General features: G+C 44.9%; 1 protein-coding gene across 4 annotated transcripts; it reads right to left on the bottom strand.

Moving 5' to 3' along the window:
* Positions 1-56,760: 56,760 nt before the first annotated feature.
* On the bottom strand, positions 56,761-280,735 carry GRIN2B (glutamate ionotropic receptor NMDA type subunit 2B). Of its 4 annotated transcripts, none has more exons than XM_048300227.1 (14): positions 280,719-280,735; positions 264,220-264,665; positions 228,695-229,123; positions 178,402-179,000; positions 135,406-135,520; positions 88,241-88,449; positions 87,751-87,922; positions 86,928-87,081; positions 85,268-85,393; positions 82,203-82,432; positions 66,032-66,192; positions 62,935-63,122; positions 60,900-61,138; positions 56,761-59,036 (listed from the first exon to the last, which is right to left on the bottom strand). In XM_048300227.1, exons 3-14 carry the CDS (start codon positions 229,103-229,105, stop codon positions 57,132-57,134), a joined length of 4,509 nt encoding a protein of 1,502 aa, XP_048156184.1. In that variant the 5' UTR covers positions 229,106-229,123; positions 264,220-264,665; positions 280,719-280,735; the 3' UTR covers positions 56,761-57,131. The 4 variants fall into 4 exon arrangements, with proteins under 4 accessions (XP_048156184.1, XP_048156182.1, XP_048156181.1 ...); XM_048300225.1 differs by lacking the exon at positions 280,719-280,735 and adding an exon at positions 265,453-265,498; XM_048300224.1 differs by lacking the exon at positions 280,719-280,735 and adding an exon at positions 264,980-265,057.
* Between the last annotated feature and the right edge of the window lie 7,623 nt (positions 280,736-288,358).

The following is a 288,358-nucleotide window of genomic DNA, read 5'->3' as shown; positions in this document are numbered from 1 at the left end:
AAAGCAAGGAGATTACTAAAGGTCATATGTCCTACAGCTTCCCTGCGGTCTTAAAATATATATTATCCTCTGACTCCAGCACAAATTCCTTCCCTGCACCACCTACCTTGCTGCCTTCTCCAGGTTTTTCAGTTAGTTAATGTCTGAACAGCAGGAAAAGCTTGCAGACCTAAATCCCAAGTGTGAACAGAGATGTAAAAGAACGGCCCCCCCTTGGCTGGACACCTTCAGGTGTTGCAGAAAACCCAGACCAGCGGGGACAATCTCGCAATGCTTGCCTGGCCCCTGTAAGGTACATGGCAATAGGAACACTGGCTCTAATTTGGAGGAGACGCTACAGTTTAGATGCATCAGCTAAACCATCTCTGGCTGAGGAGGGTGACTCCTGTGGCTCGCTCAAAAGCCAACCAACAGCACACTGCTGACTTGGGGGAAAGGAGGACAGAAGATGTTCTTGAGCAAGAAGACCATGTCCAGTTCCTCTCTTGCAAATGCAGGTGACACTGGCACCAGTGTTCACACCCAGTTTTGTTTTCCTGAACAGTAAATCAGGAGTAAATGAGTATGAAAGCACTGTTACTGAAAGCAAACCTTGATCCTTTGGCCAAAAGGGGAAGACTGGTCTTTGATATTTTTAAATTGAGTATTCCCAAGCCAGGTCTTATCTAGACACTGCAGCCCTTGGGCAACAGTATGTGGGGCAGTCCTCTACCTGGCATGAGGAAAAATCAAGGCATCTGGGGAGGAGTGAGGCAGAACTTCATCTAATTCCTGAACTGTTGGCAGTAGATCCATCTAAGCTCTTATTTACTGAGGTTTTTAGACCCATAATTGTTATCTTCCTTCTTATCTTATTCACACCCATTATTAGGCAATTTAGTCTTTACAGTCCACTGCATTTGAGCTGCCTCACTTACTGCATTTCTTCTTCAGCTGGTGTCAGATGGCTGCATTTGACCTAACACAGCCTGAGCTTCAGGGGGCTTTTTGGGTGTCAAGATTCCTGTGCATTAAAATTTCTGTGCTATCTCACTTGAAGATAAGGAACCATGATGCAGCCAAGATGCTGCCCCCAGTTCTCAGGCTGTCAGGATGGCTGTGGTCTCATCCAGGGTGGGGAGGGAGGGATTTCAAGACAGCCAAAAATTAGGCAAGCACTTGTTTTCCCACCACAATACCTGCAGAGCAAAAGCTGTTTAGCTTTGTGTCAGAGAACAGACAGCAGGCTGGCTCTTATGGCTGCAAAAGAGATGGGATGATTGGGCAAGACAGTGTGCCTAAGGCCCTGGCACCCTGTTCTTTGGATTGACATTTCTTTCTTCCAGCTCCCCTGCCTCTTGTTTCTACCTTCATTTGGCTGTCTTAGTTATTAGCAGCGACCAGTTGTCTCCTCTACAATCCCTTTGGGCAGACTAGAGGTGAGAAACCTGGGGAAGGTGAAGCCTGTGCATTGCCTGAGCTGCAAACCAAGAAATGGCTGAGGACTGCAGCCGGGTGGCACGGCATCTCCCGCAGCTCTCCTCCCCTCCCTTTCTCTCCTTTTCGCTCTCCTGACTTACATCTCTGCCAGCTCTGCATCATGGAGCCCTCTGAACTTGCTCTGCAGGGAGGGTGTGAGCAGAGCACAGCCGTGCCTGGGAATCTGTAACTGCGTAGGGACACCTGCGTGTGTCGGGGAGGGGGACATGGGTCAGGGGCTGGCCACGCACACGATGTGGAGCTAGGAAAGGCAAGCGTGCTAGGAATGTTACACACACACTTATCCCCCTACAACTGAATCATGGTCTGCACCCTTCAGTATACGCTGCATGCTCCAGAGAGCTCTGCTGAGCAAAAGGCATTAACATACAAAAAGGAGGAAGCTTGCTTTAAAGCAGCTGTACATATCCATCCAGAGTGTGTGCCGCAGTCAGTGAGTCGTTTCAGGGGAAATGGTTCCATCTTTCTCCTTGGGAAGGTGCTTCAGTGAGCATTGCTGGGCCCTCCCTCAATTCACCATGGTGTTGGGGCAGCAGCCATTTCCTTGCTTCCAGATGCAAAAGGACAAAAAGCACCCACAGCTGTTTCTCATCCTTTTTTTTTTTTTTTTTTTTTTTTTTTTTTTTTTTTTTCTGAAGAGGACAAGGTGGGGTAGTTTTTTGCCTTCCTTTAGAGGGAGTTTTCCTTGTCCTGACGCTGTGGGGCAGAGCTGGAGAAGATGAGTCTGTATTCGAGGAGAGCAAGCTGTACCAGTGGTCTGTTGAGGGGTCTAACACAGCCTCTGTTCCACAGTGACCTGTGTGTTACAGTCTCCAGCAGCAGGCACAGAGGAGACCCTTTTGCCTCCCTACATGAATTCCCATTTATACATTAAGATCTTAGATTTGTGTTCTGGTTCTGTTCCTTCAACACCTGCATCCCCCAGCCGTGCTCTGCTGGTGTAAAACGGTCAGTCTGCCTTTACTTGGGCAGTGCTACAGTCATTTTACACCTCCCAAACCTCTAAAGCTCTTTCCTTTATAATTAGGGCTGTAACTGACCTCACATGAAGAGCTCTTAAGTGGCAGGAATGCAAAACTGAGAAGGCTCTTCACCTCCCCCAACTCTCCCCCCACGCACTCCAGCACCTGCAATGCGATTCATGCACGTGCACCAAGCCACATTCTTTATCTTACCTTACAGTAATCTACAGCTTTACTAAGGTGGCACTCACAGAAGTGACTTGAAAGCAAACCCATAAATGTCTCTCTTAATTACCTGGTAAAACATTTAATTTTCTACCTCTTTGTTTCACAGTTGTGAGTAACAGCAGACAGGGAAGATATGCAACATACTGGCTTTGAATGACACGGGAGGCCAAGTGCCTGACAGCTCATTGAGGTTTGCAGAAGCAGAGCACAGAGGCACATGCATTCCTGCCTGCCCAGTTCTGAAACGGCATTTGCAATTGCTGAGAGCCTGTACAAACCAAGCATTTTGCAGGAGCAAACACTTTTTCAGCCTCATTTGAATGCAAAGTTGCCATCATTACACATGTAAAGTAAGCATGCAATATCTCACAAGAGCCCCAGTGGTGATGGAGTTCATTCCCCAACTTCCTAACAGCAAAGTCCTGTGATTTCAGTGTCAAGCACTGCTCAAAAAGAAGGTTAGAATCTCATTAGATCCTAGTTTGTCACTACACGCTGTCTACCTCAGGTTTGCCCTACTGGCTTCCATACAAAGTGTTGGTTTTGCTTACTTCTATACGTCTTTGCTGGGTTTCCAGACATTATTAAGCATCTGACACAATCCATCCCAGAGGTAGCTGCATTTAGTTGTGGCTGAATGATTGCTGAATGTATGTAGTCTGCAAAGCACTGAGTGATTCTTCAAGATGTCAGTCATCTTCATTAACATAAATAAGATATGTTTCATTTTAGTCACTCTAAAATCATTGAGTCATTTATTGATGTCTCAGTAATTTATGAGCTCTGCATCTTGGCTGGAAACCTACCAGTGTGACTGGTTGCAGGAAGAAATGGGCACAGTACAGAGATAGATCTCTGTCTAGCTGAAGTTCCACTATTTCTTCCCTGGGTCAAAAGGTGAAACAGACTGGGGTGACAATGCTTGGGTTCCTTTCACCTGCAGTTCATACAGTTAGTGACAAAATGCCGCTGTAGTGCCCAGTGAGAAATGCAATGGTCATCTCATGCTCCTGTTGGTGCTGTGACTTATGGGCATCCAAAAACTGAATCCAATTCCCCTTTTTGCTGGCAACTTTAGCCCAGAAGGCAAAGGACTCGCTAGATCAGAGAATGAACTTCCTTCCTGTTCCAGGAAATGGTCAGCCAGGAGAGGTGCACATTATCTCTGCTGCAGCTGGAGCTTTTATCTGGAGGGGTGATGAAAGGGAAACGTGAGTTTCCCGGGGTGTCAGTCAAGCACTCTCATCAGTCTAATTTCAGACAGAAATTTTATCAGGCAAGAGAACTGAGTGGGTTCAGATGAGCTCTGGAGAGGCATCCAGATCCTCTGCTGATAAGACAAATCAAAATGGGATGCCAGCTTGTCACAGTTCAGAGAGAAGAGGAGCCCTGCATCCTCAACACCACTTCAACAGCCCTCAGCTCAGTGATGGGATGGAGTATTTGTCAAAAAAATAGGTCTAGGTTCAGCATCTCTCACTCTGGCCTCCTTCTGCCACGTGTTTCAGATCCTCTCTACTCAGAAATGCCCAGCAAGTGTGACTACGAAACCAAGGAGAAGAAGGGTGGAGAAGTCATGGCCCATATGAGAGTTAGCCAAGCTAAGTGTGATGCTGGGTGTGCACACAGTCACTCCAGCTCTGGTCGTGAGTTTTTCCTCAGAAAGGAGGAGAAGGAGAGCAGGACAGGTAGGATGCCCAGAGCCCACACTGACATTTCTCCCTTCCCCATAATCTCACCTCTTTGTCACCTCACTGCTGGGAGAGAGGCAATTTCAAAAAGAGATTTTATCAAGCCCAGCAGGGGGAAAAGAAAAAGACCCCAAAGTGTCAATAAACTTGTGTGCCGTAGTTTCCTTATGTCACCCCTATTCTTCCATTTCCCTTTGTTTCTATCATGTTTTCTTCTCTCCTCCTTCTCTTACTTTCCCTCTCATCCCTTTCTGCCTCTTCCAGTCCTCTTCCTCATGTTTTCTCCTTGGAATTCCCATAAGGATCCTGCTCTGTTCACAGGCCCACAAAAACATCTGGCTCCTTTAAACTCTACTTTTAAACAGATTCGGCAGTGTTTCAGTGACCAGTCAGAGGTACTCTGGCATCACTGCTTTGCCACCAGGCTTCTCTGTGCCATACCACCTCTTCCACACAGCCCACCGGAGCTGGGAGCACCACCCAGGGATCCTTGGCCCTGGAGCAGGGGGAGGAGATGGTCCTGTCCTCACTCCAGAATTGTGCCTGTGTGCAGGCTACAGATGTTCAGTTGCTGCCTGATCTTGTAACTGGAAGCCGTCAGGAGCCCTGACTTCACATAGAGGGGGTTATATCCCAAAATTAAAAGACCTTGCTCCTCCTTCCTCCCACCTGAATGTCACCTCTTGGGATGCAAAACCAAGGCTTGAGGCTGGAATTTGTCAATTCTGCATTTGTCGACTTGTCACCCAGGAATGTTAATGATCTTCCTGCATGGCCCACAGCCTTCAGAGGTAAAATAGCTCATGTGGAACATTAGGACTTCCATTGATTTACTTTTAGTGCTTCCAGGCAGTAAAGTTCTCTTGGTTTTAACCAGTTAATTGTGTTTTCCAAAGGGGTTTTATCTACGTATCTGTTATATGCCAGTGGGATGCTGTAGCTGGGTGGGCTCACACACAGGTGGAAAGACAGGTGGATTGGGCTCTTTTAGACGGGCTGTGGAGGATGCCATGTGTCTGCAACAATCAGTTCAGTTTTCAATGCAATTCAGGCATGCAGCATAGTGGGTCCAGGTGACTGCAGCGGATCGCTCTGCAGAAGTCCAGCTGCCAGTAGAGCCATCCATGGCTTTTGAATGAATGCTCTTTTGCAAGCTACCTGCTCTGCTAACCATACTGGAAATGCAGTTACATCTGGTGGTACTGGAGCAGCAGCCCAACAAGCCTGGCTGTATCAAGCTCCTCTGGCCAGTGGAAAAGCTGTGCAGATGCACTTTCATGGTGATGATAACTGAGATGTTTTATTTCCCATCTGTCATGAGCTATTAGCATCCACACAATTAGTTATTACAGCCCAGCTATCAGCAGTAATAGAAGATGCTGCGGTATCTCTAGTGCACATTAATATCTGCCCTTCATCAAATGAAGCAACCCCTCTGCATGAAAATAATGTATGATATATCACACTGCCAGATGAGTTTTCACAGGCATCTGAAAGGCAGAAATGCAAGCAGAGCACACACGTAGAGCCCAGCACAAGAACACTAAATTGTTAAAGGCATGTCTAAACTTGTCACATGGGTCACTTCTCCAAACCCGGCATTACTGCTTTCTGAATATCTTCCCTCTCCACAAGATGTACTGAAACTCTTTCTCACTGAGCACAATACAGGAGTCAGAGCTGACATTTGAAAGCTGAGGCAGTTGTCTAAATGCAAAAGGCAATAAATCTATACCAGGTCAAAAGGCCAGAACCATCTTAGGATAGCTGGAAAAGGGTATCTCTAGGCCCATCTCCAGATGGGAGTCCAGACCAATCCCTGCTGAGCTGCTACCATAGCTGTTTGGTACTCTGAACATTTTGTTTTAATTTTTAATTTGCTCTTAGTGTAATTTTTTAATAACCCCCCTTGAAACAGGTTCCACTGAGACTCCCCAGATTTCTTGACACATTTAGGAGTCTACCCTCAGCTCACAGGGTGAAAAAGATGTCTGTCAGAGCTACCTGGGCTTCAGGAGGAGGCTGGAGTCTGCACCCAGGTCTCATGCCATGCCCAGTAGCCAGGACCAGGGTCTCTTGCAAACATGCCATTTGCAAAGATGAAGTGTCTGGACTCAGGACTGTGGCTTCTTCCCTTCTTCTGCCAATACGTTTGGAGTTGGAGAGGAGAGAAACCCCTGTCATCCATGTTAATAGTGACTCAGTGTGTTATTTCTGGCAGTTATTCCACAAGATTTCTGCATTAAAACTCAAGAGCCCACGAAGGCAGCTCAGGGCTAGACTGCAGGATGCTAAATCCTGTAACTCGGAGAAATACACAAATACATAATAAAACAGAGATAGAAAAATAAGAAGGCTACACAATTCCTATTGTGAAAACCTTTTGAGGGTTCAAGATATTATTTAAAAACAAAACCAGAATAACCCAGATCTCCAAGGACTATGCAGTCCTGTGCTGCACTGGTGCACCTTCCTAGGACTGGCCTTTCAAGCTGCCTCCCGGTGACTGTGGCTGCTGCACTGGCTGCGTGTCCTGACACAGAGGATGGACACCCATGTCCCTGACCCCTGGGGCTGGACTGCACCACAGTGACTCAGCTGCCTGCCCCTGGAGTGGGTGCTGAGGATGGCCAGCACCTCTCTGAGTCACAGCCCTGCCCCAGGGTGACTCAGCCGAGGGGATGAAACCCTTTACTTTTCTGTTTGTATTTTTTCTCAGCCACTTTCCAGGTGAGCCACTTAGTCCTCAAAAAGCTACAGAGGGTGCAAAGCTCACTCCAGTCATTCAAAGCCTGGGGTGTAGTGGAAGACTGTAGGGCCAGCATTGCACTTGGTTTAAGATATGAGATGAGTCCCTGATGGCCAACAAGGGCATTGTGGAGTGCAGTGTAAGTACTTCCCATGAGATTCCTGGGCATGCAAGGCACTATGGCAGTGCGAGGCACCCTTGGTCCTATTTCTCCACAGCCTGGTCACTCCATCCCTTCTTGAGAGCTTGCAAAGGGAACATCCCTCTGCCACTTTTACTGACGCCTCTAAGCTGACAGTCACGTTGCAGAGTTTATCCTGTAAATGCCTCTTACCCTCGACCCCCAGGCAGTCTGTCACATTCCCCATTCCTCTCCCAGCTACCCTCAGCGTGTGCCAGCACATCCCTGGGGGTCTCCTTGGGTGACTACTGCCCTTGACATGGAGATGTCTCCTGTTTTCCAGCTTTCCTGCCTCTGGCTGCTCCTCCCTGGTACCACAAACTGGCCTCTACAGAGCCTCCCCAAGGCCTGGGAGGGGCCGCTGGTTTTGTGGAAAGCACACCGGTGGGTGGCTGCAGAGGACAAGGGTTAAAAGAGACACACAGAGAGAAAACAAAGCTCCTGGAAGAGATATGAGATAAGAAGGGAACCCTTCCCACAGATCTGTGGAAGGTTGGAGGTGCCAGCAAGATGGAGAAGACCTTGAAGAAGAAGTGGCAATGGTTTGCTGTTGCTGCCCACCCACCTTACACAAACATGCCAGGTCCATTGCACAGGAGGTCATGTGCAGGAGAAAGCATTGCTGTAGGCAAAGCAAGATATGCACATGAAGAGTGCGACTTCAGGAGATCTGGATTAGGGGCTCAGCCTCAAGGCTTTGATGCTTTCCAGTGTGGCTCCTGGCTGCAAGCCCTTCTGCTTGCTTGGTTTTTTGCCTGAGTTTTTCTCCCTTCCCTCCTCTCTCTTTCCTGCTTTTCTGTTCAAGTAGGAGCTTCATTGTGGGTTGGCCAGGGCTGGAGCTCCAGCTGAGACCACAGGGCCAAGGAGCAGAGAGCACAGTGGTGGAGACAGGCAGTGGCTCCAGATGGTGGAGAAAGGACTTTGTGGTGGGGGCAAGGGTAGGGAAAAGGAAAAGCTGGTGGGAAGAAGAGGATGAAGAGTAGGAGTGGAACAAGTTGAATGAGAAATCACAGAAGAAAGAGACATGGCCATTCAGCTGGGCACCACACACTTCACACTGCAAGTGGCTCCTCTATGTCTGAAATGTTTTGGTTAATGCTTAGGGAATAAAATATGTGGAAGCCTTTTTTTTTTTTTTTTTTTTGTTAATAACAGTCATCTATTTATAGGCTGTAAATTATACACCATGAACGTTACTCAGAGACAAGACATTATTTTGCTGCCAACAGGGAAAAGGGAAGGAAAGGAGAAAAACAGCAGACGGAGAGAAGGGAGAGAGGGGGAAAGACACACAGAGAGAAAGCGAGGAAGCTGTGAGCTTCTGACCTCCCCTGCACCCCATGCATCTACAGCAAAGGGCATGTCGTGTGCAACAGGGATGACACTGAAAAGGAGAGAAGCGTATGGAGCCAACTGCAGAAGCCCAATTCTTCTCGTTCCTTCCTGTCACAGACAAAACATGTGGGACCATTTCTGAATGAGTTGGACCATTTTCTAGTGCTTCTTTTGCGTGCCAGATTAAAGCACCATGAAAAATGTTGCACAGGAGCTGATGGCCTGTGGAATCTGGCACCCTCCTGTCTGTTGCAGACACAAGTGCATGGGCCACTTTCCAAGCTTTCCTGGCCCCTTGACAGCAATTTGAGCGCTTCAGAAAAACACATTACCATCCCCCCTCTCTTTTCATCCTCTTCTGGTTTCCCCCCAAAACCCTCTCCCTCCCTTTGCAATCACATGTGCACAGATTCATCTGCCAGTTAGAAACCAAATCACGCTGCCTCCCTTTGCAGTCAATAGAAATAAGGAGAGAGGGTAATTTGCCTACTTGATCTCCCCATTAGTTATGAGATGGCCCTACAATATTTAATTCAGTATAATATTTAAGTATCTAACACTAGATGAGACAAGTTTAGGCTTTATGAGAAACCCAGCAAATTGTTTCCATCAAGCTTGCTGTGTACAAGATGAAAACATTCAGGAGTAATTCTGGACCATGATAGAATAAGAAAGATTTATTTTTAATGCAACTGCTGATAAACTTTTTCATGAAAACTTGCTTCGGAAAGCATCATAGCAAATCTAACACAACTTCCTCCTTTTCTAAAGCTTATTGACCTTTTTCTTTGGCTCCCTAAGCTTAATCATTTAATTGATCCTTTCTTTCCACTTCCTTCTTTCTCATCTAGATTTCATACTATTTTTATTACTCCATTCCTTTTGGTTTTATACACTGGAAAAAAAATAAGAGGTTTTGATCCAGCTTGCCTATAGGATTAAAACCTTTTTAATCTCTGAGATTTCCCACTATCTATCCTGTATGATCAAAAGCAAAATCTGTGATGTGAAACCCACTCATTTTACAGCCCCACCCTGCTGGCATTAAAAACATATCCTTGGGTGGCAACCCAATGCAAAGCATCTGTGACATCCACTGAGGGATGTCACAGTCCAGGTATGGACCAGAATCAGACACTACTCCCTACATGGCCTTGAATGCAAGGAGCATATATGTGGAGGCATGCAACACTTGAGATCCAAACTCAATCCACGTCTTTTCTCTGGTGCTTAGTACTTGAGGGCTCATAGTCAACCACATTTTGCAGCCAGGGCTCCTCTGTTTTTCATTAAGGTCAACATGGAGAAATGGAAATAGATAAAGGTTTGTTTGACAGCCTACTGAATCATGAACAGTTGAGCAATGGGTGGCTGAGTAACTGGTGGGATGCTGCTTGGCATTGTTTCAAACCACACGTTGCTCACGAGCAAGGAGCAATTCAAGCCGGTAATCCTCAGGGTAGAGCAAAAGTGAGACCATGAATTTGGATCTGAGCTTCCAAAGCAAAAACCTCGAAGTGGTTCTCTAAGCTGCTAGTTAGGAGGGATGGCACATGCGTGTGAGATGTTCAGTGCCCTGTAATGAAATCTGTGAGCTCCCTGGAAGCTCCAGCAAATGGGAGCAACAACATTACAATGCTTGGCATTGAGAGCTGCCATTGCAAGGCATCCTAGAATAATGTCCCACAGAGCAATCCTTTTCATGATGAGTGCCTGTTTGGTGACCTGTGTGCAAAGGCACTTCCCAGTTCCACTTAAAAGGGCACAGGAAAACATCCTAGATGAATCCAAGGGTAACTCTCATGCAGTCTAGTACAGAGATATCTAAGCAGACACTCAGCAAAATGTTATATCATACAGAGTCCCATAAATGTGTTCAGAGGTTTGCCTTTTGCCCTGGAGTTATAACGTGATAGAGACCATTCGGCTGAGATACCATGTCACCAAATTGCCTTTTCATCCCAGCAGTGGGTCTTTCCACAGCTAGGAAAAGACATCCATGATGTCAATGATGTGTGGGCAGGGAACCTGCAAAGCAAATGCTGTTGCCAGATAAATAGAAACTCAGATCTCCAGAGTTTCCAGTTTGGCCTGGAGGACAAGTCAACCAGCAGAATGTATCAGCATAGATACTCCTCATTTGAGCCCCAGGGAACATCTTTACCTAAGCACAGTACACCCTTACCCCTCAAGCTCTGATCTTGTCAGAGCTCAAATACAAGCAACATGAAAGAATATCCCACAATTGCTGATGAATTAGAACATGCTGCCTTCTCTCCAAGTCAGTGCTAAAGCTAAATCTGTCTGCATCACATTAAAGAGCCATGCTCCCTCCCCAAAGCCTGACATGTGAAGCCTCACCTCATTTCTATCCCTTGAAGCTCAGAACTGATCCTGGGCCAGTGCTCCCAGCAAGCAGACTGGCGTCCTGTACTCCTGTCAGGGTCTTGCAGCCAACTTGTGTTTTTCACTGGTGCAGCAAGTCAGAACTGAGCAGTCACCTGATCTGAGCCTTGCAGGGCATAGCAGTCTCCAGAGCTACTGTCTGTAGCCTCTGCTCTCATGCCCTTCCCATGCTAGAAATGCCTCTTGTCTCTGTGCCACACAGCCAAGCCGTAGCTGCCATTCCAATGGCAGATACCTGCCAGAGAGACCCAGCAGGGCTCAAGCTCTGCCAAATCACATCTGCTTCTTTGTCCTGGTTTCCCCCAGCTCATCTATGATTTCATTTAACTGAAATCACGACAGCTATTCCAGTCCTACGTAGGCAGGACAGATCCCTTCACTGGTTTTTTTGGTTGTTTTTTTTAATGAGTATTATTTTGGGGTGTAGGTGGAGGGGATGGTGCTTAAATGAAAAAGTCTGAATCTGTAGCATAAAATCACATCTCAGCCTAAAAGAAGAAGCTGGCAGATTGATGGAAAGCATCACCATAATGTGAGAGAACAAATAGGGTGAAGATGCTGCCAGATGGGAAAGCGAATCCTCCCTGGCTCTATGAGTATGGATATCATCAGTGGTGTACGTACCACTGACACATTCTGCAAGTAAACTTTAATCTTAGCTGTAGCTACCACCAAATTATGCCATGGTCTATAAGAAGCAGCAAAATATTGTACTCAAGTGATCTGGGGGCTTGGAAAATCCTTTGCTTGTCTCACTCAGCAGATCCCAGATTAACACCCCTGTCCTTACACCAGTGGCTCTAGCAGCATGATGAGTAAAGGAGACTAGAAGGGTATTTCTTCCTTGTGCACCCCATTTCCACCTCTCTAACAGCTGGAACCTTCTTGCAGTGAGACAACTGGGAGCAGTGGCTCTATGCAGAAGGCAAGGCAGTTTCTACGTGGGTGAGATTGTTGTTGTGAGGGCTCTAAAGAAGGAGAAAAATCTCCTCTGTTACTAAGCAGGGATCTGAAGGCCATTGTCAGGGGAGAAGCAGAAGAATTTCCATAAAAGGAAGAATTATCCTGCCTGCAGCCAAACCACCTGGACTCTGATCTTGTCAGATGTCACAGCAGTAGCAGGACTGGTCAGCAAGGGGAGACAGGGTTTTGCAGTGATGTAGGGAAGAAGGGAGGGAACTTCTCATCCTGTGAAGACAGTAAATACATTATCCCTGTGGAATTTAATTTTTTTTTCTTTCATGACCAAACGAAGAAGAGTCTTTTATGATCCAGAGGGTGAAGTGCACATCACATGATGTCTAATCTGACTTTCTCATCTAATTCCAACAGGAGCATTTAGATTATGCTGGATTACTTTTCTTCTTTCCACTTTCTTTCATCATTCACCTAAGCTGCTCTGACTGGTTGCCAGCACCAGAACTATTTGAATAACTGTGTATGAAAAATTTCCTTCTGTTGTAAGCAACATAAGGCCCCTGGAAATAAAGTGACCCTTTGCCTGATCAGCAAGAGGGGTCCCAGGACATTAAAGCAGAAATGGACATGACAGAGGAGAAGGCACTTAGAATATAGGATCTCTGTCCATCAATCCAACACATGGACCACTGTGGACTGCAAGGAAAAAGAGGCAGCCCCAGATCCCCGCCCCTTTTTCTGCATTACCCAGGGATTACCTCAGGCAGGTTGTCTCCTTGCTTTGTCTCTGAACCATACCCAGCAGAGATGGCAAAGCTGCAGAGGCTGACACAGCAGAGGCACCCTCCAATGTCCTTGAAGTCCCCGGGACAGAGCTAACATCTGGGTTAAGTGCACCCACAGCAACTTTCCCTTGGCTCAACCAAGTCGATGTTGAATTCTCTTCACATGATGGCTGTTTAAATTCACTGTAAGACAAGGAGGAGGAAAAGAATGGATCAGGGAAAGGAAATAACCAACGCCTGTCCTGCTACTCTTTGGCCAATAAAGTGATAAAGCAGAAAAGAGAGGAGGCTTTTCCCCTGCTGTATTAAGAAGCTGAAAACTGAAGAGCAAATGAAGAGTATATTTGAAGATAGCACAGATCCTCAATAAAGCCTCTCTGAAAATTGATGAAAAATTTCAATGTGCATTAGGAAAGTTGGGATTTGCTAAAGGATAAATCCATCAGACAGGACAAACTGAGGAGCAGAGACCAACACAGATGTTTTGTTTGGGCTCCCTGGAGAGGGGTAGGGGTGCAGAATGAGCGTTAACCTCTGGTGGCCTGTTGGTCAGGGATGGAGCACTAGCATGGAGGTCAAGCATGCAGGGTCTTCAGTCTCTGCTGAGCGTCTTGTGTCATTTCAGGAGACAGCCCCAGCATGCTGGCACCACAGATGCAGAGGCTTCTGGGGAAATCATGAGCTTGGCATGGTCCCCCTCTTGCCTTGCTCTCTGTCCACTTCCCTGCCACAGGGACAAGCTGTGGACAGCACAGGCAAGCAGCACACTTGATGGCTCCCTGCCTCACCAGGAAAGCAGGATAGCATGAGCTGCTCTGGGCCACAAAAATCCAGAGTAGTTTCAGATGTGGTTATGAGGTCTTTGGGAGGAGATGTAGTAACTAATCTCAGTCTTGGTTTTCTCCAGTGTCTCCTATAGGAGAACAAGCAGAAGCACTCTGCCTAGCATTCCAGATCTGCACTTATACTGTCTCCCTAAAATGGAAAAAGATTTGGCCTAAATTTCTTACCTGCTCTTCAAAGATTTCTCTTACCCCCTTTGCATTTCCAACAAATTAATTCCCTTGGAACAGGCCTGTAATTAAGAAACTGTACAGGGAACTTTGTCATCAGGTAAATACAGAAGATAATGTCTGGAGACAGAAATTCTTTCAATGAAGATTAATTAAGCAGAGCTCCTGTCCCAGTCTATCTGGCAGTGGGGAGAACAGGGTTTGAACATGGGAGAGAAGGGTCAATGCTCCCCCCCACTCTGCACATCTGGCACCATCCACCCAGAAAGCATCGTTCAGGGAAGCCTTCAGAGGATACGAATGGTTTCTCTGTTCTCAGGCTTTTTGTTTAGGCAGAGCTGTTACTAAGACTGGTCCTGCATCAGCAGGGAAAAAGGGCAGAGAAAGCATGCTTATTCTTGATCAGAAAGAACCACATCTATTTGCCTCATATGCATCTGCTTCCCAGAGGGGACATGGACAGGAACTGATGTTTGCAATCCACACAGTGCTTAGTGGGAAGGCAGGTCCAAGAGAGGCAATAGGACACAGCTATGCCTCTTCCTGGCAGATCATCCTGGTAACAGATGTTTTGCCTTAGGAGTTTGTGCTCTTCAGTGCCCACCAGGCAGCAGCAACCTGACTGCAAAGGCCTGAGTCAGTGAAGGGAGCAGGGAAGAATAAAGAGAAAAAGCAGCTTTGCTTTACATGTTGAGTGGAAAAAGAAAATATCCCACATGAGGACAAAAAAGCCCACAGAGGTCACAGCACACAAAGCAATGGGAGTAGAGATGATCCAGAGCACATCCCAGAAACTATGTTAAAGCAGCAAGAAGAAAAAAGGCTGAGGAAAGGTGTACCAAGTATCCAGCATTAGAATCAATTAAATGTAGCCAAAGCAGGAAAAAGCTCAAGAAAAGACAGGCAAGAGAACAGCAGATGCTGGTGGTGAGCAAGATTTGGAGAGAGTGCTCACTCTTTAACCAGGAGCCTTAGATGTGTAGCTCCTGTTAAAGGGCAGATGTGGACAGGAGCACATTACCAAAAAACAGGGACGCTCCTGTGCCTCCGTCTTGCACAGCCACATATGAACTGTTTCCATGCATTTCATATGAACCATACCAAAATTTCTTTTATCAACTAAGCCAACAGCACTGGCAAAGACAAGTAAAAAAATGTGTGTTATTCACAGTGATCCCTTCCCCATCACCACTCACAGGAAAGTGGCATGGGCTTTGTGGCTCTCAGCAGGAGATTTTAAACAGAGAGGGGAAGGGTTAGACACACTGGCCATGTCTGATCATCCAGCCCTTCCCACAGGCAGCGAATAACAGGAGCACACAGCTCTTGAGAACAATCTTAGAAAAGCTCCTGCTTATGCATAATAACTTGTTCTTTTAATAACAGGGACAATACCTGCACTTCTTGTAACAAGTTCAGCCCTTGGGACATCTAATGGCAGAATTCCAGAAAGCTGGATCACCTGGCTGGGAAGGCATGGGCACTTCAGGGAACACCAGGTCTCATCTGGGATACAAATGGCTACAAGTAAGCTCTTGGCCCAAGGTGGTGACTGGAATGCTGCTGACATTCCTGGGAAGGAAAGAAGAAAAAAGATATTATGAGAAGGTGAAGAAAGCCTTTGATGCTCACTTTATTGGGAGGCATAACGTGATATATGAGAGATTTAGCCAGCATTATCAAGTACTGGAGGAGACTGTCAAATCCTTCAGAAGAGTGGTGCAGAGCTGTTCAGGACGCTTCCAGAGAATTTATAAGAGGAATCATCATTGCAGGCCTAAGAGACAGGGAATACTGGGCTACTCCTTCCAGCTTGAACACACACTGACCTTGGCAAAGAACAAGAAAACCTACAAGAGTAGAAAAGAAACATGAAGATTCAGAGGGTAGGATATGCAGAGGAGGAATAGAAACAGATAGTTTGACCAAGCCCCAGGCGAGTGAAAAGGACCGTACGCACCAAAAAAAAAAAAAAACCCAACCCGACTCCAGGGACACAGAAAGAAACAAGAGAAACCATTCTGAATATCTCTATGAATTCATGTCCTCTGTTTTCATGCACAAAACAAGGTTTCAGGAGATCAAAAGAAAGCAAGGCCTCTGTTTGACAAACAAGGGCATAATTAAGAGAAGCTGCATTTGGCACCAAAGTCCCCTGAGGTGTGCAGCAGCAGGGTAACCCCTCACACCACAGAGGCCTTAATTTGCAGGACTTCAGATGTTACAATGAAACCCTGAAGGCAATTACAATTTGGATTGCCAGGAGGTCCCAGAGACAAACAAAAAACCCCTTGAGCCCACAACCCCAAGGCTGGCCCAGTCTTCCATAAAAACTCTCGACAGGGGCAGGGTAAAGTGAATTTTTTCCCTGACAAATGTTCATTTGTGGTCAGCATCTCCATGCTCTGTACCACTTGCAGCTTGGCAGGGGATATTTTTGATATATATTAGGAGGCAAAGGCTCTCATTTGAAAATGAGAGCAACAGAAGTGGCAGAAGATGCACTCCTGATGTGAGGGAGGAGCTAGATGCCCAGGTGTGATTAATGCCATGTAATTTTTGGTGTCTAAGCACAGATAAAAGCATAACATAGAAAATGGAGCTAGAATTGCTTGCAGTCAAAGGAGAGACAGCTACTTTTACATTGTGATTCTTTGATCTATTTGAGATAGGTACATGAGGATGAGATAAATCGTGCCCTTCCTCTCCCATGGATATAAGGGGAGCCTGGCACTGTGGTAGGCATTTTTCGTCAAAGAGAGAAACTTGCTCCCCACAGCTAGAGAGCTGTTAAAGGCTTCAGTTACCCACGTAAATGCACAACTGACCTGGCAATAAAAACCAGCGAGGACACCAGTGGCACAAACCCTGTTCTAAAGCCCATATATCTGGGAAGATGCTGCGCTAGCTGCAGGTGCACGACCACTGCCACCCCAGGGGAAGACCATGGGGCTGCCTTGGCCTTCACTCAGGAGATCAAGACTTTGCTCGAAAGCCCAAGTGCTCTCCTCCCAAGGCCCAGCATGGCCCCAGCAAAAGGCCAGCTGTGGAAAGCAGAGGATCACCACTCACACACCCCGTAGACAAAGCCCCAGAGTCTAACAACCACCAGAACCTTCAGTGGAAGAGGCAAGAAACAAGCAGTTATCATTTCCTTTGCAAGACGGGTGAGTTTGTCCATCCCATCACTTAAGGCAGCCTCCATGCCAACTAGGAGCTAACGCTCTGCGCTGCCCAGCCCCATTTTCTCATTTCTCTGCTCTTCTGGGTCTGCTAGTCTTGACCCAAGAAGGTCATGGCAGCCTCTGTAGCTGGGAATATAGCCAACCAGCACAGCCCAAAGGGCAATTATAGTGATCATTTGCCTTTTCTCTGTTTGATGGGCAGCTAAGTGCAGAGTAGGGGAGCTGTGCCACAAACTGTGCCCAAGAAGTACTTCACAGAGAAATTAAGAAGATATTCCTGAAAAAAAAAATATCCTGTTCTGGAGGGGCCCAAAGAGGTCTTTGTTTAACAGGCACCACACACAAGTGAACAGTGGCAACTCAGGAGCTCCTGCCCTCCTCTGCATAGGAAGGATTATTGCTGGTTTCCAGGGAGGAATATTTGTGTCTGGATGGTCAGAATGAAATGCTATTTAGGGAGAAGTACAGCAACCTTCTTCCCCTGGTGCTTCAGCACTGCTGTCTGAGGGAAGCCAGACTGCTCCACCTCTGTCATCTCCTCAGACATTTTCAACAGGAACACAGTTATTTCCAATTGCAGAAGGCTGTTGGTTTTGTATGTGCATAAGCATGTGTGCTGACCATGTGAAAATGAGCTTACAGAGCTGGAAAACAATAATTTCCCTATTTGCATAACTTTCTTCTTCATCTTCTATGCAGTCATAAGAGCCTGGGCAGTGGCTGCAAGCAAGAGAATCCAGTCAGAACCTGGAGAGCTCCAAAGAGGTCCATTGGGGTTGAAGGAATATTTTACTGCTAGACAAGGTGTGGGGGGGGGGGAGGGGGGGAGGGAGGGGGGGGAGGTGTGCAATCTTGTCTCTCAGGAGGAGAGATGTAAGCTATGTTTCTTTGCATAAAGGCATCCATGGAGATTCTCCACAAATGGCATGCATTGAACAATTCTGGCCACATGCCAGCCTCATTTATTTCATCTCAGATCCCCTTCCAGCTCACATATACTCACTTGTGCAGGGACATACATGTGATAGGGGTAATCGCAGGTGCTCTGTTCCTGCCCCTAGAGCATTCAGAAAATAGTCATGGTCCTATGGGGTTTGCACTGTAATCACAACACCTATACACTGAACCAAGGCAGGTTGAGGCTGTCCATTGAGGATGTGCTTAGGGAAGTTTTCCTTCTTTTGCAATCACCAAATCTAACTTCTTATGTTCTAAACACCACTGGAGATTTCATTAAATCAGAAGAGTCCAAGCCTGGCACTTAAAAAAGCAAAGCAAGGAAACTTCAACAACTTTCATCAGTCTCTGGGGTTACTGATAGCTCTAAGGTCCTAGTTGCAGTCTCTAACTTCTACCTCAAATAAATTATAAAAGCAGGCACTCTGCAAAATAAACACAGACCAAATGAAGCTGTTTACCATCTACGCTTCTCACACTGCTTCGTTGCTCTGACCCATGATCTTTGAGCTGTTGGCTTCTGTAAGAATAAGATGTCTTTAGAGGCAGCTCACCTACAGCACCTGGATTAAGAGGACAAACACAACACAAGCACTTCAACCTGTCCTTACAAACCAGCTCCATCCACCAAAGTGACTGAAGGAGATGGCAGCAGAGATATAAATCATGACTGATGTTAAACACTTTATGAAGTTCCAGGGCTGGTATTCAGAGCAGAGGAATAAGGGAGTTTAGTTTGGAAGTAGGAAGACATAGTATCAGGTAGGCTGAAGTATGTTGTGTTATCTTTTCCACAGATGAATGAAATATTATCAGTACATCCAGAGAAAACAATTAGACTTTTCCCTCTCTCTCATTCACTGCAGTTCAAGGAGAGAAAAGGAAATCCTTCACTAGTTCTATCAATAAACTTCAGTTCCATTTTTGTTCCCCAGGGCCTGAGAGTGTAGGACATACCAAAATGTCCCTCGTGCACAGGAGAGGTTCAGGATGAAGCAGAGGGAGCAGTGGAGGAGCAGAGCTGGCAGAGGGTTGAGCCTATTTGAGCTCACAATAACAAATGGATTTTTCTGGAACAGATAGTGGGATACCCAAGAGAGAGAAATGGAACTGCTGTGCTCACTGAAGAGCATGTGCATGGAAAGGTTAACAAAGAGTTGCGCAATGGACCTGAGAGTCAGGGGGCCTCAAAGTCAAGCAGCTCCTCTCATACCAAGTCTTCCAGCACTGGCGGCATACCATAAACCTTCTGCAAAAGCACAGCACTGAGGGCTGCATCCATCCAGAAAAGCAGAGAAACCAGACCATTGTTGGGACTGGCCATTTCGGGACCATTGCAAGTCCCTTTTCAAGAGGTTGTCTACTCAACACTAACAGGAACAGACACACTCCAAAACACCAAAAAAGTGGGTGCACACAGAGAAATGAGAAGCCTGTTACAGGAGTGAAGAGCAAGGGGACAGAAGGACTCTGATGATGGCCAGACAGAAGGCATTGCATGTACCACAAGGGTCTGGCAACCCAGAATCTTCCACCTCTTCCCTTCCTCTTGCAGCAAACCTGAAGACGACACAGCTTCTTTCCTCTGTCCCAGCTTCACCTCACTTCTACCCCCATCCTGGGATCTCCTGTGCCTGACACAGCTGATTACATGGTCTGAAGCCTGTCATGGGAATCCACAAATCAAGAGAAAGGCTCCTAAGCTGTGCTGTGGCAAATGGACTCCCTGCCTCTTTCAAGTTCCAGTTGTTGCCTTCACAAGTCCAGGATGTGGTTGTGATTCTGACTGCTGGAGGAGTTGTTCCTTAATTGGCTGGTGAAGCACTCTGCATGAGCTTAGCACAATGAACCTGCAACAAAGCCCAGGGAAGGTGGAGGAGGATGCAGATTCTGTCTTAGCTGCAGACACCCCTAAGTTGTGACGTACTATTGTTCTGGCCTGAAAAAACTATGGCAGGAACTCCATCTATGCGGGTCCTGGTGAGACCTCGACATGCTCTGGTGAAAGTTTTACTCTGAAAGTATGGCTTTGTTTTATTTTTCTGGTTTTGGGGAGAGCAATGAAACTGCAAAATGTGAGGAAAGAGTGGAAAAACATGTTCAGCAAAAACAGTACAAGCACTGCATGAGTGTGTCCCAGGAGCACTAGGGGAGAAGAAAGCAAAACGTGACACATCATCTATTCCATCAAGATCCAACCTCTGTCCCTCCAGTGCCAGCACTGAACATAAAATCCACTTTTCCTCCAAAAAGCAGCCTAATTGATGCACAGGAGTGTGAGCACATTACCGTGGGGGAAGTGCTGTGGGTCTATATGTGTACAGACAGGAAAGTAGTCCTATGGAAATGGGGGCAAGAGGTGGTGGGCAGTGGGCAAGGATCAGTGTCCTCCATCAGGGCACTGGAGGGGAGCAGGGGTCAGTGGGGTTGGCACAGAGGCTGCAGAGAGAGGCATCTGCGAGGCACTGCACAACTCACTGAGCACTCAAGTTTCTGAGTGCTCAACAGCCAAAGTACTTGGTGGGAGCGGTTATTTAAACAATCCAGTTGTTAATAAGTGGAACCTTTTAGTCCTAATTGATGAAGAACCACAAGCCTGCAAGCCTCCCAGAGCTCTTCAATTATAAATACTGCCCCAGAACTGCTGGGAACGACTGAGCTGGTTCGTGAGCTGCCACAGAGCAGCTCATGTCCATCACTTCATGCAGCTCTGACAGTGCCCTGGTTTGTCAGTGCTGCCATGACAAACCTTCCTTTATATACTCTGCAGAGGCACATTCACCTATAGCCAGTCAAAGGCTCTGAACTCTGAAGAATAAGGGCTTTTGGTGCAGCTGTTTGTACTCCGTCCACTGCAGGCTTCCACCCCACCTCTCACCCGTCACCTCACTGGCTCTGATGGAGCCTGTCCGACTAACACAGACTTTGTAGCCAAACTACCATCAAGTGTTTCCAGTTTGTTTCCTACATCTCTTATAACTTCACCAATCTTTTCCCATGTGTGGAGTGCTGGACAAGTCAGAGATGCTTTGTTTCCACACCCAAGATGAGCCAGGTCAGCATGGTCAGAGCCCAGGCACTTACTGCCTTTAGCCAGGCTAAGGAATCTTTTCTCCCTTGATTTTTCTCTCTGCTGCAAGATACCATCACTGTTAACTACCTTCCTTTGTGTATCCATGAATAAAAAGCATGCAGAGACCATTGAGAGGTGTGAGTGAATCCTTCCTACCTTGCAATATATTTGATAAGGAGTCAGCACACAGTTAGGTATGGGAATTCATCTAAGAGGCACCAACATCTGCTGAAGGCTCTGAAATCCTCTGGTTCACCATTTGGAAAACCTCTGGCTCTGCCAAATGAAACATTCAGGGTGTTAAGGTCCCTTCCAACCCAAACCATTCTGTGATTCTGTGAAAAAGGCTGAGGGATGACTACCCTTTGGATACAAAAAAAACCCGAAACCAAAACCAAAACAAGTTTCCTAGCCTGGTTAAAGCTCTTGGACTCAAAGGCAGGAGGCTAGAAGCCAAGGTGAGGGGCAACACAGCAGCCAATTGCTTTTCTAAACAAATACTTAACATGCCCGAGTCCCATCCGTGGATTTCCAATTGGATACACTCCTGCCAAACAACAAGAGCCTCATGAGTCAGTTTTCTAACAGAAACACAGTGTCAAAAAAATTCTTCATGAAGCCCCAAATCCCTGCACATTCTCAGAGAGCCTACAATGCAAGTAAAGTCTCAAGGGTGGAAATCATTTCATGGTTTTAAATCCATGACTTGGACCCTCATCTTTCTTCATAAGGAATTTTTTCTGTCTTCTGATACAGCTGTGTGCCTTCATTTTCAGAGCTCTCATTTGTAACTCATGAAGATAAAAGAAGGATTAGAGAGAAGAGAGAACTCTGAGGTGGTAAAACAGAGTCTGGGCTGCTTCTCCACAGGCAGCCTATTCATTCTGTTGCCAGTGTCTTGCAAGGACTTCAGCTGTCTGCTCCTGAAGCCACCCAGACATTAATAAGCAAAGTGGGGAAGGGAATGCTATTTATTCATGTTTCGTTATGCATTTCTAGACTTAAAAGTAAGCCACACTCTGGATAGGAGCCAAAATCCCTCTTGCAGAGCAATCTCCATGTGCATGAGCTGCTAGCCCAGCCCAAGTGGCCAGACCCCCAAAGGTAAAGGCAGTTACAGGCGTGCTGGCGAGAGACATCCTACAAGCCACCGCATGGGGCGAGCTGAGCTCTGCGGGTCACAGCTGCTGCGGGAATGGAAGGCAGAGGGATCCCCCATGCTGGTGGTCGCCTCTGTTCCTGCTCCTCAGAGATGATGAGATAAGCTCACCTATGAGACGTTCAAAGGACACATGGGCACACACATGACCCTTTCTCTGCTAGTGTCAGCCCTTTTTCTCCAAGCCACCACTGGTTTGCCTCCTCCAGTCTGTTCAGAACTCTTCAGTAAAGCTTTTATCTCTCCTGCTGACCCTTTCCTCCCGGGTTTGAGCTCTCTTCTCTGACTTTCAAGGTTTTCTTTCTGTGAGAACTGTTCAGGATAGCTCTTCTGCCATGGGCAGTGGGGATGTTAGTGGCTTCAACAGACTTAATCACTCACAGTATTCAGGGCAGATTGTAAAAATACTTCTGCACATTTTCATGCCAGGGCCTTCCTGTTGTTTCCATATGCAAGGAGTATGCTATAACATGCTCTTACTGGCATCATGGGAGAGCATACTGCATGAAATCCACACACACCCTCCCATGCTCTGAGGTTTATGTCTTGGGTCTTGGTGCACTGTGCTGTCCCAGTTCCCCTCATGTTTGTAGGCCAAGGGAATACCAGGCTGGAAAACACAGTGATACATCTCCTTTTGTAAACAGGTTTCCTCCAGCATAATGTCCATCAAGTTTGGCTTCTCCACACCAGCATCTTCCTAACCAGGAATCAGCCTTTATAGCAAGCAATTTTGAAATATGAAAAAAGAAAAACAGGAAAAAACTCACAACATGGAAGCCCTATGTAACATATATTTTGTTTTTGATGAGGAAGCCTTGGAGGCAGCTTTGAAGCAGTTGCTCCAGAAGACTGTGTGCTGAAGCTCTTTGCCCTTGGGCTGTCACCTTACCAAATCTCCAGAGAAATCAGGAAAAATAGGGTTGGGGCTCAGAGAGGAGACTGCACAGAAAAGCTTGACTGCTGCAGCAGGCAGGAGGCTAGGGTCAAAGTTAAAGATCTGCCTTACATGGCTCTTCCACAGCTTAGTCCCTTGAAGGTTTTCCTCATACTTACTGCTGTGGGGTCATTCTACAGCAGCAGCAGGGCACAATGGGTGAAGTAAAGTCCAGCTCTCCAGATTGTGTGGGCGAGGGAGGGCTGCAAAAGCCACTAGATTGCACCTGTAAAAGCATGACTGTTAGAGGCCAGGAGGATGTCCAACCTCAAAAAACTTTTGTTCAAAGAACTATGTTGATGGAGACAGATAGCACAGGCACTGTGGCAGCAGAGGGCTGGTGGCACCACAGTAGGGTGGTTAGGGAAGCCCCAGCACTGTGGTGTTTGGGTAAAGGCTCCAGAAACCCACATCTGACCGCCATACACACTGTGCTCTTCAGCCCCTACACAGATGGTTCATCCTGCCTGGGATTTTCATTGTTCACCCTGCCAGCATTCCCCCTCCTGCCAAGAGACCATACATTTTTTCGCCTTCTTAACACATGAGCTCTCTTCTTTTTGTTGTGTATGGGATGGGGATTTGTCCCTTTTTTACTTTCTTCACCACAACAGCAAAACCTCCTTCCTGCAAGTAGCACTGACCTGATCAGCCGGACCAGTCCTCCCTTGCAGGGATGAGGCAACCATGGTATGAAGAGAACCTGAGGTTTAAGTGGACTTTGTGTTCCTGCTGTCAGTCCAGCCTGAATAAGAGCCTCTGCAGCCCTGCACCACCTCCACCAGCACTGAACCCCTGCTCTCACATGCCAGCATATACAGTAATACAAGCAGGCAGGTCACCTAGGGACTTGGTCCTTTTGAGACTGCATTTGTTCTCACACTGTTCACCTTGCTTAGAGACCAGCTGCCCTGGTGCCCTGAGCCTCTGGCACTTGCTCACACTGCTGCTGACAGAGCTGAGGGCTGTCACACAGCACAGCAGCCGTGTCCCAAGCTTGTTCACAGCACTGCAGCGTGCAAAGCTGCAGACAGCAGAGCTGCCCTTACTTGATGCTTTGCAGCTGTGAAATCTACCAGCAGAGGAGATCTGTGTCATGTCGCAGCTACAGCAGCCGTTTTTGCAAGCAGATAATTAGATCCTGCATTCTCTATCTCTGGGTCCTGCAGCCAGCTGCAGGAGCTACAGCCCACAAACAGCCCTGAGGACCTACAGAGCAGGGAAAGACACTCATCTGAGGAGGATGTAGGTCCACGTGGGTACTGAAGGGCTCTGAAGTTGGCAAGGTCACTCGTGGCCAGAAAAGTGCTGTGGTTTTAGATGGTTTGAACTCTGTGCAGGTGGTGATTTGGCAGCAGTGATAGCCGTGTGTCAGCTGGGTGCAGAGCCGGCTCAGAGCCTGTGAGGCATGCGGCAGTGAGGCAAAAAGAGAAAGAATTGAAGTGTGCACCTGGGGAATTCCAGATGCTTGTGAGGTACGGGGAGGGAAAAGAGACGATGTAGAAGCTGCATGTGCAGGGGTAGGTCCAGCTCTCAACATAGCCAGTCATTCACTGTACTCCAAGAGCCACACAGCAGAGCTTTCTTTTGACCTAGGAAGAGAGTGATTTCCCATGCCCAGACAGCTTTTGGGAGAGGGAGAGGTAGGTTACTGTTTTCTGCCTCCGTCACAAACATTAATTTCCTTGAGAAAAGTTAGACACAGAGATTTATAATGATCCTGTGCCTTGAAAATTTGCAATTGTGTTTTGGGTGACTGAAGCTTGCTCACCATACTCAGCAGCCACATCAGTGATATGAGACCCTGGACTGTAACATACAATAAAAGAAATCAGTATTCAGCAAGGAGTATGTGAAGCTGCCAAAAGAGGAAACTGATCTCTGGTCTTGCAAATGGAGCTCATACATTTGTATTCCCGATTCCCATCACACAACGGGGACCATTTCAAAATGTACAGACTATGACACAGAGGAGGTCTCATCATTGCAGTGCCTCATGGAGGAAAGGTCACATGAATCTCTCTTCCTGGAAGAGAGAACAGGTGGAGGAGAAGGTGTAAACCTCTGGCAAGTTAGGGATCAGAATGTCTTCGTGCCACTGTGCAGAGGACACCACATATTACAGCCTACTGCAACCCTCTGGCTCATGAAAGCCACTCTGGAGGGCTCACATTTGTTCCTCACAGGGTTGGTCATGATAGCAAAGTTGTCCCATTTCCAGTTTCAAGTTGTGTCATGGAGATGTCATGTACAGCTACACAGACAGAGGTGAGATCTGGCAGGTTGAGAGGCAGTGGAGGCCTGCAATACAGATCTTGCCTAAAAATGCACAGGCACTAAAAAAACCACTGCAAGCTAGCTATCAATGCCAGCATGTGCATGTCAACAGGACTGCCATTCAGCAGTGAGTGTAAACAGCAAGGCAGAAGCTGTTAGAGGATTTTCTGCTCTGGATGAAAATGCCACTTGGGAAAGGTCCCCTGTTTCTGCCATAAACTAGCTAGCAGACTACAACATTGATGATCCCATTAGAGAAAGTTGTAGGGAAATAAAACAGTATTGTACAAATCTGAAGTATTGGTCTGTCTGAGATATTATTAATTCACAAAAATAGCTGAAGGGCACTTGACCACTTGACCTTGGAATCACCATGGGTACTTGTAATGGCAGTGAGGACTGTGCTTCTGATGGGCAGAATCAGATGACTGCCGGGCCTGAGCTGGCTTGCTTTTTAAGATTAACTCTCAGCTGAGATGCATCTGTAGCAGTGGCCACAACAGCACAGCCCTTGTGAAAAATAAATGTTTTAACACTCTAGCTGACAGCTGCTTAAGGTTACTTACTGCGCAGACGGAAGCACAAGCTAACACTGCAGGAACAAATACACACCTAATTTAAAAAGCTATGGTAAATAGGGCAGGGACACAGTGGTGGCTAGACTGCCTTGCGCTACAGCAGAGACAGCCTCAGCACAGCAGAACAGCATCCAGGCACAATGGCTCTGCGTCGTGCATGCTAGAAAACCATTGGAGAGAAATGTTGTTCTCAGCAGAAAGAAATGTAAAATGAGTTAACTAAATGTCTCTGAAGGACAAAGCCCTGCTGATGATTTAAATAGCTGTTTTGAAACCAGCCTTTGCCACAAACTGGTTTGTGATTGACAGAAAGAAAGAAACAAAGAAGTAAAGGAAACATGACAGATCAAGTCAAGCACATCTACATCACAGCAAGCACTTCTTTTGATAAAATTAATTTTCTGAAATAGCCTCCCAGGGGGTCCACGTAGCAAAACTAAGCCTAACATCTTTGCCTTCACCAAGACTAATTACAAAAGTAGAGTTTGTAGCAGACAGCCTCACCTGGGTGTACTTTACAGAATGAGTTGCCAGTGAAGACATTACTGCTTGACCTGGGATGTTACACAGAGAAATAGAGCTCCCTTTGGCACCCACCAAAAGGATTGTGGCTGTATTTTCTTAAAATTCTTTCTGTTTTTTTTCTCATCAACAGAACTTTATGCATTTTTCTCTGCTGCATGCCAAGATAAGACTGTTTAATGGAGCATAAACAAACAAATGAATAAGATTATTTAAAAAGAGCTGCTGTGAAAAAAGCAGTTAAAAATCCTGAAATATGTAAGTAATGGGAAAAAAAATCTGCTAAAATACAGAACTTTAAATAATGGGTAAAGTAATAGTTACACAAGGTCTTTCTGCTTTGTTGCAGCTGAGTTGTTGCAACTGAACTCCTTATATAAGGAAAGGCTGAGAGCGCTGTGACTGTTCACCCTGGAGAAGAGAAGGCTCAGGGCCATCTTGTCAATGTGCACAGGTGTCTGAAAGGGGAGTGCAAAGAAGATGGAGCCAGGCTCTTCTCAGTGGTGCACATTGACCAGAGGCAATGGGCACAAACTGAAACACAGGAAGTTTCCTCTGAACACCAGGAGACACTTCTTCACCATGAGGGCAACTGAGCATTGGCATGGGTTTCCCGGAGAGGCTGCAGCATCTTCATCCTTGAAGGAACTCAAAAGCCATCTGGGTATGGTCCAGGACAACTGGCTCAAGGTGGCCCTTGGCACTGCTTGAACAGTGAGGCTGGACAAGATAACCTCCGAGGTCCCTTCCTACCTCAGACATTCTGTGCTTCTGTGAACCTAACTGGCAAGAGGAAAAGCCTTGGAGAAATAAAAGAAGATGCCAAAGATACTCTTCAAAGATTGAGAGTCCAAGGTGTTAGCTAGTATGAGATCACAGAGGAGGGGCTGTTGGAAAGGCTGTCAATCTATGGCATCAACCAAAATCGTAAAGACAAATTGGCTAAAGGATCCATGATGTTTCTAGAGGTTACTGATTGTCCATGGTCCAGACACTGTTCAGACTGAATGAAATGGGAAAAAACTATTCTCATTTTTATGAAGCAAGCTTTGCACAACAAGGAATGAGGGTTAATAAAAGTAAAAAATTGTGCAGGTTTTGTACCAAGTTTTGGGTGCATTCCTAATAAGTAGTGATTCGTTTGTGTGTTCCTCTTTGATGCGTCATTCCAAGCACACCATCAATGCAGAGTCAAATTGAGTAAACGAGAAATCCATACAAATGACAAGAGCGCTGGATAGATGAAGTCCTGTTGGATTCAAGTTATCTGTCTTAGCACAGAACAAAATATCTGACAGCACATTATGAGATTCCTCATTTCAGAGATTCTTGAACAGGAATTCTGCCATTGTCTAAGAAGTTTTTGGATCCAAGGTTAATTAATACTGAAGTTGCTACAAAATACACCTACGTGCCAGAAGACACAGAAGACTTCTCTAAAAAGAGGGTCAAACTGTTACTTGCTAGAGAAATGAGAAAGAATTAGATGTGTCATAACCACTAAATGAGACCATGTGGCAAAAGTGACCATGACATGTTTGTATAAAGACAAATTGCATCAACAGAGTTTGAAATAGAGGGCTGCACATGAGTCTGGTTTATAACACAGCCTGCCAGTAATGAAATCACAGCATGATCGAAGGTCCAAGGGCAGGGCAAATAGATTTTGAAAGAAATTAGAAAGGCTGACTGGTAAAACACCTCTGTCACCCACATCTAGGTTGCATGTCTGCGATGTCCCTCAGAGTTACCTCCCTGAGAGAAACAGAAGATTGCACCTCCTTTTCCAGGACTCATACAATGTCTGGAGGACTAATTCAGTCCTTCGTGGCATGAAATGAGGTTTTCCACCTACTGCAAACAACCCAGTAGCCAAAGTGCCCAGAGAGGACAAGTTTGGTAAACCAGGAATGTTTTGCTGATCAGAATAATCCCCTTTCCCCACTGACTTTCTGACTTTCGTTTGCTAGACTGAAATTCTCTCTGGTAGTATTTTTGATTACAGGCTTGATATGCTCTTTGGTGTTTTAATAAAATAACAGAATGTCACATTAACAAAGAGGAACTAGAATGTGTGTCACTGAGGAGCCTCTTATACTCCCGTATTACAGGGTGAAAACAGTCTGGTGAAAACAGAGAGATTTTTCAGGCACACAGATATTTCCTTGTGTTTGAAAGCAGCAAGGTTGAAAGGCTTATATGTCTCAAGGCCCCTTTGCACCCCCTCTACAGGATTAAGAAAAGCTAAGACTTCTCCCCCTATCAGTTCTGCCTCCTGCACATCCACAGACCACTCACTTTTATAACTGAGTGACTGGATCACCTGTGTACATGGCAGATACAACTGGTCATCAGGCCGGGCCTGTTTGCACTGTCTCTGCTGCAGCTCTCCTCAAGCAGACACACAAACCTGCTTCCTCATCCTTGCAGCCACAAGGACACAGGAGAGCATGGAACTGGCTCATGTCCCCTCTGTGCCTGTCACAAGAAGAGCAGTGCCAGGGGACTTCATGCCAAGTGTCAGTTCCCTTTGGAATATTCTTCCCTTCCAGTGTTTCCATTCAGGACCCCTCAGCGTTTAACAGAGCAAAGCAGCTGAAGTCTAGGTGTAAGAACAGTACAGGAGTGCAAGCAAAATGTCTAAATCCATCCAAATAGGAAAATCAGCTCTAGCACTTACCGCTTGATCACATGTATACCCTGCCAGGAGGACAGACCCAATGTTACTCCCAAGAGCAAGAAATTCCCATGCAGAGCTGCCTCTGGTTGCTAACCCACTTTGTGAGTTTGCTTTTGTTTTGGGATTAATTTCCAAGAGTGCCCATGTGGTTTTGTATGGCTGTTTGTTTCTAAAAACATTTAGCCTACCCTTTTGAGTTCTGCTTTTCTTCCACTGGAAGATAAAAGCCTCACTAGGGATTGAGTCCTCACTGAAGTACTTACAAATTGGAATGTAGGTGGCTAAAACATATTGTTTTATTTCAAGAGGCTCACACTGTGTTTGTACTGTGGCACACCTTTGGAGACAACCTCAGCACAGAGCAAAGTCCCCTCCTGCTCCTGCACGAACACAGATGAGAGCTCGTTCCTGCCGTATGAGTCCTGCACACCAGACATGGTGAAAAGCTGCTGGCACAGCAAGACTGCCAGAGGAGGTATAGCCCACCAGCTGGGGAAGAGACAGGAGAGCCAACACAGAGACCCAGAGCGGAGATCCCCTTCCCAAGCCTTGCCCCTGTGCCCTGGCAGCTTCTCTGCTTTCTTGACTGCTCAGCAGAGGGATAATCTGTGGTCATGGCATACCCACTGCCTAGCCCCTCTCAAGGACTTAACTATCACAGGAAGAAAAGTCTGAGCCTAGAGAGACCCTTAGAGTAAAATGGAGGAGAGAAGGAGCAGATACACTCCTCTGCTCCAGCTGCCTTTCCTCCCTCTTCATGGCTTACATAACCATGGAGGGTCCTTGCTAGGTGGTCCAGCACCCAAGGGTACCTACAGCATCCTCTTGTTAATGTCAAGAGTGACAGAATCACATCACAGACGTTGACGGTCTCCACTCAAGGATTTATGGTGAAAAAGCAATATCATGGGTACCATTCATGTTGCATGCAGGTACCAACAGTCAGCATGCTTTAGGTGGCTGCTTTAGACTCATCCTCCTCCTCTCAGTGCACCTGGGTGATCCCTCAGAGAGGAGACCCTCCTTCTTCTGCAGCTTGTCTTTCCTGTGGCCTAAGACACACCAACAGAAGAGAGAGTAGTTTTTCTTCCCTACCTGAGCTCTACACTATCTATAATTGTATAATCTTCTAATGTCTTTCTCTCCCTACTAGAGATTAATTTATGCTTTTAATTTTGCTCTTGGTAAATTTCAACCAAGTACTTGTTGGGGCTCAACACTCCTACATTAATGTCTAATCTGTAAATTTACTATTCTTTGTGCTGTACTGTGACAGTGGTTTTGGTCTGGACAGGTGGGAATTGATGAATTTGTTCCTCTCTGAGGTGTGTTTTGAGCCATGAGAACTCCAGCCAGCTGGAGTGATGTGGAAAAGAGCTGCAAGTCTCTCTAAGGTCATTGCCCAGGAGCCTTGGTGTTAATAAATACCTGCCTGGCTTTCCACAAAATCTGTTGCATTATATATATTTGATGTATGCAAAAAGAACAAATCCCATGGACTGACTAATTGCAGGGTGAGAAATGTGAGTGTCTTTAATCTATGAAAAGGAAAAGCATGTAGCCTTTAAGACTTCCTCTCTTGTACCAGGCTGGCTTGGAGTGTCTGATGGCCTGTTCTTGATCATTCGTCATGCACCTGTTTATTACCTACACTTCGGTCTCCAGCATCCCTAGTCTCACCATGCATCAGCTCCTTGCTCATCCCCTGACAGCTCCCCAGCCCCTCTTGCTTTGGATCATTTGAATTGCCCTTCACTGGACCTCTGTGATTTTTGCACTCCTCATTAATTACACTGTTCCTTTGTTCCTTTCTTCCCTCCTATGTTTATTCTTCTGTTTGTATCGGCACACCTCTGCTTGTTTTACAACCACCTGGCAACACATGATGACAGGGTGTTGAAACAGCTTAGTTGGTAAGGGCTGAATAGCCGTCAAAGTGCCATGTTAGTTACACAGGCACTGCTGACTGAGGAATTGGCTCAGACACGCAGTCACCTAGTGCAGCACACATTCACATTGCCTTTTGACTGAGCTGAGGGAGGGGAGAGGCCCACCTGGCCACAAACATCACCACCACATATCTGTGTGGGTTTGAGCAGAGAAACAGAAACACTAGGCAGGTGAAGAGAAAAGCTGCAGCCTCCTTCCCAGTGTGATGCACACAGAGAAGGAGACAGGGCTTGGGAGAGATGCTTAAAGCTGTTTGCTCCCAGCACCAGCAGTGACATCACTGTCAAACTTGTTCTCTACACCGTCCACAGGCTAAGGGAGCCAGCCATGGACACCATTTCCGCACTCTTCAGCCATACTGAATAACCCTCCCTTGCCATCTGCCTGGTGGTGGGATCTGCTGTGCCATTGGTAACACCCTCCACAAGCTGAACATCAAGTCTAAGTACCAACTGGGCTTGCAAAAGGGTCACTGGCAGTTCTGCTGTCTCAAACTTATATGCTGTGCAAGGGGACATATATGCAGAAACCATTTTACTCACCACTAACATACAACCACCTCCCACAGTCACTGCTACCCAGGTGCTCAGGTTGTCACAACCTGGCATCAGAGGTGAAAAGAAGAATGTACAGAAGGACACATCTAATTGCTTTGGGAGAGCACCCTTACCGCTCAAGAAAACACCACTTTCTGGGCACGTGTCATTTGCAGGCAAACAAAGCATCTCCTCACTAGAAAATGTTTAACACTATCACTCGCACAGCAACTATGCTAATGTGAACAGTTTCAGTGTTGGCTACATTAACTACACAGCACATTGCTGAACAGAGTGGGGTAGAGCACTTTTGCCAGGCCCGAGCTGCTGTGTTCCTCCACTCTTATGAATGGGTTAAAGTAAGCAGTTCTCCATGGCAGGTTCAAGTAAGAAAATACGCATGACAGTCCTTCAGTCAGGCACTAAAACAAGGACTTTTGGTAATTTTGGAACAGCCATTTTCCTCTACATTGTTAACTAAAGAATATTTCTGCAAAGAATAGATATCATCCCACAGAATAATCTTTTTCTGATTGCATCTCCTGAGCTCAGACACATCCAAATGCATAGGCAGTGCTGAGTATATGTCTGATTACTGAATAAAGAGCAGCATTCAGATAGCTGGTGCAAGGAACACTATGCAGTAATAAGCAGTCAGTCTTCAGGAGATTTGGATAGTGCAGGGTGTTTTCAACATATGGATGCTCAATCTTTCTTTTTTTGTTTTCTTGGCAGGGTATTATTGCATATAGCCCCTTATAGAACATCACACGATCACGCAATAATTTAAGCAAAGTGAATTACAGCTTTTGTTGGCGGAACAACACAGAAGATAAAAAGAGGGATATAAATATGCATGCATACATGTATATAAAGGAGACACAAAATATTTAAGAAGTCACAGGAGAAAAAAAAAAGAAGTTGGTGGTTTGAAGCTGTAGTTGGGAAAAGATTAAAAAATCCATCCACACTCATTCAAAATTACAGGTAGAATATTTAGATAAGGAGAAATTAATTATACAAACTGGAACTTGGCCAGGATACTGTTCTTTTCTATACTACACAACATTATCATGTTTGAACATGCTTGTAGCAAATTGAGTCACAGGGCACAAAGCTGAGCACAACTTTCCTCTGAGAGCAGGAACAAGCCAGCACAGCCCCTCCGGGTCACCCTGGTCCTATTGTCATGGGACATCATGCTTTTGAATGCAATTTATCTAGGGCCCTGCTGAATCAGTCGGGATCCAATCTCTGACTGAACACAGCATTTAAGTACAAGGCACCACTGTCCTTCATGCTCTTGTAGCATTTGTGCTAATGTTACACCAGCTGAGAAGAGGGCTCACCAGGATTTAGATACAGAAAACACCCCTGTGCAGCTGACACCACAGAGCAATTCTCAGGAACCTGTAAGCTCTCTACATGTACAGTCCTTTATTTACAACTCATGTGGCAGAAAATGGAGGGACGAGAGGGGAAACACAACACTGCAGCTGACTGGCAACCTCATTCTTCTTTTTCACTGCTGACTGAAAGCAGTGAGTACTTCTTACACCAATCGATCTTCCTGCAGGATCCTGGTTTGCCTCTCCCCATGAGGCTTTACTCTATGCAAGGCATTGCAGTGATGACTTTTGCTTTAGGGTCCTCTAATAAGCCTTCCTAATTTGAGAATAATGAAGACTGAAGGGTTCACATCCCTCAGGCCAGTCAAGGAAGAGGGCTGCCCAGGATAGTAGAGGTTGGGGAGGACACTAAAATATTTTAATTGCTTGCTAAACTTGTTTGTCTGGTACAGAAAGGGACCCTCTTTGCTGGCACATGATGATTTCATGCCCCTCACCCTGCACAGGGGAATGTGGCAGATGGCACAGGACCTTTACTGGGGCAACCATATTTCTGCATACCTTGGGATTAATGTTGAAAAGACACAAATAGGAAGATGGAAGGCAGTGCATACAACACAAAAGGTGTTGGGAAACCTGCCCACTCCTGATTGGTTGAGTCCATTTGCCAGCATTTTCTGAGGGACACCCACAAGACGTGGTGCACCCAGCAGAGGAGAGTCGGTCCCCAAGGCAAGTGCAAGAGCAAAGGTCCTTCTCAACTGCAGCTGCACAGTCAGTGCCCTGGAGGGTGTCAGGGATTATGTCCTGAAGGATGGCAGAGTGGTTCTGTTCTGGGACAGATGTGGGGGGACCCTTGCTGTACTGAAGACAATGTCAGCCACTGCAATCATAAGTACCTTTGATTTCAGCTACTTTTTTTCCTCAAAGACATACATTATTTTCTGTCTCTTTTTGCTGCTTATTGATCTGCCATTGAGTACAGCCTGCCAAGAGATGCCTCAGACAACAGAGTTCATTACAGTCCATTGTGCTCCCATTTTACATCGCTCAGCCCTCCCCTCCTCTGTGCCTGACATTTTCAGCTACCCTGCAGCAAAGAACTTGGCCAGAAGGGAATTCCAATCCCACCTCTGTCCTCAGGGCCTGTCACTCAGTGCCACTCACCTGTAAGGGAGGCATTTACCCCCCAGTCATGTCTGCCATCTTCAATTAAACACAAGAAGTGGGCTTTGGTTGATCTGTCCTTAGTTGTCTTCTACTGAAGATGCCCATGGGTCCGAGCTCCCAGCAGATGTTTGCCAGACAATGAGTTTGGGGGCAGATTTCTCTGAGCCAAAAGAGATCTCTGTTTGGAGAGGATGTAAACTCTTTTCTATAGTCCATTGACTAGACAGAGTCTAGATGGCAGTGAAAACCTAAGCATGTAGCTGAGGTTTGAACCCCTAAAGCTTTGGTGAGTCCCTAACACACACACACACACACACACACACACACACACACACACAAACACACATGCACACACACACTCAGTGCCAATCATCTGAAAAATTATCAAAGAAATGCTCATCCCAGGGCAGTTGTGCCTCCTACACGGCCTTGGGCCAGCATAGCTTATGTTTGAGAAATGCCTGCTGCTTGGAGGAAAGAGGCTTGGAGATATCCCCTGCTAGACACTGGTTAGGGTGTCCCTGTTAGGGAGATGCATCTCCATCTACGTGGCGAGGGTAGCAGAACTTGGATGGAGCAGTGAATAGCTCTTTTCTATCACTGTCTTTCTGTGCTGTGTTTAAAAGCTTTTCTGTAAACCTTGGCTCTTCAAAGAACCAAAGGGGTCACTAAGTGCTGGTAGGATCAGAATAAACTTATGCTTGTCAAACTTGAGTATCATAAGGCCAGTGATAATGTGATTATTTTCCCATGCATTTTTATCTGCTTTTTCATACCTTGTCCCAGGTCAACAGATTCTGGCTGAAGTGAAAGTAAGAGGAAAATCTATGAAGGAAAGTTAATCAATCTCTTCCCAGTTTCAGCACATTGTTGTCCATCTGGGAGATTCAGAGAGGGAATCTGATTTTTTGGTTGCTATCCCATTCACTGATAGCATCTCCAGACCTCTTAAAAATCATTCACTTCAGCTAAGGCACTGTCAGTTGAGCCATTTGAAAAGCTGTGGTTGGATTTTATTTCAGTGAAATTTACAGAAGTAAAAATGCCCTGAGAAATACTTTTCTACTGTTCGAATGCTTCTTCAATCCCTTTTGATGATTATCTTTACTTTTCTCTCACACACTCCATTTATTTTTCTGTTTGGATTATTTGTAGTCTATTAGGAGTTTTCAAGTGTGCGGCTTGGCCAAAAGGTGAGTATTTTCAAACCTGAAATTAAATTGGCCATCATTTCTTTTTTCAAAACAGAACCTGTCAATTAAAAATTTCAATAATGAGAAAAGGAGCAAATGCTAAGGACAGTATTGAAAAGGTATAAAATCTTTCTGTTTTGAAAAGATAAAAGCTCAAAACACTGAAACTTTCGAACCGTTCATTTCCCCTGCACCTCCAGCCAAGACTTAGTTCTGGCTAGCGAGTGAAATTTAGTGAAATGCCTGCCTTCCTCTGGCACAGGAACCTGGGCCAAGAGCTAAAGTTTGAATAAACTATACGATATTTCAGCTAAGTGTTGGAAGTTAGCCAGTTTTGATTACAGTATCCTGCATTTGAGTGGGAATTAATGCAGCTCCATTCCAGACCTGGAAAACAGAATTTTGTTTTCTTAACAAAAAATATCAGGTGCTGGCACAATTGGCCCAAAAATCACATTTCATTTCTGCATTAAGCCACTGTCAAAAAAGTAATTATTACCCATCAAAATGATGTTGGAACTCAGAAATACAAGGGTGAGCACCTTATATTAGCGCATGGTTTGAGACTGAAAACCAAAAGCCCAATATTCACCCTTTTTTTGCCTTCTGATATCTTTAAGGTCACAACTGCACCGGTGGATTTTGAGACTGGGAAGAACCACTGTCACAAGGCTATCCACACAAGCAGCAGCTGAGTCATTTCACTGCAGCAAGCCCAGTGACTTACAGCTGATAAGGAAACGGAGCAGGTATATCGAGGGGTACAGCTGTTACAGTGGAGGCCTGGAGCTGCACCCCTCTTTGGGTCTCAGATAACGTCCCACTTGCTTTGGTGATGAACAGCAGTGCAGACATTACCCATTTGTCTCTCCAGCTTCATATAAAAACTGAGTATTGAGCCTTTCAGTCTCTCCTGTGCTGTTATTGACTTATCTCTCGTCATTAGTTCTTAATGTCTATTTTCAGGATTTTCAATGAGCATGGGCTTGTGTATATATAATCCTATTAACCTTTATGTTTATTAGCTGGAGATTTTCTCTCTCTGGCTCACAGTTTTGCTCACCTTGTGAATTATCTTCATTTACTAACATTTAATTTGCGTCAGCTGTTATGAGCTTCTTGGCTGAACACTGCTTTTCCTGTTCTGAATCTGACTTGGTGCATCTGAGTGTTTCTGCTATGTTCCACACTTTTAATTGCACCCCACAGGTAGTCTAGCATCCTCTGACTAGCTCACCTAGTCCATTTTCTTTATTTTTAGCTTCCCTAAAAATAACTGACTGCCCTCTCACCATTAAAGGTGATGCACATCTCTGTATTTCCAAAACCTGCCACTTCTTAGCACTTCTTTATAAATAACCTCTTGAGCCTTTTCCATTGTTTGGACTAACCTCTGCAAAGATCAACTCCTTCCCTCAACTCTCCTGTAGTCTTGGGGGTCATGATTAATGGCTGCTGTAGAGAAATGGTGACATCATTGAAGACTTCCCTACCATCTTTGCCACTCCTGTCTTTGCCACTCCTCTCTAGTCCCAATCTGGGCTTTGTTTTATGTAGACAATGTGCCAAAGCCTTGTCACTTGCTGGCTGGCAGGAGTGGCGCAAGATAGCTCCAAAGTCTTACAGGTTGGTCAGCAGTGATATCAGCAACTTCGTGGTGGCTTTCATCATGCAACCCCCAGAAACATTTTCAGGCAGTATAAAGGGAGATTCAACCCATTGCCACAGTCTCCTATTCCTATCTCTGCCTCAGTATTGTTTATGTTCCATGAATATGATCAGGCTCCTTCATCCACTCACTCTCATCATGTAACCCCAAGACAGTAGCCTCAACCCACAGCTAATAGTGAACACCAGGGCAAGAGCCACTCTCAAGTAACATTGTCATCCTAATTTCAACTCATCTCCATTTCAGGCTTTTAAAATATCACTCATACAGCAAAATTCCCAAGTATTCTCCAAGTTAAGAATAAAATGAATGAAGACAACAAAGAAAATATTCTGATTATGGGTTCCAATTTTTTTTTAACCCTGATATTCTGTGGTACATTTCTTTATTTTCGAATATAAAGTGACAGAAATAATTTGTTGTTAGAAAAGAGAAAGTATCTTTGACTATTTACAGGTTTTGTACATCACAAAGGTTTTCATGTTTTTGTTGATTTTTCTTCTTTTTTTTTTCTCCACATCCTTTAAACAATGCTGAACTGGAAATCTCAACAGCTCACAAAAACCCTCTTCCCCAAAAAACAAACCCCAGTGAGAAACAAGAGAAATCAAAGGGGGAAAAAATTAGCTCCTTTCATTATTCTCCAGGAAATCCATTTGCTTAAATACATATATTTTTATATTTATAGATATTATTTTTTCAAGTTCAAACACCTAAATTCAAGAGAGAAAGGAAAAAAAAAACAAAACAGTGTCTTCTCCACCCCCCTCCAGAATCTGTTGATCCCTGCTTGTCCAAAATCAGAAAGAGTTATTTACAGAAAGAAGAACCGGAGGAGGGTGAGGGTGTAGGGAAGAGGAGGATGAGGTTGTGACTGGTGGAGAAAAGATAGTAGGATTAGGGCCTCGGAGAGGTGAGGCAAGCCTGAGTTCGACCGCACTTTCCCTTAGGAAGACGCTACACTGGGGAAGTGCCCCCAGCGTCCCCTTGCCCCCATGTTCAGTGCAAGGGTGCTGCCTTACTGGATCCTGTCTCAGCCCCACACCAGGTGCTCAGTGTTCATCGCTGCCCTTCTCCCCACACCCTCCACTGGTCTTCCCGCGCCAGCCCTGGACATTTCCAGCCAAGGGTATTACAAGGAGCAGGGTGGAATGCCTCGAGGGTCTCCGCTGCACCCAGCTGAGCCCCTTCACACGGATCCATGATTGGCAGCAACTGTTGCTGCCCCTTTCCCCCCCACTGGCTCCTTCTGCTGCTCACCCATTTCACTCCCAGTCTAAAGTCACTGAGAGCTCAATTAAACTGTATGTGTTCACAGGAGCCTGACTCCAGGCCCACAGGTTCCATTACATGAAACTCATCCTGCTGCCAGCTAACCTTGGCACCCTCTCCTTCTGTTTCATGACTGCAGGGTATTGGCAAGTAACAGGTGCTACGGAAAGACTTCACAGAAAATCCACCTCTGATCCCTGTTCTTCCTTCCCTCCTTACAATATCCTGACTTCAACTGCAACCTGCTGGAAAAGTTCTGCCAGATAAGTCAAATTTTACACTATAGAAAATGAAGTTTATGTTGCAGATGTGAGCCTGCAATTTCCACATGATTTGTGTGTATTATAATGTATTAATCAGGAAACACTATGTAAATGTGTGTAAATGCAAACCACGATCTTAAATCAGTTTTGCATAATGCAAGTAAACAAATTAATCTCCCAATGTGCTTGTAAATGTTAATAAAAACTTGACATTAACCATTAAGTTAATGTCACTAGATGATAATGTTACTGGATGAGAAAGCAGTGTTGTATGTCACATGTGTCCTTTAAATGCAAATGAGTAAAATTTACATGTCCAAGAAATGCATGTTCTTGAGAACTCAAATTGCTGTTTGCTGCAAGTCATGTAAGCTCTACTTTATCCATCAGCAATTTCTTTTTAAAACACTGCCTCCTCCCTGGAGAGAGTAAACCATCCAAAATTAAATGTAAGGAACCCTTGAATATTTGAAGAGTGGCAGTGACTGTGTAAGTAGGAGTATGCATAATTTAAAGGGGTTCTGGCAAGACGGACCTAAAACTGTGGAGCAATTAATTAGGCTGGAAACTGAACTAAGCTGAACTGTAACCCTAGGAAAGCTGGCTTTATCATCCTAGACTTTTGAAAAAAAAAGGAAGCTGGGTCAGCCTCTGTCCAGTTGCATGTTCGTTTGCACATCAAAGCATTGTTCGAGGTTTGAAAGCAATGCCTGAGAAGAAGCTGGCCAGAAAGTTCAGTCACTATTCAAACAGACCAGGATGCCTTGGATGAAATTCATCAAGAGTTGCCAAGCTGAATGAGCACTTTGCACGATACAAAGAGGTTCTTGATGAAGCCTTTCCAGTGTGACAGTCTGAGGTGTTACTGCACACTGGTGGAACCAAAAAAAGGGAATTATTTTCTATACAATATTTTGACAGTCGCCCTGTAAATGCTGAAAGTTTGTAGCAGCCTGACAAAAGCAGCAAAGGGATGCTCAAGACTACTTGTGAGGAGTACAATCAGACCTTGATGTGCAGGTTTCCCAAGAAGGGAAATGAGTTGTATTTTGAATCCTAGTAGAGCTTCAGCTGAGAGAAATTAGGTCAAGCTGGCAGCAGAGGCTGAGCCCCGTGTACTGCACACATCCTCAGAGAGCATGTACAGCCCAGCACCTCTCTGGATTAGGTCCATATGTGCACTTTGCCATGCTACCTGCAAAAGTAGAGCTGATTAAAAATGCACAGAGAAATCACAATTTGTGGTTCAGGTTCTCTTTGTCCAAGGCTGGGATAAGTTACAGCATCCTCAAGGCTTTGCTCAACTGAAGAAGTGAAATGAAGCTGGAAAACAAGAGAACTGCCAGAATAGCAAGATCTCTCACCAAACTCACCTGAAGCAGAAGTTGATTGCCCTGGGCATGCTGCCATCCCTTCATGGTTTCCAGAGGTGTAAGAAGAAAACATCCTTCCAGGTACTGAAGTGGTGACAGGCAACTCTGGAGTCTTGTGGCCCACTCCTGGGTGGATCACAGATTCACCTCCTCACTGTTCCCCTGCCTGTGTAGGAAAACCTAATCCCTTTAGAGCATGGGTGATATCAGTTGAGGGGTATGTGCACAGTGCTGCAAAGAGACGAGTGTTTCTCTTTCAAATCTCGAAAAGAAACAAACAAAAAACCTGACTGGCCCTTCAGGTTGAGGTCTGTCAACATCCCAAATCAAGTCTCCCAGCACAAACTTCCTGCACTACTTCTGACTACAACCAAGGAGGTTCCTATACTGCTTTCTCCAAACAGCAACCACAAACATAATACTTTTGCAAATAAAAATGCCAGATGTCCTTTTCCTCTGCTCCTAGTCTTTACCCCTGTTCATACAAGTCATACCAAGTCACCTAGCTTATCACGTGTCTGTATGCCTCAATGATTTCCTCTATAAAATGTATGTCTCATTTAACCTCAAGAAAATTAGATGCAAATGTATGCACGATTTCAGGACATTTGCATAATATATGTAAACTATGGCATCTGTCAATTTACTTGTTAATGTAAATGCTAATATTAATGTATTTCAGTTTAGCATCAAAATCGCAAACTCTTTGAAGTGAGGACTGTGGCAGAGTGAAGCATCAAATGGCCAAATCTTGTCTGAAAACAGGACCTAAATGGTTTTGATTAATTTTTTGTCAGGGTTCCACCCTGCTGGCACAGTATTTCACTTCACTTTCTGCTTCCCAAATTAATGACTGGTACCGATACTGTCCAACTCCACAGCAATAGTGTTGTTAGGAGAGGTGGAGTCATTTTGGTCAACACAGAATTACCCCTGAAGCCACCAATCACTGCTTGCATTCAATGTGCATCCCCAAGCATACCTTTCTGATGAAATCCTGCCCAACATGCTACCTACTTCCCCCTCAGTGGCAGGTGCTACTGAGGAGGGAACTTTTGCACCTTCTCAAGGTATCTTCATATCCTCAGCTCAACCCAGGGCATCCTCCAGGATTAGTTGGTAGTTGGGATTAATATCACAGTATTTGAGAATATTGAGAATATTCTCTCTCTCAAGAGAACTCAACTAGTTTACCTCAGTATTAAATACTCCAGCCCCTTCATAAAGAGATTTTTTAAAAGAATAAACATTTCTAGCTTTTGTAATGGAAATTTCTAAAGGTATCTGAGCATCTAAGCACTACTAGCTTTCGATGAGATGGGTTTTGGTTTAATAAATTTCTTGTGTGCTTCTAAAAATCCTTCCCTACGTGATGCAAACATGGCCAAAGCATTAACTGTTTATTTCTTCCCAACATGCAGTGCTGATGGCTCACATCTGGGGGTGCCTGGAGTGCTCTAGGTCCAGGATGTTTAGTAGGGTGACTTGAACGGAGCCAGGCAAGTGCTAAGTGATTGAGACTCTGGACTCAGGGCTCATCCCTTGAGACTATGGTGGCAGAAAAACTGGCCCTGCCCTCTGTGGCAGAAACTATTCTATTCCCTCAAAAAAACGATGTAGAAACATGCCCACGACCTGTGTTTGAACACCAGTCAAAGATCTGCCTTATTCTACCACTGCAAAACAATACTCTACATGGAGAGACAACAGAGTTTCCAAGTGAGGGAAGAACCTTCCCTTTCTCCTTTCCAGGAAATTTTCCCTTGGGAGCTGGGGAAATAGAGAAGGAAGAAACCAATTCCCTCTTTTCTGCTTCGATGTGGGTCTACACACCAGCCTTGAAGGAGTGGTGAGCGCATGGTGTAAGTCATTTAGCGTTCCAGCCCGCTGCCGAAGGGCAAGCGCTTACCCAGAGCTTAACCTTGCAGCTGGCAGGCCTCGGTGTCTTGCCTCCTCAGCAGGGATAACTAATCAAAGAGCCACAGAGACAGGTCCAAAGCGTCATGCTTCTCCAGTTTTAATTGAATGCCTCAGATAAGAAAGTGGCCATGAAGCCCTTACTCCCTGCCACTGCAGCACAGAGAGAACCCTGAAGTGTCTTGAGGAGGAAGAACATCTGAACAGTTAGTTCCTAAGCAATGTGAAGCTGCAAAGATAGGAGAAGTGGCTAGTTCATTACAACTAGCTCTTTTTCGTTCCAAATAGGATGCTTTTACCTGTATCTTAGCACAGCAATGTTCAGCTTCCAGAGCTGAAAAAGAAGTATCTGTGTGCAGGAAAGGACCAGAACCTGTGGAAGTGCCTTCATTACATGGAAAAGTCCTTACATGTGAAAGGCCTAAGAGAAACCCTAAAATTGTTTGCTTCAATAAGTAAAGAACATCAGATAATCTTCCCCAGGTATGGGAAATATCCCTTTGCAGATGCCTTTTCTGTAACTACAATCCTATTCCCTTGTTCAAATGTCAAAAAGACACATTGAATAGCTGTTTTTCACTGATATAATCTTGGCTTCCTGGTGGGCCACACAAATCATCTATGAGGGCAAACAAACCCAGCAGTGCTCATGTGAACGAAGACAGAGATGTTTCAAGAAGAGTATCCAGGGCCTGTGTGCTCAAAACCTCCAGACTCCTGCCTTTGCTGTACATATGTACTGGAAGGAGTTCTGTCTTCCCTCTGGCATGGCTGAATGTCTACTTGAAAGACCTGACACCTGAGCAGTTTGGTGCAGGGACAAGGTGAACAAAATGAAAGCTGTTCCCCTTTGTCTTTAGGCCCTGTGGGTCTAGGGGAAAATGAGCCTGCTGCTTCACTCCAGGGAAGGGGAGGTGAGCGAGTACAGGGGCTAGAGTAGAATGGCCTTTGGCTGAATTTCTAGCATAGCACATTGCCACAGCCCTGGTTCCAGAGTCTGAGACATTATGCTTGAAAATCTGAATGTTCAAGGCATTCGCCAAGCGTCTGCTTTAACTCTGTTCCACTTTATGTGTCCGCCAGTAACAAACACAGAGCTAGTGCACAATGGTCATGGGTGGAAGATACCATATTCTTCGTAAGGAAGCAACTGGAATCTTCAAGGTACTGGAGCAAAGTAAGGTAAACAATACCCATTAGCTGTTTGTAATGACTTCTTTGCTCTCATAAATCACTGAAGGACACAAAGCATCTCCCATAAAGGAGCGAGGGCCCCTTTTCTTAACATGCAGTGGCAGGAGGTCACAAGGGCAAAAGGATGGGGCTAGCAAACAGAACAAGTGGGAGGAATGGTAAATAGCCAGACACTCACTGGAGGAACAGTCTAGATTTGTAACTAATAATGATAAAATCTTCATAAGGCAGAGGAAGTCTCTTCTTCCCTGTAGGAGTCAAAAAGCAATCACAGTGCATGGCATAGGGATTGGCAACAGGAAGAGACAGGCTAACTCAGACTCACAGAGGCCAAGAAGATGCTTCACAATTTGGTCTTTTTTATGCTAACAGGACTCTCCTTCTATTTTTTCCACCAAGCGGTAATGTTCCCATGGATCTGCTTTCACACTTGTATCTGGGGCTCCAAATTCAAGAACCCACCAGTCTAGTTGGTCTATACCACCATTGCCTCCAGGTCCTCCTTGTCTACTTCACCCAAGTCTATATTGACTTGAGCACAAGACAAGACTTTTATCCAGGATTCTTTTTCTGCACACTGCTAGAGGTGCGGCCTAGGCTGATATCGAGACTGTACCGATTTTCAGTCAGTGCTGAACACAATTTATTTAACAGCTTATTTTAAGCTATATGGTACGCTATTTGCCTCTTCCTTTCCAGCCTACAGTGTAGAAGACACCCAGACAAAAAGGACGGGAGCAACAGAGAAGGTCCCCTGCTAGCTGGTGGGGCAGTGTTTTAATGATTCTGTGAGAGATGGGAGCGTGAGGAAGGGGAGCTGAAATTCATATGCAGGAGATCTGATTCCCACAGGCACATGGAATACCTTCAAGGCAAAATGAACAGAGCAACCTACCAACTTTCCTTGACCATTCCAGAAACCAGCATGTCCTGTCTTCCGAGGAAGAAGGATCCACAGCACGTGCTGAGGAACCACCATAATCCACAGCAGGGTGGGGTGAGTGCTAGCGCCTCCTCAAAGGCTCCAGCACCTGGAGTCAGAGCCCCCCAAGGAGAAAAAGAGCACTGACTCCTCACCACCTTCAGGGGAGCAGAGAATCACAGCCATCATTTCTAAGAGGCTCTGGAATGCTGAGATGACATACTGTTTTGTCTGGAATTGGAAGAGGCAGTCTGCTTCCTTTAATAAACCTGGGGGAGGAGTAAATTTTTTTTAAGGAATGAAGAATGGCAGCAATATATCCTGTAAAAGGACACTACCTTGTTCTCTTATGCAGAAAGAAACGTGAAGAGCCCCTAGTTTAACTCCTGTGCTTCACATTACAAAAAAAAGCAGAATTTTTTCAGTCCTTCATTAATGTCTTACCTCCTTCATACCTGTCTCCTACTACTGATACCTCAACTACTCAACAATCATAAATCAAGAAGAAAAAATAATGATGAATGCAACATTCGAAAGCAATTCATGGCCATTTTCAATTTGCCTTTTAGTCTTTTGAGTCCTTGGGATTCATTCCGTTCTTACTTTTAAGGTTTTCTTCTCAGCAATCAGAGATAAAAAATATCTTTTCATATAAAATGAGTTGTGTTTTTTCCTTTTTTCATTTACATAATCACAAGATACCAGTTAGCAAGATTGAATACCAAGATTGAAGAAAAACATTATGTATTGTGAAACTCACAGTAAAAGCCATGACTGTAGTATCCCTCTCTCACACACCACTGGTTCTCTCTTCCTTCTTTTCCCTCAGTAACTAAACAAAAACACCCTTTGCACAGCTTTTATTCTTGATCATTTTATTTTGGTGGTTTTCATGCTACATAAAAATTAGTTTTTATATCAAAAAATTATTCACAATATTTCCAAAATAGTTCAAGTTTTTTTTTTCTTTTTGTGTTTTTTAAATATTTTTAATGTATTTTTTATTTCTTTTTTTTTTTTTACTGCAGCTAGGGTTACAAAACATCCCATTTCCTCTCGCCACCACCAATTCACTGTCGGTTCCCTTTTACATTTGCATATGTAAAAAAAAAAAAGAAAAATAACAAAACTTTTTATATCATTTACTTGAGAAATAAAAAGTCATTTGGCACTCATGTCTCTGTGGCTCTGATTTTCACCAGTGAAGTGGCTGGAGGTGGGCGCGTGTGTGTGTGTGTGTGTGAGCATGTGCACACACATATGCATGCATAAAGGGTATGAAGAGGAGGCAAAATTTAGGCAAAGATGGTCTCAGAAGCGGATAGGATATATCTGCTGTATTCAACAGCCTGATGGGTGGCCAGGTTCACCACAAGGTACCAACAGCTCAAGAGAAGAGGAGGTAGCAGTGTTGGGCAGTAGAAGACTTAGACTAGAGGTGAGTATTTCTTTTTCTTTTGGTTGATAGACTGAGCTTATCAAAGGTGCTCTCCAAAGTAAATGTACATTAGTTAGAAAGCAAATACAGCTGAAGTTGACCTGTGCCAGGTCTAGAGACGCTACCTGCCCCAACCCTAGTAGACACAACAGTCCTCCACTACTGTCCTCAACCACTTCCAAGTGCCAAAGGATGAAGGTGCTGGGTTTTCCCTTAGGTGTCATGATATCAAGAGCTGGCCAGCTGCCCATGCACCTCCTTTAATTCCTACTTCATGGTCTGTGAGACTCTGCTCAGCCTTGAATGACGCTGTCCAAGTCGAGAGTCATTCCTACCCACTTGTAAATAGGTCAGGAGAGGCAAGGCTGAACACCTCTGGCCCATTCAGGGTCATTCATTAATCCCTGTTGCAGAGATACATGCCTGACTCCTGCTCCCGTGTGGGAAGTACTGTGCAGGGGCCAGTGAACCATCTTCCCCTTCCTGCCCTCCAGCCTGACCCACAACCCACACATACTAGAGGATGATCTGCTGTGGATGACCATTCCCTTTGGGTCAGGCCCCTCTGCTACAGGGTTCTTGTCCCAAGAAGGGCCATGGAAATTGCCAATTCCATCCTCACCTGGAAAATCTTGCATGGCTTCAAAAGGGCAGGACCCAAGGGTCAGACAGGCTGCCTGCCTTGCAGCAGCCTTTGGTGCAATGGCCAAAGCTCACTGAAGAAATGTTTTAATGGTTTTTCAAGGAAAAAAAGAGAAAAATTTAAAAAGGAAGGAAAGAGAGGGAGTACAAAACAAACCCCCACAACTATAACAAAAACCTCCAAAGCCCATTTGTGCAACAGTTAAGTATTTTGTCTTCTGCGACTCCACAGAGAAGTCAGTGAAAAGCTACTTCCTGAAAGGCTGCTGCCTCCACTATATACCAGCCCTCACCTCCAATTACAGATGGTGCTTTGGTCACTGGCAAAGAGACGTTTCAAGATAGCCCTGCCATTCAGGAAAAACATGTACAAAGGAAAGACTCCAAATACAGCTGAACCATACAAACAATAACCGCACAGAACTGAGGTCTCGGAAAGTTGTATTGCTGAAAACACCTCCCTGCGCCCACTAAAAGGACTGTGTAAACAAACAAACAAGCATACATACAAAATAAATCAACAGCTAAACAATAAACCTTCCCCCCCCCCCCCCCAACCATGTTAGAAATTTTGAAAATGCAAAGCTAAAAAGAGCAGTTTGCTGTGTTTCTGACCACAGGTGAGAGACAGCCTGCTCCAAAGACAGGAAAAGCAACCAGACAGGCAAAGAGGCCTCCAAAGCTAGCAGCTTTCTGTGCTAACCTCCACACTGACTGCTGCCCAGTGGGAAGGTCATTTCCTACAGCACCTCTTGAAGGCTCCAGCTTGCTAGGAGCTTTTAGGTGTATAGCATGTTGATAATAGCAATAATATCTAAAATACACACACGCACATGTACAAGCATTCACACACATATATCTTCTCTTTCATAAAAGACAAACCTGGCAGAGCACAGGATACAATTTGATGGAGAAGAAAGAGCAGCTGGACATGGAAGAAAGCAGAGGAGGTGGACGGATGTGGTCTGATAGAATGAGTCATTGGAGACCACAGATTATTCTCACATTTCATATATATAAAGAAAAAGAAACATCAAAGAGGCCCAGTGACACCAGCACTAAAGGGCTGGTTAAGCAAACTTAGGATAGGCTAAATGATGAGAGCCCCTAAATGTTGCTCCTTCCTTGTCTGACTAATCATGGCATCTCTTCATTGGGTCCTGATTGTCTTTTCTGGCTGCTGACAGAGGACAGCAGTGTCATGTCCAGCAGTTTGGCCAGTTAAAGTGCTGTGCCGCTTGGCACTGTAGGGCCCTCCCAGCAGGTCATCCTCTCTGGTGCTACAAGTGTTGTGATCTCTCCTGGAAATGAATGGGATGGAGAATGGCTGTGGAAAGTTCACTCCTTCCCATTCTCCCCTTTCCCTGCCCCCTCTGAAGAAATGGAATCCCTCCAGAGTGTGGGATTTGCAAGCTCCCTACTCAGCTCCAAGGAGCAACAGTGATGTTCTTCCAAGTAGTGGGATGGGAGACCAATTCACCTCAGCTCAGCTTTTTTCTGTGTCTATCTGACACAAGAGCAAGAAATGACAGGCTAGTGTTTTCTTTCAAGTGGAATTTCAGTGCTTGCATTGCCCTAGGAGGCAGCAAAATGAATAGCAAGGGAGTCTCTTGTTACAGTCACAGATCAGATTGACCAGATCTCTCCCAAAAGACCTTACCAGTCAGTGTGTGATTGTCTTCCTGCTCCACCTACCAGTTAAGGCCAAAGTAGGTAATGAGTGTGGCACAATGGTTTGGAAATGTGGCACAATGGATGAAGCACAGAAGTGAATGAACACATGGAATGGGTTTCTGGTTCTATAGTCAAACCCTCTACAGGAGTCTGCATCCCAGCCTCATCGCTGATTCAGAGCTGGTCCCCTGGAATCCAAAGAAAGCAGCCGTGCCAGGGTGTACCAGGAGGGAACAAGAGGGTTGCCAAGTTACCTGCAGGTACCCACCATCTGGCTTTAGCAGCGTACGGCTCCCATCACCTTTGTCTCAGCTCAAACACATGCGTACAAACACCTAAGCACACGCACAGTGGCACCACACATACAAATGTGTGCAGGCTGCATAAATACAAATACCAATATGAACCCAACCCCTGCCCTCCACAAGTAGACACGTGCAAGAAATACAGACAAGTAGCAACAAGCATGCAACACACACATGGTGATCCCAAGCAAAGGGAATCCCTGTAAGCTATGTTCAAGCATGGTAGGTTCCTGGGAGATGAATCCTGGCAAAATGCACTGCAGAAAGAGGCCCACACAAGGAAGAGAATCCAAAAAAGCCATTCCAGGCATCTAAACCCCTAAGTAGCTATTCCAAAAGCTTCTTGAATTTCACAGGAATTTAGCTGCCTGTCAAGATGGATCTGGCTACAAGGCCTGGAAGGAAAGCAGAGGGAGAAAGTACAAAGCTTGAATCTTATCCCCTTGACTGATTTTTGTCTGTTCAGGGACAGGTATAACCTTTTTCCAGTTGACAGGGGACTTAGCAGCCAGTGCCCAAGGGCCTAGAGAGAAGTCTCATGTAATGGATCTGGACACCCTGCAAATGTTGCCATGATGCTGTACTTTTGGCACATTGAATAAGCAAAGGAAACACAGCAAAGGGCCGGGTGATGTTCAGAGAAGTAACTCACTATTTGGCCCTAAATTAATCTATGGGATGTGTTCCCAAGAAGATACCTACCTGCATCATTGCAGTCTGATGCACTAGACCACACTAACAGTGTAGTGCACTGAATGGGCCAGCATTTCCAACTCCACTTGTGTTTAGAGTTCTGCCAGGAGTTACTCAAATGTACAAACATACACTTCCTCCCAGACTTAGAGGTATTTGTAGCCATGTATTCACAGGTACACAGACCTCCGTGGACCATGCTGGGACAGCTATGCCAACATCATAGCAAGGGTACATCAGAAGCCCGACTATCCTCCTCACACCTGTGAGCAGAGATCCATTCTCAGGTGGCTGTGGTGGTTTCTCTCACCCAGAAATCAGAAACACAGGCCTGCAATGGAATGGCAGGTTGAGCAAGAGTTAGCTGCAGCTGGGAGAAGACTGCTCCTCTGAATAACCTCTGGCCATGCTGACCCTTTGCATTGCTCCCTGCACTGCCCATATGCTTTCATACAACTACACTACACACATGGAGAGACTGACTGGCCCTTTCTCAGACCGTAGCCAGCAGACCCTTGTGTCTTCAGGGATAAGTAGCCAGTGCCAAGAACATTGAGGATAGTGAATTGATGGATGTTCATTAAGGAACAATGCAAATTGTCAAAAAGGGAAGGAAGGAGATGTCTTGGCATCTGCCTAGAGCCCCTACCAGTCTCACATTGGCTGTCTCTATGCTTATTCACCATCCTATCACTCTCCTTACTGCTATGACATCAGACCACAAAGCCTAGCAGATAATGCCAAGTACCAGCTCATATTGATTTGTCAGACAGAAAGGGACCAAATACTACCGGGCATTCACTCCCAGGTCTACAACACGGAAGTACTTCATGTAGGTCTTTAAAAGCCTCTAGGCAATAAAGGAAGTGCCCTGTGCTTTTAAAAGATAGCACACTTCTCTCAGCAGCCTTGCTGAATTCACATAGAGCAAAAGCAAAGAAACTGTACTGATCCTGATATGGGTCAACCTGGAGTGGATAAAAACTGTATCTGCCCCTGCTATAAATTTACCAGTCAGCCATCAAGGACAGAAATTATGTTCTTTCTCTGGGCTTTCTCAGAAAATACAATTTCACTGCTCCCTTGCACAGGCAAATTTGCCATACTGATAATTTCTTACCTCTTGAGTGTGCGAGAGCAGAACACCACCTCAGTGAACATGACAGAGCAGTCAAAAACAGCTACAAAATATCATCTTCTAAAAATCTGGTCATAGCTAGAATTTCCCAGGAGAGGAGAAGTGGAGGCCTGTCCTTCGCTCATCAGCGTTGCACAGGCCCATGAAGACAACAGAGCAACAAGACAGTAATAAGAGAAGGAGAGTGGGCAAACAGCCAACATAAGCAATTCTGAGGGAAGAGACATAGAGATGAAATTGAAGAATCAGTGTAAGATGGGAAAGTAGGTAAGAGGCCAGGAAGATGAAGCAGTAAGCTGCTGGAGAGATCAAAACACCTGAAAATGAGGTTCTGCTAAGAGGAAGGACAAAGAGCAGAGGAAATAAAGTGGTCAAGAATGGCACAGAGGGTCTGAGACCATGCCACCTCCCCTTTCACTGGTACTGGAAAGGCCGCAAAAAGAGCAAGAAGGAAGAGTTGGCCAGGAGATGAAGGCCCATAGGGAGATCCCTGTAATCCACAGTAACAAATGTACTCTGCTGACATCCCAGGGAGAAGACAATGGGGACTAGGGAAGAGGAAGTAATCAAAGAGCAAAGCACATAGAGAAGGAAACAGCCCTGTGCCTCACACAAACAGTCCCTAGCAATCAACACAGCTTTTATTACAGGAAATTATTAACACCCTCTGCTACCCACCACCCCTTACCAATCCCAAACCTCCCCTCTCTGGGGACCCTTTCTTGGCACACATATATAACATCCAGATAAACTTTCCGAACCAGCAAAAGCAACCACTGAAACAACTTCAAACACCACAGACCAATAAAACCACAATTTAGAAGTTAACTTTCCCAACCCCCCCCATGCCATTATTTAATAAGGAAATACTGTACAGATATAAAACCCACCCTTTTCCCAACCTGAATATAATTGCTTGAGCTAGTTTCTGTACATATATACACACGTATTTACACAGTAATGCTGCAGTCAAGAAAGCAGATGATGTAAAAGTCACAAAGTGAATACATAAATTAAATAACTACCAGCAGAACATTAGGAAAGGTCACGCTGTTCCTACTTGGCTAAAATGTGTTGCGGGACAGAGTCATTAAGTGTACTGCAATGTACTCTGTGTCATGTGTGTGTGTGTGTGTGTGTGTACATACAGGCACGCAAACCTCACAGCTTCCTGCTGTCTCAGGTTTGTTCATGTATGTCTCACTTCCCCAGTATGTCTCGTATGTGTGTGCGTGCCCAGAGGAACCCCTGTTCCACAGCATGGAATTATTTTCTGACCTGTTGGAGTGTATACCAGTGCTTGCTGTGAACCTTTAATGGCAGGAAGCCAGCAGGTTAAGAGATCTGTAACTACTAACACATCACAGAGATCCTCCTTTAACCTCAGCACTCAGGGGACTGTACCCTTGACATTGGCAGACACAAATCCTGCTCTCTGCAATATGGTTTCACTGTCTTTTTCTATACACAAGTAAGTTTATGCTGTGTCAGTTTTGTTGTCAGCAATGGCAGAAGGGTGCCAGAATTCACTCAAATGGCATGGCTAGGAGAGGAATTTGGGGATGCTCAAGAAACAGAGAAAAACTCAAAGCCAATTGCAAAGTGGTTTTCATTGTTGCTGTTCTAGTGGCAGACACCCAGGTTTGTCTGCAGTCAGCCCCAGGGAGGTCCAGAGGGCCCGTGATGAAGATGAAGCAATAGTACTCATATTGCCAGTGAGACACTCGGCACCCCAGTTTGCCTTTAATGGGGGAGGAGAGAGGAAGCCACAGGGAAGTGTAGGTGAATGCAGCGAGGGTCTATGGCTTGGAAATCTATTTGGCTGCAAATTGAAAATAAGCCCTTGTGGGGACGACAATCAGGTCCCACTAATTACTATCTCAATGTGCCCTGCAGCATCCAGCAGCATGGTAGGTGTGTTCCAGGAGGACACGCCAGGTGTGTTCAGCAGCAGGGAAGCACTTATGGGAAAGAGTGGGTGCAGATGGGGATCGTGGCTTGGAGTCTGTCCCCATTCATTGCCAGCAATTTGGTTCCTTTCTCGCACACAGCTCCCAGGGGCTCCTGTGGTGACCCAGGCATATGCCACAGAGAGGAAGCATAACTGGACCCTACCCTTTGCCAGCTTGGATTGAGAAGAAAGGGTGAAGTTTAATTCTTCAGAGCAAGGGCACAGAGGGTCAGCACAAAGTCCTTTCATCAACGCTCCTGATCTTTATCCCCTTCCATTTTCCCCTTCTTTTAGGCAGCCAAAAATGCGTGGGGAAGTGCAACCTCCCACCCTTCTCCATGAGAAGGGCTCATCAAAGGTTGCTTGACTGGAGTGGAGGATGTGTGAAAGCCCTAAGTCTGATCATTGGCTGTGTTCCCAGGCTTGCTTCCATCTGTTGATAAGCAATGGAGGTGGGAGGATATGCCGCATTTGATAGAAAGCTCTATAGCAAAGACTTGCCTATGAAGATCCCTGAGGTATCTCTGATCACTCTAACCTGTCACCACCATCATATTCATTCTTTATCTCCCCCTCCCTCTTTTGCTGGCAATTTTGCTGTGAGCAACAACCTGATCTGAATGTACAAAGGGGCATTATTCAAGCTGGATGCTAGTGTCTTCTTCAAGCGAGGCACTCCACATCAGCAGGCACTGCTGAAGAAGAGGCCCAGCCTGGCAACTTATAACCCCTCCCTCAAATCCTTCGCGACATCACAAGGGAACCTTCCTCCCCACATATGCTGGAAATTGAAGTATCAATTTCCTACAGGCAAAGTTCATGCTTTGATATTGCTGAACATTTTGAACCCACTGGGGTTCTCACCTGGAGAGTTCTGACAATGCATGCTGGATTTCAGAGAGAATGGGATTTTTGTTGTTGTTGTTGTTGAGGTGGGAACGGTGTGCTTCATTGTCTCAACTGACAACAAGTTCTGACTGCAGCTTTTCTTGCCTACTTAGGATGTGACATGGCAAGGTCTGATACTGCCCTCACTGGGAGGTATGATGGGAGACAGAGAACTACTACACCAGCCTGTGTTGTGTTGCACTACAGTAAAAAGCTGGTGTGAATACTCCAACAAGGTTTATGATGTGGAGATCCATGGCTGCAAGTTCTACCTGCCAGTTGCTTTCCACTGTGTATGGCACATTTCTGATATTTTTTTAATATTTCCTCCATCTCCTTCATAGACATCCTCCTTCAGCTGAGTACATACACTCCAGTACCACTTCAGAAGAACATGGCTCAGGAAAATACCTCTCAGAGAGCCATGCCTGGGGCTAGAAGTGAGGAGGTAAATGTCAGAAACATTGCCAAAGGTGCCTAATCTTTCCTGGGAGGCTGTCTGCAAATATTCAGTAGAGGTCACCAACGGTAGAGGACACAATGGTTTTTGCTCAGTATTCTTGTGTGCAGAAAACTTCAGAGAGAGGAAATGTTCCCAGCCACTGCCCCAGAAAATACTGGTGTTTCTACAGCAGAGAGAGAGAAATGGTAAGGTAGGGAATGCGGAGTTTTGTCAGGCTCTGGTATGAAATCCCATTCTTTTCTGGACAGGTAATAAAAAGCACATGGGTGGTTTTCTAGTATAGACAACACCTGCTGCTAATATTACCTGTTTGATTCACTTGAATACTTACAATGAAAATACACCAAATCTAAAATTCTAAATATATAATCAGAGTTTAATAACATCATTGATTTATTTTCTGGATTATGAATTACACCCTCCCCCCTCCCACCCCTTCCCCTTCATCTCTGTCCCAAAACTTGTTGACCTGTCAGAACTAAAATAAACAAAGCAACCAGAAAAGATCACTTATAGGAGAAAAGATTAACCTGATGGACACGTGGCCTAATATATTATGGGAGAAGGCAAAATACCAGACTCCTGTGGTTAGACCAGTGGTTCAGTCCAGAATTTCCAGTTCTTCTTTTCTGGTTGCCCTAGAGCATTTATTTGAGTGGTTTGTGGCACAGTTAATATTTGCAGAGCACTCAGAGTGTTAACAGTGCTACAACAGTAAGAATACTAGATAATGATTTTGGCAAACTATCATTTGCCAATCAGTGGAACAAGGGACAGACCAGTTCGGAGAAAATACGAACCAACTTTCAACCCGGAACACAAAAATCAGAACCTTTAAGAAGAGATTTGAAAAAAGTTCCATTAACTTCTTTTTGGTTTGTTTTCAGCTTAATTTCCCTGCAGAGCCACCCTCCAGGTTTCCTCGTTCCAGGTGGGGAGGGACGGAAAAGTACCGAGATAACCGCCAAAGAGATTAGCTGCCCTCGTCAGCTGTCAAGCTCCCCAACCCCAAGCCCTTAGGAAATACCAGAAATTATCACAAGCTTTCCCAGTTCCAAGATTTCTAAACCAAAGTAGCATTGGAGAAGTCTCTTAATGTCAAAGTGATGGTCCAACCTGAGTGGCCAACTTGATGGTTCACCCCACCACTATCAAGACAGTGTAGTGCCTTGAGGCCCAAACTCCACAGAGAGATGCTGGTACAGAGAGTTTATATGCAAAAAGGAATTGGGGGTGTTCCCATCAAAACATGAAACCCTGCTGGCAAGGCTTGAAGTGACGTTCCGGCGTCTTCCATTCATGAAGATAAAGGTGACAGGGCAATACAGGGGGCCTTGGGGGAACACAACACACATGGGTTTCTCTCTCTCTCTCTTTTTTTTTTTCCTCATTCATACGGCCTCGACCTGCGTAAACCGCTTCCAAAAATGCAGCCTGAAAAGTCATAGAAAACAAACAGAACGGAAACAAACTTCCCCTCCCTCCCACCCCACGACCTGAATATTCACGAGAAGAGAAACACCAATTTATACAAAAACGCAATAAAAAAGAAATATTTACAAATGAAAGGAACGCCTTCTTGGTGGCCGCTATCAGAGGTGTCTGACAAGCTGCCATGTGTTCTGGATTGCAGATCGCTCTGTTAATTTGTTTGGTTTCTTTTTTTTCTCTTTTCTTTTCCTTTTTGTCCTTGTAATGAGAGAAGAGGGAAAGAGTAAGAAGTTCCCTTACCCCGAAGACTAGGGGGTGGCATTACGAAGACTCTTCCCCTCTTTCCTCCTTAATTTCCTCAGTGAAATATAAGAAAATATTCCCCTCACCAACCCTGCCCACCCTCTCCTCACACGCTTTGACTTCACAGGTAAATCCCACCCTCCCCCCGCCTCAGCTTAAAAAATAAATAAAATAAATAAGTAAATAAATAAAAAGCCATCTGTTGGCTTAAAAAGAGAAAGATAAGATAAAATCAACCATGGTGTGGTGAGGAATGTGAGAGAGGTGGCTTTCAGATCCAAGAAATGTGGCTCATAAAGATGGGGCTGCCATCTCCCTTCAGAGTCAATCCTCAGCAGTGTCCCCATGCTCTCAGTACAGGACTCTCTCAACCCTTCCCCTGGTGAGCCATGGTGATTGAGACACTGGGACAGACCCAGGATAAGCAGTAGAGACTTTGCCATATCTCTCAGAATGGGAGAGGCTGGTCCACACTCCCACCTCAGGAGATAGATGACATATGAAAGGTGTGTTCGGCTTCTCACTCCTACCATTGCTCCTTTTCCTTTAGTTTAATTTGCATCTAAAATGATACAACGGAAAGAAAAAACATTCTTATCGATACTAAGTGCACCAGGAAAGCTGTCACTACAACTGCAGGGATGGGAAACCCTAGGCTATTCCAGCTTTACACCTGTGCTAGTATCTCTCTCTTTCACACAGAGGCACACGCACATGTACACACACATCTCAGCTTTGCACGTCTTGTCTTCAGTCTTCAGCACAAGTTTCTGTGCTCTCTGGCATTTATTTCAAGCACATCCCTTCCCAGGAAGACAAGCTGTGTACTTCCTCTGTACATTCAATAGTAAATATACACATGTATTTCCCATGGGTGCATACACCCTTCTCCCATTTCCACATGTGCAAGGAGGCATTGAAACAGTCCATCAGCACCACGGCCACCACACACACCCTTCTATGGCATTTCTTTCTTCCTCTCCAGCATTGGCAGAGGGCACCCTATTCTTTTTGTTCCAACCTGCTGGCCAAGGGTAGAGAGAGCAGAAGGATTAAGCTCCTTTTTTCTCACCCCTCCTTGCTGAAAGGACATGCCAAAATGGGTTTGGTGTCCCCCAAAGTGACAGGGAAAAAACTCCCCACCCTTCCCTACTCTTAAGCTCTGTTCTACTGTGTTTGTTCTCCAGACACCTCACAGGATAGTGGGTTTATTTTGCTTTCTTCACAGACATTTCAAGTATAAAGTTACCATATATACTCGCATGTAGGCAAACCCATACTATATACTGCTCCCACCCTTGAAGAATGTCACAACTGAGCAGCTCACAGGTAACGAACCAACCCTGTTCCTCTTTCCTCAAATTCTTCTTATTTCAGTGCAAACCAGCATCTTTTGTCTGAGTTTGGGAAACCAGCCCTGGAGTGAGGCAGGCTGCTGATCAGCTTTCTCAAACTCAGACTCCACTTCTTTACTCTCTCTACCACTGGTCTGCCATAGATTCAATGGCTGTAATAGCCATAGTGAAACCGCTAGCCTGACCTGCAGACAAATCTTCCCTCCCTCCCTCCACACCCCCCAGCAGACAATTCAAAATTTTAGCGTAAAATTTCTCAGCATATACGCAAATATATATATATATATATATTTCAGCCCTAAACCCCCATAGTCTTCACAAAATAATGTAACAAGAACCTCAATATAGCTAACATATAAGTGCATCATCAAGTTAGTCTTGTTATTCTCCCTTCACTTTCTCCACATCTTAAACACTACTCTTTTCTAGGCAGTTTTAGGAAGAGTTGCCTGAGCAAGCGTATTTTCCTGCATGTCCATTACACTGCTGCTGCTGCCTCCTCCCGCCACACACACACACACACACGTGTGCGCACATGCCTTTCCCTGCTGGGAGCCAGCAGAAGTGAACACTAAAGTCACTGCTGCTCCTCCTCAGCCCACCCCTTCCCTGCCTTTTTCTCTGCTTCCTGAAATCACGAGCAAGGATATCCAACTCCAACATCACTGTAAAGTGCAATGGCCAGGAATGGAGGAGAATGGGAGGAGCGAGAACATGGAAAAAGAGATAAAACAGGAGGCTTGGGAAAGGAGGAGGAAGAGGGGAAACCAAAGAGGTGGCACTTGTCACCAGTGCTGCACTACTCACAACTCCAGTATCCCACAAACTAAGGACGACTCAGGAGAGTAGCTGATGGGATAGATCCCACCCCATCCTCCCATGCTCCACATACACCCCCAGTCCCTCCCCACGCTCTTCCCCTCTCACTCAAACATCAGACTCAATACTGGAGAGTTTCTCATAAACATGCCCGTTGCTGGAGCCATTGAAAGCCCTGGGGTTTTTGTTGTTAGGCACACAGGGGTTGGACTGGTTCCCTATACAGATGTCCTTCTGGAAACGGGCTGGCACAGCCCCATGAAGGGCTGAGACCACCGGCTTGTTGGTGGTGACAATGGCTCGGAAGTCTGGCCTGGCTTTGGGCCCTCCTGCCACCACAGGCTGCCTGAAGAAATAAGATTTGCTGCCGTGGAGCAAGCATTGGTCATCCCCAAAAGTGGGGATGAAAGGGTTTTGGGTGACCCGGTCGGGGTAGAGCGACTTGCTGAGCATGTAGCCCCCACTGCTGCCGGGGTTGTTATGGTGGTGGTAGCTGGTGGCGGGCACTGAGGACTTGTTGTTGGCAAAGGTGGTCTCACTGGCTGGCATCTCAAACATGTGGGCGTAGGGGCTCCCCTCCAAAAAGCGGCCCTTGTCCTTGAGGCTGACGCTGCGGGGGGCCAGGGCTGAGTCATCCTTCTGCAGGTCCACAAAGGTGTCATAGGAGTGCTGCCGGCGGAGTTTGTTGCGGTTCTTCTTCTGCACCTTGGAGGCAGAATTGGAAGGGCTCTGAGGGTATTTGGAAGAGGAGGTGGCACTGGTGGCCACGGGCACGGGGGCAGGCGGCTGGTCCAGCTCTTGGAGCGAGTTGTCCTCACTGATGTCATATAGGTTGCCCGCTTTCTTGCAAGCCTCACAGCGGATGCAGGCCTGGCGGGTGGAGTTCTGCCCCACCGTTGATTGCGTGTAGTTGTGCAGCTTAGAAGGGCAACTGCGGCAGAAATTAGCCCCGGTCCGGTCTTCCCAGTCTAGATTGGTCAGGTTCTTCTCCCATGGTGCTGGGACCCCACTCACAACGCCATGCTTGTGCTCGTTGCCTCCACCAAACTCGCCTGAGCCGTGCTTGTGATGGGCCCTGTTAGTGCAGGATCCACCCCCTCCTCCCGTGTCACGCTTAAATTCATCTCCCCGTTCTTTGTAGATATCCGTCAGGTCCACGTGTTCCCAGTGAGGTGAGTTCTCCTTGGTCCGAAACTGGTCAAGGTAGAAGTCCCGTAGCCCTTCCTTGTCCCTGAAGTAGCGCTTGTGGTCAGGTGAGCGGGGCGGGCGCCGGCGGTAGGCCAGCTCTATCTCATCAAATTCCCGCCGGGACTTGGCAGAGGCTGGGCGCTTCTTCAGGCTGTCCTTGTACTGCTGCTTCCGTCTCTTGGCTGCATTGCCCTCGATGTTGCCATAGGTGACCGTGTGAGTTGAAATGTCAGAGACATCCGAGCGGATCAGGTCGTCGTGGGTCCCGCTGCCCCCGTAACGGTCACTCTTGAAGGAGAACTTGCCATAAAGGTCACCCAGCTGGCTGTGCTTGGCAGGGGGTAGCCCCAGGTCCAAGGGCTTCTTCCCGATGGAGCGCGACTGGGCATTGAAGGGCGGGTTGTCACAGTCGTAGAGCCCGTCAATGGAGCTGGTGCTGCCAATGCTATGGGGGCGGTGGTGGTGGTGGTAGTGGTCCTGATACACATTGCTGTCCTTCAGCTGGAGATTGCCAAAGGTCCTTTCCACCTCACTAATATAGTCACTAAAGAGGTTCTCCTCACATGGGGGGTTGTTGTAGGATTTGGAGTCTGAGTGGGTGAAGCTGCGGCGGTGCTCAGAGATATCATAGACAGATGACTCGCGGCGGATAAAGTCCAGGGCACTCTGTGGTGAGCCATTGACCCCTGACAAGTTGGCCATGTTCTTGGCTGTCCGAAGCAGGCGGAGGATGTTGGAATGGGTGTTGTTCATAGTTGCTGTGGGGGAGTTCATTGCTGACTGGCGTTCTTCGATGGCCACGCCATGGATGCAGCTGTAGATACCCTGAAATGAGAGAAAGCAAGAAGGTGAGTGGTCCCGCAAAGAATACACAGAAGGGGACCCGAACTGGGAAGCATTGTGTGCATCAAGAGCGTGTTCCTGTAGGATAGTAGAGCCTATCAGCCTTCCATCATGAAGCACAATCAAATCAAATGAAATCAGATCTGCTCTACCAACTCTGCTCTACCTTGCTGTTTTGACCCTCTTTCTTGACCACCACATTTTTTCTTTTCTCTCCATTGCTCTCCCTCTGTTTCAAGTCGTATCTCCAGAATGCAGGAATGCCTGCTTGCATCTCTAAGCGTTAGTCAAATCTAGTAGGTGTAACACAGAATTGCAAATGGGCACAATAATATCCTTGGGAATAAAAGACTCAAGACAAACAATTCTGTGTGGATGAGAGGATGAAAGTCTGTTTTGGCCCTTGAAAACCATCTGGGCATCAGTGAATCAATGAGACAGGAGCTATCTTAAAAAGGGAACAGCTTCGTTTGTCATAAACTTAGCTACATTAATCACCAGTACAGATTAGAGAAGGAAACAGAGAAAGAGCAGAACTGTTGAATAGGTATTTAGGTCTTTTGCGTCTGGTTGACTGTTGACTGAGGTACAATAGAATTTTTAATTGCATTCTGTTAAATTTAAAAGTGATAACAGGCTCCAAATTGACGTCCCCGAAAGCAAAAGTCCTCTATTCAACCTCAAATCAGACAACAGAAGGGCCCAATTCCTCCACATTCTCCACAAGCTCATTTGACCCATGACACAGACTGTTTGCAAGGGCTATTCCTAAGAACAGAATGAAAGGGGCTCCTTTATTCCCTGACCTGCCAAATGGTGCCTGATGATTAATGTCAGTTGTGAAATGGACACCATCACATCATGTTATCATGGATTCTCAGCAGCTAGCAGATGATTAACACTTTTCAGACCTTACATCAACCTGGCCCAGGTCTAGCAGATAACCACAGAATGAAAGAATCTGTTCTTAGCTAAGGGTTACCAAACACAATGCCCTACCTCATCTCCAGACTAAACCACATTACAAACTAAGAGTATAGAAGAGAGGCTGTGCCCTTGCACTCAAAAGCCTTTGTCATTTCTCTTCACTATGTTATGCAGCAATTATATATTCCTTGTACAATCAAAGTAAATTCTGTTACATCAGATGCTGAGCTAAAAAATTCCAAGATTTGACCTCACTTCAGAATGGATCAGGAGAAAGGCCAGCGGCTTGAAAGAAGGAAAATAAAGCTCCAAATGGGATACTACTAGCAACACTAACAGAGAAGATGACTCAGAAATGGCTAGAATCTGCTTTAAACATGAATGTTGTACCCTACGGCAGATTTGCATAAAGCTAAGTTTATGTGGTCATCCTCTGTGGAAGGATTTCTACATGGTTCAGGGCATGGCTTTTGGTTAAGGACTTCTGACTGTCAATGAAGGCACACCTCTAGTTAACAAAAGGTCAGCTGAAAAGCTGTAATATAGAGGACAATGTAAAACTCCAAAATTTCTAATAATATTATCCGTCATTACTTGATTACATTTGGGGGGTCCCCAAATTTGGCCTCCTCACAACTCACTTTGGAGAAGAAAGCAGTAACAGTTAACTTGTCTTTTACTGTGTTTTCATTTCCATGTGAAATTTCCATTTCCTTAACCATAATCCAGCAGAGACCAGAGATGTCACAGAAGAAGCTAGCACATTTTTGCAGCATTAACAGTGCAAAGATGACACTGTGCAGACTGCCACCCTATGCCACCTGTGTGTTAGACAGTCTTGGTGGATATTCCCATCTCCAGTACCTAGGACTGTCTGAATAAAGCTTCTGTTCCTCCCTGACAGTTAATGGAACTCACCCTGCTGATGGAGAAGACCACACCAGGCTTGCCAGAGCAGACGCCCATGAAGCAGTGGCGGAATTGCCAGTAGAAGAGATGCTCACAGATGAAGGTGATGAGACTGAGGGCCATGGCTGCTCCCAACATGTAGAAGACACCTGCCATGTTATCTATATCCAGCTGGCTGCTCATAACCTCGTTCTTCTCATTGTGACAAATGCCAGTGAGCCAGAGAGCTTCCAGCTCCTCCATCTCCCCTGGAAAGATAGACAGGAGGAAAGACACAGATTAGATAATCCTGCAATGGCTAAAGAGCTCAAACTGGGGCAGACAAAGCAAGAAGCTGATCTAATGTAATTTCCAGTCCCCACGTTATTTTTCCACATCTACAATATCCATAAAATATCCTGACTGCCCTTCCGATGAGGGCAAGTGCTATTTGTCACAGGAAAGTCAACAGGATTTTTCCACAGCCTAATATTAGCCACAACAAGGTATACCACAGGACACAGCTATGACAGTTGCTGGATGTGTACACTGAGATCCTGAAACAGTTGTCCACCAGATGACTGAAGACCTGGCCTCACAAACTTCCACTTTCATTAAGTCAATGAAGGGGAAAATTAGTGACTGATATTGGTAGACAAAAATTAATCATTTCTAGATGAAAACATTGTATATTTCCAACTCAGAATTCATAAAAATGATTGTTTTCAATCAATTTTTTTTCCCATCATATCCACAGCTCATTAAAACTAGGTGCAATGTTCCAAAAAATATTTGAGTATTTTTACTCATTGTTCTTCCATTCAATTTTGTCCAAATTCAACACTTCCAAGGGCTTTGACCAATCAAAAATTTTTCTAATTTGTATCAGCTAGGAGCAAAGGCTCTGTACTCTAATTTCATACACCACTTACTACCATTATGGTCCTTTTCATGAGAGGCAAGAGAGAGGTAAACGCTCACACACACACATATATTGAGACATTCAGAACAAACTAATTTTGCAGGATGACAAATTGTTTCATGTTGTTAGGCAAGTTAGTTTTTCGCATTTTCAATCTCTAGTCCAGTGGCGGGGGGAAAAAACCCCATGTATTAAAGTAGTACCACAACAGAGTCTTTGAAGCTTTGTGGAGAACTTATGTTCTCCTCTGAAATAGCACATATTAGGCTTTTTAAGAAACAGAACAACCTATCTGTCAGGTGGCCAATTTTCTGAAGTATGTCAAGTTATGTTCTTTCCATATTTATAATATGATGTTATTTTCAGATTTCAGGGGGAAAAAAAGAATACTTATAAATAAAATAACCTGTGAATTTTATTTATTTATAAAAAAGGACACAGGAAAATGTAATGTGAAATGGAAAGACGGGAAAATATTTCCTAAGAATGAATTTCTTTTCCCATAAATAATTTTTGTTAATACCAGCAATTTCTCTGTAAATTAAGAGGTGTATTAGGTAACTACAATGTTCTAATTAAAAACTTGCTCCAAAATATGCTTCTGAGTCTCAAGTTCTTCCTTGTTTGGCTTTTTTTTGTTGTTTCGCTTTGGGGTTTTTTTTGACGTTTTGGAAAATCTGATCCAGCTCATTCATCCAGAAATATTTATCCTTTAATTCTGTAAACCCTGCATGGATTGATCCTGTCTAGAGCTATAAAGTATGGAATAACCACAGACAGTCCAGTATAATTAGTGGGTTTGGTCATGGCAAAACCTCAAAGGTAGTGAAAAATTCACACCAGAAATCTTGTTTTTACAAGACGTTCTTCACATAAGATGTTTTTTCAAACACACATCTGAGCTTGTTCTATGAAAACTTTAGTGCTTTCAGCACTGCTTTTGATGATACCGCTACCCTGCAACAACAACATGAAAGAAGTGACATCCTCACATTTTTGGTGTGATGACTCTAAAAAAACCCCATTAATAATTTCATGTTCTCAACTCACATCTGAAGCACCAGAGCTAGAAACTTTCACTTCTTACACGCAAAACTTGGTATTTCTTAGGAAACTTCAGTGCTTCTTTTTCTTCTCACTTACCATCTCCAAAAAGCTGTAGAATCGCAAGATCAACCTGGCGCTTCCAGCCTGAGTCCTTTTGGATGGCAATGCCATAGCCAGTGGAGGCAAACACTTTCCCACTCCCAATCGTCACCAGCTTGCAGCCTTCATCTCTGCCAGCCATGTAGTTTAGCACTGCTGCATCATAAATGAAAGCATCCAACTTCCTGCACAGATGCAAGAAACAAGAGGGTATAGTACAGAAAACATAAAATCTGTATTAATTCAAAGGTGCTTTTAGGCAGCTAAGGAAGAAATTAACCTTTTTCAGATGGATTGCAATATTTATATAGAATCATAGAAAGGTTTGGGTTGGAAATGATCTTGAAGACCATCTAATTCCAAGCCCCATGACATGGGCAGGAACATCTTCCACTAGACCAGGTTGCTCAGAGCCCTATCCAGCCTGGCCTCAAAACACTCTAGGGATGGGGCATCCACAACTTCATCACCTCACAGTAAAGTGCCTCACCACCATCATGCGGAAGAATTTTTTCCTGATATCTAATTTATCTAATCTTTCAGATTTAAACCATTCCCCCTTGTCCTGTCACTACATGCATTTATAAAAAGGTTCTCTCCAGCTCTCTTGTAGGTTCTCTTCATGAGGGCCACAATTAGGTCACACTAAAGCCTTCTCTTCTGAACAATCCCAATTCTCTCAGCCTTTCCTTGTAAGGAGAGGTGCTCCATCCCTTTAATCATTTTGGTGGCCTCCTCTGGATTTGCTCCTACAGTCCCATGTCCTTTTTGTGCAGAGGGCCCCAGAGCTGGGTGCAGCACTGCAGATGGGGTCTCAGCAGAGCAGAAGGGCAGAATCCCCTCCCTCACCCTGCTGTCCAGCTGCTTTGGATGCAGCCCAGGATACAATTGGCTTTCTGGGCTGTGAATTCACATTACTGGGTCATGTCCAGCCCCTCACCCACCAGAACCCCCAAGTCCTTCTCAGCCGGGCTGCTCTTGATCCCTTCATCCCCCAGCTTGTGTTGATACCAGGGATTGCCCTGACCCCAGTGGAGCACCTTGCACTTGGCCTTGTTAAGTATCATGAGATCTCCATATGCCCACTTCTTGAGCCTGTCCAGGTCCCTCTGGATGGTATCCCATCCTTCAGGTGTGTCATCTTCACCTTCACCATAGTTAAATAAAATCTAAGCCTAAAGCTGTCTTACAGGTGAATCTGGGTTTTAAATGAGGATCATCTATTTCTTTCTGACTTTTTGGTAATCATAATTTCTGATCTGAAAGAAAATTTGGAATACAAACATACTGCAAGATAAAGATGAATGAAGAGGAAGTCAAGGGGATCTATATTCTTAAGAATAGCTTATATTTCTGTACTGCCTTTCATCTCAAAAGAATCTAAAATGCCTTACAAAATTTATCAATATTAGATAGCAAAGTAGGGACTGAAGTAAGGAAAGTATTTTCTCCAATTCAAATGCTGGCATGACTTAGCTGAGAAAAATGTATCTTTTTCAAATCAAATATAGTCAGGACATTATGTTTAACCCCTCAGTTACTGTGAAAAGTACTACCAGATCTTTACCAATGTCAAGTGGCTACAACAGCAGCTTTATGGTTTACCATGCTGAATTGGTCTTTGTTAAAGACTGTTCAGCTGAAAATCACAACAAAAATTCTGTTTCCACACAGAGAAATCCCCATTATGGGCTGTATAGAGAGCACAACAGCCTGATGAGAGCCTTTTCACACTGCAACAAATTGATTTGGATGTGGGGGGCAGCCTCAGGAGGTTCCATCTTCCACATACCCAAAGACAGCTGATGAGTAAATCCTCCCACTAGATCTGAAATGAAACACTTCTTGATAATTGACCTAAGACCTTCCGGTTGCACATTCTCTCTCACACACTATGTTTACAATACACCTCCTGTACATATATTTACAGGATGGTGATTATCTCAGTTCAAGTGCTTATCTGTGAGGAAGTCTGTTCAAGGGTAAATATGAAGCCAGGATGACATCTATCACAAGTGATGAACTCTATTTCATCCATATATTTCCAGGACAGTGAATATTTATTTCCTGAATGATGACTATCCTGGCAAATGCATCTTCCCAGGATGATATCCAACAATGGTACAACCATTTGTAATGGGCTGTGTACCTCTGAACCTGGCAAACAGGTTTAGGAATATTCAATCTAGTAATTAAATTGGCTAAACATCTTAAGTTGTGCTTTGGAATGAACTTTCTCATAGTGCAACATGAGTGTAAGCAAAAATTTTTTTTCACTGGGGCTGGGCTCTGACAACTAAAATGGTCAGCTCTGGGAGGAGGTCTTTAATTATAAAGCACAAAGGCTTGCAAAATGTCATTTTGAGCTAGTTCCTTTGCAGATCCGCTGTTATTAAAATAGGATGAGCTATTCAAGCATGCTTTTCACTAACAAATTTTCCCACGTTTCCAAAATTACCCAAGGAAATGCTTACATTTTTTATATGCCCTTATTATTCAAATAATGTTTTGTTTAGCCCTTGATACTAAAATATTCCAGTGAGTAGGCTACTTCCAAACTACTTGCTTCAAGCCTACCTTCCATTACATTATATTAAGTGGTGATACACTGGGGTGGGATTAGTCTGACAGCTTCCTGATTAGCATAATCTTTTAAACACAGAAGGAGAGAAAACAAAGGAATTTCCAGATGACAGTATAAATGCTCCGCAAAAAACTTTGTCCACAGAGATCCGTGAGCTTTTCTTCTGTATGCATAAAAACCCATCAGCATGAAACATCTTGATGAAGCAAGGTCTTTGGGACCAATACACACATGGATTATGTACACAGGGATACAGTAGATGCTCTTTTTTTTTTTTTTTTTATTCTTATAAACACAGCAAAACCAGAAACTCTTATAGAGATGGCAATAGAAAAACCTGGTAAAAAGAACCACAGAGTTACTCTCCTGTGCTACTGTGCTATGTGTGGTCTTACTATACTTTTAACCATGGAATGATAATAGAGGCTAATTTTTCAAACCTTAAAAATAAAATTTTCCAGACAAGCATGCAAAAAGTCTGTGGTAAAGGAGCATGTAAGAAAGACTTACCCAGTCTTCAGTGAGAACAGGGCGTCGTCCACCCCCCTCTGATTGAACTTCACCATGTAGCTGTGCATTTCAGGGTAGTTGTTGCGAATGTTCCTTTCTGTGCTGCCATTGGGAACTGTCCCGAAGCGGAAAGGGGGTGAGAAGTCATTTGGTTTCTGGAACTGAAGAGACAGAAAAAGGAACAATTCTCACAATCTTTCAGATTGAAGCAGTCATCTGGTTGGGAGAATATCGGAAGGTAGTTCTGATTTTATTTTACTATCATGTAGAAAACATAATTGAGAAGACATTATATTTCAGTGTTTTCAAACATCAACATTTCAAATATCTCCTGTTAATGCCTAAGAAGTAAATCTGAGCAAGCTGTTCTTTTTGTCTACTCTGGATTAAGTGCATGAAATAGTCAGTGATCAGAGATTAAATAGGAGGTTAGATAAAAGGAGAAAGGAAAGGGAAAATGTAACAGTGGTGCTGGAACACTGTCAAGAAAAGGTTTAAAATAAAGTCTATGTGATGTGCTTTTTATCCACAAACTGTCATTTAGTTCCTAAGAAGTATCTTTTTCAGCTCTGCGGATGCCTTTGCACTTCCTAGTTCTGACAGAAGTAGAAAAGTAATTAATAAGGAGAGATGCCTCTCAGCACACCTCACATCCACTTCACCAAACGCATGATCAGCTTTCAAAGTTTTGGGCAAATGTCCCAAATGAAATGCTGTTAGTGGCTGCAAGTTACTAGTAACATTTGATGCCCGGAACAGAGCTGGCAGAACACTCCAAAGCTTTTGCCGCTCACAAGAAATACATTCATCATAACATTCCCCCACGGCTGCAAGACTGTGAGATTTTATATGCCACTTGCTTAACTCAAGTCATAATCAATGCTCTCTGGGATTTTATGAGCAGTAAAATTTAGACTGTCAATTATCAAGACTGCTTAAAACCCCTAGAACCAGTAGATGAGAAGGAGCACAGAATTGCAAACCAGGAAGTGAATAAGCAGTAAAGATGCAAAGGTAGATTAAAGGGAAAGAAGCCTCCTCCTCTCAGGATATATCAAGCAGTAGCTTGCCTGGTATTCTTTCTTGACTCCCAACTGTGACTGTGTATTTGCATGATCCTGAGAACCACGCTGACAACATGCTAATGGTCAGACCAAACCCATTTAATGCCAGTAGTTCACCTGGTACATGAATATGTGCAGTCATGCACTGCCACCTTCTACAGGGCTGCAATCTACAGACAGTTCTAGTTTAAAACACATGCAGATGAGCCTTGTTCTTGAGCTCCGCTTAAAGCCATTTGGGAACTTGGTCAACTCAACTGAGGAGGCCAGAGCCCCTAAAGGAGTACATCTCACTCATAACATCTCAGCCATGAGGACAGCTAGAAGCTGTGTGTGGAACGCTCTTCACCTGTTTCTCTGTTCTAGGCAATTCATCTCTCCAGTCTGGATGGCAAGATGAGCTTGAATGTGCATGTGAGTGTGTGAGAGACAACATGTATCCTACTGCTTTAAGCCAGTAAAAAACATCAGGGCTGTTTTTCTGAACTCAGGTTAGTGCATCACCAACAAAACAGAAGTTTCACATGGCATAAAACAGACAATAAGGTGTCTCTTAGAACTTTGTAACACCCTCTACGAATGAAGACAAACTCACATCTATCAAAGACTGTAATGAAAGCAAACTTTGATGGGAGAAAAATCACCGCAGCATGCTAAAATTATTCTTTTTTACTAAGCTGATTAAAGCAGCAGCCTAGGGGACCCATCACAAGGAGGGCACTGCCACGCCAGACACAAAGAAACACAGTCTCTCCCCTGACATGCTAAACCAGGAGATTGCAGCGTGGGCAACCTGCTTTCCCAGAGGCTGCAGAACCCTGCCTTGAAGGCAAACAGGACATTCCCATTCCCACAGAGCCCTCCAACAGAATACAAGCATCAGGCAGGCCTGACCAACATTGGTGTGACTGAGTTTTGGCATGTCCATTTTATACCTCCACCCTCCATTCCCAGTGACACAATCTCTACCTCCATCACAATGTCTACAAACTAGAGTAAGAAGGATTACAAAGTCAGGCAGGGCTGTGGTAAGGGAAACAATCCCAACTCTGAACTATCCTTTGTCCCCACTGTGTTCCAGAGCCCATAATAGCAGCCACGGGAAAAAGGCTCCAGATTCAATTTTTAATCTCCTGGACAATCAATAAATAAATGAAAACATTTCTCTTTTAGGAAATGCCTATTTCTAGCAGCTGGAAAAGCACATTTCTAGAGAAAGAAGTCAGGTTGATGACTTCTACAAATTCACATACTACTCATTCACTTACCAATCCTTACCTCCTGCTCATTCCTCAGTCAGAACAGATCTTCAAATGCAAATTATTCTTCACACACCAACATGCACACACACTTCAGCCATAGCTTGGTGGACAGCAAGACAGGAAACGATATGAAAGGATCCATATGGGACCCACACCAGACAATTTTAGCTTGAGTGCCTAAGAGGAACACAGATCCCCAGCTAACCTGGCTTGATGTTTACAACGCTGAAAGCAACCAATGTCCAGCTGACTCCACAGCCCATGGAGCCAGAGATAAGCAGCTACTTCTCCATATTTGAGAAGTAACAGCAGTACATGCATGCAGCTTTCTGACAGGAGATAGCAGTTCAAAAAGCCCCACATTTGTTTCTTGGCAGTAAGCAGGTGCAGCTCAGTCCAGGCATGGAGGGATCCCCAGTGAGCTCTCCAGCGTCAAAAACTGTTGCATCATTCTAACTACACTAGCTTCTGTCCTACACAGCTCATACTGAGGGAACAAGAAGACATGCAAGCCTTCCCAGAAAGTTCATGGGACAGATGGGAAAGGAGTGTGTTCCCTCCTGGCAACACAGTAGAGGAATGTGTGGAGATGATCCGTAAGGAAGACAGTTAATTGACAGATTGTCAAAGAGTTTAGTAAGGAAAGCCACTTATTTGATTTCTCCCAGGGGCTGGGAGAGTGGGCCTGGATCATAAGTATCATCCCCAGGGAAGCAGAGCTCTTTGGCAGATCAGTCAATAAGGAGTCTGAGACATGATGGAGAAGCTGAGGAACAATACAGGGGCCATTACATGGAGGAAGCCTGTGCAGAGGTAATCTCAATGCTGCAGTAAACATTGACAACATTGTGGAATCAACCACAGATATGGACAGAAAGGCTCAGAATGTAGATCAGTGAGAGAATGGTCCCATTATTTTATGCAAATATTTCTCCTGTCAGAGCCCTGAGTCACAACTACTCCAGGCATCTGCAAAGAGGAGTCCTTTGAGGCTCTGGCAAAAAAAAATGTGGTGATAATAGGGGAAGGGAAGATAAGCAACCACACCAGTTGCTGAGAAAACCCAGCTGTACAGGGTCCACACTTGTAGGAGCCCCGTGTTAATACTTGCCTGTAGCAGGAGACCTGTCCTGCTGCCCAGATCTACCTACCTCAAGGGGTGACTGCCTGTGAGGGAACCAGCAGGGCTCAGCTGCAGTCCTGCACCCAAAAAGCCCCAGGCAGAGGTGTATCCCACTTGCATCCTCCCACTCATTCACCATGGAACCTCTGTTGTGAGATGTTCCCCTTTTATGTACTCAAGGTGATGTGCACATCCTTTCACCCATGAAAGAAGTCCCACTTGCTTCACATCAATTGTGAAGGTGGATGCTAGAGATGGGGGTGGAAAGCAGACACCAAGGATGCCTGAAGGGCTGGAGTAGCTCTGCGATACAAGGTGTCTATGTTCAGAACCCAGTGGCTGCCTGGCTCTTCAACCCCTCAGTCCACCAACTGAAATCACGGAGCACTAAGTGCAAAGCAGACCCCAGCTTTGGAAAAGTAACCTCTCAGAGTCAGAGAGCAGAAATCTTCCTTCTCTGGAGAGCGATAAACACACAGGCTGGGAGCTGTTAGCACATTCAGGGGGGACAGCTCCTTTCCCTCTCCCCTCCACATCTCACCATGAGAGCTGTCGACAGCAGCAGTGAAAGCGGGTTTAAGTGACTCGGCTGGCAGAGCTGTTTCATTAGCAATTTGGAGCCGTGCCGTGCAGAAAGCAGCATTGTTCTCAGATGTTCGAATATCAATCTGCATAATGAAACAGGTGATAGGAGCTCTTCCCATTCATGCAGCAGCAATTGGAGGGGATTCAGAGATGAGGGGAAGGGGTTATGTCTAATTGGCCACAATTAATTTGATGAGAATTTTTTTTTCAATATATTGTCTATCACCAAATGGATCCTACAGAAAAGCACATCTGCACTTATTTATCTGCCTGATGTAGGCCCTGTTTACACTGTAAAGTGTTTGCCAATAGCATTGAAAGCAGTTTCCCAAACTCAGCAAGCTCTCGCAACAAAAAGGCTCTTTTTTATCAGCCAATCTACTTTTACACTGCTTAAAAAAAGCCCAAATCAATCCACTGCTGAATAACGTAATGAGCTGGCAGAACTTGGTGCAAGGGTGGGTGTGTGGGTGCGTGTGTGTAGTGCTTTACAGCTTCTCTGGGAGGGCTCCTTACACTTCATAAGGCCCGGATGCCCAGTTAAAGTTTTCTACCACAGAAAGCTCCACAGCTCTGACCCATCAAACTAAGAGCCACAGATTCAGCTCCTTGGCTAGCTGCAAGTCCAAAAGAGCTTAAGCCCATGCTAGATACTTTGAGTTCACTCCATTTGCCCAGAAGTAAGTGCCAAGATGAGATGCCAAGGGAATTTCACCTTGGGAACATGTCTCTCATATTCCCTGTGTCAAATTTGCCAGCCACCTGAGGGTAGTTTGGACACTCCAGTACACCTAAAATGGCTCTAGACATCTACATTGGCACAAGTGAATCTAGCCACTGGTCCATTTGGCCCTCAGGACAGCTTCTCCCACCAAAAGTACAGGGAGCCAACTGCTATGGGTAGCAGCAAGCCCAAAGTGCCCACCACCCTCTTAATGCATAATCTGTCCACATTGCCCAAATATCCTTGATAGTGTTCTCTTGTTCTGGTTCAGCTGCATATAACTGCAGTCAGCTTGCACCTTTCTTCATTGCCTGAAAATCCAGCCAGGCTTTTTGCACAAGAGCTTCCTTCAGAACCTTAAAAACTGAAGAGTGGGCCAGTGGTTTTCAGGTCTAACTGTGAGGTAGCTCTATGCCTATACCTAAGTCCTGATAGGCTACACACGTCCACAGCAGCATGTCTTGCCCTAGTTGCCTTCTGTGTCCTCTGTTTCAGCCAGGAAATGAATTCCTTCACAGATAATGGATGACTCTCAAAGAGAAGCAGCTTGCTCTTTTCATATCCCCAAAATATACAATTTTTGTCCTCAAGCTGCACCACGAATAATGCCACAGAATCACAAACCTGAATTTGACCCTGAGAAGATGTCTCTTCAACCTCTGTCTCTCTGGTGAGTCTCTCCTGGACATCAGCATTCCTGACAACTCTTAATCCAGTCCACTGTGGAAGATGGCTGGTGCTAGAGACTCCTCCATTCCCTGGACAATCCCCACCACAGCTTTACTACTGGAAAGTTCTTCCAAGTATCTGAACTAAAGCCTTCCAGCTGCAATACAACTGCAATATTTTCTGTTATCTTGTCCATGGACAGGGAAATCCAAATAGTTTCTTCTTCTCTGAAGGTGCATTTTATGTTTTTGAAGACCGTTGTGCTGCTTCTTCTCCATGTTCTTTGGCTGCAGCTAGAGAAGCCCAGTTTCTTTAGTCTTCCTTTGCAAGCTGTATTACATGGACCTGCAAGCCCTTCTTGCTGCTGTCCTTTGGCTGTATCCTGTAGGTCTTTCCTTGACTTACCTTTGGTTGGTGAACATGCTCTCCACCATATCAAGAACAATCCGATCAAGACACAAAGATGCTGAGAGAATATTATACTAAAAAAGCTTGCAGTAAGGCAACAAAAACAATGCTAGTGAGAGTTCATGCTCATTATCACTCTTCTCAGGATCTCTCTATATTATATTGTGTTCTGTCTATCCTTCATTTTCAGCTTGCAAGTTCTTCAAAGCTGTACCTCTGTCCTGATCTGCATTCAGGTAGTTTGTTTCTGGAATGTCAATCATCACTGCCAGCACCATCTTCAGGACTTTTACTATATTCTTTTCTTTATGCAGCTTGATTGTGCACATAGGCACATCCACAAACCCGTGCCCCCAGTCACCTGCCCTGGTAGAGGAAGTGCTCTACAGTTTTTGAGCATGGAACTTGGAACTGTTGGTGGCATGGTGCTGTAGGCACTTTAAAATTGACAAAATTGCATCCCAGCTAGGAGTGTGCCAGCTGTGCCAGCCCAGCAACACAGGCAGAAAATCATACTGCAAACCTAAATCATAGCACTGGTACAAGTCTGTGAGGAGAGCAGACTAAAGTGACTGTGCTGCTCATTCTCTATTATTAATGACTCTCTCGTACAGATACTTCTTGAGATTCATTCCTAAAGCATTCCTCTCCCCTCTGCACAGTCATGTAGTTTTGACATTACAGACATTTTTTATTTTCAAGGTGGAACTCACAGCCATTTCTAAGTGACTATAAGTTTTCAGATCATCCTTTTGCCCTAGCTCTTTTTTAGTTCCCTCCTGCATTCCCTCACAATAACATTCTCTGCCTCCTCGGCAGTGGCTGGGACTGCTCACAGCTCTGAATCCAGTTGCCACATCCAACTCTTCCTGATTGTGGACCAGTTGCAGAAATCAACACTAAGACTGCAGTGGTGAAACCCCAGTTTCTTGTCTTCACGAGTCAAACAATACATGTCTTGATTTATAAACAAACGAAAAAAAGGAAGTTTTTAAAAAAGGGACCGAACAGCACCACATCCACTATATCAGTTTAGGGAGGGCATAAAATTACCTTGTGCTCCCTCAGACTTTGACTTTGTGGTTTATCTTATTATTCAGTACCCAGTGATGTTTCAAATTCTCTGTCTTGCTTTGCATAGCGCTTTCACCCATGAATTGCTCTAGATTAAGTCCAAGAAAGGAGTTATCAGTTAGTGCAACTGACTGCAGCAAAGTTGGCAAAGAATTCGATTAAAGTCCCTTTTAAAGGAAGATGTAGTGTGGGCCAGACTCACAAACAAGAAAGAAAAATATCTATGAATGTCTATTGGTGAAATATGGACATGTGCAGGTCAGGGAAGGGAACAGAGCAACCTAGTGACAATGCAGAGGTGGGGGGGGGGGCAGGTGAAAGCAAAAGAAAGGAGTTCAAATATAGCAACTTTAAAAATAGTTGTCCTTGCAAAATAACTGAGATGAAAGCAGAGATCCAATTGGTGGAAGAAGCCTCCATGACATGCGGTTATTGCCAGAGCAATGCACACAGTAGGACTGTGCAGGCTCTTTACGAGCTGGGTTGCAATGTACAGGACTACTCTGTGCTGCTTCTGCACAGAGCAGGAGACTGAAAACCTTGGGCAGTGCAGCGTCACCCCAAACAGATGGCATGCCAGGGATTCCCCATCTTCCACAAACACACCTACCTGTGCCTGCTGCTGCCACACTGCCTTTATGCTGACCCAAGCATTACCGATACACCAGACCTGAGGGGCCACTTCAGGATCAGACCATCACCTACAGAGTCCACCCACCACCAGAACACCAGGCTTCTTCTGGGTCGGCCAAGTGCGTGGGCATTATACAGGTTCTGTGCAGTTTCTCCACCCAACAGGTGAAGAAAAATATTAAATATTCTTCAGGACACATAGTATATGGCAGTATATAGGCTTCAAGTCAAGGTGTCCCTCAAGCTTGACCAGAAGACATCTGTAGTGGAATCACTGAGCTTCACCAGTCAGAGCCAAAAGCTCCTTGCACAGCTCAAGTGTTAGTATGTATGATATCAGAACACCCCAGTCACATCTGTTGCAATGAAGGGGGCTACGAAATCATAGCTACAGTACACTTAACTTTTGGTTGCACGCATGTAGAGGATGGAGATCATCTGTTTATCCAGCATCAAATTGTGCCATGTATTTCATTCTTGAAAGTCAGCTTCCTTGGAAGCTAAATGCAGTGGGAAAAAGGGTACCTACTGAATGATCCCAGGCAAACACAAAACAGAAATCAGTGAGGCAGAAAGATGCCAGTTACTACACTCATGTTAATATCATTAGAAGTGTAGATGTTCATTCAGAGGGAGAAAATTAACTGATTAAAAAGACCTTGAGATGAGAGGTGGCAGCTAACTACAGAGGAATTTGAAATCTGCTTTGTTTGCACATGAGACAGCTGGTTAACAAATTATAATACACTCTGAGAAATTCAGAGGATGTAGTTTGGTGGGGGAGCAATTCCATTTTTCACCCATTTTCACTAACAAAGGAAGGTCACATCCTCCTGTCTTCTGAGTAGTAACAGTAGCCAACCTACTTTTATGTGGGTACTATCCACTGGGCAGCAGGGTGAAACCCGGTGCAAAGCCTGGCAAACCTCCAAAAGACTTTACAGGGGCCAGAATTTTCATCCAAGTAATTATAAAAGCTTAGCAATCACATTAGTGCAATTTCTTAAGCATGTCTGTAGGGCAGGGAGGCAAAGCAAGAAAGCAGGGCACTTCAGACAGGGCAGCTGGATCATTCTAGCACCTTCCCAGAGCTGGGAGATAATGCCTTCCTTTAACCTTCTGAGGAAAGCTGCCTCCCACCTGCAAGTGAAAGACAGGAGAGAAATGAAAACCATATCACTCCCACATGACTCCTGGGGCACTGAGCTATGCCTTCAGTAAACAAGTCTACTGGGCCACTGAGATTTAGGGGAAGTTTGACCTTGAGTAGCCCAAGGCCTGGGAGAAGCAGGGCTTCTTTCCCTGCAGTGAAGTAAAAATGCCTGGAAAGATACAACCTGCCAAATATTTATCAAGTGTATGGATGTACATATAACTCTAAATGTCATGGTCACTAGGCATCAGCAATGAAAATGTGGGGGCACAGCTGTTGTGGGTTTTTTGAATCCTGTAGATCTCATACTCCCAGCCCTTGCCCACCAGTAATTCAGCCCTGATCATTCAGTTGAAGGAGGCCAGCTCTCATCTCCCAGGCTGCCAAATTTTGGTGGCAGGGCCATTGTCTTTTATTTGACTGCAAAGTGCCAAGTACATTTATGGCACCATATAAATAATAAATAAAAATATTCATTGTTTCCCTCTCTGCTGACTTATACTGACGTGAGAAGCAGGACAATCCTTTGCTTCCCTCTTTCTTTCTCCCCCTTACGTAATTCTCCAAAGACAGCTTTTTCCAGACTGCCAAGAAATTAGCACAGAAGCAACCAAATTTAACCACTACCTCCAAAGGGGGATAGGTCCAAGAGCTGGTAAAAAGGAAGATGAAAAGAAAGGGTCACTGGTGGACATGGCCTGGAAAGGCCAGGGCATTGTGGAGGGGGAATGCAAAAGCTGCAAGGTCAGGACTTTGCCACGGCCTCATCACCAAAGTCCCTCATCCAGTGACTCTCACCCACGCCTCCAACAAAGCCCAGGGGTTTGCATTTCTTCCTTTCCAGAAAGGATGAATTAAGCCTACAGTCTGACTCTGAGTATCCCCTCCCCTTGCATCTTACCTGCTTAAGTTCCCAACTAAACTGCATTTTAACCAGCAACAATCCTGAATAGTCCCATTACAGGTTTTTACTCTCATTAATTCATAGAATGGGGTGGAAGGGACCTTAAAGATCATCTAATCCCAATCCTCACACCATGGTCAGGGACACCTCTCACTAGACCAGTTGCTCAGAGCCCCATCCAACCTTGCCTTGAACAGTTCCAGGGATGAGGCATCCACAACTTCTCTGGGCACTGGTTCCAGTGCCTCACCACCATCATGCAGAAGAATTTTTTTCCTAATACATAATTTAAACCTATTCTCTTTCAGTTTGAAGCCCTTAGCCCTTGTCCTGTCATTACATGCTCTTGTTAAAAAGTCTCTCTCCACCTCTTTTGTAGGTTTCCCTTCAGGTACTGGAAGGCCACAATTAGGTCACCCTAAAGACTTCCGTTTTCCAGGCTGAACAATCCCAATTCTCTCAGCCTTTCCTTGTAAGGAGAGGTGCTCCATCCTTTTAAGCATTTTGGTGGCCTCCTCTGGACTCACTCTAGCAGGTCCATCTCCTTTTTGTTCAGAAGACAACACCCCAGAGCTGGATGCAGCACTGCAGGTGGGGTCTCAGCAGAGCAGAAGGGCAGAATCCCCTCCCTCACCCTGCTGTCCAGCTGCTTTGGATGCAGCCCAGGATACAATTGGCTTTCTGGGCTGTGAATTCACATTACTGGGTCATGTCCAGCCCCTCACCCACCAGAACCCCCAAGTCCTTCTCAGCCGGGCTGCTCTTGATTCTTTCATCCCTCAGCCTGTGTTGATCCCAGGGAAGTCCCTCCAGATGAACGGAAAAAGAGAATCCTGGGAGACCAAGTGAAGGCTAAAGCACACTGCAGCTTCCTTGCCACTCTGACTGTAGAGTACTGATCTTAAGAAAAAGAGGGAGAATGACAAAGAAAGTAAGACTGAAGGGGGGGGGGGTGGGAAACATGTTTGAAAACCCACTGATTTTAAACATTTATAGTCTTAAAAACTACCAAATCAGATTTTAGCACACAGGCACAGAGGTTTGTTCCAAAGATCTCAGAAAGCAAAAAAATCATCCCAATACAAAGACTGGAGAATGTCTAAACCTAAACACCCATCTGCAACCAGAAAAATTTATCTGAGATCACACTTATGTACACAATATATGTAAGTCACAAGTTAGAAAGATCTATTACTAACTTATCATATGCTGTAACTATTTAATAGCTATTTATTAATATGAAAATTTAGCATAATATGTAATTACACAGAGTACACATGTATTATGTGTGCTTACACATAATATATAGCTACAGTATATAGCATTTGTAAATACTTCATGCTATAGCACCTGATGATTTACAAGGAGATGCAGAGAAATAATCAGATTCCGAGACATAAAATTTCAGACTATCAGAGCTCTGAGTTTTCTACACTTCACTATGAGCCAGTGTTTTTTATATTAAGCACTAGTCAATACCACTATTATTGATAGAGGTCATATTTAAGCAAAAGGCACTGTTCAACTCATTTAAAGGGAGATGTACGCCTAGGAAAGCACTGTGGAAAGAAATTCAACTCTACCCCATGACATAAGGTTTGGAGACTCAAGAACTTCTTTATTTTGGGGATTCTTTTTGTCAAGTAAGGTGCACCAGATTTACGCATTTTGGAAAAGGTTACGATTTATCACAAGAGGACAGAATTGGAAGCGGCATGGTCCTTCTTTTGTCTTCCTAACTCATATCTCCACAAAGTTGTCCTGACAATAAAAATCATACTGCTGTTGAAAGATTGCGTACCTTCTGCCTGTGGACACCACCACATAAAACTTCCTTTGTATCCTGCCAAAATCTGTGGAAGTACCACAAATGTCAGTTAACACTAAATGTTTAATCCTGTGGAAGATTTTTACCGCCCCCAAGCCATCCAGTTAGGCAATCTTCCCCTTACAGAGCTCACAAGGCACAAGACTGACCCCCACTTTTAGTCCTCTTCAAAAATGTCTAGCTGAAGATATCTGCTCTGCATTATGCCCTGGACTTTTCCAGAACAGGTAAGCGTTGTACAAAAGCTGCAAGCTCAGGGAAGCATTTAACTTCAATCATGTGTATAATAGCCCATTGACTTTAATGTCACCACTCATGAGCACAAAGTTAAGCACATGCTTAAGTGTTCTGCATATCTGGGATCCTTGTATAATTTCGATTTAATGTGCTGCAAAGTACAATGTGGGAAATATTTCATTTTTCAGTTTCACAGCCAAGCATTTATTACTGCTGGAAAAGCGCAAATCCTTTTATTTTTGTAGGTTTTTCAGTGAGGCTTTTGCTTTGTATCAACTTGAAATGTTCCATTCACCTCAGATCTACCTAAGTTGTTTTGTCTTCCAATTATCTCCATCTGTCCCTTTCCTTTGTTACCCAAAAAAAAATCTTTTTTCCTCTTTTTTTTTTTTCCCCCTAAATGTAGGTCAATTTTATGAGTAGTGCCTTTAGAAAATGACATGTCAAAATACACCTCAGAAATATCAAAGTATTTTGTATCAAGTATACTAAAATGAGATATTTTGGAAAATATCAGGAATTTCTTCTGCCTTCTTATATTCTCCCCAGATTTTTTTTCAGTAAAAATACTGCCCAGTTTTAACTTCCAAACTTACCTTTTAAAGAAAGGAACAAACTTATATCTATTGAAAAAATAACTGACCTATGCTGTATTTGTCTCAACATTTCATTAACATCTTAAAAAGCAAATAAGTCAAATACGTGTGAAATTTCAGCAATCTATATTAATTTGCAAGCATGCAGAAATCCATTTCTCTTCTTTTCATGTCAATTACAAAATTACCATTTTGATACTTTATTAGCTTCTTTGGCATTTCCAACTAATTTATAGGAAAGGATACTATTTTTTTATTATTATTAACCTACTGCCTTCTAAATCATTTTATTTAAATGCCCTGCTGGCTGTCCACATTTGCTTTTATTCTATTACTACTGTATATGAATGGAAATTACGTATAGCTATTAGATTACTTCACACATTAGTTCATTTTTTATAATCTTTCCTGTATTTATTGCCTTCGTTAGACTGAAATACCGCGGGCGCTTGTTTCCCTAATGTGTCTGAAGCTCTCCCACTAATGGAAATTGGGTTATATCTTCTGATTACACTCAGATGAAATCCAGACCCGGGAGCTGACTGCAGTATTCTGCGACAGGCCCTCTTACCACTGGGGCTTCCACAGGGGTCAGGGCAGCAGCAGCCCCCCACATGGATCCTGGATGGATGCAGCCCAGCAGCACACGCAAAGATGCTCCAGATGGGCTTGCTGGGAGCTGACACGGCCATCATGGCACTGCCCCTTCCAGGACCACCTCCAGCCCCTCTGCTGTACAAGGTGGACAGGTGGAGGCAGAAGGTGCTGCTTCGGCACCTGTGCAGGAGGAAAGTGGTTCACCATGCCACAAGCACAGGGAGATGGAAAGGAGATGCTGTCAAGAGCAAGACTTTTCCTGCAGAACTCACAGGGCCAATGCTGCTCTCAGGCAGCAGCAGGTTTCTCCTCCCTCAAACTGCCCACAGCTGCCCCAGAGTTAAGAGCTAAAGCTTGATGTATGATTTAGCAGCTCCAAAGGTTAACATGGGGGAACTAACAGCCATCATGAGGTGGGTTCTTGCATCAGCTCTGGCACCTGTTTTGAGCCAGCTGTGCCCAAAGGGTGGCATTCTGCAAGGTGAGCATCACCTGGGACAGAGAGAGAGTGGCAGAGGTCACTAAGTGCATACAGGGGGCCTCCAGACACCCTCAGTTCAACCTGGTACCCTGGCACAGAGGCATCCAATCCAGCCCAGTTTAGACAGACCTGCTCAGGCATCCACACAAGCACAGTGGGGACATGACGTTAGTCATTGTCTTGCATGCCATTAGGAAGTAAATGCTGGGGCACAGCCAAGACACCATCCAAGTCCTGAGGCATCTGGAACATTTCAGTCTGTTTTGCTGGGGAAGCGGCATGTCGGCAGCTGTAGGCACCTCTTGGAGTGGTTCTTCCCAGGCAAGAAGAGGGTCCAAGGAGACCCTCAGAGTAGCTGTTGCAGAATGTAGCCAGCCTGACCTTGACAAGTGCACCCCAGCCAGGCACAGTAATGGATTTTGTGAGTGCATCTGGCATTTTGGCTGCTCTACAGTGTCAGTGGGACACCTTCCCCAGGTACTGTCGTACTACAGAGACATTTGCAAGCAGATCTGGGTCTAGGCAAGTAGGAACAATATCCTTTTAAACAACTGTCACTTTGCCTGTCGGCTTGGATTACATCCTCTGCTAAGCCCTTGTGCTGGACACAGATGCCCTTACCAGCTGATGGAAAAGGCCCGGAGACATCTGCCTCACTTTTGCTCTGGACACCAGATCATACATTGGAGATAAAAAAGACTGGAAGCAACAATCTTTCCTCCTGGAAAACGGTCTTTCCCACCTGGTTTTGAACAGTGACTGCCTCTTTTGAAAGTCTGAACTGGCTTTAAGCAGGCAAGAGAAGGGAGGTAGAGCACAGCACACCTCCATGTGCCCTGGATGTGGCCGTGCCCTTCATCCTGGCCAATTGGTGCATTGAGAGGATGAATGAGTTACAAGCAGCGTGCAGGTTTTGGAAAAGGGAAAAGATGAGATTCAGAGGAGTGAATTCATCCCAAACCAGGGGATCTTGAAGCAGTGTGACAAGTGTCTGGATGACTGCTCCCAAAGCCTGCAGGGTCTTTTGCATATTCAGAGAGTAAAATCCATAAGCCCAGTAGATCAAACTCATTCACTCACATCTTTTGGATAAAGTTAGTCCCACCTGTCTTTATGGTCCAAAGGCAGCTGTTGGCCTTCAGTTTCTCTAGCCAATTTTCATTTGATTCCAGATGCTCTGGTAGATTGTCATCTTACCCAAATATTGTACTTGCACTAGCAGCTATGTTTGAGGCATACCACAATTCTCTACGTACTGTGGCCTTTCTCTTCCCCCAGGGAAAAAAAGCACATATGCTTTAGCATAGCAAAAGTAAATACAGGTATGTTGGCAGAGAAAAGTAGAAGAAAATGGCCTCAATCCAATACACACAGGTGGCCCTACAGTGAAATCAACTAAAATAGGCCCAGAAATTTGTATCCAAAGGCTCTGTGAAGCTCTGGGAGTCACTGCTTTCAAATGATATTTCATGCACATATCTCCGCAGGTATGAAGACTGTCTTGAAAACCATGAGAATGAAAGCATGGATCTCTCCATGAGCCTAGGCACAGCCTGAAACAATAGATCACAAGTACGAACTATCCCATTTAGCTCAGACAGTTGAAAATCTAATGATGACACACTAATATTACCTCTGATAGGGCTGGCTGGTTTTGAACAGTATCTTTCAATCTGAAGGAGCCCACAGCTTCTAAGGAGTCTCTGCAACAACCTCGACCTGACAGAAAAGCATACTCCCCTCCACCCCATCCTGAACACAGCACACTACAAATGAGGAGACAGTGTGAAATAAACTGAGGTCAAAATTAACACAAATAACAGGAGCACTTCTGCATGTTACTCTGTGCCATGCTTCATCCAGGAAAAAAAACAAACCAAAAGCAAAATGAATAATAAAAACTCTTATGGTTAATCTATCACAGAATTTCCAGGCTACTGAACAAGACACTGTATACACAGGAGGCCTGGCCACAAATATTTCTAGACTATCATGAGGGACACGAGAATCAGTAACTATAACCAACCCAGCAGCCGCAACTGACACTTGCAGTCCTCCTCTTGCTGCTATCCCAATAGCAGTGCATGCAACCCATTGCTATTTGGCTGCCCTGCAATGGTATGACCCCTTAAGCAGCCCCAGTGACTGAGTAACAAGCTCAGCATGGACAGTTGAGCCTCACAATACTCAATTCCTTGTGAGTAGCCTCACCACAAAACAAAAATAAAGCAGTGTGCAAAGCATTATACCCTCACCAGCCAGACAGCACTACCCTGCATGTGTCAGCAATCTTCTCAAAATCCTCAAGTGTTCAGAGTCTGAACAAAAAACGATGCGAAGCCTCCAAACACCTTGAAAAATGACAGTATAACTTCAAATGCAAGCAATAGTAAAACATCAAAGCCACAATGATTTACCCCCATGGACAGAACTTGTTCTCAGAATAAATTAACAGATCATATTTGCTAGCCTAATGGCCAGCATTCCTACCCAAGACAAATTATTTCATCCTGAAAAAGCTGGTTACAGCCATTATACACATCATCTCCAAAGCTCCATTAATTTGTTTCTTGCTGACAGTCAAGGTGTGGTTTGGGATCGTGCAAGCAAGCACAGTTCAGTTCTGTTTATAATTCATTCCTAAAGTGCTTAACACGTGTAAAAGTGCAACTGAATGCCAATGAAGAACAGTTGTGCTACTTAAACTGGAGTCTAAAGCTATGATGTGACTCTGAAAACACCTGCACACTTTTCTCGTGAAAGGAAAGAAGAGAGGGTAGAGCAGTCTCTTCTGTGGAAAAGGCTGCTTTAAAGGCTTGGGTGGATACATTACCTTTTTGTCACTCAAGCCAGACACCTGGTCCACGTATTCCTCTTGGATCATGAAGGCAGCCAGGTTGGCAGTGTAGCTGGCCAGAAAGATGACAGCGAAGAAGGCCCACACCGACACCATGATCTTGCTAGTGGTACCCTTGGGATTCTGTACTGGCACAGAGTTGTTGAACACCAGCCCCCACAGCAACCAGATAGCTTTGCCAATGGTGAAAGAGGGACCTCCTGGTTCTAGAGTGATTGAGAAACATGATCACACAGTGAGCATCTGAGAGTAAGTGGTCTGTGTTTCCAGTCACGTACACATCTTAATTTCAGAGTTAAGAGCAGAATCTATTCCCACTGTGAGGTGAATATCTGCAGCTGCACTCCCCTAAGTTCATGCTACCATATCTCAGCAAAGTGCAACCTGAAAAATTATTTTTTAAAAATATCCTCAGGTTTCTTGTTTTTTTCTGTCTCAGGGATTTCCACTGAAACCTTATATGAGGGCATTTGTTTTTATCTGATTTGAAGTATCTAGAAGCCTAAACATTTAATTTTGGTTGAAGTGTTGTCCTCAGAAATAGAATTTGCTCAGAAACATTCTATCCTCACTTCCAGCTGTTCAAGAGTGATGCCCTCAAACTCCCAGCATACACCTGTGTAAAACATGGCTCTCACTGTACTTGTAAAGTTACAAGGAGGAACACCATCTGAAATAACAGGGCTCCTCAAATACTTCTGCAAGAGTGTTTTGTTACTCAATCTGTCGAAGATCCATGAACCACAGAAGAGCACAGCTCTCTCTCCCCATATTTTGTGTCTAAGGTACATGACAGTGACATGTACCTTAGACACAATCTGCAGGTCTGCCCTAGATAGTCCAGGAGCAGATCCTGTGTTTTAATAGCTCCTATTTTCCCCTTATTCACTTTTCACTGTGGAAGGTCACTCATACCCCAGAAGCCATGTGTGCTAATGAAGCACTAGATCTGAAAACTTGCGAAATGGCACCTGTCTCCCAGAAATCTTGTACCCCCAGCACACACTGGTTCCATTAGTGGGAACCTAACCCAGAATTTCCTCAACTTGAGCACAAGAAGAGCTGAGAGGGAGAATGCAGATGCAGTCACTCTTCAGACACCAAGGAGATCCTCTCAGGATGAATGGTGCAGTTCAAGCATCTGTCATTTCTCCAACGGTGCCAACCTGATCAGCATCCCATGCTTTATCTCCTCAGGCAGGCTGATTGGATCCTAGTGCTGCTGCCTGTGGTTGACTCCAGCAGAAGAGCAAAAGGGAGGAAAGCTTTGACACACCTCTCCAAACCTCTGAGCAGCAAATAGCACAGATCATCTGAAAGCACTAACTGTGTTACCCTAAATACAACTGAACAACAACTGAACAATGCAAGGGGCTCATTTTTCACCCAGGGAACTGCACACCAAGTTCAGAGCAGAATCATCACCTGGCAAAAATGGTGCCTTTAAATTCCAGGGAGACAAAGTTCCTAAGAGAAACATGGTTTGGCAGTCCTTGTCTTTTTACATGCCAGAGCATTTTTACATCCCTCTCTACCTAATCTGCCCTAAGATATACAGGTGAAAGTCCTGAAAAGCATCAGTGGGAAATGTAAGGTGGAAAGAAATCTTGAGAAGCTCCCTTCTAAAAGCCTTCCTCTCTCCACTGATCACCTCATGTGCTTCCATGGTTACTTGGTCAGACACAAACCAAGATTGTAATGGGAGATTCCAATCCATAAGTCTTGATGTCCGTAAAGAGAAAATGCGGGTGTGCAAGGCATGCTGTCAGGGGCATACTGTCATAGTTCAAATGCAGCCAAAGTAACATTAGCCAGGGTTTTCATTACCAAAATCAGCATTGCAGTCTCTGCAGCAGACTTCTGTATCTCATATTTCATCTCTCAGGGATAATATCTGTCTGATCATGCCATACTCTTCATAATTACTCAGAAATATTGATACTTGCAGCTGCAGTTCAGCTAACTTAACAACTGCACACCTGTACTAAAAACTGCTTCCAGTTCCACATCTGTATCAATACCTCTTAAGATACTCACAGGTTTATCAGTACTTTGCCCACAGATCCATGGGGTTATGATCAGGTGCCATAAAGGCACTCCACAGCTCCATGTTAAAAGACAAGTTCTCCACTTCCCCATGTATGTGGTTCTGCTTGCACTCTCACTAACATTTTTTATTTTCACTCCTCTCTAATTTGATGGCATGAATTCACTCAAAGCACTAGACTTGGGAGCAAATGAGTGCATTTTCCAGTAACTGGCTCTGTCCCACTATTCTGTATGAACCAATAAATTCAAAAAGGTTTGAAGGGCTGATTCACCAGGGGGTGAAGATATGCAGATGACAGAAGACTCAACTTGCTAATTGTTTTCATGTCAATAAGGAAAAAAAGGCTGTATCTTAGGAAGGACAGACAGCCTTTCTTTAATTCATGTGGCTGCCTTCTGAAGATCAGAACCACAGAGATGGATCACTTGCTTGTTCCTATCTTTCCTGCTGCCCTTGAAAAACAATTCTTTACCCACTCCCAAGAAAATGAGTTTCCCATTCTCTCAGTCGATCTTAGAAAGTCAGAGAGGCAAGCAGGGGAAGGACCTGACCAGCTGACAGATGTGGAGTCTGGAGGACATAGCACTATGCTGGGAGGCCAGCAGAGTGGCTTGTTCTCCAGGGAGAATGCACTGAAGGATGGATTGACAGTGCTGAGCCCTGTGATTGTCTCAGAGAGTGCAGCATTGTAGGCCCTGCCAGCACTGGCTACCAGGGCCCATTTTCCCTCAATGAGAAACAAGTTGGAGCTGGTATGTGCTTTAGACATGAAAGGCAACACAGCTCCGTCTCTCATGCCAAGCAAATTATCCATTATCCACATCTGCTCTCTTCAGAGCCTTTTTTCCGCCTCCATCCCTGCCCTCTTTAGTCTGAATGCAGAGCTCAGAGTGGGCTAGATCCGTATCGCGTTCAAAGCAAAGGAACACCCCAACAAAGGAACGGAGGTTGGAAACCAGAGGAGATCATAGCAAGAAACAGCTCTCCTTACCTCTGCCATCAGCAAGGCACCGATTATAGCCCACAGGGCTGAAGTACTCAAAGACGAAGACAGCCACCGCAGAGATGATAAGCAGCATCACAAACATCATCACCCATACATCAGCACTGAAAGGCTCTGGAGAGGAAGAGAAAACCATAGTGAAAGACCTGGTAACACCTCACCTCCTTTGCTCTCCAGAGAAGCCCAGTGTGGGGCAAACTGGGTTGGGGAAAAGCAGAAGTTAATGTCTTCGACCTGATTCTGAAAAACTTCTTGAACTGGGAAAACTGCAGTTTCTGTCTCTGTAATGACTGCATTCCATCGTACTGTTACATTCGTGACACATGGCTCCATCTGGAACCACACACAGCCATTGTGGCACGCATTGATAAAATAAAATGCATTGATAAAAGATTGTTCCCAGGAAGTCCTCCAGCACCATCTGGAAAGAGTGGGGAAAATCAAGCAGAACTGGCAGAGTTTCAGACAAGCATCCAACTTTCGAGATGCTATCGAGCCAAAGAGCATCTCCAAATTTCTAAGGTTCAGCCATAGAGACAGTAGGTTTTTTAGTATTCCATCCCTCTAGCAATGGGAACACTGGCTCATTCTAGAAATATTAGTGTTCATGTTCTGCAAGTATTTGATCTCTGCCAGGTTTTCTCCATCTCCAAGCCCGAACAGAAAAATATGGAACTGAACCAGATCAAAGAAACAAAGAATTTTGCTCCAGAGTACAGCCAATATTGCAAACTCAGTTAAATTGCAGTTTTAAATTTTGGAGATAATTTTAACATTGCTTTTACGTACCCCAGCAATATTGGTGGACTTGCTAAGGGCAAAAACTCCCAAAGAGTTAGTAGTCATGATACTCATATTTAAAAAGGTCTGGGAAAATTTCATTACCCATATAAAAGTATTTCTGTTTGCGAATGTTCTCAGGACTCTGGCGGAGAGCAGACAGTAATTATATAACTCATATACTGTGTTTGCTGCATCATAAAGCATTTTATAAAGCCAAATAGCAGATACTAGGAAGACATGAATGTCTCGGGGAAATGCAGTATCATTTCCGTATTCTCTGATCACCCTCCATCACTGAAGGACATTAGAAATGCCTTTATTGTAAGACACAGTGTCAGCACAGAACCGATGGCTCAACTGTTCTTGAGAAGGTCTATTAGTTCTCTAACTTCTGCTAGGTGTCAAGGGAGGGTCAAGTTAACAACGTCTTTACAAAGAATGTCTCTGAATGTGCAACAATTTATTGCTAATTGCTATCACTAAGTGTTATGGTACCCCAGCTATAAGGTTTGAATCAATTTTCTTCTGGCCTACACTCCTTAAACATACTATTAGTTGAGTCACCAGGAAACCACGTGCTGAGGTGTATGTGACAACTCTGAGTGAGCCCATTTTTTTCTAGGATTAGGCATACAATTGCTGAAAAAATGTCTTGGCTTGGAACTCACAGGCAGCGCCTATTTGCACTTGTATTTGCCTGGATTTTCCTTGCCTGGGATTTAGTTCTAAAACATCGCAGTATATTTTTATACACCTGTCCCACAGGTACTCCCAAAAAGAGCTTTCAGGCTAAGAATCACAAGCAACCTTCACCTAATTTTTTATGACCACTGGGTGAAGTTTTAATTTTAGATTGAAACAATACCTAAGAAGGCAGAAGGTGAGACAGTTCCATTGCTACGTGACACCATGACACTGATTCCCGTCTCAATGAAGGGCACAGAGAAATCCACCACTTCTGAACGCTCCTCATTAATGGTGAGGGATCCCACAGCCATATAGGCCCGTTTGGTGACAACCTGGAGGAGGAAAAGAAAGAGATCACACACAGACACAAGGCAGCCCTCAAGAACCACGGTCAAGCACCTTCTCATCTTCCTGCCTTTCAACACAATCCTTTTACTCCTGTAATCCCATTCCCTATATTGTTTGTAACATCTCTCCTTTCTAAACTTTCATCAGGGCACCTTCTTCTTTCAGGAAACCTATAGACATTAATCTTCCCCTCAAAGCTGGTATGTGTATAAAAAATAAATCCACAGAGGTCTTAGGATAAACACATCATCCACGGAGAAGACGTCTTATCTCATTTTTCCGTCCTTGCTTTATCCTCCCTCTAACACTGCAAAGTCTTATTTCATTCTTTATTCACCTTATATACAACCTAAGCATAATCTAGGTTGCAGCAACCATGGTGCATGGATATCAGCCTCTTTCTAAGACTGTGTAGGCCAAATTTGTGAGACCATAGAGAATAATAATTAATGGTCAGACAAGAAAGGTTGTCATGGTCGGAGTGTCAGAGCAGATTAATTCACTCAGTGCCAAGAAAGAATGCAGGCCATTCATTTCTAGGGTCACCTCTGTCTCTGCCTCAGAAATGGACCCAATAATGATGGGAGGCTAGACCTGACCCATGTCACCCAGCCCAGGGTTGAAGCCCACCATGCCCTCCCTTTGCTGCTGACCTCTCCAATCATTCCATTCCACGTCCCATTGATCTTTTTTCCATGCTTGCCATTAGTCACCAAGTAGAGGTCATAGGTGAACTTGACAGACTTTGAGATTTTCTTGAGGATGTCTATGCAGAACCCCTTGCAACATTTCTTCATATAATCTGGCTCCTCATCAGTTTTGTTCCTGAACCATCACAACAATAATGGGTTAAAAGACTGGGAGAAACTCCTGTAATTCCCCTCTGTTGTCAGTTTGCATTCCCCCTCCCACAATATAATGTGGACAATTTATATTGTGCTATCTGTGCTGGAGGGTGAAGGGACACACTACAATGATTTGCCCAAAGGGGCCCATCATGAATGGCCATGAGACAGGCTGGGCAAATGGACATAATTTTCTAAAAAAGATTGTCAGATTATGATGGTATTGGCCCAACAGACACTCTACATTCTGTTGAGAATGAAGAGCCCAAGATGAGCAGAAAAATACAGGGGTGCATACTCAGTCACTATGCGTTTTTGGCAAGGGACCGTGTTCCTCATGCAGGTGCCACTTAGGGGGTCCACGTTCTCCACAATGACAAATGGTGCCTCTTCCAAGGTCACGATACTCAGGTGATCATCCTCCCGTTCCTCAGAGTCAGGATACAGCTCAAAGCGTGGCCACACATAATACTTCATCTGCAACTTTTTTTCCTTCCATTTCCCCACCTGCAGAGACACAAACCACAGAAGGTAGACTTCTAGTTGTCCCATCCCTTTGCATCAACCACAGCTACTGAAGGACTGGGTAAGAGGACCACTCTGGAGTGCCCAAGCTCATGACTCATGTAAGATGGGGACATTTCTGGGGAGAAGGCTCTGAGTAAGTGGATTCAAACGAGGGTGAAGTGGAAAACAATAAAGATGTCTGAGTTGTCTCAACTCCGTGATGGTCTCACCCTCTGGGAGAGTGAGTGGATAACCACGGGAATACTGTAACCATGGTCAAACAGACAATGTCTTTCAGCATTTTCAGCCAAACAACAAGAACACAATGACTTGGTTACATACCTTAGCTGGAAACAAGGAATTGCTTTATGTTTTTGATGCATGAAAATTAATACCAAAGAGCATCTATGATATTTTTTAAATCTTGCTATTTCTCCCTAATTCTCATAACTTCCATAAATTTCTACTGCAATTTTAGAACACTTAACTTTCCATTTCCTAAGCAAATAGAGATCATATCTTCAGTAGTCAAAAAAGGATGTGGGGCTCAATTGCCTTATACCTGCTGGTACAAATGAGAGCTGTTTTGAAGCCACTGCAGTCCTTAATGAGACAATACATGTAACCTCACCCACTGCCCTGGTAGACCATTTCTTGCAAAAAAAAATCCAGGAAAAGAGAAAACTTGAACATAACTGCACTTTCAACTCTCAAAGTCTCGCCTTTGTTCTCCATTTTACCCCTCCACCATCACAGCTGACAGTAATTAGCACCTTGGCTGGCAACCGAAGCTGAGAGGGTGAAGAAGCTAACTGGGCTTTAGAAGGAGCTTTCCTCAAAGAAAGTCCTCCAGGCCAGGACTGAGACATGCTGACTTGATGGCAGAGGCAGTGTGGGTGTGTGGGAGGCTTGCATGACTGCTCTTAGCAGTGTACCTGCTTGGGGTAAACAGAAAAGCTTCATTCCACTCCAATCCAACACCCCTCCCACCACCCCCAAATTTCAGGCATTTATTTATGTAAATGACAGAATGGGAGGGAGAAACACTTATTAAAGGCTCATTAGGTGTCAGTGGTTAATCTGTGAAACTCAAAGCCCAGCTGGGGTTTGGCATTTGAGAGTATCCAGAACTCACATAAAACACTTGTCACCTTCAAAACAAACAAACACTTCATCTAGCCATGAAAGAAAAATTCACTCTGAGGGCTTGTGGGGCAAGAAGAAAGGCAGAAGAAATCACCCACAGACAGCAGTTTCCACATCCATCCTCCATCCCTGTGCAGGGTGAACACAGCACCCCAGTGAGCACAAGGTGGGGGGTTTGTAAAAAGGTGGGCGAAGTGTCTGAGCAGCAGGTCTTGCCTTCCCACAGGCAAAGAATACCAAGGAGAGCTTGCCCTAATGTTCCCTGCACCCATGGAGATGGTCTGTACTCATGCTAATATCTAAGCCTGGATGTGGAAAGTGAATTTCTAAGGGGATAAAGAGCACAGACTCACATGCTTATCCAGGGTCTGCTCAGCCCTGGACTTCCCACTCATTCACCAAGCAGGTCAATTTATCATCATCTGAGCCAGAGATTTCTGCAGGGCCACTTTAGCTCTCAAGTAACTGAGCTCAAATCCCCAAAAGTAGTAACTGCCACAGGGGGCTCAGTAGGGACCAGTGATTAAGATGCTGCACAGAACAGCCCAGATTTCAGCTCAGCAACATTAACTTATAGTAGAAATAAGTGGCTGATGAAAGAGACATCTCACAGAATCTCAGCAGCATTTAGATATCTCAGTAACAGGCATGATATAACCCCCTAAGTGATAAATTAGATCAGATAGGCAAACCCAACCCATAATTACCCAGAAGTTCTCTGGGACAGAAAGGGGAGTTCATAAGGCTGTGTGCCAGGCACGTCTCACAGTGTTGTACTACACAGAAACATTAAGAAATTAGGATAACAATAACAGCATTGCCACAGCCTTCTGTGCACTGAATCACCTAACCTGCAAATACAGTAGTACACATCCAATCTTATTATCCCAATGAAATCACTCTAAATTGTCCAAAGAGGAAGAAAAACAGGATGAAGGGAAATGTTTTGACCTAAATCTCCAAATCAACTATGGATTGTCTCAAAAATATGTGCAAGTATTATATTTTATTGCTAACCTGAACAATCAGACATGCCATATACCTCCATACATGTACAGATATGAATAAGAAAAGTCAGAAAATCATAGTGAATTAAAAGGGGGCAGACTTCTTTACGTGCTTATGCATGCAAAGGTCAAATGTATATGCACATAGTTAAGGAAGGATGGTCATAAGCAACATGTGGGCAATAGGAAACACCACATATGCAGAGGATGGAGACAATGCAAGATAAACAATACACAAATGTGTATCATATGCTAGATAATCTGCCATGAGAGGGAAGGAGCAATTCACTGTAGGGACAGAGGTTAGCAGAATTAAATGTCACAGATTTGTCGAGGTAAAGATGCCTACACTTAAAGAATATAACCTACCAAGCTGTGCAGAGCAGAGCAAGGCATTTCTGAAGTCTCAGGGTATTTTGTATTAACAGCCTGTGAACTGTTATTACTTGGGTTTTGCTGAGTGCTTGCCTCAGCAAAAAGAGGAAAAATAAACTACCCCAGGCATCCTTCATATTGGTCACCCTGCAGTTTCAAGACCCACTGGGTGTTCTCCAATCAGTCTAGTCATCCAAACTTCCATTAGGAGCCCTGAAAGGTCACAGAATCAGTAAAAGTAAGGATACTAGGGATCTATAAAAACTTCTTTCTAATCATATTCTCCAATCCCTATTTAATGTTACTTTATATCAGGACACAGATCCTAGGAAACAGAATTTCACCTTAACTGCCCCTTGCTCTATCTGTACCACGTCTGATCTTATCAAGAAAGTACAGTCACTTTGGTTTGGGGATGATTTTGGAGGTGTTGAGGCAGGGGAGTAGCTAACTTCTACCTTCAATATAAAATCCTGTTTTGGATAACAAGATTGGAAGCAGAAGCCCAACACATTTGCAAAGAAAGAAAGGGAAAATTATTGTAGAACAAAAAGTTAATCATATATGCTATTTGTCTAAGCATATAAGTTATCCCATACAGACAAAAGGTGAGATTGCCTATGCAAGGGGAAAACAAGTGGGAGCCTTCTGAAAGGCTTCCAGCTGGCTGGCAAATTGCCTTAACCGCGGTATAATGCAGCCAGAATAAAAGAGTTCTGCAGTATGTTAATGCGCATCTTTAATGAAAGGTGCATTCACATTAGTTCCTTGAAACTAATTCTTAACAGAAGCTTTTCTCTCCTCCCAAGGGAAGCTAAGGCTTGTAACAGCCATTTGTGGCAGATGTTCCACCTGTCCTTACACTGACAGAGAGACCATGGTCTCCACGAGCAATCTATTCCAGTGCTTAACTGTCCTCTCCATTAAAAAGTGAGGTTTTTTCTCCTGATGTTTAACCTAAATCTTCTTGCTGCAATTTATACCAGGAAAGTGTATTTCCTTATTCTCCTACATGTGCTCCTTTCAGTGTTATCAGGTCAGTAAGATATTTATAACGGAGAGGAGCTGATAGTCTAATTCAGTGGCTATCTTAGAAGCTACATTGGCAAAAGCAGCCACCTGTTCAAATGAGCAGCATCCAGGCTCACCATTTACAAAATCCTTACCCAGATGGGTAGTATGGACAAGTACAAGCTACTCTCATGAATTTCCAAAATCGTCTGTTCCAACAAAGGCAGAAGTCAATCCCTGAGTTCCTCCTAATATGCCAAGGTAGGACCTCAAAACACAAGAGCATCTGGAGAGACCCATAACTAGTGTCAACAGATGGAAAACTAAAACCTCCTAGAAACTTGGTTTTCAATGATTAGGCAGGAGAATACAGTTCTGAATTAAACCAGAAATGTTCAGATACATTTCTTAGGCAAGATACTCAGCAGCATTGCATTGGTATCTGGGGTGAAGGTTCAGGAGAGAGCCTGAATCTTCAGATGCTTGTTTTTCAACAGGCTGGAAGAAAACTATCTAGGCAGTCTCCTGATAGTTATTATTTTATTCAGGCTCCTATTTGCACGATGCCTTGCACCACTCTCTTTTCATTTACAATCTTATCTCAATTCCTGCCCCCACCCTGCTATAGAAGAAATGCAAAAGGAACAAAAGGGATTTGGTTTCATCTGCAGAATAAAAAAAAAAAAAGACCATTCCAAACTCACTTAGGACTTGAACTGCTTTCTGCATTTTCCCAAAAGCTCAACGTTTCCTCCCTTGTTATTGGTTCTTTTATTTTTTTTCCCCCAGGAGCTAAGGAGTTTATTCATTCCAGTGGGGAAGCACTAAAGCAACAACAGAGAGCATGAATTAGGAGGCAGAAATTCCTTCCCTATTCCACCAAGAATCTCTGTAACCTGATCTGCACCTTTGTGGCTCCACATTGTGTAAAACTGAGATAATGGCACGTTTTTTACATCTGGGGTGCACTGGGTAGATAAACAGAAAAGGTCACGAGGCTCACAGACACTGTGGAAGTGAGGAGACACATACACATGTGTCTAGAGCTAGATGAGGGAACATATACAGCATGCATCTATGAATGCTATAAAGGTGAAAACTTCCTGTCTTTAATCTTTGAAAAAAATCTTACATAACTTTTACACCTGATTTGAATACATGAAAAATGGAAGATCAAATATAGAAAAGGTAAAGGTAGGATGTTGGACAAGGGGCAAAAAATAGGACTGTTGTTGGTAACATAGATGATGGAGAAGCATACCTAACCCCTCTGGGAAGCAGGACAAGTCCAAGGAGAAATAAGAGTCTTGTCAGTAGAATTGGTACAGATCCTGAATGAGGACATGGGAAAACCGGAACAACTGGGCAGGACCTGAAAAGGGCCACTCTAGAAGCACCATAGAAATAGCAGGTATAACTGGGACACTGCCAATGGAAGTAGGTATTGCTCAGGGTACATCAAATAAAGGTGGACCTAGGGGATGCTGTTGTAACCTTAATGCTGCAGTAGACTGTGAAGAAATAAATCATGCATAAATAAAGTAGAATCATTTTGGATTGAAATAGGTTTTGGAAGGCTGGTGCAAGATATTCCATGAGGACCAAACTACAGAGATCTACTGTAGCTCCACAGTCTTGGTTTTCAGTCTGGATAGAGATGTCATTACTGTTTCTAAAGAGAAATTTTATCAGGAACTAAGTTATTATGGGAGTATTTAGCTTCATAGAGATTAGATGGAGAACAAATGCAAATTTTAACAGCAGCACCCTGATGTTTCTTTTTCTGGATCTGATAGTTGGCATATTTCTTTACCCCAAAATTACTCAACAGGCAATAGGTCGTGATGTTTTACACTCAGTTTGGGCAAAGCAGCAAGGAACTTTAGAGAAAAGCTAGTTATCAGAAATAACCTTGGATTGAGCGATTGGGGGAACAGAGAGCTTGTCTTAAAGAAGGAGATTAAAAAGCTTGTCTAACCTAGATAAATGAAAGCTAAGAGGGGATATGACTGCTCTGTATATATAAAGGGGGGACAGATACACAAGGGAGAGAAGGAAGTGATTTTTAAGCAGGAAAAACAATGCTGGTAAAAGAACAACTGATCGTAAGGAAATTTGCCTTGAAAATAAGATAGATTTTAACCATCAGAGGGGGAAGTTCCGAAACAGCTGCCCAAAAGTAGCTGTGAAAGCAACTAAAATGGGGTCAAGAAGAAGCACAACTGGTTTGTAAAGGGCTATATGATTTTGCCGCCCAGAGCAGAGGGATGGGACCAGATGAGCCTTTCCAGTCCAGTGACTATAAGTAAGCAGAAGCAAGAGGAGGAATTCCACTCAGCCTTTTCCCCTCAATTTTTCAGTCTGCAAATGTCAAAACTCAGTCTCAATCATCGCATCTCTGTCCCCCAGCTAACCCACATGAACACAAAGACTCATGCTAATGATACCTCCAACTCCTTTGCTCCTACTTCCCTCATTCAGCAGCAACACCTTCTCTAGTGCCCTGAGGTTAAAATATTCCTCAGCTTTCATAGAAGCCGGTTAAGTTATGACTCTCACACTTACGGTGCTAGCATCACACCCATTACCAAACATACAATCCCTGTGATGCTACAGGTCTGTATCCTCACACAGGCTGGTCTACAGCAGGTGGAGAAGAGATGCCACAAAGAGCAAAAATCTCCTGTTTACAGACACTTTAAGGTGATTAATTAGCCACATCAGCCAAAGCAGACAAGAAATGGTTGTGAATGCACCACATGCAAAATTAATTAACACAAAAACAACACTCCTTCCTGAACCTCAAGTTCACCTTCCACAACCACCTGGGGAAGGCTGCTTTCTTGACTGCACCTGCAGAAGCTGGAATTGCTTCTAATAGCCTTTCAATTAAAAATGTAGGCTGCAGTAGATGGTGTGATTTTCTTCCCCTCTATATTTATACAGCACCTAGCATATGCCAGAAAGAGAGAGGCTGAGCTTAGAATACAGACAGGGTGAGGTACTTGCTCCTGCTTTACAACTCATTCTGGGAATAAAAGCTCTTTGCAGAAACATGGTCTTCCATCTCACTGAGGTCTGGCATTTACACAGCTCTTGCCATTTTTGCTGAAACATTTCTTTCCTGGTGCATTTATATGCCTTTTGCAGTTGCTAAGGTCCTGTCCCCTGCCATGATTAGCCAGAGAAGGTTAATGAGGTATACTTTGAGCATGTCTGACTTCTGCAAAGTCAGTGAACTATGGGGCTCCACTGGTGTCACAAAAAGGTCAGAGCTGTGAGAATGCCAAAGAGTTTGCCTTGCTAAATCATTCCTCCAAACCAGAAGGCACCAAGAATTCAGTACAGGTATAAAACTAGCCCCTCCAGGAGATGATGGTGGTCTTGCTGGTAGCATTAACTTGGTGGCCCAGAAAGTGGTTCATCCAGGCAAGGCTGGCTCATGCTGGAGCACGAGGGACTCCAAGGGGACAAAGTTATTCAAGGACCTCACTGCTACCTGATGTATACATAACCATGATTTATGGAAATGCAGACTGCAATCAGCACAGGCATAAATAGGAGACATGAGGGGAGAGGAAGCTGTTAATGGTAGCGGGGGCTATGATCTGAGTAGGCTGGAGAATGTAACTCTAAGCTTCTAGCAGGGGCAAATCAGGTGTTAGGATTTGGGAAGAAGAATTAGAACAAAATTTGTATCTTAACAAACACTGAAAACTGACTACTATCCAACACAACCCACCTTCAGCTAACAGGCAGTGACAGCACCTGACTCAGACTCTTACTTAATAGTGTTGCATACTTAGAGCCATCATGCCCTTCTGAAATGACTGTGTGAGGACAGGGGAGCTAAATAAATGTCCCAAATTCCAGCAACATCAGTCTGTTCTCATCCCGGTCTGGTAAATAGAATCTAAAGCCAGGGAGCTTATACTGTCCCTATCATTGTTCATCTAAGGTGAAAGAAGGCTTCACCTTGAGCATCTCCACTGCTCTCCTTTGCAGAACTGGGGGGGCAGGGGAAAACGTAGCAGGGATATTGGTAAGATTGCATGTTTTGTGTCCCAGGCGGTTCAGGAGTCACAAAGGTTTTTTGAAAAGTGTATTTTTATGTGCAAGTATAGGCATCTAAATGCTTTATGTAAGCATTTTGCGGTCTCTAGGAGTGCATCCGCATTGTGCAGGTGTGTGTCTGCATCCAGTACGTGTCCATGCATGTAATGCCCTATCTAATGATTTTTCCCCTTGGCTTTCCCTGTTGAGTTCTGGGTTTGAGTTTCATTTTGCTGAGCTTTCATTTCTTTCACTCAGAATTTTTTTCTCCCCCTAAAGCATGTTACACAGAGGGAGGGCTGCTTGCCAATTCACTGCAGTCTGGGAGACAGTTTAGAGCTTGGGCTGTTAAGTGGGTCCAGTACAGCAGTGTACAAAACCCTGACACGTGTGCAGTGACACCTACTCTTTACACTGACTGAATATCTCTCCCACAATCTCTTGGGACCTGAAGCTGAAGGAATGTTTAAAAATGCAGATGCAGAGGAAGGCCAAAACTGTTTCCTTGTGCTGAGAAAAGATAAATGTTGAAGCCGGCCCCAGCAGGGTTAGGAGAGGAGAAAACTTAAAGAGAGAGGGGGTGAGTTACCTAAATCTCATTGTTTTCTGTGCTGTGCAAGCAAGAGCGAAGGCACTGCCTGAAAAGCATCTCTGAGAATATCAGAGAGAGATCCTTCAGCTTCCAGTGGGGGGTGTCACAGCGGGTGAAACACCTCCCCACCCCGCATACAGCAGCCAGAGCCCCTGCCCTCTGCCTGGCAGCCCCACGCCCCTGTGCAGAGGTGCACACCTGCCAAGAGCAGCACTGGCACGGCTGTACACGCCCCTCTGGCAGAGAGATGCAGGGTGCTCGGCTCTCCTCTCACTGCTGGAAAGGGGAGGATCAAACCTCTTCCAGAGGAATTACTGCACATGTTGGGAGCCAGATTCCAGGGAAAGCAGCTAGCAGTTGCAAAGCTGCAAGGCCCCATTTCTTTCCTGTCCCACCACTGACAGCACTGAGCTGGTGACTGCAAATGCTGTCCGCATCCACAGAACACCCTTCGTCAGGATGCTGGGTCTGGATTCACACTGGCACAGCCACAGCCAGCCCCACTGCCTCCAAACCTTCAGGGTGCATGTCTGCAGCCCCCCTCAACCTAGCACATGGCAGGGAGTCCTGCGCAGTGTACCAGGGCCATTCCAAGGGGCAGCCAGCTGAAACAGTGTTCCAAGTTGTCACCAGATCTCCAAACTGAGTTGAAACAACAGGTCTGCTCTGCCTCCTGGTCCTCTGCCAGGTCTCTTTTCTTGGCTTTGCAAAGGGACAGAATGGGAAGGAAAGCTGTGGGATAGGAGCAACTAGGGACATCCTTGCTGCTTTCCCTCTATCCCATGTGCGGTTAAAGGCTTCAGACTCTCTGATGGATGAGAACTAGAACTCCAGAAAGAGAACCCATGAGCTGCAGGACCCCCACCTGACCCACTGCTACAGCCAAGTGCTGGGCTTTGCTTGAAAACCACAACATTCCTCCAAATTTGGGTAGAGTATTAGACAAGACCTGCCAGCTCTACCTACACCTTACAGAGAAGACCCAACCAGGACGGAGCCCACCAGCAGGACAGCTGGTTCATGGCACAGGTGTGCATTACTGCCACGCTGGTTGTAGCCAGCAAGTGCTCTGTGAGCATCAGGGAGTGATTCTGCCAAAGATTTTTCCTCCTTTCCCATCCCATACACAGCTACTCACACACAGAGGTACCCTCCAGCAGCAGTTATCTTAAGCCAATTTGAGCTTGGAGTCCAAGCAGAATTGCCAAAGGCCCAGCTGAGGCCATCTGGGCTGCAAGGCATCTCTGTGCAAAAGGAGCACAATCAGACATGAGTGTGGAGAGAGTGAGAGGTAACCTTGAAATCAGTGATTAGGAAAGGAGAGAGGGAGCTATGTACTTGCCAATCCCAGCTAGCAAAGAAGAGTTAAGCCAAGAACTCTTTTCTTGGGAGCATGGCCCTAAACAAATAAAATTCTCCCCTTCTCTCAGACCTGATGGACCTCAGGCACATCTATTTTTCAAAGATATGTCTGTTATTTTGTGCACAAACATGTCAACACGAAACAGATATTGTACCATTTCTGTGGCCTAGAAGTAGGAGAACCAGCATGACAGAGGCAGTCTTGGAGACATAAGATGAAGCTAAGGCTCTCAGCAAGTTGCAGGATATCTTTTATGATGACATGTAAGTCCACACATGGGATGATTTCTGTCAGTCTAGAAGTAGCTGGATGACTTCATGTATTTAAATGGGTGTGTACTGCGTAGCTACTTCTGTTATAAGGGGAATTAGTAGTAAGCCTGTAATTAAGTTCTCTGACATTTTCCATTACAAGAGTCTGCAGGCCTGTTCCCTGAGCAAAACCAACTTCTCCATGTTTTGCAACAGGCATTTGAAAGTCAGCAGGGCAAAAACCCTGAGGCTAAGGGCATGATTTTTACTTCCATCAAATTTAATTCACTCTTAACTGCATTGTAAACTGTTGAATAATCATAACTTCTTTTCTGTCACTTTCTTGCAGAAATTCTGGCAGACAACCCAAACAGCATCTGAGCATAAACGTTTTAAGAGCTAAACCCAACACCTCAGTGAATCAGTGGGGACTCCCACCAGCACCACGGTAAGTACAACACCTCAGCTTTGGTAGAACAAGAGAAAGGCAAAGGTCCAATCAGGCTACACACAAAATGTGGACAAACCATCCAGGTTCTATTCTATCTGTTTAAATGTGCCTCACTGTGAAAAGGTCACTTGCACTCCACTATTCAGGATGCAGAAGAAAGGCAAACCACTTTGAGCTTTCATGAATGTCTGTGAAACAAGTACAGGTTAGTCACTGGATTGAACAGTAAGACTCAGTGCTGAAAGCTCAGCATGCCTGAGAATGAACAATGTATTTTACAAAAAAGATTTTGGGGTTTCCTCTTACAAAACAAAGAAAAACACAGCACATATAAAAAACCCACCACCAAGCCATAAAACAAACTCCATTAAGGGTAATTTATTTAAGCTGAAGTATTAGAAAATGGCAGGTTTACAGTTTCCTTTTCAGCCTTTCTTCCATCCCACTTGTGTGTGGACATTTCGATTCAAGTTTTAATTAATGAGTGCATGCAACTCTCTCCATGGAGTCCCTCTCTCAACCCTTGTACGTCAAAGAAACTTGAAGAAGCAGAATTAAGGTGGCCCGGGAAACAAGACTGGCATTTTCTAGCTTAACTTCATAAGTTAAAAATTGAATCACTGTTCTTTTATTTTCTGTATGTAATTGCTTCTACAGCCTGAATGTGCACGAGCTCTTACAGAACCAATAAACGGGCCAAGAAAATATCAGTGAAGATGGAGAAAGAGCTGTCCATGAATCTCCAAGCACTGACAGAGGAAAGAGGAATAAAGAAACAGCAATGGACAGCAAGAAAATCAACCAGTGTAGAGATTACGCAATCCTGTTTTATGATGAAAAAAGCAGCACTGACCTTGCCAAGGGGTTGAATGAGGCTAAGAAATCAGAAGCCAAATTGGAAAAGGTGCATTGGAGAGAAGTGGAAGAGGGTGAAGCTGGCAGGTCCCTCATGGTCCTGGTGGCCAGAAGGTGAGACGAAAGCAAGGCACTAACCAGGCAGATCACACTGCACACAGGTTTCTCATGTTGCAGCAACATGCTCATAACAGACTGAGAGAGGGCTGAGGGCTGCATGGAAGGTGATGACAGGACCAAGCTGGTCTGGTCTGTGTAACCTCAAAGCAGAGGTACCATGGTAGGGGTAGATGGCATGGGGACAGTTATAGTCCAGATGCCACGTAGCCATGTTAGCAAGGCTAAGCTGAGGGCTGAGGCAGCTTGCCAGGCTCACACAGCTGCCTTGCACCAAGCTGTGCTGATGCACCCCTGTGGCACTGCTCTGCACTGTGTGGATTTACCACCACAAGCATATCCCAGCAAAGGCAACGCATAGCTAGGTTTCACAGGGCACACTTGCCCTAAGCAGCTGTGCAGCAGCTGTGCAGAGAGCAGATGCTTTCTCCTCAGATGCCCAGGAGTGAAGGGATCCAAGTGCTGGCTGTTATCTTGTCCTGTGCTTACTCTGTAACCCTAAGCAAGCCACCAAAGCTTCCTGAAGCTCAGTTCTCCCTCTGTTAAAGGCTCTGAATAATGGGTCCCTTGTTGCAAGGGGCATGAACAGGGACCTGACAGCTGGGAGCAATGACAAGGGTCAGTATAGTAAAGAGATGCCTCAGCTCATCCACTCCAGAGGAACTGTGCAGCTCAGGGCTGTACCTACACCACCTTCACGCCCCACATCAGAGGAAGGACCTCTGCTGTAGAAGGGTGGTGGTTAGCGTAGAGCAGCCGTGCATGACGGCAGCCAGCAGTGGAAATCGTGCTGATTAATGACAGAGCAGCAGTACCGCAGGTCAGGCATGTGGATCAGCAACTGTAAAAGGAGCAGCAGGATTTTAGATTAACTAAAGCTCAAGAGAACATTCTTGGGTTTTCTCCACCTGCTCTGGAAGCTGAAGCGATGCAAGTGACCAGGCAGCTGTCTTTCCTCGCTCTCTGAAAATACCTTTCCTGGAAAATGGAGCACAGCGATGCTCAGGCTGATGCAGTGCCACTCAGCCCTGCCCCTTCCAGCCTCCAGGAAGCAGATGCATCTCATCTCCCACACTCAACATAGAGCTCAATCAGTTGAGGCCCCTGGACACAGCTCTCCTTCATGGCTCTGAGGCAGCCACTGTGCCATCCAGGGTCCCACATGGTAGTTCTCCACACACAGGAGTGAGATGTGGGTGGGTGGAAGGAAGGGAGGCTGCAGCCTCCTCAGATGGCAGCATTGCTTCTCCTGTCCTGCACTACTCAGAGCCCACCTCCAAGGATGATCCCCAGCTGTGGCTGAGAGATGTTGGCTCACCAATGCCGTGCTGTCTTCCACAAGGAAATGGAGGGAGCCTTCTAGACCAGGGCAGGAGAAACAGTCTTGGAGAAAGACTGACCACCAACACAGGCACAGTGGTGGGACAGAGCCCCACAGCCAGCCCAAGGAACATACAAGTGCAAATTTTCCTCAGTGCCAACTTTATAAGCCTCATTGCTTTACTGCTGTGCCAAGAATAGCCAGTAAGCCAGGCCTTACCTTTTTTTGCAATAGGAAAGATCGTGCTTATGAGTGAACATTTATCCCTTCCAGTCTGCTGATTATTTCACCAGGCAAGCTGAACGTTCCATTAATATCATCTTTTGTGGAGCTAAATATATACAGTAACCACATATACAAATACATATAAATACATCTCTATCTAGCAGAGAATCCAATTAAGGGAATATGTTACGCCTTAGCAATTAATGAATTCAACAAGCTGAGCTGCCTCTTGCATATGATTAAAGTTCAAGCAATATCAATCATAACAGCAAAAAAGATTCCAGCTTTTCCTATGTGCTATCTACAAAGAGATTGTTAACACTTAAATCAATGGGCAAATTCAAGCATGCTTGCAAACCTCAGGAAACATGTATTTGATGATATACAGCCTGTCCTTCAACTCATGGTAGCCTGTTCTTGAATGCAGCATCTCGGGCCATCCCTGCTGCCTTATATATCTTTCTGCAGCATTTTCTGGATGGCAGATCTGTAAAAATGCTGGTGTCCTATGGGTCAAAAGAGAGCAAATTCCATGACTGAACAGATCAGACTGACTCTAATCACTTGACTCATGCAAATGCTTTCCTTCTCTTTGTGTTTGGTTGCCAGTTTTCTGTTTGTGTTTATACATGTGTAAGTGTGTGTTTGTGTGCACACGTGTGTGCCTGTTCTTTCGCCCATTAATCTTTTTCCAGGACAAGCCTGTTCGTGCAGTTTCTGCCTCTTGGCAATAGACAACACTGAGCCCTCTAAGGACTGCTCATTCCCTCCTTCTCTCACAATACCCCTCCTCTGCATTCATAACACAATCTCTAGGGGCAAGTTCTACGTAAATAAATATTTAAGTAGCTACTAAACCACAGAAGATGCAGAAAAGCACGTGAGGGACTTGCCTGCAGTATTCAGGGCACAGAGGAGAAAGAACAGAGGCGTGGCTTGGAAGGCTGGGAGCAGACAAGTGTTGAGGGCTTGAACTGGAAACACAACCATCCCCTTCTCTTCTCCGACCCAGCCAGCACAGTGGGCTGGTTTTCACCCTGAGACCAGAGCTGATATAATACAGGTCTGTGTTAATACAGCTGCATAAATCCAAAAGCCAAGAATGTGCCATACTGGGAAGCTGATAGAGGAAAGAGCATTTAACTGAACAATCACAGACACAGCTAATTAACCTTACTACTAATGCTGAGTCTTTTTAATAACTTTTTAAAGTCTTTTTTAACTGCTCCATTGTTCTCCTGGTTTGTTGTCATACTCCAGAAAGAGGCCTCAAATGCCCAGGAGAAGGTTGGAGGCTCATCTCTGAGAACTGGTTGGGTTTGTCACCGAGAGAGGCCAGGCATGAGACCCAGACCTGGTTGCTCCTCTGCCCTCTGAACTGGGTACCAGGAGGTTCCTTTGAGAGTTCCTTCCAGGCTCACCAGCTTATGGATCCTACATCCACACAGAATTATTTGTGCCTATGCCCACAGCACTACAGATTTCACAAGCCTCTATGAGATACCAAAGAATAATATCTGGATTTTTCTAGATTCCTTAAGAAACACTGTTCTGAAAATGGGCATTACAGGGAATAGGGTATAAATCTGGCCACTTATATCACCCACGTAAGACAGCAGTTTGAAGGGTAATAGCCATATAAAATATGCCATACCCTAGGAAACCACATACTATTCGTATGCTTCCCAACATAACCAGGAGAGCTAAAAAGCTCTCAGAAAATCAGTCGAGAGACAGTTTCTTGCAGAGCACACTAGCAAAAAACACAGAGTCCACAACAGTGAACCAGCAGACTTGAAGGACCACTTGTATGATCAGAGGAGGGCATTTTTTGTGCACTGGCATGCAGCTCTTGAAGGGTGACACTTCAGAGAGATTTGGAGAACTTTCCTGCAGGAGTATGTCCCAGATTTTTCACTTCCCCAGAGAGCAGGAAAGGTCAAGGAAGGCCCCCTTTCGGCTTCACTAGTACTATTTTCTCTCCAGGTACAAAGATTCTGGCTGCTAATTGAGTTGTGGTAGGAAGCAAACCATCAGCAAGAACTTTGGGCCCGAAGTGAATGCAATCAACCAAAGTCACTTCTTCCCTCTGTTTCAGCAATTTCTGCAGTTTTTCTTTCTCCCTCAGCAGGATGGTTTTTTATTACTTTTTTACCCTGCTCTACATCAGTCTTCTTAAGAAAAGGAAGATGCTTTGGGTTAAAAGCTCCTTACTGATAATGACAAAACAAAGTACCCAATCTGCATAGAGAAATCAAAAAACCCAGCCTTTGCACATAGGCAAACCAGGATGTTCAAGAGGAATGGGAGAGGAGATGTTTCTTTACCTGAACTCTGCAATAAGTATATAGAAATTTACCTCCTTCCCTAGGCAGCCTTCTTCCATTACAGGGAGAAGCCCCTGTCCCTCAGAAATCTGAAGAGTGAGAAGAGCCAACAGTATCCACCAGAGGAGTAGACAGACTTGCCCTGTCAGTGTGGTGTGTACCACTGAACATGAGAGTTTAGCCCATTCCCTCCAGCTGTTCCCACTTCTCTACAAGCAGAGTGGAAAATGAAAACATCCTTCCCCAGATGTCAATCCAGTCATCCAGATGTCAAATCATAACTGCATTTGTGCACTTGGGAGCCCTTGGGATTTTTCACAGCCATCACAGCTGATGATTCCCCAAAGTGGCTGCTGCATTGTCAGGTTCCTTGCAGTTTGCTTTCTCTGTGGCATCAAGCCCTTTCCAGCCATCACCTTCTCCCTGTCTGTGATTACCCCTGCCTGTCAGCACTGCAGTAGATATGTGTATATTCCCGTGTCTCTCGTTTCTCACTTTACAGAACTCTCTTGCCTAAAAAATGCAGACTTTCCAAACAGAACAGACACTAATATAGAGAACAAACAGGAATTTTTGACAGGATCATGGGTTTCATTCACTATCCATGCCTTTATCTACACATAACAACTTTTGTCTGCTTCCTGCAGGAGGTTATTGCACTTCTGCAACTGTGTCATTGTAAAGCTGTTGTCAGAGGTGCCTGTAATCTTATAGATTAGGAAAAAAGTCAGATCTCATGAGAGTGGACAAGATATCTCCAAAAACACAGAAGTCCAATGCCGTACAGCAAGCAGCACAGCAGGACTGCATGAAGGAGAGCTCCATGCTCCAACTCCTGGGTGTAGGAAAGCAAACTCTGCTTCTGGACAGACTGGTTTTTGTAGGGGAACACAGCCAGGCTCCTGACCCCATTTTGTCATCAAAGATGCAGGTCTGAGGTTTGGGATTAGGACCCAGGTCTGTTGTCCCTCACTGACATTAATGGTTCTGCTCCCTTCCTTACTCTACCATGTTTTCACTTTGCCTGTGGCAAATGCATCTCAGTCCTGCTCCCCTGCACATCCGTTCTAAAGGCTGTTTCAGAAACTGTTTGCCTGATATAATGTTTCCCCTTTGTTTTCAGTCGTCCTTTGCCTCCCTTCTCAGCTGCATCAAGTGCCTCTTTTCCAAGACACTGGATGCCTCTAACCCCTCAGTCAGCAACAAAATGGGAATGCTGACCTGCTCCACTTTCCTCAGTCGCTTTTGAGAGACCCACACAGTTTTCTTCAGCTTTGGCCTTCTTCTTGAGGGAGGTCCCATGAACACCAGTGAAGTTATGTCATTGCTTTTTGTCTTACTCTACCATAAGTCTCACTTTTGCCCAGAAAGCTGCAGATAATATGCAACAGTCAAGTTGCTGATATGTTAAGCTTATAGTCCACAAAATTTAAAATCCTCCCCCATTTCATATTTCCCTAGCATGTCAGTGCAAAAATATTCACTGCCATCAGTGGATAAAATATGTCATCTCTTTACAGACCTTTCCCTAAGTATGCTGAGCAAGAGAATCCTGGATATTTACTACTGTTCTTAACTTGCCTGCATTCCCTGTGCACTGACGCTCTCATCTGCCTACGTGACCATGATTTCTCAGCAGATAAGTTACCCAGTAAGTGTTCAGTGGCTACGGCCATCATCTAGGTCTCTCTGTGCAGCTCCCAGCACAACAGGGCACTGGTTATTGGCAGGCTTTTTCAGTGAATACAGTAACACAGATAATCAAAATAACCATAAGCTTGTTCTGCACAGTTCATAAATCAAACTAACCAGTGCTGGTCTTTTGTATGACACAGAATGATAGTTGTACTGCAGCCCAAGTGCCATTCATTACAGTGTCTCCCTAATTACTCCTCCATTTTCACACATTTCCTAATGGCTGGTTAAAATGGCTTTGCACTGATGAACAGCTGCCACATCTCATCCCAAGAAGGTACAGTTACATCTCTACAGAGGGCAAAGCAACCTCTGTGAACAGAGTTCGTTCACAGGGGACCCTCTAGGCTCAGGGAAAATAAGAGATGTGCAATCACTGATTTGCCTTTGCCTGACCACAAGAAGTTCCTAGGTATCTGGGAATTGAATTCATGTAAGTAATTTATATGTATTTAACGGCACTTGAAAAAAACGGCAGAAACTCAAGAAGTGAGTGTCTATTTTCTTCCATTCATACCTCAAAAGCTTCTCTCCCCATCCCCTATCTCTCCTTCCCCCTATCCCAGCACAAAACACACCCTTTGAGACACTAGCTACTCACTCCATGCATGTGACAGACTCTGATTAAACTCACAGATAATAACCTTGCAAGGCAGAGTCAAACTTGCAGCAGTACAGGCTGTTCTCATCATTGGCTCCCAAAAATAGTTCATTGCCAATAAGAGTCAATCAGTTCAGGCTTTGCCAGCCTGCACTTCTACTGTCCTCCCCCATCCCAGGGGCTGCTGACACAACTTGTCCACTCCAGAGTGGTTGCAAGGCTCTAAATACCACCAGGAGTTGTGTATTGGTTGCTGAAAATACCTCAGGTTTGTAAGATTACTGTACACCAGGCTTCCAGGGGTCCTCCCTGTCTTTGCTCCCTTATGTAAGGGAGATACGAGAGGCTCGGCCTGCAATAGCTATGAGACAGCATTTATGGACTTCAGACTACATCTTCCACAACCTCCTAACACCTAGTGGCAATGATCATCCTGGGACAGCTATTTCAGCTTTGTCTCAACAACACCTGCTGCAAGGACTCAGCACAACCGTCTCCAAAGAGCAAGAAGAGGAAGCGTGAAGTTACAGACAAGCAGATCTGAAGGCATTCGGGAGGATACAACACAGAGCAGAAAAGAAAGTCCCAGGACAGAAACGAATAGAAAAGGCGTCCTCAATATGCAAGGATGGAGTGCAGCACTGACAACAAGCCAAACCAAGCCTGTGAATGGGTCATTTTGGGGAGAGAAAGCAGTCCATTATGTCTTAGACCTGTTCATTTTGATATCTACATTGCAAAAATTTTCTCCTGACGTCAAGTAGTGAACCTACTCTGAAGTCAATGGAATTGCAGCACTTATGCCAGAGGTGAATTTGGCTCCCAAAGGACTTTTCTATGCAATGATTTAGATAATGAGCCTTCAAAGCTTATCTTGCGGCTATAGTGTGAGTGGAGGAGAAAAGGGGCCAAAAAAGGCTGCACCGGAATAGCCATCTGTCATACTCAAGTCTAGAGCTCAGCTAACTTAGCTGAGCCTAGCGCTCAGCTATGGCATAAAATAAGGGCAAGAAATACTGGATGTTAATGAGCACCCCTGGAGGAAATCCTACCCCCATCTAACAGTACAAAAGAGTACAGATGTGTTAATACAGGCATCTTTATGAAAACTGCATCCCAGAATATTTTGTGAAGTTAAATACAAGGCAGAAAATGGCACGCAGCATAAAGAATAGCAGGCGCACAGAGCAATCAAGAGGCAGTGCAAATGGCCATATAATTTTGCCTTTTAAAAGCAACTTCATAAAAGCTCATTCATCGATAAAAATGCTGTGTTTCTGTTTTCTGCCTTCCTAGGAGCTTGCTTTCCTGCCCCCTTTATCTTCAGCTACAGACTTTAGATATTCTCAAAAGACTAAGAACACCTGTCCTTCCATGCCCAAATATTGCCTCTGCATTTCAAGGTTGTTTTATATAGCTCCTAAGTATTACCAGACAGGGCTAGTCAAAGAGCTCACAGGGCCTCAGTCTCATAACATATATTAAAAGTAATGCAAATGATAACTGTATATGAATATTACACCACCACCACCCCCAAAAAAAGAAAAGGATGTCAAGGCAGTATGAGGTGAATACATTTGAAATTTAAAAAATAGAAATTAATGGGATGCAGTTTCAGGTATGGAAGACTAAATTTGTTTCCCAGTTCCTTTTAGGAGACAGGATTTGGCACTCTGGCATCCAATGAAATCTAGACATAATTTTAAACACCATGACATTCAGCCTTCAAACTCTCTTCAGCTTTGATGTCTGCAAGAGCTAGTCAGACAGCAAGTTACAAACACCATTTATTATGCCATAATACAGGTATTTCACCTCCTCATTGCACCCAAGATCCCCCACTCTCTCCATATGCATGTTTCATTTAGTTACTTGTAGTGTGCAACATCTCCTTTCAACACTTTGAGAGACTGACCTCTGGGAGGTGTCTTTGCAGTGCCTAATACAAGACACCATAATAATGACATTAAAGATGAGAGAGTTGATATATGAAAGCCCTGGGGAATTACAGTAACCCCAAAGACACATACAAGAAGTCCAGAAGAGAGGAAGTTGAGGCAGTTAAATCACTGTGGATATATACTGGTGATAGATAGGAAGATAGACAGACAGACATATACACACAGAAGATAGAGATGAAAGAATAAAACAAAGATAAGGCCAAGTAAGGCAATAAAGAGCAAAGCCTGGCTTAAAGAAAAAAAACAGAAGAGACAATATGTAGCCTTTATTCTTCTACCAGGATTACAGATGCTGTGGAGAAGATCACCTGCCAACCTTCCAACCTCACCTTGAAGACATCAGCTGGCACACAGCACAGACAGTGAGTGACTGCAGCTCTTGGGCCCAAGCAGACCCTTGACCCAGATGCACCCACTTGTTTCAAGTGGGAGAGATTCCTCATGAGTCCTGCTCCCTTGCCCCCCTTCTTTCGTGAGACAGCCTCTAGTGCCACTGTGTTGACCACAGTCCAAAGGAACTGTTCAAAGACACAGGAACCACCTGAACCTCTAACCATACAAACCACATCACAGAAATGCTTCCTCCATTGGGGACCAGGTAAGAGTGCTGACACAGTCACTGACGCTGTCACTTAGTGCTGTTAAAGGGATTGCGGCAAATGGGGAAGCTCTGGCATTCAGAGTCCGTTGCCTGTTGTCCCGTGTCTCCCCCTTTCTCCTCAATTCTCCAAATTACAACTAAACAATGCTAATTCATTAAATTGGGTTCATAAGACTTTTTTTCTACATCTCTGATTACTCTTGCTGCTTCCCCCAGTGTCATTCTAGTTTCACCAGACCTTTTGTGACGTGCTATCCACAGAACTGCAGAGAGATTTTAAGCCTTGCCATCACCCAGCAGAGCACAGAGATTACATCATATGCCTTGCAGGCTAAACTCCTGTTTATATGTCCAAATACAGCATTTGCCTCTTTCTCAACAATACACAACCATGCTCAGCTTGTGATCCTCTTTTATCCTTTCCCCCAATCCTTTTCTACAGAACTGTGATCTAGTTGATCTTTCTCTGTGCTGTATTTATGTAGTCTATTATTCCTGCCAAGGTACAATAGTTTGCACTTGTCTCTATTGAATTACATCACACTTTTTCAGTGTACCTCCAGTTCGTCAAGAGCACTATGAATTTTAACTCTGTTCTCCAACAAATTCATAGTCCCCCCAGCTTTCTGTCATCTTCAAATTTAATGTGCAAATTCTACATCCACCATCAAGGCTATTAAAGAAAACATTGAACTGAACTGAGCACAGGACAGACCCTCACAGAACACCAGTCCATTCTCCTTTCTCTTTTGACATTCTTATTCATTTTGCATGCATTTGTTATTCACAAATAACAACTCTCCTCAAGACCTTGTTCCTCTAGATTGCTAGCAAAATATGTTAAAAGAGATGAAAAAGATTACTGGAGTCCAAGTAGATGACACCTTAAGTTCCACCTCTGTCTACAAATGCCCATTACCCTGTTACAGGAAGATACTAGATTGGTCTGACATGACTTATTCTTAACAAATCCTGGTGGACTTCTACAAGTCTCCATGTCATTATTCAGGTGCTGACAGAGTTCAATTGATAATTTATGTCATATGCTTTCTGAGAACCAGGGTTACGCAGCAGTGATTCCATAAATCTACAATTCCCGAGCTCCTTTTCCTTCTGCTCTCTCTGATCTTTTTTAAAGACAGGCATTGATGTTTCTCCAGTATCTAGCAAATACCAGCTGGGGTCAGCTTTACACATACAGATTCAATGTAGTGCCTTCAGCAAACGCCCTTTCTGTAAATTTGCTTTGAAAATGGAGCAGGTTGGGTATGTAAAGTGTTGCTGCAACAGGAGAAAGGAGGTTGTTACCTTGTTTCGGGAAACACGCACCCCATGCCCTTGTGCAAGTCTCCCTTGTCAGGCTGACAGCAGAGTAGAGACTGGTATTGACATGCACCAGACCTCCCATCCTACAGCCCTGGCTCACAGCTCGTCCTGTCATCCCAGCCCCTGACAGCAATAAGCAGTTTAGTCAGTGTCTCTGTGACCCCACCTGCAGCACCTCAACTATTTCAGTCCTTCCTCCCACTCCACACTCAGTTTTGTCAATATGCCTCTGTCCTGCTCAGCAGCATCCCCAGCTACCCTGTCCTATTTAGCCTATCCAACCTGTGTGCTCAGCAGGGACTGATGTTAAGCTGATGGCTTGCACTTTCCCTGATATGACAGTTCTCATCCATTGTCCTGGTTTCAGCTGGGATAGACTTAATTTTCTTGCTATTAGCTGATACAGTGCTGTGGTTTTGATTTAGTGTGAGAATACTATTGATAACACACTGATGTTTTAGTTGTTTTTAAGTAGGGCTTACATGAAGTCAAGGACTTTTCAGTTTCCAGTCTGCCAGTGAGCAGGTGCACAAGAACATTGGGGAGAGCATGGCCAGGACAGCTGATCTGAACAAGTCAAAGGGACATTTCATACCATAGAACATCATGCCTGGTATATAAACTGGGGGGAGTTGTTTGGCAATCACCACTTGCTGCTCAGATATGGGTTGGGCACTGGTGAGCAGGCACTGAGAAACTGTATTGTATGTCATTTGTTTCTCTTGGGTTTTATTCCTCTCTTTCTTTATCTTCTTTATCATTACTATTATTATTATCTTTTATTTTATTTCAATTTTTAAACTTTTTTTCTCTCAATAGACAAGTCATCTTTTTCTGATTCTCCTCCCCATCCCACTGGCAGAGGTTGGCAAGGGACTGCTTGGTACACACTTGTTTGCTGGCATTAAACCACAACACTCACTCTTTCCTCCTCCTCCTTCTCCATCTCTTCTGAGACATTTCAACCCTGACTTGCTGCTTTCTCCTGCACCCACAGCTGTGTCAGTGCATCTTTCACCTCAATAAAAGCAGTTAATCCCGGGCAGGCAACAAGTTGTGAAATGTCTCAGTGTTAAAACCCAGGCTGTGGAAACCCAGGAGATGATCTGAGGTCTGCTACACTTGTTTCAGTTACAGCAGAGGACAGGCTGGACAGGAGTGATCAGGGAATAACCCACTGGAGGAAGAAGGCAACTGAACTGTGCTCTGGTGTGCCAAGTGGAAGTCAACAGCAGGCACAAGTTCTATGAGGGAAGAAGTGAAGAAGCTGAGACAACTGGAGAAAGGAAGTTTCTCCATAACTGCTGAGAGATCAATTAACTGGTGTCCTGGGAAACAGTGCTGTTCCAGCAATGAGCTCTGATGGGCAAAATAGCTTTTTCATGTACTAAATACCATATGCACTCTTCAGTGCAGACAAGGACTCAAGAGCTCATCAATTATTGAACTTGCTTGAAAAGGCATTTAGGAGAACTGAACAAGAGGCCAGTCTGCAGTTCTACCTCAGTCCCAACTGGGCTGCTCTTAGCAACCCAGCCAGTGAGAAGGAAAGAGAAAGGTGGAGGTGGGGGGGGAGAGAAGGAAGTAAGGAGAGAGAGAGAGAAAAGGAAAGAGCCTTCCCCTTGACAAAGGAAATCATGCATGGTGCAGGAAAGGCCTCCTTGATGCCTCATAGTATCACTCATGTAGTATCACCCTTTTCCTTCTAGAGCAATTCCTGTTTTCCTCAGGGTGCTGCCCATACCCTCTGAGGCCAGCTCCAGGACTGCAGAGAAGACCTTGGACTGGAGTCAGGTCAAGCCAAGGACACATCATTGCCCCAGCAGCACTGTTACCACATCCTGACCACTGTACTGCCCCAGACCTCAATGGACTTCACAGCTTTACGAAGAGCAGCCATAGGCTATGGCACAGCTCAGTGGACTATGAAACACTCGACACTCCTTTGTGTCAATGGCCATTTAGGGAAAGGCACGGACAGCCCTTACCCCAAATGAGCTGCCAACATTTAAACTCCCACCCCATCTATCAAAACACATTTTCACACAGAGATGTGATAGAAGACTGTCTCCTAACAGCACAAGCCCATGCATCCACTGCAATACACCACGAATGTTGGCTATAGCCAGCATTTAATCTTCACCATTGTTTTGGATATGAAGCACAGCTCTCCAGAAAATTGCATGTCTAGGTGCATATCTCTCAGGAGATCCACAGCTGATGTGCTTTCAAACAGAGAAAATGAGACGAAATCTCAAGGAACAGCTGTGATCTCAAGTAACATTGTCTCACAATCACTCAGAACGTTTCTATTTGTGAACTAGATTTCCTTGGATGTGAAACGTCACTCAAGCCATTTAACAAGCATGAAGCTAAAATTTGACCAACCACAGAATTATACTAGCACTAAAAAGTGTGTCTTTATTAAAAAGACGTATTTTTTTCTTCACAGTAATATCATTTGAAAAATACTTAGTAACGTCAAATTCTAAAGGCTTTTTGTTCAAGATTTTGGTTACAATTTTGAAATTTTGAAGAAGTTGGGTTAAGCATGCACAGAATAAGAATATTTTGGATCACCATGATCCTCAAATGGCAGAGCTTTCTAAACTAGGAGACTACAGAGGACTAGATACAATTATAAAAGACCACACCAGAATCAAATTGCTCACAATCCAGAAAAGAAACGAAGTCTTATGTTTCGAATCTGGAGTCTTTAAAAAGTGGTTACAAGTTTGTTCAAATTTATTTTTACTAGTATCTTTCATTTAGGATCACACATACATGCTTTGGGACCTAGGAAATACTTCTCCACTGTTGCAGTGGGGATCCTGCAACACGCATATATCAAACCAGGAGTCCCGTGGAAAGGAAATATATATGGACAGACAGATTCTTGATAGCTGTTTCAGAGATGTTTATTTCTCCAGCCGCATGGCCGGAGCTCTGCCGAGGAACTGTTCCAGTCACGGGACCAAGGGTCCTTCTGCCTGCGCAGGGAACACAAACCAACCAATGGGAACGAGGCTGAGCAGGGACAGGGAAGCCCCGTGTCTGTGCCCTCAGGGCCCCTCTCCCAGGGCTACACGGCGGGGGAGGGACCCCAACACCTCACCCGTTTTATTTTAATAAAAGGAGAATGAAAACAACTGGATAAACATAACAAGAACAGTTTCAAAACAAAACAAGCCACCCTCCTGAGTCTTTAAATGTCCAAACAGATTCTGTGGAACATCTTAGGGCTGACAGAAGGGAGACAGAACTCTGAGCATGCTTTGTGGGGAAACTGAGGCAGGAGAGGGTTTAACTTCTTCCCTCCCCCTTTTCATCCCCCACTCGGCATTGGAAAGGGATTTCTGGGGAAACAATTGGCAAAAGCATGGTTTTGTGAGGGAAACCATGGATGAAAAAACGGATTGGGAATACACTGGGGGTAATAGGACATAGGGTAAAAGGGAAAGGTGGGATTAGGAAAGGGAAACTGTAGGGGGGGCTTACAATGGAGATATTGTCTAACATGACTACGATTTTTTGCATATATACTGCCTTTTACAGGAACACCATCAGGCCCAGTGACCTGCGATGCTTGTAACCCTTTTCTCCCTAGTACAATATTAAATTCCACCACCTCTCCATCTCCCAAGCTTGGGATCCATTTTTCAGGGTTATTCTTTTTAATAGCAGTTCTATGCACGAATATGTCTTGCTGGTTGTCACACCTTGTTATAAAACCATAATTTTGCTTAACATTATACCATTTTACTATCCCTAAGATCTTAGGTACTACGATCTTTTCCTTTTTCCGAGTGGCTGCTGTTTTCTGTCTCGCTGCGTCTTTGCTCTCTCCTTCGGTCGCTCCCGTGTTGGAATTGTCGGAGCTGCTGGTGCCTGCGCGCTCTTCCCGGGGTCGCGTTCGGGGCTGCGTGGGCCGGGCCGGGCCGCGCCGCTCAGTTCTCCGTGCGTCGCCTCCTCTGGTCGCAGCTTCGCTGCCGCTGCCAGGCGCTGCACCCACGTCTCGGCCGGGCCCCCGAGCGACGACCTCCCCGCGCCCCGCTCCAGCGTGCGTCTCGGCTGGGCGCGGCTCCGTTCCACCGCCATCGCCGCCAGCCACCGCCCGCGTGCCGCCCCTCTCGGCCGGGCGTTCACGGGGCTCGCTCCACCACGCGCTGCACAGGGCCATTCGGGCACCGCCGGGTCCCGCTGCGCCTCGCTCCGCCACCGACACTGCGGCTCGCGTGGCTCCGCCCGCGCGCGGGAACTGCCTCGCTGCTGCTCGCAGGGCGCTCGGTGCACGTGGCCTGGGCCGCACGGTCCCTGCGCCAGGATTCCCTTCGCCAGGACACAGCTGACATTGCTCAACAGTCTCGGTAACTAAATAATATTCACGAAAATATTCTTCCATCGGCATATATTTTGACTCCAGTATTAACTGTGTCCAAACGGTTTTCCAAAAGCCCTTGGTAAGAATTAAATCCCAAGAAACATAGAAAAAGTTCTTAAACAACCATGCCAGGAAGTGTTTCAGTTCTTTTTGAGCTTGAATCAAGCTAAAATTTACAAATCGTTGTTCAAGAATCATTTTAAGTTTAAGATAAATGTCCATATGCGGCTCTGAGAGCCAAGAGTCTTCCCACGGTTCCTCCATAGTTTAGATATGGAATAGCAAAGCAAAACCAAGAAGAGGAATCCAAAGTTTCCAGGGTTTACTCACACAAATCAGTCGCTTAGGGATCGGGGATCGTTCTGCTCACAATTCTCCACCATTTGTTGCAGTGGGGATCCTGCAACATGCATATATCAAACCAGGAGTCCCGTGGAAAGGAAATATATATGGACAGACAGATTCTTGCTAGATGTTTCAGAGAGATGTTTATTCCTCCAGCCGCATGGCCGGAGCTCTGCTGAGGAACTGTTCCAGTCACGGGACCAAGGGTCCTTCTGCCCGCGCAGGGAACACAAACCAACCAATGGGAACGAGGCTGAGCAGGGGCAGGGAAGCCCCGTGCCTGTGCCCTCAGGGCCCCTCTCCCAGGGCTACACGGCGGGGGAGGGACCCCAACACTCCACAAACTAGAGCATGAGGTTATGGAACTTGCTGTCATAGCACAACAATAGGGAACATGGCTTGATGCTGAAGAAAGAACTGAGCATTCCTAGGTTTAGAAACTATTCCCAAAGTTGCAATGGCAATGATTAGAAAGAAGCAAAGACAAAGAAACTTGCATTTATAGGAGTGGTAAAAACTCTTGTGGTCAATCAAGACTGAAAGAAGTGATGGTGGCTTTAGGCCCTGCACACACACATAACAAGGCAGTGCTCCACACACACTGCAAGGACCAATATCTCTTAACTCACGCACAGAAATACACACAGGACCAGTACACTTCCATATCTACCCTGTTAAGCCCAACTATCCACATACACAACTTTCTGCAGACATCAAACATCACTCACCTATGCCCATCAAAGAGTAACATGCAAAGTTTTGTCTGCCCTACAGCACCTCACAGAAGTATCATCTCCTGGAAACACTGGGAAAATGGTCAAGATTCCCACCTAGTACCAACCACTCCCTGTTCACAGCCATGTTGAGGTTTATTTCCAGGCTTATGTTTGGTGTATTGGGTGCAGAAGCAGACAAAAGCCAGAAGCTAGCCTGGATGATAAGTGTCAAGCAGAACACAACACTGCTGCATCATACTTTCACACCTGGCATTTTGGTTGCCTGAGATCTTTGGCCATTGAACAGAAGTCCCAGACTGCAGCCAAAAGAAGATAATAAAGAGGATAGAAAAAAACATCACCCCAAAACTAAAAACTTAGGCTATTTTCCCTGAAGACATAACACTGATGGGGAGTCTAGCTCATTTAATTAAGCCATTCCACAAGTAAATTTACCTCTGCTGACTGTCCTGGCCTACAGGAAACTCTGAAAGAACACAGCTTTGAACATAGAATTATGCCAGAAAAATGCTTGTCTGTAGAACAGTTTTATTTCTTTTCCTGGGCCCCAGGGGACCACACACTTAAAATATCCAAGGGACAAAGCCTTATACATTAAGTCCAAATCACTGGACACATAAATAAGTCCACTGGCATTTTTAACAGTTCTCAGCATCTGTGGAGGAGCCTGGAAGGACAGCCTGAAGATGCAATTCACTTTGCTCTCCAGAAAGCATAAGCAGAAGCAGTCCTGCCTTGCTACTGAGAAAATGGGACATTATGTCTTGAGCCACTCTGAAGTCTCCCACATCATTTATTGCCCACATTGAAACACAACCTGCTGTGGAGATGTTACACTTCTAGCCATGGAGAGAAAAGCCTGTAGCATAGAGCAGAGGTTTCATAGCAGCTGCTGAAAGAAACCCCACTATTTCTGATTACCAGTGAAAGTCCCTTGATCTGTCTTCACCATGAAGTTAAGTGGCAGAGGTGTTGGACTGAAGGAGATGTTTAGGATTTAACACCTTTCAGAAAGTACTCCTCTCTACCCCTTTCTCTTGCCACAGCTTAATTTCAGCTGCCATTTCTCAAAATACACCTTCCTCAGCAGCCAGGAAAATTGGCTCCTGTGTTCAGGGGAGGGAGGGAAAATTGTCACATTGGACAGCTCCACCTCTCCTCCCTTGGCTTCTCTTACGGAGTTTGTGCACAGATTTAAGAATGAATTAGTCTATACCACATGCCATCCATCACAGGCTGCAGGGGTACTACAAGAAGGACCTAGAACAATCAAGCATCACCCTTGCAGAGGCAACTGCACCTTACAATGTTGCGTTAAAAACTGCTGCTGTAAAACAGGTAATAAGAAAAGAACACTTGCCCACGGCCACAGGTCAGAAGATCACTGGTACTCAGCATGGCTTCAAGATAGAGAACTACAAGCTGTCAAAATTTTCCTTTTCTCAAGTAAACTAATTTGTTGGGAATGGCGGTACAGAGGAAATTCTCATTCTGAATATTGAACCAATTTATACCAGAAATATGCCCCTTTGTAAACTATATTGTCAAAAGACTGAGGATGGAAATCAAAGCAAATAAAATTGTGTCTTCTTTAGGTGGATTTAGAAAAGAGATCATCACAGACAGTTTTAGTGAACTGCAGCAAAACCCTTTAGGAGTTTCCTCTGAATGTGGCAAACTGCAAGAGGTAACAGACATCATTGTGAGCTTCGGTCTGAACTCTTCTTTCATAGCCATGGCCACACAACTGCAAGTAGTCCAAATGACCATAACATAAACAGGAAGAAAAGTATTGCCTCCACAGCATGAGTCTCCCCTTTCAACAAGTGCTGATGAAAGCAGTCTCTAGGTCAGTCCATCCGCAAGCCAGAAGGTTTCTCTTTCTGCAGATGCACCAACAGAAAGAGGAAGCTTCACCTCATGCACTGTTGCAGTGCAAGGGCTTGAGGAGCTCGCCAGGCTGCTGGGCTGCTCCTCCCTTATTCACCAAGTCCCACTTCCTGGGACTTCTTCTGGCAGGCTGACAACAACCCATCAGTCATCTTGCTAAGGAAATTAGCTAAGGAATCGTCCTAACCCAGGCAAAGGCCACTTTGATTGATTCCTCTTCTTTTGAATTCTTGATTAACAATGGAGTGAACTTCCACTCTGATATGTCACTTCGTACATTCCACATTTCACAGTTCCCTACTATCCTGCATCTCCTCCAGTCAAAGTGTGTTGCCCTTGTCCCCTGCCCTCCCTCCCATTCCTTAGCAGTCCTGAGACTCACTGTGTGCAAGAGAGAGGCCCTATGAGAAAACTTTCTCCAGAAGAGAAGCCAGAAAAAGAAGGACAAGTAGTTTATTAGGCAACAAGGATGCTCCAGGCACCACAGATGTAAGATTTGCCAAACCTCATAAGATCATTAGGTTTATTTATTTCCCATTCTCTATTGTGTATTATTTCAATCTCTCCAAGTGCAATAGCAATAAAATTGAAAAACATCCATGGAAACACTTCCAATTAACACAAGGTCAGAAAAATGACATTAGAGACCTCCATAGCCCATAAAGAAGAAGAACATCTGAGAAACAGCCTCAGCAAGCAGGCAGGCAGTGCAACTTGTCTTAAAGGTCAGCAACCTTTTGCCTGGGTTTTACCAAGAGCATGGAAGAAAGTATCAGTGTCTAGCACCCTGTGTGAAGATCACACTACCTGTAAGCTACATGCACAAACTTGATTTCAATCCAGGCTGAAAGACAAACCTATAAAATACTGAGGATGCAAAGCCACAGAGGGCTCTGAAGAACAGATTCAGTACCTTCAGTTGCACCAGAAACACAGAACAAGGTAGATCCACTCCTGAAAAGATAGGTACTGTAGGGTCCGTGTATGAGCACTATTCAATGAAATATCTCTAACCTAACTATGACTTTGGCACAGGCTCCTATACACCCAGTAGCAAGAGAGATAACGACTGCAGTAGGAAGGGAACAAAACACAACAAGTAAAATCAAAACAAAGACATTTTTAAACAGCTGTGGTGCTATTTCTTGTCTGCATGTCCAACACAAAATAGATGGGACACCCTGGTACTGGGAGATCAGCCATCCAGTCTCATTTCATGGGCAAATTGGAACACAGTCTAGTGCTTTTCTGAGCCCTTGTGGCCTCTTCCAGTCAAGTCTGAGCCTTGAAAACTACCAAAAAAAGATGCCACTCACACTCACATGGAGGTCTTATCTCCCAGACCAACTACCCTTGTATAGATAAGCAATTACCTCTAACTACCCTGAAGCTGAAGTGAACAGAATGGAGGTGTTAATGAAAAGCATGCATCTGACTCAGCAACTGGATCATGGTAATTACAACCTTCTCAGCTTCCCTGTTCCCAAACCTAAGCTGAAATAGGTGAAGAAAATCAGAGGTTTTTCAGATCTACTTCTATACAGGCAACTCAGAAACTACCTTCACCTGCAAGGAAACCCTCTGACAGGCAGGCAAATAAAGGGGACGGTCAACTACTTTGGAAGATAGGTGTTTGTAGTATCTCTTAGATCCTCTCACAAAAGGCTTGTAACCTGTCTCCTTCTCTTTCTATAGAGGCCATGGTGGTGTCAGAAAATCCTTGAAATCAGTTCCAGTTTACAGTGCTGTCAGTGCTATGCTCCAGGTAGATAGTTGACTGGCCATGTGGCAGTCAGTATTCAGTTCACTGCTCTGCAAAGTGCTGCAGAAATAGATGACCAATAACTGCAAAATTTCAAGCAGAAATAACCTTGGCTTAGTCTCTTCCCCAAGACACAAGTTTGTAATCAAGGATGCAGTCAATTTTCTTTCAACATGGATCTCATGAGAGTCGTTTATTTTAACCCTTCCCACCTCTTCCCCCTTTTCTTGGCTATCTTCCTTTTCTGATTTTGCTGAGCTTTCTACCACAAGCCTGTCCAGCACTGTCTGGAGGGACAATGTTGGGAGACCATGGGAAGAGTTCCCAAGCATGTGCATCTCACATGAAGAACCAGGCAAGAACTGCTGTCCCAACCCACCACAGGACAGAGATTGTGCTTGTTCCCCAGAAAGGGCTGGGTCAGGAACCGCAGTACCATTTTTACAGCATCAACATAACTCAGAATAGTCTGGTTTGCAGCAATGGAAGTGGGAGAGGGCAGAAAGCAGCAAGGAAAAGACACAAGCTTTGCATGTCACTATAGAGGATGGTATCTGGGTGGTCTGTGAGAGAGGCCTTTCAAGGACAGAACACTTCTTTTTTTGCTTTAATTTTTAGGAACCCTCTTGCAAAGTTGTGATGCTGTCTAAATATTTAGCATTCATTCTTATATCTCCTTCCAATAATTTCTGTATACTTCTTGCCACACAGCTGTGCCCATGTTCACCATACTCTTCATAAGCCCTCAATAGGGATTGCAGCTTCAGATTTGTCCAGGATCACAGAATCACAGAATGGCTTGAGTTGGAAGAGACCCTGAAGATCATCCAGTCCCAACCCACCTGCCACGTGCAGGGACACCTTTCACTAGACGAGGTTTCTCAAAGCCCCATCCAACTGTCCTTGAACACTTTCAGGATCTCAGCCTTGAACTGATTTCCATCCTAGCTTTTTCCTCAGAAACCAAGGTTTGGTTATTCCATCAGCATCTGCACAGCTTTGCATTTATCATTGCAGAACTTTCTGGAGCAGAGAGAGATGATAATTTCCTCTGAAGGAGGTACAGTGGCTAAGAGTATGTTCTTTTTTTAATACCAGAATCATCTGGTTCATGTTTCTGGCTTCCTGAAGCACACAAAAATATCCATTTGAATAGAAATGAGACGAGGTCCCTGACATAGCTTCTGTTGCTGAAAATTTCAGAATAGTAGTCAAAAATTTGAAATAAAAAATAAAGCAAACAAAAAAAATACGTGCCTGTTTGTAGCCATAAAAGACTCTAGAGTGTCACTTTTCAATCTTTCCGAATTCTCAAAAAAGCCAGGGTGTCTCAATGAAAATAAGCACTTCAAAAAAAAAATATATAATTGAAATACTAACTTTCCACCAGAAAAACTTTCAGAAGCAACAGAAGTGGGAGAGGGCAGAAGGCAGCAAGGAAAAGACACAAGCTTTACATGTCACTATAGAGGATGGTATCTGGGTGGTCTGTGAGAGAGGCCTTTCAAGAACAGAACACTTCTTTTTTTGTTTTAATTTTTAGGAACCCTCTTGCAAAGTTGTGATGCTGTCTAAATATTTAACTATTAATTATTAAATATTAAATATGAACTGCAAGTTAATTCAATAGGAGTTGCTTTAGGCCAGAGTAACTCAAATACATGTTTGCATATGTAGGCCTCTTTCCCAGGGCCTACACTTACGTATTGCAACAAATCAGCATCAACAGCTCTTCAGGTTACATATCCCTGAGACAAAGCCCCCGTGAGCAGGATGGACAAACCAGTGCTTCTTCCAGGATAATAGTCACACTTCTATAATATGAAGAGCTTCATTATATCCCCTTAGATATAATTTCTCTACATGAGAGAGAAATTGCATTTCTCTACATGAAATTATACTTACGAGTTTGCCTTCATGGGACAATTTACCAGTAGAAGCCATACTAACTGAGAAGTCCGCAGCTTGAAGTCTCTGCTTGACCTTCTATCATCCCTTTAGAAAACCTTCACTGCCTTTCACTTCAACTCTGCACATCTGTACTCATCTCAGGGACAGTAACTGAGGTGGAACAGAGCACCCAGCACAAGGGCAGAAAGGTAGCACACAACATCCCAAGTGCTTGAGACATGGGCTTCATCTTCACCTTGCATCCTTTTTTATCTACTTTGACCCTGGATGCATAGCAAGCCAAGGCAAACAGCAACCCCCCATAACATCCTTCTCCTGTGCTGGCTCTACAGAAAGGTTCAATAATCCCCAAGGCCCCCCTCTGCTGGGTGCCTCCATTTTGATTCCAGAACCGACATCTAATATCCCCAAACTCTATTTTTGCCCACTGCTCCCCACTTCTGCTCTCCATGGTTCTCACTGTGCCCCTTCACATGTGCCGCTTAGTCTCTGAGGGCTTCTCCTAAACCATCTTCTGACCTTCCCACAGGTCCACCCATTTGGCCCTTGAGCCTCTTCTTTAGTCGTCCCTGTGGTGCCCTCTCCACTGCAGCAGCCCTCAGGGAATGTGAACATTTCTTGGGGGATAGGTCATCACTGCAGCTGGCCCTGTGCTGCCAGGAGAAGTCCTTACTGTGGACACACACAGCTTATCCAGGACCTCTGGAATGTAGTGCCAACAGAGTGACAGCACTTGTGAAGCAGAGAGGAGACATTGCCAGGACCCACACTTGTCCTACTTGGGCCTGTTTGAGGTTGATCTTTTCAGGCTCCCTCTGTACCAGAGGAAGCAAAGGTGCCTTTGAGCAGGGTTCTGACTTTTAGGCACTTGGAATTGCCTCCTGGAAGAGTCAGTCTCGTGACTGGTCACCTCATAAATGAGGTCCAACTTTGTAAATTTTGCCTCCCTTTTTCCTGGGATCCCAAGCTCTGATCCTTCTCAGAAACAGTGGCATCAAGCAGCACCCCAGCTACCAGTGAGGCTTTGTGCTAAGCTTCCCCTGTCCTGTGAGACTGCTTGGAGGTCCTGTTTTTCTCAGCTGCCCTCATCATCCACATCCTCTACCTACTCCTGCAGGCACTGCACAAAAAAGGCAAAGGTCCCCTTTCTGGAACAGGACTTGAAAATACCTAATCTTTTGCTCACATTTCCTTCATCTCAGATCCCAGCTGAAATCACGGGGAACTACCCCTTTCACTGCCCTCTGTCAGAATTATTCAGCTCTCTGAAGCATTACCAGATACACTATGTAGGAAAGATATGGCAGAAGAAATTAAATAGTATTGTTAGGTATCTATAATTACCCCAAGTCATTTTTTTCCACAGTGCAGCAATTTGAAATCTCTCACAGCACTCTCTTTGGAAAGCAGATGTTGACCATGTCAGCTGTGTGCTAAGAATGCATTTTCATGAGTTGCGTTTCTTGGAATTTGCAAAGTGGTGGTGGTGGCAGAGGGGGATGATCCTGGAAAATTCCACCCATGCAGGCACAAAGCAGGCAGTGCAGAGACCTGCCAGCCTCCTCAGGGCACCAGGGGCTTCTCAGCCACCTCTCTCTGTCATGGCACCAACTGGGCCTGCTCCCATCAAGCAAAGGAAATTTCTTCAACATTCCTGCCCATAGGAAGGCAGGCAGGGCTGCTGGGGGAAGAGCAAATCTGGGAGAGGGAGGCTTTCTCCTGGGGGTAGGGAGGGTTGTGCTGCTCTCCCTCCAGAGCAACACACTGACAGACATGGAACAATGAAACATTTAGTGGATGTCTCTGCTGTCAGTCCCTCTCCATCTCCCTCCCATGTGGTCTGTTCTGTCTCACAGTCAACAGCTACAGCAACCAGGCTCCCAGCACATCCATCAGACTACTGTTCTGAATCTTCTAAAAGAACCCACTCTTTCCCCAATATTACATTTAAATGCACTTTTGGTCTACCCCCTGCCTCCCCATTACTCTTTAATTACATTCACTTGGATTGTATTATAGAAGTCCTTCCTTTTCTTACTGATTATTCCCTTCAAACACTTGCAGAAAATTATCATACTCCCTATCTAGCAAAAATATATATTTGGGAAAAATCTACCCTCTGGAACCAGACAAGGGTCCAGTGAAATACAGGTGAGCCAGAGAAAGCAGGTTTTAACTAAAGTTCAAGTAACACTGCACAACAAACCCTGGGAATTCTTCAGAGTGTTTATTTGAGACAGGGGACTTCTTAATGGAGAAAGTTCCTAGTGCCAATTCCACTAGACTGTACTCTTTTAATCTTTATTTGTAAGACAGTGTCTCCATTAGTCCCAGGCTGGAGCAAGGTGTCTGAGCAATGAACGGGAAAATATATACACACTCAGGACTTATTCTGGACCCAAACAGGAGACAGAGCATGGATAGAACAAATGTTCAAACAGAGACACAGAGAGTTCTCTACGGGCCTGTTTCTCAGACTTTCCAAAAGCTGAGACCTCAAACAGAAGTCACCTGTAAGAAAAGGAACAGGGCACGAAGCTGGTGGAAACTACAAATGCAGGCTGATCTATAGACACAGGACAACCTCAAGGAAAGCAGCTGTCCACAGGTAGCCCCTGTCAAAGGCGAAAAAAGCTACAGAAATGAGATGCTGCCATAAGCCCAGCAGTCTTTACAAAGCAAACATAATTTAATGCAGCAATACAAAGAACTCTGGCCTTGGTGAAAATGAGCACACATCTAAGAAGGAAAGCAAATAGCTCCCACTTCTAAAAAAGAACAAAAGTAAAGCACTAGCCTGAAAGAAGTGACCTGAGCAATCCTGAATTTTTAAAACACCCACATGATGCTTAGAGCAAACAGTTAAACTCAGCGTGCCGGAGCTGATCTCCGGCAGCAGACTGCAGAATGGACTCTTTCTGCTTTTTCCACATCTCCCAGCTTGGATGGTGAGACTGTTGTATGACACTGTTTAGACCGGAAAACTTGCAGCACCTCTGCTATCCAGTGCTGCACCCAATATAAGTTGATTTACCAGCAAAGACTAATTCCTCTCAAAAACCACATGATTACATAAACCAGGATGGATCTGCAGGGAGAACAAAAAGATGTGCAACACCTATTAGCATTGACACTGCACTGTGCAGTTTCTCCAGTCACATAAGTCCCCACACTGCAGGCTCCACCACTGACCAAAATGGTGTTCTGATGAAGTTGTGCAAAAAAAGATTTTTTCAAAGCAATCTATGAACAATACCAAAAAAAAAAAAAAAAAAAGAAAAAAGAAAATTAAAGGTATTGCTTCAATCTAAACCCAGGTTTGTTTGCTTTTTAGAATTTTCCACTTATCAAACTCAGTCATTCAACATACACAAAAAAATCATGTTCTTTACCAGACACGAACAATAAAAATGATGGAAATTTGGATCGAAACACACATCTGCAGAGACACGTCAATACTCACTAGCAACGAAGTACCAGTTAAAAAAATCTAAAAAAAAAAATAAAATCCTAGTCCCAAAGGCTAGACCTTCCTCATGAGAGGTGACAGAGACTGCAGTTTAAGCCTCCATTCTGAGTCAGGCAGCAGTTATTTGAATATAGTTTTCCCACTGCCTAGTAGTCTGTCCTCACTGTTTGCCTAACGAGGCTCTGGGTTCTGGGGGAAGATGCTGCCATTTTCTCCTCCACATCACCTTTGTGAATGGTATCTAAAGGCTTTTGTAAGTCTACATGAAAACACCAAGATGTCAGTTTTCATTTACAGCAATAAAACTTTCAAAATAAATCCTCCATATCTGGCCAAAATTAATTAATGTTTTCATTGATCCTGAACTATGTTTTTTCACAGACTCATTTGTTCCTCCCACCATTTGTTCTTCCACACATATGGAAATTTGTTCCATATTTCTGAGGCTTGGGCATTGTCATCTGGAAAGGGAAAGACACAGGCCTTATCACTCCTCTTATTTAATGATCCATGTCATTTTCCCCACAAACAGACTTTGTGGACAAAGTTGGCCAGAACCTAATTAAAAATTCTTCGCCTCCTTCTGTTTGAGACTCCTGTTCCTTACCTTACATGGCTGTGCAGCGCTATTTTGCATCATTAAACAGCCTAACCACATTCCACCACTTGAGCGGCTGAATGTTACTCACAGTGAAATGTTGCCTCTATGTTAATTTCACAAAGCGCTTAGGATCCTTCTCGAAGGAAGGAACAATGGAAATGTAAGTCATTATCATGTACGGGAACTGAGGAAATAAACCTAAGGGAAACAAGCACCAGAAACTGTCACACAAAATGCAGACCGATTTGAAAGCTCAAACGGGAACAAGACAACGGCTGTCAAGCAGCCTTTCAGGCTTGGCATGGTGGGAGACATTGCAGCATGCAGCTAGCCCGGCAGAAGGAAATTAAATAAGACTGTCAAACTGCTGACTCAGCAGAAGACAGCACAACTCCCAGCACATTTTAGAATTAAGCCCAGGTCAGTAAATGCCAGGTCCTTTCACAAGGAAGAAAGGCCAAAGGATGGTCACAGAAACTCAGACACCACTGCAAGGCAACGAAAGAATCAGTGCCAGGATCTGATGTTACCAAAGGCAGTCTGAAAAAATTATAGACTCGGGGAAAACAGTTCAGGCACAGGGAAAACAAATGATGCTGAACATATTGTATGCTCAAATCGATGAGACTGAGAACATGCCAGAGCTCATGAGCAGCAAGAGTAACTCAAGCACAGAGTAGCTCCAGTGATAACCACACTTTTAACACTGAAATACCTTTGAAAAACAGCAGAGAAGTTAACACATAACAGTGCAGAGAAGACCACAAGGGAAAAGACTGTCCTGGTCTAGTAAAAAATACTGTCAAGATGCAGTTCAGCATCAAGCCAAGTCAACCACATACAACCAGGGCTCAAATACAAAACAAGGAGCATGTGAGAACAAGCACGGGAACACCAGCCAGAACCAACACCAGAGGAGAAAAACAAACCGAGCCAGATACAACAAACAAGCTATTTCTTACTGAAAAAAAAGTCTGAGCCATTTCATATTAAGAAAACCTTATTTCAAATTCATTCCGAAGCAAATGTGGCCAGACTTTTACTGAAGGAAAAGCAAACTGCCAAAATCTTACCAAAAACAAATAGAGAAGAGAAGGAGAAGGAAGAGCAAGAAAAAGGCAAAAGAAAGAAAAACATAGGGTCCTATGAATATGCAGCGCTTCCCTTCTCTCAAGCCCCATGGAAGGAAAACAGAGCCTCCAGTTAATAACATTCAGATAATGTAAAAATAGAAAAAGCAAAGGATTCACAGGCCAAGCAAAGATGTCGTTGACATGAGACAGTCTCAAGCAAATGCAACTGAACAGATGAAAACACACCCTCAGGCACTGGGGGCACATTCACTCACTGTGAGTCTCCTTCAGCTGAAGCTCTGCTAGTGCTTTCTCCAGACTCAGTTCGGTTGGCTGCAAGCTTTCTGTGCCCTCATCTCTTCATGCATTTCAAATCTTAAAGCTGCCTAAATTCCCATGCTTCCTTCATCTGCCTTTTCACGGCACAGTCTGGCCACCAAAAGCAACAGGAAATAAACTTCCTCTTCCAATGGCACCTGTGTGGTTCCTCGCTGCTACAGACTCCCTGAAGTGATTTCCAGTATGTGACTGGGCACAAAGCAAGGGGAAGTGGAAGTGGCTATGCTGTGTATCTATCCAGTACTGAAGGATACATAACCTCTTCATGTCACTCCTGAGTGGAGTACAGATGAAGCAAGTACTGTTGGACTCATAAACAGTCACAGAATTACAGAATCTTAGAATATTCTCAGTTGGAAAGGATCTGCAAGGATCACTGAAGTCCAACTTCTGGCCCTGGACAGGACCATCCCAAGAATCACATCACGTGCCTGAGTGTTGTCCAAACGCTTCTTGAGCTATGGCAGCCTTGATTCTATGACCACTGTCCTGGGGAGCCTGTTCCAGTGCCCAACCACCCTCTGGGTGAAGCAACTTTTCCTAATATTTAGCTTAAACCTCCCCTGGCTTCATGCCATATCCTTGTGTCCTGTCACTAGTCACAGAGAAAAGAGATCAGTGTCTGCCTCTCTGCTTCCCCTCGTGAGGAAGAGTTGGACTTGATCCTTGTGCGTCTCTTACAACTCAGAATGTTCTGTGATTCTGTGAAGCTGTAGATTGCTATGACATCTCTGCTCAGTCTCCTCTTCTCCAGGCTGAACAAGCCAAGTGACCTCAGCCATTTCAGTCAGTTCACTCGTACATGGAATTTGGGGAGTAAGTTCATTCTTGTGCTCAGATTGAAATTAGGGACCAAATCAAACCACCTTCCTGGTTTTGGGGTTTTTTTTGGTTTTGGGTTTCTTTGAGGACGTTGTGGACTGATCAGGGATGATGATAGGATGGATCTCTGATACTGTGCTCTGATAGGAATATGTAATTACTGTACCCATGCCTGAAAGCTCATCTTCCCATAGCAAATCAGCTATCTCCTGCATTAAAATATGGATGCTTATACTCCCCAACATGCTGGGATGAAACATTCCCACAATCAATGAAATGCTCATGATTAAAGGAACACAGATACACAGCAGCATCTGAGATGCCATGGAAACCTCCAAGCTGCTGGTAAGCAGAAGGGGTTTCAACCAGAAGCAGTGTGGCTCTGGCACTAGCACACCAGCTCTGCACTGGGAGTTTGTGCTGCATTCCAAGATGTGGCCTTAGCAGAGTTTTTTTGGTTCTCTGTAAAGTTAGGATTATCCCCTCAGATGTTAAGAAGACTGGAAATTTTCCAGCAGCACAGGGTATTTTTGAGCTGTTGCACCTTCTGAGCTGCAGTTCTCCAAGCACCTTTACTGCTTTTCCCTGTCTGCCCTTCACGCTTTCGATGAGGCTCCCATAAGCCTGCACAAAGCCGGTTATAATTCTCCACTGCCTATCAAAGCCTTCACAAGAGTTAGGCAGTTGGTGTGTAAAGCCTGCTGCCTACCATGCTGACTAATGTTGTCTGATTGTTCCCTTGTACTCCCCCGTTGGTCCATCTGTACCCATCTGCTACCTTTTGTCTTCTAATTAAAGTGTAATCACTTTGGGGTAGGAGCCACCTTTTTTGTTAGTGTTCACTCAGCTCCCTGCAGAGCAGAGTCCCAAGTCCATAACTGGGTGCTGGGGACAGCAATGATGACGTTCAAGAGATGACTGCATATACATGTGGCAAAGGGTTACAGTGGCACCTCTCACTGTGTGGCATGAGCAAGTCAGCTGAGAGAAAGCTCCAGACAAGAGTTCTCATCCAGAATACAACGAAGGTGAGAGCAGTCCTCTCTTGTGGCTGGGTGTTGTTATCACATTAGTACACTGAGCACAATCCTCTGGGATCCCCTGTCCAAAGAGTTAGGTTGGCAACCCTAGTAAAGGTCAGACGGCTGCTATCACCCTCATCAGCCACACCAGCTCAGAAAATGGTAGGAAGCATTCTAACTACAGCCTGGGCTTAATAAAGATCTCCAGATATTCCAATATCTGATTTGCATAAGAGGACAAGGTCTCTCCAAGAAGCTGTCATTGTTTCAATGTAAGAATTCCCTCCAGTGGCAAGGGAGTAGGGTCTGGTGGAGAAGAGCCAGAATATTTTTCTGCAGGCTCATGAATCATACAAATGCACTCCAAAATTCAAGCAAAGTCAGGAACTGCTTCAGCAAGAGGCAAAAAGAGTGAACAGCTTATAAGGACATAACATACAGTGGTTAGGAAGAGACACCCAGTATGTTCTCTTTGGTCAGAGCTAGACTAGCTTATGCATGTCCACAAGATTTACGTAGAAGACTCTTTCATAAAGATTGTTCTGTTTATCCTCTGATAATGAAGGCTTTGTGTGGCACTTGAATCTGCCCTTCTCCTTAGGAGTCAGTGTAAGATTAACATGTCCATAATTAGCCACAAATACATACTGTTAGATCCTGGACAACTGTGAGAAGTCAGGCCAAATCCTGGCCCTGGGTGCAGCATAGGTGCACAAATAAAGCCATCTGGTTGTCTGATTGAATCAGGGTCATAAACAGACCCATCAGATGTGACCTAGATCAGGTATCTAAGGGACATTCACTTGGGAGTGGGATATCCATAAAATATGTATTCTTTGATGCAAGTCTGCTGTCTAATGAGAAGTAAGGCATTCAGCAAATTATGGTCTCTTAGAGACATGTCCAAAAAGAACACTTTAAAAATAAGAGGGAAAATGCACATACAGACTCCCATTCTAATTTCAGCCATGTGTGCTTGAATCCAGAACAGTCCCTCTTCCCTAAGAGAAGCTATATTATTCTAAAAACTGGTTCTATGGGAACAGAATCAGTCACTTACTCTGAGTAGGTTTAAACAAACGTCTATGCCATTTCTCCCCAGGGACAATGAGTCATAAATCCCCATGTACACAGCAAAATTAGCAAAACAAGACTGATTGGCAAAAACAATCCAATCTTGTCTCACTGTAAAAAGAGTCGGTGGAATAAAAAGTCATTTCCTCCCTGGACACACAGGCAAGATGCCAGAACTCCACACACAGAGCAGAACCTAACCAAAGGCAGGAACTTCTACCCCATGGAGGCCAGCATACATGTGCATGCATGTGTAAGTGATCAGAAAGGCTTGCTTAGGTGGGCACCAGACAACACGAGGAAGAAACTGTCTCAAACAATCTAGTCATCTTTCCAAAGGCAGGGGAGGCCCTTCAGAAAAGGCTTGGGTTTGTACAGCTGCAGTTTTCACCTCACAACCCTATATTCTTGTTCCTCTCCTATTTTTAAAGAGCCTTCTTTAAGGAGGTTTTTATTCTCTAAGATAGTGAAATTAAAAAAATCAAAGTCCTTCCTTCTGCTAAGCAATATAGCAGATAGGATAACATGATTCACATTGATTCTTCATGGGGTGGTCAGTACCACATGAAACGTTACTAAAAGCCAAGAATACTGATCAGTATTTTCAGTCCTCTTCTTCCTCTCCCCTGTTCTTTCTGCCACTGGGATGTTGAAGCACACAGAGACGACAGTGAATATTTCTTTTAATGCACAGAAAGACTTGAGATCAGGCCTGAAGGCTGCATCATCATCAAATGCTACAGCCTCTTCAGCATCTCTGTGGTGCTCATCAGCTCTCCAAAGGTGCAGACTTCGGAGTTGACAAGTGCCTCCGTAAGAGCTTTTGTTCGCAGCCATCCACAACAGCCCTCACATGCCAACTGCCTGCTCGTACAAAAGGTTCATGGTAGAAGCTTGCGGAAATTATGTCCTCACTGGGCCAGGCTTGAAGTTTTTGCTGATCAGCTTGTCCATAACCTGGGTTTTCTCTCCTATGAAATAAGTGGCTTTTTGTGAAACACTCTTCAGGTTCGTCTTGCTCATCTAGTCACAGAAATGTAGGCTGGCAGAGCACCACAAGAGATCACTTACTGCATCCACCAGCTCGGAGGCAGGACAAGACGGATTGAGATCCTGCACTGTTGGTTATTTTTCTCTGTGTCCTCCAGCAAATGAACCTCTACCAGCAAATGAGCCTCACCATGTCTCACCATGCCAATAATCAGACAGCTCCCTACATATCTAACTGAAATCTTTCTGCTTGAAAATTTAGCAAGACAACTTCTTCTTTCTCCCTACTGGGGCATGAAAAGCAGCTGACCACTATGTCCTTTTTTCAACAATCATTTAGGTGTCCAAAGATTTATCTTGCTCTCTTTCATAATTTTTTCAGATAAGGGAAATCTTCACTTTTAATTTTTCTCTTCTAAATCGTTCTTTCCTTCCTGTATCTCCCTCCCACATCCCAGGGGAATGCTTGCCAGGCATGCATGGGCATAATGGTGCTCTGTCCCAAGCTGGAGACAGGGTCACAGAAGTTCACAAACTCATCTTATGCAGACTGTGATCAAGGCTGAACACATCTCTGGAAAGCCCATGTGGCAGAGAGTAGTGGCACTATTTTCCACCCTGTTGCAGCATTAGGAAGTCCTGGAAGTCCACAGTCACTGAGGCAGCTGACAGGATGTCACAGCAAATGGCGCCATTCCCAGGGAGCACTAATGTGTGCAATGCTGTAAGGGTACAGGCAAAGAGCAGCCTGCCCGAGAATTTGTAATCATGGCCACACTGATGGCTAGAGGAAGCAGAACAGACCCTGCTAGAGTTGAAGAGTTCAAAAGTCAATGCTGATAATTATAGCACCAGCAGCAGACAAACATTTTATCTCCTAAGCTGGGTGAAGGTTGATAGGGGCAGAGGATTAGTACATGCTGCAGGGAGAATGAATCTTTCAACGTAAGTTTCCCATCTGTCCTCTAAGATGGCTTGTAGTGGCACCCCGACCAAAACCATCACCTGGGGCTTTGCTTGTCCAGACAGGAAGAGGAGTTAATGGGGCGTGCCTGGTAAGAGATGGAGGGAACTCGCAAATCAAAGGGCTCTGTGGGGTGGCACAAGATGTTGGTGTCAAGAGCCTCATGGCAAGGTGCTCTGAATCCCCAGTGACATGCCTAAGAGAAGAGGCAGAGAAGCATCAGCAAAATGGAGAGGCTGAGCACAACCTAGTGATAGAAGTGATGCAAAACTCACTAGTAATTAAAGTAGAGAAAGAATCTGAAAGAGGGCCTCAGAGTTCATAACATTTGTGTCATGCCCAGGTCTGCTGGGGGAAAGTGAGGAAGCAGATGGGAGGAGCTGGGAGCTAAAGGGACAGGACTGCTGGGGGTGGGGCTAGTGGGGTAGGACTCAGTAGAGAAGGAGGATGTGAGCAAGAGCTGGAGATAGCAGCACTTGCTAGCTCTCACAAAGGGATCATGAACCCAGAATTGAGTCCTCATCATATGTGGGATCATAGGAGAGCAGAAGAGAAAGGCAAATAGTGAAGAAAAATACTGGGTGAAAACTCTTCCCACACAAAATATCACAACCCAATGACACAAAACCTAGTGTAGTACTGAGCCTCTGGCTCACTTTGCAAGAATCTGGCTCCCACTCATCACTGCACTGAGGCATGGCCCTTCATGGAGCATAAGAGCAGACCTCCTTCACCACCTCCATATGCATACCTGCACCTCTATGATAAATACAACAGGGGCATCTAGGCATCAAAACACAGCTAGGCTATCTGGCCAGTGAAGCAAAGAGCTTTACTAACCAGCTGATGAAAAGGTAGTGAGGAAAGGCATGCAGCCTTCTGCCCCCAAGTAGCAGAGTACAGAGAAGTGAATGAAATTCAGCACATTTGCTTATCATGATGAATCATCCCTCATGGTTAAGACAAACAGGAGAGCTCAAGCTACTGCCCCCTTGTAGAAAGTGGTTTCTCTTCTTGTTCTTTCATGATTGTCAGCCCTACAAGGCTTCAGTTTGTCTGAAGCACTCATGAGAAGATTTATCATCATCAGAGTCTGGGGGCAGCTGCAGCTCCTCTGGAAAATTAATTCCTGTTCTGAAGTAACGGGTGAGGTTGTGAAGATATTTATTCCCAAATTGGGACAAAAAATCAAAATCGCAAAAGATTTCACAGACCTGAAATCCTGAAACAGTTCAGTCACTGTCTGGATCTTTGCTGCTCAGAAAATGGAAGACTTCACACCTATTTTAAAACATATCTTTTTATATATCTCTACTCCATGAGACATACCCTCAAAATCCATTTGCCATCTTTCAAGAATTGAATGCACCAAGCTGTACAGAGATGCAAACCGTGTTACTAAATCCAGAGGAGGCTAACAGAAATGATCAGAAGACTAGAAAACATGACCTACCAAGAGGGACTGAACAAATTCTTGTTAACCTACACCGGAGATGACTGGGAGACAACATGATAGAAGCCTTCAAACCCACATAGGGAAGATAAGAAGTGGTAGAGAATAAACAATTCCCTATGTCCATTAGGGAGACACGAAGTATTAATGGGCTTAAACTGCAGCCAGGGAAATCTAGGTTAGACATTAGAAAAACTTAGCAGGGTAAGGAGAAAGAAGCCATAGAAGAGATTGACTCAGGTTTTCATGGGATTTCTAGCATTGAAGGTCTCCCAGAACAGGTGAGACAAACATCTGTCAGGAATAATTTCAGTCTAGCTGAACCCTCTCTTGGGGACAGGGAGGGACTAGATGACCTCTCGATGTTCCTTCCAGGCATAGCATCTGATTATGGATAAAGTTGTGTAGTTAAAGACTGAGCTATAGTGAATGCAACTGGACCAAATCAGTGTTTCGCATGCAGCCCTTCATCTCATGTCTCCTACTGCCTGAGTGTTTGCCTAAAAGTTGCCAGGATGAAGCACCTTGCTATTTACATAAAATTAGTGTGAGAATTTGGATGATGTTCCAAAGCAATGCACTTATAAAGGTACTGGAATTATGTGCTAAAAATGTATTAATAATTTCTTGTATTGTGGCTTGTATTGTGGCATTGCCTGGGAGCTGTTGTTAAGGGCCAACACTGTTTTGCCTGACTCTCTGCAAACATGGAACAAAACTATCATCTTTGTTACAAAGATCTCTGCTTTACATTTATATTTTAATGTTTGCATTTCTGCTGAATGGAAAAAAAATTAAGAAAAAGAACATGAGATTCCAAGTACGAAAGGTTTTGGTCTGTGATCAGAACATGTTAGAGATTACCTTGGTGTCTTCCAGGAAGAACCTGCCAGTGTAAAATTCAATCAGTTCAGAGTTTGATTGTAATAATCTGATCTCTCTGAGCAAGACATCCACTTCAAGATAAAACATATGTGTCCAGGAAGCACTACATGCTTTTCTTAGCACTAATACCACAGTTCATCGTAGCCTCATTTCAGTTCACCCCCAGTTCCTATGAAATGAAGGGTTGTTTTGGTTTAATGGATACCAAATAGTCCCCACAGACAGCAAGGTTCAGGCAGGTCCCAGGTCTAATCCCAACAGCCATGATCACCAGGATCCCTTCCACTAATCGTCTGGCTCATCTGAGAGACCACAAATACACTCTCAGAGGCTGAACAACCCTTCTTACCACTGACGGAAGCCACCGAGCCTTCACTGAGGGTGCGACGTGAAGCATGTGACAGGCAAGATAAAAACAGGACTGTATTTAGCTGTGCCTCCCCAGGGACTGCAAAGCATTCCAGCAACAGATTCCCACAGCCAGCCCAGCTAATAATCCCTAGGAGGATTCATGCTGCTACCGCCTCATTTTCCTTCTCTGACAATGGAATTTTCCCCCGTGAGAACAAATTTGGTGCCACCTAGGAACAAATCCTCCTGGACTTTTCCTGGTAAGCATAAATGAAGTTGAGCGACGGACCGAGCCTGACGTGAGGTCTCTGCAGCCTGAGCTTTGCATGTCCACACCCTGTGCAGTATCTAGACAGCCTGCCTTCAACTATGTCCAAGAGCTGTCCACACATGCTATGCCACGCCATGCCATTTGTTTCCTCACACTCCTGACCCACTGAGACCTCCTCCAGCTCTAACAGACCATACACCCTCATCTGGTCTTCAAAGTGCCAAGACCATGAGGTAGACAGGTCCTTCTGGAAACCAGGCACAAGCTGGGGCCTTTTACCTTCTTCCCAAACTCCTGCAACTACTGGGAGACCCTAGTGCCTGCCAAGCACTAATGTGATTGCTCTTCTGTCTCATCCACAAGTTGTTCCTACAGCTCTCTCCTGAATACACTTCTCCTGACAGCTCCCCATTTCATTCTCATTTCCCCATTAATTTCTTCCCCGCTTTCACCAAGCAGGCCACTTGCAAGTCCATGCGGGGAACAAGCAAGGCAAGGAGAGAAAGCTTTCTGTGCATGGTGGGACAAAGGGCATTTTTCTAAGCCATACACATGATCACATCCAGACCAACTTCTGCTTCAAATCTATTGAGTGTTCTGATGAATTCTCCTTCCTTTGCTCTGACTTCTCACCCCCATAACTTTTTTATACATTTTCTTAGCCCTTAAACTACCCCCTCTGCTTCAATTGAAACCCTTTGGGAATGCTTGTTCTGAGCCTGGACCACTGACATTTGTGTGGGAGGTGAAATGAACCAAAACTTCCCACTAACTCAGAAATTCACACCATTTCTAAAATGGTGCTTTGGGTTACATGCAAATTATTCCAAAATATGCAAATTTGGATCTTTGAACAACTCAATATGATCTCACGTTCACATCCTGCTTAATGCACCATCCAATTGCAAGGGACCCTGGCCAGATATATCAGGCACAATTAACTCTGGCATAAATTACTAAGTGTGGCTGTAGCTCAATCACAGCCACTTAGCATACAGAACTTCACTGCCACCAAGCCATACAGAGAAATATTTTTGTCTCAGCCATTGAAACTCATGGCACAGAGGAGGTCTCTTCTCTGAAAGGCTGGAAAACTTACGTTCAGAGTTGCAGAAAGGAAGCTGATGAATTTTTTATGCATGCTAATGGAAGACTGTAATGGCATCCTGCATGGAGAAGACAGCAGCCTGGGCATTGGAGATACCAGTGGTCTGGGATACAAGAAGCAGATTGCCAGCCCTTGACAAGAAGTACAGAAAGGTGGGGGGGATCATTTGCCTGGAGCCTTCCCCCATCTTCTTCCCTCATGCAGTTTGAGAATTACCAAACATATCCTACCCTCTCCCACTTCCTCTCCTTGGTCAAAAGGATGATCACCAGCTTGGGATGCATCTGGTATCCGTCCTCACTGAACGACAAATTCCTGCCTTCAAAGGTGACATTGATCAGGTACCTGCAGGAGAGAGAAGAGAGCAAGGAGAACATTAATGCTTGGAAACCAAATCCAAAACGAGAGCCTGCCTTCCCTCTTCAGTTCACATCAGGAGGGTAGGAGCACAGTGCAAACAATGGAAAATCTAAGAGGAAGGGAGTTAGAAAAACAGGACAATTACTCCAGGAATGGGGACAATCAGGCAAGGCAGGGCAATTGCCCCCATTTTGTGACTGAGATAGGGAAGGATGTACTGGGTTGACTCTCAATGAAATCCTGAAAGCACGTCTGAGAGTCACACACATATATGCCCACAGTCTCTGGTTTTCCCCTACCTCAAAGGGCAGAGGGATCCATAGCAATCAGCTGTGTAAACACGCTCCACAGCCTACACTTTGCTCAGTCTCCAAAGGAGATTTTGCATGCCATTGGAGAACAGTGATGACCTACAGGTGAAGCAAAGGAGACAGCCTCCCCCCAGCCCAAATATTGAGACAATGACTAGGGAAGCAGTGGAGAGAAGAGGCAGGAGAAGCACACCTGCAAGAAGCTGTATCCCTATCAGAGCCAGTGCACCTCATGGGACCCAGAATGATCTCATGAAGGAGTTTAGGAACCGGAATAATGATGTGGAAAGAGCCCAGTGAAAGTCCTTTTTCTTAGGGACAGAGTCGAGCCTTACACCCAGTAAGATCAAACTAAAGGGTGATCAGCCCTGCAGCCAACATCAGCGATTCTCTTTGTCTGGAAAGGCCCCATCACTTCTGCAGAAGGCACTCCCTGCTGGGGCATCTCATGTCAGCTGTACAAATGGACAGTTAAACAGTCCGGGCTTCAACCTCATTTATCCTAAAGCCTCCTTACTCAGCTCTGGAAAAGGGAAGAGCTTTAAGTGGACTGAGATTACAGCTACACTCAATTTCAAGGCCTTGCTGCATTGTGAGAACATGTTAAAATGGTGTTGCTCTAAATAAGAATCAGGTCTATTGTTTTCTTAACTGTCAGACCATCTAGAAATACACTGTAGGGAAGAGGAGGTAAATACACATTTCACAGTTCAGTGGTTTATATGACATCTCTGTAGCACTCTGACAGTTTCCCCTGTTCATATATTTCACTTCAATTCACAATCCTGTTGCATGAAGTAGATTTTACCTTTGTAAATCCGCTCTGGCACCAGTAGCGTCACATCACCATGAGAGGCAGAGGTGACCAAGCTGCCTGCAGGGCTAGCCCCTGGACTCTGCACTCCCCTACTTTGCACAGTTCTATAAATTACACAAGCAACATTTCTATTACAGACATGAGCGGTTCTTCTGCTCTATTACACCATGACATCAGGAAACATTTCCTAATATTCAGCTTCAATTTATCCCTTCTGAATTCAATTTGAACCAATTTCAAGAAAATAAATAAGAGAAAAAAAAAATGTTCTTTCAGTGGGTTCGCGCTTTCCTACTATCTGCACAAAGAGACCTCCCTGCCAATCTAATGAAAGCATTGTATCAGGGAAACTTCTTCAACAAATGAAAAAGCAAGTCATGATTTTAGTTTCTTCCTTTTTCAAACTTTTTTGTTCTAACTTCATTAATCAACCAAATTATCTCCTAACTCCCCATTGCCAAGTGCAATCAGCAATTATGTTTATTTCTAAAGGAAATTCCACACTTGCGCCATGTTGTGACCTTCAAGGGACATGTTCAGCGTTGGAAACACAGCCATAAGGGAACCCAGCATGAAACATCTGCAACAGGACAATTTTCAAAGGCAGACTATTGGTTATTTTCCAAAAACCAAAGCCATTTGGAACCCAAACATTGAGAGAACCCCAAAACATCCTCCACCTGGAAAATCTTAGCCACGCTATTGATTGTCATGGCATAAAACATCCCATATCAGGACCACACATGATCTTTTTCTGGCACTTTTTTCCCAGCTGTGTGAATTTTTCTGGTACTAAAGAATGTCAGGCAAGGACCACTGCCAGGTATGTGCACCCTATAAGACTTAGTTAAGGCTCTGGTGGTGGGAGGGATCTTCCAGTGGACCAAGATCACAAGTTCATGACTTCTCTGCACTGGCCACCTGAGGAAAGACAAAGAAAGGCTCCAAGAAGATGAGGATGCCATTAGCGTGATGGGAGTTGCAGCTTTATATGTCAGTAATGAGTAAGTAATGCCAACATCTAATTAAACAAACACCAATATTGAACATTTCTCAACCCTTTCCTCTCACACCCAAGAATGATTCCACTAAAGGAATCTCCCTTGCACAGCCTGACAAGAAGAGTTCACATGAATCAGCAACAGATACGGAACAAGAGGGTGTCATTTATGTTCATTTTCACTGGAAAGATTAGAACCTCTAATAATAATCAAGGCAGGATCATCAACGACTCCGATCCTTGGAGATGCCTTGAGATTTACACTTAAAGCAGCACTAAAATCCCTTGCTTCACACCTTAATGACTGAAATTAGTCTCCAAATTTGGCGAAATAACTCTTCAGAGTGTTTTCTCTCCAACCCATTAGCAATATGTTTACAAAAGTTTTCAGGAGAAGCGCAGAAGAAGTGGCATCCCCCCCAGCTTTCCCTGTTCTCCCATACCTCACTGGATCCTGCCACCTAACACAGAGATGCAGGGTGAGAGCAGCTCACAGGGAGCTGCAGGGCTTGCTCGGGTGCACTGAGCCTATGTGACAAAGCATCAGGGCTTGAAGGACTCCCCGGCAGGCCGAGTCAGCAGCATGCTGCAAGGCAGCCACACTCGAGTGGCTCTGCCCTCCATCATTACTGCAGCAGCAGTCATCCCCTTCAGCAGCACTGCTGCCCTGGTACACCAGTACCACTGCTGCCTGCTCTGGGCAGGGGGATTTGTTTCCTCCCTGCAGCCTACACACACTCCAGTCCCTAAACAGGCAAGCAGGGGGCTGAGAGGCTCCCTGACATGGCTGAGCTGAGCCACCAGCTGTAACAGGGGCACAACACGAGGGCAGAAGGTTGTGCATGCAGGTGAGGTAAACCAGGAGGAAACTGTGCCTGTAAAAATCTTAATCCCTGCATGTTTGGGACTCCAAGATGGAGAGAGTTAGGGAAAGAGAAAGGGGGCACAGTGGGGGCAGACACAGGCAATTTAATTTAAGTTGCTAGAAGCACCTTTCAGCAAAAGATTTTGCTTATGTGGGAATTTCTGGAACTACTTGAAGCAAGCACAGAAGGGTTGAGCCCTTCGCCAGCCAGATGCAATGCCCAAACTCAGAGGGGTGAGAGCAAAACATACACAGCCTGTGGAAACAGGCTGACATCGTGAGCCCTGTGGTATGGACAAGCAGTCAGGAACAAAGGGACGTGCCCTTGGGCACGAAGCAAATTACACCCAGGGGGACCTAAGTCTCCATCCTGGGCTCTGAGGTAACATCACCCATCCTAGATGTAAGGCTCTCAGCCCTGCAAGTTAAAGGAGAGTGTTTTAAAGGCTGGTTGGCATAGCAAACAGAGCATTAAAAACACATCAGATGGCCAATTTAGGACCAGCAGAGAGATGATGACATTTTAAATGGTTTCAGCCAGTGATGGAGAAAGCCTGGAGACGCAAATGTGGTGGGCTCAAGGAGCTTGAGGGAACACAGAAAGGGCTAACCAAATTTTTTCTACCCCAGAGGCAGATGTGAAGGAGATGCATTTGAAATCAGCACTAGCCACTCCTACTTCTGCCTCCAGTGCCTTGCTTGGAATCAGCTCCTCCTGAGCCTGCTGACCGGATGGGCAAATTTGGACATGGCATCGGTTCACTCCATCACACTCCCTGCCTCACATGTGTGCAGCACACACACACAAACACACACACTCCCTGTGTCCTGTCAGTGTTTATTATGCTTCAGTGAGACAAGCAGCCTGTCTGAAATGGTGTGATTATCCTTACATCGATCGCTTCCCTGAATAAGACAGACCATATAAATAAAACAGCCTCTCCACAGTCAGCACTGGGGAGTCATCTCAGCAGCCCAGCACACAAGGGAAAAACAGGGTGTAGGTGGAGAGTGGGGGAAGAAAAGCTGTGAGATACCTTTTACCTTTGCAGGGTAAAAGGCAGGTGGAATGTGATGCAGGATAAAGAGATGGGGATGCAAACCACCATCATCCTGTCTGGAATCTCACTGTAATGGGAAACACTGAGGCCACTTATAACAGCAGTGAGATGAAAGTAGTGAAAGGCCTTTACCCCACAGAATCTGCATGGTGAAATAGCCTTTTTTCACCCCTAGAGACAGTGTTAAAAATCCACCAGTCTGAGGTATCAGGGAACAGACCCGCTTCATGCCCAGGAAGGAGCAAAAAATAAAGCATGTTACTGCATTTCAGTAGAAGTGCCCACAGCTCCAAACCATGTTCCCTCTCTCAGCACCAGCAAGACCTACCCAGCCTCACCTGATGCAAACAACAGGGCCAGAGTACATCAATCCAGCCCTGCAGCACGGTCCTGCCCATCCCTCACACCTGCTCCTGGACAAGGATGGACAGACAAAAAAATGGGTGGACTCAAAGGACAGGGAAAAGGGAGTCTAGGACCAGTACACTTATCTACAAATGGGAATTCTGACCTTCAAGGGGCAAGTGATTGACAGATGAAAGACTTAACCAGCACTAACTATGCTGTTAATACCTTCATCTGAGTGACTGAAATAGTGTTGATTTTTCTAATGAGGAAACCACAATAGATCCCTTTCATTTCTTACACCTCCATTCTCCAAACCCATGGAAAGCTTAAAATAATACAGATATTATTTCTCCATACCACTGTTCAAAATATCTGTGGCTGCCTCTGACTCAGAGCACAGCCAACTCGCACACAAGAGCCATCCAGACCCAGATGTGTGTGCATGAGGTCTCTTGAGGTAACACAGGCTCCACAGGATTTCAAACCCAATTGCTTACCCCCCAAAATGGTGAGCCTTTGATCAAATCAATCTGCCTGGGCCTTTGATCAAATTTCACTATGGCTGGTCCTGATCCCGGCTGAGGTTCTTTCAGAGGTTCTCCCATTGCTCACTGCCCTGCGCTGTCCCTCGCATTGCTGTGCTGCCAGTGGCTTGTGGAGCTGTGAAAGGCAGGCACATCTGGCTGTATCTGTAACATCTGTTTGGTGTCAGGTACAATTTAGAGCAAAAGGATTCCATGCAAGGGGCATGACTGCAGCTGATTTTATGTAACAAGAAGCTATAATGAAGAACAAAACCAAAACAAGTTAGAAAAAAAAAAATAGAAGCAATCACTGACTAGGAAAATTAAATCTTAAAGGAATGGTATCTCACTCTTTTGCATTTGTTTCTTTCTCTTTCACTGTCAGTGGTACCACTGAATATGGGAAGATGCACCACAAGAAATAAAGTGTAGAAAAGAGTGCTACCAAATTCCAAATTGTGCAGGCATCCTCCACTAGAAAATCTTCCCAGACTACAGCCTAAATTACTTCTAGGAATCAATCTTACCAGTAGCCTTAGAGAAATGCCCAGAGCTCACAATTGTTTTCATTAAGCAAAAAGGTTAGGAGATCATCTAGATTAGGAAATATCCCTCAGGCTAAAAGACAACAGAGATATAAGCGATTAATTTGGTTTGTCTCTGCCGTCCATACCTTTTTAGAAAACAAGAGGGCAGCTACTGGGCTGGAATAAATCAGAGATATTCATGTGACATCAACGGAGTGATACCGTTCAATCCACTGAGATTGGCCCCTCACCTCCAGGAAGATGAATTTTTTTGGTGTTTGACCCTGACCTCTTGAAATAACCATTTCTGGTGGAAAACAAATTTCTACTGAACTGTCCTTGCTGTTCCTCCAACATATTTAGCAGAGTTGCTCTGAAAACAATGTGTATGTGTGCTGAGACTTCCAAGGGAAAGCGTCTATGTACAGTGGAAGGATGAATGTTTTCCATCAATCCCTCTCTTAATCTTAAAAAAAAATGGTACTTCCACTTTGTTTCCCATTTCTTGTATTTATCTACCATGAATTTGTAATTTCAGAAAGACTGAGCTGACAGTTCCTAGGGACTGAGGATATATCTATCCTTGGAGGACGCAGGGAGCCACAGCAATGGCAGGGCTGCTCTCCTACACACATTACTTGATCCTAATGAGACGGGACCATTCCTGAGAACGAGAAGCAAAGCTCACTTTCCACAGTGTGTGCAGCCCCAAGCCTCCCTCCTGAGAATGTAAGAGGAGACTCATCACCGCAGTACAGGGTTTTGCCTCACAGGTATCCATCAGGAAGCAGACGGTGGGGGAGTCATTGTGCAGGGTCACCAAATTACCTCTCAAAAGAGAACATGGGGTCAGCTCCAATCTGGGGCAGACATGACGGTAATGACACCTAGGTGGAAGGTTGCTTGTCCAGTGAGCTTCAGAGTTTTCACAATAAATTTTTCCTCCATGTACATAATGTCATCCAGGACCTTATCTCCCATTTGCTTTTCATCCTACGCAGTCACTGCCTTCTGTACAAATGGGGAAAGATGAGCCATTCAGGCCTAGTGGCATCTCACACTCACTCTGCCAGGGTGCTGCTGATAGTACCAAAGCCAGACTGCATGTGACTTGTAGGATACACAAATATACAATAGGGTGAGGTAACCTGTTAATGGGAAAAAGAGCAAGATAAATCTTCATTTTGTCCCGTGTGCTATGCTGGTCACAGCATTATCTTGAAAACTCAACCAAAGACAATTTTTTCTCACAGACATCCTGACTAACCTATTTTCACAAATGCCAGAGCCATGAAAAATTATCTGGCAAAACCACTTTTTAAATGGGAAAGAGGGATAAGAATGTGGCCACAACATTTTCTCATGAAGAGGTCAACATTTTGTTAGAAAGAAAAAGAAACATAAGATCTGAAAACTGTAGTAACTTTGGACAGAAGATGAAGCTTCTGGTACCATCATACTCCCACAGAGTCAGGTCTGTTGTGTGACACCTCCCGCCCTTTCTTTTGTGGACAAGAGTTCCAATTAAAACATATCTGTGATGTGCCACATGGAAAGAATCCTACAAGGAACAGCATCACCTCAAAAGGGGAAGGAATATCACTGAAGATTTAGTTCAAGTTTTGTGAAGGAGAAATAGGAATATAAAATTCCCATGCTCCTAATCACAAGAGACAGCATATAGGATTTCCATGTCAAAATATTCCTTTTTAAACCCAAAATACTTGATTTACAAATACTGATTTCTTCTAAATTCATATCTTTTTTGTCCTTTTTTTTTTCCCCTGGGAAAATGACACAGTCCTAAGTAGCTAGGGAATATACCTCTACATCTTCTGGCCCCACTGGAAATAAAACAGAAATAAGGAGAAGTGTTTTAAGAGCATACTCTAGTTAAAGCTCGAAATATCTATTAATGTCATGGGAAATCAGTCTATTCTCAGAAAGGTTTTTTTAGCCAGAAAAGTTTTGATAAAAACAAATATACTTCTGAACTGACTCACCAAACCTTTAAGTAACAGAACATAGCTAATAGAAAATTAGCTTTAAGGTCAGAATTGTTACAGTCACTGGATAAAATAAAAACTAAATGTTCAGTCCAAAATTGGATCAAGCTGGGAAGCTTTACAGAGTTATTAAATTCCTGCCAATTACTTTTTTAAGGTATTGGTTTTTTATTGCTACACCTTTACATCCTTCCTTATTCATTAGGTACAGATACCATATCACTATTCTCCAAAGCAAAACTGGTTTTCAAGGTATTTCTCCCATTTGAAAGGACTAAAAATCAGCTTACATGGGGCTGTAAAAGCATGGAAAATTACATTTGTCTGAACAGCCTACAATGGGTCATAATTATGTCTTGGCACCAACTAACAGGTCACTGATGAAAGCCATACCACTAGAATAAGGCAAATACTGAAAGGTTAGGAGATGTCCTTCAGATCTGTTTATCTGTCTTAAGGCATAGTCATACAATCATTGATAGCAGAAGCAGTCACAGAACAGAAGTCAAATGAGGCTCTTCAGTGATTTTTCACTCAGGATGATGTCTTTCAAGCTCTGTCAATTTGAAGAGCTGTAAAAAAATATTCCAGTTGAACTCCTGTCCCTATGCAGTGAATTTAATCCTGCTGACAGCAGCCCTATTTTTCTTAATAATTTTTGTACATCCCCTTGAAATCTCTCATGTGGCTGTGGACCACAGCTTAAAAAAACTGGCCAAGCAGATGTGCATATCAACAACCTCTTTGGTCTTCTGAAGGTGGCTGGTATGCTGGTGCCGAGTCAGTCATCAGGGCATCTTGCTATTTACCCAGAGTTCAATCCAGTTTCTGTCCTGAGAGTCAAGACCAGCAAACAAGTGAACACATCAGTTTTCCTATAGAGCTTTCAGAATATTTTTGCTTGTGGAAAACCACTCAAATCTGCCAGAAGGGTCCCTCTCACTGACAAAAGCCAGGCAAGGCTAAACCAGTTGGAGAGACTGAAATAAATCCTTTTATTATATTCTCAGAAACAGCAAACTAACTCAACTTTTTTGACCCAAGGTGAAACCACTAGCGATTTTGGGGTTATTCAAGTTTATCAAGCGTTGAAAGCATTCACACATTTGTAAGGGGCAATGAATTCACAGTGTTGGCAGGAGCAGAGTCACGCCTGCAAGGAGACTCACTCCAAAAAGTGTGACTGCATTTTCTTGGGTCTGTAGCCATTCGGCCAAGCTGGCACCCTATCACTTTCTTCCCTATCACATCTCCAAGGGGAATTCAATTCAAAAAGTAAACAAATAATCACTCCTGTCTGTAACTGGGAAGGGAGGGTCTGGAGGTTGCTCTTCCTTTGCCAGAGGAGCCACTCTCCCTCTGCTGCTGTTCCCTCTCCTTTCTCCCTCTTTCTCTCCCTCTGTGGGTTGATGTTTCCATGGAAACGTGTTCTTCAGTGCCGCTGAAATTACATTGCATTTAAAGCATTAACCCTTCCTTGGGCTGAAGTAAGTCTCAGAATGATTAGGGTTCATTTTTTTTATTTCTCCCTTTTCTTTAAGCTTTCTTGTGTTTTTTTTTTCCTTGCAGCATTAGGAAAACCTCTTTCTTTCCAAGAAGGCCTCCCATCTAGCATTTGTCTGACAAGGGGCATAGGATGCATCACCAGTGGGGTAGTGTCTAAATTAAGATTTCTTAATTCCTTTTTTTTTTTCTACATGAAACCCTTAACGCATTTCTCTCCACAGTACATGCAAAGAGGGAAAATGCTGCAGTAGCAAATAAAATGAAGAGTAAGATAGAAGGAGAGGAGTAAGATAGAAGGAGAAGCAAGAAAGCCACAAGCTGGCACATGCGAAAAACACGGCTTTGGTTAATACCAGAGCTGAAACCCTTGTAGTCACGCACTGATCAGCATCTTCTTCATTGCAAAGTGCCATAATCACAGACCTCACCACTCCTCCTCGAGCCTGCCTCCTCTTCCTCTTCACAATCCGGTCCGTAATTAGTCATCCTTGTCCTCACTTGTAGCTAGCACTCCAACAACACTCGGTGCAATTAGTAGCCTCCTCACCAGCAGCACCTTCCCCGTGTGGCTGCTTCTCCACCCAGTCTGCCATCTCTGCCATCCTTCCCTTTGGCTCTCTGTTGGCATCCGCCACTTTCACCAGTACTTCCAGCACAGCCACTGCTGTTACACTGCTGCCTTCACTGCAGACAGCTCAACTGCACGACTGACCCTTTCTCTGCTCTGACTGTGACAACAAGGCTCTGAAAGTCAAGATGTCCCCATTTGGGTGCACCCTGGACCTCAGGTCCTAGCTCAAAAATGACCCTGCAAATCCTCAGCCTTTGCTTATACCCACCCAAGTCACAGCAATAACACCTCTGTGTTCTTCTTTCACTGACATCATCCCTTTTTCAAACAGTGGGAAAATATAAAAGAGATAAACACCAAGAATTTCATTCCAGTTTTTCACATGGATTCCTACCCTCAGGCATGCCTCCTTTCTGCCCCAAAATCCCATGTCCTGACAGCTTGCAAACTGCTTCCATTAATTCCACCTGTATAGCTACAGAGTCCATATTCCCTTGCACCATCTATTTTGGGTTTCCCAACACACACTTCAAGCCTATCTCACCATTCTCAACTCTTGCCCCAAAGCCAGGGTGTGAAGAATCCTGCTTTGAGCTGGGTGCATATCTAGTGCCTTGAGGATGGATCAGTGTGGGAGGAAGATGCTATTCTGAAATGAATGATAAATATGGATAATAAACCCAACCTAAGTCTTTTATGCCTGTCTCTAGTGGGTTCCCAATATGGGAGATAGAAATATCATGGGTACATTTTGAACACGGCTGGGAACACTGCCAAAGTCCTACTCAGAGTTCACACATTTACATCATTTATATCATATCCGATTTGTGCCTTGTATTATTAACTTTGTAGAGTGTTTTGCGATGTAGTTTGTAGTCCAGGCTCTGTTAAATCAACTCACATGCCTCTCTCTCTCTCTTCCTTTTGGTAAAAGAGAGCGAGGGATCTGGGGCTACACAAAGTCTTGCTAAGCACAAGAAGGGTGACTGTGTTTGCTGATATGATCAGTGCACTCCTACATTCTCATATAGTGTTCTGGAAAATCTTTTGGGATCCATCCCTGAGGCCTGACAGGTGCAAAAAGAAGGGAAATATTTGCATTCTGGTCAATAATTCGACTCCTAGACCAGATTGGTAGTGAATAAATAATTTTCCCAATTGCTGCTAAATGTTCAGAAGCCTCTGTGAAACACAGAGATGGGGTCCACCTCACAGATGCCCAACATGCCACTGCAACTTCTCAGGCTTCTTCCTCAGCTGTGTTGGAAAAGAGGTTGAAGATGGAAGTAAACAAACAACCCAGGGCATGGGACTGAAGAAATTATGTTTGTCTAGAACAGGGTAAAGGCATATTGCCAAGGAAAAAGGGAGAGTTCTGCTGACAGATCAGGCTTTTTGCAAGCACTGCTGAGAGATCAGGCCTTTTGCTTTCTGTGCAGCAGACACATTCTGTGGCAGCTGGAAATCCATCACCTTCCAAGGATTCATCCAAAAGAAGAGGCTCTACAATGACCTAGCACTGTGACTTTATGGTTTTGTAAACCAGTAGTTTTTCCAACAGTCTGAAAAGACTCAATGTTATACTCCATCCCCTGTTCCACATGTCCAGGTTAGACTCCATGACTACTATGGCATCTGAGGTCAGGCAAGAAGCAAGTGACCCAGACGCCTGGCACACACAGAAAATGGGGAGAGGTAACAACAATGAGTAGATAAGGAGACTGCAGCAGTCCACCTGAATGTAAGCATCTTATAAAAATGAACTAGAGCGTGCATCCTCAGTGTTTCCTGAGCAAGAAAAGAGTCAACTTCAGCCCATGTAGCTTCATCTCCAGTGAAATAAATGTGCCATTTTATTCTAGAGTTGCATTTGATCTTGAATTACTTCTCTTCTTCTCTGAGAAAAGGTCACTTTAAAGAAGCCTCAGGCATGATACTAACATTGCATCCAATAAAAGACTCTCAGGAGGTCTGAAATAAGTACAAGGTCCAAATTTGGGATATATTATCTGAACCTTTTTCCTTCTCCCTTCTGAAAGTCAGAGTGGGAAATCTGACAAGAATATTTCTTTGCTCAGGAGACTTGCAGGACTCCTTGGTCCTAGAAATACTGTGAACACGGTTTTCCAGCAAGCATCTGAGCACTCCAGCCCACAGTGTCCAGTGTGGGAAGTCTGAACACAGAATGGATGGAAACAAGTGTCCCAGGAGTGAGACCAGAACAGTTCCATGGAAAGTGCATCAGAGGGTCAATCTCCACATCTATTACCATACCACAGCTCCCTCCAGTTCAACCAGCTCTCAGATATTTAACTATTTTCACCTTTAATTGGTAATAAAGCTGACGAACTAAAACATAACGCACAAATCTCATACACAAGTCCTGATAGATTGTGAACATACCCTGAAAGCTTGGGAATTAGCATAAGTACCAGGTGGAATAACGTGGGCTCTAGTTCTGGTCTCATTCAGTACCTTCAGCTGCATCATTCCCACAGCTCTTGCTATGCACATATTGTGGCAGCATATGAGTTGTCTGCACCCTTTTCTGTTGGCAGCAGTCACTAAAATCACTTCAGAAAAAGCTGCCTCAAAAGGAGGCACCTTTCAGAAATCTCTCACTCCTCCTTTTTCTCCAATGTGTCTTGGGTGCTTATACATCATTGATTCAGACTCCAGATGCTAAACAACACAGTTGCTTCAAAAAACTGGTCACAAACTCCAATGTCACGTAAGCACTTCTCAAAGCCATAACCTTGATGGGGTGCCCAGTAGCTGGAGGTCCCATCCAGAGCTTCACACCACCCTCCCTCCAGGAGGACTTCCAGTTCCAAGATAACGACCTCCTTCTTGCCCAGGCACAAGCATTCAAAGAGGCAGGTGCAGCCTTCCCTACCCACACATTAAACTGAAGAGCAAACGTTGAAAAAAAACCATGAAAAAAAAACCCAAACCAGAAACCCAAACCCCAATGGGTGTGGGGGGATCTGAAATTCTTTGTGGATTATGACTTTTCCATGGCAACAGGCTTGAGAAACAGGAGGGCTGGGGAGGGGGGTGAGGAGAGGGAGAAGGAGGGAATGGGAGGCAGAGTGCTGAGGAGGGAGCAAGCAGCACTGGTATATTGCCATGGAAACCCTCTTCCATCAGCAGCCAACTGCCAAAGTCAGTCAGGATCCTAGAAATGGACTTGGAGTGGGGCCTGGGAGGTGCTGGGGGAGTCACCTTGCCAGCCCTGAGGCTACCTCAACCCCAAGAACCTTGGTCCCACTCTTCTCCCCCTTCCCCAACAGCCTTGACACTGCTTCTGCCCTTGCCTCCACCAGACAGAGCCAAATTTGGCCCAGCTGAAGAGTGGGAGGAAATACAAATCAGCAAACGAAACAACCAGAGCAGGAGAAAAGCAGCGAGGCAAAGAGGGATTAATTTTTCTGATAGCCCTTGGTTTTCTTTCCACCTTTCTGGATTGATTTGGACCACACAGATGTATTTGTTTTCACACCCCAGATGGCTGTAGAAAGAGGATGTCACTCCTAATCACTGAAATCAAGATGGAAATGTTACTTCCCTGCAAACTTAGCTACCGAGGAAAGAGAAGGGCTGTTGTCGGGTTCACATTTGCACAAGGCCAGGTCCCTTTCAACTGTGTCTGTCCCACTCAGTACAGCATATGTCCCAACCTATCTCTAAAACATGACAGATGCCACAAGTGAAAAATTAGAGGAGATTCTGTTAATGGAAACGAAGTACACAGTGAAAATAAGTTAATTCTGCCTTCTAACCCTCATCTGTAACACTTGGAGGGCAGGCAACTCGGTGGAATGAACAACCATTCACACCCCTTTGCACACTGTGTTTTATCAGAAGCCTTTTAGTGCCATAAGAAATGGTCAAACACAGAGTTTGGAGAAAGAACTTAAAAGGGGCTGGCAAATTCTATGAACCTGTGCTAGTATTTATAGCTGTACCCCTAGCATGGCAAGGGATGGATGAGTCGTTTTAGGCTGCAGACGGCTGCAGACGGCAGGAAGGAATTGACTCCTACTCCAACCACACAACTGGCTAAGCAAATTGTGGAGGAAGATTCCCTTCTCCTGAAGCATCTGTTATCACCCATCTGATTGCACAATGAATCAGTAGTATGAGGACAGGCTGCTGTGAGGGTGGGGGAAGAGGGAAAGAGAGATTGCAAATCAGGCAGTTATAAAGCAAGGAGATGCCAGTTTCCACCTCATCACAGAAAAGGACATGGACCAAACGGGTCTGGTTTGTATGCTTTTAAGTTATGTGTTTGGATTACTACTGATAGTATAGCACCAAAGAAGTAGCTTTTTTATTGTAACAGCAGCTTGGTTTTCCCACATTTATTCCAGAGCTGGGGATCCCAAAGTGCTCTATGCTCTGATCATTCATCTCTCTAAATGATCTGCACTGATGAAATAAAACAACCAGCCTGCAGACAATGCTCCAGCAGAAGAAAAAATCCTTGTCCTAGTGCTCTGAGCCCAGTCACAGCTCTGCTGGAGCACCAAGTGATTCATCTGCACTGCTCTGCTTATTATTGAGATTGGAGCCCAAGCCAAGGCCTCCAGACCACTTCTAAGATTATCTAGTCACATTATATGGGACAAAGAAAATGAGCATGGACAGTAGCAGAACTTTTCCCAACTTTCCTGATGAGGGAAGAATAGATGACCGACTCTTCTCAGATTCATTACTTCCTGTGTGTCTGATACAAATATACTACAATAAGGCCTTCATAATCTCAGCATCAGGCTGAAAATTACTGAAAAATCACTAATGGGTCAGACTCTTACTTCAACTGTTGCTGGGACCTAAAACCAGTTGGAGGAAGAAAAAGGAAATTACAAAAATGACCTGTTACAGGCTTAAGCAGTAAAGAAGTCAATGCAGAAAAGAGACAGCACAGGATTAGTTTTTCACATGGACTTCGATTGTGAAACAACCAATAAATCAAATCCAACTCAGTGCTGATTTCCAGATCTGACAAGATTTGACGAGAAGCTCAACATGACCTGGCAATGTGCATTTCCAGCACAGAAAGCCAACCATATCCTGGGCTGCTTCAAAAGCAGTGTGGCCAGCAGGGTGAGGGAGTTGATTCTCTCCCTCTGCTCTGCTCTGGTGGGACCCCACCTGGAGTGCTGCATCCAGCTCTGGGGTCCCCAGCACAACGAGGGCATAGATCTGTTGGAGCAAGTCCAGAGGAGAGCCATCAAGATGATCAGAAGGGAAGAGCACCACTCTTATGAAGACAGCTTGAGTTTGGGTTGTTCAGACTGGGGAAGAGAAGACTCCAGTGAGACCTTATAGCACCTTCCAGTACCTAAAGAGACTACAAGAGAGCTGGAGAGGGATTTTTTATAAGGGCATGGAACGATAGTACAAGGGGGAATGGCTTCAAACTGAAAGAGAGTAGGTTTAAATTAGATATAAGGAAGAAATTCTTCACTGTGAGGGAGGTGAGGCACTGTAATGGGTTGCCCAGAGAAGTTGTGAGATGCTCCATCCCTGCAAGTGTTCAAGGCCAGGCTGGATGGGACTTTGAGAACCTGGTCTAAAGGAAGGTGTCCCTGCTCATAGCAGGTGGGTTAGAACTAGGTAATTTTTAAGATCCCTTTGAATACAAACCATTCTATGATTCTATGGTCTGTATCGAGAAGTCCCTGGCAAGTCTGTTCAGTTGGGACCAATTTCAAGCAGGTGACCTCGCAAGAGGAGTTTCTATTCAGGCAGGGCCCCTTTGAAATCTTGAAGTAAGGTGTTGGGAGTCATTCCGTAGGCCAGTATGGGGATGCTATTGGGGAAAGCTAGTAGGCCCAGATGAGTTCAAGTCTGGGTCATTTTTGTGAGATGTAGTCTGATTTGGAGCCTGCACAAAGTACCATGCCCTATGGGCAGGAGAAAGGCATGGGGGGGTCCCACTAGATGAGAAAACACTGTGATCCCTACTCAAAGGGCAGCAAAGCTGCATCTTAGCCTCAGACAAGGTGAAGAGAGGACAGTGCACAGCCCAGAGCCCACTGTGCATACAACAATAACTGTGCACCAATAAAAGGAACCAATATCAAGTATTTTCTTTCTGACTTCACTGCTGCAATTACTCTTCAGGAATGCTCTGCAACACTGGATGCACAAGTCCAAACGGGACAGATTTATTTCTTGTGGCCTGAAGTCTGTTTCAGAGACCTTCTACTTCTGAGCTCAGCGAGGGCTCCCAGCCAGCTCACCCCCAGTTATTGACTCATCAGTGGCAGTACCAAACAGGAGCCTGCCCCTGGAAGCCAGACTCCTATCGGCTACTTTGTGCCTGGCACTGAACTTTTTATCACTGTATCCCTTGCACCTGCACCTGCCTCCAGGGAAATGGACAGGCTATTAAATATGGACTCGTATCACTTACAGCAGCTTTGCTGGCCCATCTGTGAAATTGCTCTGTGTGTCTTGAAGGCGTGCGCAAGAGATGTTCTCTTCCCCCCTCCCTCATCCTCCACTGATGGATTGGGTCTGTCAGCTTGTCAGCTCTCATTGGGCACTGTTTGACATCAGTCCACATTGGGGCAGTGAAAATCTGTTTGCAGTCAGCTCTTCCAATAGCTCCTGTGAAAGAGGGGAGGCTGACCCACTCCAAAACATGCTGCCTCAGCTGGATACCAAAGAGCCACAGATGATAAGAGTGATAGAAAACAGCTTGAGAGAGGGTGGCAAAGCTGCAGGTTTCTTTGGGGTCTGTTGGGCAGGTCATGGAGAACCCTGAGAGCTGGGGTAGGGACCTCATGACTCTTGGATCCCACGCACAAACATTGCCACCAAGACCAGTAGTCAGTGACTGAAAAAGAGGAAGTTTACACAGCTGAGGTTGTGCAGGGACACAGCTTAGTGGAGTGGGCCCTGGAATAATGTTCTGAGCATCCCTGGCCTCTCAACTTGCAAATGTCATCTGTCAATCCCAGACTCAGTCCTTCCGGAGCAGTTCTGACAGGGGTAGATGAGAAGGGACATCAGAGGCAAGCTAGGCTTGCAGAGCCTCCAGAGGGTCAATTGCCATGGCACATCAAGTAGCCAGTCATTCAAAATAGGGTTTCTTAACCCTGCTTTCTTAATGTCTAAAAAATTCAAACTGTTTGATATCCCTGAAAATCCTTCTCAGAGTTTTTATAGAAAGCCAGAATTGAAGCTCTTGTGGCTAATCACAGTGTCTTGGAATGAGAACATTAAATTATTAGGAACACTGAAGTTGCCTTCTTGTCCCCCTTCAATTCATTTTATTCTGACATGGGAAAAGTCATGTGAGAAATATGAGTTTCTAGGAAGAAGCTGAGGTGCTATGATGGGCAGTTCAGAGACTAAGAAGACCTAATGCAGCCTACAGAGATTTGCAAAGGGAGCCATTTGGACAGGAAAAAGGGGAACTGTACTTCAAAATTCACATATAGGTCCAGTTTCAGCTTTGTAGTTCCACTTCCAGCTGCAAGCCTTCATTTAGCTCTCTGAAATTGTAAAGGCTTTGACCCTCTTTGTTATTGCAGCCCTTGATTGGCAAAACAGTTCTACAGATGAGCTCTTCAAATTGCCATTTTTTGCTCTCCTGCAAAATAAGATTTGTTTAGGCCATGAAAGAAGAAACACTTGATTGGATTTCTGTGCCTAGACAACAATATTCCAGATACTGTCCAGTCCCACCATGCCATGCCCTGTGAGAGAAGCAAATAAAAACACACCTCAGGATGCAAATATCATGACAGCAAACAAGATTTTAACAGTCACAGAGAAATTCAGGTTAGAAAGCACCTCTGCAGGTGACCTGGCACAGCCCTCCACTCAAAAGAGGGCCAGCTTAGGTAATCTTTCCCCATCCATTTTACAATGAAGCAACCAAACATCAAACTATGATCATTACCTTACTTCTCACCTATTGTTTCATGTCACAGTCACCCACTCTTACACAGCCAAATGACAGACACAGAGAGTTTTTTAGCTCCATCTTCAAAAAAGAAGCAATAGGTCTTTTCAGTTACTCTAACAAATAGCATAATAAAAAACAACTGAACAAAAACACTAAAGCATCCTGCAGTTAGGCTTGATGGGTTAAGAGTAGGAAGAAGGTTCAAGCAAGAGAGGAAAGAGTAAAGGGCAAAAAATGTGACTGTAGAATGGTTGGATAGAGAGGTGGAGTGTTGTGGCATGGGGAACCTTTGGATCTGGGATAGAAGTATAGTGAAATATAAAACACTTCATGAGCAAGGATTAGTTTTTCTAAGTTTTCTAGCTCAGCACTTCAGAGCCAATGTGCCTGGGCAGTTGAGCTAAGCAGACATGTTTTAGGTACTGAAGGGAACTTCTCTGCTTTTGGAGTCTCCTTTCCACAGAGCCTCAATGGGTGACAGCTCCCTGCTGGGGTCCCTGACCACTGTATCTGCTCTCCCACCACTTCTGGGAAGAGGTAGCCCTAGGCGTAGGCAGAGGGACCCATGGCAGAAGCAGCTCAAGTGCACAGCTGTAAGAATGAAGGAACACCGATGAAGACATTGGAAAGGGAGCCGCGGTTCCTTTCCTTGCACCAGGACACACGGTAGAAAACAGAGGGATGAAAGGGTGAGTGGTAAGCACGGGGCCAGGCTGAGTCGTTTAAAGATGAGCCTTTCTCCACCTCGGAGCCCTGCCCTGTGCATCAGTTTCATCAGTAGCGATGACAATGGTGACTGAGGATTCCCAACCTGGAACGGAGCTATGAAAGCATCTGCAATTCCCTCCTATCCCTGCGCAAATGAACTTCCTGTCTCTGCAGAACTGATACATGAGCTTTTATTGCTCCTGTAAAGCCCTGTGTAATAGCCGGGGTTAGTCCTATTCAGAAAGCTAGCTAATCCATTCTGGTTTCTTTTTAAGCTATTTGCCATAATATTCCAGCTATTCCATATTTTAATTAGGCACTGTCTTCTCCTTTTAGTCTTTTGCCTTTCACATATTTTACCTCAGGAAACACTATTTGCTCTTGTAATATTGAAGAAGGCATGGTAGGGTCAAGCAAGGAAGTCTCAAGAAATTAGTACTGAGATGGAAGAAATATCAACAAACTCTCAAATATAAAGGTGGAGGCAGCTGACGGACTAGGAAATACATGTGAATACATGAGCACCCTGCAAAAGGTATCACCATGGAGTGGGGGGCACATAGGTGAGAGAAAGGATGCACCTCTTGGTGTGGGCTCAGATCAGTGCCACTTGACAGGGACACATTTTCCCACTACGCTCATGGCAGTCCTGAGTGAAGCTTAGCAGAGGTCTCCTTGACAATTCCTTTAATAACAGGGTCCTCTTACCCATGATTTTTTGTGAGGTTCTTCCAGAGTTGTCAGTATGGCAGCTGACTCCCTGAAGAAATTTATTATAAACCACAACCCAGGAGAGTTTGCTTTTTACTCCTATCTCCCAGTCATTGCTGATGATATGGAATAGAAGGAGTGGAGGTGGGGTGGGAGAGGGCTGTGAGTCCCCATGCACAACGCAGGGTAGCTCAGATAGGGCTGGCTCTTCAGGGGTGTGCAGCATGCCTGAAGATCCAGTTAGATATTTCAGATGAGACCTTTAGGCAACAGTAAGCCTTGCAGCAAAGGGCTCGGCACTCACTTAAGACTAAAAACAGAGCACTTCTTATTAAGGAGGCTGATGTAAAGCCCAAAGCAGGGGGAGGGGTGGGGGATGATGCAGGAAGGAAGGACATGTGATATTCATTCAGTAAAAGAAAACCAACAGCTAAAGAATGCACAAGGTTAGTATCATCGCTTTTCCTGCCCTAGAGCCTTTTGCTGCTCAGAAGCCAATTTGGGTGCGGTGTTTTCTTCACATACACACAGCAGAAACACGCACCACACACCCCATCAGCCTCCCACAGTTTGAAAGAGGAGCAGATACCCAAACCATAGACTAAAGAGAAGAGCTCTGCACAGAGGAGTGCTTAACTGAGAACAAAACTGATCCTAGCCCAGAAATCATCAACCTCTCCAGCTTCAGGGATGAGGGCAGCTTTCTTGATGCCAGCCATCTCCAGCCCCTGAGCAAGCACACAGCCAGTCACTGCAAACTGAAGAGAAGACACAATTCATGTAGGAAGCACATGCAGGGTGGGAACACCCACATCTTCCCCGTATATATTTCTCTTCATTACTCCCTAAGCTTTCAGCTTTCCTCACCTTGGTGCTAGAGGCTCTCCCCCTACAACCTCTGTGATTCAAGAGACTGAGGGTGGCACAGCCTTTAGCTCCCATGGTCCAGCACAGCAGCCTCAGACACAGCAGGGGGCAAAAGGAGAATCCCCTACAGGTGAGGAGAGGACCCTAATCCCCAGACTCCCCTCTGTGTAGCTCTGAGTCTGGTCACCACCAGTCCTTTGGGCATGCATGCTCAGAGCTATCCCCACTGCTTTCTGACTGGTTTATACCCTGGTTTCTAGGTGCTTCTCATCATATATTGGCTAGCCCTGCCTTCCCTCTCCCCAAGGCACAGTGCAGCTTCTTTGCACAGTCGTACATGGCCCAGAATCCAGGATCACTGCTAACCATATCTGAAAGGAAGAACCAATGGGGGAAGCCAGAAAGTTGGTTTTAGCTTCAAGTGACAGCCAGGGAGAGCTAACGAAGACAAAGCAGAAAGGGTGGCAAAGTAAGACAGATGGATGGACAAGAAAGATGGCACAAAATTTATATTTTCTATTACCCAGATGTAAATGGATTTGTTGCCTTGCAGCAATTTACAATAGCTGAAAACTGGTCCGCAAAGCCCAAGAGGGAATTAGGATGCTGTCATGTCCCAGGGAGCTGAAAAGGTGGATTCAGTGCTAAGCTGCTGCTCACTGGGAGTCTAGTTCTAGATTCACAGTCCAATCAAAATACTGACTTCAGTATTTTCTTCGCACCATGACCAGAAGGACAGGAGAAGTCTGCTCCACTGACCACCTTCCTACCCCCAACTGCCTCAGCCACATGCATAACAAACTAATAATTCAATCATGCATCTTCACCACACTTTCACTGCAGCCCACACACTCACCCACCTGCTGCCAGAATAGGCACCCCCTACCGTTGCCAGAGTCAGTCAGGCATGTTTTTCTCCCACTCGTGCAGTCCCACTCAGCTCCATCCACACCCCGACTCTGTCTGCCTTTAACAATTATCTCCAGCTCTGGGAAGGAGCACTGCAGATTTCCATCCCAGCCTTCCCTCTAAGTGCTTATTCGTTGCATCACAGAACATGCCCCGAGCTGGAATGAAATTTCGCCCTTTGCATATCCTTACTTATTTATACTTGCTGCCCATGCTGGTTGCCTAAGGGATGGCAAGGAGGTAGGAGGGTATTAACAAGCTCTTTAACACGATACCTCTTAGAAATAGAGTAACTACTGCTATCTGCATCAATATCTTTCGCTTGAGTGAAAACCAGGCAATGCACTCCAGTGCTGGCTGTTTTTCTATGCCCACATGGTACTATAAGGCACACGAGGAATTTGGGCTCAGCTGCTGACCATTTCTAAAAGATAATGGTCACACACTAGGCTCAAATTTTACAAGGTGTGAGATGGCAAGTGTTTTCAGACACTTCTCAGAGCTCAAGAGAAGGCGATGCTTTTTGGAGACAGAGCCTTTTACAATTCATGTCCATTCTTCTACATCATTATTCACAGTCTTTTGGATGCATATATCCTCTGCTCTCTTCACTGCCCTCCTCTGTTCAGTCACCAAGGTCTTCTTTTCCTCTCGAGAAAAGCCCACTAGTTAAACCCAGTAGTTAAAGCACTGGGTCCTCAAATCCTAAATGCCTGACTTCAGATAAGGATGTCAACCAAAGTCTCCCTAGGAAGGTGCCCTAAATTTGAAGATGTCATATATACTGATATAGAAGAAATTCTCTAAATCCCTTTTCCAGAAGTAATTTTATATCATAAAAAAATACTCTGCGTGGGCAGAACACCCAGACCTTCAACCACACACACCCCCAGCTGATGATCTGGATCTGCTGGGGGCACAGGCACGGAGTCAGAGGAAGAATGTTTTTACCAAATTAAAGAAGATGTGAAGAGAGGCTTAAGGGAAACTGAGTCCATCAGGGGGGCCACTTGCTGGGAGGACAGCTTGCTGGCATGGGACTTGCACTGAGGGTTTGCAATGCAAGCCCTCACCTACAGCTGTCCCCATGCAACGGCCCTCTTCAGGAGGTGGCTCAGGGCTCTGCACAGGACATTCCGGCACCCCTGCATCACACCCCACTGCCTGCACCAGGTTGGGCCCTAGGACAGCAGCTGGCCCTGAACCTGCACAGCATCCCCATAGCCCCTGGCTGTGGAACCAGTCAAGGATTGTTAGTAACAACACGGCATGGGAAAGAACAGGAGTGGCTGGAGAAGTAGCCCTGTGGAAGTAGGGCAGCACTTGGGAGACAAACATCCTTGTGCTTCCTGGAGATAATACAACACAGTACAGAGTAAGCGCAGGAATGAGGCCAAGAAGCAGCTATGGACTGTAGGGGGGATCAAGACCACCCAAGCCCTCCAAAGCCCTCCAACCCATTTTCAAAATGTGGGAAAAATGATCTGCACATGATAGCCAATTTGCATAGAGAGTGAGAAACCTGTCTTCAGGGCAGGGAAACCTAGCTATAAAAAGGTACCTCCACCAAGCCCAGGCAGCACCTCCAGGATCCTGGACATCCCATCATCCAGATCACCATGCTGGAACTAGGACTCACATCCCATCAGCCAGATGACACTGGAACCAGGAACAGTGATCCCTTTCTTTCTTCCTTTCTTTTTTGTTCTTCCTTTCTCTCTATAAATCCCCTCCCTCCCCCACCTCAATTAATTTCTTCCTTTCTCTCTTCCTTTTTACTCTACCCCTTTATTCAAAACTCACTGTCATGTGCTTATATGGTAGGTCAGGGACTAACATACCAATTTCTATGCCAAGTGTGTAATTTACTAATAAAACTTTGTGAGTTTTTGTGGACCCTCTGACTTTTGTTAACTGGCAGAGTCAGAGAGCAGGAAAAGAAATATGCTCCAATGTTTTTCCCCTGGATGCTGGTTCACAACTATCACGCTGAGGAACCAGAACTACAACCTTTCACTTTCACACCCAGATCACTGAGTTCCCCTCTCTGCTGCAAAGCCATAGAGCCAAATCTTATCTCAGCTATGCAGGTAAATCCCTGTGACTGTTTAGTTTTCCTCTGCTGCCCAGTTCTTCCGTGGCCCTCTTCAACACACTGATATTACAGATTTATACCATGATAATTAAGGTTAGGGGTTTGTATTGGGTCTGGCTGAGATGGAGTTCATTTTCCCACAGAAGCCCTCACACTGCTGTGCTTTGCAGTGGTACCTAGAAAGGGGTTGATAACACACCAGTGTTTTGGCTACTGCTGAGCAGCGCTGGCACAGCATCAGCACTGTACCTCAACATCCCCGCCCCATCAGTGAGCTGGGGGTGGGCAAGATCCTGGGAAGGGACACAACTAGGCCAGCTGACTCAAACTGACCCAAGGGGTATTCCATACTGTCTTGGGGTGACTTTATGATGTGTATCCCATATTGCTGCCCTATGCCCAGAAATTAACTTTGTGCCTTTCTATGCCTCTAAACTGAGCTGATATTGTATCAGCTCAGACACAGAAGCTAAGGGAAGGAAGAGGAACGGGGAGCATTCATTATTTACAATGTTTGCCTTGCTTCCCGGGAAGTGGCTGAACATTGCTTGCTGATGGGAAGTAGAGAATAAACCTATTTTTTCCTCTTTGTTTGTGCTTGCCCAAACTTTCACTTCTGCTTTAGTGAACTGCTTTATCTCAACCTACGAGTCATTTTCCATCCTATTTTCTCTTCTCTGTCCAGCTGAGAAGGGGAGTGACAGAGCAGCTTGGTGGGCACCCAGAGCCCAGCCACAGTGAAACCACCACAAGCTTGAATCTGTCTCCACTAAGAAAGGTTTGCTGTAAAAGTTTACAGGCAATCATACTTCAAGGGGCAAACAGATTCTGTGTGCCTAAAGGATCCCACCTGAGACTGAAACTGTGCTTCCAATTCCTATGATTGCTAAAGTTAAATGTTCATACCACGCCATTACACACATCTTAATTAATCCACTGATTGTTCCCATACTCTCCCAGATTAGGATACCCTCTCCTAGAAAACATTAGCTTATTAACCCCAGTCACTCCTTCTAAAGCAGTCCCAGAGCAGATAATTGCCTACCCCCTAAATGCCAAAGTATTCATAATGTTCTGATTTACCAAGAGGCATTGCAAAGTCTCTCTGAATATTTGAGTGGAGGAATAACACACAAGCTCTTTCAGAAGCATCATTAAAACCAGACAAACCTTTCAATCCATTTAGTGAAGTGCCTGGAGGTTGTCTTTTCAGAAGGAAAACAGAAGTAAATACAGCACACTGAAATTGAATACATGCAGTGCCACAGGCACCAACCCTCTTGCACATCATTTGAGATGCTGGTGTTTTTTCCAGCTCTTTTTCTTCAATTTATAATCAGCACATTTCAGGCTCATGTGAGGAGGAATCATAATAACCCTGGAGATTTTTATTTATCCCTGAGAAACGTATAAAGCGGGCATCAGCCAGGGAAGTTACTCCACTGTCTGCTGAATGTCAGCCAGGAAGTATCACTTCCCTGCCATGAGAAGGCAGCTCATAATTCAGCCCCACTCAAATCTCCACTCCTTCTGCTGTGGACAATTCACAAGAACTATCTGAGAACAGCATCAGGAGAGGGATATTATCAGCTCTGATCCAGAACTGAGATACCTTGTTCTCACAACTCCCACACCATTGCTGTTAAGTGGCCACGATAGGATGAGAGAAAATGGTCACAGGATGTGCCAGGGAAGGTTTAGATTGTATATAAGGAAAAATTTCTTCAGTGAAAGGGTTGTCAAGCACTGGAACTGACTGCCCAGGGAAATGGCATGGCCACTCTCCCTGGAAGTATTTAAAAGATGTGTAGATGTGGCACTTACGGACATGGTTTACTGGTGGACTTGGCAGTGCTGGATTAGTGATTGGACTCAATGATCTCTGAGGTCTTTCCCAACCTAAATAATATTTTGATTCTATGAATATTCAACTAATGCTAGTGGTGAGGTTCAAGGCTGCACCACCTTGCTCTGAAATCTCTTCCCAGAACACAGAATGCCTGTCATGAAGTCCAGAGAAGTAGCATTTTTTACTATGTTTTCTCCAAGAAGAGACCAAGGGAGGATGCATCAAGTGTCAGAAGATGTTTGGCCAAATCTTTGCCAAATCTCTCCCAGCATCCTGACCCCAAACTTGCCCCCTCTTCCAGTCTGCCACACTCTGTAGCTCTCGGCTAGAGCTCTCATCTGGAGCCTGTAACCTAAACATGCCACTTGGCTCCAAGAAGCATTTTACAAAAAATTGAGAAAAAACAGTATCTCTGGCAGTGCTTCCTTATCACTAAGTCTTCCCATGTTTGGGGATGATTCATGAGCTGCATGAGTTAATCTGTTTTGGTGAAGGTAGGACTGCAAAATATAGCCCTGTAGCTGAACACCCATGGCTGAAGAAAGGAGAAAGGGAGAGAACGAGGAAAAAGAAAAGGACAGCCTGTGGAGGATTGGATTTTTTTCTACTCTTTCACTTGTTTTTCTAACTGCTTGGATGGTTGGTTTTAGTTCCATGCTGGGGACTGGCACCGATTTTCTTTCATTGTGTGACATACGTTTTTAAATGAACATTAAAGGTGCTGAAAGCCTGGGGTAGACACTTTCTCTTTTTTTTAAGAAACATCATTTTCAGTTCAAACTGAAATAAAACAGTTAGCGTCTCTGCTTGCTGACTGAGGCCCAGGTTTAAGACCCTACAAGAACACATTCAGCCAGTAAGCAGATCTGTCTTGACCTCCTAAAAATGTTCCAGGAAGCCCACAGACAGAGGAGAGATCTACACTGCTAGAGCTGGTACCACCATCTCTTCAAACTGTCCTCTTCTTCCCAAGGTAAAGCCTTCCTTATAGATTCCTCTAGCTATGCCAAATTTTATCTTTAAGATTGACATTTTCCATATCAGATGTTCATGTCATGTCTGATATTTGACGAAGAATGAAGTTAAAATGGTCTGTTCTTTTCCAAAAACAGGCAAGAGGAAAAAAGCTATTTTACCAACATTAAGAAAAAGATAGTGACCTTTATAAAAAGCTCCAGTAGTTCTCTGCTTTCAAGGGACATGAATTTTGATGAGAGAGGAAAGCAAATGTTCATTTCATGCTGATTTTTCCCATACTTGTGAAAACCTAGACAGGCTATAAGCTTTTGGAAAAACTGCAATTTACAGTTGTTCAAGAAAAATTAAAAGAGCTTTCAAAAAAAAACCCAGCCTTTTTTAAATCCTCTCCTCACTGGACCTTCTATAGTCTAAGGAACTACACATAACTGGACTGGGGAAGCAGAAGAAGGAGGAATACACCTCTTGGGTTTGTATTTCCCATGATTGTGCCTGCTCCCTGCACATAGCAATCACTGGAAAAGGAGGCTGGCTAATTCCAAAGCAATAGGAAAGAGCTAGGAAGATGATCAGGATACACTGACTTGGGACACTGTGAGAAGTATGGGGCTAAAATGCTACATGGGAGAAGAGAACTGGGAGCTGTGACACCTGTACTATTTGGACAAAAAGACTGTGACTTGTTGGAGCTGAGGGGAGGGGAAGACAGATTGGACAAGGAGTCAGAATAGGAGATAAGTGGAAATAGATGAAAACAAGTGACACAGTCCACCACTGAAGGCTGGATTTTTCTAGATCCAGGTTCTGGACCCGAGATTAATTGTCTGTAAGGTAGATTCTAACTTTGCTAGGTGAGAACCAGACTGGGACAAGAAGCCAGAAGGGCAGAACAGACAAGGCAAGCTGGTGGAGACAAGACAAAAGAGGTCAGCAGTGGGAGAGGAAATCTAAACCATGGAGGTTGGCAAAGTGTTGGCTTATTCATTACACAAAATCAAACACTGCAGAACAGCAAAAACATCAGCATTATAGTTATTCAACCAAATTGAATGCATTTTGCATCCATTTTGCATAACTACTAAGAATCGGTCCCGAATCAACAATTTTTCTTGCAGGACCCCGGTCTCATTGAATGCACTAGATAGATTAATTGGGGAATCAAACTTAGCTGTTTGGAAAGTGGGCAGTAATCAAGTGAGAGGTTGAGAATGGAAAAAAAACCAGGAAAATCATATGGCTAAGCCAGCTGAAAGTTGTACTGCAAAGCTGGATTTGTCCCTGCCTCTGCAGGGTGGTGGTACGAAAAGAATAGAATAGAATAGAATAGAATAGAATAGAATAGAATAGAATGTTTCAGTTGAAAGGGACCAGCAACAATCATCTAGTGCAAATGCCTCCTAAACACTGACAGGCTTGGAGCATTGACCACCTCTGTGAGAAGCCTGTTCCAGTGTTTGACCATCCTCTCAGCAAAGAAAACCTTCCTAATGTCCAGTCTAAACCTCATATGGCACAACTTCAAACCATTCACATGCATCCTATTACTGGATACCAGGGCGAAGAGATCAGTAAAATCTTATAAACCATACTTTTTCACAAGCAGTCTCTAAATCTGTGCACCCTACTTTCTGGATGTTTAACAAAAGCTGGACAAATCCTCTGGCCCCTCTTTTTGGTCCGGTGGCAATTCCAAACAAAAATAAGTACTGTACTGAGACCCCAATTTTGGCAAATCAGTAAATATAAAGTTTTGACTTTGTTGAAAGAAGATATACATATATTCAGCCTGTCTTCTTTTGAATCTGAACATCATTTTTTCAAATGAAAGGAAGATGCATATTGAAGTCATAAACTAATTTGAATTCGAAATTCAGTGTTTCATCTCAAATATATTGAAAGAAATATCAAATTAAAATTAAAAAAAGGAAATGGTTTGGAGGCTGTTTTGCTTTTCTCCTGGGTTCAAGACGATTTCTGCAAAACAAACAATTATACAGCGTATAAACAAACAGCCCATATAACTTGTATGTCACCAAATTTGTATTTCTACATTAATAAAAAATCAATGAAAACCGGTGCTCAGTCCTAGGTAAGACTTGGCAGGGGGCAATTGAAGAATTGCTGAGTTGAAGACAAAGAGAAATTTGCTTTGAACACTGAAAGCATTCTGTAATGATCAGTACTTTGAATAATGAGATGCTAGGTGTCTCAGATGGGCCATGAAAAATTAATAGACATTTTTGACCTTAATCTTGCTGCACCTCAGTTCCCGCCTATACACTGGATTTACATAAAGCAGCTTGTGTCCTCTCATCTCGTAGGAGTAGGGTGAAAATCCATGAACTTCATGAGATACTGGCCTAACATGCCACAGATTTGCCTTGAGACAAAGAATCCTCAATTCTCAGCAGCCTGTGAAAGCGGACACAATACAAAGCTTAAAGATACACATTAGGCAAGGCAAAGGAAACAAAATACTGAATCACTGCTCAGTCAGGAAATGTCACCCATCCTGCATACAGAGGCAGGCAGGGGTCCTACCTTGAAAGATAGTACTGAAACCACTGCTCTGTAATGCATAGACACAAGAATGCCAAATTAAGATTGCAGCCTTAATTCTGGCATTTTCTTCTGTTTGAAGTGCTTGCCTTTGCAACCTAAATAATATTCTTCTGACACATTTGTGTGTACATAATATATGAAAGGCTCTTGGCTCGGGGGCCTTGGGCTTCACAGAACATTGCAGCAGTCCCCCTGAGTTTTCCTCCCCAGTTATTTTGCTTCCAGCTCGTACCAGTTTTGCAGCACTGTATCAGAGCTTGTCTTTTCCTGTGTCCCTCCTTTACCACATGCCCTTCCTCAGAACTGCTTCCTCACCTCCAGCCACCCACCCTGCCAGCTCCCCAGCACTGGCTTTCATTGCTGCATTGTTAATTATTTGCTTGGGCAATCACGATCCTAGGACTACGAGCACAGACAGAGGTCTCGCTTCATTAGATATAAAACAGCAAATACAATTGCTAGAGGTTTCCTAATTTCAGGGCAAAATTGCAATAGTGCTGGTTTCTGCATCCTTCCCAGATCTGGTGCATGATGCAGAGGTGCCTGACTCTACCTCTTCTTTCTTTGCAACCTTCCACCCAGTAACTGTACTGGTGGGAGGCAGAAAGGAAAACCTTGACTCATCACACCTGTCTCTAATGGCAGTTGTCATGCTCCTTCTAACCCCAGGTTCCCTAACATTTTCACTGCTGTATAACTTCTGTAGTATTATAGTCCTTATTCGTACCTCTTTACCTGAACAGCAGCTTAAACATTCCCAACTTCTCACCTGAAAGCTTCTTTTGGGGTAAAACTCCCTTCAGAGAATTTCTGGTATGGTTTTGTTCAGCCTGCAAAATATGCCCACAGCCTTATGCAAAGACCATACAGACAATAAGTTTGCATCAAATGAAACAAAGAGACCATATTAGGGTGGGAGTAGGAGCTAATGTTTAAAAAACTTCTGTGCAGAGGGAAACATAATTTAGAAATTGCCAAAAAGGCACTACTTGAAAAAAAGAGTTCAGAGCTTCTTTAGTTTTCAACTTTTTTTTTCCTACTAATACTAAGCTTCAGAAGTTGAAAATGTCAAAACAATAGACAAAGACCAATCCAGTCCAAACTGTGGATAATCCTCTTCTCCCTGGCATCATGACACCAGTCAGTGCAAGATTCTCCTTTGCTAACACCCCTTGTCCTGTCCTGTTGTAAGTTACTGACTTACTCTTTTTTCTTGTTCTTTCTCTCCCTTTTCTCTCTGTCTCCTGGCTCTCTCCTCTGGCTCTCCCTGGTGAACAGTGAGCTGCAAGAAGCATTCCTGGGCTAGAAATTAACATATTAATGAAGAAACAGCCTTGAAGAAGGGTTGAGAGATGGGGAGAAAACAGAGAGAGGAGGAAGACAGAACAAAATAACAAAGGGAAGATATAATGAAGAAGGGACACAGAGCCAAAGCACAAAGGGAGGGGAAAAAAAGGCCTTTCTCCGGAACCTCTGCTGTTTCAAATACTTCCATGGGAAGAAAAGATGAAAGAGAGGAAAAGAAAGGGGTTAGGAAAAATGGGGTGGCTCTTCTGTTTTAAGCTAAGATTTAATATTTCTATAGAAAATAATCACCTATTGAGGGAAGGATAAGAAAATGGAAGATGGCAGTGATGGAAGGACACAGAGACACACAAAGGGGACATGACTGATAACAAGAGCAATGGGTTCATCCCTAGCTGTTTGCAAAACACCACGAGCATGGAATCATGGAAATACCAGTGCAATAAGCTTTGCCTATGGGCTATTGCCTCCCCTGCAACCTCCTGTTCTCTTCTTCCACAATGTGAACCTGCAAGCCTGCCCCAAAAATTATGCTGAAAAAGAAGGATAAAAGGTCAATTAGCAAGGACTACTGTTGATCTGGCAAGCTCACAGGCGTCCCACTCCCAACCCCTCTCAGCGGTCTCTCAGGCAAACAGTGGGAAACCCATTAGGATCAGTGGGTTGAGGAGGAAGCAAAAAAATTGTTAGTTCAAACATCTAAGTACTTGTTCCATCCTCTCTGTTCCTCTGTTTGACTACCCACCATTTACATCCTTCTATAGAAGCACTGCAGAAGAACAGATTCTGAATAATGCCAAAGAATATATTCTAAATTTCCTCTTGCACCCACTGGCCAGAACAAGCCCACCGTTCTTATGCCTGCTGACAAGACAAAAGGGGGGGAAAAAAAGGGATTCCTGGCGTGAAGAAGGAACATAAAGAAATAGCGTTTTTAGTGGTGAAATACGTGGCAGACATGGCAAAACCAAGGCATAAGGACTTGACTAGGAAAACAAGCTTTTTGGCGTAGGTAAACATCATCAGTAAAGGTGTGAGCTGTTACCAGAGAGCCATTCTTGTAAAACAGACCCGTCTCAGTTTATCCCCATCTTTCACAGTCCCACCAGCATTTGCCACCAGAGAAAAACTTGTTCCACAGCTCCCTGGTGGTACCAAGCCTTGACACCTCACCAGACTACAGCAACACTGAGAACACCCTCAATACCCTCAGTGCTGAGGCCCACGGTCTTGTGCAGCAGCCTCCTAGAGGTGTAGTGATTAAGTAAATAGCCTGAGGCACAACAGTGCTTGTCTCCTTAACCAGCCCAACACCTCCCTTCTGCTGTGATGGTGAGGGGAGCAGACCAAGGACCGTTTGTCACTCAGCCATCTCCAGAGGAGACCCCTAGGTGCTACCACACAGCTTGCTTTGATACTTAAAGAAACTTTCAGCATGAACCTCTGTCACAAATGTGACAAATTTATATGGCTGCTTTCCCTTGACTTCTCAGGTGACAAGAGGAAGTTCAGGGATTTCCTGGCATAGGAGTTCCCACTGCTCAGCTTCAGCAGAATAGCCACAGCCAAAGTCACAGCATCCATGCAACTGCCTGGTTTTGGGTACTTCTGCTGCTCTGACCTGTGGCATCTGAAAAGGCAAGGCAAGCTCCAAACCACACAGAGGAATAAAAGTCAGTGTCACCCACAGCCCTCCACTTAGAGAACCAGCTGCATGTCCTTCACAGTGAGTGCTCTAAAACCAAGCCCAGTGATGCTTTATATTTCCCCAAGTGGTCCTCCAGCTGCACCACATCCCCACACTCCCTTTCTGTCAGTGCCTTCCTCTGGGGACCTGCTTCCACACTGACAACTGATGGCTGCAACAAATGTTTCTGAGCTGCTGCAGCTGAGCACCAAGAGGCAGAATCCCTTCTGCAGGCTTTGTGAGGATTCAGAAGTGGGTGACAAAAAGGGACGAAATCAGCAACAATGCAAACCAGCCTGATCTGCAATGCAAGTTGGTGGATGCCTCTCACTTCGGCAGCTCTCCTCTCCCCTGTGGCTAATCCTACCCCTGAATGCCTACATACCCTCCTTACTGGCTTACATGGTACTCCCAGTGCCACCCACTGTTGGAAGTGCCATGCTTTTCTCATCTGGCTCCCTCACTCTGCCAAACTTTCTTGTTAAGCAATTTCATGGAACTATAATAAACTATTCCGAATCAATTTCACAGCATTGCAAAGCTTGTGCCTTCGTCAATTCAAACTTGAGCCTTCCATGCAAAATTGCTTGGAGAAAAAAATACAAATCAGTAAATTAAGTAAACTTCTCACTCTAGACAGTCAAACTGGGGCCTTTTCCAGAACTATCATCTTTCCACAGCCACCAGAGAAACTGTGGCTTGGTGCCACCTCCAGAGCATTTCCTGGAGCACCTCTCCTGTGAAGAAAGGATGAGAGAATTGGGTTTGCTCAATCTGGAAAAGAGAAGCCTTTGGGATGACCTAATTGTGGCCTTTCAGTACCTGAAGGAAACTTACAGGAAAGATGAGGCAAGACGATGTAAAAGAGCGTGCAGTGACAGGATGAGGGGGAATGGGTTCAAACTGAAAGAGCCTAAGTTTAGATTATGTATTAGGAAAAAATTCTTTACTGTGAGGGGGGTGAGGCACTGGAACAAGTTGCCCAGAGAAGCTGAGGATGCCTCATCCCTGGGGATGTTCAAAGCCAGGTCAGATGGGACTCTGAACGATCTGGCCTAGCTGAAGATGTCCCTCCCATGGCAGGGGGCTTGGAACTAGATGATCTTCAAGGTCCCCTTCCAACTCAAACCATTCTGTTATTCTATGATTCATCTGACCTCTAGTCTCACATTTGCAAAAAGCAAGACCTTCTCCATCTCAAAGCTACATTAAAACCAAAACAGATCTCCAAGTAAAGCCCCCTAATATCTCAGCTACGTGCCTGAAAGGAAAGGAAAAGGAAACTGAGACAAAGGCAGCAGAGCATGCAGAATTCTGAAATAATGGTTCTGCTGCACTTCCTGGATTCTGGGCAAGTCAAATGCTGGAAAGCCTAATATCCCACGCTGCCCTGCAGAACAGCTTTCTGACATGAATACATACTAGGCATACTGAAGAGCAGCTGCTCGATGTTCAGATTTATTCAGAGGCTGTAAGCATCTGTATTTTGCACCTCAAAGTCTTCACAGTCCCTTGGTGACGCTGAAGAGCATTTTGTCATGGCTTAAGCATCAGCTCTTGTATGGTCTCACCATGCCCTACGTCACTACTCAGATGCAGAAGGACAACATCAGCATCTTTGCGAAGAAGGTGGAAAGCATCGCTTGCAGCAATCTGTTTGAGGTACCTCATGTCATTCACAGGGCCTAATCTGTCAGTGACACATTAAGAGGGAAGAAGGCAATGAAAGCTTTTGGGAGGACCATCTTTTATATATGACATCTATTACCCATGTGGCTGCATCCTCTCAGAGTTTCATTGCCATCAACCCTTTTGCTCCCCATCCAGTTCTGGATATCGCTCATCTGTAACCAGTGGCAGGTATGCAGCAGCCTTGTTGGACATCTCCCTCTGCCCAGGGCTGTCTCCAGGGCAAATATGCAGATAATCAATGTAGAATCTAGATAAATCAGCTCAAAACATGTCATGCTCTTGGAATGAAGGAGGTCACTGAAATTAGATATCATTTGCTCTTGAAGTCTGCACGCTGGAAAAGCTGCTAACCTCCTTCCTGAAACCACTTCTGGAGCTGCTGGCTGCCTGCTTTGCACAGCCACACGAGAGGCATGTATGGCACTGCTGCTAATATCTTGCGCTCATTAAACACCCCCAATGTCTTGGCGAAAATCCACCTCTAGTAAATTCATTCTGCCAGCTGAAATTCCTCGTGCAGCTCCAGCAAAGGTGCAGTATTCATCTCTACTTCATACTCTATTCTGTCGAACAGTTGCTCTATTTCGCCCCAGAGATGGCTGAATTTTTGTGGTGAATTAAGCCATCCCTTTCTACTTTGTAAAGTGCTTTGGAACTGCAGATAAAAGATGCTACGGCCTGTCATAAATAAATGCAAGATGCTGACGCTGCTACTGGAGGTAGCCATCTTGCTGAAAAATTATTTCATTTGTGACACTAATAATACAGGGAAGAACACTGGGCAAGACACTGAAAACTCATTTCCATCTTGTTTTAATACAGCTTCCAAAACCAGAAAAAAAGCCAGCATTGAGTCAGCATTTGTGCATTTTTAGCCACTGTCACGCTACAGAGATTCATGGGTTTTCAGTCCATTGTGGCAGCTCTCTTCCACCATGACCACACCATCAAGAGGGTGACCTCTTCATCTGATTATCTGCTGTCTCTCCAGATCCTTAACAAAGACCATCACTAAGTTCACCACAGCTGGTTTTCCACCATTTCTCATGGTACACTACTGCAAAGGGGAGGCCTAATCACCTTAGCATCTTTATTCAATCAAGACAGGTATAGAGACCTGTTTGGTGTGATATAACAAGCTCAGAAATCTCTCCACAGGGGTGGAAAAGAGCTTTCTTTGCATGAAGATGGCTGGCAGCATTCAGCCTGATTGATCATTTCAAGGGCAACTATGGTTAGATTTTAATATTCATCTTATATTAAGGTGCTTGCAGGCTTGAGTAGGGACATTTTTATTACTTAAATCAGGAGAGAACATGCTGCAGAAATGATAGAGCAGGGTGTACTGAGCAAGCTGACAGGTCTCTGCTATTTCTATTTTCTTTGTTATTATTTCACTCACATTCAAGCTTTTTAAATACCACATTTCTAGATTATATTTCATTCAAATACTTCAAGAAATATAGTGCACAGTGAATGTCCAATACAAAAAAAATTACACTAAGGTAACATACATCACCCTCAAATGTTTATATTCAAAATCACATTTTCTAACGTTAGCAAAGCAGGAATCCCATGTCCAACAGTGCAAGCCTGAAGTTTGAAGTGAAGCTAGCTTTGAGTTATTTGTCCACACCAACAGAAATCCCACTGCCGGCTAATTATTTGAAAGCAGAACAAATTCATAAATTTCACACTCTCTTAACTCAAAATTGGATGAACAGGGATTTTTTGCTCAGATTTTTCAAAAAATGTTCACCTTTGGACTGTGAGTGAAAATAAAATTTGCAAAGTAAAACAAAATGTACTTTAAAAATTATTGCTACTTGAAAATAGGCCAGTGAAGAGGTCTGTGCACTGCAGAGGGAGGTCTGGATTCTGCACAGGTAACAGGTATTCAAAACCTGTTACCTGTGCAAAATTTGGTTGGGTCCCTTTCAGATAAGTATTCAGCTGCCCCACAGGTATGCAGATCCACATTTTCCCAACATGTGGGTACAAGACTCAAGTAACCCTTTAAGCAATTAAGCAATGATTTTGAAAGGAATTTCATCGGCAGCATCTAGTCAGGAGTGCTCTAAGCCTCAATTCAGAAAAGCACTTGACCACGCACAATCTCTTGGACAAAGCATAGATGGCAAAAGCCACTGAACAGCAGGTGCTTCTGCAGGGGAGCAGGCAGCTGTTTGACAGGGCTCAGCTCCATCACGCAAGCATGTAGGACAGAAAGGGGAAAAGAACACCCCATTGAAAGTTAAACCACAGGAACAGTGTTAAAACTGCAGAACGCTAAAAAATCTCATCCCAGACATACCAGGGTTAATACCTCCACTCTTTTCCAAGAAAGGTCACCTAAATTAATTTTTTTCCTTTTTTTTAGTGAATTTCTAACAACACAAAGGCTGTCATGCCTCCCCCACCCCCGCCTTCCAGGAGGGAGCACTAGGTGCAAGCAGCAATGGGGTCTTGTGTCTTGTCAAACCGAATCGTGAACCCAAATTGCATCAAAGAGAAGAAAAAGCTGCTCCAGAGTTGCACAGGGAGCCATAGCAACATGGCAGTTCCTATTTTTAAAAACTTGAAAGATAGTAAGAACATTAAGTCTGAGGGGAGGAGAGAGGGGGGGAAGAAAAAAAAACCAAAAAAAAACCCCTACATTTCTATCAGAAAGGAAAAAAAAATGCACATGTTCCTGATAGGTGCCAGTGATGAAGCCACATATGGCCAGCCATCAGTGTGCAGGTGTGCAAGCCAGAAAATATCCATTGCCCCATCAAGCCAGTTCTTGAAGGAAAGAGGGTATTTCTCACCTTCCCTCTGCTGCTCTGCTAAAGCAGGATTTCAAATTCCCTGAGGTGCTTTAAAGCCCACAGCGCCCTAACTGCATTTTGTGATCAGAGCAGGATCAGCAATGGCGTAGCTGGTGCTAAACTGTAGCCAGAGCTGGGTTTGTGGTTTCAAAGCTCCACCACAGAGGGGAGGATTTTGACTCATTTTCCATGAGGAGTGGAGAGAGTCTGAAGGCACACGTTAAACATATTGTCACCAGCAAGTGAAGTTGCCACGGTATTAGCACTAATTGGACTTGGCTGCAGAGCAGAAGATGTCTCAGAGGGCTGGAAGCAGAACATGGACATTTTCCCATCTGGAAACTGATGGTGCATACCAAAATTCATTCCCAGCTGGTGGATTTTGGAGGCGTTTATGAAAGGGTATGTCCTTTAATCAAAAGATAACTCTTGCCAAAAACCCACCACTTCATGTGAACCCTTCTATTAGCTCAGTTGGTTAGAGCAAGGTGCTAACAAGAGCAAGGTTGCAGGTTCAATCCCTGCACGGGCCATTTACTTAAGAGTTAGACTCAATGGCCCTTGTGGGTCCCTTCCACTCAGAGTATTTTGTGATTCTGTGATCCTATTTTAATTGCAAAGAGGGTGAAACACCCAACCGTCCACTCAGAACAAGTGCCTCCTCTCCCTTGCTGACAAATCCCAGCTATGCAGGACTAAGGCACCCTGTGGTGCCTGCTGAGGAACAAACATTTTTGCTGTGCCATCATATACTCCCACCGAGAAGCCAGCGATCTCCAGTATCCTACTAGCATACAAGTTAGTTTGACATTTGACCTTCCACTGCAGGACAGCTGTGCTTCCCACTGCCCAAGCAGTACTGCTTAAGAGCTGGGCAGAGCAAGGACAGCCAGATGCAGGCTGCCCTTCTGTATCAGGCACCCTTAGCAGCCCGCCTGTATGGGGGAGGTTTGGATCAAGAGCATGTTACAAACTGCCCTCAGCATTCCCCTCCAGTGACAGAAAAACAAGGAGTCAGAGGAAGTCAACACTTCCTCCAAGATGTGGCGGTACACAACTGTTCACCTCCTGACCAGGTATCATGAATAACCAGTAGCCCCAAACCAACGAACCCAGCACCTTTCACCAGCACTGCACCACTGCAATGCACACAGGGCAAATGAAATGCAATAGGACATGCAAGACCGGGGCAGAAAAAAGAGATGGCAGTATGCACGAACAGAGACTTGAATGACGTACAACAAGGGATGCAGGGAGGCAGAGAGACCATGACAGAGGCAGGAGGTACAGGCCAGCCCCAGCCTCCAGCTGCTGCTGGAGCAGTGACAGGAACAAGCAGATTTCAGCAGCAGGGATCTCTAATCTGTCACCAGCGCTCAGGCCACATGTTGCCAGTCTGCACCAGCCTGATGGCAGCAGGACACACCAACCAGAGGGAACATAATCAGCTGCTAACAAGACATGGGCTTAAAGGCTCCAAAAGGTCAAAAGTTACATACGCCTCCTCACCCTCCAAATTTCTGAAAAGGGCAATTTCTGCATCCTTGGGAACATGCCACTTACACCTTCTCTCACCACCTCTCCAGCATAAGAAGCAAGTCCCAGCACTGTGCCTCCCACAACTGGAGCATCACAGGATTCAAGGGCTGGAGCAGGGCTTCCCAGCCAGCTGCCATGCAGGGAGATGTAGCCCTGCCAAACTGAGTGAGACAGGGCTCCTGTCTCTTAGTATGAGGGTCACTCGACAAACCTGTGAATTAAGAAAGAGTGATGCAAATGGCCCATTGTCCATTCCTGCCCTCAGCTCCCCAGCTGCACCATGTGAAGGTGCATGGCCCACTCAACTAGGACACAACACAGAGTGGCTCCATGGCAGTACCTGCAAATGACATATGATGACCCCTGTGTCTGACTTGGAAGGCGATGGCTGCCATGATTGGAGAGGAGAGGGCAGGAGGGTGGGTTGAGAGAGACCAGAGAAACAAGGAAAGGTGTTTCCTGGGCACTGTCCTTGGCACTGACCTGGAGAAAGCAGGTCCAGGGTGCTATGGGCATGGTGCTGCTGACAGGTATCAGGGTGACACAATACCCTGAAGGAGCACTGCACTTTTTTAGGGATATGTACAGCCCATATGGTCTTGAGTTTCCAAGGAAGCAATTTGTTTGTACAACCCAATTGCAAGAACTTTCTCTGCTCACTGACTCACTGTTCAGGTATCTAAGCCCAGAAAATCCTAGTTTCTATTAGGGAAGTGCAGCCATGTGAGAACAGAGCTTGCCCTGGTTGTTTCAGGGAAAACAGTTTCCAAGCACTCATCAAAGGTTCTTCTGCATTTCTTATCTGTTTGGCAAGGTAAAGCTACAGATGAATGTTACTTCCCCCAGAGTGGAAGTGTCATGTCCAAACAATGCACTGAGCAAGCTTGCCAGCTGTTTGCCTATTTGAAGAATCTGAGGTACAGAATTGACCTTAACTTTGTTTCCCTCTAAAAGTATTTCTTTGCAAAGGTGGTATAATTCCACATTTGTATTTTAATTCCAAGGCAAATGCTCCACTGCACTTTTTATTAAAATGAAATCTGGTGTGTGCAGCCTGGTGTTAAATGAGAGACTATTAAAGCCAATCAGTGGAGAACTCATTAGTAACCCTACAACAACAAACTAGTAGTTATGGCCCAGCATTCACAAGCAGCCATGACAACAAGTAGAAAGAACCCAGGTCTCATTGAAGGCTACAATAAAACCACAGCTTATGTAGCCCAAAGACTGTGAATATCCATACAAAACAGCTGAGCTTCCATTCCTCAAATATGTGCCAGAAATTATATTCCTTTCTTATGACTCATCTCTGAATTCCACTCCTAAGAATACTCCTGTCATTTAGTTATTTCTTCCCATTTCGAAACTGTAATGAGAAGCACCAATCCAGAGCTCAAGGAAATCTGTCCCATCAATTAAAATAACGAAATAAGCAGAAGGCTGCCTATAAACACATCCACCTCTGCCCACTCACTCCTCAGCAGCCATGGTGAAGGAAGAAAAGATGAGCTTTGCAGGATGCCTAGAAGCCTAGCAACTCTCCTAGGAAGGGCCAAGAGTTAAGAACTCCTTATCTGAGCATTTCTTTCCCAACCTTTGAGATCTTCTCATTCAGTAGAAAAGAGGAGAGCACACAGTAGTTTTGCTGGGTGCCCAGAAGACCAGATATTGGGATAACTATAAACTTGGTAGACTGAAATATTCATACCAGATTTCTTTCTGGGACAATGAAAGAATAAATGAATAGGTAATTATGACAAACAGAACAAAGAATTAAAGACTGTAACTGAACTGGGAAACAGCATTTGGATATCTGGACTCCAAATTACCACCTAAGCCTATTATCAGCATAAATTGAGATAAATCCCTCACTAGAGGAAAAATTCCTCAAAAATCATTCAAAAAGATAACTAACAAACCTTGTAGAACAAACCTCTCTCAAAGTATCATTTTACTACTCTTTAGTGGAGTTATCTCATCAGCAGGTTCACTTATTGGACAAAATCCAAAATGTTCAATGGTCGTGATCATACTTCTGCAGTTCCAGTCTAACACAAAAGAGAACCAGTTTCAAAACCGACAGAAACAGTTGCTATGAGACCATTAGTGCTACAAGAAGATGCAGACCAAACACCTACCTTGTCAAGAAATGGCATTTAGATAACAGTCTGTCTTGTTTCTTTTTGTGCTTGCAGCCATACTTCAAATAAAACTTTGTTTGCACAAGTTCTTGCAAAAATGAACAAGTGTCAGTGTAAAAAGGAGGAAAGATATGGAGAATCTGAACAACATTCAGCTCATTTTCTCCTTACTCCATTATACACCCAGATCAAACACTGACACCTTGTTGAGCAATACCATTTGATTTTAGCTGCATTCAGAACAACTGCTCTTTTAGAAAGACAAGGAAAAAAAGTAAGAAATGGTCAGAGTTCAAAGGCAGATCTTGGGAAATGACTAATTCACAGTCTTAGTGTGTAGTGTGCCACAGCTGAACTAAATTACACATTTTTTTAGTTGGATGTGTCACTCTCCAAAGAATAAAATGGAAAAATTCCTTTACTGCATTGCCTCCCAGCTATGGATTTGAAGTAAATTGGACCACTTTGGGTTAGCTTCAAGAGTTTCTGAAACAGTAGCTACAGGGTGATGCCTTATCTGAGGTCACATACACATACACTTTGTCTCCCCAGACATCAAGCCCACGTACATGCATTTCTCTGTTCTGTGTAGGCATGTGGAGGGGGAACTGTAAGTTGCAGGTTGCTGAATATAGTATTGCTGGATCCAGAGCAAGGCTGAAATTAGCTTTCCAGAACCTGCAGTCCAGTCCAAAATGAGCCAAACCGTGTTCCAGACAGGCAGGTATTGCTGCTACCTGGTGTGCACAGTGCACAAGTACTGTGGGATCCTAAGCGGTGGAAGGGGCTAGGGAAAGTATGGAGTAGCCAGGTCTGCAGAATCTGTAATATCCCAGACAGAAAAAAGCATAGCAAGAGAGGTTTAAATCTTAGTACATAGTAAATTCCAGCAAATTCAATGGAACTTGAAGGTATGAACACAGATTACAGCTATTAATCTCTGTGGGTTTTGGCTCAGTAAGGTGAACTCACATCTTCATGACTGCCTCTTTCCACATCTTGTGCTTCTCCTCTACCTCTCCTCCTGAACAGACTTCTGGCGTGAGGCTGAGCTTGAAGTCTTCTGATTTCTATTGAACCCTTGGATTTGTAAAAGCAATGGCTTATTTCAGACACCACTAGCTTCTAAACTTCAAAAGGTGCCTGAAAGTAATTTGACTTAAATAAAAAACTAAGCACCTAACTCACTGAAGTCAAACTTTTTAACCATCTCACTTGGAAATACAGAGAGGGTGGAAACATGGGCAGGTGGTGGGGAGAAGGAGGCAGGGTCAGAACCCCCTCACAGGCCAGCACCATGTGGGGAAAAGCGAATATTTGCACTGTGTTCACAAGTAACTGCAAAAGTATAATTATTTCTGAGTTAGCTCAGGTGCCTGCAGCCATCTACACAGTGGCAGAACAGAGCTTGGCACAGACTGACTGACTCTGCTTCTCAATGAGACTGATGTCAGTACCCAAACTAAGCTGGGTATATCTACACGTACTGGCACTCATTCCTGTGAATACTGTAGCCAAAGCAGACAAAGGAGCAGAAACAGCATGGTTTGGGCCATGAAGGTGAGAAGAAAGCTAGGATCTTCAAAAGTGACAAGAACTGCTTTCATGTGGGGTGCCCAGGCTTCAGGGCATATCTACACGGCACAACAGTACTGTCACATCTACACTCAAGAGTCTCTGAGCTGGCGACTTCTAAACAATGCAAAAAGGTGCTGTGCAGAGAGATTGTGTTGGGTCCTTGAAGCAGCGTAGTTATATGGGTATGATGTTATGCATAGGTTAATACAGTGTCAACAGAACTCATTAGCAGAAGGTCTCTGCAGAATGCTGCATCACATAGCAGGGAGTGTTTTGTTTTCTAGATAACTGCTGAAAAGACACAGTAGAGCTCCCCCCAAAATCCCTCTTCATTTGGGTAGAACAAAAGCCTGCCTTGATGTTACTTCTCATTACTTTGTATACTCTAAATATATTTTCCCTGCTTAATCATTCCAGTGATGACTCAAAAGAGCAGCAGAAAAAACCCTTACCCCTAAGCCTAGCTGGAAAGGAAAGAGATAAAAGCTTTGGGCACCTTTGGTAGTTTCAAGGCCTACATAGAGAAAAAAAACAGCATAGGGAGGAGGAAGTAAAAACAATAAGAGCTGGTAATATGCCAATGGATCACAGAGACAAAGAACAAATAGCAATATGGATAATCTATTGGGCCAAAGAATAAAGTTCTCTTACAGTCCCCAGCATTCGGGCAAAGCAATAATCTGCTTTCTTGTCCTCTAGTACCCCTATCTGCCTAGGACAGTTGACAGCAAGGGGTCACAGCATGCAGACCAATCCATCACATTTGCACTGCTCAGTGATTCAACATGACAAATGAACAAAGACACTGAGCTTGGTGTGGCCTGATGGCTACTGCCTGGATTGTCCTTGTCACACCACAAAGGATCTAACATATCCAAGGATTTTATGTGTAAAACATTGGACAATGACAGCTGAGCAGGTCAGGGGGCATCTGGATTCCATATCTAATTATCTGGGTTGCTTTGCTACATGCTAAAATTCCATGTCGGACAAAAAGGAACATTTAGTGATCAGAGCGCTGTTCTAGAGGTTGTTCCACCACAAGCTTCCTCTATGCCCTTAAACAGATGTCATAGCACTGTTTCTTAGGAAAATCTGACTTTGGATACAAAAAAAGATGTTTATTCAAACAGGTTTTCTCAGTGTTTAAATACCCTTTTCAATTTTGAAAAACCTGCCGTTCCAACCGAGGTACTAGGCTTTCTGCATAAGGTACACAAGAGAGAATGGTGCCCAAAACACCCAACAGACAACAGCCAATGAAGTGCCAAAGAGCAGGGTGACAGCACAAGCCCTCCTCTGAGGTAAACCAGATTCTTAAGACATCCAAGGGCTCTAAAGGCTTCGAGGATGAAGGAGGATCTGAGCAGAGTTGATGGCTCTAACTCTTTTTGCATCTCTAGTTCTCCACATCTCTTTACACTTCCTTTTCTCCTGTAGTTCAGCAGAAGGACACTTGGTGTACAGACAACAGTTGCCATGAAACTATTCCAGATAGGTTACACTACCATCACCCATAAGGGACACCTGTTCACATAGTGCTAGTGCCTGGAACAGAAGCTGGTGCCTTCTAGACATCAACACAAACATTCCCACTGCTTGCAGCAAGAACCCACTTGAGAGTTGCAGACCTGCTCATGCAAAGACACTCCAAGAAGTTCAGTGCTGTTATGAAAGCAAAAATTTGTGCATTGAGGGGCACACTCAAATTTTTGCACTATGCCTTCATTATCCCTTTTCCTCATGCTCACGTGCCCCCTGTGTTGTATGAAGGCTTTCTAAGGGGGTGACAACACTGGCACTCATGATGCACAGCAACATGGGCCCCACCCTCAGCTCACCCCCCCTTGCCCAGGTTCTGGCCAACACCACCTGCTGCCCCAAAGCACCACATGCCCTAGCAGAAATACTCTGGTATCAGAGGTCATCTTTGACCGCCCTTTTGTAAGGCTGGCCTAGCTCTTTCCCTTACCTGTTGAGCATGTTGGACTGGTAAATCCTTTTCTCCTGGGTGTTGTAACAGCTGCTCTTGGGCTCAGGGATGAAGCTGTGTTCAGACAGCATATCAGAAGCAGCCGTGGTGATTATGGCTATTCCATCCCTTACTCTGGCAGGAAGACCATAGTCCCATTCATCATATGAGACAGAGATGAGCCCGGTGGGGAACTCAGATGGCACTGTGTCTGTATCCCCTGCCACCAGGCTGGGCACGATCCACGTGTAACCATAGCCTGTCAGACCCACTGAGTTGGCCACCTCAAAAATGTAGGTGGCCTCTTCCTTTGTGCAGTAGAGTAGGATAACAGGGCTTTGGAGCTTCTTGAGCTGGTTCTGGATCTTTGAGTCCCCATCGTCCAGGGACATGTCCAACAGAAGGACCTCTTCCAGTTCCCAACCCACAAAGCTGTGCTCAATGGTACTGCGGATCTTGTTCACAAAGTCCTGGTAACCAGGGAAGTAAGTAGTGACAATGGAGAAGATGTACCAGTCGTATTCTTCCATGATGTTGAGCATGACAGAAGCTTGCTGTTCTATTGATGGGCCAAACTGGAAGAACATGGATGACTCATCCTAGAATAGGAAGTCAAAGAGAGGAAGAGAGAGAAAAAGAAAACAAGAATAGGTCAAAGGAAATAAACAGCATTCCTAGTCAATCCATCAAGCATAAAGGGGTAGGCACACAGAATCTTACTTCCTATCTTGGCCAGAGCTTAAAGATTTTCAACTTTTTAAAATTTAAGCAAAGCAAGTGAGAAAGAAGTAAAACCCTTTTTATGACCAGCTGTCCTTACTTTATTTTTAAAGGCAGGTTGCCAAAATTACTTAAAGGTTTCAAATGTTAGGCCTGATTCTAACAGACAGAGAACAAGTGGTACACAAGTGAGGACAGAAAAACAAAATATGTACAAAATATTTCCATGAAATTAAGAGCTTTAATCACAGGATTATCATAACCTTATATGTAGCATAAACAGGATACACAGCAGCTTTGATACTGATTTTTGGGACAGTCACTCTAGTTTGAGTATCCAGACCAAAGTACAAATAGAGTAGGCAAAAGCATTGAATACAAATAGCTCTGACAATCTCTACTGCTAGCTCCTCTCAGAGAGAGCAACAGCACAGAGTTCTACAACTGTGAAGGCTCAGTCTCAGAATAACATAAAATACATTAAAATAAAAAAAGAGATTTCTAAACTATGATCAGGTTTGTTGACACCATGTTTTACAGAAATGTCAGCTCAGTATTTCTCCTGGTGTTGCTCTCAGATCCTTCTACCATGCTAAGTTCATCTTTGCAAAAATCAGAACATGTACCATTTTACAACCTCCAAGACTCCAAGGGAGTTTTATACAGACCTCAGCCCTCCAATGGCATAATGTACATCTTCTTTGTCCTGGGATTTCACCAGATACCAGGCTTTCAATTTGTGACAGATCCAGAAAAATGCAAATCCCTGCTTTTGCCCAATTCATGAAGGAAAGGAATGGAAAAAAGTATTTGCCAATATGCTCTCTTAGGGATTTATCTTCTATCTTTTAAAATCAATTGCAAGCTCCTGCTGACTTTTGTGGAGTAGGATTAGATCATAAAAACCCAACCACATATTTTAAAATAAAAAAGAAAAAACCAAACCAAATCAAACAAAACAAAAAAAAAAAAGCAGAATTAAATTGTATCTCTCTGTGTAGAGATTTCCATTATAATAAGAAAGTTCTCCAAATCCAAGCACCGCTTTTAGGAATGAGAACAGCCCCACCTTCTTTTAATAACCCTGGAAAACTGGACCAGAGATACAAAAGGACGTACTCAGGAGTTTGAGACCTGGGAAAACTCATTGTGCCTCAAGACATTACCTCAAGATAGTCAGATTTAGAACAGCTCTCTACCAAATTAAGTCTCCTACAGCCTGGCAGGTAAAGCTGTTTTTCAGCAGGGATGCAGTTAATCAATCATCCATTCATGCTTTAATCTTGGTTTTGATTACCTATAGCCATTTTCTATATTGACAAAATATGCTATAGCTCAGCAATTACCAAAAAAAAAAAAAAAGTCTGATCCCATACCCAGTCTTAAGCTGTTTGTTTCTCTTCCCTGAGCTCCCTACAGGTCACATCCTATACGAAAGAGTCCTTGCTCCCAGATCCCCATGCCTTTATTACGAGGTTTGGTGATTAAACTTCCTCCATACAGCTCACCACCCACAATGTGAAAGTTCTCTTAGGGCTGCTCTTTGCTTAGTGGAAAAATAAGTGTATGCAAAAAGAAAAAGGAAAAGACGACAGCAACAAACTGAAGACAAGTTAAGTTAAAAAAAAAAAAAACAGGAGCAGCAACTGGAGCCACTTAATACATGGAAAACATCTCACACTTTTTATCACTGGAATTCAGCCCCTTCTCTCAGAACTGTGCTCATGTGAAAGAACCCTTAAAAACAGGCAGAGAAATATTCTCGGCACTCTGGGTTCCTACACTCATGAAAAGAACTTACTCTTCTAATAAAGAGATACTTTGCGTCTTTGAAGCTTATGCAGAAAATTAGAAAAGACAGAGGAAAAAAATCAAACTATTGTCACAGAATCTGCCAGAATTCAAAAATAAGCCTGAACAAGCATCTCCAACACCCTTCATTGCACAGTGCCTTTGAAAGCCACTTGTAGCAAACTGAATGGTAGAATGCGAAGACTCAGCCTTACTGCAACATGAAAAGGCAAGACAGTGACACCGATGACTAGTATTTATTTTTATATTAAGTTCAGCAGGAGCCTTTCTATACTTATGCATAACAGCCTCTGAACTGACTGCAATTTTTCACCATTTCTAGCAGACAGTCCAAGATCTGAAGGGCCTGGTTATTGAATTACAGGAACATTTGACACACAGCGTCTGGAAGTCTTGTCCAGTTACTTCCTCAGTGACAAATCGGGGACACTAGATGGTAAATCCACTAGTGTTTTGAGGCTGCATACATACACTCTCAGGAGTTAGTAGGCATGACAGTGAGGTGCAGGAAGTAATGCCCTCTTGGTGATTTAAACAGGGTCAAGCTAAAATGGCTGCTGACAGTTCGTTCCACATGAGTGCACCGCCTAACTGTTGAAGGGAATTCAGCCCCAAAAGACTCGGGGAGAAAATTCGGAGCTCTTCACTAACAAGAGTGTATCAGAACATCAAAAATCAATACACCAAATAGACAGCTTTATCACAACCCAGCAAAACAATTCCGCTCCACTGAGAAATGTAAGCACCCCACCTTAAATCAAACAGCACAGGCCACTTGGCTGTGCATGCAATAATTGCTCTTGAGCAACTGTTGGCACTTCTATTACAGAAGCAGCAAGAAGAGGCAACTTATATTCAAAATGAGAGCATTAAGGAGGTGCAAGCCAGTCCAGATTTTGGTTTGCCAAGATGTCTCTTGGCACTTAATCACCCCAATAGTTGGGCTAGCCAAATGTTCTTCATTCCCTAACCAACTCAGCACTCAGAGAGGGGTGAAGAAGGAAGGACAGACAACAGTATAGAAGAAAGTGTCCCTCTCATAATAAATCAGGAGTAATTGCTGATAGAGCAGGATAGAAATCTCAGCCACCACCTTTTTGGGGGGACAAAAAGCGAACTAAGAAAAATGTCCAAAAGCCACAATTTTCTTCCCAACTTGTTTTTGGGCATGCCTGATGGAAAGTCAAGGAAAAAGAGAAGGAGCTGAACAGATACAGAACAGCGGGGCTATCAGACAGAGCATGAATTTGACTTCACTGTGGTGTCACAGTGAAAGTTTTTAAATTAGGAGCTAAATCTAAGAAGGTTTTACCATTTTTACACACATATACCCTATAGAATCATTATTGCTTTATTATAGTCTAAAACCAAAAGGAGTATTTTACCCTTCCAGACATTACAGGTTTTTACAGAACACTGTAAGTTCCTATTTTTCTCCTGACGAAATTTCACTCTCCACCTTTTTTACCTTGAAACAGCCAAAACATGGTTCAACATTGCCACTGAGAGACAGATTTAAGTTTGGGATAGGGATAGGTCGAGTTTTAATCAGAAGTCCCTTACATTGCACATCATCCAGGTGAAATACAATCCCCTGGCTACAGGAAAAAGCTTGTCTTTCTCCTACAGCCCTTTCACCTGCAAGCTCAGGCTTTCCATAGTTACCTGCTGCAAGAGACAGCAAGATGCTGCCTTGTCTGAAAAGAGTCTGAAAGAGCAGAGGCTCCATTACAGGATCTCAGTATTTCCAGAGATCCCAGTACTCCCCCAGTGTCACCCTACAAGGTCAGGGATCTGTAGTTTGCAGAGCTGAACTGGAGGTGGAGCTGATCAATTGACACAGCACCACTCCCCAGCTGACAGATGGCTTCCCACAGAAAATCTGCTCTGAGTTTACCGATGCTGGGACAAGTATTGCCTCCTCCTCCTCCTGCACGTTTAACCCCTCAAATAAGAAGGCTGGATTGCACATGGTGAAGGTGCAAACACACTCACCATGAAGCCTCCTCTTGGAGACCGGTGGCTAGTGAGTTCCTAGGTGGATGGAAGAGGGTTTGCAGAGGCAGGACAAAGTTCAGAGAACAACCAAGTACTATCACCAACCCTTCTAAGTTCTTCAGACTTGCAGCCAAGCCAGGTCTGACCCACACCTCACCCACGATGTGAACCCTTGGAAAGGCTGCAGGTGACTCCCCCAGGAGCTCTCCTGCAGCTGCACCATTTGAAACCAAACACAGCCATTTAACAAGCCATTTACCTCAGATGTGGCAGGAGAGGTCCCCAGGGAGCTTTTCTCACAAGTTCCTTCCTAACAGGCACTCTAGATTCCCCAGGCAAGCAAATGCAGTTACTGCCTTACAAACAGCATCTTACTATCCAGAGCAAAACTGCTTCTCGGGGCAGACTGGGAAATATCCACAAAGCAGGGGAATGCAAGATCCCCAAAAACAGTTGCAGTGGTCTGCTCATGTTGAGGAACTGGCCAGCCTTCCACTGAGCCATGGTATTGACTGCTGACTTGGCGAGTGAGGAGATCATCATGCTATGTTTCCTCTGTGCAGCCTGAATGTAATCTGGTTCTGTAGCTCCATGATCTGCTGGCTGGTCCATGAACACATTTCTGCTACTGGTGGCAAGCTCCTTTAGCTTCAAAGTGCCAGACCCCACAAAGGCCAGGTGTGTCAAGTTATGCACAAGGAATTTGAGAAAGGAGCAAGTCCAGAGCACTTGTTTGCTTCTCAGATTTTGAGAAATATACCATGTCATTGCAAAATGGCCTAGTCTGCTGTCTCCAGACGTGCAGGACAAATACAGTTTGTGCTGCCAGGGTAGTAGCCCTTTTTTTATTAGGCTTTTGGGAACATCTGTGTATTTAACCCCATTTGCTGCTTCATTAAGCTTCCTGTGCAGCCCTAATTCAACAACTGGGGTCTGCCCTTCCTTTCCAGCTTGCAGAGGGGATCCTATCAGATCATAATGATTCAGGCCACTATCACTGTCCAAAGTCCTCTTCTCATTTTCCTGATTTAGAAGAAAAGCTGTTCATGTGTCTTTAGTCTTGATTTGCAACCAACAGCCAGATTACACAGGGCTTCCTCTTGTTTAGATTTCAGTCCTGTCTACCACACAACTGGGGGGCAAGGGGGCAAAAAGGAGTGAGCTAGCAGCAAATAACTTCTGGGACAACACAGGCTTTCATTTCCCTACCTATGTATTTCTTTTCTTCAAAACTGAACCACCACTGTGTACCTATTTGTCACTGTCCTGGTGGGATACTTGATTCACTGGGAGTTTTACTGCTCATGATGGAAAATGCCACAACAGTTCAACGTCTTGTAATTAAGTTTTCTATATGTCTGAGTCCCGTTTGTTATAACATATCTGACAGGAAATCAGGATCTTTGTTGCTTAAGTGTTCATTTACTTCTGTTTATCTTACCACAAATCCATTACTGCCTCAGGCTAGCCTACAGTCAGGATCTTCTGTCTGTTTGGTTTTTTCTCTCCAAATTTAATTTTTTTATTTAGTTTTCAACAACTCAATACAATAAAACTCTGGCTTTTATATTATGTGCTGTATCATGCTGTGTGAGTCCTTTCTTGAATGCTCGCACTAGGGACTATGAGAACATGGTGACACTACAGACCTAATATTACGTCCTCCTGGTGGAATTGGCATCTAAAACAGAATCTCTGTATCTCACACACACATATACACTCACACTTGGCATCTAGAACAGCATCTCTGCTTCTTACACACATACACACTCACATTTCCACAAATACATTCACAGCAAAACCTACTCAACATACAGTTGGAGCACGTTGGATTGTGTCATTTCCTAATGACTCTCCTAGTTGATACTATTTAATAGGATTTCAAAAACTTTCGTGTTTTACTGAAATAGGTTCCCTGGGTTACTAATGATTTTGGCTTGCACAGCAGATGACCTCCTGCAATCCTTTTCCCATGTTCTGATTCACTGATGAGTGAATCGTTCTTAGTGAAAATCCTGCAAGCTGCCCTGGGAATGTACTATCAGTGGGAAGTTCAAATTTGTTAGATGCACAAATGTGGTTTATATAACCATATCATTTATCAGTTCCCTCCCTTGTTCTTGCAATAATTACTGAACACACTAGACTTATTTGACAGAAGGATACGTAGCTCAGACATGATGGTTACGGAAATTGGTGGATGAGTGGTAGCAAGAGACCCAGTTCAGTGTCTCTGCTGATAGAAGACAGGATATACTGTGATAAATTAATTAGGAGAATGGTTGTCAACTCTCTAGGTCTTCTCTGGAAGCCACAATTCCTGATGGCTACTAATTGCGACAAAGAATCTAGAGTTGTTAGCACAATTCAATTTTGTTACCCCGGTAAATGATAACAAATATACCAAATTCACATGTATAATGACAGTAACTACACATATAAATATCATTGTATACACAGATCCCAGTCATGGATTGGACATTAATCTCTCTGTAGCAGTGGAAACAGATCTGCTGCAGAGCCCTAACCCAGGGGCAACAGTCCAAGTGCTCCAGCACCAAGGAGTTCCTGAGAGCTGCAATAAAAAGGTCTCCAATTAAAGATGACTCAAGGGCTGAAAACAACTAAGTGATTTCCACTTTCCACTTAAGGTTCTGCAGAAATAATTCATTCAAAAGACTGCAACAGAGGAAACACAAGATAACCTAGATTCTGTAATCTTGATCTTGGGTATTGTTTCCCTCCATACCACATGCAGTTAATAAAAAAGATGAAAGAGTCAGACATACCAAGGCCATTGTCTGACACATACAATCCAGAGAAATTCAGTTGTTTGGCTAAAGAGAGGGTGACATTTGTGAGTTTTATAAACAATGACAGGTAAAAGCAGGCTAATATATGATGATATGCTGTACCAGCTTCTTAGGGCATCATACATAGACGACAGCATTTTTCCACAGAGGAGAAACAGCAGTTAGCAAGCTGCCAGGATAAACAGTTTTCCCACCAGGATTGTTACATTTCCATTTTCACCTCTGTAGGTGTGTATTTCCTTGTTTGATGAGAGTACATGGATGGATTAGACCACTGGCCACGCTGGGTAGATTCCGCCCACCAGGTGACATTATGCCATGCTGGCAATTCAGACAGCCCAGGACCAGTTTCCCTGTCCCAACTCAGAGAAGCCCACTAGGCTGGCTTAATATCTTGACATTGCCAGCCCAAAACAGATGAAAGTCAGACTGCCCCATTACTCATCCTTCCAATTACATCATGGTGTTTGCCTGGCTCTTCTTTCCTGGCTGTCTTACCCTCCAGACTAAGGACTGAATTTTGACTGTAAGCTGAATGGGATGTCATTGGTATAGCCTTATTAATCAATAGCAGCCATAAAACTATCCAGCACTTTTTAAAAAGTCCAGTCACAGTGTTTGGCAAGATGTCATTGAATAAATTTCTCAAATCAACTATCCTGGGTGAAATACTATTTCTTTTAATCATTTCTAAATTAACTGCTCTTCCATTTCATCAAGTATACCTTTGGTTTCTTATTATGAGCAAACCTTAATATAAGCTGAACCTCCAAAGTTTCACAGAGTCAATTTAGATAACTCCTCGAAGTTCAGCATTGCATCCAATGTCCCCTGAGCCTCTCAGGAGCTTAAGATATCTTCTCACCATGGTCCAGCTGTGGACAGGTCAGAGCATGTCTGTTAAGTGCCTCTATTCCTCTTCTGTCTCATAAAGTAGTGATACCCCTTTTCTCCCAAATTCTGTCTTGCTTATTTAATCATTAACCTTCTGCAGGCTAAGCTGTTAGTTGTTTTCCCTGTCCTAACAGATGGCACCTGCAGTCCTGATGATGCCAAGGTCTAGTCAGCCTTTATGGGCAGAGTGAAGTTGGCTCTGCCTATGCTCTAAGACGGACTGACCACAGCTGAAGTAAGGTAGTCAGTTTAAAGTAATACTGTGCCAGGGCTTCATCTGTTCTCATAGGCTGGCATTATTAACCAGTTTAGATAATTTGTAATGCACTGATATAACTTTCATACCCTTTGGATCAGAGTTGGCTTGCCTTAGAGTACAAATGAGCAAGCAGCTGAAGGCAAAGTCTGTGTAGATGTGCCCTCTGCTTTCCTTAAGGCAAGGAGCAATAAAAGGCTTCAGCCTCATCCATCCTGGACAGCAGTAAATAGGCGATTCTGTTACTCGAAGGAAAAGCAAAACACTCACTTAAAACAGGAGAGCTCTAGCAAGTGGACAAAACCAAGAGCTGAGTTCTAACTAGATTGCACGGACTCCACATTTCCCACTACCTCATACCTGGCTGCCTCTTCTCTAAGAGAGTCATTATTGATGTTCTGAGTATACCCCAAAGGAAAAATAAATTTAAAAAAAAAAAAAAAAAAAAAAAAAGAGAGAGAGAGAGAGAGGTGGAAACCTGTTCTGCCCCACCACTCTGGTCCCAGTTCGGCAGAGCAGTTTCCCTGGCAACAGCGCACACGAAATGCCGCCGCGGCCGCAAGCTCCGATCGCCGGCATGCCGCCGGGAGGCACCGCACCGCGCCCGCCAGCGCTGCGGCCCGGCACGGCACCGCACGGCACGGCCCGGCACGGCACCGCACGGCACGGCACCGCACCGCACGGCACGGCCCCGCACGGCACGGCACGGCACGGCACCGCACCGCACCGCACGGCACCGCACCGCACGGCACCGCACCGCACGGCACGGCACGGCACGGCACCGCACGGCCCGGCCCGGCACGGCACCGCACGGCCCGGCCCGGCCCGGCACGGCACGGCACCGCACCGCACGACACGGCACGGCACGGCACGGCCCGGCCCGGCACCGCACGGCACCGCACGGCACCGCACGGCACGGCCCGGCACCGCACCGCACGGCACGGCACGGCACGGCACCTCACGGCACCGCACCGCACGACACGGCACGGCCCGGCACGGCCCGGCACGGCACGGCACGGCCCGGCACGGCACGGCACCGCACCGCACGGCACGGCACGGCCCGGCCCGGCACCGCACGGCACCGCACGGCACGGCCCGGCACCGCACCGCACCGCACCGCACCGCACGGCACGGCACCGCACGGCACGGCACCGCACGGCACCGCACGGCACGGCCCGTCGGTATAGGAGCTGCGAAAACTGGGGCTGGACGCCACTACCCAAATCACAGCGCGGGGCTCATCCCCCGACAGCGTGCTGGGACTGCGGAGATGCTCGGGAAGGGGAGAGGGACTGAGGGGCCACTCAGAAAGAAGTGAGCCCACGTTTTCTCCTCCTGAGCCTCGGAGTAAGCATTCAGCCATTTCATACTCACAGCTTTCTGAGTCCGTCAATATCCACAATTCCCTCCATCACACCCTCCTGATCAGATTCCATCACTTTGGAAAGGAGGTGCTACTTGCTCAGAGTACAATTCCTTCTTGCCTTGAGCTCTCCCAAACCTGACTCACCTCAGCTCACTCCAACCTGTGTTTTACAGCAAGGGCTGGAACAGGAGGAATGTCAAATCATTGCTCTGTATACCGGGCAAGAAGGCAGCTCTGTGTGGTTTTATTTTAAGAGGGATTTTACCCCCTGCCTTATACTTTCAGAACAGGATGAAATAATCTGGGCATAAAATGAAGAAACAGTACTCTGGTCCATTTTTGTTTGGACATGTTGCTGACATGCAGCTGTCTCAGTAGCACAGAATGTGTATGTCTGCACCAGGCAACAGGAGGCACAGAAACCATGCACTGGCCCTAAGGCATCTGTTCATCAGCACTGTGTGGAAACTCCAGCTCATGTCCAGTAGAGTTGCCAAATCAGGAGAGCTAACTAGTTCAAATCCCAGCCTGCACCATCCTGGTGACCCTTATTCTGGTATTAGATCTAGCTGGGAACTCTGCAGGTCTGAGGAGAAGATGGGTTCCTGACCTAATGGACCAGGCCTCTGGATTAAGCCCCTGCTCTGGAAAGCTACTGGTATCACTGAAGCGTGTTGTGAGAGTCCTTGGCTGAAACAATCAATAGGGATTTCAAAATGCTTGAAAGACCTGATCCCCATTAGAGCTTGCATTGGCCATAGTTAGTTACTTCTTGTGCTCCAGGAGGAATGAAAACAGCACCTACCTTCTCTCTACCCACTCTCCTTCCTGATCAACCACTGAGGAGTGCCCCTGTTGGGAAGCTGCTGTCATGTCTGTCTTGCTTATCAAATTGATTCACAAAGTTTTAAACGACTATTGATTCTCCTCATCCCCACTGGAAACTCTGAGACCAATGGAGTTATTTACACAGATACTAGACTGAAAAGAAGCTCCCTTCTCAAATCTTCTTGAGCTCCCATCTATTAAGTCTCAAAAACTCAATAAGAGGTTTTCTACAGCTTTACAGATAAAAACACAAGTACATGAAGTCTCCTGCATGTACACATGCCCATCCAAACATATGCAGGATCTTCTGCCAAATCCACAGCTGCTGCATTTTTTTTTTCTATTATTTTTGTTTGGGATCAGAGCTCTTCCATTCCTTTTCTTTGCCCTGATGATTAATAGCTGTTTTTCAGGGCTCGTGTTGTTATGAGACTGAGACTGAAATTGTGGCAAACTCCCTATTGACAGAACAGCCATTTCTGAACTCCAAGGAACTGGAAGTTGTTCTTGGTAAAAGACTGGCCCACAGGAGACTTGCAGAAATCTTCTCCACAGTTCCTGAAGTACTTAGTATTCATGGTTGCAACAGTGATTGGTGCTGTAAGGACCATTCTGTCCACTTCCATGATCTAAGCACATGAACATTTACACTCCTCGGGATTTGATGAAGAGGATCTGGAAGTGGGAATTGGTCCATCTGACTTTGCAATAAGGGTGATACAAGTTTCAGTTTTGTACTTTTTTTTGCTTGGACGATGAAAGTCAGGAAGCCCATTTCCAGTCAGCTTAACTCTGTGCCAAAGCACACATAATTGAATTCAGGTTCTTTCTATACTTACCTGCACATTAATAGAAAGTGCCATCTATATACCTATATATTCAATATGCCCTTGACATAACTTGAAAGCAGCAGCATAATAAATAAGATACTTTTTGTACTTGAATTCAAATTTTTCTATCTATATTAGGCTTTGTACTTTTTTAAACAAAACCCGAGGCTGAGACTGAACTGCCATATCTTTTTCAAGATCACACACGCACATGAGACACTGAGATTTCTGTCGAGGATCAGCACAGCAGAGAAAGGGAATGATCGAGCAGCAAAAGAATTTGCCTCTGCTGGTCATTAATAATAAGAGTAACAAAAGCATCTAAGAGAATAAAAGCCAGAGTGAGATGTGTTAGGTATAGAAATAGCTCTTTGACTGACTCAAAGGCAAAGCTGATGCATCTTGTTTTCCTGCATCTCCTGTCTGTCCTCTTTCTTAATCACACACTCTGGCACAATGGGGGAGTGGGACGTAGATGGAAGCATCATCAGGGGCTAGAGCAAGCAGGGGAGAAATGAGCTATTCAGTCTGAACATCGCCTGGCCAGGGCCTGTGACAAACCATGAACAAAGGACCATATGAGGGCAGAAAACAAAAAGTCATGTCCAGCACTGCACTAGCTGCAAGGGAAGAACCACAGGCTGTGGTGTTTTGTCTTTCCTTCCACTTTGTATCACTCCAACTCATTTTCTGTCTTCCTGCACTCCAGGTTTCTCTCTGCATGCAGGTGTGTGTGTATATAGACATATACATGTCCATGTGTACAAAGGCAATCACATGCAGGATGTCTCAAGACAGGCAAACTGTCAGTATGCCAGCTACACTCCAGCTCAGGCTGGCAGCACCCAAAGTGGATTAGCATCTGACAATGATCCCTATGAAATCGGGTGATGGTGCAGCTCAGACCTACTGAAGAGCAGTGTCTGCATCACCACATATGCGTTCAGAGCTAATTAAGCCTCTGGTTAGTGTTCTCAGAGAGAAGCCAGGGTTTACACAGGCTGCTTCACTACACAGCCTTGGCCACAGCCCAGAGGAAGACAGCTTGCATGCCTTCAAACTGTGGGTGATAACACTCAAGACTTGGTTTTAAGAGACCTTATTCTTCCCGAAAAAATACAGTCCTTCAGGACTCACCTTCCATGAAGGCAAGTAGTCACATAATTAATATACACTGGGAAGATCTGGGTTAAAAAAAATAAAAAAATAAATGACCAAAAATGAAACAAAACCAAAATTGTCTTTTCTTTAGGTAGGTCGTAAGAGGGAATGTTTGTGGCAAGGGTTTAGCCACAGGAAGGTTTATTTCAGGGTACAGCTAAGCAATTCTGAAAGTCATCACTCTGGTCATCTAGCTTCCAGATAATTTTTTTTTGCTAGTAGGAAGTGCCTTTTCTCTTTTTCATATAAAACCTGAATATCTCCTCCTGAGAAGCACTGAGATGAAAAAAATTTCCTTCAAGAGTGGTGGCTAGTGCAAGGAGCTCAACCTTTTCATTATCTCACTGCCTTCAGGATGTGCGCATTCCTACACTAGGCATTGGTCTGGACTGTGTAGGAGCCTGCAGCAGTAGCTGTGCACCCTTTATCTCAGAGGATGTTCTCGTCTTCTATGTGCTAAGAGTAGAAGGAGCAGAGTTGAAGAACTATGTACATTTATTATCTTGGTGTCAGTGCTCTTCAAGGCATGCAGCCTTGCAGACTGGGCAAGCTCAGTGAATGAAGCACACCACATGGAAAATATCAACCCAGTGTTCTACAGCTCATTTGGTGTCCAACTGCTCTTGTTATGCTACCCAGCAGTTTCTAAGGGCTGACAGTGAATCTCTGTGCTTTTGCTCCTCAGGCTAATCCCACTAACTTCATAGTGCCATCGTACTCTCTAAATGGAAGTGAAAATATGCTCAGGCTCCCTGTGTATTCAGCAGTGGGCTATGGACAAACCTCCATTCATCAGTGGAAAAACATGGCCTTTCCACATATCCCTCACTGGCCTTCCTACGGAATCTCTCTTTATACTGTAATTCTAGGAAGGAAGGAAGGAATATCCAAGGAAGGAAAAGTATGCAATATTTTTACATATTTGTATGTTTTACAATGTACATATTCCATCCCTATATAAAGGGCTGAGGATCCTAAATCTTTTTTTAAAGGGAGCTTTCCATGGGCTGTGCATTCCCCTTCAGCTGTCTTCTGGGGGGCGGTCGCACAGCCCATTGGTAATTTCTGTGTTTCATTGCTATGCATCAATTGTTGGGTGCCCAGAAGATTTTCATTGCACTCCATAAGCAGCAGCATGTCTGCTTCAACAGAGATTAATAATACAAGCTCTCCCAGTCTTGGACTCAATCCTTCTCAGGGCAGTTTGCTTCCTTACACAAGGTCAGTTGTGTGTCTTGGACAAAGGAAGTCCTCAGCCCTCTGGGAACCCTGACAGCAGCAGTTTAACAGTGTACAGTGATGCTGTGCAAGTTTACAGTCTAAACTTAACATGAACAGCATTTCAGACAGAAGCGTCAGGAGGACTTTAAGCAGGCTGGTCATAATCCTTCCTGCTGGGATATGGACAGCAGACATAAAACAGTTCCACTGATGGTGAAGCTTGGTAGGGGATTTTTTCAGGACTGCAAGTGGGAAACACCTTCGATCCTACTGCTTGCACCAAACCACCTCCTCAGAGTTTATCAGTTACCCTGCAGTCTTTATGGACTCAGAAGGCAGATTACTCTTGAGGTGTCAAGAGCTTTTGTTACAGCTTCTAGGTTTCCCTGAAATGCTGCCCTCTAGGTATTGAATGAGCTAGGTATTACAACTGAAAAGATTTTCATTTAGCAAATTTTTCTTCTCAACTGATGCAGTGCAGAGGGAATACAGTAAGTGAGATCTCTTTGCTCACCCATTTTTGTATAAGCTCATTTTAAGTGCACTATGCAATTGCTTTAATTCCTCAGCAACAGCCTCCTCACATTTTCAGACCTCTCAAAACCATGCCTATATTGTATAATGCCACATCCCTGCCTCAGAAATGCCAGAGCTAACCTGAACAACCTGGAAAGACCGTAAGGCACAGCAACAGCTTGCAGAAGTATTACCTTGGGTCATTGAAGCTGGAAAGTGGTTTGTGTGGTCCCTGAGTTAAGTTTGTGATGATACAGTTGTACCATTCTTCGAGCTAGCCTGTTGGGTGCTACCTAAGGGTCCACACATCATGCCACGTAGCAATGACCTTCTCAAGACTCACTCCCTTCCTGCAGTGTCTCGGCACCCCAATATCTCAGAGTGCTTCCCACCACAGCTCCCATGGGAGACTTACCCTCGCTGCCTGCTCCTTAGGCTCCCTTTTGCCCCCACCACCTCAGCAGAGGTGTTTTCCACTACCAGGACCCAGGGAACAACTTTAACGTTTTCTCCTTGGACCCTTCTCCTGCACCCTCAGCCCCACAGGGTCCCTCCGCACCAGCTCCCCTCCCACCCACTTGGCACAGGGCAGTCACAACCACGCTGGGACTGGGGCAGCAGGAGGTGAGGCCAAAAGGACAGCAGACAGTGGGTTCACGTCCACACGCATCCCGATTAAGGATCCAGCTTTGTTTCCATGGCAACGTGCAGAGCCGCGGCAGCCCGGTCCCTTCCCGCAGCAGCCGTGCTCCGTGCTCGACACCGCTAAATCCTCCCGCCGCTGCCCTCTACGGCCGGGGCTGCCAGCAGTGACCCTTCGTGCACCTTCCAAAGCCCGGCAGATTAGGGCTCACAGATTTCCCACTCACGATATGCCTGCCGGAAAGAGGCAAATAAAGATGCGCCAACTAATAGCAGTGACAGAAATAACACCTCCCATCGCAGCTGAGCTGTAAACCCCTTAGAGAAGCATTACAGAGAAACACGTTTTCTTTCCTAGAAACTGGCAAGCATAAGCAATGGAGTGCAGTTCAGGGAATTAAAAGAAGGTATTTGTTTCTACATGCAGGTAGCTCCTTAGCATGCAGCCAAACAGCCCTCACTCCCCTTGATCTACTGCAAAATGCTACTTACAAAGCAAACCCAACTCCACCTTTCAGAACAGATTGTCCCAGAGCCCACCTTCCCGTGGGACAGCACTAACACTCCTTCCAAACAAGGATATCACCAGGCTGCTCTGCTTGGCCTCCAAGGTAGGGAAGGAAAACACCAGAGAACAGTCGAGACACTAGGCCTGGGACCTTGCACCCTCCTCAGCACCTCTCCAGGGAGAGGCATGTTAGTCATGGCCAGATGTTTCTTCAGGCCTTCTGCAGCCAGAAAATCTACTTTCCAGCTTAGAACTGAATCACAAGTAGGACTGAAGTGCTCATGATTTCTTTGCCATTTCTACTACGTCTTAAGGGTTGTCTGCTGAGGAACAGTTGGGAAAATTAATCCAAATTAACTTAAATTGTGAGTTTAGCATGAATTCATTAAATCACATTAGCCTTGAATGGACACAGTTCTTCCAAATTAAAGCAACCCATAGAAGAAAATTGAGCTAAACTGAATTAAAGTCCTTTTAAATCTGAAGAACAGAGTGCCTACATGGGGTTTGATATAATTAAGGAACAGCAGTCTGGAAGGGATGTCCTAGCTCCGGTCTCCCAGAGAGTCTTTCCATATTACTCTTTTCAGGAACCAATAATGTTCTCAGTGGAGGGAAGTTACGTTTCTCACATTTCCTGTGATTTGGAAGTTGCTGTACTGATGACTTTCTGCTGAAGCCCCTTCCTAGCCAGTCATTACCTTTACCAGTAGCTCTTTACTTTGAAGACTACTATTGCTGCCAGGGTATTTTCATCTCACTCTTGTTTTAGTGGAGGGCAGCTTCTTCTGTTTTCTCAGACTGCATTTTGCCAGGTTTGATAAGCTACAATGTCTTACTCTCCTCTTGCAAAATGTGTTCTCCCCTCTCTCTACCAACCAGATACTTTTCTGGCTCCACTTTGCTTTAATTGGAATAACTGGAATTATACACAGAATTATACACAGAGGAAATTACAGTAGAGACTTTTACAATGATACTGACACTTCCCTGCCTTGGCAGGGAATATCCTGCCTGGCACCTAGGAATATAATTGCCTTTTATGCTGATGTCTCATATTGAAAGCTCAGTTATCACATCAGTAAATAATACTCCCACTTTTTCTCTTTTTCATTTGCTTAAAACTGATAATCCCATTGTTTCTAGTATCAATTAGAAGGAATAACAAAGAATCTTTCCATACAGGCTAGCAGACTGTGCAAAGTCATCCAGACCAGTTAGAAGAAATAGAAATATGCTAGTGTTGCACTCTCCAAACAATTTCTGCTGCTCAAGTCCTTAAGATCTAGTGCGGGTTCTAGCCAGACCAAGGCTCCAAAACAGGCACTGTAGACACATGTCTAGTTGCATGTTCCCAGACTTCACACTGGTGCATTTCAGCCTACTTCTACATTGTAGTCCTCAAGAATGTCCCGTTCTTCCTGTTTGTTACCAATGCTACTTACTCCCAAGTGTCCACAAATGTCCTCATGAACATGATGTCTCACACTTCTACACCATAAACCACAGCCAAAGATTTGGAAACATTTACAATTCTGTCATTTAGAAAGTTTTGGTTTAGCCACATTACATTTCATTTCTGAGATGGAAAGAGGGAGCTAGGAAGACAGGTTAGAAACAGATAGTTAACGGAGGTGAGAAAATCAGGTCTCCCATTCAGACAAGCACTACCCATTGAAGGACACAAGCACATTTACAGCAAGTGTCCCATGAATACAGCCAGCTAAAGAAGAAAGTCTTCATACAATAAATGTCCAAGCTTTCCTTTTACTACAGAAAATCATTGCACTGATCAGCAGAAAGAGGCAAAGAGGAAAATTATTAGGTTCTGATTCAACATTCCATTATTGCCATTCAAGAGGATGTTTACCAAGGACTAGGTTACTTTGCTGTAAAATAAGACTTTTGTCCCAGTAATTTAGGCCCTTTAAAAATATTAATTCCTTTTTTGAATGCAAAATTACTTAAGCCTAGCTTGTCTGTGTTTGTTTGCTGTCAGTGCTACCATATAGGAGTTTTATCTGCATATTCATATATGGAAATTTGCAAAAACTTGCAGAAGTGTACATCTACCATGTTCATATGCAAGTATTCAAGACAGAAGTGCTTGTGTGCTCATTCAACAAGGGAATAGAAACAATACCAAATAGATCTCTCTGACCAACCATAATTAAGTAAAGCAGCCTGTATCAATCCATAGAGTAAATATTTTCCAAGAAGTTCACTGAATAAATCCAAATAAATTTGAGGAAATTATGATCTGCACAATTGATATTCCATGAGCAGAAAAAGCAGCTAAATTCACTGAATAAATTATGTGTTGTGAATTAGTCCACCAGCTCAGCAATTACTATGGCTGGATTATTAGAATGGATGGATAATTTAGCATCAATAGTACTACTTTGTTTTCTGGGTATTGCTCAGCATCAATTAAAAGACAGGTTTTTGTTTCATTTTCTTTGTTCAGGGTTTTGGTTTGGTTTTTTTTTTTTGTGGGTTTGGGGGTTGTTGTTTGGTTTGGTTGGTTTGGTTAGGATTTGGGTTGGTTTACTTCTATTTTTTACAGAGGAGAAAATTAAGAAACAGCCTTTCTAGTGTCAATGTGTGTCAAAGTTCCCGGTGTGCACCAGCTTAGCAGACTGGGGGAAATACAACCCACATCTGTGAACAGCCAGCTGGATCCTCCTTCCAGCAACAGCAGAAGAACTAGTTAGGACACGCTCTCTCACACACATCCCTCGTCCCTCTGTATGAGAAGATGGCTGCATTTGAGATGCAGGAAGAGTAGGGATCCTGTTAGCTTAAACCAACAGGCAACAGCTCCTGTTTGAAAGTGCCTCACTACATTTATGGACTAGTGAGCACTAGATTTGCTCTTTTAGAACAGGTCCTTTGGGAAAATCCATTATTAATTGTGATCTCTTCTGTAGTGTCCCCAAACTATGATGCTCAACAAACAATACTCCAGTCTGAGGGGTAAATTAGTTAATTAGAGAACTAGAAATGATACTGAAATCAGTCTGTTACCATGAAATTATTTGGGAAGTAAGCTGCAGGGTCTCCCCCTGAAACACCTCCTTCAGCACCACACACACAACTGTTGAAAGAACAACAGCAAGCACTGTTGCAGGAAGACAAAGGGTTTAGGAGGTCTGAGCTGTCCACTGCCTCGTGGGGTACTGGAGCAGGGGTAAGACACAGGCCCAAGCCAGGGAAAGTGGGAGGGCAGCTGCAGGGCAGCCTTCTTTTGTGATGTCCCTGGGATGGTAACTAAGAAAATAATTTTGTGCTGCAAAAACAATCAGTTTGGCACTTTGCACCAGCCTTAGAACTATTCTGGTTAAAATGAACAAGGCAATTTCCTGATAACTTCACTAAGCCCTCCCTGTTCTGATGTAAAGCCACGGGTTAGTGCTCGTCCATTCCTCCCTTCCCCAGGTGCTGTGCTGCTGCCACACACGAGATTAACAAGGAGGTTATATTTAAACTTCCAAGAGGAGCTGCTGCGCGATTATGGGTCTATTTAAAATCCTCCGGGCAGCTGCAGTACATAATAACAAGTCAGCGGGAGGGAGGGAGGGTGGGAGTGGAAGGAGAAGAGGGAAAGGAGGGGGGTCAGGAAAACATCACGGATTGTCCCCGAAAAATTGATTGCCAGAAGATGGCAGGGGGTACAGCCAAGTTAAAGATGCCCCCCACAGGGAGTGAAAGGGAGAGGGGGTCACGCAAGAGAGGTGGCAGCAGCAGAGGAGCGCGCTGACAGCGGCAGGGGGATTGGAGAGACTGGCGTGGAAAGCTGCCAGACCCGAAACCTCACTGCCTCGGGCAAGGACGTCATTCCCTTAAACCCACTCCGCTGGCTCCGGAGGGCTCTGTCACACGCCACTGGGTGCCTGTCCAGGCTTCCTCAGATCACAGGCGTTTGAATGAGTAAATAGCTATTATTAGACTTCTCCTGCCTGCCCACGCACACACCTCAGCCTTAGGCCAGCATAAAACTACCCCCAAGAAAAACACCACTTTTACCTAATCCAAAGGGCTTTACCCAGTCCTGAGTTCTGCTACACCACTCAGAAATGGGTTCCCCTGTCAAAATTGCAACTAAAGGAGGAGGGCTTCCTCATGACACCAGCACAGGGACTCAGCTCTTCCTGCCTCACCATAAATCACATTTTCTGGGATTTCTTCCCCAACCCTCTCACCAGCTGACTCCACTATCTTTTGTGATCAGGGAATGGACAAAATGGGCTGAGGCCCCCAGGTGATCCCTGACAAACATTCTTAGCTTGCAGTGATAGCAGAGCTCAGTGACATCATGTCTGGTGAGGTTCCACAGGTGGACCTGGGGCAGGTGAGAAGGCAGCAGCAGTGGCTTCTGAGGACCTGGGGCAGATGAGTGAGAACCATGTCACAGCTTCGTAAGAGGCTGTGATGGTGGCACCAGCCCTGAGCTGAGGAAAGGGGCCCTCAGGGCTCCATAGCACTGAAGGATGAAGACTAATTCATTCTTCATTGCAGGGGTGAGACCTTTGAGCCACAGGTGTGTTTCAGGTAAGTTCCACACCATCACACAGTTTCACATCTAATGATTTCCCTTTGGTGGTACCACAGCCTCCTGCCTGCCTGCCTTCTCCTAACCAGCTGAATTTCCATGTCCTTTCAAAGACTTGCTGCAATCCAGCCAAGATGACTGCATTTCAGTGCTGACTGGAGCCTTTGCAATGCAGTCTATAAAACATTTTGGGAGCTTTCCAGAGGAAAGATGCTCAAGAAACATCAGTCATAGCAGTCCACACACATTCACTGACACTGTCCTATGTGACCCTTTCCTGCTCTTCTTTCTTCCCTGTCCTCCCATCTCTACACAAGCAGTCTCAGTACTGGAGGTTGATGGTATCAGGCAGGGAAAGAGTGTCTCTCCAGAATGAGTTCTGCCTCAATTTCCATCAGCAACACAGAAGAAGGGGAAAAAAATGTCCAAATTAAGCTGCTTGATTACTGAAATTAATCTTGTCACTTAGCATCCCTGTTCCACAGAATGGGGCCTTTGATTAGCCTCCTTGTTTCAGAATATTACAAGCAGACGTTTATTAAGCAGAAGGCAATTCCTCTGCAGGGGGAGAGGGGCAGCTGATCCCAAAGGGAAAGCTGCTCTCTGGATAAGAGATGCCCACAGCTTTGCCTGCATCCCTGGCAAGTGAGGGGATGCTGCTCTAACAACACAGCCAGGGCCCCCAAGGATTCTCCAAGATCGTCTCCCCAACATGTGACTAAGGACCATCCTGTTATTACTGTCACAGGCTTGGTATTTCGAAGGCTGACAGCTCGTGCAGCAAGTTACTGCTTGTTATTACCATCATCCTGAGAGCCCTCAAAGGTTGTGAGGTGCTATGCTAAGGAAACACAGAAGGATGGGGAGCATTCCCCAAGGCAACCGAAGGAGCAGTGGACCTGCGCGTGGGACCTTCAACACCCACACTTCCCTCCTTGCTTCCTCTCCACCTCCACGCAGCATCGCCAACCACACAGCTGTGACTTTGCATGACCGTGCTGTCACAGGCAGCTTTGTGCTTTTCCACTCCATAGAGCACATGCTCAGAAGCCAGTGCCTCACTGTAGGCATGGGCTGCTCTTGCTGACCTGACGCAGCTGGGATGTACTTGCTGGGATGGCAGAAGGGAGAGCTCAGAGAGAGCAGTGGGGTGACCCATGGATGCTCTTGCAGCTCCCAGAGAACTTGAGATTGATACATTTAATACAGGCTCCTAGGAGGTGACATCCAGGAGCTGCAGAGTCCAAGACTGGTACTGCTGGTACAGAAGCGGGATAGGAGAGGGTAGAAGGTTGCCTCTTGTGGCTTGTTCTGATTCTGCCTCCACCAACCAAAAGGCTTTTGGAAATTGTTACTGGCTTAGGGACATAGCAGCATTCCAGGCAAATTACCGACAAATTTTAAGCAGGCTAAACTGATTGCTGGGTTTCAAGCCACACTGGTCAAAGTCAGCCAGCACTGAAAGGTTGTAAAATCAAAGATCAACCTTCATGCTATCTTCCTTTCCCTTTCTGTGCAAGGGATGTTTCTGGTATTGCAGACCTAATGATCCCAGTATCACTATTAAAATTACTGTATTGCAGTCTCCATGCACTGAACCACAGCACCAGTGCTCCATCCTGCAGGAGAAACACAGATCAGAGGGAACAAGAGGGTGAGGCCTGTATAAGCTTTACATAAAATTGGTTTACAGACTGTTGATCTGAAGGGTGGCAAAATTTGGCAGTTATCCAACCACTTTCACCAGAGGGCCTCCAACTACTTTCCAAACATTAGCTAAATAATGTTCACAGTAGCCCAAATCCTGCAAGGACTTGCTTGCACTGACCAGTGAAGTTAAATTTGCCCAGCCTATGGGACGGTATCATTATCTTCTCTCTTCTACAGATGGGGAAACTGAGGCATGGGGAACCAAAGTGATTCAGAGAACATCATGAAGATAAGCCAAGAGTGGAAGAGAGCTTTTCTTGTTTTGGATCTTCCTCAGTCCTCTGCATCCTCACTCTTTGCAACACGCTCAGAATCACAGAATCAATTAGGTTGGAAAAGACCTCTCAGATCATCAAGTCCAAGTTATGAAACACCACCTTGTCAACCAGACCATGGCACTGAGTGCCACATCCAGTATCTCCTTAAACACCTCCTGGGACAGTGACTCCACCACCTCCCTGCGCAGCCCATTCCAAAGCTGAATCACCATTTCTGTGAAGAAATTTCTCCTAACATCCAATCTTAACCTCCCCAGGACAACTGGAAACAATTTCTTCTCATCCTGTCACTGGATGCTTGGGAGAAGAGGCTGACCCCCAGCTGGCTACAGCCTCCTTTCAGACAGTTGTAGAGAGTGATAAGGTCCCCCTCGAGCCTCTTTTTCTCTGGGCTAAACAACCCCAATTCCCTCAGCCATGCTGCATAGGACTTACCCTCTCCCCCTTCACCAGCATCACCAAATGTCAAATGTCATTCCTGAACTGAGGAGCCCAGCACTGGACACAGCACCCAAGGTGCAGCCTCACCACTGCTGAGTACAGGGGAACAATCATGTCCCTTGTCCTGCTGGCCACATTATTCCTGACACAAGCCAGGATGCCATTGGCTTTCTTGGCCACCTGAGCACATGCTGGCTCACGTTCAACCTGCTGTTGACCAACACCCCCAGCTCCTCTTCTGCTGGGCTGCTTTCCAGCCATTCTGCCTCCAGACTGTAGCGCTGCCAGAGGCTTCCAAACTGTATTCAGAAGCTTACATATAACAGCAGATCAAAGATTCTAGAGTTGGTCAAATTTACTTGAACCTCCAAAACTATTCTGAGGGGCCCAGATGGAGGTGGGGGGGGACAAGTGTATAACAAGCTCTAATTTTAGCTGATTTGTGCTTGCTCGTCCTTTCCTCCCCCTGGGTGGCAGGTAGGGCATACAGACTGAATGAGAAACCGTGCTCTAATGAGGCATCTACAGGTTTGGTGAGGTTTTGTTTGTGGGTTTGCTGTTTCCTGGGTACCAGGGCTGTGTGAAGCATTGAAATTCCACCCTGAGCAGGAGTGAGCAGCAGAACCTGGTTTCCATAGCACTGCCATGGAAACAGCACTCTGCGAATCTGTGCCTTCAGGCCCCTCTGCGGCTGAAGCATCTCACTGCTCCTCCCCAGCACCCACCTCCACACTACAAGCCCCCAGACCTCCTTGTGTGCCTCTGATGATTAAAGGGTGAAGTACATAGGAAAAGCATGACCCCCTGTTTGGCCTCTTACTGAATCATAATGTGAAAAAGTATCTTTTGAAGAAAAACATTAACAGCATACTTCTTTCCCCCTCTTCCATGCATAAAAGTAGAAAAGGCTACAGTTAAAATTCAAGTTGAATTGCACAAGTAAAATTTCACCTGGTAATATATTAAGGTGCAAACACAATAATCTCATGCAATGGGTTCTTTTATCTTCCTTTGTCTGCCAGGAACACCAGCTGCCAAAAGTGAAGGATTTAATTAACTGTTAGAATGTAGAACAGGCTCCTCTTAATCTTCTCCTCTGGTTTGGAGGGGTTTTTTTTGTTTCCTATCCCATGGTTCATACTGAAAAATACTCATGGCAAGGGCTCCATAAGATGGAGGGATAAGTCAAACAATAGGTATAAGCAAGAAACGTGGTTTTTCCTCCCTGCATCCACTGAGTGCCCGAGGAAGTGCACAGTGCAGCGCACATGTCGCTGGTATTTGAGCACCTCAAAGAGATACAGCCTATGAGTGTTAGAAGCCATCTCCACTGGCCGGAAGACCACGGGTCCACCTAGCACCTTGATAAGTCAGTCCTTAGCAGGCTTGGAAATCATGAGGAGTCTGAGGTGTAGTGCTTAGACCCTCTATCCCAGGAATGGATAAACAGTCTAAATTTCAGAGGGACACCACTAGAGAAGCAAGGGAGAGTCAAGATCAAACTGATAGGCAGCAAAATGCAAAAATTTCTTCTTACTAAACTTCATCATGGGACCTGAGAGAAGGATCATATCCAGAGCGAGAGAGAAATCTAGTCTCTCTGCTCTACCGACACCCTGGTCTCTGGTAGAGCTACAGAAAAATGATATTGTATTACCAGGATAGCCCAGAAAATTTTGTTCCAAGTGAGTTGGAGATCACCCACAACCAATGATAAAGAGATGCTTTATATACTGTAAAAAATGGCACTTGTCATCTGACATGCATGGAGCAAAGTAATCCCCCAAATGGGAAAAGGACCAGCTCTAACTGGCTTAGGTCAGAGACCATCAAGGGCACAGACCATCACATCTTCCTTTCCCAAGCAAGTATCAGAATAACCAGAATCAACAAATATCAACATAATACCAAATTTTGCATATTTATAACCTGTCCACTGCCTACTCAAACAAGTACATTGAGTTACTCTCTGAGGCAACCTGTGCCATCACGTGAACCGGCTCCTCTCTATGTGCAGAGCAGTGTTGAGCCTATCAGTCACATTGTGACCAGGGTCACATCTCTCACCTGCTGTGGCTGTAACTCATCTGAAGCCTTGCTGAGCAAAATGACTGATTTGCTGCATTCCCACGTGGAATGTGAAGATCGCCTGTCTTCCATCATATGTGTCCACCTGACCTGACAGTCTCCTACAACAGAGTACTTTCCTGTGTTGCCAAGCCCACCCCTAGTTCTTATTCTCCAGCACCTGTGTGTATAAAATCATTTCATGAAGAAAGGAAGCTTCTCAGACCACAAATGCTTTCAGATTTTTGGTTTGCCTTACTTGTCCCTTCATATAACTAACCACAAATCCCAAGTCACCTTGCCCCCAGTCCTTGGCTCCAGTTTTCTGTTGAACAAAAAGCCTGCAGGAAGCAAGTCTCACCCTGTTGATGCCATGCCGTGATTTAAAAGAGCTTAATACAGATCAAACTATAACCCACATCCCTTTCACTCTGTTTATTATTTTAATGAGGTTTTCAACCCATCTGTTAAATCATGGATGAAGAAAACTAGCAGTTACATGTCAAAATCCATGCAAACTACTTAAAATTCATGCCTACTAAGCTGGCCTATAGTCAGATGTTACTAAGTAAGTCAGGTGTACCATATCTGGAAAAACAAATTTGGTATGCATGATCACCTACTTAGCTGGAGTGTCTCCTAGTAAGGTTAACTCGAGGAAGTGAGAATAATAGCTTAGGACAAGTACATACTGAATTGTTTTATTTTTGTGTTCGTTGTTTTGCTTCTTTTTCCAGGCAGCAAAGGGACACTTTTCCTTGTACCACTAACTCTTTCACTTGACGTGGCCTACATTTTACATTTTTGGTATGTGTGTGAAAAGCTTTGACAGCCTCTTCAATATCACCACTCTTCTGAGTTCAGGATAAAACCTCTCTGGCCCCTCTCAAGTTCCTTTTAAATCCCTAAATTGCCTTCACATAATCTTCAGTTTCTCATCTTGTATTCACTGGACATCTTGCACAGAAGTGCTCTCAAGACCTGGGTTGTTGGAACTAAATGAGGCACTGAAATTTCTTACAAAGTTGTGGTACTTTTTCCTTGTCTCTGGGGCAGTATTGGTGACACCGTGATCTACCTGCATTAACAAATCTTCACAGTATGTCATTTACACTACATCGGTACTGGTTCCTCACAAAGATCTGATAATGGCTTTATGGAGTTTAAATGCAGCTCAAAATTTCCACTACCTAAATGTTCATGCCCTCTGTATCAGAATTCTTCCCCTCACAGTAGCAGAAACTGATCTATTTTTAAACATTTATTTACTCGTTAAGATCGTATGTGTCCAGCTTTACACACTTCACTTCATCACCTGATGATTTCCAGAGGAATAAAATCTTTTATTTACTCTCCACTTACAATCAAAAGAGAATTTTCTAGAGTCATGAACCATGAACAGACTTGGTTCCTACCACTCTACCCTATAGCTAGGCAGCTTCCCTCACCCCCGGAAAACATCCTCAAATGGTTCCTGGAAGAGAAGTGTTAGCTGATTTTGATCCTTACAGTTACGGACCATTCCTTCTTAAGTTTGTTGGGCTTTTAGCCATACTTTCAATTCAGCCACTTCCCTGCAAAAGACCAACACATTCCCATACATCTTAAACTTCCCTGCTTTATCACTTCTTCCCATTATTTTTACTTTCAAGGATAATGTCATTTTTTCTGGCATCAGACTAACATACTCCTGTGCAAGTTCACTTCAAGAAGTATCCCACTTGCTTTGATGCTGACAACAAAATCATCTGCTATTGCAAAACTGTTCTTTGCAGCTACAAAGAAATGCCCAGTTTTACTGATGATGATGGCATCTTCATTACTATATTGGGACTGCCTTTGCAAGGAAAGCGCAGCACTGCAGTTCTTACACCCTTTTCTCAAATGTCGCCACTGTCTTGGTTATTGCTGTTTGCTGCAACATCAGTAGTTCTTTGTGTCATTTCTGGTGGATGCTGACTTTGAAAAGGGAAGGTGGCCAAATAGCTTTTTGCAGATTTCTTCTTTCACAGCATATCAGGTTCCTTACCAAACCCAGGCTTTCACTGGACTCAGTGGTTTCTCCTGTCAGGAAATTCAGGAGACTTTTCCAAGGGTTACCATAGAAAATCTTGTGCTCAGGTTTTCTCTCTGGTCACGCTCACTGAGTTTTGTCACCTTCTAGCACCATCCAGTCTTCCATCAGGGACTGGTTTAACATCTCAGAATTGCCAGACAGGGAGGACTTCATCCTTTCCATTTTCACAAGCCCCTCTTGAGTTTTTTGTCTTCTTTTATACTTTGGTTGAAAACCATAGGATGAATTTACACTAATTCCAGGATCATTCCATTTATGCACTCCCCTTCCAAATGAAAGATCATATGGGACAAAAACCCCTGAGAAAAGCCCATGCTTCTAGCTACCCACACTTTTTATTTTGCTTTCAGGTTTAGGGTCAGTTACCATGGAAGTGTTCCCTAGCATCACCCACACTCTCAAAGAGACTCAGCTATGGCAAGGCTTTTTTGTCTGCTCTGTTCTTTACTCAACATGTTTTCTTACCTCATTTTACTCCTGGTGCTATGTATTTTCCAGTATTCATTCAGAGTCAAGGAGCCAGCTTCATCCAGCATCCATTCACAGGTTGCCTCACAGGACTAACAGTAACACAAGAGCTGGCTACAGCTGGGTCGTGCCAAAGCATCCTGGAGAATGTGTCCTCTGTGCAAGGGCTTGCTCAGGCAGCTCAGAAATGACTAGGCAAAAGTCTCCTAAAAGGAGGCACGCATTGCAAATCAACATTACTCTTATGTGTGGGATTTAACCATATACAGCCTGGTTTAGAATACATTTCTGGTGATGGACAAACCTTCCTTGGAACTGTCTGGTGATCACTCCATTTTTCAAGGGCTTCTGGTCATGCAGAAACAAAAAGAGATGCTATTGGGGAGTGACTGGCCATCCTCATTACAAACTAGAGGCAGATTTAGTCACCCCCACACAGCTTCAGGATGGACTCCCTTTAATAGGCATGTCTGGCTCAGTTATTTTATCAGCCATTCTCCTCACAGAGTTTTCACTTTTGCACCCCAATAATCCCCCAGTTATCTGTAGCAATGTATTTTGGACTGGCATTGCTTTGCAGGATGACCAAGAGGATCTGCAAAGGTCACCCTGCTCACAAATTGCAGATTAGCCCAATTGCAAAAGGTAAATTATAAGCATCCTGGTCAATCATCATATAGACTCCAAGCAAGGCACCTCTCCTGCCCACCGTGCTACCCACCAGGACTTGGAGAGAAGAACACAGGCCTATATGGGGAAAGGCTCCAACTGCCCTGAACAGCAGCATGTCATAGACGAGTCAGAAAGCTCCTTTTTTTATCTGGAGCCTCCTGGAGATATATTTGCAGGAACAAGTATGCAGACATGACATCTTGGACCTGCACAAGCTCCCACTTTACGCAACAGAATAGAATGTTACGCAAGAAGTCAGCACTGAGCACCAAGCACAGCCCCTCTCCACATAACATGTGCATGTCCTCAGAATGGAAACCTCTTGCTTCTCAGCCTGTCCTGCTCCCCCATCCCATCTGCCTTCCCCAGATTTCTGACAGCTTCGGCTTGATGTCCCCTCACTGTTCCTAGTAAACACAGCCTTTCCCTCCTCAGTATTGCTGTTACAGGCTGTATCACCCTGCTCTTACAAGTCCCCACTGCCACAACTCCCTTCTCCCCCTCTACAAACCCCACAGGCCACCATTGCCCCTCAGAAGGAGCAATGTGTGTCCTCAGCAAATGGGTGCAATGGAGATAGAGATGGCTCAGACAAGTCCCACACCACAGAGGAGACTCCCAGAGGAGAAAGAAGCACCACAGGAATCATATATAAAAATTTCTTGCCTCTCTCCTCCATCCTCTATGCTTTCTGTAGGGAGGTAGCTCTTCTCATTTGCCCCATCCCACCCTATACCATGCACCGAAATATGTCTTCAGGATGGGGAAGCATCTGTGCAGTGGGTGGTGATGCGGGGGTGCAGCCAATACGGCTGCAGCCTAAAAGGACTGAAAGAGAGATTTGATAGCAATAGGCTATGCATGCTTTGGGCTTTCGCTGATAAGAAAGGCACAAGAGCAGGTTGAGGGGCATTCCGGAAGTGCATTTTGTCTGAAGGGGTGTATTGGATCTGACTGAGATAGAGTCCATTTTTGCCTTAGCAGCCCTCACAGTGCTGTGCTTTGCTTTTGTAGCTGGAAAGGTGTTGATAACAGTGCTGCATATCTTGAGCTGGCAAGAACACAGAATTGCTGTTCTGTTAGGAGTCAGAGAGCAGAAAGTTCTCCCATTAACATGTATGAAAAATCAAATATTTGAGAAAACTTACAGAAGATAAATACTTAAAAAAATCCAGTTTGGGAGATCGCATTTTTTAGCTTGTCATCTACTCAGCTGGCAGGCAAGGGATCTGGAAGAGCTGCACAGACTCTCTGCAGACCAACCAACCTGCCTCATTTCCATCCACAGTTGTGACAGGCCTGACACATTCACAACAATTCATCAACAATTTCCAGCAGAAAATTGTTCCACAGGAAAACTTTCCAGGTAGTTCTACTACACATTTAGAAATGTTTTGTATATACCAGTATGTTGGGCATATATTAATATGCTATTTGCATTCTATAATCTCCAGATACTTTAAGTGCCTGTCTCAAAAGAAAAGGTAGAACATGCCCCTTAAAATGCCCATCACAGTTAAAATGACAAATGATCAGCACAAGCTTTTGCAAGAGAAACTCATAGGTGGACTCTAATTTTCATTCTTGCTCTGATCGTATGGCTGACTGCAAAGCAGCTTCTGCCATGCTTGTGAAGAGCCTCACTGCAGCTCACAAGGATCTGCTGACAAGCTGTAGACACATTATATCAGCATTATATCAGCACACAGACCCCAAGAGTGCCATCCCTGCACACTTTCTGTCACACAGAAGAGTGTGGATATTGCACGTACATACTGGACTGCAGTCTCAACTTCATCTTTTTTTGAAAGCTCCCCTCAACCCCATGAGCTCTCTCCTGTGGGACTCCATGGCTGGAAAAATTAAAAATTTGTTTCCTTCAAATGTTACATTTCTGCTTTTCCTAGAGGCAGCTACAATTCTTTCTCTGTGATCTGAAATTGCAGCAATAATTATATTTCCTACTTTGTTCACTGTAGTTGACTGTTTTGGCAGTCATCCTGTAGCAGTAATCCACACATAAAGCGTCATCTTGCATTTTTCAATCCAATTTAAAGGGAATTGTTTCTCAAGGAAAGCAAGAGGGTGAAAATGTTCCCCTCTGGCAAAAACTTCAAGTAGTTCGGTATTACATGTGAGAATTTTACCTACCTGTCTTACTCACTGTTGCATTTTACAAGCACTAATTTAAATTCCTTGCACTTCTAGGAAGGCCTGAGACTTTCTTCATATGGTTTTTTGCTTAGTCCTCCCCTACTTCTCCCAGACACTCAGAGAGAGAACTTCAGTTCCCTCTTTCCAGATGATGCTCAGAGTACCAAGTGCTCTTGTTTTGTTCTTATTTTGTTCTGGGGCTATTTGTTCATTCTAGAATAGGGGAAAGGATGCCACAGAAATTAAGGTGGGGTGCATTAGGAGGCAAGGGAATAAATATTCATTCTTGCCATCAGCTCATTCATTTGGTTTGATTTATAACAGTTGCCCCAAAGTTTTCATTCTAATTTTTCACTGAAATACCCAGAAGCCTTTAACAATGGCATTTACATGTATAATGTAGCATTATTAATGTTAAACAAAGCCTTTGAAATCTCCTCCATTCTGCAAGCCCCATACCATTTCAGAACAAATTGTTTTCCCAACAACCTCTGCCAGACACACACACACACACACACCCCCACTGCTATTTTATTAATTTCAGATACTTTTTCCTTTTTGCCACTCATTTCAATCCTAATATTCTATAATATATAAGAGCAGCACAAGAGTGAAGGTGCTGTGACCAGAAGCAGTAGGGTCAGAGCAGACAAAGCAAGGTGACTAGAGATTCAACCTTTAAACTCAGCAGGATTTATCAGACAGGACAAGCACCTGAAATAACAGAATAGCATTACAAGAGAAAATGTTTCAGGGTATCTTAGAACAACTAGAAGAAGAGAGTACTGAAAGTTTAGGAAGCAGAATTGTTGTTTAGGAAGCATCCTGCTTCCCATCCCAGCACATCTTGTTTTTAGCCAGCTTACACCACCAAAACCTGCACATCATCTGAGGAAGATTCAGATACATCTGTTGCAGTTACAGGAACTCTTAGGAGCTTTGTTCTGTTTTTTTTAATTGTTGTTTTAGTGGGCTTTTCCATCTCCCAGGTATGCAGTGATTCAGGCGTCAGTTGTTTCTACAAGACCTCTGCTGCATCCATCCCTGTGACCCGGCTGCTGCTCTGCCCAGCAAGCCAAACTCACACCAAGCCATGTCCCACACTTTGTTTGAGCATCCCCATGCAGCTGGGCAGGCAGGCTGACGGAAACCCCAGGGCACTCCTGCAGCAGTTACTCGGCATGCTGCAACTTCCCAGGGATACAGTAACTGCTCCTGGGCACTCAGCATGACAGCCCAAAATCTTGCTGCATGCTTCCTAGAGGAATGCAGGAAAGGGACAAAAACCTAATAGATCAATGCCAATGTAAACTGAACTCAGAGGGCAAAAAAAAGAGTCACAAAGAGTTTTTGTACCATAAAGACAATTCTAGAAATCTTCTGCATTTTACACTCATGTATCATCTCTGGGGGATCAGAATGTCACTTCATGGCATCACACTGAAACATGGGCAGGACAGGGCTTGAAGGATCCCCTCACAACGAGGCCATCACCAGCAGTAGATCTGCTTAGCTGTGGGCTGGCCTCAAAGCCCTTGTTCCAACAATGTACTACCTTCCTACTGAATTTTTTTTCCTTTTGTCCAAGGACCTACCATGGCCTTCCATAATACTGTCTGGCACTACCAAGAACAGATTGGCTCCATCATCTTTGTAACTACCCTTCAATCAGGGATGGATACCTGCACCTCTTACCCACATCTCAAAGGCCAGAGCCAAAAACAGTCCCTCAAGACAGCACAGGGCATGTTGTGTCTCCGTTAGGGCCAGCTCAGTGAGACACTGCAGGTAAATCCCATGGCCTATAAATCTTCTCATTTCCAATGGAGAGTCTCTATGAAATATCTCCCACAGAGAGATGCAGAAAAGGCAAAAAAAAGGTATGCGGATGGATGACACTACTGGAAAAGTCCTCCTGATAGTCAACTGAATAAATTACAGTTTTCCTGAAGAAAAGTGACAGTAAGTAAGGACTTCTAAGGTTAGGGGCTGGATAGAGAAGGTGAAGAGGGAATAACTGTTAAGCTACTTCTTTTTCCTGTCAAAGAATGATATAAAAATAAGAATGCCAAGGAGCAAGTTTTCAACAAAGAACTTCTTCACCCTATGAGCAGTTAAGTGGTGAAACTCTTTGTCTCTTGGATGCTAAAAACGTGCCCAGGTCCACAAATGCCAAGAATTTGCATGTTGGTAAGGGAATGGAAGAAAAACCCATCAAGCACTCCTAAATACAAAGACACACTGACAATCTTAGAGAGTTCCAAGTCATAACTCATGGGATGTTTGGAGAATATTCTGAGGAAGTATCTCTAATGGATCCTCTATCAATTGCTGTGCGATGCAAAATGCTGGACTAAATTACCTTGTGATATAAACAAGTTAACACTTCATTACAAAAAAGTTTCTAAAATAATATTTAATATTACTGGACAACTTCTAAGTCTATTGGGACAGTGTAGCAAAGTTCCTACCACTATCAGTCAAACCAATATACAAGTTCACCCACCTCTTTTTATTTAAACACTGCATCATTAAACAGAAAGAAGGCTTTTGGCTTCCTGGAGAAAAGGCAGGACATTACCACCATCCCACGGCAGCCAAACATGCAGAGCACCTGGGTTTGAGCCCAAGGACTTCAGCCATGGAACATCACTCTGCTTTGCTCTTCACAGGCAACTGCCCCCAGCTTCAAAGCATCTTCTATGAAAAACCCCAATGCTCTACCATGGCCAGGACAGAACGTGCTCTGAGGCCAATCATCTTCTCAACCAAAATTTATACCTTAATCTCCACTCCAAATACACACAACCCATTATTTTTATCCTCCTCTGATTTTCTACCCTCTGCTGTACATAAAACTCTCAAAATAATCCACAGGGTTAAAAACTGGTCTTGGGATAGCAGCCCGTTGGGCCAGTGGAAGAATGAGCAAGAAAATCTCATCTCGTCACCTTTTCATTTCTGCCCTGATAGTTAGAAAATGCTGGACTGTACTGCTCTGCCACATATCACCTCTCACTGTCAGGATGACACTCCGCTGGGACAGCAGATCTGCTCCCAGCTCCTGACAGTACTCAGCCACCCAGACCTGCCCAACGTGGGCATGCCTCCATTTCTGCAAGTTTCTAGTGCTGCCTGTGCCGACTCTTTTCCTACTCCCTTGGGTCAGATGCATAGCCCAGGGAAGACAGTTTGGCTGAGGGCATCCAGGTGTCACACTAATCCCAGCTGCCACAGGGGCCCTGGGAGTGTGTCAGCAGCCAGAATAAATTGAGGTGGGTCTGACTCATGCCAAATCCAAAGCCAGCAAGGGGAATATACAGGTGCAGAAGTGGTATAAAGCCAATTGCCTGCTTCAGCACACTGACACGTACCAGGTACAGCTCAGAGTATCCAGGGGACAAGATCCAGCATTCACAATTCCCCAATGAGACAAATGACTCCTATGGTCCTCCAGCTGCAGGCGCCTGCCCCATAGAGGATGGGACCTTGTGGAGCCAAGGCTGTCCAACTGATTTGTGCATGCTAGCACATTTACATTCACTGCAGGTTTATTCCACTAGCTTTTCTAGTCCTAAGATATATTTTAAGCTAAGCAGCTCTCACCTCAGCACCCAGCTCCAGACAGCCCTGGCAGCACCCAGGCAGAGATGAGGCAATGGTGTACTAAGCAGGGAACGAGCACGCCGCGGTCACACGCTGCTGTCCCCTGCTAACCTCACCACCTTTACACCTCTCCTACCCCTCCTCGCCCTGATCCTGATCCCGCAGCAGCTTCATTGTGGAGCGCAAAGTTGGTCCACGCCAAGCTGGCACAGGCTTCAGAGGAATTAATTCAGACGGGCAAAGTCTGATCCCTTTCAGGGAGCGTGCAAAAGAGGAGGCAGCGCTCAGCACTTTAGACATCAAGGGAGAGTAAGAGAAAAAGAGATGAGAGAGAGCCTCGCATAGAAAAGGCAGCAGGAAAAATGTCCTAATTTGGAGAGACAGGGCTCATTGCCATGGCAACCCAGAATCGCCCCAGAGCAGCCAGATACGACTTTATATGTGGTGTTAAACGATTCAACCATTAAGAGAAAATACTAAGGGGAAAAAAGTACTGGGGCCGTGGAAGGGAAAGTATTTGGCAACAAAGAGCTTTCCTCTGGGGGTACTCTGGAAACAGAAGTGAACCTTTTGAGTCTTAAGTTGTATTTTTTTTTTCCCCCCCATCCTTAGGTGCAGAGACATTTCTGTGCATTTGCTTGTTTGGGGAGAATGAGTCACTCCTTCCTGCCTGCACTGCCTTCCCTCCCCAGCCTGGTGCTCATCAGCAGTGGGGCCAGATCCTGCCTACTGGGCAACAGAGGGAGGAAAGGCAACTGGAACCCCTGTTTCTTTCCTTAAAATCCCCTACCAAGACCTCCCAGGACGAGGCAGAAACTGGGAACGCATGGCAGATCACATGGGGACACTGCAGGGTGGCAGCACGTGTCACCAAGGAGGCAGCAACATGATACAGGGTGGCAGTGACCACCACGAGCTCCAGCCTCTGATCCACAGCCTTGAGAAAGCACATATGGCATGTTTGTAAGAGAGCTGGGGTGGCTGAGCACATCTGGCCATGGGCTAAGTGACAGAAGCAGCAGGAGTGATATGCTCCCTTTAAGTCACAAAATGCACGTACTGCTGGCTGAGAGAGGAAGATGAATCCCTGCAGTTGTTAATTAATTATCTGATCTCACCCTGAGTCCTTTCTATCTGCTTTAGTCTATGAATTACTTTGAATATCATATCAAATTTCCTCATCCCACACCCTCACCTCCTTTCGCCCTCACGCTTGGGGTACCCTTCCGTTTCACTGCTGCCCTTTGGCAAACACACCTATTCAGCAGAACTTCTCATCTCTTTTTTTACCCCAGCACAGTTCTGTTACATTTTCTCAGTCCTTAGGAGAGGTCCCACCCAGTCTGCAGGGGCTTACACCTCACAAGGAGCTAGTACAAGGAAGTGCACCAGTACGAAGAATAGTAAGACCAGGTGAGTGGCAAGGAAATTATTTTATCTTCTGGAGGTTACCTCCTTGTAACTGAAGGTACTACTCCCAGTGGATGAGTTCCCAGAGGACCATCCCCTACAGATTCCTAAGTGCAAAGAAATAAGTTGATTGGCAAGGCAAGATCGTCGTCACTCATGTCTAAGCTACTCATGTCACCTCATTTCCCTATCCAGTTTATTCATCAGATGCAGCAAAAAATTTGGCCAAAAGGATTCCTTGAGAGCAGGGATGCATGCAGTGTGGAGGACAGGACATGATTCTGCACAGGCATGGTTACACAGAGACACAGCCACATGTCTTCTACATGCTGTTACCCATTCCTATACCAAGCCATTTCTCCCTGGCCACAGAAACCTAAACAAGCCAAGCAAGATAATCTTCTCCCTAGTATTTCACTCTAGACTAGACCAGGAGAGGGGAAAATGGAAAAACTAACCTCACTCCACTATTACCAAACAAAAAAGCCTTCAAAGTATGATTCAAGAGATTTGTGTATTGTGTAGGAGCAGCACAGCATGAGCTGCTGGCTGGCTACAGGCTCTCTGGCAGCACAAAATGCTTCCCCACAGCTTGTACTGTGTATTACTGAGTGTTACTATAGGCACACCTCAAGACATAGAGCAACAGACTGCTGGACCAGTACAGAGACCAGTGAGTGACATTGTCATACAAAAATGTGATCCTAAGCACAGCAAGAGACAAATACTACTCACAACCTCTCTTTCTCCTCCCAGTGGTCAGTATCACAGCACGTTTTTTGCCAGCCTCTGGTGAGAAAGCTGCCAGCCACAGCTTCAGTTTATACCAATTAAGCAGTTGAAACATCAAATCCACATGTGCACATAAAATCTTCCAAGGCAGCTCAGACAAGGGCAGAGGGATCAAACAGAGAGAATGGCTAGGACAAGTCCTGGTGAAGATGAGCCCTGTGGTCTCCCAGCAGGACATGGAGACAGCAAAGGTTAATGGCATCATGGCTCATTGGGGGAAAATGGACCATGGGCACCAGCACAGCCTGGTGAGGTTTCCAGCCATTCCCTAAATGAAGCTGTTCCACCATCTGCAGGCGAGCACACTTTGGCATTAAACATTTTGCATGAAGGCCTATTTAATGGAGCACAAAGTGACTTATTAAATCCAAATTAAAGAACCAATTGACTAGCAAAAAAAATTAAATCTCTGGGTAGGTAATGGCTGTGTCAAACATTTGGATGTGCCCAAAACACATCAAAACTAACCCCACAGTTTCACAATAATTAAAAGTTTACCAAAAGATATTCATAGACTTATACAACAAAATAAAAGCAGGCCACATGAGTTTGGCGAGTCTCTCAAATGACCAAAACTATCAGAGAGAGACAACTGACTGGTTCATCTTCTGTCCAGTTCCACCTTATCTCCCTCCACTTCAGCAGTGCTGTCCCCTGCAGACATGCACATACTCCAAAACTTTGTCAGTCCCATTACAGATTATTTCAATGGCCAGACTGCAGCTGCAGAGATTAGCCCATAGAGGACTAACTGCTCAGAGGTAGAGCCAAAGTTTGCTGGGCACTTTCCTGCCCTGAATTTCATCTCATTATACCTTTCAGACCTCCCCATCCCTCCCCTTCCCAGGGCTTCAGCCCTTTCAGCACACTCCCTCCTTCAGATCAAGACACACATCCTCCCTTATTTTCACCTTCAGGCTGGCTCCTCCTCAGCCTACCCAAGGCACCCAGTGATTAGAGTATGCCTTAATCTTCAGCACCAGTTGAGGAACTCAAACCACCAGTTTGCTGTAGGCTTGCCACAAGGCTAAGAATAAGGCTAGACAGAAAGCTCAGCCAGTCAAAAGGCAGAAAAAAAGTGGGGCAGAAAACAGATGTCTGCTTGACAGTTATGAAGAAAAAAAGGCACAATTCACGTTTTAAGTGCAATTTTTAAGTCTGCATTGAAAATATAGTTAAAGGCACATGTCTTTCTCTTCCACAGAGGATACTAACGGAATAATCCAATTACTGCTGCTGTCATCAGGCTAATTTCTTTTCTCAAGAGGTCTGTCGTGGGACAGAAATATTAAAACCTCCAAGCCTCGCGCCACGTTCCCCTTCAAAGGCTCACCGATAGGAGCACGCGAGCCTGAGCACTGACTGTGCCTCCCGTGCTGCTGCAGCCCGGCGCGGCAGCGTGAGTCACGGAGCACGCACGTGTGCGCCCCGTGCGAGCGGCAGCGAGCGTCCAGCGCCGGGCGGCGGCAGCGCCCTGCGCACGCCCGCCGCAGGGAGTCCCGGCGAGTCACCGCGGGAGCGCAGGGCGGCGCGGGCGCCGAGCTGTGCGGGCACGGGTCACTTGTGCCGGGATCGCGGCTCCCGAGGCGCTCCGGCGCAGGGCTGCGCCCACCTTCTGTGTGCGTTTTTAGCTGGTTTCCTTTAGGAAACAAGGCTCTTGCAAACCTGGGGGGGTGTGTGTTTGTGCATAGGTGAGTCAGGCTTCCCAGTGCCTCTTGAACCTGCTGGCCAATTTCCACCTGATTTGACAAAGGAGCAGAGGACTCAAGGAGAATTAGTTTCTTACAGTGCTGTACAAAATACAGCCTGCAACTGCATGCAGTCCCAAAGCCTTTATCTGACCCCACAGCAGTGTGCATGATTCACCCACTCACAGTCCAAGGCTCACTAGGCAATCAAATAGACTTCATCCTGACCTGGCAGCATGCCTGTGGTGGACAGCCCCTATACACAGAAGCCTCGGGGCACCACAGTACAGCTCGCTCATATACTGTGCCAGCCAGTGACTATAAAAGGCACAGTGGAAACTGGGAGAAAAATATTAAGAGATCTGAGGAGAATGGTATTTTTGTAGGGAGGAGGTGTAGACAGGTCCTGAAAAACTGAAGCTGCTGTGGGTGCACACACTTTTTTTGACTGGACATCTAATTGATACAGGGCAGCGGGTGAAAAAATGAGACCCTTTTAATGCTCCTGGCCTTCACCATTGGGGGAAGGATGAGTCCAGCTCCTCTGAAATATCTTCACCCAGCTCAAGTTCTCACCTCTGTGGATTCTCTGGTATCTTCTATGGACTGAGCTCACATTAGTATATAATTCAGTTAAAGAGTCAATTAATCGTGAGATGTGAATCCAGTGAAAACAGGATTCATTCATTTGGGAGCTGAAAAAATTACTTGTTCCATTGCCCTTCCACTCGCTGTCTTCTCAATAAGCCTGTTCCAATATTAGGTCATAAAAGTCACTTTTGAGTGTGTCAGATAAGGGAAAAAAATAAATAAAAGCCTCTAGTGTGCATTTGCAAAAGCCATGAGGGAGGGACTCTGAATGTCCATTCGGAGATACAACATGAAAGGCTGAACTTCCAGAAAATTGAGATGCCCAGCATTTTCTCAAATGTAGGCTGCCTTAACCTGTCTCATGTTGGATGTTGAAAAAAAAAGGACCTATATTCACTGTTCCCACTTAAAACACTCTAGCCTACTTCTTTGGTTGCCATCGCTTCCTGGGAGGTGGGCAGAGCCCATTCAGATACCAGGTGTCCTGTGCCTTGCAGCTTGGCAGGCAGTGCCGCGTGGAAAAGGCGCTCCACTCCACCAGCCTTGATGCCACCTGTTCCCAGCCCTCCTGCCGCCCACCCAGCCCTGCCATGTCGAGGAACAGTCTGAACCTGGCCCACTGCCCAGGCCATGAAGGAGCCCAAATGGAGGCATACAGGCAATTTGGAGACATGGAAAGCAGACACTTCTGAGATGCTCTCCCCATACACTGTTATCTGACAAATACCCCATTATCCAACAAGACCCTCTCTCTCCACTTCCCAAGCAACCGTCTCCTTTAAGAATTCACTGACCCCTTATTTTTATCTACAGTGCTGTCAGAAAAGAATCTTTTTCACTATGTTTCTCCTGAGCTCACGAGGTGGTTTGTGTGGCTTTTTTCAACTGTCTCTGATAGATAACTAAAAGGTATTGGTAACCATCTGCTCAGTGCATGCCCTGAAGGAAAGCACGTACTCTCCTCGCTCAAACTCCTTCCATACTGCACCAGAAACAGGACATTCCATTCCCCGCTCTTCACAAGTCTTTGTGAACTGGAAGTGATGGAAACACTTCATTTCCAATGGCATGAGTCTCAGCAAGAAGAAGCCACCCCCTTCAGAGGGAAAGCTTATTTAGTTAAAGAGGGTCAGATCTACACATGGCCACTTGCAAGAAAAGAACATTTCTGGCAATGGTGATTTTACCTCACACTCTGACCCCTTGCAGGGTGCGGGAACCCTACCTTCTGATCTGGCAGGCTTAAATAGAAGTTGAGAAAACAAAACCGTGCCAGATCTCTGACCTTTGATAAATGTGAAGAGCTGGTTAATGCAGCACACCAAACATTGAATCTTCAGCTTGAGCAGGTTTGTGTTGGAGGTAGCCCCTGTCATCTGAGAGCCATGAACCATCTCTGCACACCACTTCCTTGGGGGCAGCTCTGCCCCTGCTGAGGTGACACCACACACTGCCCCTGGCCAAGCCCCTGAGAGATCAGCAGCCTCATCCCTTAGCCCAGGGGAAGTAACCAGCAACTTGCAGGGCTGTAACAAATCATTCCCCAGGCTTTGCCTCCCCTTACCCGCTCATCTATGACATGGATGCTAGTCTGCATGTTTGGCTGTGGTGAGAGGATCACTAGCTTGTCAAGCTGGTGATGTAGAGAACAGTATTAACTGAGTAATTAAATCATTTCTGTAATTACTCTCACACAGCTATAAATAATGTAAGCCCACACGTTCTCTCTGGAAGCCACAATAGCAAGAGAAGAGAGAGTGAGGGATGCCAATTAGAAAGGAGAAATAATAATAATAACACTTAACATTTATACAGCACTCTTCATTTTCAAAGCACAGTGCAAACAAGAATTAAGAAATGGGTAGAGTGACAGACAGGAGAAGGTGAGAGGAAGGGAAGCAGGAGAAGGGAGAAGATAGGAATGGGGGCAGGTACGAAGCAGGATTTGACACCCAGCAGGGCTGGTGACTTGGTGTATGCTCAGCCCAGCCCCATGGCAGGGCCACTGGCTCTTCACCGCACACCTCAGTACTGCGGGGGCAAGGACACAGCTCTGCCTCTGCAGAAAGCGGCTGAGCCGAAGCAGGAGCAAGGACAAAGCACTGTGCTGCAGGTGCTCGCACATGGAGGAGCTGGCAGCTCCATCATGGAGCTGATCCCCTCCAGCGCAGAGGCCTGATAGTGACCATGCTGGCCCCAAGCCAGGCAGCTGGTGGAGGCTGTGAGGGCCTTTCCCCCTCCTCACAGGAGCTTTTCCCTCTGCCCATGAGGCCTGGGGCACTGGAACGGGGCGTGCTGGCTGAAGGAGTGCACAGCTGAGCCAGCCCCAGGCACACTTTGGAAGACCCGCTGGCCTTCCCCCAGTGGGAAGCACTGATGCCAGCGTCCCAGTCACCCCACAATTATTTCTGACTTCCTTTGTGGCTCAGGGCAGAATGGGAAAGGAATATTTCTGCCCAGCTGGAGGGAAGCAGCACACTCAGGGGAAGCATTGCTGCCCAATCCCACTGTCCTGTGCCCTGCCCTGGCCCAGATCTGGTCTTCTCTACTATGCAGTTTCCACCTGACAGGTTTTCCGCTTTCATTTCACACTCCTCATCCCATTTGCTCAGCAGTTTTGCCACCCCCTGTGCTCCCTGGCTCTTGCTCCTGTGGCCAGCAAGGAAGCATAACCTGGTCAGGTATACCTCTTTCGCTCTCTCCATTTTCCCATCCACCAGCTCCTGCTTCCCACCTTTATCCAGTCCCCCTGCCCATCTCCTTGTATCAGGATCTCTTCCATATGCTCATCCTCTGCTCTGGCTCCTCAGAATACCCTGCATGCCCCCCCACTCCACCCACATCTCAGCCCAGATTCCCTGCTGCACAGCACATTTCTCCTGGCTGGATCCCACCAGGATCCCACAGGAGAACTCCAGCTCCAGCATAGCCTGTGCAGCCCCCAGAGCCAGGTGCAGTTTTGAAGCACAGTTTGCAAGGACAAGTTCTTTCCGAGAGACATGGCAAATATCTAAAAAGACTCTAGGTACATCCGCAGTTTCTTACACTTACAACAAGGAAGGCCAAACTTGGGACAGCCTATGCAGTGGTAGCAAAAGCACATCTCTGGTTACACGTCCTTCCCCGCAAGACACCCCTGCTCCAGCCCCATGTCCTTGCTCTGAGAACATGTGGTGGTCAGGCAGAACCTTTGGAGGAAAATGTGACAGCACTTGCAACATAGATAAATCACATATCATCCCATGCCACATTTTCAGAGAGAGATGTTTTATTTTCTAAATAAATAGCAAAATAAATCAATCAGCTTGAGGCATACACCTGGCATAGGAAATTTTGCTCAAACAGTCACAGTCTGGCAAAATTACAGGAAACCCCCATGAGGATTTTATAATGGGAACGCTGGCCAAGCTTACAATAGATGGTACTATCAGCCCTGCATAAAATGAGTTCTCCAGCATGATGCAGCTATTCAGCCACCACCTCTAATGGGGGTTAAAGCTTCTCCTCCTGGAGTCCAGATTTTCATCTCAAGCATTGTATTTACTTCAGTCAGAAAAATCCATTAATTGTTTCCTAGTAATTAGGTTTTTGCCTTTTGTAGAGCTCAAACTTTACAAAAACATTGTTATGGTCTTCTTGTAAAGGGCAAATTGCTGTAGACAGCAGTTAAGCAAGTGTCTTAAAGTCATGTTTTATAGCAGAGCTGCAGTGAGGACGTGGGTCTATTAGAACTGCTGGATTCTGTTGGCACCTTTTAGATCAACTCTCCTCACTGCATATACCTGCCTCCTTTACTTTTTTGCCTGCTCACCCTCAGACTCTCCACATCCTTCATTCCTGTCTTCCCCCTTCCTCTGAAACCTGCATTTTTTGTTATTATCGGGAACTTCACAGATACACAGCTAAAAGCTATTGTCAAGCACAGAGAAAAATCACTTGGACAGAGCCTTTAAGGTATTTTTTTTGTCACTCTCAGAACTTACTCTTTTTTTTTCCTTAATTTTCTCCCCATGATCCTAGGTTCAGGAGAAGTTTTCCTATGTGTCTTTCAATTTCTTTATCCTCTTTCTCCTCTGTTTCATCTATATAACATGTTCTCCAGCACCTAGTTCAGTCCTGTTTGAACACAGCAGAAGAAACATGGTTTCCATTTCTTCCCTAAGAAGTCTAGAGTACTTCCTAATAAAACTCAGTGTCTGAGCCTTTTCCTTGATACACATATATATCATTTATTATTATCATTTAATGTATCATAATACATCATTTAATGTATTTCCCTAACTTTATCCTGTCATTCTTACTTCTGTTTCTGGCAGCTACACTAAGCATTTTTTTCTCTAGTCTACCTTTATTCATTGAGTATATAAATCACATCCTGACTCATTGTTCAGCCAATCTACACTACGCACATACAGCTGTTTCGCTCTTTCTTCATATATCAACTGCTCCAGACCATTAACAGAGTCACAGACTACAACTGTGTCTTCTTCTGTACCCTGTTTCTTCCCAGCCTGTGTATATGTAATTCCCTTAGCTTTCTTCATAACCCATCCCCTCCAAATTTGGCTAATGAGGCAAATAAAAGGCAAAGAGAATAAGAGATTCCCTGGAAAGAATCGTTTCTCTCTGTCCTGCAGTTACTGGGGAACGACATGCAGATCTAAAGCAGCAGCATTGGGCAATTTCACAGTCCGTGTTTTCAATTTCATTTTGAGGCCAGTTTAGGGTAGTGTAATTTGAGTGTAATTAATTTAGATTTTGTGAGACAAGTTACTGCTTGGGGTTGTAATAAAGGACTGCCTGTCCAGATTGAAGAAACTATTCTCCTTGTCCGGCTGGGGATGGCACAAATTGATTTAAGACCTTTTTGTTGGCTTTTTTTGTTTTGAAGAAAGGGGTTAAGATAAAGATTATAAATAACTATTGGTCAGAGCTCATCAAGCTTCCAGATTTTCTTTAGGTAAGTGCTTACAGATTTAAAGATCTACCTAAATATCATTAGTGTGAAAATCAAGGTTAGAAATCTATCAAGAAAGAGCTTTTTCACAGATGCCCAGGTCCAAGCTGGGTGGAAATCAACATTTTCCTCACAGACACTTCAACAGTTCTATTTCAGGTAGACAGTGGCAACATCGCATTTAAGCAAGAGTAATGACAAGGTTAATTCACCTTCTCTTTACCTCAGGTGGGTTGCAGAAGTTGCGTGCAGAGCTAGGGAAGGAAAGGTCTTCTGTCCCTCAAAAGAAAACATCACTATAACAACAGAAAAAAACTAACACTCTGTACTCCTGAAGGAAAAATCCTATGACCCGAAACAAAACAGCTTATAAATAGCTGCAGAAGGCTGATGCAAAGGAATCAGACTTCACTTTTGCTTTACATTTGTTGCCTGAGACAACTTCTGCTAAAGGAAGGCACCCACACCTCTGTGTGGCCATCCTCTCCCTCAGCACTGCTTCTGCCCAGAAGCGTCCCAGGGCACCTTAGCAGGGCATGAGTCTCACCAGGGTACCAGGTTTTCTCTTCCCAATTCTGTGACAGTCAAACTCAGGTAAACACCTTCAAGCATCAGGTGTCCAAGGCTCAGGGCAAATACAAAGTGCACCCAGTATAAATTATTAGGAGGGAAAAAGTGACAGGGATATTTCATGGAAATCTACACTTCCATACGAATTTTATTTTCTTTGTTTTTTTAAAGAAGCTTTCTTGTTGCTTTTAAGCGATAAACAAAAAAAAAAAAAGGAATCAACTCCACATTTTTTTCCTGTGACTCTTGAAAACAATACTCCAGAAAAAATACTTGAAATGGAGTTCCTCCCAAGAAAATTGGAGATGAAATAGAGGAAAGCTTTAAAAATTAAAAAAAAAAACAAAACAAAACACCCCAACACAATTTTAATGGATATTTAATAAAAGAAATTATACATTTTTTTGAAAAGTCATATTTTCATTGAAATAATACTAATGAGAGTACTTGAACTCTTGTTTAAAAAATGTGAGTTCACATTGAAGGATTTCATGGCCCTGGGGAGAGGTTAAAGCTCTAAAAGTTCATGTCGCGGTTTCCTAATATCTGAGGGTTCTTAAATGCTGTAATTTATTTGTAAAGTAAAAAAATAGTGCTAGGGAAATTCTCAGGTGTTAAACTTCACAAAAATATGCTGCCTATATTCCTTTTCTTTACATGAATAAAAGAAAATGTTATTTTGTATGGGTTAATTAGACACAGATGTAAACATAAATTACAGACCCACCTGGCTTCTTATTACATGTGTATACAAGGGAAAAACAACACTGGCATACAATACTGGCTTTTATTGCCTATGTCTCTGTGACTTACCTTTTATTCTCCTTCCCCAACCTTTGCAGCAGACTCGTAATTTGAGGACACATGATATTTGGTTCATTATTTGTGAGCTACAGGGAGCATTATTTTGGCAGCAGAAGGAAACAGAGTACCAAAAGCAAAAGAAGTATATTAATCACATCCGTAATAAAATTATTAAGAGCTTGAAGGGAAACTGCTGATTTCTTTTTTATTTTTTTAAATCAAACTCATCTTTGCTAATCATTAGATTAGTTTAAGAAACATTTAAACTATTACTATCATCAAATGCAGTTTCAGAGAAATGAAAACACTTTGTGAAATTACATGAACTGCATATAAATTTGGAGGGAAAAAAGGGATAGAAATCTTTCAATGTCTGCAGACCAAAATGTGCCTTTTTCCCCCTTCTAAGCAGCATCTTGTTTGGAATTTATTTTACTTCAATTCATATAATCCATTCAAAGGGAACTTTATCTTTTTTTCTTTCCCTTTTTTTTTTCCACTGAATTTCCTTCACACAAGGGCTTGAAAAATTTCAGATGTCATCCATAATGGAAATGAAACAAATTTGCACCCAAAAAATGAGGTTTTCATTCTCCATGCATCCCTGTTACTTAACCTTTGAAAACCTGAGTGTGAAAGTGCTTTCCTTTTAATTACAGATGTTCTGCTTTTAGCAGCACTGTCCCAGTGTCTTTGACTTTGTCCTGGTTTCAGTGCTTATCTAGGTGCTCAGCTTATCCAACTTGTTTTGGCTTCCCTGTACCTGCAGCATCACTTTGCTGCACTCTGGCCAACAGCTACTCTCCTTCCCTGGTGCTTTACCCTCACTGTCCAACTTCGGACTTGCTCCTCACCCAAAGACCAAAGAAATGACTGCTGCAGCAGCATGGCCCAAACATGGAGTGATCACAGCAACCTTTGGCATTGAAAGAGAGAGACAATGTGTCTTGGAAGTTTTACAGAAAACAAAAATAAAGGGATTTATGAAGTGGGGATAAAAAGGCAGAGGAAAATATTACGGCTTTAGAATAAACGGAAAAAAACAACAAGGCAGTGGAGAGAGTCAGAGAAAAGCCAGCTCCACGCTGTGTGAAAAAAAAGGAGGGAGAATCTGGCCTAGAACAGATCACAAATTTTAAATTTCAGGTTAGTTTTATACAGCTTTTATACAAATTGAATTACTGGCACGGCCCAGTGAAAGATCACTCTTCCCTACCGTTTCATTTCCATCAGCATACTGCATGTATCCCTGTGTGGGCAAGCCCTGGAGAAAATAGCAAGGGATGCAGAGACACAGAAGACTGATTTTCACCTGGGAAAACATAACCATCCTCTTCTTCCAATACTTTTTTCCTCTTCTGCCTGTGCACCATTGTGTTACTATAAAGCTGCCCAGGACAAGAAGCTTTGGCAAAATAACGTGACTGTGAAGAAGTAATGAGGAACAGTTCCAGCAAAAGTGATGGCCACCAGCTGTACTGTAAGAGAACCCAAGGCATTTTCTGCTCTTACCTTTTCTGCATTCATTATCACCAAGTTGATTTCTTCTGTTATTTTAAAACAAATAAATAGTCTGTCATTACACAATGGACCAGTCAGCCAAATGGTATGGTCATTTTTTAGGCAAGAAACTAAATCTCTTCCAACACAGTAAGTTTTGTAAATCAGAATAACAATTCACCCTTCTCTTGACATACCTCTGAATGTACATTTGTAAATGTTATTTCCTTTTTTTTTTTTTGTGACTGTTCCTTTACCTTCTACCTCTGAAGAACTGATTTTAGGTCTGGGAAGAATTCATTTTAGGTAATATTGAAAAGAAATGAAGAAAAGCCTAGTCCAGATTTCCAGTTGCAGGTCTGCAACCCAAGATACTGGTTTGTGTGGTTATCTGAACTGAAGCTTGGTTTGCAGTCTTGAAGGTTTACTTTCACCATCAGTCTCCTAACACAGGGCATCCTCATACAATTTAATTTCTGCTTTCAAAACAATTGGGGAGAAACAAGAAATTATTTTAAGTGCTGGAAGGCCAGCAGATATGCTCTCTGGTCAAAAGTGCATTGCAGTCCTCTAGACAATACAAACTAATGCTTAAAATCATGAAACACAAAGCCGTTCAAAGTCAGATCATTGCAGCAACATCAGGCAAACGGAAGAGACCAGCAAGCTTCCACATCAAAGTTTTTGGACCACAGAAACCTAACACTGTTGGTGGTGCACATTTCTCTCCTCTCCATCTCATCTATTTTGGATTAAACACAGAACACCAGTAATCAATGCTATTCCCTTTCTCATCACAGACCCTGGTGATATGATGCTATTGCCCTCGTCCTTTTCAAGGAATCAGCAGCAAAATAAGGTGCTTTCTGACAGGGCTGAAACAGTGTGAGCACTCTTCTACCCTGTCCCAGAGCTACGGCCTTGCTCATCTGAGCAGAACAAACATGGGGTCTGTCAGACCCCCTCAGCCATCACTCCCAGGCCACCCAGCCCCAACAAAAGGACTGCTGCATTTCACTCCATCTGGTGTCACTGCTGGCATGCTTATCAAACTCAAGGGACTGAACTGGCTATGACAGAACTCTCACTCGGCAAAGTGGCCTCTCCAGAGCTCAAGTCAGGCACATCACGTGTCTCTGCTTCACCGTTCTCCTGGAACTAAACCCAGACCACAGTGTGCACAGATCATCTGGTCACTTTCTTCTTATGCCAGATTAGGCAGAAATTAAATGTAACACTCTGTAACAGGTAAGCAGTGGAGTTAGAGACACAAGCACCAAGGAGTAAAAACAGCAAAAACATGTAAATTCTTGTATACTTATTTTTCAGAGGAAAAAGGCAAAACACAGGGAAAACAAAAATATGTAAACATTATTTACAAAATCTAATCAAATGCAATATTTAAGAATGTGAGTTTGAACAAAACAATCAGGAAAAAGAGATGTTCCACTTTCAGCAACATACCTCCACCTGTTATGTCAACCCTAGGGTGGGATTCATGGCATTTAACTGGAGGCATCATGAACAAGTTGAGGTACAGCCTTCTTCAGTAATCAGTGAGGAGACACAGGACTGTCCCATGAGCATTTCACTGCACCCTGAATTGAGTGGGGTGAAATGTCCTCAGGTGGTGCCTCCTTTACCACTGATGCCTAGATCTCCAGCTGGTGGGTAGAAAACTTCTAGATGAATATTAACTGAGATAAAGCCAGCTTATAGTGCATATTATACAATATTTCTGTCTTTATATACAGGACAAAAGAAAATTCAGGCTTGAAATCCTATTTTTTTTTTTCTTTTTGCCTGCCCTTTTGTGTCTCAATTTACCAGTTGCATAGTACATTACAAAGCCCTTTTTACACATGACCCACATTTCCTAACAGAACACTTATTAAACCCTCGCTGAAGGTGAAACAGAATTTCACATGCTACTTCAGGAAAGGTGGTTTGACTGGGGAGATTTTGTGCATTAAATTCCAGTGAAGAGGGACTTATCTGTCACACCAAGGCATTAGTGGTTTCTAGCATTCCTTAAGTTTGCATTGGCGCTACTGATCGCAAACACACGGGGAGCATAACGAAGCTGTAAGTGCAGATCTGAACCTGTGAAATGCTGAGCAAGTTCAATCACAGCTGACTGCTGTGGGCGTTGAGGGGACGCTGAAAGAAGCAAGCCATGCTTGCAGGATCAAACCTCAGCCACACAACTCATCTGCAAAGAATATGACTAAGAGTCACTAAAAGCAAAGCCTCTGTCAAGGCCTTCTGTGGGAAATAAATTGTTTAAGGACTTACCAGGCTGACTTCAGTATTTTTAGTAGAATTTCAGTGTATTTACTCTCTACCATATTTTAATTCAATTCATCAAATAAATATTATCCATTAAAGATTACACACCTGTGGATCAGAAGTTGTAAAGGTCAGCCTTTTCAAATTATGTTTCAAAGAAACCTTGGCCTTTCCTAAAACTGCAGATCTTTGTACATAACCTGCAAACCTCCTGTCTGCAAAACCAAAAAAAAAAAAAAAAAAAAAGGAGTTTGGTAAAACAGAAGTCTCCATTCATAAGGCTTTCACCTTTCAGCTCCCTGTGGGCTGCCTGCCTGCCAGAGCGCTCTTTAGAAGAAAGCCGGTGGGGTACACAGGGCAGTGGCAGGAGATGCTGCCTTCCCAAGGAGAGACTAGGGACAGGTAGAAAGAAAAACCTTTTCAAAGTTCAATAGGCCAAACTTCTCTTTGAATTACAGCAGCGTAAATCTGATCTAATCCTGCCAAAAGCAACGGGGTTATGCTGGATTTACACTGCGGGGAATCTGAAATCAGAATTTGGCCTGCCATGTTCAAAGTCACAAGGACCTTTTCCCAGTGTTCAGGAGGTCTTGTGTCAGTAACTCTTACACTTGTCAAAAGATGTAAAATGTCACCCCAAGTGTGAAATGCAGCACTTGAGCACTGCTTCTAACTCTCTTTTGCACAGACATAGATAAACATGCAACACAGCAGGCAGGAGATCATCAAGATGCTGCACTGCTGCCTGCCTGGCCTCCAAGGCAGAAAAGCTTCACTGTGAGTGGAATGGGTGACTTCAGCACATGCGCCACTGTTCAAGGAGTGAGAGAAAAAAGGCCCATGATTATTCAGTGACTATTTCAGTTTAAAGGCCAATACAAGAAAATAACTCTGCATACTAACTGTGTGTTATTTGGCAACTGAGCAGTTAGTCAAAGAATCAGAAAATAATTTGTTAGCACCTTCAATACCCTGCACTGGATTATTTACTTGCAAGGTAAATAAAACAGAATGTGCCTGGATTTCTCATCTCACTAGATCTCTTTCTGAGGAAAAGCTGCTATAGTGACCAGGTCAATTCTCACCCTTCATTCAGTTAGCCCTAATTCTGCCTAGTTAAATGTCTCAGATTCACTTCAGAGCCATCTGTAAAAGAAAAAGGCTGTCAGCTTGTGTCCCTGTTTACTTCTTTGGGATGCACAAAGAATGGTCAATGGTCTCAATAAAAGCCTTGGCCCAAGCCTGCAAGGCAAGGGACAGCCAGCTCTTCTCACGTGTTCCCACTGGCCAACAGTAGCCCCGAGGCCACTGTTAGCCACACGGTCTGGCCAAATGCACACTCAGGTGTGAATTGCTGCACATCCTGTTCCTGAAGGTGGAAAGATGCTACTCCCTCTCTGCATCTTGCCCTGTTCAAAAGCAGTAGCAGGATGGCTTGTTTGTGTAGTACTTCCTCAGAAGACTGGCTAGGGCCTGGGAAAACAATGAAATGTCTGTGATATGAAGGAATAAAGTAGTGCAGTGGAAAAAAGAAAGATTTAGCTTGACTGGTTCAGACTGGTTAGTCACTTTAGCTAACACCTATTTAACTTCAGGAGCTAATGAACACTTTATAGAGAGGATGGCTTTATTAAAGATTCAATTATATTCCAATTAAGATGTAAGAGCTGCATTAAGCATCCCTGAAAATACCACAATGTCCTCCAGCTACATGCAGGAAAAATCCCAGGCTATGATCCCTGGCTCTTCTAAGGTAAAATACAGGCAAAAATAAAACCTTAAAAAAAATTACAATTGTCAGGGGCTCTTTACCCTTCCTAAGGAAGAAGAAAAGGGCTGATTCTTTTGCAGGTTTCTTCTACCTGCTTCTTTTCCTCCTCAGTTTTTCTCTGTTGCAGGTAATTCCACATGATTAATAGGCTCTTCTCGGTAGTGCTACACACAGATAACTCTTTTAATCTGTCTTTGAATCTGAAGCTGTCTAATCCCCCAAGCCTTTGGCCCCATGAGACACCACCTGAGGGTCACAGAATAAGATACTTCTCTTTGTTTTAAGTTTGGAGCCACAGGTCTGCAATAGAAGGAAGCTCATTTAAATTTACCTTATCTGCCATGATCATAGAGGAGCCTCCATGGATGCCCAGGATGGGAGTGAGGGTCTGGGCAGAGATGAAGTCCAGGATCTGGGCAATGGCTTCCTGGTCTGTGTCATCAGCGAATACCACCCCTTGAATCTTCCGGTCTGACATGAGGTCACAGATGCGGGTGATGATGCTCTTGGGATCTGTTTCATTCATGGCCACCAGCTCCACCCGAGGCACCACTGAGAGGTGGTGGAAGTCATCTTTCTCGTGGGCATCTTTGATGGCCACTTCGTCTGAGGTCCCCACCAAGATGACTGCAATGCCAATGCTCGGGTGGCTTTTCTGGGCATGGGCCCCGCTCCCTGTTGTTGCGAGGACTGCCAGCACCAGCCAAAACCTTGGAGAGTAGCACTCCACCCTGGGCCTCATCTTCGGCTCTTACACTCCCTGAGCGAGGAAGAGAAAAAGGAAAGGGGGAAAGCAAAACAAAGTGATTAATTGACAAGTCAATCATGCACTCAGCCTTCAAGGAAGATGCATTGATCTTCCTCAGCCACTAGCTCTCCTCCCAACAATCCTTCTAGTCTGACGCCTAGCCCTTTGGCTACATTCAGGTGGTCTATTGTTGTTGGGGGGTCAGACCAGTCCAGCCCCTACTTCAGAGTCTGGAATCACTTTAGAGAACAGCTGTCAGCAGAAGATGGGATCGTGTCATTTCTCAGGTCCCATGTCACTCTGAGACCCAAGTCAAAAGTGATAGAGAATGGTTCTTTGACAGCTGATCCGCTGTCTTTGTGAAATTAATTGCGTATGTCAAGCCCATGTCCGAGTGCTTACCCTCAACACAAAGGAATGACTGGTGCTTGTGATCAGTTTGGACTTGTGCTGGAGGTATAGGCAGGGAGACTGAGGAGACCAGGCAGATAAGGACTCCCTTTTCCTTTCTCAGCACAGTCCCTCCAGAGCAAAGTGAGGACAAATGGGCAAGGTCATCGGATGTACACGTATGTGCATATCCATTGCACACAACCTTCGTACCATCACCAGGACACACACAGCTCCCGTTTGTAGCACAGCCATATGCTTCCCACTGATACCAGATTCTTTTTTTTCTTTTAAAAGCCAGGAATACAAAATTTCCCAGCAGTCATGGTCAAAACCGGATCAGGACCCTCCAAGTCCATCTGACAGCTATGTTTGCACGGAAGTAGAAATGCCAACAGAGCTTACAATGGTTCACCCTCAGCTACTACAGCCAGGCATGTTACATCAATCTTCTCCCTGAGCATGTCCACTATATTTTGTAATCACATCAGTAGAAATGGAAAAACCTGATGAGGTCATCTCTCTAGCCCGTGCCTGAGTGGGACATGTCCCTGCAGGACTGTTCCTCGCTCTTTCTTGAGTTGCGCTTTAATAATAGTTCACATTTCCACAGCACTTTTCATCTTCAAGGCACTCTACAAACACTAATGAACTAATTCTTACAGCACCTATGCAGTGTAAATATCAGAGACAAGAGAGCAGTGTTCCGCCCATCTGCCCACCACCCCTGTGGGAGGTAGCACTGCTCAGTGTGCCCACCCAGGGCCACACTGATGTCCCAAGGAGATTTCAGGCATTTCAAACTAAAGAAGACTTTCCCTCAACACAACAGGTTCTGCTCAGCTACTCGTGCCCATAATTATGTTCTTCAGCACAGGCACATTTGAAATAAATACACCAGCCCTGAGCTTCTTTGTGCTACACCTCTGGTCCTGGGTGTCCAAGAATGGGACCCTTCCATACTGTTCATTGCTACACACACCTCTATCAAATGAACAGAAAGTCACAGCAACAGGGACAATGCTGGCAAAACTTTGTGGAAGCAGGAAGTCCACAAAAGAACCCTTGCTGACACCAGCCACCCACAGGGAAAAGGCCCAAGAAGCCCCATCTTGCCCTGCCCAGGAGAACACACAGGCTCAACACCTGCTCCCTCATTGTCATTCTAAGCAGAGAGAATGTATCCTGCATTGATATTACCACATAAATAAGCAGATAATAAAATAGATAATAAATATGCACTGGAGAAACCAAATCCACTTAAGAAGCTGAAAGGACTGCGGGTGTGAAGCACCAATCGATTCTAAACTCTCTGAAGGATTCACTTTCTGAGAGATGCTCACAAGGAGAACCAAGAGACTTTAAGAGTTTGGCAAAATGAACAGTTAACTTCATTCCAGTATGACTGTTATCCTCCAATTACGAGTCCCTAAATTAGATTCCTTCACAGTGAAATGCAGTCCCCATTTCTGCAATGCTTTATTAACTTTAATGCACTCTATACACTCTCTGTCTCTCACTCTCTTGCTCACTCACTTAAATGCTATATTTGTTCTCTTAAAATATGTCTCCTGTGGTCCCTCTGTATCAACTCATACAGTATATTACACTTGGCTAGGCAATGGCTAGTTGTGATGCCCAGGGAGGAGAGTGTAGGTTTTCCCCAGCCCCTTTCCCACTAGGAATACTTTACAGGGCCTTTCAACCCAGGGCTTGGATAGCATTCATGCAGGAGCTATAAAGGTAGTCATGGAAGCTGTCAGCCTTCACACCCAAGCACATGCTTCTCCCAGTGGGAAAAATGGCCGACAAGAAACCCATTCCCTTCTCTTCATTTGCATCAAAGCCAGTAAATCTCTAGCATCTACATCCAAGCAGGAGAAGAGAGCCCAGATCCTGAAGAGCACATAGGTGCCATCTGTTGGGTGTCTGTGCCCCACTCGGGCAGATTTTTCCATTCAACACAAGATTGAGTTATCTGAACAGTGCCAGATCCTCAGGCTTTGGCCAGATATGCAGGGAGCAGCCAGGGCTAGGAAGTAGGTAATACAAAGAGGAGGTTGTCTGGGTCTCAGTAGCCAACCCGCAATCTCCAATTTGGATCCTCAGCCATAAGCCCTCTGTGGATCAGGCAGAGCAATGCATAGGTAACCTGTGTTGTACCAACCAAGACACCTCTCCATCTCTCGCTCATACATAACGTGTCTGTCATGCTTGCTATGTCTTTCAGGTGCTCCATGGGCAGTCTGTGTGCCAGACAGCAGTGTTCTTCTGAGGGAATAGCAGGTACCAGGTCCCCTCGTAGGATGGCAGCTGGGGATGTGATAAGGCAGGAGAACATCAACAAATCACACCCAACTCAGGGCTGAGTGTGGTTTTCACCATTCAGGTCCCACAAGGCAGCGTAGGGGTGAGCTGCTCAAAGACTGAAACAAGAGTGCTCATGGTGTTACAATCCCTTCCCTCCTTGGGGCTCACTCATGTTCACATCAGTAGCCACTCTTCACACACCCGCTCACATGCATGTGCTGGCTGTTAGAGAAAGGGACAGACATCCCAACACCAACCTCACCTCGTGTTCCTCCTCTGGTCTGGCTCACTGCAGGCCCCTTTTGAATGTGTGCTAGTAGAGACAAGGTGGGGTGAACCACCACAGACTTATTATCAGACTAAGGGGAGCCCAGAACTATTGTGAAAATGTGTTTCTGCATACAGAGCAAGAAGTTTTGTCCATAATTCCTACAGTGTTCAAGTGCAAACATTCGAGGTACTCAATCAAGAAAGCACTGGAGGCAGCACATGGACCTCCTTCTAAGTGTGTTCTTGTTTCCAGTGAAAAAGGGGAATGGAGAAATTCACACACAAAGAAATTCATAAGCACCTGACAAGGCTGCAGCTGTAAAACAGGGCATTTCCCCTTTGTTGTTTCAAGAAATTCTAATAATTTTACAATATAATTTCACCAGTCAAGAATGATTATAAAAACATGCAAGTATATTTTATTACCAAGTATTTTACATGAGCAGGATTTTCCCTTAGAGGTGGTGTGGGGCAAAACGGTGTTGGAAGTATTTTCTGTGATTTTGGCACTCCAAAACAATTTAGTAAATCCCAAACTGCAGACTGGTGTGTAAAATCCTTTACACAAAACTGCACACTATTATATTGTCTCTTACTCCCTAGAAAATAATATATGGGAGGGCCATTAGATGAAGTGGTTTTACAGACATATCTATATTTAGGTATAAACATGCCAGTAAAATCATTATACCTCTATAATCTTATTTTACTTACCAATAAAACATATCCACCACTGTAGAGGAATGCAGCATCTACTCACTGCAGAGCAATGTTACACAATCACTTTCAAAATGGGAAGTGAAAGCTAACTTCTCCAATTGAAAATGCATGAGGAATGTAGGTAGTCAGACAGTAATTATTCCAATTGGAATTTAGCCAGGACCAAAGGTTAGATTGCTTAAAAATATCATGAGAACCTTACTTGACACTGCACTTTTACGCGGATCAGACCTAAGATAAGTATTAATAGAAAATTATTAGGCTGCACAGGCAAAATACAGCTCAGCATTAAGAGATATTTCCGGATGATATTTCAAAATACAGAAAGTACACAAATAGGTCACTGTGCATTCAACCAGGCTAACTGTAAACAGACTACTACTCCGGCAGTGTACAGCAAAGCCAGGCAATCTTCAGGTCAGAGAAGGAAACTGAGGCAGAACAAAGGCTGGTCACAGGTTTTTGGGGGTAGTTCTGTTGTGTGCTGACACTGGTCCTGCTGCAGTCATGCCATCTAGGTACCCTTGCACAATACCCTCTTGGAAGGGTGTTTGCAGGCTTAAATCCAATCTCCAAGCTCAAGACAGCAAGAGGAAAGGAAGTCATGTAATACTGCAGTTCCAGACAAAAAGCTGTCTTGAAGGCAGCTTTCCTAATTAAGAGGAAGACAATGCTTGGGACAGGAGGCTGAACCATGCCCAAAACCACCAGCAAAGGGAACTTCACAGGAATATTGGCTCCATATGGGAGAATGAAAAGCCTAGCTCCAGCTTCCCCCTCCTATGCTTCATTGGAGAGCCACAAGGAAGTTCCTATCCCACTGTTTTTTGGGCTTTGCTTAGACTTCAGGCCACAGAATCTGAATTCAACAGCAAATTTTGTATCTGCACCAGCTGCAATTCTAATTCCCAGCCTTACTCTCATCACCAGCCCAATTCCAGGCCTCACCACTATCACCACCTCAGTCCCATTACTACCTAAAGACAGACGTCCTGCCAGACCCACTGTGAGACATCAGCACTACCCTTTGGTATTTGCTCACCTTTGACAGCATCTTAATTCACACTGCCTTCATTCCTCTAACAGCTTGAACAGTATCAGACAATGAATCCAAAAGCAATCCTTCTGTTTCAGGATCTAGTTGGAAGTAGGAAGAAGTCCATCTCACCTGGGAAATACTTTACAAACCTCGAAGGTGCTTTGGGCCTGGTATCCAACATACCACCAGAGAACAAGTGCACCAGAAGAAGCTGTAGGGAAGTCAGCATTGCACTAGATGGCTACTGGGCTGTCACACAAGGAAATACAAGTATGTCCAGATCAAAGAGGAACTCTATTTCTGTATTTACCAATGACAGATGACTGGTGACTTTTTGATCCCTTTGTCTACTACCTGCCTTATGGGCAAACTGGAGGAGCTAAGAAGACCCATGGAAAAAAAAAAAAAAGAGGGAGGACAGACTGGAACCTCATCAACTGCTATTCCTAAGAGCTGGGGTTTAAAGCTATAAATCACACCAAAATTTACACCTAAGCTTCTCCAACTCTCTGATTTTTGACGACCCAATTTCAGCTTAGGACTTGCTCCCAATCTCATGGTTACTCTGCAGTGTAGACATGCTGCATATTGTATACCTCTGAAGAAGCATTCCTCTTTTCCTAACACTGTTTTAACAATTGCCCTACCATACCTTCAGCCCAGGCTATTTGTACATTGACAACTCTTGTGCTGCTGTTTCCCGTATTACTGCTTACCACGTAGGTGACATAAGTGCCCATAAATCTTCTTCTGGCTCACAGCCCTATTGTTCCAGGAATTTTGTCAACAGACACAAAGAAAAGGAGGATGGATCTGGGGCACGATAGATGTGTCTTGAAAGTGCCTGCACACTTCAGGTGCTGATAAACAGAATGAATGATGCTGCAGGAAAATCTCCATACATTCAGAGCAGAAAGATGGCAGAGACTACAGACAATGGAAAATGCCATACACAGTGGTGAATGCAACAATCCAGCGCCTGGACCAAAAGGGTTTATTGTGGTGACCCTCAGTAAACAGCCCCCCAAGGGCATTTCAGTAGTTTGAGATGAAAACTGGTATGGTTTAGTTTATTTTAACTAGCCTTGAACATCACTTATATTATCGTTCTCAGCTATAAATGCTCGTATGACAGTGGCAGAAACATTTCTCCAAGGCCTTTTGGGTAGGTCTTCTTTCTGTTCTTCACAAGCACTCCCTCTCCAGTATGCACCTTTGTCCATACCTGTAATGTCCCACAGATCCATTTCTATCTAACATACAAAATGTTTCCAATTTTCCCTTATTTCTCCCAAGTCAGCCTTGTTCTTTTGGGGAAGGCATCACACACCCCCAGACAAAGCCTTCAAAGCCCTTGGAGCTCTCTCATTACCTCACTGTTAGCTCTCTTTCCATAGACACTGAGTGGAAAGCAGCACATGTGTTTACTTCTATTCTCTGTTTATTTTCTTCAAAGCTTTTCTTTCTTTATAAAACTACATACAAACTCCTTCCTGACTTGGGCAGTGGCAGATACATCAGAGGCTAGTTTGCCTCCATCTATCAAACAGGTGTATCCAAGAATAAGGTGACAAAGTGCTTCCACGTCTCTACCCCATGCAAAAGAGAAGAGCAATTCTCTCCCTGCACTTAAGGCAGTACAAAAAATGCTTTGATCATCAATTAGACCCATATCATTCCCAACAGATGAAGAACTATGTCTCATTATTGTAAGCTTGCCCAAGGGTAAGTTCCCAGTGTCCTTCCCACTTCCTCTCACCCACATATTTTACATATCACGGGTGATAGCTGATACGGCCACAGCCTGCAAGCTTCTGTTGAGACCAACACCAAATGATTCATAGAAATCAAAAATTAAAATCCTCTGCTTAATAGTCTTGCCCTTCCTCCAGTCACTTCAGGATTACTGTCTACAGCACCTGTTTTAGCACACTACCTGCTCTGAAACAACTCAAACAGTAAGATTACCACTGCTAGGAGATGGCTCACATTTTGAAACATTTCCCTAAACTCAGCCTAAATTTCCCCTTTGCTCAGCTATCCTGGAACTTTAATAATATCTCCTTCATTCAGCCTAAATCATTTCTACGTCTTAACTCACCGTTTCCACCGTGAAAATGTTTGTAGGTTGTTATCTGATCGCCCCTTGAGACTTTGCTCTGCTGCAGCAAAAGTTCAGCTGTGTTTATTGCTCCTCATAATTTGAGTCCCCTTGGATCCTCATCAGGATGAGCGAGGGAGAATGAAGGAAATGGCTGGGCGAGGGAGCAAAGGAGCGGGTCTGACCTGCTTACCCAGACTGGCACACACGTGCAGAGCTGCAGGACTCAGTGTCACACACACAAAAGCCATTAAGAGAGACAGCAGGTCAGTCTGGCATTGCCCAGTGCCAACTTCTAAATGCCAGAGCAGAGAGGCTTGGCACAGCCACCCCTCTCTGCAAGCCTGGCTTGCAGAGCCAGGCTAGAGCCACTATTCCCCTGCCAGGATCTCACCCTCCCCCCAGCATCCCGCTTAGAGAAGTTTAGAGGGTTGAGACAGGTCCTCCCTGCCAGAGACTGAAATATCCTCACCACCTGGAGGGTTCAGTTGCCACAGCTGTCACTCCATGCATGCGTATGCTCCGCTTGAAACAAGGGCTTTCAAAGCTTACGAGGCATAAACCATTTCCTACGTGCAACTGTTGTCTGCCCCACCTCAGAACTGGATCTGGGCTCAGAGGAGACCACCCAAATCAAGGGACATGCTGCTGCATGTGAGGCCCCTCGACAGGATTTCAGCAGGGTTGAAAGCAGCTTTGCCTCCTGAAGTGCAAGACTCAGTTTAAACAGGCAGCAGAATGCTGCACAGAGCAACACCAGGTTTGCCTCTTAAATAGAACTGAAACCCTTTGAAAAGACATTGGACAATTCCTTCCTTCCTTTCTTAATTCTCCACTTCCAGTTTTCATTTCCAAGCAGGAATCAACAGCACGGTAATAACATGAGGATATTAAAGACCGCAATTTCTAAAAGCTAGGGATTTGCATACCTCCGAGCCATTAATAACCATGAGAAACACACGTTTAACTTCACTTGGATGGTTTGGAAAAGCACATCCATGGCATTTCTCATTATTTGATGTATTAATTTGAGGTTTTCCACTCAACTTTAATCAACTCTGCATTTTGTGCATTGACACATTGATACATTGAATTTCAAAATTTAAAAAACAAGGCGAATTTTCATTTCCAAGAGTGGAAGGACTTTCCCATTTCCCAGACTCTCTCATGCACCTCACTCAGTACCTGCTCATTCCCTGCATCATTTCCTTAAAGGAAAAACACAGAGCAGGTAAACAGAGTCTGAACTGGCTCTTGATGGCAGCTGCCAAATTCCACACTAGTGCCGACATCCCCATTGGTTACTCGAAGTCTCACATCAAGAGACAGTGTTAAATTATTTGGATGCCAGATGTAAACAGTGTAAAAGCCAATTCAGAACTGTTTTTTAAAACATACCATAAGTGGGAAAGAAAATATTCTTTTTTTAGGCCAAAATTGAGTGATTCCTTCTTCTACAAGGCTGAGAATCTAGAAAGGGCATCTGAGTCAGAGGGAGACAGCCCCAAACTAAACTTGCACTTTGGACACAGTCATCCTGTTTGCTGCCTATCTTCTCATATATAATGTATGACATGGGATACAGTATTAAAACATAGAGCTGCCTATCCCTTAAGAAAGATCTTCATGGGTGTACATTTCAGTTTTGGAACCCATGCAGCAGGGACAAGCTAGGAGAAAATATGCACCGCCTCTGCACATGATGGTACTGCTATAGCAAATCTTGAACAGCCCTAAAGCAGAGTGCCAGGGTTCACCAGGCCTGATCAGACTCTCATGAAGGTGTTACAGACAGCAGAAATGGCAGAGAAGGTGACTTGATGCCTGAAGCACCATGAGGTGATGAGGACAAAAGAGGTGCTAAGTGGAGGTAGTGGGGTGGAGAGAGAGATGCATCGTGTGAGCTGGTCCAGGACAAAGCTGCAGTGCTGCAGATGTGGATGGGCCACGTTTCACAATCCCCCAGCATCCCTCAGGAGCTTCATGGCCTCTTGCTCTCCACTGATATGTAGCATTTTGGAAAACGAGGTTTAGTCACCAAGGGACCCAGTGACAATGCCAGCCTTGTTTGTGAAATAAGACAGGGAATTAATCTGGAAGTGAAAGGGGCCGAGATAGGGGTTTAGCATGTGGAAAGAGGCATGACACCAGCCACTGAAGCCAAGAAGAGTCAAAGGCAGGTTCTGGTCAGACCACTAAAAATGATAGAGGAGTACCCAAAAAACTTTGTAACTGCCTGTCTGTTGATCCCTCCCTTCTCCTCACTCTGATCCTTGGTAAAGGACTTTCATGTTCCTGTTATCATTACTTATTGAAAAATAAAACTAAGTCTGCCCAGGAGAAATAACAAGGGAAGACAAATGTGTGACACCTAAAAGGGTGCCATTCAAGATATTTGGAGCTGTACACACCCTATCCAGAACCATCCCAAAAAACACTTATCCCTTTAGAAAAACTTGATCTTTACAATAAACACTAAAGCCAGGATAAATGGAGAATTGATAACTGCAAATCAGAAAAATTTTTGGTAGTCTCATTTTTCTTCTCCTTTCCCTCTTTCTTCTTCCGACCCAACACTCTTCCCTTTCCCTAACTTTCTCGCTCTGAGTTCAATGACCAGTAAGGCACCAGCCATCGAGCAGCTGGATACAATATGCTTTCACAGTACATTAGCGCTGTGCACCAGACCATGCTGTGCCTGCAATTGTATGACAGGTCAGGGCCAATTCATCTTAGTGAGACCTTCAATCAACAGTGTCCAGAAAGCTCTCCCGGTTGGAGGAACCTAGCCCAGCAGCCACTGACCTCTCCCTCAGCTCAGCACTCGATCATATTTACAGAGCTGCAGTGACGGAAAGATACACAGGCAAAGCCACGTCTGGACCACAGCTCATCACTAGGTGTTGATGCTTCAGGGACAGGGATGGGAAGACCCAATCCAGTGCAAGCAAACAGACCAGATTTGGCTCAGCTGAATGCCATTTCCATGCATTTTTTTCCTCTGTTGTTTTCTCCAACCTCTCAAATTCATTGATGCCAGCTGCTTCAGCCACCTTTCCCAGTAGCTCATTCAGCTGTTCACTCCTCCTCATGCCAGTGAATGCACACAAGGAGGTACAAGGCCATGCCACCTCCCAGCCCAGCTCCACCACTGACTTCATGAGGGTGCAGTTCAGCTGCCTTGGATCACATCTCATTTTCCTGCTGCTCACATCTGCAGCAGGAAAAAGAAGCATTAGTAGCAAGAGTAAGAGATAGCATGACCAGAATGTGACAATTGTCACAAGAGTGAATACCAGTAAATAAAAATCAATGCTATGGACAAAGAGTAGCCCCGACTTACTTATGCTTTAAGATCAGTTTAGTTTTGAAACAATATAAGATGGCTTAGTAAAGAAAAAAATCCAGAATTTCAATATTCCCCATCAACTTCACTCAAGCTACAATGTATTTCCTACTCTACCACCCTTCTCAGCTTTCTCCATCCATCATTTATCTCCAATCCACTTTTTGTTCTTCATGGCACCATTTCTCACTTTAAGAACTGTCATATTTTTGGTCCATCCTTGTTACCTCTTAGCTCACTCGTATTCACACCATTCATTGTCTAGTTTTAAATCTTAAAAGCATGGAGGGAACAAACCACAACAAATGAAGTCTTGTTCTTATCCTTCATATCACCATCTAAAACCAATAAGCATTTTTTAAAAGTATAAATGCCATTTTTTCTTTCTCATCCTTTGCCTTATTCTCCTGATCAGAAAGGTGGAGATGCATCTTCTCTGCTTCAAAGAGTTAGAATGTTTCATTATTTGTGGTATTTAAAGTACTTTTGACTCTCAAGCAATAGAAGCTACAGGAGCTGAGATTATTACTATTGCTTTCCATTGCACTTACCTGAAGGCAGCAATGTCTTCTTGTGAGATCATACCCAACATTACTCACAGGATCCCAAGAGAGTGTATTAAAACCTGTATGTCCAAGATCTTCAGGACAATAAATCCTAGTTTAGCTAGGAGCAGAGAGAAAGGGAATCCTGTAATACCACAAATACTTGGCAGCTGCCAAGCTAATTCCTGATACTCAATATCAACTTTGCCACATTGACTCAAATTGCAAAACACTGCTGATCTGTAGCTTCTGATGAAACATGTTAGCAACTACAGGTTTGTTAAGCTTATGCTCACAAAAAATATCTAAACTCATGACATATTTCACCTAGTCCCAGGCAGCTTCCTTGCTGGCAAGGAAGAGCAAGAGCAACGCGGAGCTTTGGCGAGGGAGGCAGCGCTGCAATGGGTAGCCAGCCTTCAGCGCCTGGGGTGGAGATTTAAAAAACAAGGCAACTTCAAACCAGACCTAGAAAACTCCTATTTCATCAAGAGATCTGCCCTGGGGGTCTGACACAGATCTAGGAGGTTTGGTTCCAGCAGCTCTTGGATAGCAGAAATGTAAAGCCCAGATCCATTTCAATTCACTTGCAGAAACTCAGCATAGGAGATCTCTTAGGCATGGGTCTCCAAAGTGGAGAGCCTGGATATTAAACTGATGAGGGGGAAGGTGGGCAGACCAGAGTCACCAGGCTTTACAGTATGGACAAAAATTCTTGGGAGCTCCAGTTCACTCCTAAGCAAAATCTGGAAGCCTGGAGACCCCAAGAGTCCTGTCTGGGGCTTCAGGGTCAGAGGTGCCAGAAATCTAGGATTCATAGAGAAGTCCTCACATGTAATTTTGAGGACCCATGCCCTTAGACCAGGCCATGAGTTACAGTGGCCCAGAGCTAGAAGCCCTGGGAGCCAGGGGAGGAAATATTGTTGTGACAATTTCACCACAGTTAATTAATCACTCTTACAGGTACCTCTGAACTTGCAGTATCCCAGAATTTGCGGGGGGGGAGGGAATTTTGACATTAAGTTTGGACTAAAAAAGTTTCTACCTCTGAAGGTACTCCCCCTGCCTGGAAAATCTTCTTGCACCCTGGAGGCTTGTGATTCTGTCAGACTTCACAAACTGCACTGCACTGTGCCTGAGAACCCGAGTGACACCTGGGGAGAATAAAAAGGGTTTCGAGGGGTTCTGGCACCCACAGGGCAGTGGTTGTCATTGACAAATTTACAGGGAGAAACTGCTCTGCTTTAGGGGATTTTTCTGTTGAGCAGGGACAGATATGAAGGCTGGAGTAGTCCTGGAGTCAAGAGAAGAGATGTCCACCCTGACTGAAATTCTTCTTTCAGTTCCCATCATTTCCTGGGTTACACTGCCATAGAGCAATGTTGAAAGACTAATGCATTCCCACTATTTTTACTATTAATTATAAGGTAATAGAATTAATTATAAGGTAAAATAAGGGGATGTGTGTATTTTTTTTATATGCACACACACAGAATATATTTGTTTATATATAAACACAAAGGTTTTATTATTGTTTATTTTTATATAAATTTAAAGGGTACATATGCACTCCATCTCATCTTGAACCAGGAGACAAGTCTGCATATCTTTGAAGGTGGAACACAGGTGAGAGGCAGCTCTTTACCCCTTTCCTGTCAGGCTTGAAATGACACCAGTTCCTAAACACACTAAATCCATGCATTCCTGAAAATGGGAAAACTCAAAAAACATCCAGAAAAATAAAATATGGAGACAACATTCAAGTTGCATCCGTTTTACATCTAGGATGACCCTTGAAGGAAATCAGCTTCTAAGTTAGAAACCCAAACCTTGCTGCTACACCACGGGTCAGCACCCAGCACAAAGCAGCTGTTCTCCCTCCCAAGAGTTGTTTCTGGGGTGGAAGAAGAGGCACCACTCAGACAGTAGGTGGGAGTTAGGGGGATATAGTGTCGGGGCTGTCTTAACACTGCCCATCTTGAACTGCTGCAGTAGCACTGAGGTGCCAGTCCAGCCTCCTGAAGGACTTCTACACAACCCTGAGGTTACAGTGGCAAATAACCACCATGTTAAGGCAGTGAGTTAGCAACAGCCTTTAGCTAGGTCTCACCCTTGTTTCTATGCAGCAGTACCAATATTGACATCCTGAATAGCCAAAGACTACATGCTGCAAATAATACCCATCCCCAAAACAATGTAGATAAAGCAAACACAGTTGTCTATATGAATTGCCTCCCTAAGTGCCCTGAGCACACCACTCATCCCCCTCTAACCTCCTGGGGCTATGCTCACTTTGCGGTTTTCATATTTCTTCTACTCAACATAGCTTTGATTCTTCTCCAGGCCAGGTCCAGGCCACAGAAAAGTGAACTTCAGCCCCATGGGGTCCCCAGTTTCAAATTAAAAAAAGGTTTTAAATATCACCCTTAGACACCATGCTTGCTTCCTGCAAAACCTCTCTGACATAGCCCTGCTTTGGTGTCCTGTTCAGGATGACACTGTGGCAGGACCTTGTTTCCAAGCCAGGAGGCATTTCTGCACACAGTCATGTCAATTGTTATAATTATGAAGATGCCAAAGTACATTAAAATTCTCAGAGGCCTTTGCATTATGTATTTCCACTACCCCTGTGCCAGAGGGGTGTAAAGCCCCTGATGTGGCAGCATCTTAAACCTACTTTGCATAGGTGTTAGCACCTTTGTGAGGCACTGCATACCACAGGAGGGGGTTCATGATCTACATACAGAGCATACATCCAGAGAGAGGCCACACTCCTAGTGATATTTATCTCAGGGGAGAAGGGGAAAAGCTGGAACAAATAAGACACTTATGCATTATCAACTGATTACATTGTTGGTGTTGCTCTGGGATCCCCTTCCTCTTGTTTGTACTTTATCTTCAGAGCCTGCAAAGCTTCAGGGACTCTCCACCTCCCTGATCATATTCCTAGCACAGCCTTGTCACCACTTCCTCCAGAGGCCAGGGATACCTCAGCAAGACAAAAAACAATACCCATTTATCATTCCTTCTTTCCTAATTAAAGAGATCAGAGGACTTAACAGACCTCAGCTGATCTCCCAGCCCTGGAGCTGAGGTGAGTCAGTGGGCAAGCTGTACAGCCCTTCCAGGTGATTCATTTACCCAGGCTGGCCTGGATTGCAGCTAAGGGACCATCCTCTCCAGATCCATCTGCCTTCTAGCTTCCCCCCACTGCTAAAATTTTTATTTATTTAGAAAATGTAATTTTCTAAAAGCATATATTAGAAAAAACAAAACAGAAAAAAACCTCAAACCCAAAATATCAGACACTAGGGAAAGAAAAAGCACTCAGGCAGTGCATCAACTCCCTAAGGGAGGTACTCAGGTTTGAGTTACTGCCGAGATGACATCTGTAGGGAAATAAGCCACCAGATGCAGGGAATGGACTGCAAGGGCCCAGAGCAATGGGGAAGGGAGGGAGAAAAAAAAAAAAGAGCGAGAGAGAGAAATAAATCAATAAATTAAGCAGTCTGGTTTGTTCATGACTAACTATTCTACTTTACAAAATTTACAGGTGTTTTCCACTCCCTATCTCTGCTGAAGCGTTTCCCCAAATGTCCCAGTACCTGCTTCAAAACATCTGGCTTGCCATACCCCAGCCCAGCATATTCTCACCCAGAAAGGCTTCAGTGCCCATTGGATCAGAGCAGAAGAAGAGCCATCTTCTCTAGCTACTGTGATCTATGGGTTCCCTCACTTCTTCCCTCTACCTAGAGGGTCTCCAGTCCCCTCATAAAGAAAAAAAATCTCATACACATTCCAGCTTTCAAAGCAACACATCTTTCCAAGCATCCCTTTGGTAACATCAGTCCTGTCTCCCTTGTACCTTCAAGCCCACTGGTGGGAAGAGGGGATATGTCCCATGCCAACAGAAATGTGAAAAGAAGAGGCTGATGTTTCGCCAGATGGCTTCGGACTTGTCACAGTAGGGTGAGAAACATGCTTGAAAAACCTGGCCCTGGCACTAACCATCATCTCCTGGACTGGTAGTGCAGGACAGCTGAAGCAGCTGGGGCTGAGTACCAGATGTGAGACAACAGGAATGCAGAGCAGCAATCACACAGGGCAAACATGGAGGCAGCAATAACCACAGGCTCCCTCTGGGACTGCAATGACATGTTCAGCAGACAACGCATTTAGAGCAAGAGCAGTGGAAAAAATGCACGTACCAAAGAGTCAAGGGAGCAGGCTAATGAAAGGTCCAACCATCTGACCACAGCTTACAATGAACAGCATCAAAGCAGGACAAGTAATGAGTGAAAGAAGGGCAAGGTCTAGGGAAGGTTCTGCAGCATAAAACACACAGGGCACCAGCCTGCCTACAGAGCTCGATAGCCCAGAGCTCACCCAACTCAGCATCAGCCCAGAACGACCACTAGTGGCAGTTCTAATCCTTGTTTCACAGAGCCCCTCTAAAGGGCCATCTCCTTAGACATCATGCCTGAAAACTCAGATGACCATCAGACAATTGTACTTTGTACATGTGAAGTCTTAGTACACATGAAACCTGTACCTGTTGTCTAGCACCTGAAGGAAGCCAAGGAAGATCCTTGACTTCTCCCCACTGTTTGCTGTGTTCCAGGAGACAACCCTCTGCCATTACAGAAAATACCATCTGATGCTGAAACCTCACCTAGAGGTACCCCTTTTGTTTTTCTATAACCTTCACTGGATTTTTGGTTTTGATGGGCCTTATCCCAGCACCAGGGTATCAGCCAGATGTCAACACAACTGACACAGAAGTCTGCTGCAAGCAGACAACTGGTGGGACAAGGGGATCCCATGGGGATGGATGTGACCACGCTTTCACTTGGATGACTGAGCCCATGCACCCTTTTCCTACATCCTTCCTTGGATGACTGAGCCCATGCACCCTTTTCCTTTTAGTCCTCCAGAAGAGGACTAAAAGGGAAAGGGCTGCCCCACAGTCACAGTCTCAGAGCAACCGGCAGATGTGCTAAGAGTAAAGCAGATAGTTCTTGCAGACAGAGCTGCATTATGGAGAGAGGAATGACAGCGATGCTTTGCCTTTCCTTGTCCTCTGGTGCTTCCCACTCCCCAAAAAGCCCATCAGCCTGCACCCTTCCTCTAGTAGTGCACACTTTTCCAAGGAAGTGGCCATGCACAGTTAGACACAGGCAGTCCCTCCACTGCTTCATCACAGGCTGACATCCAGGCCAGTTGCAATGCACACACTCACATACCCATGAACAGTGATCAGAGAAAGTGGACAAAAGCTAAGGGAAAGGAAACAGCAGAGCAGACAAAGGGAGGACAAGAAGAAAAGTGAGAAGTGAGAGGGACAGGGAAAAGAAGAGATAATAATGGGAGAGAAAGAGGAGAGGAGTTATTTTGCAAGCAGTAGCTAAAAATCTCCCAACGTTTACAGCAAATGATGCATGGAATACACTGTCAGAAACGTGATGCCCAGAACCTATTGCTGCTAAATATTTAATCTGATTGGCAGGGAGCCATTAAAACCTCAGTGTCTGGATCTCAGGCTTCTACAGAGCAACAGGTAGAGTAAATACATCAACGTGTAGTGATTCACCTTGGGTGCCACCAGTCTTTCCAACCTGCAGCACTGTGCAGGGAAAAAGTGTTGTCACTGCATATTAGGAACATCAGAAACAGGCTACAGGAAAGGCGCTGTTTACGTACTTTGGCTCCCACTGCGAGCTAGAGAAAAGTGGAAGGTGGACATGCCAAGTGTCTTCTTCAGAAATTAGAACACACGGCTGCAAAGATCTCACACAATGCAGTTCATGTCTCTCAAGCACTAAAAAGTCATACAGAAGCGTGGTACATCAAGGCTGCAGTTCTACTGGCTCACACTTCCCTGCATGTAATCCCTGACGCCAATCTGAGAGCAGACCAAAGGCTGCCTCCAGCATTCAGCTTCCACCGTCTGTCAAGCCTGAAGCAGGTCAGAACATCCTGCAGATGTGTGTCCTAATGCCAGCACCAAGAACGCAGCGGGGCAGCTGGGGTGCAGGCAGGTACTCAGCCCTTTGGGGTAAGAAACCTGATTAGCTGCTACTGCAGCATCCTGAGGGGAAACAGGGCAGCCACCTGCTAACAGGGGCTTGCACGTGTACATTTGCACACCCAGGGCAGTCTCCCACTTTGCTGACTCTACCCATAAAACTTTCAGAGACGCTGCTGTCACGTCGGCTCTGGTGTCCCCAAGCCAGCACCTGAGCTATGTTCCCAAACAGTGGCTTCTTGGAGCTTTGCAAAGGAGAAGGATTGTGTTTAGACAAAGCTTCTGCTGTTTAAAAGTACAACTCCGTTCTAATTTGGAGTCAAAACTGGCCACTCAGAGGTGGTCTGGGGAAAGAAACAGACTTTCTTTTCAATCCTTTGTATCGTTCAAATCTACTTGTTTCTAGAAAGAAGGCATTTAGAGGGTTGTTTATTTAGGTATAATGTAACATTTTAAATTTGCCAACGTTAAAAAATGTAGAAATATTCTGCTCTGCTATAGTGAGTTTCAGACCAAGTTCCTCACCACCATCCAATACTGGAGCAACAGGAGCACAGCTCTTCCTAAGAATTCTACAGGTCCAGGCCATGTTGTTGACTCAGTGCACTGGCACTGACAAGTTACAAACTGCATGAGCCCAGTGGTTACCTTCCAAAAGAAGAATAAATAGATATAAATAAATACATTAGAAGTGGAAAGCCATGATAGAAATCTAGGGGAAAATCAATATGCTCCACACTTATTTCAGAGGACATGGGATTTTACTGTATCCAGAATCCATATCACATAAGACATCTGCAAATCTAACACTGGCTGCAGAGCACTGAAAGTCTGGGATGAGGGTTTCACAGGTAAGACAGAACTGAGACCTTCTCTAGGCACAGATCTTGCAGATCTTTTGATAGATTCACCAGCATAAATCTCCCATCATATTCCCCCTTCTGTATTTCTGGCTGCTTTGCTGTCCCTGTTGCAGCTGTTCGAGGAGCTGACTTCATCAGAATATGCATTGTGAAGTGCTTTTCTGCTCTGTATGGTGCTTTTGCTTTTTTTCTTTCTTTCAGTAAGTGCCAAACCACTGAAGAATGCCAAGGCTAGAGCTCTGAAAGCCAAGACCAAGTAAAGAGTAAGTATGATTCTGTGGCATCATCAGCTGAGAAGTGGCACCTCACAAGCACAAAAGGAAGTGTCACTTTTGAATACAGCTGTATGGCGTTCATCATCCCAGCTCACAGCAGCACAAGTAGGCTGAGTGACTTGCTCATGGGCTCTGACAAATCCTGCTCTGCTTAAGACTTGTCCAAGTCCAGCTTGCCAGGCTTGTGAGAAGGTACTGCGAGCATCTGGCAAGGCAGAAGGAGACCTGTGCCTCCATTTCAGCCATTCCAGCTGACAGCCTGACATGCTATCCTCAACCAGCAATGAGGGTGGGCTTGCCAGACCACTGACCTGCCGCAGGAAAAAACTGCTGGGGTGAGGAAGGAAAATGACTTTACCGACCACGGCTCTTGATTAACTGAATAAAAGCCAATTTGTGGAAGTCCGATAGGAGGACCCTGATGACCTGCCTCCTATCTTTACCACAAGTTGAGTCTTCCTTGTAGCCCAGGACAGCACAGCCCCACTTGCACACAGCGCTTCAGCCTTTGCCTTAAAAGGTGCCCTTACAAGTTTGCAGCAAGAACCTGTTTCTCTGATGCTGGGCTCCTGTCACTCTTCGAAATTCCTCTTAAAATTGCCCAGGGACTAGCTGTGACACCAGGACACAGTCACTGTCCTACAAGGAACTGTGCTGAAGCATTTATTTTACAAATGGCCCTCCAAACAGGTATCCCAAAAGAATATGTTTAGGATGCTCTTCACATCACAGTCAACAGAGCTACTCACCCAGAGACTGGAGCCACCAGCTGAGATACTGCACCAGCTAATGGCTCTGTTTCTTATCCTCACCTCTCCCTTTCACTTGGAAATGCACTCAGTCTTAAAAGCAGCTCAGGAAATTAACATTTCCAGGTATAAAATACTTCCATGTATGAAATAGCATAGCGTGTGAAAATGGGCTTTATATGAAAAATGTGCAGAATTTTTTAAGTACAACTGGATGAGAAATACTGTGATAAGAGCTCTTGCTTCAAATTTTCCCATGCCTGTCAAAATGAGGAGATATAGAACTTCACACATTTTTTTTAAAACTAATTAGGCTATTTTATTCCTCAAAAAAACATTCACACCAAAGGGGCAAAAAAACCCAGCTAATCCACACTTTGTTGGAACTAACTCCTCATTGCATTTTTTGTAAGAAGTGTAGATTTCCTCCATAGTCCCTCCATTGCAAAAGATAGCATTCAAACAAATCCATAAGCAAAGAAAATATAAACAGAAACATTAATAAACATGTTAATACACATAATAGGAATAAAAAACCTGCAAGAAAAAGCACCACAGCTCTTGTTCAGAAGCTCAAGAAGCTTTTAGAGACTACGGAATCACATGAAAACTTACTGAAGCAAGATCAGTTTCCCAATGCCTGTGTTGTGTGATAAACAAGTGCATAATTTTACCCTGGCCATCTACATTCATAACAATTCCCCCACCCCTCCCAGCCTCCTTGTCACCCAACACTTAGGCTTCTTCTTCATACAGGTCCTGCTTTTCCCACCTTCAGCTAAAGGCCCACTTTCTTCTAGATCTGCCCTTAGTGACTAAAGGGAATAATTGGCCCCTGTCCTCTCTTCATAACAGTCCTTTACAGATTTGCTGTTTGGTTTCCACCCACAGTTATCTTTCCTCTAGACTGAACATGTCTGGCTCTCTCAGCATTTCTTACAGGATTTAGTGTCTACTGTCATCTACCCCATCCCCTTGCTTGCTCCCGCTCCAGCCTGCAAACTGTCTTTTTAAAAACAGTACACCCTGACATGAATGCAACACTACACATTCACAGACAAAAAGACAGGGGAGAAACTATCTATGGGTCCAGCAAATCAGAGGGGGAGGACTTCTGTGGGAACACCACATCCTTTCCCTCCTCCCCAGGAGAATCCTGGACACTACTTGTAGCAAGGCTCCAAGAGTCTACCATCACTTCCCTGGAAACAGTACTTTAGCCTCTGCCACATTTCACAGCAGGATCTGTGCTGTCTATTCAGCACTTTCTTTTGTTCATTTGCTGCTATTGTTTGGCTACAGCTACTTCTCAGTCTCTGGTTAGGCTCCTACACAACTCCAGTAGCAGTGCAGAGCAGGCATCTGACCAACGGCCACTCCGACAGCACTAAACAATCCCTCATTCTATTTCTCTCTCCTCTGTTTACATTCTTAAGCACACACTTTAAGGCAGTCATCACGTCACTCTTTTAATTGTCATTTGGCCAAGCTAAATGTAATTAGTTACTTTAATCTCTCCTCTTAGATCAATCCCTCCAGCATCTTAATCATTTTTGTTGCTCCACTGAATTTGTTCTAATTTGCTGCCATCTTTGGGGCACTAAGTTCTCCAGAAATTAGCCTAGGTACACTCAGATCAGGCACATGAAGAAAACATGACTAGAAACATGCAGAAAACATCTCTTTGCTTCAAGACACAACAGTTCTGTTTATGCAATCCAGAAATCACATCAGCCTCTTTGCTGCCGCATTGTACTGTGAGTGCATATCTCATTTGCAAACCGGTGTAACCCCAGTGTCATTTCCAGCATTACTGCTTTCCAGGGGTGTACCTCTCATCTCTGCTTTCTTTCCGAGCACAGTCTGATTTTAACTCCTACTATTCAATTTACTATCCTCTCTGTTAATCCCCAAATCCTATTCTGAGGTATGACTGCTTAGCTAGCTATGTATCTCAAATCTCTTTGATTTCCAGTGGAAATACTCTCACAAAGCAAAGGCATGTCATCAGAGTAAAGCCAAGGCACATCCCTAAATTCACAAGACAATATGGATTCTTCACAGACATGTTCCCATCATCAGTCCCTCACCAAAAACTGCCAAAAGGTTTTCAAGAGCTTCAGTTTGCTTTGGTTATGACCAGTGTTGGGCCACTGTGTAACAGCTTTGCTGCTCTCAGAAAAAGCAGTGGGCCCTGGAGACCCAGGCAAGGCCCTGTGACAACAATTGGGAGCACTGAGCAGGTGCTGCTTAAGCATCACTCCAAGATACCACTGCTGTGGTACATTTCTGTACATTGCCTTTCCCCGCGCACACCCTCAAAGTGGGCATGGCACCTTCTCAGTAGTCTGAACATCAGCTTCCTCCAAACAGTGGTGCCTAAGCCTTCCTTCCTCCTTCATCCCAAAGAAGGGGGAGGCAGGAGGCTACTTCAAAGCCTTTTTGTGAGACATCACATTTGTGCAAAGCACACCAGATGCTGCCTGAGCATTGAGTAGTCATAGAGGCAGGACCTGGGTGCAAAGAGTACTTTTTAGGATGCAAAAGGAAAAAACCCTTTCCCTCCTCCAAAACTTGTCCTTCTGAAATCTCCTTCAAAACTCTTCTGCCCCCTCCAGCTCCCAGATACTGGAGCCTCCAATAACTCCCAAAGTAGTTCAAAGGCACTGAGACACCGTGGCTTTGCCTCCCCACCTGCAGGACTGCCTTGGCCCTGAATTGGGGCTGATAGAATGAAGTCCAGTTGAGCTTGTCCACACTGGAGGAGGAGGAAAGAAGATGGAAGAACAAGGGAAAGGTGGGGGTGGGTGGGGAGCCTGCCCTGGGCTGCATTGATTCACTGCCTCCACAGCTGCTCAGCTCCATGGAGGAGATGCTGCTCAGCCCAGTCCAACTTCTGATAGCCACAAGGCAGCTGTCGCTCAGCAGTGTCTAAATGAAGTAGGGGGGTCCTTGACACTCTGTCTCTGACTGTGCCTGCTCCCCTTCTGCTCTGGGACCCAGATGAAGGGAGCACATCTAGCACACTGAGTGGGTCGTAGCATCAGCTTCCCTCTTCCCAAAAAAGAGGTCCAAAATAAAGCAATGGCTACTCCTCCCACCCTCTCCCATGAATATGTACTGTCAGTGTGGGTAAGTGTGTCAGCTTTCTCAGTCCTTCATGGTCCAGGTTTTAGCAGGACCAGAATGAAATTTACTGCCAGTGAAAGTCCAACAAGGTGTATAAATCTGTCTTCTGGCCACAACCTATTCTCATAACCCAATCTCAGCCCACTTCCTCCTCACCAGCATCAAGAGAAGGTTTTCTGATTAACTTTCCAGGCTCAGAAAGGACAAAAGAAGCTTAACACAACTCAAGTCACTTGAAAAGCCACAACGTGTGTGAATTGACTGGATTCATGACAGTCGTTAGCATCACCACAAAGATGTTTGTAACAGAATCTGTCTGAGCAGAGAAAGAAAACAAAGAGGGTTGCATAAAAATACAAACCTGTGTCCTCCTTTGTATGTTCAGAAAACACAAGATGGCACAGATGCACACAAACACCTTGCCCACACTTTGCACTGACTTGAAGACCAAGGGTCCTCCTGCAGGACACCAGTGTGCTTCTAATTGAAAAGAAAGACCAGACCTATGCATATATCTAAAGCAGAGGAGCTCCATCCAAACCACCTGAATGTATCTCCTGGCACAGACCAAGGATGGCCACTTTCTGCCAAATGCTGACCAGCATATACTACACCAGCTCAACCAGGATGGAGGTGGTCAGCTTGGCTTCACCCAGTAGGGAGTTGACTACAGCCAAGAGAAAGCTTAGTGTGGCTCTTACCTTCCCAGTCTAGCACATGACAAGATGATTCCCAGTTACATCCTCTCCAGGCCCTTCCGTTTTGCACTGAGGAACTCCATCCATTCAGTGCACCATGAGTTCTGCTCAAGGTTCTACAGCTATTCCCCAGCACGTTCTTCCATTTACTGGTATGAATGTTTCATGTCTCATTTCCAGTTATAAGAGGCACAGCTTAACCTCCTCCTCCCGAGTGCAGCTTGCCTTCTCTTTACATTGCTACTCTGATCTTTCATGGAACATACTATCTCCAGATGATTTTATCCAAGTTCTGTTCCATTTCTTTAGCTGGTGTAATAAATGTGGCATTTTAGTAAAGCCAAGGTTCAAGCTGAGTTTTTTGCATACAAACTCTTTAAACCCCTAAGGCTTTAACTAGATAACACACATAGATTTGTCCTATCCAGGAGGAGCACTGGACCAAATATTGTCTTTTTGCCACTAAATATTCAGACATCCTATAAGGAAATCAGAAATTTTACAGGGAATTTAAGTCTTGAATGCTTTTTCGTCCTCTCCCTCTGACTCTCTGACAGTAAGATCAAGTTCTATGATTTCTCCATCAGGTTTTGTCCTGTAACTTTTAAACCATTTTATATTACTCTTTCAAAGTAGTTCAGATTATGAGAAAACACAATTAATTTGCTTTAAAAGTCTCAAATTCTGTTCAAGTAGAAATTTCAACTATGGCAAATACAGTAATTTTAAGCAGTTCTACCAGAGAGCATTGATTTTTGTCCCCCAGGCACAGTCCATCAGGATTTGGGGGAGGAAACTTGACACAAATTAATCTGATCCCAAAACTAAATGTCAACCAGATTCTATACCTACTCCTGTTTCATACTGCAGGAAAAGCAATACATTACATGATCAAGAAAACACCTGAAAACTTACATGGAAAAGAAGTGTTTAAGAATCTGTGGCTACCCTTATGTCATTTAATGTTCAAGAAACAAGGAAATCATCAAACACAAAAAAATAGCACCCTTTGTATTAACATGAAGCATTAATGCAGCATTCATTGCAGGCACCGAAAGAGCAGCCTAGACAATACCTCAAATAGCTCTTTATGATGTTCCTCCAGTGACAAAAGTGAACAAGTTTATAAACAAAAATACATCAAAATGAAGCTGATTCAAACAAATATTGGAAGCCCTTGCATCTCGTACCCCAGAGCAGACATCCAAATTCAATCCAATCTGATGCTGAATCCACAACCTATACCGAGATTCCCCATTTCAAAGGGACAGTGGAGCCAGTCTCTGGGCTGCAGCTGCATCCTTGTACAGGTACACATTGCAATTTGTCCTGCCACAGTTGCTGAACTGCAGTATCACAGAAGATTGTCACGTCAGAGAAGACACATGGATTTCTGTATTACCCTGTGCAACTTAAAAGGACACAGACTGTCAGGGCAAACCTTCTAATTTGCTGTTTTGTTTGATTTTTATGCTTCATCATGCAAGCAATATTTTGTTAGGAAATATATGCCTTGATGGAGATGGGCAATGCTTCTAAATGCATGCAGGAAAAATGTACAAAGACATATAACAAAATGTCATTCTTAAACTAGCTCCCTCCTGGGACACAGTGGTGAGAGAAGCAGCAAGCCCTGGCCATCTCTCCTTAGCCTGGAGTATCCAGAGAAACAGGTCTCTGAGGGGTGCCACAGACCGGCCCTTTACCTGGTCATGTCAACAGACCTCATGCACCAACTTGCCACTGTCTGGTTTGAAATCAAGGTCTGAGATATCCATAGATCGTGGCTCAGCTCACCTAATGGGACACTGGCGTTTCTTGCAAATTCAAATCACGTTTGAGAACCGTTTACATCAGACCCAGACTGAGGAATCTCCAGGCCTTTGCGTTCAAAAGGACATGGACTATCAGGTACCCAGTTTTCTTACAGTGGAAAAACACAAGACAGAGGACCAGACATTAGGAGATTTTGGATTCCTCATGGAACGTGACTGTTTTCCAAACTGTGTGGTGAACGAGCAGTAATTTAATACACTCTTTGTCTTTTCTAGCCCCCAACCCTGAACATCCTTAAAATGCAAACACGCAGAACAAAAAAGATAATTAAAAGCTTTTAGAAAGCTCATCTATGTAGGCTACCTTTGTAGCCAATAGGGATTAGCTTTTCTAGAGGGTACACTGGAGCACATCCATGGGGCTCCTGCTCTACACTGCCCTTCAAAGAACCTGGTCTTTCTCCACTGACTTCCTGGAGTTCCTCTGGAAACAAGTCTCCAACAGCTAGTGTTCACTTCTGGAAAAATTCCCCGTTCCATATAGAAATCAAACATCTCACCAAGCTTTTAAAAGCAAATGTATAATGAACAATTGAGAGGGGATACACCAAAGGATATGAACTGCAGGAATGAAAATCCCAAGTGATTTTAAAGATCTGGAGACAATTTTAAAGAGCTACCTGCACATTATAGGAAACTATAAAAATTTTCATTGGAGCAGTAACTCTGGTTTCCCATCACAGAGTCCATAGTTCTCATCCCTCATCCTTCATTTAAGAGCACTTGCTTGAGGATCAGGTCTTTGTTCCCTGGGAATTCACCTCCTCCTGTTACTCTATTCCCCACCTGGAATCAGCACTGGAGCTCAATGCTAAATGAAACATTTTGTTGTCATGTCACTGAGAAAAAACAAATGCATCCAAAGCAGAACAACAAACCTGTACTAATTTGGAGGAAGAATTAGCTCCCATGTCTCCCATGTCTCAGAGGACTCCAATGCCTCTGGGCTACAGAGCCTGTGCCTCCATTTCTTTCACGCTGAAATCATTTCTCTTTTTATAAGTAATTACTTTACATCGGGCCAAAGAAACAAACTACCTCCACAGCCCAGTCGTTAGAGCACTCCCTCTCCAACACAATGAATAGGCATTTATATAAAGTAGAACAGTTCCAACTGGAAAAGCTCCAACTGAGAAAGCATTACTGCAGAGGACCCAGTAGTCTGAGCCCTCATCTTGGCTAGGACAACCTCAGGGACAAGTCCCCTCTTCGAAGTATGCAGAATAATGATGCGTCACACAAAACCCAGTTAGTTTTCTGCCCGTCAGGCTGCTAGCTATTCTTTTCTCTGCTTTTTCATGAAAACACATCAAATACTCTAATCTCAGTGCAGAACTACCAAAACCTCTGAATTTTTTTTTTTTTTTGGTGGGGCAGTTAACCCATTTCCAAACCTCTTCTGTCAAAACCCTTACTCATCACCTCTAACATCAAAAGCTGAAGTCAGGAATCAATCTGCCCTAACAAAAAAAAAAAATACAAGTCTATTAAGGTGAGGCATGTCATTAACCAATACTCATCTCCTACTATGCATCTCCTGGTTTCTGAAAGTTATTACTCCCTCCAGTAAGAAAAAAGGCCATTGCACAGAAAGGGTCGCTCATATAAGATACCTGCTGTGAAAATCCAGCTCCTGCTTCAGAGACCACCAAGGTACAGGCGCTCAGCTCCTGCAAAGTTCTCTGAGTTCTGAAGTTCATTTAGTCTACATAGAAATCATGCAAATTAAAAATGGTTAATGTGTGACCCTTCTGACTCGCTCTGAATCCCTAGTTTGAAAGTTTGTGAACTTTCAAACCAGGGGTTCAAAGAGCTTTCTGCAAGAGCAGCCATCTTTCAAGGCAGCCATCCCACGGCTACCCTATTTTTCTAAGCTACTAAATTTTTCTCTCCTCCTGTTTAGGGTACTGGTGCCCCATCACTTAATGAAATGATTGCAATGTCTTTTCCAATATTCTGTTTATACTTTCGTGGCACTTACCACTGTTACTTTCATATTGAGTCTTAAAAGCTTCCTCCCAGAAAGAGTACCGCAGACCACATCCACGCCGATCTTATACTTTGACTTTCAACATTTCAGGACACTATCTATATAATTTCAATTATATATGATAGTCACCTTTTCAGCAATAAATTAGAGGGTAATTTCAAGTTGCACTGAAAACGTGGAGAGCTGAAAGGGAGAAACTATGAGAACAGATTATGTCATTCAGTCGCTTTCACTAGACTCTCCCTTGGGGATTGTCAGCCTCTGATGTTTCAGCTTGCCTCTGCTGAAACACACGTCTGACAGGAGGGAATCTCCCCTGAGATACTTAGGCCACTGACTGCAGCAGCCAGCAATAACAGAGAATTATAGAGGAAGAGAGAGAGGGGTGCAGGGATATGCAGATCTTTCCCACGTGCTTTCCATACAAGCCTATGCCTACGTGCAAGTAGCCGCGAGTTAGTGCATTCTAGTGCATTTCCTCTGCAACAATGCACTTCAAATGCATTTCCAAGCAAAGCCTTGTGACAGAAATTCCCCAGCAATCCAGCTGTGTACAATTAAACAACATCCTGCTTTACCTGACACAAAGACATTTACAGCAGCAACCCTTCTCCATCCTCCTCCTGGAGCAGCTGGCAGCATCCTGACACCTTTCCATATAGCAGTGGAGCCATTCTTCTCAATGCACGGGCTTCAAAACCACCTGCCCCCAGATGCTGTGAAGAGTTTGGATTGCCCTTGGCTTTAGGATCCTAGCAGCTCTTCTGCAATTCGTTTCCAGGTGGTATTGATTTAGGACCTTCACCTTTCTTATTCCAAACAGCCACTGTGTATCTCCAGTACCTCATTTCCAGATGTGAACACTGGAGTAGCAGAAGTCTCACATGACACAAGGAAACCACGGTCCCTTGTTACAGCAGACTTCAGTCTCTAACCTACCTGTGCCCCACTGTGTCCTGCTCATGGCCCACAGCCAAAGGTAACAACACAGGACCACTGCAGCCTTAAACTATCATGAGACTATTATGCCTATCACCTGAAAATAGTTTTCTTTTAATTGGGCAACCAGCTGTGATGTAGGACATGGCATTTGCACTAGTGAATTATCATCAGGCTCGTGACACCAGATCTTATCCGCCTCAGCTGGCTCCATGTAGCCATCTCACCTCCTAGTCTGTTTTGAAGTACTGAATTTAATAAGTTTTACATTTGTTTCCTTTTTAAAAATCCTCCAAATTCTTCAGAGGTCATACATGCAAGAAACTACATCCATGTGAGAGAGTTGTATATATTACCTCCCAACAGTGCATGGCAACCCTAACTAAGAGATTAGGTGAAGAAGTGAAATAAAAATGTTAAATCCAAGTATAATAAAATAGAGAGTGTATTGTGTCATTTCCTCCATTTGAGTCTGAGTCTGTCCTGGACACCTGTATAGAAAACTCCTCCTTCCTACAAAAAAACACCAGAGGTCAAGATTACATGCTTATTACTCTTTTTTAAAATCGTGTAATCCACCAGCAGGGCTGCACCACAGCCACCACTTCTGCTGATGCACAGGAGGATACACACTGGCATAGGCCTTAGGCCGCAGAGCACGTTCCCGATGCTGGCCAAACTCACAATTTCAAAACAGCCCTTTCAGCCATCTCAGCTACCGGCAGGGCAATTTCTATTGGAAGATCCCTCACAGAACCCACTGCCAGAGCCGCTCATCCAAACCCCAACCAAGCACAGGAAGCTCCTCCAACTCAGAGCACAAAGAGATGTGACTGTGAAGGCTGGCTAGTGAAGCGATGATCCTCAGAAACCACGATGCTCATGGCTGCCCATATCCCATTTTATCTTCTGGAAGCAGCAAAGAGGAGTAAACAGAAGGTATTTTTAAATTGTATCTCATCTTGCAAGACAAAAGAATGACATCATGAAATAGCAAGGTGTGAATTTTCACATCGTTCAGTATGTGACGGTAAACCTCCCCTCCCCTTGCAGTATCAGGTTTTGGCACACTAGCTGTTCAGATGTTGTGACAGTGTAAAGCTTTGAAAGCAATGGCTACAGACAGGTGAAGCTTCTGAATGAAAGACACATGGTCTCAATCTAAGAAGCCCAACTTATCCCAGGATTCAAGAATTGTGCTTGCAAATGCGAAAGCATCATTCACACAGGACATGTTTCTAAGCCTCTTCTGCCTGATTTCCATAGTGCAGCCCTTGCCAGTCTCTTGGACAGTATAAGCTGTCACAGCGCACCAGAGGTTTTCTAAACCAGGCATCTTTGGGGAGCTCCTGATATGCGCAACTGTGCCACCAGTCGACACCATCATTTTGACTCCTACAGGTACCATATGAGATTTGCTGCACAGAGCCAAACCCAACCAGGTTCCTCCAATGGGACAGTTCCTCCCTCCTGCACACAGGACAAATCAATCTCCTTATCTTTCTTCCAAAGTTGTTTGGTTGGGTGTGCAAATATCACGATCTGAGGTTCACTGGAGACAGACTTTATTAGATACAAAATCCCAATAGTTCAGCACCTACATCTAGCTTTAAATATTGTCAGTAGCAGCTAATCTGCCAAATTTATCAGCTCTTCTACTGTCACTAAAACATTAGTGCAGTAAACATTTAATTTGATGTTTAATGTGAATTCTCTCTGCTTCATCTTAAAGTCATTTATTTCCTGATCTGTCCCCTGTGACTAATGAGAATAATTGGCCCCTGTCCTCTTTCTGTAACAGTCTTTTATATATTTGCAGACAACTAGGGATCCACCCATAGTTGTCTTTTCTCCAGACTGAGTTTACCGGGCTCTCTCACCCTTTCTTTACAGGTCTTGTTTTCTCTGCTCTGTGATCATTGTCTTAGTTCACTCCCTCACACTCCCCCCAGTCCTTCCCTCTCTTAGAAGTGCTGCCCTCGAACAGAATAGTTACCTAAGCAGAGCTAAACCACATCTCTAAATAGGTTCTAGACAGATCATTTCAGTATTTTGAACAAATGAGGATTGTATACAGAGCTACATGGGCTGGACAGTGGGTTTGGAGGAGGAGGGTGGTAGCTACAATGCTTCATTTCTTGATGCCTGGTTGAAAATCCAGGCTGGAAGTACAGTAGGCAAGAACTGTTCCCACAACTAAATAGCTACATGCAGACAAAGTAGTGTAGGCTGACTGCTACCTTGAGAAGTAACTTAAGAGTTTGTCACATGGACAGTTAATTGGAGGTGAGCTCCTACATGCCCAACATGCCAGGAGTGTGCAGGAGTGACAGAATAATATCCCATGGATTATTCAGGCCAGATAATTTGGTGACCCTGCACCTGTTTTAGCAGAGGAGCAATCAGCAGAGATAAGCCACCAAACGTGAAGATCAAATTCACTTTTTTTCCCTTAGAGTGTTTCTTTCCTATAAATGTTTCAGCAAAGCCATGCACATCAATGTTAGTGATACTGTACATGCTTTAGGAATACAGAAACATCAGAGCTGGCAACCTAATATTTTACCTGAGCCACGTTCAGTGACTCTTTTCAGTTCTGAACCTTCCTTGCGGATGGCGTTTGAGGTATAGGGAGTGAATTCTGCAGAGATCTCAGCCTAATATCCCTTTCACTTTGAGCCAATAACCACACTCTCATTCAAAATTTCTCTTTTCCCCAGATGTTTAATCAGTTCATCTGTATTGATATATATAGATTATATATAGATATAAAACATGGTCTTCAATTGCTTGTGTTAGAAAGGGAAGAGAGCCACCCAGCATACTTTGCAGTCTACAAATACCAGCTGTATTAGGAAGAATGAGCTGGCAGTGAGTGTCAGAACACATACCCGAAGTATTTTTATTCTTCTCACACGAAGCATATTCAATGTATATGTAAAATTTTAGAAAGAGAACTCTGTCCCTTCTCCTGCCCAGAGTCAGTGTTCTCTTCTGTATCCAGGAGAACACGGAATAAAAGGCAGCCTTGCCCCGAGAGGTCCAAATTAGCCATGGTTTGAATTGAATTTGAATTTGCACAGTTTGCACACTGCCTTGTGCCACACATTTGTTTCTGAGTGCACAGAGAGGGGATTTTTTCTCTGCAGTGACCTCAGGCACATGGAGATACGCTGCTTGGTTTGCACAGATCACCACCCTGCACTTGGTCAACTTTTACACACACCAGTTCACACCCCAATGTACAGTTCTAGCTGGGAGCTTGTGGTTTGCGGCTTAAGGAAGCAATGAGCTCCTGAACCATAAAGGGTGGGTTTGTTTGGATTTTTTTTTTCCCCAACATGAAAGGTAGCTTCAACATTTAACCCAGCTGGGTCAATCTCCTAGTTCCCAGGCACTTAGCATCATGGCACTAATTTTGCCAGAGCAAGCACCAGTCCACACCTGCCAGGAACGTTCTCTTCTGTCTTTAGATAAACAGACAAGCAATAAAGGTAGATCAGAGGGATGGTGGAGCCCCCTTTGTGGTTGGAGAAATGGGTTTTTTAGTTCCCGTTACAAGGCACTTCGCAGAAGCAAAAACACAAAACTCATAAGAAGGGACAAGGCAGTTGTAGCAGGTGGGCCATGCTTAGCTTCAAATATCTTATTTTCCTCTGATTCCCCTTCCACATATTTCAGTGCTGTGATCTTCAAACTGCCATTTCATCTTACGCAGCGAGGTACCCAAGGCAGCAGCGAGTCTGTCTGACTGCAGCAAAGCGACAATTAATAAGTTGACTCATTTTGGTGTAAAGAGTTCTTGTGGATGGGGGAACAGAGGACAGATCAGGGTAATAGCAGATAACTGATCAGCCATGCTTCTCCCAACCACTTTGTGCTTTTCTCTCAAGTATAAATAAATATCAAAGAAAGCTAATCACAGAACTGCAGAAGAGTCAGGCAGGCCTAGAGCCCTGATGTCAGGCAGAGCGGATACTACGAGCATTCCATGGTGGATTAGGCAATCACAATACACTGAGCCATCTTGCTCAGAAAGATCATCTAGTCCATCTTTCCTATTAACTAATCCATTTCTTTGTGATAAATTGCAGCTTACACAAAGAAAATTTTAAAAATTAAAAAAATCCTCTGCATGTTATCCAGCTGCAAGGTAGCTGTCTTTCACCACTGCCCACCAAACCATGCTGCTAAGTAGAGTCAGGCAGAGTAGAGCTATGGCCTCCCTAAAGGCAAAGAGCATTAAACCTCTAGGGACAAGTCCTCAGTCTGGACTAACTCATAGGCAGCTTTTGCGCATCCTAAGGATGGGAATGTGGAATGGAGCCCATTGCAGATACAAGCAGTACTATCTGTACAGCATTCCCACCCTCTGCCAGCTTGGGGGAATGAAAAAACAGCACTGGGAATCAAATCCAGACCTCCCACATGGTACTGCAGAGACACAAATCCCTGGTGCCAGCCCAGGCAATGTGAGTCCAGTGTGGGAATCCAAGCGCAGCTCCATAGCTCAGGCACTGGAAGCAAGGTCCACCTGCCCTCTTCCAAACCAAGCACGGGAAACAGCTCCAGCTGAGCCCCAACAGAAGATGAAATATAAATTAATTCCATCACCTTTTCCCCCTGTAGGTTAGGGTTTGGGGATCAGGTGCTGGTTCATAGCTTGATAGACTTTTTATACAGGGACAGTTGGTAAGCCAAAATGAGGATAAAACTAGTCAAAGCATCAGTCAAAGCGCTGGGGGATGGCAGGCTGGGATTTTTGCCCCTGTTCTGTATTTTCTACCTCTCCATAATCTCTTGCATGATGTTCTGGCATGCACAGGTGCAACGCAGAACTCAGCCAACAATGCTGGTATCCTGAGACCCTTGCCCAGAACAGGATGGCTGGGTGCCGCTGCTGACACCTTCCTTTGTTCAGCAATGGTCTCACTGGCACAGGAATTGCAAGGGGCACCAGGACTGACGCAGGCTGAACTGGCTAGTGCGGCAGGTGTGTGCCAACAGATCAGAGCCCAGGGTCCCTGGGAAGAAGAGTTTTGGCTTTGACCATGCTTCTTTCCTTTTCCCTGCTGAGATTTGCCTCTTGGCTGAGCCAAGAGGAAGCTGAAGCAGATCTCACCACCCCCAGGCTGTTTCCTGACTCTGCCCTCAACCTGTTCCATCATGTCCCAACCCTCTGAGACCTCCACCCAGGACTGGTGTGGTGAGGTATGAAAGCAAAGCAGGATATACGGAGGCGACAAGAGCTGCTGCTTTGGGGTGGCGTGGGTGAGCACTTGAAAATCGCCCATACCCACACCTCCCCTCTTGCAGAGCACCCTGCACCCACACACAGACTGCTGCTCTCTACAGAGCTGCAGCTGGGACACACCAGGTCAGCCAATACAGCAGGGTGCTGTGTTCCTGCTCTGCTCTCCAAGGCCTTGGGGAGTGGGACAGCACCCCATGAGCGGGAAGTGTTGCATACCCAGCCCTCCCTGCCTGCCCAAGGGGCAGCTCAGGAGGGATCAGCTGCCTCCACACACTGCTTGCAAAGCCTGAGGTACCTGTGCTTGACGGTGGGGAAAGCAATGTTAGTGGGCACCTCCTTTTGCCCATACTGGAGCTTGCAGAGAAGATGAGGAAAAGTCACAGGTAAAGGTAGCAGCAAGAGAGACTAGGCAGTAAAGAGGAGTGAGGATGTGGGCCGGTGCTCCCGGCCCCCACGGCTGAGCATCAAAGCTTTAAGACCCCTCCTCAAGTCCCACCTGCCCTGGCCACCTCTGCACAAACCTGGCCCTGGTCATGGCTAGGAAGGGCTGTGGCAGGGATGCGGCACCCGCTGGGGCAGGGTGCCCTGCTGGCAGGACTAGCGGCTGTGGCAAGCAGCGGGCAGGCAGGGCTGGGCTCCGCTCTCCAGGGGAGCAGGCAGCCTGGCCCCGCTGCCAAGGGCTGCCACCCCGGCCAGGCACCCGCGGAAACCTTCCCCTCTGTGCCCGCAAAAAACCTTCTCCCCGTCCCATGTGCCTGCAAAACCCAGAGCAGCGGGCAGAGGGGCAGGGGCTGAGCCCACCCTCCCCTTTCCGTGCACTCCCCCCCCCCCCCCCCCCCCCGGGGCTTGCGCTTTTAGGGGCTCTCAGGGGTAAATGACAGCCGATGAAAGGGGCTACAATCCCCCAACCGTTCAGTGCTGGGGTCCTCGGTAGATCCGGGATCTGCGAGGCCTGAGAAATTCCTTCGGAAAACGGGGGAAAGGCTCCCACACGCCCTCCTCCCCGCACAGGTAAACTTTCTACTCCCACTTGCGGCGAGGGAGGGAGAGCTCAAGCAGGGAGGATCCAGGCGCGGATAAACCCTGGGAAGCCTTAGATATTTATAGAAGCATAGCCAGAATATGTCAGGAAAGGTGGCTCTCAACCCCTTCACGCGGAACCGCTCCTGGTTTTTACCAATAGGCCGACAAAACCCCCTCAGAAATGTGGCAAGGAGCTACTGGAAGGATGCAGGCAAAGGAGGCGGTGGGAAAGGCGCGCCCCGGCCTCAGCATGCTCCGGATGCCTCAAGGGCTGAGGGTGCCTCAAGGCTGCCTCACCCCACAGCAGGGCTGGAGGGTGACCCCCCCCTTTCTCCTCCCTCTGCTGTGGGGTGCGCCCCTCGCTCCTCTTGCCGCCCCCCGCCCACTGCCAGGCTTCCGGTCGGGAAGGGAGAGGCGGCTCGGGGGGAGCCTGGGCGGGGGGCTGGCGATGCGGGTAAGGGTGGTGGGGGTCCGCCCCCAGGGGGGCTGTGCAGCAGTTCACCCCTGCCCCCGCCTCTCCCGGCGTGGGGGCGCGCAGACCCACGCGTGACGGGCGAAGCGGCGCGGCGGGCATGGACTGAGGCTTAAAATAACCCCGAGACGTTCAACACCTTGTGCCCGGCGCTCCCGCACCCCCCGGTGGCTCCTCTCCCTTTGTCTTGCCACCATCTTACGGAAAGACTCACATGTCACGTTACGGTCGGGATGCACCGGTATCTCTCGCGTATCTACAGCCGAGCGGCACGATAGCCATTTTGCATCCCTCCCGAGTGGGCTGGGGAAGGGGCTGCCTGCGTGGGGACACGGGGTGCAAGGCGCGGTGGATGGCGGGGGGAAGGATGGGGCGCGGCGGAGAGGGGCCACGATGCCCGCTCATAGCACCAGGGGGACGGGGATAAATTAAAACACGTGAAGTTGCCTGAATACAGCGCCTCGTAGGTTCAGGCTAAGTCGCTTGACGTGCTTGGACTTAAAATAGCCCTCCACCTCCACGCAAGCAGGCGCACTCGCCCCGGCGCTGGGCGGGCTCCTGCCGCGGTGCCAGGGGCGGCCCCGGCCACCCCCCGGGCCCCGGCCCCGGCCCCTGCGTTAGGCCGCTCACGATCGAGAGACCGGCGTGGGTTTTCAGTAATGCACCACCCTCCTCGGCAACAAGCGGGTTTCTACATCCTGTTGTTCCTAACGAGCTCTGCTTTCACATCAAAGCATGGCAAGGAGCCGCTGGACCAGTGAAAAGGAGGAGGCAATTTTGCGGGTGGATGGATGAAAATTATTTTCGTTTTCACCCCTTTCCAAACCCGTGTTCCTCCTCCCGTGTCTCCCCCGACCCCACCTGCCCACCCCCCCAAAAAAAAAAAATCACAAGGGACTTTCCCCCAGTTCACAACGTGGTATCTAACTCAAACCCTTTTGCCTTCTCTTCATGTCCTATTTGATGAGCCAAGAGGGAATCAACATGTCTGGTGAATGTGGGGTTTTTTTCCTTGTATCTGCTTCTAAAAGCAGCATCTCTAAACCTTTTGTTCTACCGTGAGTGATCTTCCCTGGGCAAACCCGTGTACCAAAATGAGCTGCAAGCAAAACCACAGAAACAGGAATTTCCCTACCTTGGTTTGTAGAAGCAGAACCTCTAGACGGAAAGATCAAGGGAGAGAGCATGTTGGGAATGTCCAGTCTCCTCTTCTTGCTTGCATATCCACATAAGAAGAATAAGGGTCGGGGGCAAACGTGGGGGAATGAGTTAAAAAACAATCCTATTTGGCTGTAAAAAAAAAAATAGAGGTTTCTTTGTGGCAATCTTGCGTCTTGAAGCGGTGCAAATTCAAAAGCTGGAGAGAATCACTTCAGAGGATATTCAGCGCAAGTGGTGAGGATCGTCAAATGCAGGTTCCAGAGTAAGCATTCCTTTCGCCTTTTTAATGATTATTCTTATAATTATTCTCTTTTTTCTTTTTTTTTTCCTGGAGCCCTAGTGGAGGAGGTTGTGTTTAATGCAACTGGAGGTCGGTGCCGTTCTTCTGCGAAGCATGATTATCCTCAAAGCGTCCCCTTCCTGAAGGGAAAAATAAGCATCAATTTTGTATTAGAGGGATCTGAAGGGGATAAAAACTGCTCCCCAACAAAGACATTAATATATTGAGAAGAAAGGAAGGCAAAACGCATTTCCCAATAGTGCACACAAGCGGAATTAAAAAAAAATTAAAAAAAAAAAAAAAACAGCTGGCACGAGTCTATAAATAATTCAGTTACGGGCTGACTACACCATTCCCGGGATAGGCATGCATACGAGACGGGAAAGCGGGCGCGATGTGAATCGCGGAGAGAAAGCGACTCCCCCCCCCCGCGGCCCCCTCCCCATGCACGCACAGCATTTCGCCCACCCCCGGGCCCAGCCCCCGAGGGCTGGCGAGGGCCGTGCCCACCCCTCTGCAGTGCTGCCGGCACCGCTGCCCGCCGCGCTCGGCTCCACGGGCAGCGCGGGGCGCGCCGGGCGCACACACACGCACACGCACCGCCACGGGGGTGGGGGGCGCGGGGGGGCTGCTTCACCTGCCACGGGGCCGGCCTGCACTACGCGCCCCCCGCCTCCTTCGCCCCCGGCAACACAACCCTCGGCTCTCCGGGCTTTGCTTGGGCGCTTTTTTTTTTTTCTAGGGGTGGGTGGATGGCTGGGAGTGTCCCCACCACCACCACCACCTCCAGCACAGCCGGACAGGGCTTACAGCTATGCAGGCATTTATTTAATGAAGCCGTAGGTATTTATTTTTTTTTCCCTCCCATCTCGCTCGGAAAAAGATTCACACTTAGAGCTGTCATAAAATCCAGACCCACATACATACCAGCAAATCCTGCTTCAAGCACTCGGGCTGCTCTGAGTATCTACTGCCCCCCTCTCTGCCTGCAAGGCTGATCCGCCTCAGACATGCTCAAGTTCTTCATTCTCTCCTCTGGTACTGCCCGGGTGGGAGATGCGGGGCGGGGAGGGGGAAGTGCTCAGAGCATCACCCTAAAAATACGTTTTTTTAAAAAAATTCTCTGCAATATAAAAGCTCCGAGAACGCTTCCCGGAGGTGGGGAAAGCATGGAAAGGTGAATTAATAAAGCAGCTTAATAATTAGTAATAATTAAATATACCCGCGGAAAATGGTGGGGAGGGGGGAAATATCAAGGGGTGGGGAGGGGAAGCTGTTCGAGTGAGCAGTGGGGGAAACGGGGGGAGAGGAGAAGGAGGAGGAAGGACGGTACGAGCAACGGGAGACCAACCCCTGCCCGCTGCCGGAGGGAGCAGGTCTCGGCCTCCGGCGGGGGCGAAGGGGGAGCCCATGCCCGGGCGGCACCTGTGCCTCCGGTCGAGCCGGGGCTGGCGCCGGCACTGCGGCCGGGGCCGGGCCGAGCCGCCGCCGCAGCCCCGCGGGGACCACCCGGGGCTCCCTGGGTCCGGCGTCCTCTCGGACCGCGACCCGCGCGTTTGGAAGCAACCGAGTGAAATAATGCTTCTAAAAAAAAAAAAATTAAGAATAACCATAAAATAGTAATAACGAGAAGAAAGGAACAGGCACCCAGCCAGCAGGCAGGCAGCAGAATTGGATCCGAACGAAAAGAAAGCAGTGAGAGCAGAGATAACGCTAATATCCAAATTGGATACTCCACAATTAAGCCCGGTGTTTTAATTGCTATTCTCAGAGCCCCTTGGAAGCTAAGCAACGTGAAATCAGCCTGAACAGAAAGGAACACGTGTCTTCATCCTCATCCTGCCCTGCCCATGGATGCCTGGACCCTTGCTGCCCATGGTGCTCTCAGCCTCGCCCCGGCAGGGCAATCCACTCTGTGGTCACAGATCCGTCCCTGTCCCCTCCTGTGCCATGGGTGGCCTGAGCAGAGCATGCCCACCTACCCTCCTCAGCACTAGGGAACAGTCCTAGGGTAAGTCATACCCCCTACCATGAAAAGCCAGAGTAGGTAACAGAACAGACCACTTCCAGGTGGAAGTGTCAAATGCAGCCTTCAGGACATGTAGTCACTCCAGGGTTGCAAATGCCCACCCTGCCAATGTCTGAGTGTTGGTAGGAGATTTGGAAGAGCTCAGATGGTCCTTGGTGACCCCTAGGAGCAAGAGCAGTGAGGAAAGCCCTCCCCATGCATCCCTGCCAGCTACATTTGTCCTGCAGGAAATCAGACCCCAGGCCAAACATCACACGCTCTGCTTCAGTGCTGATGCAGACTGCATTGTCCAGCCTTTGCATCCCTCTCACTGAAAGCACTCTCTAAGGAAAACACAGTTGCCTGGGCCTTTCTAGCATGCTCTATGTCCAGGAGCAGTGAGGAACGTACTGCTCAAAAGACAGGCAAGGAGGGCTGGATCCCACATGCCAAAAATTGTGTTCCAGCGAGCAGACAAGCACTCAGTGCTGGGCCTTTGTTCCAGGTATGTATTTGCAGGGCAAAACATGCATACGGCCAAGGTTTCTGAGGGAGGAAAGCCTCCTAAAAGAACCACAGCAGCTCTGGACTCTCTCTTAACCCCCAGGTCCTGCATCAGTTGGTACCTCATGGTCCAAATAGAGTTTGCTGGTCTGTAGGGAAGGTTATGGACAGTAATGTGGCCGTAGCACTGCGTGCACACATATCAATATGCCATCTGGAACTTGAATGAATTTCTGTTTCCATGTGTAGGGTGTGTACAGTGATATTTTTCATGTAGCTGCAGTGACCACAAGCAATACCAAACTGTGCTTGAGCTCTTTGACAAGAGGACACAGCAGTATTTTCATTTTGACAGCCAGGATCTTCCTGAGGGTGCTGGTAAGGGCTGTTCTTCTGTTAGAATGATTTTCCTAACATTTTTAGGCATGCTTAAAAAAAAGTGACTATGATATTTTTCATTCTAATTTCAGTAAAAATGGAAGACATATTAGCCAAAGCCTAAAGTAATCTGAAATTATCTCAGAACAGTTGGAGGAAAGAACTGTAGAGTGATACTTGCATAGAGAAGCTGCTAATAGCTGAAGAGATTAGTCATTTGACTTTGCCATTCCTTTCACTGATAATAGTGATACAGGAATAGCAGACATGATTTGGCCAAGGGATGTTTTTTCCTTTCTGTATGGCAAGAAGGGATAAACTATGACTGTGCAAGTCCTCCTGCATTCTTTTGGATGAAACAAGTGGACAAGGAGCTTGACAAAAAGAGAGGGAGTGGTTTTTATCCAGCATATTATTTAGAAACACGAAATGGAGGGTTAAGAAGTATCTTAGGAACAATTTCTGACAAGGGGCTGCAGTCATTTTAAGCAAGTCAGCAATATTTAAGGTTATAATTCTCTGTGATCGTAAGATGAAGGAATTCATCAGCTATTTTTCTTTATAAAACTACACAACTCCACGGTTACATGGTACATGAAAGTCTTGTTCACTTTTAAGGATGAGACTAGTTGCCTTTCTACTTGATAGATGTCTATGCACATCTTACATAAACATAATACATATGTATATTTATAATTCTCTCTTAAATAAATCATAAGGGCTAAGTTCCCTATAGTGATTAGGGGCCTGAGTGCCCAATTCAGCACTTTTTTCAGACAAAATTGGTGCGTTCCCCTTGACCAAAGAAATCAGGCTCAATTACAAGTTTGAAGTCAGGCACATAAAAATGCCAATTGCTTCAGAATTATCTTCTTGAGATTTTGCACAGCATCTAATCCCCAAATTATTTGTATATTAAGATGTAATAGTTATTGTAAATAATGTGTGTGGAGGTTAGCTCCAAATAAAAAATGTTGCAAAATCTGCAGCAGCATAGTACTGTGCCAGGGTTTACTCTCACTAGCTGGGGTAGGCTTCTATTTTTTCTCCAATCAACTAAGATGAATGAACTGCATAAAATGAAACAAATAGCATCTCTGATAGGAAATGGTTTTTCAAACATCTCTTCAATTCAAAAACACTTAAATGTTATTTGTAAGACAAATTGAGGGATTTATTTTAAATGGGTCCATGTTCACTATAAATTAAGGGCTATATTATTCTTGACCTGCCTAAGATAAAAGAATGTGGATTAAAGTTCTTATATCAAAAGCGACCAGGGCTGGATGTGGCAGTGATGATGTTGGGGAGGATGCAATCCAGGAGAGCCATTCTGCCACCACAGAATAGCCTCTGCCAGCTCTGACAGGGACCAAAGGACCTACAGTAGCTTTAACCCTCAGTAAATGCCCCTCTGACTTCAAAAAATCAGAGCCTATTTCCAGGGCCCTAGATAAATGGGGTCTGCAACTAAGGGGAAAGACTGCCCCTTCATAGGTCCTCTGTTCAAACACAGACATGCTTGCATTAGTAGAAGAAAAGCCATGTCTATGAAAAGCAATTTCTTATAATCAATGAAATGGATCAATTGTTCTGGATAATTCACACCATAAAAAGGTTTCTCATAGTGGCGTTCCTTTGGGTGTTTGCACATGGCCTGCAGAGCACGGTAACCAAGACTCCAGCTGTTTTTATACAGTGCTCTGTGCCCTGCTCTACTCAGCCAGTCTGATTATAAAGTGGCCAAATACATCTCTGCCCATGTCCTGGTGTTCAGATACCAGGCCTGCGTCAGTTTTGGAAGATCACCATAACATTGGCCACACAGGTTCACAAACAAGGATGTCATGTCATGATGCATAAAGAACAGCATGAAGACATTTTATCAGCTGATTAAAGGGAAAGCAAATGGAGAAACAAGCATACAAACCTGACAGTGGCACAACCATGTGGCTGAAGGACTCAGCTAAATTTTGGCATGAAACCTTTTTTCCTTTCTTTTGCACATGGTTCAGGACCAAGAGATGCTAGAGCAGGATTGAGCCAGAAGCCATTGGATGGGGAGATCTCATCAGTCTTTTGCAAAGACACCTGGGCACAAGGATCACTTTGCTTGCTACTTGGAGGACGTTCATCCTGCTAGCAGCCCAGCAGAAGGGAATTGTGAACACTGTTGCGGTTGCTTTGAAGTGTTACACATGTTCTCTCAGCTGTCATACCAGGACACTTAGCTGAGCTCTCATCATTTTACATTGCAAAAATTGCAGCATCCCCTACTGTCTCTGCCATGGTCAGTCTGCCCCCAGAAATCCTAACAACTAGAAGACTGGTTTTTTGTCATGCAGAGTCAAAGACAATGTGAAGCAGATTAAAGGAGAAATAGCTTTCTCTGTGTCTTTATAGACTTGTTTTATTCTTTTGAGTATGGAATGTCAGGCTCACTGAAATTGGTTTTCCTGGATGGTCATTTATGTATGAAATACAAGCACATTAAACTAAGAAATGGTGGAGTTTGTTCTTTCAAATGGAAATGCGTTGTTTTTGAACTGCAGAAGTACAGACAGGATTTCAAACTGACACTGTCACTTTTCTAAGATGATATATGGCTCTTCTACCTATAGCACACCCAGACTGAAGAACCTATCTGTCAAAAGGCAGCACATCTATCTAATAATAAATAGTAAATATCATTGTATTTCATCAAAGCACAGTACAAACATTAGCCATAGACGCCATCCCTTTTACCCTGCCATTCAGAAGCAGAAAGGAAAGGCTGAAGCACTCACTGCCTTGCATCACTCTGAGGAAGGTGCCTTTCTCCTCCTCCTCTGGGGTGCAAAGATCATTCCAGTGGCTGGAGATTTTGTCCCATCTCAGTGGTCTTAACAAGATACAGTTTCCTGACACACTTGAATGAATGGGAAACTACAACCCTCCCGGCAGTCATCTCCATCCTGTTCTAACTCTAACAAGACAAACAGATTATCTGGGGTTTTTTTTCTAAAATCAACTTTCTGGTTGATGAAAATCTTATTGGTTCTCTCCAGATTCAAGTGATGACTCTCTTCACTGGAAGAGCTGCAAAATGGATTAGGCAGATTGCCTTCATGGTTTAAAGGAAACTGAAAAACCGCTTTCAGTAAGAGATAAAGTATGGCTTTTGCCAGCTTATCGTGATGAAAAGCTAAAGAAGAGTTTCTTCAGGAAGGTACCTGCATTCACCTATTCTCCATACAGGGCATCCAGCAGCCAGAAAAATCACCCTTATGTCTGAAAGCTGTCTTTAATGTTCTAGCAGACAATCCATCAGAGCATTCAAAACTAAATTAAAATCCCAAGGAGGAATAGGGGATTTAATTCTAGGATTAAGCTTTGAAGTTGCTCCCAGGAAATAAATTATTATTGGATGAGAACCAACACACCAATTATCTAGTTTACTGCTCATGCTACTGAGAGCTGCTGCAAACGCCCTCAGGGATCCGCTCTACCTAGATGGTCTCATCTTTAACACAATATCCATATAAAGGCAAAAGCTCAACTAGTCACATGCCAAGAAACTTAGCTTCCCAGCTCCCAGTATTAAAAGGGAAACTGTCCACTACAAATATACAGGGCATTAAGTTTCAGTCACTTAAGTTCCCTGGCTTTCCACCTTTTAACTTGCTTTGTTGTAGATAAGACAATAGTTAATAATGTGCCACTTCTTTGCTCTGTGTGCTACAGTTGGGTCAAAGTTCTACAGCATTGGTGCTATCATAAATAAGCACATTTATTTTTCTTACACAGAAGAACTTTTTTCTTTCACTACATGCTAGTGAAGCGGCAGGTAAGCCCTACTCCATTTCGATGGCTTCCAGACAAAACAATGGGACATTTCCAGCTTTTTACTTGCTATTCCACAGATTTCTTAAGGCTACCCAGAATACCTTAACTTCACTTATGCAGCTTCAAATCCTTAATGCTTGTTCAATGGGACATTGCTACAACATGAACCATCTCCTATGAAAAGAATAAGTAAAGTTAAATAGCTCCAAACTCCAAGATAAAAGTGTCTGGAGCAAAGAAGAGTACAGAGAGACATCAGAGCTGCTATTTCACTCAAACTAAATGCTACCAGTTAATCAGTGCTATTATAAACTCACTTGGAACATTAAGTTACTGCGGGTAAAAAATAAATCCTTCATTCTTAAAAATATACATGCCACTGCTGAGGCCAAATCTAACAGCAGCAGTGTACACAAATATTTGTTTTTCTCCTAAAGAATATATTTTTTTGTTTAAACACCTTATGACATAAAAATACTGTCACCAAAGCATCACTACTTTCTTCCTTCCAAACACATGGTTCCTATCTTTTCTCCAAGGATTCTTTTCAATCCTTAACACAGGGAAACAATGTACACAAAGCAAAGACAAAATCCCACCCCCCTCCTATGCCCTCCTTCACCTGCAAGCTCTGTCAGAACTTTTGACACCATTTATTACACACAAGTACATACAGAGGGGGTATATGCAGCGAAGCGATTCACTTTAATGTCGATGTGGCAAAGAGAAGGCATTGGTTAGTGTCACCAGCTGGGCTCCCTGTTGGCACAGTTCTGAAAATCCCATAGTTCACAACATCCTAACAGCCCCTGCTTTTGTTCAGAAAAGTTCAGGACTGATAACAGCACCGAGTCGCTCTCTGTTCATCTCATTTCTCCTTCAGGTGAAGCAGATGGTATTACAAATAACTTACCAAAAGGGTGCAGGGGAAGAAATGGTAGAGAAGGAAAATACTATTCATACTGACAAGGATTCTGAAAAAGGAGCAGCATGACATTAGAAAAGTGGATCACCTTTCTAACAGAAAAAAAAAAAAAAAAAGCCTGAAAGCATTCCTTGAAACAGAAGTAAGAGTGATTTCACCAGCAAGCTAAGAGCCTATGAGCTGGAGATGTTCTCACTGGGTTTGAGTTAGGTGCTCCCTACAACATTTATTGTACATTTGCATTGACCATCTAATTTAAGACAAATGTTTTCTTTAGACACATTTTAAAGTGAAAAATGAGCTCTGTTAGCATGCTGTTGTGGTCTCCCAAGATAGCTCTTTGCACGGGGGCAAACAGAAGAGAGATGTTAATGAGATTAAAAGTAGCTCTGAAAATCACGGTGTCCATGGTCAGCTGAGAGCCAGCAGCATCAGGGTCACCTGCTCCTCTGCCCATTTATTTAGTAGTGTCATTAACTGAAAAGATGGAAAAGCATGTGCTAAGCCTGAACATTCACAGTCCTGGGAGAGAGTATCTACCTACAGCAACTGAGGTTATCCTGCTGCTCCATCACCACCCCACCTTCCTGAAAAAAGAGACCTACCCTTGGCAAATTACTTTATGCAAATGGAGATAGATTTCTTTTGCTTGAGCTGTTTCCAAGTGAGCCAGCTGACTCAATAATTCAGCCCTCTGGCTGGAAGAAACATTAAGATTTCTGTCAGATTACTCTATATTCTAAAGAAAACTGCCACCTTCGTTTCTCCTTTACTTAGACATCTAGGAAGAGGCAATAAGCAAAACACCTCTGATACACTTCAGCTGCATCTTTTAATCTACCATCAAACTGAAATGGAGGCATTTGTCTCAACAGCTTTGAAGCTCAGCAGTCCATTTTTGCTCTCATGTTACGTCTGACCCAAACTCAAACCTCAGCATCTTGATGGCATGCACTACCTACAAAATGTTTCATGCTCTTTTTTTTCCATACATCAGCTGTAAACCTGATCCCAAGACCAGGCCTTACTCAAATAGGAGTTCTGTTTCACTTTCACAGTGGTTATGAACTCAGAGCCAGGGCTACCTTCAGCTGACCAGCCTCCATCCTCCAGCAAGTCTGTAAGTATGTCCTTTCCCTGCCATGTTACTTCCAGGATTCAAGTGTTGTTTGTGTTTCTATGCCCTGGCACTGGGAAAATGTAAAATATGAACCCTTCCTGTGCATGGAGTAGGCCTTTTCCTTACTCCTTATTAAGCACTGAATTCAGAAAGCACACGTTGTTCTGTCCCTCTTGCCTCATCATCTTGAGAAAATGTCCACCTAGAGCTTTGGCCACACTCTGGCAACTTTCCCAGCCCAAGGACAGAGGCTGGGCATTACAGCAAGGCAATATTTATTGGAAGGACAGCTTAAAGCAGCTCACAGTGAAAATCTTGGCTTCCTCTGGGCCTTGTAGATAGGTTTGCCTGAGTAGAGGGAAATCTGTGACTGTATTCTGTGGGTTTACAACAAGGACATTTGTCATTTGTTATGCCTTTTAAGTGCAACTACATAAAACTCCTGCGGAGTTACGGCTTGTTCCCCTGGCAAAAGAGCAGCTGGACACCTCTGCTTCAGCCCCTATGTCAGTCAGGAGTCAGCACCCTGGACTTGATGGGCTACCAGGCTTTCTCATGCTGACAACAAGGGAACCTGCAGGCTGTTGTGCCCTTGTTGATCATGCTCTTACCATAGGCCAAGGACAGCCATGTGTTTTCATGCTACCTGAAGGAATTGTATATTTTTTTATCATAAACTGGTGTCTCTTGCATGACTCAACTTTCTTAGGCCCCTATCTTTTGCCTAACAGCTTTGTTGTTGTAGCACAGCCTCTGCAGAGGACACCATCTCAGTGGCACAGACAACACAAGGGACAATCAACAACCTAATGAAATAAAAGCACAGGGAAGAGACGTATCACCAATGCCACCCTTCCCAGATATTTTTGTCTTCAGAAACATTAGAGAGGGTCTGTGTCTCAGTTACATTGTTCCTTGTGGCAGCTCAGGGGTTGCAGAGAGAAGAGAGATGCTGGGAGAGGGTAATGAAGAGATCAATATTTGGCAAAGCTATGACTTTATGTCAGGAGTCATTAAGGTATCATATCAGGAAAAGGTTTTTCACCCAGAGGGTGTCTGGGCACTGGAACAGGCTCCCCAGGGCAGTGGTCACAGCACCAAGTCTGACAGAGTTCCAGAAGCGTTTGGACAACATGAGACCTTTACCTACCAGGAGTCACCCAATGCTGGTGACGTGGTTGGGCTGAGCAAAGGTAGATTTGATTTCAGTAAATCCAGTGTTGATGAAATGGCTCCTTGTTGTCTTGTGGTGTCCAGAACAGGCTACAGAAATGTCAGCAAACCCTGGGATGCTGTTACAGGTAGTCACTGAACATGCACATTATGACAAGTCAACAGGATCTGAAGGCCTAGTGCAATGTCCATGATGGCAAGATATGGCCAGAAAGAGATGCAAGAATTAGGATAAGCTGCATCGTTTGGAATGCAGGTTGGTGGCAGTGTGCTAAAAAAGTTATTGTCCACAGACAGAAAAAAAGCCTGACCTGGCCAAGATGACAAAGAGAACTTCTGAATATGCAGGCATCCAGCACACACCCAATATTGCCTGCATTAATGCCCACAGAGTAGGTCAAACATCCTATTCAACCATCATATAACATAGTCCCTATGTTATAATGGCATAGGACCTCTTTTTCTTCATTTGGTGAGCTATCACTTCAGGTTGACAATTTGTAGAGCCATGGGCCCAGCAGCTGGAGAATTTCTTTGACTCAAACTGTTAGTACTCCCTCTGGGACACTACAAGGGGTGCAGTGACATGGGGCATATCACGATGGGATAGAAAGTGAACACCATGACAGTGCCTACCCCTCCTATGACAGCCTCAGTGATGAACTGTGGCTGCTACCCATCGACAGAGGCTGACAGCTGTCCCTCTGCACCCTTGGCCTTAAAGGCTGCATGCTGACAGTCTTGGACGTGTGCAAATTCACGGCACAGCAACTCAGAAGATCTTCACATGCATACAAGCACCTGCTGCTGCAGCTGCTGGCCTTCCCAGATGCACAGAACAGCATGGACCCATAGGAGTGTTATTCCCTGTCTCCCAGAACTGATGGTCTACAGCAGGGAGGCAGGAATCAGTTAGTCACTTGCAGGTGGGAAAAAAAAAATCTAAGTATCTCCTCAAAAACAATAGGGCCAGAATTGCTTTTTCTCTCTGTCCAGATATACTGGGTCCCAGAGCTGAGAATATATAGGATTCTGGAAAAGGCCTGGAAAAGACCAGAAGAAAAGCCAGCAGCCCACATCCTAGGATCCCTGACAAAAAACATGCAAAAGGATAAGATGATGGGGGCTGGGTGCAGGCATCCAGGTAACATAAAGTTAACAGCTGAGTTCAACCTATTCTCTGTTTCTCAGGGAATTCCCACTGTCTCCCTCAATCTTTATCCCCCAAAAATGCAAGCTGAGTATTTTTCCTTTCTGAGCATACTAAAGAAAGACTAGGGGACCATAACAGCTACAGAGAAAGTCTGACTTCAACTGTCATTATTCTAAACAAGTAAATCTTCAAGGAAGAAGTGAGGAGGACTGTGCAAGTGGCTGCAGGAATCCCCATCTGAAATGGTCATACGTGGTAGAGGGCACTAGACACAGGTGGACCATTCTGGTCATCAGATGCTTGAGGCAGGCTAGTATTGAGTAGATCTCCACTAGACAGGATACCACTGCTTCAAAACCCAGTGATCTGAAAGGACAGCTTACGTGAGAGGCCCTGGTGCACTTGAACACGGTGCTGACATGGAGCAGACTTAGGTATCTCCTGACTGGTAAGGCAGTGAGCAGGGAAACTGGTTATGGATCATCTGCCTCTACAGTAATCCAGGAAACAAGTCCTTAGGCACACTAGCTGTAAATAAACAGGCTCACCAAAAAATACACTGAGTTGTACGCTTTCTTTGCTTAATGGAAACAGCATAATGAGACCACTGATACTGGATAACTTCCCGGGACACAGAAGAGCAATACCAGGCTGGTGACAGCCCCATCCCCCCAAACTGTCACCAGGATTTGCATTATTCTTCTCTACCAGTAGCTCTACTGCACAGAACTGAGATAACTAATCACACAATCTCAGGTCATATAATAGGCCTCAAGTTGTATGATAGCAGGCATCTTGTATATGTACAGATGATAAATGTCCTCTGGAGTTACTGCTCAAAAGACCACTTTCAGAGTTTTCATCAGAAAGGACTGTCTCCTTAAAAATCTGCTCTTTCTTTTGAAATCTGACAGAGTTCAGAACTGCTTGGTGCCTCTGTGTGTTGCAATCAAAGAAGTACAATCTCCTTCGAGGGGGTGAATAGGAACAACTGGTTTTGATATTAACTACATATCTGACTGTCATTGCATCTGTGACATTTTTATTTTCAAACTTCTCTTGATGGCTGCAAAGGGAACTGCAGAGACGCTGTATTGACCTGAAGCCTGTGGGCATCTTACAGCACAGCGACAAAGTAACAGCAGCCCCTCCTCACCAGCCAGCAGTCATGGGATCACAGGATAATTCAGGCTCGGAGGGACCTCAGGAGGCTCTAGTCCAATCTCCTGCGCAAAACAAGGTCAGTTGTGAGATCAGAACAGGTTGCTTAGGTTTTTAACCAGATGAGTCTTGAAAATATCCAAGGATGAAGACTGCACAGCCTGTCTGGGCAATCTCTCCCCTGCCCTCCTTGTCCTCAGCCAATTCCTGCAGAAGCATGGAAGTATGCTCCACAGGGTCTTTGAGCCCAAAATTCTGAGAAAGACCATGTTGGCTGGAAGGACAGCCCCCTTGTTTACCAGCATGCCTTCACAAGGTCATGAGGAAGCCTGCTCCAGAATCCCCACACCCTCACGTCCCATGTATCTCTTCAAAACCCTGGTCAGTACCAAGACAGGGTGCCCATCCTCCTCATCACCTGCTTTGCCCACATCCCTGCACAGCATCAAGATGCTCACCAGCTCCCTATCTCCACTGTGATTATTGTACCCACCCTCGTCCCCCAGCTCCCCCTTCTCCTCCCAGTGAACGTTCACTAAATTGTCCCCTCCTTGGATATTGCATCTGAATGGTGACAACAGGGTTGCCAAGCAACATGAATCCTCCAAGCAACCAACCATGGCAGATCACAGCAACCCATTGCAAACCCACTCCAAAGCTTATGAGCCTGACACCATTTTGTCTTTTAGCATCTCTTCCATCCAGCCATAGCTCAGCTCCACTCAGATCCATCCTCTTCTCTTCCCTCATCAACCAAGAGCACCATCCCAGGCACTCCTGCCATTTCCAACCTAAGTTACAATTCTATGCAACATACTAAAGGTCAGCTCCCTCTCATCAGACCAAGACAAATTATTCAAGTGCCCACTACCTGCCCTAAATCCTCCTTCCGCTCAACAGTATTGTTGCAACACAGAGTATCTCCTCCAGCCTCACCCCAATCTTTCAAATGAAGCAAAATGTTTTTATCTGCCTTTGGAAACACACCTTGTTCTTGCAAACCTTCAGCAGATGCAATGACATGATCATCCTGGGGAGGACAGTGGTTCAACCAGCCACCAGAGCCACAGGGCAGGCAGACCCCAGTTGGGCACTTTTGGAACAAGCTCTTCAGGGGCTGTAAAGCACGATAAGCAGGAAACAAATACACAGCAGCCAAGATCCACAAGTGACTGTTTGCTGCTCTTTATTCTGTCTCTTTTGCTTTTCTTCAGGTGCTGGTCACAGCACCTCCTGGGACCAGCACTAGTGGCTCCCAAACACCAAATTCCTTGTCTCACAATCACATAACTTCCTGTACAAGGAAGCTGGAAACAGAAGGTCGTGTCTATGCTTCACTCCCTTGGAGTTGTTAAGCAGATACTGTGAGCAAATGAGAGGCAGTAAACTCTTGGAAGGCACTCATGGCACTCAGGAGAAATTGAACTTGGCCTTGCTGCCTGCAGTCAGCTGAGTTTAGAGCTGGTGGAGATTTCAGGATGAGCCAACTGCTGTCTTCACTCAGCACAGCTGAGAAAGGGGCTTCCCAGGCTGCCTTGGGCAATCTCAGAAACCATCCCAGGAGAAGGCTGAGCTCAGGGGCTTGCATGCTGGCACCATCAGCCTGGCGTGTGTGGCCGTATGAGGGCAGCCCCAATAGCTAAAGGGCATGCTGTTTTTACCAGGTGCATCACCATTAGGGGCTGGGATCACCTCCATGGTTTGTTCCAAGTTGACCATCTGGGGACAGAAGACTTAAAGGCCACTTCTTTCCAATGCACATTGCCTTTTGTCCTGACTGAGGGACTTGAGGAAGAATGTTGGTTTCCAAATTGATTGCTAGGTTTGACAGGGCATGTCTGCACTGCTACATGATATAGTACACTGACATTAGAAAATCCTAATTGTGGCATATAATGATGCCAATGTGGCATTGCTCTGCCATTAATCAGCCATGTGCACTAGTTTGCTGATAGGAATTGTGGATTTGGTCTGTCCACCTCCATCTCCATTGGCTGTACAGTCATGCCCTTGTACAGATGTATTTTAACCAAAGCTAACTGAAAGGGTTCAGATTAAGTAAATCAATCCTTCCACATAAAGAGGCTGCATAGACTTAATTAAATTGATAACTGGGCCAAGCTGAACTAAACTAGTGCAAATTTGGTATAGACAAGGCTTTATTTTTCTTACTAAAATCATTAACTAATCCAAGCTTTGACTGGCATTAACTGCATGGTAACAAAAGTGAATACTCATTCCAGTCTTCTAGTGTCTCTGTCTCCATCTGGCCTCAAATATAACACTTGGAAGAGCTGGACACATTCCTGAACCTGCTCTCAGAATTAGTATTTATTGTTTTCTTACCTGAAGCCCAAAGGACTCAGTAAAATTGCTGCTTTTTCCATAAAAATAACTTTATGGAAGCATCTATACAACCATTCCTCACAGAGGAGTTTGAGCAAGTCTCGCTCTTACAGAGAAGCTACAATTTCTGAAGAAGCAGCAGTTAACCAAATAATTCTGTTCCAGCATCTCATCTATGGACCCAGTATAGGGATGATGGTATTATCCTATTTTTCTTTCTCAGCTAGTTAATAGGAAATCCCCTTTCAAAGGCAATTTCCATTTTAAATCACCCACATTAAGAGAGACATGTTTAATACCAATAAATCCGCTTTCTTAAAAGAGACATAGAAGCCAGGCTCGTCGGCTGACTAAATCCTATCCCCCCACCCCCATTCCTGCCTTGCAATCTGTAGATCTCGGGGAAGGGTGATCTAAGACAGCTGTAGTTAGCTAGCTACACTTCTGAGCACTAAGCTGCTCCTCGCTTTGTATTCACTCTGTGCCAAACCAAGGTCACAGGGACACGAGGAGCTAAAAGACTCTTCTTGCTGTGGGTGTTTCAGCCGGAGATGCTTGGAGGCTGGGCTTCCACACACCTCCCATGGGAGCCTCTCCCTACATCAGTCTCCCACTACAAGTCAGTGTGGGGTGAGTGCTATCTAAAGGCTCTGCAGATGAAATTACTTTTTCTCCTCAAAGCTTTTTGGAGCACACAGAGGAGAGCCAGCCACCAGCTCCCAGAGGGATCACTGTGCCCAAAACACATGCCCTAAGGGTCCCTCCTCATCTGTGGGGACCCTACTCTATCTTCATCAGTGCTTGCCCTGTCCAGAGGGATTTCTAGCCTAATTGCTCTTGCAGACAGTCGTACCACACCTTTGGCAGAGAAGCGGGTGGCAGTCTTTCCAGGTCTCTTGTGTGCCTAAAGCCGCAGCCAGCAGTGTGGGCAATGCTAAGGCAATATTCCATCAGAAGCCAGAGAATGGCGACTTCAAAGAACCCTCACAAGGTCAGGGGCTGTAGTGGCGTAGGTATCTCACTTGTCTGACAGGAAGAGACACAACTGAATAAAGTCCCTGTTGCTTCCCCCTGCTGTGACAAGTATAAGGAACAAAAATTACAAAGTAAGATAAGGCTTAGGGAGGAAAAAATCAAAACCAAGGTACAGCAGAAAACCTTGGTTTGGCTGTTCTTAGGGCTGCCAAGCACTGCCCCAAAGCCACCCATGTGATTTTCCCCTGCCTCATCATGCAGCTCCCATAGCCAGACCTCCTGCTGGCAGAAATAATGCTGTGTCCCTGCAATGGCCTCTCATGGGAGACAACAGCCAGCTCCCTTCATTGAGATGAGATCATGACACAGCAATAGGAATCCTGAAAATTACTCTGAAATCTTCTATCTGTAGCACATTTAATCATGCATTTTTCCAGTTGAAAGTCTGAACTATTTATTTGACAAAACAATTCTTGTTTGTTTGAAAGCAAAAGGGTCCATTTGCTCTGGACACATCCCTGTTCCCCCACCAAGTACACAGGCTCCAGCTCTGCAAGCACCCCTATAGGTAGTGTAGTCATGCACAGGCATGCCAAAAAAACCATCACCATCAGCAAGTACCTACCTGTGTGCCTGTATGAAGGAGGGCCCCTCAGAGTGGTGAGACTGAGCCCAGTGACCGGGGAGGACCCTTCAAGTAATGTCCCAACCCTGCAGCAAGACCCTTACAACCAGATCCTTCCTTCCAGGATCACTGCTCCAACAAAGCCTGTTGATAGAGGAACATTTCAAAAAGAAGTTTATTTCTTTAAGGAGCATAAAGGTAAGAACAGAAGACTCTTGTTTTGTGCTTTATTGTTTAAAAAACCTTGCCCTCATTTTGCTCCATGAGTCTGTGGCCGACTGAGCACCGCTAAGCAGCAAGGGCAGTTCTTCCACTGTGGGAAACCGCCCTGCCTTTACTGGAGCAGGAAGCCATCCTCCTCCTCCCTCGCAGCAGTCTTTCCAGTCTAGATAGCATGGATAATTATATCTGTTTCCATGCTCTGCTTAGCCAAAATGGTATTTCTTAAACAATTCCATAAACACAGACAAGAGCACTTTGCTTTCAATCTTGTACTTATTTTCTACCTGATAATAAGATCCATTTCTTGACCTGAAAGTGAATAAACCTTAAAAAAACCTGAATCCTGCAGTCAGTGGAGAGGAGAAGGAAGGGAAAAAACATGAGTTGGGGGAGCTTCATGGCTTTCTGCTCTGCAACTTGTCATAATAGGTCATAGCACTTAGGTTACATTACAACACAAGACCAATGAATGATATGTAGATCAGGGTAAAGCATACAAAGATTAATATAAATTTTATGCAACAGCTTGCTTAAATACTGCTTCTAGGGGAAAATAAGTTAAGGAAACAGTGGGAGGGAGAGCACACAATCCTCGCTTTCTGTTATTCCAAGACAATTTTAACCTGTTCAGTGGACAAAAAATCTTGCTTGACCAAACTATTTTTGCTTTAAAAAGACAAATTAGTACCCTAAGTAACTTCTACCATGCCCCAGGGTGGACTTAGGTGCGTGCTGGAATGTTCCTATCTGTCTGTATCTGCACTGAACTGTTAAGCAGATGCTCACTGAGGAGAAAATAGACTGCAATAAACTGGCACTGACACAGATCTGAATCGCTGGAACTGCTATAGAGATAAAATTCATTTAAGAAATGTGGTTTCCATTTCCATTTTCCTTTAATAAAAAGCTATTGAAACATTAAAAATATCTACTATTTCAAACAGCATACTATACACATAAGAGAAGAAACAGACTTCATTTTATTATGTAAAATGTAATACAGCCCGATACTGCACCTCATGGAAGAGCCAAATTAATGTCCTTTTTCAGAGCAAGGAACAGATCCTGTTCTCACCTACAGAGCTGACCAACAGTTAAGGTCTGGTCCATTTTCAAAGCCACAGTCAATGTATGAGGACACACCACAGACCCCAACAGGAGAACTGCGTGTGGGAAAGAAGAGACCATACAGTGCAACACACCCAAGTGACGATCTCTAGGTATGCTGACAGTGGACTGCCCTTCCTCCCTCAATCAACCTCCTCTCTGGTCTTACTCTCGGTGCTCTATCCCAGTCACTATGCAGTGGGAGCCAATATACTCTCGTCACTTTAGCACTGCTCTTCCCAGGGGCAAAACCCTAAAACAGTCAATTCTTTGATCTTCGTGCAAATCTCTCCAAGTCCTGCCCAGGCTGTTTCGACAGCATGTAATGAGCTCCTGTCCTGTGCAATGAGTAGTCAGGACAAAACCCCAAAATTACACACATAAATCATTTGCTTCTCTCATGATACTGAGAACAGTAATTATTCTGCCAAATTAACCTGCCTCCAAATCAAGCCTTTGGTCTTGCACTCTAGGAAGATTTAAGAGTATGAATTTGAAGTACCCTTAGTACTCAGATGAGATCAGAAGCAGGAGTGGAAAGCTATAATGGAGAGCTATATGCTCCTGCATCCCTTCCAATAGCCTGTGTAAGCCAGGCTGACAGCTCCAGAGCTGGTGGTTAGTTGTCACACCAGTCTTCTAGAGATATGTGAAACCTGAACAGATACAGCACCCTAAATGCCTGTCATTATGTACCAAAAAGAAACATTGCCATGCTAAGCTAATAGATGATCAGGTCTTCTTTAACAATGTGAACAAAGATCATCATGGACACTATAAATTGCTGCATAATTTCAGCTCTGAAGAGTTTTACATACCATTTTTACTGGCTATGATCCCCCCACACTCCACCTTGTATATTTCTCCTGGGAAACATTCAGCATCACAGTGCCCAAGTCCCATCTCTTCCTGGTCCCTTGTATTCACTGCCTTGCACCACCGTGTTGTACAAGAAACATGGTCCAAGATGAAACATCACCCTTGTTGCTGCAGAAGGTTTCCAGGTCACTAGCAGAGGATGGCAACTCAGAATTAGCAAGAACATCAAGATTGCCAGAAAATTAGTATGAGGCTCATAGCTATACTGAGATTTTGGTCTCTAGGAAGAAGCTAAGCAGCCATTTCCTTATAGCCACACTTTGAACGCTCTTGCAGTGGCGTAAGGAAAGCCAAAAATACCACTGCTCTTTTCAATAATGCCTTGAAAAGTATTTGTGATGGAGAAGAGGAAAGTGCCGCATTTGGGGGAGGTCCCTGATGCAAGACCCTTTAGGTTCTCAGGGAGCAGAAGGGGCAGGCTGCTCCACAAGGAAAAGCAAGAAAAGCTGGGCGCTGCAGGACCACACCATCACCAACACAGGCACAGCACCTGAGCAAAGCCAGTACAGCAGTCACCTTACAACCAGAAATCAAGTCCAAGGTCAGTCCAGGAAACGGCGAGATTCATCAAAGCTCTGCTGCTCACTGCACAGCTCAGACTCAGAGTAAGGCTGAGGCTAGAGGGCACCCCAAGGCCAAGGAGCAGTGAGGGTGCATGGGTGGGGGTTCCAGGTGAGGTGCTCAGGGCAATTGCAGCCCACCAGAGCAGTGGGGCTCGGCAGAAGCTCACAATACTCAATTTCCCATGTATGGGCCATGAGTCAGCTTCCACGGCTGCTGCTCCAAGTTTTTCACCTAGCAACAAGACAGACGGATGGATAGGGGGGTGTTAGGAGAGATGCTGAAGCAAAAGGAGATGAGAAAGACAGAAACTAAATTGTCAGGGAGATTAAGAGAAAGATGCAATGCCTGAAGCTGCTTGAGCTTCTGAAGGACAAAGTTCGTGGGGAGCAAAGTCCCTTCTGCACTTCAGCCTTCCTGGGAAAGCTTCCTGGGAACACTTCTCATGGGGTGAGGGACACATTCAGCTCTCTCGAGCCACACTGCAGGTCCGTGGGCTCATGTGCATGTTGAAAGCTCAGCACCAACTCATCTGTGACCAAAGGCTTTGTCATTTGCAGTGCATGAGCTTACCCTGAATCTGCTTCGCACCAGGCAGCACAAAGTGCTCTGTCAAAGGGTAGCCATGAGGCAGTTCTCACCATGCCCACTGAGGAATGACAAGTGAGCACTACCATAGCTGATTTTCAGCTGGTTGAACTGAAGCCACTGGGAGGGTTGGAAGGCATGACGCCAAGAGCTGCCCAGAGGACTGGCCCCATCCAGGGCCAGAGCCAGAGCCAGAGCCAGAGCCTTGTACCCTCCCCCAGGACACACTATGCTGCAGCCTTTCCTGCTGGTGGCAGGCTTAGGATCAGGGAGAATAGCCAGGCTGCTTCACCACCTCTTCCCAAAGGAGAGGGTGCTCTCAGAGACTTGAGGGTCAGCACTAGGGAAGGCTGTGCCTCCTCAAGCTCTAAAAAAAGGACTTTGTTCCCGCTCAGCAATTTTTTCCCATCTGGGCTAAATCCACTCTTAGAAAGAGATAGCTCTATCTCCAGGGAAACAGGCTCTCAGCACTCACAGGGACTCAGCCAGCTCCCTCTCTCCTTTTGCTATGGGGTCACTCAGCAGTGAGGCTGAGGCACCCAGGCACCATGGGGCATCAGGCTCCTAGGGCCACCCCAGGTCTGGAGCTCTGCATCACAGGATGCTCCAAGGCAACATGTGATGGTCTCTGTGCTGGAGCTACACAGGACCTTCGTGAGCTTGCCCAGCTCTGGAGAGCTCACACAGAAGTGATTACAGAGATTGACCATGCTCAGAAGTCTCTCATTACTAAGACTGACTCGTGCAGTTTGCTTTGAATCTTCTTATTTGCCCAAAATAGCTTCATGTTCTCAGCACCAGTTTTTTTAGCAAAATCACTCACTGCCCTCCTTCCCACCACAGAGAGCCAGACATGTCCTGCTCACCGAGAAGTCCTCCCTAGCTGCGCTACACCATCCCTGTCCCCCCTCACAATCACCCTCCATCCTCTCCCCTTCTGGCTACAGCAAGTCCACGGGATGCTTTGGGCAACCTGGGGAGCCAAAACAGCTCAGAGGGGGTCAGGGTGACAAGAAAACAGCAGAGCTCATTGCAGAGCCCCACAGGCTCCTTTTCCAGTTAGCTCAGGCCACTTATCACCTCCTCCCCATGCCTGCCCAATCTCTGGGCAAACAATTCATGTCAAGGTAGAGGAAGGTTTCACCTAGCAGTTTTTGTTTTCCCTCTCTCTAGGATCAACCCTCAAATCTGAGACCCAAGGAAATTACTCCAGCAGCTACATTTTGGGGATCTGAGAGGACTGTTCTGCACTAGCATCTGAGCTAGAAAGGAAACAGTCCACAAGGGTCTTCTGAGCTCCAGTCCCCCCACCCATGCATGGACATGATACCTCTCTTATGGGTACTGTCCCAGGTAACCCACCCTTCCCTGCTTTGAGGACCAATTTCCAAATCTGTGACCGCTGCTTCTTTGCTTAGAAGCAGAGACAGCCAATGCACCCCGCACTGTGTTGCAGGAGAGTTATACCCCGGTTTCCATACAGCCCTGCCATCAGGTGTGCCCTGCTGGGACCCCAGTCAAAGAGGAGCACACACGGGCAGTGGGCACACTGCCTTCCTACCCCCCAAACTTTGGGGCAGAGCACGGTGCAGGAGCCCAGCCCTGACAATGCCCGCCCAGAGTTCGTTGCAGGATCTGTGCCTTATCTCGCCTCAGCATCTGAAAGCAGACTTTGGCTAAGTCCTACATGCTGCTATTTAAAGTAAGCCAATTTGTATTCATTCTGCTCACTACATTCACCAGTTGTTCTGAATTGTGTTTGAAGCTGAAGGGAAGAGGAAATGTACAACAAGAAAAAATTATACACTGGTAAATTTTGTGCTAATCCCTTCTCCTCCCATTATCGCTTCCCCTTTTTTTGGGTTTCTTTTTGTTTTCTGTGTTTTATGTATTATTAGCTTTAGCATAATTTTGACTGAGAAAATACGTAGCTGATAGGATGGACTAATTACACTACCTAGAAGAATTAATTACACCATCTGTGACTGACAGTGGAGCCTGACTTGTTGCTTCCTGGTAGATGGAGCTACAACACCAGCTGCCCCGAATATTTCCCTGTAGAAGGCAAAGGAGGAATTACTGTAGGAAGCATCATTTAAAAGCCATTACTTCTCTTTTTGAGCAATTTAATGTCATTGGGTGACCTAGCCTGGCTGGCCGAGTCAGGGATGAGGCTCATTTGTCTTCCCTTGTGATCTTTCTACAGATATTTCTACACATATCCTGGCCCTCTGTCACTAGCAATTATGGGGCTCAGTCAATCCTAAGAGCTAAAATGGGCCAGGGCCCATTTTCAAGGCAAGTGGCACAGTGTGACTCATGTTCCTAGAGCTACCCTCCTCTTCTACCCCTTCACATTTCCTGGAACCACCTCTCTGGACAAAGCCATCCATGAGCTGGAGCCAGGCTTTGCCTGAAAGTTGGCACAGCCTAAATATGTTTTGGGGGCTGCATTAACAGTGTGATGGTCGGGATCATCACAGGACATCCAATGCCCTGACTCTGCCTGGTGTTCTCACAGAGACTCCTAAGACCAGCATTTGCTGTTGTTCACCAGCTATGGGTGGGATGGGAGGGCAGCATTCCCTCAGCATTCACTGTGCATGGACAAGAAGCCACCAAACCTCAGGGGAAGCAGGGAGCTGGAGGCAGTGAGGTTTTTCCTTCCTGGAAAGACTGCATCTGTTACATGTTCACCCACCGAGCCCCATCTGCCTGCTGCTGGTCTGCCATCAGCAATGGACTCTGACTGCAGCCCTGAAAGGACTGGGGCAGCTTTGGTGTCTGCAGCCAGCTGAGGATCTATCCTGGTTTATATCCTGTCTTACAGTGGGCCTGCTGAAGATTGTCATGGCTGAATGTGGGTGATGGAAGATCTGTGCAGATGCACAGCCTTGAATGTGTGTTTTCAGCTAAGGGAGAGGAGTTGTGCCCACGTGGGTCAGGAAATTTTAAGTAGTCATGCTTTAAGGTAGCTGTTCCTGCCCTTTTTGCCTCCAGCTCCGCTGCAGTTCTTTTCCTCCCACTCATCTTTTAAGCCCACTCAATTTACACAGAGTAAGCTGCAGTTATGTTAGAGCAAACCTCTTGCCTGCATAAACACATCCCTAACCAAAATTCAGGACCCCCAGCATACAACTGTACGTATAGCCCTTTGCTGTTGTTTGTCAGGCACACATTACATGGACAAAAACCCTCACTTTCCAGCCCTTGATTCCCAGTTTTAACTAGGGATCTGGTTTCTCTCAGTGCTGAACAACTTAGTGATCATTAGCCTGAGAAACCTGAATTCTTCTCTAGATAATCAAGGAAGAGCTCAAGAGATCCACTGAGACTTTATGTTTGCTTGACTCAGTTTCTGCCCTGGGTCTTGAACAGCATCTAAATCATATTTGGGTTAAGCCTCAAGGAAACACACACTAGAAGGACACAGACAGATCCTGGGGAATTCCCAGGCTCTCACAGGGGAGGTGAGCTTTATTTTGGAACTGATACTGGGAAAGGTCTGTGATGGCAACAAAGGAATGTCAGTGCACAACAATGCTCCTGCCTTAACCTGTAGGCAGGGTGTTGAGAACAGCCCACAACTCTCTAAAGGGCTTTTTTAACATCATGAAATTCTTTGGTGGGTGCTGAAATAACAAGGTACTAGTCCTGCACTGCCAGAGCAAGGACTCATGTCTGGCTTATAACAAATATTTGCATAGATGCATTGCACATGGGACAAACTTCCTGAAATCCTTCTCTTCTGGAAAGGAGAGGAGCTACAAAATTCGGTGGTTTTTCTTCCTTCCTCCCCAGGTAATCCTTGTGCCTCTCATTCTCATTGAAAGAAATTCTCCACCTCCCACTTGGGAGTGCTTTTCTTTGCAGCCTATGGCCACTCCCAGCTCCAAGAACATGCCACCAGTTTCTCTTGGAATGACTATTTTCTGCATCTTGACAAGTTCTGTATATGTGGGTGAAGGGTGGAAGAAGAGCAGGCTGGAGTAGAGATGGAGAGCAGAAAGGAGATGTGGCAGTGAAGAAAGAGGAACAATAAGCCAGAGAAGGTCTAAGGAAAGGGTCTCTACATGAAGTAAAAGGATGTCTGATGAAGGGGAACAGTCACTGGGGAACAATAGGAAAAATCCGGGGAACAGCAACAGCAATGCAATGAGTGAGCAAAATGAGAGAGGAAAAGAGGAGCAGATGCACAGTGAAATGACAGGGAGATGCCAGTCTGCTGTTTGCAATTCTGGAAATAGTGATGGGCTGAAGGATTTGGACCTGCTACAGGATAT

Source organism: Corvus hawaiiensis, chromosome 4 (genome assembly GCF_020740725.1).
Source record: "Corvus hawaiiensis isolate bCorHaw1 chromosome 4, bCorHaw1.pri.cur, whole genome shotgun sequence".
In the NCBI taxonomy this organism is placed as follows: domain Eukaryota; kingdom Metazoa; phylum Chordata; class Aves; order Passeriformes; family Corvidae; genus Corvus; species Corvus hawaiiensis.
This window is presented reverse-complemented; position numbering and strand designations above follow the sequence as displayed.

Coding starts and splice junctions, on each gene's coding strand:
- GRIN2B (XM_048300227.1), bottom strand. CDS start 229,105: ATGAGGCCCAGGGTGGAGTGCTACTCTCCAAGGTTTTGGCTGGTGCTG. Junction 85,394..86,927: donor CTCACCTTCTGCCTTCTTAG/GTATTGTTTCAA, acceptor CTTCCTCTCCAG/AGCCTTTCAGTGCTGATGTA. Junction 63,123..66,031: donor CTGTTCTCACTGAAGACTGG/GTAAGTCTTTCT, acceptor GCATCTGTGCAG/GAAGTTGGATGCTTTCATTT.